The 268,817-nt window shown below is 53.1% G+C and overlaps 9 protein-coding genes, 2 long non-coding RNA genes and 1 other non-coding gene across 38 annotated transcripts; 6 read left to right on the forward strand and 6 right to left on the reverse strand.

The window, feature by feature from the left end:
* Positions 1-537: 537 nt before the first annotated feature.
* Positions 538-8,231, forward strand: HOMER3 (homer scaffold protein 3). Of its 4 annotated transcripts, XM_077859308.1 has the most exons (11): positions 596-690; positions 1,197-1,326; positions 2,367-2,448; positions 2,528-2,684; positions 2,936-3,067; positions 4,365-4,472; positions 5,321-5,442; positions 5,952-6,108; positions 6,431-6,544; positions 6,640-6,726; positions 7,763-8,231. In XM_077859308.1, the coding sequence occupies exons 3-11, from the start codon at positions 2,435-2,437 to the stop codon at positions 7,952-7,954; spliced, it is 1,083 nt and encodes a 360-aa protein (XP_077715434.1). In that variant the 5' UTR covers positions 596-690; positions 1,197-1,326; positions 2,367-2,434; the 3' UTR covers positions 7,955-8,231. The 4 variants fall into 4 exon arrangements, with proteins under 4 accessions (XP_077715433.1, XP_077715434.1, XP_077715435.1 ...); XM_077859307.1 differs by lacking the exon at positions 1,197-1,326 and having other exon boundaries at positions 538-690; XM_077859309.1 differs by lacking the exons at positions 596-690; positions 1,197-1,326 and adding an exon at positions 719-737.
* A 591-nt stretch (positions 8,232-8,822) lies between these two features.
* On the reverse strand, positions 8,823-16,464 carry DDX49 (DEAD-box helicase 49). 2 transcript variants are annotated; one of them, XM_077859305.1, is made up of 13 exons: positions 16,148-16,456; positions 14,796-14,919; positions 13,695-13,780; positions 13,485-13,606; positions 12,998-13,185; positions 12,701-12,841; positions 11,904-11,979; positions 11,555-11,631; positions 11,303-11,400; positions 10,530-10,604; positions 9,623-9,711; positions 9,471-9,542; positions 8,823-9,373 (listed from the first exon to the last, which is right to left on the reverse strand). In XM_077859305.1, the coding sequence occupies exons 1-13, from the start codon at positions 16,323-16,325 to the stop codon at positions 9,170-9,172; spliced, it is 1,530 nt and encodes a 509-aa protein (XP_077715431.1). In that variant the 5' UTR covers positions 16,326-16,456; the 3' UTR covers positions 8,823-9,169. The 2 variants fall into 2 exon arrangements, with proteins under 2 accessions (XP_077715431.1, XP_077715432.1); XM_077859306.1 differs by lacking the exon at positions 10,530-10,604 and having other exon boundaries at positions 16,148-16,464.
* A 114-nt stretch (positions 16,465-16,578) lies between these two features.
* COPE (coat protein complex I subunit epsilon) lies at positions 16,579-32,988 on the forward strand. 2 transcript variants are annotated; one of them, XM_077859311.1, is made up of 10 exons: positions 16,580-16,753; positions 22,273-22,335; positions 23,658-23,758; positions 26,358-26,510; positions 27,965-28,018; positions 28,433-28,514; positions 29,434-29,589; positions 31,407-31,475; positions 32,566-32,640; positions 32,776-32,988. In XM_077859311.1, the coding sequence occupies exons 1-10, from the start codon at positions 16,628-16,630 to the stop codon at positions 32,821-32,823; spliced, it is 927 nt and encodes a 308-aa protein (XP_077715437.1). In that variant the 5' UTR covers positions 16,580-16,627; the 3' UTR covers positions 32,824-32,988. The 2 variants fall into 2 exon arrangements, with proteins under 2 accessions (XP_077715438.1, XP_077715437.1); XM_077859312.1 differs by lacking the exon at positions 26,358-26,510 and having other exon boundaries at positions 16,579-16,753.
* Positions 32,989-35,881: 2,893 nt separating this feature from the next.
* CERS1 (ceramide synthase 1) lies at positions 35,882-52,819 on the forward strand. 2 transcript variants are annotated; one of them, XM_077859318.1, is made up of 7 exons: positions 35,882-36,145; positions 38,503-38,662; positions 42,641-42,821; positions 44,437-44,598; positions 44,910-45,057; positions 45,301-45,410; positions 52,681-52,819. In XM_077859318.1, exons 1-7 carry the CDS (start codon positions 35,897-35,899, stop codon positions 52,721-52,723), a joined length of 1,053 nt encoding a protein of 350 aa, XP_077715444.1. In that variant the 5' UTR covers positions 35,882-35,896; the 3' UTR covers positions 52,724-52,819. The 2 variants fall into 2 exon arrangements, with proteins under 2 accessions (XP_077715444.1, XP_077715445.1); XM_077859319.1 differs by lacking the exon at positions 35,882-36,145 and adding an exon at positions 37,379-37,504.
* A 246-nt stretch (positions 52,820-53,065) lies between these two features.
* Positions 53,066-54,828, forward strand: GDF1 (growth differentiation factor 1). Its single transcript, XM_077859317.1, has 2 exons — positions 53,066-53,391; positions 53,999-54,828. Exons 1-2 carry the CDS (start codon positions 53,067-53,069, stop codon positions 54,781-54,783), a joined length of 1,110 nt encoding a protein of 369 aa, XP_077715443.1. The 5' UTR covers position 53,066; the 3' UTR covers positions 54,784-54,828.
* A 351-nt stretch (positions 54,829-55,179) lies between these two features.
* UPF1 (UPF1 RNA helicase and ATPase) lies at positions 55,180-91,719 on the reverse strand. 4 transcript variants are annotated; one of them, XM_077859313.1, is made up of 24 exons: positions 91,248-91,719; positions 77,811-77,953; positions 76,098-76,187; positions 73,712-73,879; positions 73,173-73,353; positions 71,436-71,597; positions 70,663-70,780; positions 70,413-70,511; positions 69,815-69,923; positions 69,488-69,647; positions 69,254-69,372; positions 68,603-68,767; positions 68,387-68,501; positions 67,804-67,947; positions 66,776-66,989; positions 63,562-63,679; positions 63,025-63,181; positions 62,136-62,278; positions 60,807-60,981; positions 60,157-60,238; positions 58,412-58,573; positions 58,060-58,301; positions 57,639-57,761; positions 55,180-57,050 (listed from the first exon to the last, which is right to left on the reverse strand). In XM_077859313.1, exons 1-23 carry the CDS (start codon positions 91,476-91,478, stop codon positions 57,642-57,644), a joined length of 3,417 nt encoding a protein of 1,138 aa, XP_077715439.1. In that variant the 5' UTR covers positions 91,479-91,719; the 3' UTR covers positions 55,180-57,050; positions 57,639-57,641. The 4 variants fall into 4 exon arrangements, with proteins under 4 accessions (XP_077715439.1, XP_077715441.1, XP_077715440.1 ...); XM_077859315.1 differs by having other exon boundaries at positions 70,696-70,780; positions 91,248-91,718; XM_077859314.1 differs by having other exon boundaries at positions 58,060-58,277; positions 91,248-91,716.
* Positions 91,720-91,864: 145 nt separating this feature from the next.
* Positions 91,865-113,168, forward strand: LOC144290272 (uncharacterized). Of its 3 annotated transcripts, none has more exons than XR_013358031.1 (5): positions 91,865-92,625; positions 103,920-104,164; positions 107,242-107,838; positions 111,352-111,605; positions 112,090-113,168. It is a non-coding gene; the product is annotated as an uncharacterized LOC144290272 (long non-coding RNA). The 3 variants fall into 3 exon arrangements; XR_013358030.1 differs by lacking the exon at positions 91,865-92,625 and adding an exon at positions 95,756-97,093; XR_013358032.1 differs by lacking the exons at positions 91,865-92,625; positions 103,920-104,164 and adding an exon at positions 104,965-106,865.
* Positions 113,169-115,166: 1,998 nt separating this feature from the next.
* LOC144290275 (uncharacterized) lies at positions 115,167-126,835 on the reverse strand. The gene is made up of 3 exons (XR_013358033.1): positions 125,772-126,835; positions 125,605-125,665; positions 115,167-120,722 (listed from the first exon to the last, which is right to left on the reverse strand). It is a non-coding gene; the product is annotated as an uncharacterized LOC144290275 (long non-coding RNA).
* An 80-nt stretch (positions 126,836-126,915) lies between these two features.
* Positions 126,916-134,609, forward strand: COMP (cartilage oligomeric matrix protein). The gene is made up of 19 exons (XM_077859320.1): positions 126,916-127,069; positions 127,309-127,394; positions 127,756-127,807; positions 128,272-128,441; positions 129,120-129,257; positions 129,540-129,614; positions 129,709-129,867; positions 129,975-130,079; positions 130,167-130,274; positions 130,502-130,661; positions 131,241-131,359; positions 131,575-131,627; positions 131,727-131,908; positions 132,071-132,249; positions 132,354-132,402; positions 132,740-132,936; positions 133,567-133,739; positions 134,190-134,329; positions 134,419-134,609. The coding sequence occupies exons 1-19, from the start codon at positions 126,991-126,993 to the stop codon at positions 134,463-134,465; spliced, it is 2,271 nt and encodes a 756-aa protein (XP_077715446.1). The 5' UTR covers positions 126,916-126,990; the 3' UTR covers positions 134,466-134,609.
* A 445-nt stretch (positions 134,610-135,054) lies between these two features.
* CRTC1 (CREB regulated transcription coactivator 1) lies at positions 135,055-214,296 on the reverse strand. 8 transcript variants are annotated; one of them, XM_077859326.1, is made up of 16 exons: positions 214,118-214,295; positions 171,003-171,119; positions 169,737-169,784; positions 168,052-168,189; positions 166,979-167,040; positions 165,137-165,231; positions 162,606-162,691; positions 157,687-157,727; positions 156,953-157,173; positions 151,532-151,665; positions 148,591-148,743; positions 148,432-148,482; positions 146,234-146,338; positions 143,127-143,213; positions 142,334-142,514; positions 135,055-140,642 (listed from the first exon to the last, which is right to left on the reverse strand). In XM_077859326.1, the coding sequence occupies exons 1-16, from the start codon at positions 214,241-214,243 to the stop codon at positions 140,431-140,433; spliced, it is 1,857 nt and encodes a 618-aa protein (XP_077715452.1). In that variant the 5' UTR covers positions 214,244-214,295; the 3' UTR covers positions 135,055-140,430. The 8 variants fall into 8 exon arrangements, with proteins under 8 accessions (XP_077715452.1, XP_077715448.1, XP_077715454.1 ...); XM_077859322.1 differs by having other exon boundaries at positions 148,432-148,743; positions 151,571-151,665; positions 214,118-214,296; XM_077859328.1 differs by lacking the exon at positions 169,737-169,784.
* On the reverse strand, positions 162,292-162,397 carry LOC144291306 (U6 spliceosomal RNA). Its single transcript, XR_013358613.1, has one exon. It is a non-coding gene; the product is annotated as a U6 spliceosomal RNA (small nuclear RNA).
* Positions 214,297-224,386: 10,090 nt separating the features above from the next.
* On the reverse strand, positions 224,387-252,684 carry KLHL26 (kelch like family member 26). 9 transcript variants are annotated; one of them, XM_077859335.1, is made up of 5 exons: positions 252,536-252,684; positions 229,462-229,644; positions 225,783-227,253; positions 224,719-224,784; positions 224,387-224,578 (listed from the first exon to the last, which is right to left on the reverse strand). In XM_077859335.1, the coding sequence occupies exons 1-5, from the start codon at positions 252,610-252,612 to the stop codon at positions 224,507-224,509; spliced, it is 1,869 nt and encodes a 622-aa protein (XP_077715461.1). In that variant the 5' UTR covers positions 252,613-252,684; the 3' UTR covers positions 224,387-224,506. The 9 variants fall into 9 exon arrangements, with proteins under 9 accessions (XP_077715461.1, XP_077715457.1, XP_077715459.1 ...); XM_077859331.1 differs by having other exon boundaries at positions 225,676-227,253; XM_077859333.1 differs by adding an exon at positions 236,735-236,800 and having other exon boundaries at positions 224,387-224,784; positions 225,676-227,253; positions 252,536-252,650.
* Positions 252,685-268,817: the final 16,133 nt, after the last annotated feature.

The raw sequence follows: 268,817 nt of genomic DNA on the forward strand, positions 1-268,817 counted from the left end.
CATTAAGTGCCTACTGTTTGCCTCTCTCAGCCTCTTCTAGCTTTCGCCCAGCCTGTGTCTGTTTCATTTCCAGGCTACACCCACTGAGCACCTACTGTGTGCAAGCACCCAGCTCCGTGCGATAGAGGAGCCCCGGCCTCTAGATCCCTGTCAGGTGGAGAGGGACTCCCATCAAAGGCATAAGGTCATGACCTCAGGCAGTGCCCCGAGGGCCAGGGCCGCCCCGACAGGACGATGAAGCCCCATCCTCCATCTGTCTGCCTCCTGTGTCTCTCCCTCATATCTCTGCCTCTGGGTCTGGGTCTCTGTCCCCATCCGCCCCGGCCCTCTTCCCCGCTCTTCACCCCGCCCCCCGCCCCCAGGGAGTCCCGTCCCGCCCCGCTCCCGGCTTCCGCCCCTCCCTTCCCCCCCCCCCGCCGCGGAGGGCCGGCAGGGGGCGCTGCGGGGCGGCCTCGGCGGCCCGGGGAGGCGGGGCGGGCGGCGGCCGCGTCGGGACCGGCCGCGATGGGACCGGAGGCGGCGCGGGCGGCGGCGGAGGCGCAGACAAAGGCGCGGGCGGCGCGGAGGGCGGCGCGGAGGGCGCGGGCCCCGGAGCCAGCGAGCGAGCGGGGCGCCCGGCTGCGGGGAGTCGGCGCCGCGGGGCAGCACCCGACTCGCGCCCGGACACTCGCGGGGCGCCGAGCCCGCAGGGTGAGCCCGGCTGTCCGAGCCTGCGCGGGGGACGCGGGGGCCCCCAGGTGCCAGGGCCGGGGCGAGGGCGCGGGGGTCCCCGAAGTTCCGGGCCGGGAGGCTGGGGGCGGCCGGGGAGCCCCGAAGTTCCAGGGCTTGAGAGGGCGCAGGGGCCCCGAAGTTCCGGAGCCGGGGTCGGAGAGGGCACGGGGCGAGGGGTTCCCAAAGTTCCGGACCCGGCGTTGGAGGAGGCTGCGCTGTCCCCGACGTTCCCGGCCTGGGGTTGGGAGGCGGCACGAGAGGATCCCGAAATCACCGACCCGGGGCTGGAGAGCTGGCAGGGAGTCCCCGGAATTTAGAAGTCGGAGGTGGTGCGAGGGATCCCCGAAGTTCTGGACCCGGAGTCGGGGGGCATCGCGCGAATCTCGGAAGTTCCCGGGTCGAGGGTGGCACTTCCCGAAGTCGGGGAGCGCATTGGGCGCCCCGATTCTGACGCGGATGGGAATTCTTTCCTTACTGAATACCAGGCCCCCCAGCCCGGGGCGCATGGGGTGGGGCTTCGCCCCCACACGCAACTGGGGATCCTGGCACCGGGCGGGGTCCGGGCCTCCTCCGGGAGCCCCGCGGCCGGCGGCGACCGAGGCACATGACTAGTTGGTGAGTAACTTTCCCCAAAGCTGCAAGTCGCGGCAGGACCGTCAGGGCCGGCAGGGCCTGGGTTTCTGGGACCCCTGCACCCTGGAACCCTGCTTCGACCCAGGACTTGCTCCCAACCCGGGCCAGCGCTGCCGCCCCTCCCCCACACAGGGGCTCCGGTTTCAGACCCTGTGACCCGGGCAGCAGCTGCCCAGGACAGGGTGGGGGGGCAACCCTCCTCTGACCAGGGAGGCCGCTCCGCGGGGGGCCTCCCTTCCCCCACTGGCCACCTCCCTTCCCCAGGTCCCTCCTGGTCCCCTGCAGATCCCCCAGATGCAGGTTTTGGAGGCACAGAGGTGAGGTTAAGGAATTCTCCAGGGCAGCCATTCCTGGTATCTGTGAGGTCGTGGCTGGAGGCAGCAAGAGGGGCTGGGGATCTCCCAATCCTTGATGCCACCCAGCCCTGCATGGTATTGGGATAGAGTGGTCATGGGCAATCGGTTAGTGGGTACCAGGGTAAATTTGTTTGGCTACATCTTCTTAACTAGGCTGGCAGCTCCCTGGGGATTTGGACTCTGCCTCCAAGTGTGCCTCTGCCCTAGAGTGGAAGCTGAGGGGTCCCTCTGTGGGATCTAGGAGGAACTGGTCTCCCAGGAGGCATCTGGTGATGGCCCACATTTTGATGGAGATCCTGGTTTGGGGAGTGATGAGTGAATGTGGCAGAAAATACCAAGTAGGAGTTCACCTTGGCCTTCTCTATCTAGCACCAGTATTGAGGGGGTGTCACTCTGGGTTCAGTAACCAGCATGCTGACAAGTTTATGCTGGGAGATCCAGGGCCACCTGGCTCCTCTCGGAGAGTCATCTCCTGCTCAGGGTGTGTGGGGGCTTCCTCCCAAAGGAGAGGGACAGGGTGTTTTTGCTGAATGATCTGCTGATTCCTTTACCTTTCTAATTGAGGTTCTATGAATGGTGTGGCTGGTGGTGGGTCCTGAGGTTGGACCCGCTTGGTTTCCTTAAGCCTGTCCTGGGGAGACACTCACAATCCCTCTCTCCCCCCAGAGGCTGAACCCGCAGCTCCTGCCATCCCTCTGGCTGCCTCTTGGAGCCCACCCAACCCAACCTGACCAATGTCCACAGCCAGGTGAGCCCCTGCCTCCCCAGCTTGGCCCTGAGCCCCCTGGGGGATGCCTAGCCCCACTGAGAACCGTCTCCCCACGCAGGGAGCAGCCCATCTTCAGCACACGGGCACATGTGTTCCAGATTGACCCGGCCACCAAGCGGAACTGGATCCCCGCGGGCAAGCACGCACTCACGGTCTCCTACTTCTATGATGCCACCCGCAATGTCTACCGAATCATCAGCATTGGGGGTGCCAAGGTCCTGGCAGGGCCTGGGTGGGGGTGGCAGGCTCCTGAGGTCTCAGAGGCAGGTTTGGGTCTAGTCATTACCCTGCTGTGTGCCTGGGGGCTGGGGGTTGGGAGGAGCCCTTAAATCAGTCTCTGTCTTGAGATGGCTCACACCTAGAACCTCCCAAGAGCTAATACAAAGTGACACCCTGGGGGTCTCATGTTCATTATTGTCAGTCTCATCAAGCTTGAATTGTGTTCCCCCCTCTTCCCTCTTCCCAGGCCATCATCAACAGCACCGTCACCCCCAACATGACCTTTACCAAAACCTCCCAGAAGTTTGGGCAGTGGGCAGACAGTCGTGCCAACACCGTCTATGGCCTTGGCTTTGCTTCTGAGCAGCATCTGACCCAGGTGGGCTTGCAGGATTACATGGCGGGAAGGACAGGGCTGGCCCTGGGGTTCCTCTTAGGGCCCTGGGGGCCTCTGGGCAGGTGCTGTAGAATAGGCATGAGAATTAGACAACCCTTCCTGGTTCCCTGGCTCATGTCTCAGCTCTGCTGGCCATCTCAGCTCTGCTGGCTCCAATTTTGGACACACCCCGCCCTTCTCTGGGTGCCTGGGATGAGCTGGGAGTTCCCTCACACACCCTAGCACTACCTTCATCATTGCCTCCCTCCACCCTCTGCTGTCTTCAGACTTCAATATTGTCTCATCCCATTGTTCCCCTGGATGAGTAGTGCTTTCTGATTCCTAATGAGATCGTGAGGATTCTCTTTGCTTCTAGAAGCTTTCATTTTCCTTTCAAATTTAGGTCTTGAATTAATTTCTGTGGGTGGTATAAAGCAGGAGTATTTTTTCTCACTGAGTATTTAGTTGCTCTTCAACCGTTTTTTGAGATGATTTCCCTCCAACGACTTGCACTGGTCTCTTCCCCCCAATCGAGTGACCGTCTGTGTGTAAACATTTTCTTTAAAAAATTATTTTCAAACTAAAGAAGTTTATTTTAAAATGAAAACCAGTGTATCCTACCCTAACTGGAAAATCGGTATAGGTAGAGTAGGAATGAGAAGAGGGTGATTTACTTTTTCACTGAGTACAGGTGCCTCTCAGAGGCTCTGAGCCCAAGACCTGCTTTCTCTGTGTTATAAAAAGATATTCACAAGTGTCCGGGGCATTAAAGACAGCACCCACCTGAGGCTCTCCTTGCTGAAATAAGCCTGACTGAGAGGAAGGGGATCCCTTTCTTTCTTTCTTTTTTTTTTTTTTTTCAAGATTTTATTTATTTATTCATGAGAGACACACAGAGAAAGAGGCAGAGACATAGGCAGAGGGAGAAGCAGGCTCCACAAAGGAAGCCCGATTCAGGACTCGACCCCTGTACTCTGGGATCACACCCTGAGCCGAAGGCAAATGCCCAACCGCTGAGCCACTCAGGCGTTCCAGGGGATCCCTTTCTCAAGGCGGCTCCATGGAATTCACCTCCACCTAAATCCTACCTCCACCATGATACTCAGTCTGCTCACTGGAACAACATATTCCAAGCCTCCTGACCACTCTTCCAGTTCATGAGACCAGAGGATATGCATGACTCCTAAAGTCCCTTTCAAAGTGACAAGGGTGGCGCTGGGTGGGGGTGACCAAGTGAGGCCCTGGGAGAGGGGGCTGGGTTGGCTTTGACTGTTTGTTCTGCTCCCCTCCCCACCCCCAGTTTGCTGAGAAGTTCCAGGAAGTAAAGGAAGCAGCGAGGCTGGCGAGGGAGAAATCTCAGGATGGGGGGGAGCTCACCAGTCCAGCCCTGGCGCTCGCTGCCCACCAGGTCAGTATTTCCTGTCCCATGCCTGCCAGTCACTCAGCTGATACTGAGGGTCCAGGTACTGTGCTGGTGCCCAGGACCAAATGCTCACAGATCCCATAAAACTCCACCTACAGCAGGAGCCTTGGAAGAAAAGGCTCAGGAGCACATCCTGGGGGGCCGGCCTAGCCTTGGATCACCGAAGGCCTGGAAACCAGCTTAGATGGTGGAGTAAAAACCCGGAGGTTGAAATAGCTAATGGGGGTGGTGGTGGGGGGTGGCCAAGTGAGAAACTGTCCTGGGAGCTTTCCCCCACTAATTTATTCAGCATAATTTACTGACCACCTACTGTGTGCCAGGCCCAGGGCTGGGAAAGAGGGTGACAGAGATGAAAAAGCAGGCTGCTCCGGACCCTCAGAGCCCGCGGGCCAGGCAGTGAGGGGGATACATAATGAATTCGGCCTGGTGGAGGGCTTCCTGTCTGAATCTTAAAAGCAGGTGGAAATTTGGCCCCAGGGAAGGACATAGCTATGAAGGAATAGCACAGAGGTTTCACATTGCTCCCCCCACCTTTGCAGATTTTGAGTATCTCAGTGGTTTATTTAGACCAGCCTGAATCAGGTGTGCCTGGGGCCTTGGTGAGAGCCCAGGGAGGCTAAGTGGGGGCACAGTGCCTGGAACTCTGGCCCAGGGGCCATGGGGAGCCACAGAGGGTAGATGAGGAGAGGGGCGCGCTTGCATCCCAGGGCTGGAAAGGACCCTGGCCTTCAGTCACAATACCGGTGACATCAGCGCTGACCCCAACCATGACCTTACCGGTCCTTGGCTGAAGCCACACCCCAGTGTGACCCCTCTTCTGCCCACGCCCTTAGGTGCCCCCAAGTCCCCTCGTCAGCGCCAATGGCCCCGGCGACGAGAAACTGTTCCGTAGCCAGAGCGCCGACGTCCCCGGCCCCGCCGAGCGCGAGCGGCTCAAGAAGATGCTGTCCGAGGGGTGAGGCGGGTAGGGCGAGCAGAGGGGGTGTCAGGACGCCAGGCACCCGGAGTTGCTCCTCAGAAGCCCTTGGGGCGCGACGGGCCGCGGGATCGGACTGTACCCAAGGCCCGGGAAGGGGAGGAGACTGGCTCGCTTCCGCCCCTCCTGGAGCCGACCTCGCCCCTGCAACGCGCTCCTCCTTCGAGCACGCCTTCTCGGGCCGCCCCTGCCCGACCTCATCCCTCCCGGGGACTAACCCTGTCTCGGTCACGCCTCCCCGAGCGAATTCTAAACCCACGATGTCTCCAACCCGCGCCCGGTTCGGAGCACGCCCCGAGGGGCTGACGCCGCTGCCCCTTCCGTGCGTCTCCCTGGGCGGGCACCCGGCCCCTACTTTGACCCCGCCCCGGCCAAGGCCCCGCCCAGGTGGCCCCGCCCCTGCCAAGGCCCCGCCCACGGCCCCGCCCCGCCGCTGCCCCTACCCTTTGGGGCCGGGTCTCGCGCCGCCAACCCTTGCACCCCTGCAGCTCCGTGGGCGAGGTGCAGTGGGAGGCGGAATTCTTCGCGCTGCAGGACAGCAACAACAAGTTGGCGGGCGCCCTGCGAGAAGCCAACGCCGCCGCCGCCCAGTGGAGGCAGCAGCTGGAGGCCCAGCGTGCCGAGGCCGAGAGGCTGCGGCAGCGGGTGAGAGGATCCCTTCCTCCCAGAGACTCCGAGTGGCCCCAGCAGCTGGGGAGTCCGGGCCTCCGCAGGTCCTATCCGTCCTTGGGTTCACTGCCTGGCTGTGTGATCTCTGCAGGTCATTTCTCTGAGCCTCAGTTTCTTGTTCTGTATTATGGGTCTGAGATAATGCCAACCATTGTCAAACCCTAAAGTCCTACCTGCTGCATGTTGGTGGCCCCAATCAGAGGGGATGAGTGCCTAGTCATGGGTGTGACCGAGCAAGGGCAGATTCCCCAGGAGAGTTCAGGCTGGGTGTCAGGGGCTGACTTTCCTATCCACACAGGTGGCTGAGCTGGAGGCCCAGGCAGCGGTGGCGGAGCCACCCTCGGTCAGTGAGAAGGAAGGGCCAGGCCAGTCACTGGAGCAGCTGGAGGCTCTAGTGCAAACCAAGGACCAGGTGAGCACTGAGTGTGTGTCCCTGGGCTTCATCTTCCCTGACATCCCACAAGGGAGCCAGGACCCCCAGAATAGACCCTGGGAACTCTTCTCTAGGAGATCCAGACACTGAAGAGCCAAACTGGTGGAACCCGTGAGGCCCTGGATGCCACGGAGCGTGAGGAGGCACAGCAGAAAGTGCAGGTGTGTGTCGTGGGGTGGGGTGACAACACAGGGGCAGGCGGCTCCTGGTGTGGGACAGACCTGGGATCTTTCTTTCCTATTGGGTCCTGGGCAGCTGTGTGCCTATCCAAGCCTGTTTCTTAACCTGTAAGGGGTGAGGAAGAGATTTGCCTAAGGTTGTGAAGGATTGGGAAGACCGGGTACATGGAAAGCCTGAGTTGCAGCCAGTGTTTTGTAAAGGACAACTGTTATTAGGACAATGTTTCCTATTCTTTGATTCAAAAGCAATTAACAAATATTTTATTTATTTGAGATAGAGCTTGGGCGGGGAGGGGTAGAAGGAAAAAGAGAAGCAGGTTCCCCACTGAGCAGGGAGCCTGACACGGGGCTGGATCCCAGGACCCTGAGATCATGACTGAAGTCAAAGGCAGACGCTTAACTGACTGAGCCACCCAGGAGCCCCTCAACAATTTTTGAGTCCCTGCTGAATTCCCATCCTTAACCCCATCAAGTCCTCAGGTCAGGAGCCTGCATTTGAACCCAGGTCTGAGTGGCCTGGCTTTCACTGAAGACTTTATCGGAAAAATGTTGATGGGGTATGTCCCGTGAGTCCAGCAGGTGAAGATGTTAAAGGATCTGGGGACCCAAGAGAAGTTGGGGAGATGCTCCCTCTGGTCTCCTGCACAGCGTGCACAGCCTATGCAAAGGCCCTGAAGTGGAAAGAAACTCAACATTGTGGTTCAAAGAACCACAAGGAAGCTGGCAAGGCTGAGTTGGAAAGGACAAGGAGAGGAGGGAGTGATGTGGGTTTTGTTCCCAGCCTAATGGGTCACAGAAGGGTTTTGAGCAGAAGGGGGATGTGTGTTCTATGACCTTTAAATTGGCCAAGGGCTCAGGGAGTGTCTCTTATCCCTTCAAGGAGGATGAGACTAAAAGGCTTGGCAGGGCCCAGAGTGGAGTTTGATGGGATGGTACTCAGATGCTGAATGCCCCAAGCAGGGCTGGTGACCCTAGAGACTTGTTGGGGCTCCAAAACCTGCCTGCTCTCTCCCTGCAGGACCTGGAGACTCGCAATGCTGAGCTAGAGCATCAGCTGCGGGCAACGGAGCGCAGCCTGGAGGAGGCCCGGGCCGAGCGGGAACGGGCACGGGCTGAGGTGGGCCGAGCTGCACAGCTGCTGGACGTCAGGCTGTTTGAGCTGAGCGAGCTGCGAGAGGGCCTCGCCCGCCTGGCAGAGGGCACACCCTGAGCCTGGCTGCAGGGTCTGCGTGGGAGCCGGGGCCTGTGGCAGCTGGTTTTATACGCAGGATTCCCGCCTGGGGCACGAGCCGGGCCGCGGGCAGCACAATGGGCCATTCACCCTGGCAGGGACTGGGGGCCCAACCCAGCCTGGGGAGGGCCTGGCCGTAGTGCCCCAGCTGGCCCTGGCCGCTCACAGCTCAAGGGGTGTTCTGGGGCTTTTCATTGTGTAGATTTCTAGAATCCCCAGGGCACGTGCTGGTGCCCAGATTACATTTCTAAGAGTGGCTGTGCCTGTGTGTGTGTTATGTGGGCACCCAGGCATCTGACCGCCGTCACTGCACCCCTCTTCCTGCTTCCTCTTCCATGTACCTCAGCTGCTCTGTCTTTGTAGGGCTTAGTAAACCACTTGCAGGTGAGAAGAATGAGTTTCAGAGCCTGAGAAGCACACCCAGGCCACACAGCCAGGAGCTCAGCTCTGTACAGCATAGCTCTGTCCACCCCCTGGGGCTCAACTCATGTGGTCTGGACCACTTTGCCTTTAGGTGGCCCTTGGTTAAGCATCCCCTCCCTCTACTCTGGCTACAAATCCCAAATTCCACCAGGCGTCATTTCACTGAACCTGATGGCCACGTTTGGAGGGTGATGCCCTTGCTGTGCCCATTTTTCAGACAAGGAAAGAGAGGCCCAGATGGGGCTTCTCAAACTCAAGGTCACTTGGCCAAAATGGCCAGCACTATAGTTCAAAGCTTTGGGCCTGGCCCGATGGAAATGAAGAATGAGTGGTGGGTGGGGGTGACATGATGTCCTGGGGGGCTTGGGAAGCACCAGTAGCTGAACCCTCCTCCCTTGCCCCTACTGCCACAAGTCAGACCAAGGAAGCTGAGAGACCCATTTATTAAGTGACTCCTGGCAAGCAACATGCCTTTGCTCTGGGGCCCTGTAGCATCCCCCTGCCCTCCCAACCGAGGTGACCAGCGTCACTGTGTATGGAGTTGGGCCCAAACTTGTAGTCAGTGTTCTTTCCTTCTCTGCAGCCTGATGCTTGGCAGAGGCTCTGAGAAGGGGCCAGCTGGGGGCTGCAGGGTGGAAGAGCTGTGCAGTGCACAACATGGGTGTCTTGGGTCCCACTGACAGCGACTGTGCAGGTCCAGGGGAGTGGAGGGGCCCTCCGACTGTCCGTTCTGGGGAGGAATCCCAGGCTAGGCACATGACCATGTGGCGCTCAGGGCTGGCCGTGGATGGGCGCTGGGGCTGAGTGAGCTTCAGGTGGGGCCCTGGGTGGACGCCCCCCGGGTGGACGCCCCCCATGGCCAGCCCTGCTGGCTTTCTGCCGCTGTAGCGCCTGCTCCACCTTCTCCTTGAAGCGCCGGTTCTTCTGCTTGATCTTGGCCAGCTCAGCCTTGCGTTTGGCTTCTAGATCAGGGTCCTGGTGGGAGGACCCGCAGGTGGCCAAGCTGGGCAATCTGCCCCCTGGAAGCCCTCCCTTTACCCCCCACACCCCGACCAGCCCACTCAGCGCTCACCTTCCCCTCCAGGATCAGCTGCTTCCGCTTGTTGATCTCCTTCTTTTCGTCAAAGTTGGCCGCCTCCAGTTTCTGGGGAGAGAAGGAGAGGCTGTCATAGGGGCCCTCATCACAAATGGAGCACCCTGGGCCCCAAGGCCTCCCATACTCACAATTTCACACTCCCTCCGCACCACATTGACCTGCGTGAGGATCTGCAGCACCTTGGCCTCCTCCACTGAGAGCTCCTCCAGCTGCTTCTCTGAGAGAGGGCAGACAAGAGGAGGGATCCTGGCTTAGGAGTGAGCTCCCCATGCAGTGGGGTATACAAGCTTGGGGTCATATCATATAAAGGTCAGATGGGCAAGATCTGGAATTGTAGACCTAAAGAAGATAGGCTGTCCTTTTTTATTGCTATTAGCAATACTATGAATTTGACTGGAAGTTTGTTGTTGTTTTTATAAACTCCTTTAGAGGCACCTGGCTGACTCAGAAGAGTATGTGACTCTTGATCTCGGGACTCTTGACTCTTGAGCCCTACGTTGGGTGTAGAGATTATTTTAACACTCTCCTTTAGGGATGCCTGGCTGGCTTAGTCAGAACAGTGTGTGACTTTTGATCTTGGGGTCATGAGTTTGAGCCCCATGTTGCGTATAGAAATTACTCAAACACTGTCCTTTGAAGTCCAGAGGCTTCTGAATTTTAGGACAGTCTGTGCAATGATTACAGATTTTCCAGTAGTTCTTGGTCTGGGCACTTGCTAAACCACCCAAGGGGGGTTTTAAACACACCCAGACCCTGTCCCTGAGGCCTCTGACTTAACCACAGGGACCATCCATACATCCCTGTCTAAGAAACCAAAATCCCTTCCCATTGGATGTGGCTTTCAGTGGCTGAGGGCACTGTGGGAAGCTTGTTTTGCTAATTGGGCTAAAAGCCTTCATTTGGGATTGCACAGAAAGGAAAGTGGAGTTTAAGCCTGCTCGTGAGTAGCCCAGCAGGTGTCAGAGAGGGGTGAGTGGGCATCTTACCCAGAGGCATCCGGCTCCCCCCAACCCCCTCTCCCACCCTACCACTCACTGATCTGCTCCTCGATGGCATGTACAAGGTGGATGTCATACTGCGTCACCAGTGTGATGGCCTGTCCCTGCCGCCCTGCAAGGACACACCATAGTTACCTGCTGTGAGCTAGGGGCCAAATAGGCTGTGACCACTAGGCGGCTCAGGGCTCTTCCTGGTGGGAACAGTAAGGGCTCAGTGAACGGGGCTAGGGCAGGTCCATCCCAGAGGAGACACAGGACACCAGCAGCGGTGGCTCCGCTGCCAGGCCGGCATTACACGGTGCTGGTGATGTGGCTGATCTCCCTTTGGGGTCTGGCTATCAGCATTTTGTCAGTGATAAGGCTCAATGGGCCTCAGCCCAGATCTGCCACACTACTTTCTCCATTCCCTGTTTCCATGAGGGTGACTGGTGCATGACAGCCGCTGAGGCCCGTGACCTCTGGAGCAGCACCAAACAGGCATCGTTCTCATTACTTGTCCTTTGATGAGGAGATGGGCCCAGAGAGCTGATGGAACCTGCCCGAGGCCACAGGACAGGAGAGAAGGGCCAGGCCTGGTCTGGCTCCAGAATCCATGTTTCTCCCCACTGCTGGCATGAGAGGATCTCATAAACCAGAGCATTCACCGCCTCTGCTTTCAAAACGATGATTCCCCAAACTTCTGGACACTCCTTCTCACCAGCAGGCTATACCCCCATATCTTCTCTCACCGACTCCTGACTTTGGTTCCTCATGGTGAGGGGAAGGCAGGAGGGACATGGGTCCAACGGCCATCCCGCCCTGTCCACTTACCTGCACGGGCTGTCCGGCCAACTCGGTGTATGTAGATCTTCGGCAGCCCGGGCGTGTTGTGGTTGATAACCACCTGCACTGTGGGAATGTCCAGGCCCCTAGAGGCAGAGGCCAGTCAGTGCTACTGTCCATGTGGGGAAACTGAGGCGGGGACTCATCCAAGGTCACTCAGCCACCCCAATTCTTGCCCTGGTCCCACTGTGGGGGTGCCACTGGGCAGCACAGAAGACGGAACACCCTGGGGCTGCTCACCGGGAGGCCACGTCTGTTGCAATCAGGATCCTGTAGATGCTGGACTTGAATTTGGCCAGGGCAGCAAAGCGTTCTTTCTGTTGCCAAGTTGGGGAGAGAATTGGGAAGATAGGGGTCAGGGAGCATCTCAGCAAACATTTGAGCACTTACTGTGTGAGGCCTGGGAACAGGGTAGAGTCTAGGATAGGCCCACCCTCACGGGGTTCACCCATGGAAAGGATGGACCAAGGCAAATGGGTGGCAGGAAGTGTTCAAGGCAGAGGAAAGAGCGTGGTCCTGAGGCTGGAATCAGTTGCCAGGGCAAGGCTAGTGATGGCAGGTGGGTTTCTGGGGCAGTTTCATCCCATACCTGTTTCATCATGGAATGCAGAGCCACAGTGGGGAAGTTGAATTTACGCAGCATCATGCACAGGATCTGGCAGGTCCTGGTGGGAAGGACACACTGTCAACCTCTCGTCAACCTCTCCAGGGCCAGGGTCTTGGGAAGGCACTCCCATCCCAGCACACCCCAAGATCGAAAGTAGGTGGCTCTGCACCACCGGTAAAGGAGAAGCAGGGGTGTGCAGTATCCTGCCTGCTGACCCCTTCCGTGGCTAGGCCAATGATAGTCAGACCTACATCCAGATTTTCTTCTGGAAGCCAATAAATTTTCGGAGGGCAAGAACCAGTTAGGGGGTCTCCTCCAGGGGATGTAGGCTGCATATCTACTCTGACTCATGCTACCACTTCCTAATAATCTCCTCTAAGACCTTCAAAAGATTTTGAAGGCCCCTGGGACTATAGAGAGGACAGACCTGGGTCTTGGAGCTGATGTGCCGGGGCCTAGCAACACACTGAGACACAGTGAAAAGGCCTTCCCAGCTATTGCTGGGGAATTCTGGGTACAGCCAGAGGCCCCTGGACCTTCTGGGTAAGAGTGGGCCTGAGGAACCCCAAATCCTGGCTCTGCCTTCAGGAGGGGTAACCTCAGCAAACTGCTTGACCTCCCAGAGCTTCCTTGAATGAATCCTCTAGAACCTTTGGTCTGAGCAGAGGCCCTGGAGTGCAAAGACTGGCTGTGTGTCTCGTACCTTGGGCCTTCATAAAGGGTTATGGGGACAGGGGATTGGGGGATCTGAGGGAAGAGAGAGGCAGGCCCATGCTCACTTGCACGTGTTGGTAAAGATGATGATGGACCAGTCCTCGTGCTCATCCTGGAAGTTCTGAATCAGGTGGACCAGATAGGCGTCCTTGACCTTCTCAGGCACCAACAGGTAGCGCTGGTCCAGCTGCTCCACTGTACGCACCCTGGGGATGCGCAGGGCTCAGTCTCCCCCAGCTGAATGGAGCCAATGCCCCACACTGGCCACGGGCCTTAACTTCTTTTGGGTGTGTCTCCCCTCCCCTCACCCACACCACCCACCTGCCCCTGCCTTGCCCCTCTGCACTGGGCTGTGGACTCACGGGGCCTGAGCCTCCCAAAAGAAGGGCTGGTTGGTGGCCAGTCCCTGAAGCTCTTTGAGTGTGTCAGTCAGTGTGGCACTGAAGAGCAGTGTCTGCCTACGAGTGGGCACGGCTGCCAGGATGGCCTCCAGGTCCACGGTGAAATCCGTGCAGCCCTGCTCCAGCAGCCGGTCAGCCTCATCCATCACCTGCAGCACCAGGGGTAGGGGGTAGGAGGTCTGGGGTGAGAGCCCTGTCCAGGGCCTGAGCACATGCCCAGCCCAGCCTAGCTCAGCCAGTCTCCCTCACACACCTCCTGCCCAGCCTTGGACACATGCCCTGGAGCCTTCTCCCTCTAGGTCTCTGACATCTGCTCCTCAGAGAGGCCCTGCCCCCAACCTCCATTGATCTCTCAGCTGTCCTATCACTTCTCCTAATGCTCTCCTGGATGGCCTGTGGGACACGTGTCCTGAACGGATCAATCAATTGGTGCCCCAGGCCGACTCACCAGGAAACGGATCTTCTTTATGCTAAAAGTGTTGGAGCTCCGGAGGTGGTCAGCCAGGCGCCCTGGTGTGGCAATGACCACGTGTGGTTTCCGGGAGAGCTCCAGGGCCTGGGCCACCATATCTGTAGGTGGAGTGTGAGAGGTGGGTCTGGGTGGGTGGCCTGAGGCCACGGGGGAGCCCTACCCAGAGCCTCCCCGGGCCCCCTGTACCCATGCCGCCGACAATGATGCAGTCTTTCAGGCCCAAAGGCTTCCCCAGGACCCGGAACTGCTCTGCAATCTGGTAGGCCAGCTCCCTGTGGGTGTGAAGGGGCCAGGCTGGGTTAGATAGGGGTTCTGTGCCTGCCTCTCAATCCCATGCCCATCCCTCAGACCTCCCGACTGGCCCTCTCCTGCTTATACACATACCACAACTTCCAGTTCCCTCTGGATAAGGGCTCGGTCGGATACTGAGCACCGGAGCCCTGTTTTGGCCCCTGTCCCCTTACAAGGCTGGGATCCAGACATCCCACAGCCCCTCGCCCACCAGACCCACCCAAACTGGCCTCTCCTCCTCAGTTGTGACCTCAACACCATAGTCACCAAAGTCCAAGATCTAAGCCCCCTCCCTTGGGGCTGGTCAGTGTCCAAGCTCTGTCTTCCCTACCCTTCAGCCCCAGCTCTGCCCAGGCCTCTCCCTGGCCCATGTGTCCACTTCTTGTCCTCTTGTTTTGCCCTCTCCTGCTCACGTGCCCCCAGAATTGATCTAACTCTCTTCCTGGCATTCTAGGCTTTTCTCAAGTTGGCTCTAACCTGCCTGGCCCCAAGTACCCTTTCTGTGCCTTGCCTCTCTCTCACACCTCTGCTCAAATGCACTAGCAGTTCCCTCTGCCTAGAATAAATATCTTTCCCCAAATTTGTCCCTTTGAGAGATCCTTGTCATTCTTTAAGGAACCCCTTGAATGAAATATTCCCCAACTCCCTCCTCCCCAGGCCACACCCTCACAGCATACAGTGCCTACCTTTCCTCCTGCTGCTATAGGACTTACCATGTCAACTGCCATATTTGTCTGCCCAAGAACAGGAGATGTGTCTCTATCTTGGGCTACAAAACTCTTGATAGCTCCTGCCTAGCTGGAACTTGCCATGAGACAGACCCTGTGCTCAGCACTTCTCACACACTATCCTGGTTAATTTTCTACCTCCCTTAAGAGGCCGGAATGATTTTTGTCCCCATTTTAAAAAGAGGGAAAGTGAGCTTAGAGAGGTAAAGGTGCTTGCCTAAGAAAACACAGATGGTTAACTCACCCGGAAAGCCTGTGGGGAGCTCACCTGGTGGGTGTCAGGACAAGGCAGAAGATGCCATAGGGATCCTCAGACAGCTTCTGCAAGATGGGCAGGACAAATGCTGCTGTCTTGCCACTGCCTGTCTTGGCACAGCCCAAGCAGTCCCGACCTGGGCAGAGGGCAAAGGAGCATCAACACACTTCAAGTATACACAAGTGTTCTACTGAGCACAGTTTACAATAGCTAATGTTTAATGAGCAGTTACTATGTATCCAATACTGGCCTATGTCATTTACATCTGGGCACACTGACAAATTCTAGGAGTGTATGATCATTACTGTCTACACCCAACAAAAAGGGAAACTGAGTCTCAGAGATGTGCCCAGGACACACAGCCAGTGAGCAGCAGGCTGGAATGGAACCCACATCCATCTGACCCAAGATGTTACTACTCACTATCTCATTTTGAAGCCCTTACAGCACATCCCAGTGTGGGGAAACCTGAATGCCCCCCCCAATCTGCATCCTAGGATCCCTACTGATTTCTTCATCTTCATTTATTCAACCCTCAACCTGTTATTTCCTAGGTTTCCTAAGGGCATCTCTGCCTATCTTTTTTTTTTTTTTTTTTTTTAAGAGAGAGAGAGAGAGAGTGTGGGGAAGGGTTGGAGCAAAGAGAGAGGGAGAGAGAGAATTCCAAACAGGCTCTACACCCAGCGCGCAGCCCAATGCGGGGCTTGAGCTCAACCCTGAGATCATGATCTGAGCGGAAATCAAGAGTCACAAGCTCTGCGGACTAAGCCACCCAGGCGCCCCCAAGAGCATCTTTTTTTTTTTTTTTTTAAGATTTATTTATTTATTTATGATAGACAGAGAGAGAGAGAGAGAGGCAGAGACATAGGAGGTGGGAGAAGCAGGCCCCATGCACCGGGAGCCCGACGTGGAACTCGATCCCGGGACTCCAGGACCGCGCCCTGGGCCAAAGGCAGGCGCTAAACCGCTGAGCCACCCAGGGATCCCAAGAGCATCTTTTTAATGGCAAACCGGGTTGGGCCATTAGAGTAGAGAGTAGAGTCCTCTACTCTCGGGACCAGAGTCCTGCATTTACCAGTAATCCTGACAACTTCAGTTTCCATTTGTAAAATTCAGATAGTAGTGCTGTGCTCTGAGACCACGAGTTTCTCGGATTACATCACTTATGTGCGGACACACAGGGAGTCAGCTGTGAATCCCAAACGCCAACACTGCCCAGTCTACCTTTGGGACCCAGGCTCGTCCATAACGCCCAAGCGTACCCCTCGCCTCGCAGAAGTGGGTTAGGCAAAGGCTAAGGCGCGAAGGCAAGGGAGCCGACAGAGTGGGGAGGCTTCCTGGGGAAGAGGCCGGGCCACACTTACCCTCCAGGATGGCGGGGATGCAGCCGAGCTGTACAGGCGTGGGCTGCTTCAAACCCAGCTGCCGACATTGTTCCACAAGCCACGATGACAGCCCAAGCTCCGCGAAGCCGGCCATCCTCCCCGCCAGCTCCGGGCGTGCACCGTGTGAGCCCTGCTTTCCGGCGCACGCCGATGACATCACGGAAACCTCGGTTACTGGATCGCCTGCTGCGCGGTCCCACCCCGGTCTAGCTCACACTGCCATTCCCGGGTTCCACCGTATGCTGACCATGTTTCCCCGATTTCCATTGGCTCGCGCGATCAAATTAAACTACAATTCCCGAGATGCCCAGCGAGTCGCACTTGCGACTCCCGTCCAATTTGGCTCATCTTTAGGCAGGAACGAGTAAACTACAATTCCCAGCGTGCCTTGCGGCGACGGACTCCCAACTTCCGGCCGACGTGTCCCTCCGGAAGAGGAGCGACTGGGACCGTAGTGATATGGCGCCTCCGGCTCCCGGGCCGGCCTCCGGCGGCTCCGGGGAAGTGGACGAGCTGTTCGACGTGAAGAACGCCTTCTACATTGGCAGCTACCAGCAGTGCATTAACGAGGCGCAGCGAGTGAAGGTGCGGCCGCTCGGGGGCGAGGGGACAGTGGTGGTTCCGAAAGGCGTTTCTTCCTGGTGGCCACTGGTCGTGCTTTGATTTTTAAAATCTTCCTTCTCCTCGAGGTGTTTTTTCCCCAATGTATCTCTTCAGAGCGTTGTAAGGAGTTACCCTTGTCTTATGACCAAACTCAGAGCCGTGACAGATTTTGTTATTTCTCACTCTAAGAGCTCGTTCTGCGCCGTGGAAGGCATTTGAGTAACGGAGGCGTTTTACGCCACTATAGTGATAATAATAGTGATTTTCATTTGTGGAGGGCCCACGTGTGCCACCATACATACCCACAATACCCCTGAAGTAGGGATTTCATTTCATTTCATTCACTCCTCGTTGAGTTTCTCTTTGGGCCAGGCAGTGTATTCGTGCTGGGCTCAAAACAGTGATAAAACAGACAAAACTCCGAACTCTTTTAGAAACTTCAAGCTCCCAAGGGAGACAGTCAAGCGGTTAATAAGAAGTCGGGGGTGGTGTGATGGATAATGGTGGGAATGAGTTTGGCCATCTGAGAGTTAGAAATAACCCTGCTAGGCAGGGCCCAGCCAGTGGATGACAAGAGAGGGTGGCAGGTCCTTTAGCAGAAACTTTTAGGGAGGGACGTGGACGTACATTATAGACAATTTGGGAGTGAGCGAATCGTTAAGAGCAGTGAACCTGACAGGGTCTTGCCTGCCCTGGTTGTTAACCTTCAAAAAAAAAACCTGTCAGTTATTTTACCAGCAAAATGGGTTTGCTGGGGATTAACGGATAATTGCAATCTGAGACATGTAACCTATGGCAAAACTGTAGGCAAGTCCAGAGAGCAGAGGAGAGGACTGCTGTCTTTCACAGGTGAAAGGGGGAGTTGAGAGGGCTCGTTATGAACAAAAAAATCCATTGAAGTAAACTGAGCTCCGAGTGTTGCGGCTTCTCATTACCTGAGCTGTGACAGTGTCTCCTTGGCTCCGCAATTGCCAGACAAGGAGAACATCTCTCATCTTCCTGTGGGGGTGGTAAAGTATAGGCTTCTTCCTCTGGGGAATGCGTGGTACCTCTCTTTTGTTGGGGTCTGCCACTAACCTGGAGTGTCAGGGCTTGAAAGCTCCCCCTTCTGGTCTCCTGACTCTCTTTTCTTTTTCTTTTTCTTTTTTTTTAAAGAGATTTTATTTATTTATTTATGATAGAGAGAGAGAAAGAGGCAGAGACACAGGCAGAGGGAGAAGTAGGCGCCATGCAAGGAGCCCAACACGGGACTCGATCCAGGATCTCCAGGATCACGCCCTGGGATGAAGGTGGCGCTAAACCGCTGAGCCACCCAGGCTGCCCCTGACTCTCTTTTCAACAGGCTGGTGTCCTAAAGAGATTAGACAAGTAGAGAAATGTGTGAATATATCATAACTTGACTGCTTAAGGGGACAAGGTGAGATAAAAAGTGCTGAGTTGGAGGGGCACCTGGATGGTCAGTCAGAAGAGCATAGGACTCTTGATCATGGTGGTGTGAGTTCGAGTCCCACGTTGGGTGTAGAGATGAGTAAAAATAAATATATCAACTTAAAAAAAAAAGACAACACACATACCACTCTTATTTTATTTTGTATATATTTTTTATTGGAGTTCGATTTGCCAACATATAGTCTAACAGCCAGTGCTCATCCCGTCAAGCACCCCCATCAGTACTAATCACCCAGTGACCCCATCCCCCCACCCACCTCCCCTTCCACTACCCCTTGTTCGTTTCCCAGAGTTAGGAGTCTCTCATGTTCTGTCACCCTCTCTGATATTTCCCACTCTCTCTCTTTTTTTTTTTATCACTATTAATAAAAAAGAAAAGATGCTGAGTTGGAGAATAGGCAGGGGGCAGGGAGGAGGCTGCTTCCTCTGGGAATGGTCAGGTAAGCCCCAGCCGCTCTATCACTTGAACCCAAGGCTGAATCTTAAGAAGCATCAAACCCCATAAATTGCTGCAAAGGTCCTAAGGCAGAGATGAGCTCCAGGGAGTCAGAGCATAAAAGACCAGTGTAGCAGAAGTGGGGTGAGTGGCTGGGTGTGTGTGTGTGTGTGTGTGTATGTGTGTAGGATGGAGAATGAAGTGGGCAGGGCCACAGGCAGGGCCTCACAGGAGCCACAGTAAGAGTTTGGATTTTATTCCTAAGATGTAGGGGGCCACTGGAGCACCAAGCAAAGGAAGAGCTAACTATTTCACCCGGGCAGCCAGAGGCTTGGGAGGACTTTGTACTCTGAAGTAGAGAAGGCTTACTTGTTCATGCTTCTGGCCTTTGACACTGTACCTGGTTTCCCTGAGCATCATGGGTATAAAGCCTAAAATGGACTTCAGGAGACTGTCACACTTGGAATAGTACTTGTGCAATTGTATTCGTTTTCTGATTCTCTTATGACAAACAACCACAAATGACAACTCGCAGCCACACAAATTTATTTTCTCTCAGTTTCTGTAGGTCAGAAGTCCTACATGGCTTGCACCAGGCTAAAATCAAGGTGTTGGGAAGGCTGTATCTCTTCTGGAAATTCTAAGGAAAAATATGCTTCCAGACTCAAATGGTTGATAGCTCTGAGCCAGGGGCCAGCCTTGCCTCCTAGAGGCTTCTCTCCAATCCTCAGTCTTGAATATGGTCTCTCCATGTCAGAACCAGCCACAGGGTGTCAGATTGAATATTCCTCTCTTGGGCTCACTTGGCTTTCTCCTGCTGGTACTTTATTTCTGACTATTCTCAGCTATAAAAACTCTTGCTATTAAGGGCTTCTGTGATTAGGGTGGGTCCTCTCCCATAACCGGGCACACCGTCCCCATTTTAGGATCCATAACCTTCATCACATCCTCGAGACCCCTTTTGTGACAGAATGGAAGCTGTTCACAGATTCTAGGGCCTTGGATGGACATCGCAGGTTGAGTGCCTTATTCAGGTTGCCACCACAGTTGTGTGTCTCCTTCCTGGGTAACAGACGGTGAGAAGATCAAGACAATCCTGTGGTCAGACTCTGGCTCTGTGATGTTCTTTCTGCAGCCAGGGCTGAGTCATTGTACTTCTGTGCGCCTGTCTTCCCTCTGGTCCAATGGGAACAGTGGTACCTGTTTCACCAAGGTCACTGTGAGATTCGGCGTCACACTCACACTCTGCCATCTGGCTTCTCTTGTCTGTCTTTTCTGCTTACATCATAGCGATATGTCTTTTGAGTCTTCTCTTGTCATAATGTGCAGACTTCCCGTCACTGCTGAAAGGGAGAACCATCATGACCTGCTGTACTTAGAGAGGGACGAGAAACATTCATGGAAGCCAGACTGGTGGTCCCTGTGGGTGGAGGCACACTGCAGCCTGGCCTCTGAGCTAGGGAACTGCTCCCTCTTTGGTGATGTGGAAACATACACTGGCACGAAATCTGACATTCTTCCTGATGCATCCAGAAGGGCATACTGTCCCCACTGAGCCACTTGATGTGCCTTAATTCTGGTCTTTGTGCTGCCTAAACCCTCTTGGGCAGCCTATACTGGGTTGAACGGTGTTTCCTAAAAGATATGTTTACCCAGAACCTGTGAATGTGACTTATTTGGGAAAAGGATCATCGCAGATATAATTCCATAAAGGATCTCTGGATGTGATCAGCTGGGATTTAGGATAGGCCCTAAATCCAATGACTGGTGCTCTTTTAAGAGAAAGGCAAAGAGAGGTTTGAAGCAGATGGAGGAGGAGAAGGAGGCAGAGATTGGGGTGATGGGGCCACAAGCCAAGGAGTTCTTGGAGAACCTGGAAGAGGCCAGGAAGGATCCTTCTAAAATTTTTTTTTTAATTTTTTATTTATTTATGATAGTCACACAGAGAGAGAGAGAGAGAGGCAGAGACATAGGCAGAGGGAGAAGCAGGCTCCATGCACCGGCAGCCCGACGTGGGATTCGATCCCGGCTCTCCAGGATCGCGCCCTGGGCCAAAGGCAGGCGCTAAACCACTGCGCCACCCAGGGATCCCCAGGAAGGATCCTTCTATAGAGCCTTTGATAGTATGGTCCTACTGACACTTTGATTTTGAACTCCTAATCTCCAGGACTGTGAGAGAATAATTTTTTTTTTTAAGGTTTTATTTATTAGAGAGAATGCGAGCATGCGAGCAGGGGCAGGAACAGAGGGAGAAGGAGTCTGTTTCTCTTTGAGCAGGGAGCCTGAGCAGGACTTGATCCTGCGATGCTGGGATCATGACCTGAACCAAAGGCAGACACATAACTGAGCAACCCAGGTGCCCCAATTTTCTGTTCTTTCTAACCACCCAGTTTATGGCAATTCATTACAGTGGCCCCAGCAATCTCTGACAGGCATGATCTGAGGTGGCCCCAAGTGGAACACCTGGTACATCATTGCTTTTTATCAGATGTAGTGCTCTGTCACCATGTCATCATGATGTTTGTTTGTCAGACATTTCTTAAGTATCCACAAGATGGTAGGTACCACCCAAATGCTGGGGATAAAGCAGTGAAGAAAGCCTCAAGAAGCTGAAGGCCCAGCGTGGCCATCCTCACAGGGGCCCCCACCCCATCACTAGACCCACTTCTCCCCCCACAAAGGTACTCACTGTCCTCAGGACTGGCTGCACCTCTGAGCTGCCTAGGGGCAGTCAGAGGCCACTCTGGGATCGGCCATCATTGATGGGTATGAACCTCCTGGCTTTGTTCTCAGGTAATTCTGGTGAGCTATCCCCAAGCAGCAAATGGCTGAGAAGCATTTGTTCAGAAAGACGCCATTCCTGTTTACTTAGATCTGGAGATCTGCCTAGCACTCAGCACACAGCTTCTGCCCGAGGCCTTATGAGCCTTCTTCCGTTCTTGGCTCTGAGGCCCTCCCAGGGCCTCATGGCCTGGCCAGGGCTCAGGGGGCTTTCCCCACAGTCCCAGAGTGACCAGTGTGTGATGTCCCCTCTCCAGGGCTCCCCAGCTCTGCGGTGGCAGGCTTGAGCGGCACGGCCCAGGCTGGACACAGATGTCACTGAGCCAGGGCAGCCCAGCTGAGCTCTCTCAGAAAGGCCCTCTGAGTGGGCAACCTTCGTCTCTTCTTCCATGTTTAAAAAAGTGTTTTGGAACAAAAACAGGACAGGAACACATTGCATAGAAGTACAAAAAGTAAAGTCCCCTGCGCATGTCTCCTGGGTCCCGTCTGTTCTGCAGAATTACCCATCCACCTTTGGATAGGAATGCTCCCAGGCCTGTTTTCTCTACTTTTACAAACCCAAGCACTGGGGTATTTTCCCTCAACAACTCGGACCACCTGTACCATTGAGAAGCTTCTGTTTTGACCCGCTGCACCCTGGGAGCCCCTGTCAGTATGAGTGGCCGCATGTCCAGTGGTGAGAGGCGTGGGCTCTACCCTGCTCCCTTCCCTGGGTAGTAGTAGTAGGGGACAAGATCAGAGCTGGAACCCAGTCCTGGGGAAGCTGCTTGCTCCTGGTCTCTGCCAAGGACCTGCCTGTGGCTCCAAGTGTCCTTACGTGCTTCTGTCTCCACAGCCCTCAAGCCCGGAGAGAGATGTGGAAAGGGATGTCTTCCTGTACAGAGCGTACCTTGCACAGGTGAGTGTGGGCCTGTGACCTCCAGTGTTCCTGGGACAGGAGAGTAAGGAACAGAGTGCTGGGTGGTGACAGGGGCTGGGACAGCAGACAAAGGAGGTCAGAGTCCAGCAACTTCCCATGGCTGGTGTGGCCTCCACAAGTAGGTGGCCATGTCCCCAAGGTTGTGGACTCACCAGGCCCAAGGACCAGTATGGGGATTTCTCCCTTTTCTTCTGTCATCAGTAGATTGTGTTTGTTTAATACAGCTTCGGGTTTGCAGAATAGGATAGAGATAGATAGGAAAGAGAATCCCACCCCCAGTAGATAAGAAAGAGATAGGAAAGAGAATCCCACCCCCCACCCCTAGTCTGCAGGCAGGTTTTCTTCCTACTCACATCTGGGGTTGGTGGGATGCTTTCATTGGTGGATGTACCAGTGTTGGCACTGCTGTTAAGTCAAGGCCATAGTTTATTCCAGGCTCTAGGAACATTACCCTGGGAGTGCAAGCAGTCCAGATGGTGCTTGCATGGACAGGACTGAGTCGTGCCCTGCCCTGGTTTTCCCCGCCAGGGCCCACTGGCAGCCAGCCTCCCACCTGCCTTCTCCCCTCAGCCTCAGCCTTAGACTGTGGTCTGTCCTGGGCACTTGGCTCCACAGCTGCCCTCATCTCACCTCACCTCAGGCCTTGAGTGGCTTCCTGGTTCTGTTCACATCTTTCCCTCTGTGGAGTGTTCTGGAGCCTGATGGGACCCCACCCTCCCATTGACCAAGCCTCCCCTGCCCCCTTACCTTGAGGGTGAACAGGATGTGGGTGGCCTCTACAGAGGAGCTGCCCTGATGTATGTGGAATCTCCTTGCAATGTATACATTTTTTTTTTAAGAACACCTATATATGGGAGTAAAAACATCAGAATCACTCCAGTTCCCTCCCAGCAGTTACCACCACCACCAGTTCTGAATGTCAGCAGGGAGGGGGTGAATGTCCTGATTTATAGAAGTGCATTCCCTGCCTGCCTGCCCCCTGCCCCTGAGCATTCCCCCCAGAGCTGGCAGGCCCCTCACCCTGTCACCTCAGCCCTGGGAACTGGACACTGAGCAGCTGGGGTCTCCATTGTGGCCTGACAGGTGACAAGTGACACTGTGCTGCCTCGCAGCAGGTTCTGTAGTAGAACTGGCAGCTGGCAGGCTGAGGGGTCCCTGGGGGTGGTGGGCCTGGTTCCAGGTGCTAGGGCTCTGCCAGGGTGATGCTAGAGCCCTAAAAAGCTCTCATGTATTCTGGGGTCTGAGGTATAAGCCCCACGGGGGAGAGCAGGTCAGTGACAGTGTGCTTGTCTTGACTGCAGAGGAAGTATGGTGTAGTCCTGGATGAGATCAAGCCCTCCTCAGCCCCCGAGCTCCAGGCCGTGCGCATGTTCGCTGAGTACCTGGCCAACGACAGCCAGAGGTGAGGATGGGAGGGTACGGGTGGGCATCTCTCCCCACCTTCTCACCTCCCTGAGCCTCAGTGAAAGCACATTCCATGGGATGCCTGAGTGGTTCAGTGGTTGAGCGTCTGCCTTCCGCTTAGGGCGTGATCCCGAAGTTTGAGGATCGAGTCCTACATCGAGCTTCTTGCATGGAGCCTGCTTCTCCTCTGTCTGCCTATGTCTCTGTCTCTCTCTGTCTCTCATGAATAAGTAAATAAAATCTTAAAAAAAAAAAGAAAGAAAGAAAGCACGTTCCTATCCTGCTTGGACATTTATGTAAGCCATTCATTCTGTTGCTGGCCAGGATACTTGCCCAGGTGCTTATGAGCTCTGCCTCTGCCTCTGCAGGTGGAAGCTGTGTGACCCTGCCTTGTCCGTGCATAGGGGACCAGCATGACCTGGCAGGCTCCATGGCTCCAGTGCACCTCAGTTCCCCCCACCCCAGGAATGGCTGGTTGTGAGGCCCCCTAGGATTAGGAACGTAAAATGTTCCCCACAGGGTACCTGGGATAGGGCAACAGCCTAGCCCATCACATGGAGACACTCTGCTTTGTAGATCTTCCCTTGCCCCCCTGCCCAGCCCTGAGATCCCACCACCACCCTGGAGCATCCCTCATAGTGGCAAGGAGCCTCACAGAAAGGCCTTCCCCAAGCTCTGCCTAGTGGAACTTCTTAGACCAGGACTTGATTGTGACTTGTTGATACTGTGCTACTCTTGTGGGCCACTGAGGTTGACTTTGGGTCCCAGGTGTGGGTGAGACCACCTGCTGTGATCCCTGCCACTGCTCTTATAGAGCGCAGTGTTTTGTGCCCTGTCTGCTGACTGGGCTCCTTCACCTTTGAAGCTTGAGGCTCAGGGAGATTTACTTGTCAGCGATGACAGCTGAATGGGGACCCAGATTCTGACCCCCAGAACCCATGAATGCAATACCATTGGAAATGAGGTCTTTGCAGATGCAATTAGTTAAGGATCTTGAGATTGTCCTAGATATAGGATGGACCCTGGTATCCTCATAAGAGACCAAAGAAGAGAAGACAGAGAGGGTACAGAGGGGTGGGCTGTGTGAAGATGGAGGCAGAATTGGGATGAGACAGAAGCCAAGGGGTGCTGAGGACTGTGGGCAGCCAGCTGAAGCCAGGGGAGAGGCTTGGGATGGATTCACCCTCAGGAGCCTCAGAAGGTACTCACCCTGCCCATACTTGGATATCGAGCTTCTGTCTCCTAGAACTTCTTTTCTGTGAGTCTGTTCCTATTGCTTGCATCTTTCTGGTTTGTGATGCCTTGTGATGGCAGCCCCAGGGCACCAAGACAGGCAGCCTCCTGAGGCTATCATTTCTTCCTCTCCACGCTTCATGAGCCTTATTCTTTCAGAAGAAGATGGGCCCTGGGACCATCTAGGAGCAGGGGCTTAGGAAGGCAGAGTGGTTCGGGGTGCATCTGTCCTGCCAGCACAAACTGCTGCCCCCTAGCCAGCCCAGCAGGCTGGCTATGGAGAAAGTCCCAGGACCTGCAGGTAAACGATGATATGTTACAGTAACGGCATACGACACCAAGGTCACATTAGCAGCAGCATGTAGCATGTCTACTCTCAGTGTGGGGTGGCCCCAAGTGCTCCATGACAACTCTGTGTCACACCGTGTATATGGTCTAGGTGTGCAGAGTGGGAAATAGTATCAGATTTGAAGTCCTTTGTCCATCAGGCTCTTTGGTGGGCCTGAGGACAGTGACAGTTGTGTCCCCGTCCTCCAGGACCTTAAGACACAGATCCTTGGGCAACTTGGGGCCTGGCCTTTGCTTCCCTTCTCCTATCAGCTATTCAGCAGATCCCAGAGTGGCCTCTGACTGCCCCTAGGCAGCTCAGAGGTGCAGCCAGTCCTGAGGACAGTGAGTACCTTTGTGGGGGGAGAAGTGGGTCTAGTGATGGGGTGGGGGCCCCTGTCAGGATGGCCACGTTGGGCCTTCAGCTTCTTGAGGCTTTCTTCACTGCTTTATCAGCCTTTTGAAACAAGGGGTCTTGACTCTGTTTAGTTAAGCAGAGCTTGGTTCAGGTGTCCTGTGGCCCGTAGAGAAACTGATTGATCCTTGGTGGAGCCCTGACTTCAGCCTGGCCCCCAGCCCAGCATGTCACCCACCTGCCAGGAGCAGCCGGCCTCCTTGGCAAGGCAGCGACGTCACTGGTGTGAGATTCATCTGTGTAGCTTCCTGTCTCCAGAGAGGCACCCCTGGCGAGTCAGCTTGTACCTCTGTGTCCAGGGTGGTGTGGACACTATGGCCCCCTAGCTCTGAGGGCCAGGAGGTCTTTAAGCTTAGGCAATCATTTGTGCCACTTTATAGACATGGCCCCTCCTGCACCACATCTCCTCATGAGGCCTGAGACCACCCAGCCTCAGTTTCTCTGTGTAAGGGTGAGAAGTGCCACATGGGAAGGTGGTGGGACTTAACAGAGAGCCTGTTCTGACTGCAGCTGCTGTGTTCCCCTGGGGGCCCTCTCACCCTTTCCGGACCTGTCTGCTCCCACAAGGGTGAGGCTGGCTTCCCACTCCTGGCTGCAGGCCCCCAACAGCCTCGTCTTGCAGGGACTCGATCGTTGTCGAGCTGGACCGGGAGATGAGCAGGAGCGTGGACGTGACGAACACCACCTTCCTGCTGATGGCTGCCTCCATCTACTTCCACGACCAGAACCCAGATGCAGCCCTGCGTACTCTGCACCAGGGGGACAGCCTGGAGTGGTGGGTGTCCTCCCTGTTTCAGGGGGAAGGCCTGGAGGCCTGAGGTGCCCCTCTGGTCTCCAGGCTGCCCATGGCCCCATTGGCCATTGTCATGGGAACAGTGTGGGGCTGCCCAGAGAGACTGGTGGGGCCCAGGCTTTCCCATTCAGGCTGCAGCTCCCATTCTTGGGCCAGGAGACACTCCTTTCTGTTCGGCTGGGCTGCTGTTCCCAAGGACACGGCTCCCAGGGCTGGAAATCCTCTTTTCCCAGTGGCAGAGTTGAAAGCACCTTTGTTTCTGCCTGTGGTTTCTACACCCCCACCCCCACCACGGAGCTCTGTGTCCCTGGGCTCTGGTCTTTCCAAGGTCCTCCCCATGTTCCCCCAGGCCCTCCCTTGAGGCTAGCCCTCATTCATGGGACTCCAGGGCTGGGGTGCTGGAGCCCCTTGTGGCGCACCGTATGCTCTACGCACCACCTCAGGAAGTGACCCTGGGCCGGCGCTGCATTGAGGGCACTGTGTCCAGGGCTCCAACCCAGAGGGTGTGACAGCCCTGCCCTGTGAACTCTCTGGTGCATGCTGTGCCTTGGTGGGTGGGTCACCACAGATTCATTATTGTATCTGTTTACATTCCCCCTTCAGTCCAGAAAGGGATTTGTGGCAGCCTAGATATAGGTCTGGCAAACAGTTTACAAGGCAATAGACTGTTTTTTTGTTTTGTTTTGTTTTTAAGATTTATTTATTTATTTATGATGGACATAGAGAGAGAGGGAGGCAGAGACACAGGCAGAGGGAGAAGCAGGCTCCATGCAGGAAGCCCGATGTGGGACTTGATCCCAGGACTCCAGGATCGCGCCCCGGGCCAAAGGCAGGCGCCAAACCACTGAGCCACCCAGGAATCCCCCGGCAGTAGACTGTTTTTCAGATTCCTACACAGGTTGATCTGGATGGGAAAATGTGGAAACTAGTGACTATATATATATCATTGGTGGTCACAGCTGTCAGGCAGAGAGGGAAGCCATGGGTGTGGGACCCACCTGTCCCATGGAGCACCCCTGTGACTGGAAGAGCCACCTTCTCTGGTGGCTGACCCTTTGCTTGGCTGCTCAGCTTGCTCCCTGGGCTCTTGGTACTGGGTGGTGGCTGGTGTCCCCCTCATACCAGGAGTGGGGTGCAGGTATGGTGCCTAGCCTTGGGGTAGTCAGTGGGATGACTTGAGAACCCATGAAAGCTCCAGCCCCAAGTGCTTAGTGGTGAAATGGGGGAGCCAGGGTCCCGGGAAGCAGTGGGAGGTTTGGCCCAGTGTACAGTGCCTGGGTCTGAGTCCAGTGCTGTTCAGCATCGCCCTCTACAAGGCAAGGCCGGCAGCCCCAGCTCTCCTAGGAATGTTCCTGGAGGTGGCACCCACACAGAGTGAGCCCTGGTAGGCAGCAGGGTGATGAGGATGCCTGCTGACTGCCTGCTCTGTCCCGCAGCATGGCCATGACTGTGCAGATCCTACTGAAGCTGGACCGCCTGGATCTTGCTAGGTAAGTCTCTCCCATGCATGCCCACCTGTGGCTCCTGAGCTGGGACCCATGCGTCAGGGCTGTCTTTGCCCACTAGGGGGCACTCACCCTGGGGACCTTCCCTGAGCCCCTTCCAAAGCCTAGAGCATTAGTGGTACTATTGCTTCTCCGGTCACTTCATTCTAGCCCACTGGGATGACTCACTGTGGTTTACCTGCCCTTCCCTGCAGGGTGTTGCCTGGGATGAGGAATGGTGCTGTCCATGCCTTAGTTTCCTTCTGTGACTTGGGGGGTAGGGCCTGCAGAGTTAGGGTGGGCTTCCCAAGTGTGTGGTGGCAGCGGCTGGGCTGGGTCCATGAGCTGGCACCCGTGGCTACTTTGTGAGTAGGAATGGGGTGGGGGTGGGGGCTCCCTTCAACCCTTCTGTGTCCCCAGGAAGGAGCTGAAGAAAATGCAGGACCAGGACGAGGATGCGACCCTCACTCAGCTGGCCACTGCGTGGGTCAATCTGGCTGTGGTGAGCTCCTGGGCTGTGCTGAGGGAAGGAGGGAGCCCCTGCCTCCAGAGCTGGCCGGTCCTATGGGGAGAGTGCCAGTATGGGCTTCTGTGGACACATTGGACCTGCTTCTTCTTTGGGGCCAGGGCACATCCCCCAGGGGAGCCCCCAGCCTGGTGCGCCCTGGCACATTTCCTACTTTACTCAGAACCAACCCAATTCCTCCCTCCTCAGAGCTGAGCAGCTTGGCCAGAACCAGAGTGAATGAGCTGGGGGAGGGCTCTGGAACCATACTTGATGGACTGAGTGGGCCAGCCTGGCAGTGCAGCCTCCTCCCAGGGCTGACCCTGGACTTGGCTCCCACTCAGTTTGTTCCCTGGGCTTTTGGCACTGTGCAGTGGTCAGTGTCCTCCTAACACCTTCCCCTGCACCCAGCCCCTATCTCCCCCCTGCCTGGGCAGCGCCCCCCATCTTGGCAGTGGCCCCTTTTCTGGCTTTTGGCACTGGACTTTCTCTAAGCCTTTTTTTTTTTTTTTTTTTGGTATGGGCTGCTTAAGATGTGTTCCCCGTCTGCGTGTGCCTACACTGCCCTTGGGGGGCTGAGGCCTCACACAAGCTTGTTTCTAGTGTCTAGTTTAGCCGATGAACCCTGCCCACACTTCACCAGCTCTGCATTTTCCCACAAGCTTTCACGTCTTGGTCTCGGGGTCCCCTGTAAGAGTGATGTTACTACATCTTTAGCAGGCAGACAGAACCTTTCATTCAGAACCCAGGTGGTCGAGGTCAGGACTGCTGGTGACAGGGGTGTCCAGGGACTGCCTGCCACGCGCTGGCCATGCCAGGATCACCTCAGCAAAGTGATCTGCTCTGTGAGGGAGCGGGCAGTGGCAGGGCTGGGAAGCAGGGTGACAAACTGGTGATGTTGGAACTGTCCCCGCAGGGTGGCGAGAAGCTGCAGGATGCCTACTACATCTTTCAGGAAATGGCTGACAAGTGCTCATCCACCCTGCTGCTGCTCAACGGGCAGGCGGCCTGCCACATGGCCCAGGGCCGATGGGAGGCTGCCGAAGGGGTGCTCCAGGAGGCTCTGGACAAGGTATGGCAGGCCCAGCCTGCACCGTGGCTCCCAGTGGGGGCAGCAGGTGATGCAGGGCTTGGGCTTGCTTCAGAAGGAGACCCCACAGGCCTGATGTGTGATCACATGGGAATTTATATTAATACCAAACCAGCTAAGAATCAGGATTGCAAATAGAAATGTTGAGTGTAGTTTCTCTTAGAAGTAGGAGGATCCCATCAGCCTGGGCTTCTGTTGGCCTGAGCTGAGCAAAAGTTCTTGCCATCATGTTGGCTGGGGCCTCTTGATGTGATTCCTCACCTGAGTCCGCACTTGGAAGAGATGCCCGCTGTTCATCACCAAGGGGAGAGTGGGCTGCAAACGTGAGGTGTTGCCTGGGCCTGTCCTGGCCTAAAAGAGGGACCTTGAGTGAGGCCCTGTGGGGAAGCCCCAGCTGTTGTCTTCCCCGGACCAACATGTGAGGTCTTGTGTGTTATTTTTATAATCAGAGGACATGTCAAAGTTTCTTTCCATCTTTGGAAAACATTTCTTGATACAATGAGAAACAGACACCAGTAGGAAGCTTTCTCTCTGTATCTCTGTGAGGGGTCGAGTTACCATCAGAAGTTTGTTTGCAGATCAGGGGCGGGCCAGGGCCATTAGTCAGGTGCTCCTCAGGCTGCTTACTTGGAGCTGCCTTGCCCTGCCAGGCAGCCACCATGCCTCCTTGACAGGGTCTGACTCAACTGGACTGCTGTATGCCTGCAGGGCTGGTCAGGAAAGCCTAGCCTGGTGGGGTGTCTCTGCCCTAGAAGGAGAGGGCAGTGGGGTCCCCAGTTAAATAACACCCATCTGTCCTCATTCTCTGAGACACCACCTGGGCTGGCTTGCTGCCCTGTGGCCCTGTCCCTGCCACGCCCCCCCCCCCCCCCCCCGCGGCAGCCTGAGGCATGCCGTGGCCTCATTCATCCTGGTGCCTGCGTGCCACCCCATGCTTTTCACTGTCCTTCCCATTCCTTTTTGTGTTCACCTCGTTTTGCTTCTGTGAGTACATGCCACTGTGCCCTATGACAACAGCTGAGGAGACTAAGGTGGAGAGAAGTTGAGTTTCCCCAGAGAAGGGCAGCCCTGGCATGGAGCTGGGTCTGGGCAGGAGGCTGGGGTCCATACAGCTACTTGAACCTGCAACACCACGAGTCTGGGTTGCTGTTCTCTGCTCCAGGTGCCCAGTTAGGGCTCCCTGCAGTGTCCCTGCTTCAGAGCCCTGTGTGGGTGGGTAGAGTGAGGTCATCCGCTTGGATGTTCTGGTAATTTCCCAGCAGTTTCTTGTCAAGGCCCCTGGAGAGCAGGAGGGGCAGGCGGGGTCTGCCCTGTGGTCTCAGACCTCATTTTTGCAGCAAGAGGGACAGCTTGCCAGCGATGGTATTCAGGCCATCTTGGGTTGGGCTCTGTTACTTTGAGGTTGGTATAATAAATACACCCCTCCCAAATCACAGCAAGCAAGGGGGCTCTTTTGCATCCTGGTCCGAAGATGAGACACTGGGCTTAGAGGGGAAGCAGCTGTTGGGGAAAAGAAAGGTAGTCAGAAGGTGGGTTGGGGTTGGGGCTGGGCTGGGGCCCCCTCATCACTTAGGTAGAAAGGAGGGTCCTGAGGTCACCACCTCGCAGAATGGCCAGTAGGCACGTTTTGGGTCTTGCAGCCCCCACCTGCTCCACCTCTGAGGGTATGACCTTGTATGGGTCATGTCTTCACCTTGGGTCAGTGGGAGGCATTTTCCCACCTGAGATGGGGATGGGCAGGCCAAGTCGGGGGCCTAGGGGAGCTGACCCTGCTCGCCTGGTGTTCCCTGTGTTTCCAGGACAGTGGCCACCCAGAGACACTGATCAACCTCATCGTCCTGTCACAGCACCTGGGCAAGCCACCCGAGGTAGGGTCCCCTGGTGCAGGGGAAGTGTTCTGGCCCTCAGGGTGCCAGCGTGTGGTGGGCAGGGGTCTGTGATACGGCTCCAGCCCCAGATGAAGCTCAGCATCTTGAGCGGAAACGCATTCCTTTTGGGGGCAGGGGTGGTGGTGGTGGTGAGTGCAGTTGCATTGGCGCGAGGGGCCCTGGGAAGTTGGTGTTGCAGGTGATCCTCTAGGGCCCCACCCTGGCCCAGGCTGTAGGCCAGCTGCTCCATGGGCCCTATGAACTATGAGCTGTGTCTCAGAGGGCCAGCTGAGCTGGGATCCCCATCTGTGCCATCTCTTGGTGGAGAGAAAAGGGGCCCAGGGGAGCAATCTCTGTGAGCCCATGTTGTCTAAGGGTGGGGAGGGAGGGAGAACTCTGGGGCACCGCTCTCTGTAGGTGACTGACGGGCGCAGTTGGCCAAGGACCGACCCCAGGACTTCCTGACAGTCGGTCACCCATCCCTTATAGAAGCCCCCCCCCGCCCCCCCGGCAGCTTCAGGGCTGGGGCAGAACAGCATAGACAGGACAGCTGTCCCACTCACCCCAGAAATAGCACTGGACCCCTAGTCTCAGGGAGACAGGTGCCCCACCCCCTGAGTCTGAGCTGGGCCTGGGGAGGTGAGGGGAGCTGGGAGCAAGGGCTCTTCCTGGGGTCCAGGTTCTAATACTGAGATCTCTGGGGTTTCTCTGTATAGTGTGCCCAGAACAAATTCACCTCCCCTCCCAACTCTCTTCCCCCTGACCTGCCCTCTGCTCCTCCTAGTCCTAGTCCTCTCCTAAGGTCCCTCCCAGCCTACTCCCCTGAATCCGGTGATGCATCCTCCAACCGTGCACTAGCATGGGCTCTGTGCCAGGTGCCCCCTCTTCCCTCCCCAGCCCTGGGGGTCCTCTGTCATCAGCCTGATTTCACAGTGGGGTGATGGACGTGATGGGAGACCAGGGCCCTTGCTTGGGAGACCATGGTCATCTGGGCAGCCCTCACTTCACCCCTCCTCTCGCTCTGCATGTGCAAGCCACCTGGGTGCCCCCTATTCAACTAACCTGGCCTCTGGCCTCATTTCCCTTGCAGGTGACAAACCGCTACCTGTCCCAGCTGAAGGACGCACACAGGTCCCACCCCTTTATCAAGGAGTACCAGGCCAAGGTGAGCCTGAGCTGGCGATCTGTCCCACATCCCCAGACCCCCCATAGGCGGGGCCAGGGAAGGCCTGTGACTGAGGTCTTGACTCACGTTCTCTGTTTCTCTTTCTGCTCCCACTGTCCCCAATCCACATTGCAGGAGAACGACTTTGACCGGCTGGTGCTGCAGTATGCTCCCAGCGCCTGAGGCCGGCTGCAGGCTGGTTCCCAAGCCCGGGAACAGCGAGGCTGGGCATGCTGCCCCCACTGCCAGGCACCCATCCTCTTGTGCTCTTGGTTGCTCTGGCTAGAGGTGAAGGCTCGAGGCTCAGCCTGACCAGGGCCCCTTCTGTCAATAAATATCTCCACCTGATCCATGTCTGCCACTCTGGGAGGGACATGTGTGAACCACGACTCAGAAGGGAGGGTCCCAGGCACTGTCCCCCAGGGCTTTTCCTGGGAGGGAAGCCTTGGAGACCAGGGCCTGTGAACAGGAGCTGCACAGACTCCCCACCCCGGAAACAGCTGCCCCATGATGCTGAGCTACGGCGGCACTGCTATGTCTCCCAAGTCCACTTGGCATCCAGAGAAACTGAGATAGTGACAGCCATCATGAGGAGCATCAGGACTCAAAACCAGTATCCTGGGGTGGCAAGGGAGGTAGGAAGTACTCAGGCCTCTCAGTTGAGTCACATGTGTGCAAGGAACACATGCACCCCCACCCCACCCCATCCGACCATCCCCTGCTCCTGGTTGTTGTGGCCGAGGCACTCAGCTCTCTACCTGGAGAGAGGAACCCATGGTGAGTGCCCTTCCATAAGAGAAAGCCAGGGCAGTAGCTGGCATCTGTTGTCTGGAGAGAGGGTGGTACCCAAGCAGTGGGGACTTGTTGGCTGGGCCTCTCAGATGAGGTCACCACTGATCTGTCTCCACCCAAATAACTAGAAGGATCTGCCAGGCCAGGTTCTGGGGGGGCGAGCAGTCATTCAAGGCAGCATGGACAGCCCATGCAAAGCGCCTGAGGCTCCGTGAGCAGGACAAGGCTTTGTGGCCTTTGGCCCTAGGTCGTCAGTGTCTGGGCCTCTTCCAGGAAGGAGGTAAGACCTGGGTTGCCAGAGTGTGGCCTCATCTGCCTGAACCTAGGGCTCGGTTGCCAGGACAGGATATAGAGCACAGGATTCCCAGCTGCAGGACCCACCTGTGTCCCCTCCCTGCCTGGTGAGGAGCTCAGCAAGGGGGAGAGGTGACGGAGGCATCTGTCAGGGGTGGGGATCAGGGATCTGGGGATGAGCTCCCCGGGTTCCTCAGGTGGAATGAGGAAGGGGCACCTTTTGACCTTTGCAGCCCCTTGCCAGGTCACTGGCAGCTGGCAGCACCAGGAACCACATTCCACTTCTGCGCTGCACCCACCCATTGGTGGCCTCCCAGCTGGCCCCATCAAGATGAAACTCAACACAGCTGGGGCCGGACTGGTGGGTGGGGGTGCCTCTCCCGTTACTGATGGCTGCCATGGCGACCAGATAGTGACAGATAGTGCTGGGTGGGAGGGTGGGGGTGGGGGAGTTGGAAAGTCCAGGGCTGCACCACATGCCTGGCCAGATCTCTGGGGGCATGGCTAGCCAGTTGAGGACCCTCAAGTCCCCCTCTGCCTGCTAGGCAAGCTGCATCAATCCTGTCTCTGGCCTCTGGTTGAGCCTTAATACTTGACCAGGCCAGGCAGCCAGGCCTCATACCCTGCAACATGCTGGGCCTGTCACTTATTGGCCTGGGTGGCCAGATGGACCCCTGCCCACAGAGTGCAGGTTCAAGAATAATGAGTAGGAGGTACGGTGAGCAGATGACAACAACAGCGAAGAAGACTAATGGGAAAGTCAGGGGTGCACTGAGCAGGTGATATTTGTAGATAAAGTCTGAAGGAAGTGAGCGAGGGTCCCCATTAGCACCTGGGAGAACAGCATTCTAGGCCAAAGGCCCTGAGGCAGGACTGTGCCAGGGTGCTAGAGGAACAGTGAGGTGGCCAGTGTGGCATATGGGGAGCAAGGTGGAGAGGAGAGCATGAGTAGGTCGTGAATCAGTGAGGAGTTGGCCTTTACTCTGCATGGTGGGAGCCATGGGGGGCTGTGAGCGAGGAAGGACAGCAAGCAGGCTCCCTCTGGCCTCTGGGATGAGGAGGAAGCCTGGGTACTAAGCAAGAGGCACTAGGGGGACCCAGGGGCCACAGGAGGCTGTATAGGTGCAGGGAAGTGGCTGAATTTGTGAACATTCCGAGCTAGGGCCAACTGAATGTGTTGCTCAACTGGATGAAGGAAGGGAAGGATGTGTGACTCCTCAGTCAGCCTGCGGGTTTTCCCCCAAGCACCTGAAGGTCAGGAGAGGCCTCCTACAAGTCCCATACTGATTTTCATTCTGCATCTTAAAGGTTTTGGGATGATGCCCTAGGTGGGAGGAAGGAAGAACACAGGAATGTGGGAGTTCCTGGGAGAGGGGCTATCAGTGTCAGGGAAGGCACTATCCCCAACAGGTGACCACAGGCCTTGATCATGGCTGTTGGGGGCTTCAGACACAGGGCCTGGTCACTGGACTGTAGAGTATCACCCAGGGTGGTTGGTCCCAATGGAGCCAGCATCTTGATCCAGCCTCTGAGTCCCAGCAGGTGGGTCCCTGCTCAGTCCCTCTGCCTCAGCCCCCCACTCCCCCACCCCCGCAAGCCTGTGTTAACCTGGTGCAGAGGAGGCCTGCCAGGTGCTCAGGGTCACGGATAGCAGGTGGCCCTGAGGACAGGGAATGGTGAGGTCCGAGGGTGGAGGGCCGGGGAAAGAGTTACCGGTGTAGGGGAATGCCTGTTGGTGCTCACCAAGCCCCACGCCGCGGGGGGCTGGGGAAGCCCAGGTGGGCACGGCACTCCCGGCGCGGACGGGTGCAGACGACTGACAGATGCCATTCCCCGCTGCCTCGCGCCTCGATTTCCTCCACTGGAAAATGGGCAGGAGCGCGGGCCCGTCTCCTGGACGCGTCGCCGGGTCTCGTCCTCCCGCGGTCGCCGCCGCTGCCTCCGGGAGACCCAGCCCCCGCGCGCCCTCAGGGTCTCGGTCGCCGCGACCGGCCCCGAGTCCCCGCCGCCCGCGCCCCCGCCGGGGCGGAGCTTGCGCCGGTCCCGCCCCCCCGGCCCCAGCTCCCGCCGGCGCGCCCCCGGCCCAGCTGCGGCGCGTGACGCGGGGCGCGCGGCTCCGGAGGCCACCGCGGGCGGGCGCAAGCGGCGGCGGGGACGGCGAGCGGACGGCATGGCGGCGGCGGGGACGGCGGCGGGGCCGGCGGGGCCCGAGCCCATGCCGAGCTACGTGCAGCTGGTGCAGCGGGGCTGGGGCAGCGCGCTGGCGGCGGCGCGGGGCTGCGCGGACTGCGGCTGGGGGCTGGCGCGCCGCGGCCTGGCCGAGCACGCGCACCTGGCGCCGCCCGAGCTGCTGCTGCTGGCGCTCGGCGCGCTCGGCTGGACGGCGCTGCGCTCCGCGGCCACCGCGCGCCTCTTTCGGGTCAGTGCCGCGGGGGTCCGGGACGTGGGGCCGCGGGCTGGGGCGGGGGCTGGGGCTGGGGCGGGGGCCGGGCCGTCGGGAGGGCCCGGGACCCGGAGCCCGGCCCTCGCCTACCCCGTTCTGCCTCCCAGGGCCGGGTCGCTGGGACGTGGGGCCGCGGGCTGGAGGAGCTCGTCCCTCCCGGGCGGGGGGCGGGGGGATGCGGGGGTGTGGCCGAGCTAGAGGAAGCCCGGGACGTGGGGTCCTCCCCGCGGATGGGGCGTGCGAGAGGTGGGGGAACCGGGCCGACTTGGCGGGTCAGGGCGGGACGAGGCGGCCCCGGCCGGTGGGAGGGCCCGGTCCGCCGCGCGCCCTCTCGGGCAGGCCGAGCCGGGCCCGGGGGACGGAGGGCGCGGCGGGGTAGGCTCGGGCCACAGAAGCCGCCTGCGCCTCGCGCCTCAGGGCGCTGCGGGGCGCGCTTGGAACCGGAGCGGGGCCCGAGGTCCGTGCGGCTGCGGAGCCGACTTGTCCGCCGCTCCCGGGAAGAGGCGGGAGCTGCCCGGCCCCTGCCTGGCGCATGTCTGCAGTCAGCGCCACCCTCCGACCCGGGGAGGCAACGGCCTGGGCTCCCCGGCCACGCCGGTGGTCGCAGGCTTGGGAGGTGGCACGGCCTGGGCCTTCAGAACGGCTGCCTCCGAGTTGCCCAGTTTCTAGCGAGTCTGGGAGACTACCGCCCCGACTGGAGAGTGACCCTGGGAGTGACATTGGCGCCTGGCCTCCCTCCCATCCTTAGGGAGGGGTCGCTGCTATGGGAGCTGCTGGGAAGGCATTTGGGCCCCTAGCTTGGCCGCGACTCCCCCAGGGACTGACGGGGGTCACTCCGCCCAATCTGGCTGGAGGTGGCAGGGGCTGCAGGGACAGAGAGCCCAGCGTCAACAAAGGGGCCTTTCTCTGCTGGCCGGGAAGAGGCTGGCCCTTGTTAAGTCAAGGGTAGGGTGTTGTTTGGCGGCCGCTGTCCCCACCACCATCTCGTATCACCCACATGGCGAGGAGACGCCGGCCACCGCCCTGCTCCCAGGAGTGGGGAGGCAGGCACGAGGGCCCCTCCACAAGTCCGCCTTGGTCCCCATCAGGCTTTGTTGGTCCCCCCGACTCTCCCAGTTTCTGGCTGGGGAATGGGGGGCGGGGTCCAGGAGGCTGAGAGTCCGAGCCTGGGAGGGGGATGTGGTTGCTCTGGGACAACCAGAGTGGAGCCGGCTGCCTCCTGGAGGAGGAGGCCTGGCGATGGGGGAGCCTGGCGGTGGTGGAGGTGGGGGGAACGGCAAGATCCTGTGCACCCTCCCTGTTGAAATCCACAGAGCTCTGGCCGGTCGGGGCGGGGTGAGAGCAGTTTGAGGCTCGCCCTTCCCAAGAAACGGGTGGAGGGGCTGCTTTTTCCTCCAAAGCTCATCTTCTTGGCAGCCGCCTGGTTGCCAGGGGTGACTGGAACTGGCTCTGGCTGTCTCCATGGCAACTCCTGGTGCTCCGGCCCCCTCAAGCCTCTCCTCCGCGAAGGGGGCGGGCTTGACCCAGCAGCTCTTAGCCCCACCCCCAGGGAGAGGGAACCTGGGCTCCTGGAATCCAGGGGAGCTGTGCCCCTCAGATCCCTCCCTGACAGTTGCATGACCTCTCTTCCTTCCAGTGTCCCTGATGTGTCCCTAGGTGGCTGGGTTCATGTCTCCTATCATTGTACATCCTTTCCCTGCCCTGCCCCACTCTGTCCTCCATTGTCCCCCCACGTTCTCATACTCTCTCTCACCTACTCACTCCCTGCTTCCCCACCCTCTCTGTCTGGCCAACCCCCCAGTCTCCCTCTGAGGTACCCCTTCCCCAAGGTGCCATGATTCCCCATGGGGATCACTTGGGGTTCCAGCCTCTCCACATTCACCCCGATGCCCCCATACTCACCTCTGTGCTCTCTTCACAGGCTCACCCCTACGGGCCCCTCACATCTTCTCTTTAATCCTGCCTCCTCCATGGTATAGCCCCAGCTCCCTCTGGGACCCCCAAGCCCCCCAACTCCACTGAGCTGGCCCCATTGGTCTCCCTTGCTTGTACTCACGTGCCCCCTCCTCAGCGTCCCGGCTTCCCTTACGTTTCCCTCACGTCCTCCCCCCCATTCCCCTCCCCACACAGCACTGGACAGCTGGGCACTAAGTTTAGCCCTTGGCTGGCACATGTGGGCTCTGGTTACCCTCCAAGCGGCAGTGGGTACCAGGGCCCCCCCGCCCAACACAGCCCAGCCTGGAGAGCCCCTGAGCCTGGCTTTGCCCTCCCTGGAGGAGTGGGCCCTGGCCCTTGGCCCCAGTATTGATGGCCACCCACCTTCTCACCCACAGCCCCTGGCCAAGCGGTGTCGCCTCCAGCCTAGAGATGCCGCCAAGATGCCTGAGAGCGCCTGGAAGTTTCTTTTCTATCTGGGCGCCTGGAGCTACAGTGCCTACCTGCTATTTGGCACCGACTACCCGTTCTTTCACGACCCACCCTCCGTCTTCTACGGTAGGGGCCCTACCAGACAGAGCTGGGTGGGGGAGAGTTCTGCTCTCCATGGGGGAGCTGGGCACTCATCACACATCTCATGCTGGATGTCCAGCTCCAACGTAGCTCCAGGACAAGGGTGCTCAAAGGGCTCTGAGGACAGGGAAGGGTCCTGTTTAGGACTTGTTGCTATCAGGGCTCAGGGAGGTATTATCCTGATGAGCTGATTTCCAAATTATGGTAAGAGCCCAAATGTCCTTGTGTGGACCCAGGTGGGCACTCCAGGTGTCTGGAACAGCATATGCAAAGGCCCTGGGGCCTGTATGTGCTTGGTGCGTGAGAATAAGAGGAAGGCAGGAGGAATCTGAGTTTGAGTTTCATTCTAAATGGGATGGGTTTGTGGATACTAAAAAGCTGCTTCTGGCTGCCATGTGCAGGTAGGAGAGATTTGGATAAGGAAGAAAGTGGCCCAGTGGGGAAGTGAGGGGCTACTGTGTCTTGGACCAGCTTGGCAAAGAGATAAAGATGGTGAGAAATGGCCGCATCCACTGATTGTGCTGGATATGGGGGCCATCAAGGCCTGAGCCTGGTGGGATAGGCAGGAAGGTGACTGCAGTGTCCTTTATCACCTGCAGGCAGGCTGTTATAGAAAACCTGATCTGTGATGGGAGTGTCAGGATTTCTCTATTCCTGTGCTGAGCACCCAGGCTGTGTACCAGGGACACACACGGAAGTGTTTTCTGCCATGTGACGTAAACAGTTTCAGAAGGCTCCTGGTGGCACCAAGCCCCACGTCCCCATCTGAGGACTGGGCACAGAGCTTCTGTGTTTTGGTGTCCCAGTGACGAGCACTGCGTTTGCCGGGCACCTGTCTGTCTCTGTGGGACCATGTCGCCCACATGGCCCCTCTCCCCACGTGCATTGCCCTTGTTGTAAATCCTAGAGGGCAGGGTTTAGCTGTCATTCAGTTTCCCTTTGCGGGAATGAACCACGATGGATCTCTGTTCAGTTTCAGGTATGGAGTTGCTTCTGGTTTTTTCTTATTATAAGTTATGCTGTGATAACTTGCTTGCAGGTGAGCTGCTGCTTTGCATGTGCACTTACTGGGTACCTACTGTGTACCAGGCACTGCCCTGACATGGCTGAGTGCTTCAGAGAAAGCTCCCCCCACCTCGATCCCTTGTGGTGACAATGAAGTCTGGAATCTGTTAACAGCTATGAGAAAACTCTAGGGGGCGGGGAATGTTCTACGGAGATGGATGTTCACACCAGAAGTGACTTTTGCGTGTGGACCTGGAGGTGCCTGGAACAGATAGGAAATCCAAAGGCCACTGTGGGACAGGCACACTCAGTGCAGATCAGAGGCAGCGAGGAGCCCCTCCAGGATAGTGGGTATCTACTGGGGCACTGTGAGCAGAGGAGGAATGTTGCCGGGCCCAACTGAGTAGGGGGCTGAGGGCAGGAGCCAGGGCATGAGGGGGGCTCTTCCCAGGACAGAGCCCAGAACAGGAGAGAAGTGGCTGGTTTGAGAAATGTTTTGAAAGGAGAACTGATAGGATTCATTGCCAAGTCAGAAGCAGGGGTGAGCAGGGACCGTAGGGATGACACTGGGGGCTGGGATCTGGGGCTGGGGAGGAGGAGGTTTCGGGGAGAGCTGGAGCTGGGTTTGGGACACCTGGGCACTGATTCCAGAGGCCAGGGAGGGAGATGCAGTGGGGGTGACATGGAGCGTCCAGAGCAGCAGGTAGGTTGTGCATGTGGAGGGCAGGCCAGCGGTCCCTGGGTGGAGTCCAGCCTCCGCATGCAGGGAGGTACAGATGGAGTCCGAATGGTGAGCCCTATGTGGGCCACACTGCCCCTGTCCCACCCCAGATCTGGGGCCTGAGGCTGGAGGGGGACACTTGCCCAATGGTAAAAGACTTGTCAGTGCAATTGGTGGAAAATTCGGTGTCCTGTTTCCACAGCAGGTTCTGTGCATTGAGGTGCCTCTATGTCTCTTCCTTCTAAAGTGGGGTAGAAGCAGTCAGCAGGAGTTGGAGGGGTGGCTCTACTGGCTACAGCATTCCCACCTAGCTGAGGACAGAACTCAGAGGAAGGGCCCTGCCAGAAGTGTGCGTTTTGCTGTCAAACTTCGGGGAGCCCATGGACCTGATAAAGTGGTGGGTGGAGATCTAATCCACTGGGGGGGATGCATTTTTTTTATTATTAATCAGGTAAAATATACTTAACATAAAGTTAACCATAATTTACCAGTCACAGGTTCTGCATGAGTCCACTTGTGTCAGGTCCTTGGAATAGCCAGATTCATGGAGACAGGAGCCAGGGCTTGGGGTGGGGGTGGAGGGCCATGGGGAGCTGGTGTTTAATGGGCACAGAGTTTCAGCCATACAGCGTGAGAAGAGCTCTGGAGATGGCTGCACAACCATGTGAACATGATAATGCTCCTGAACGTATGGCTGAGATGACAGGGTGTGCGTGGTATGTGTTTTACTATAGTTTTTAAATATTCACTGTTCTAAAGTGAGTTCAGTGGCATGTAGCACATTCACAGTGACGTGCAACCATCACCTGTGCCTAGTTCCAGAACATCTCCATCCCCCCAGAAGGAGACCCCATCCCCACGAGCAGTGATGCCTTCTCCCCTAACCCCTGGCAGCCACAAATCTGCTTTCTGTCTCTACGGCTTTACCTGTCCTGGATGTTTCATATACTTGGGATCATGCAGCGTGTCACCTTTTGTGTCTGGCTTCTTTCGTTCAGCATCTTGTTTTTGAGCTTAATCCATGCGGAAGCGTGAACCAGCACAGCGCTCCTTTTCACGGCTGGGTAATATTCTGTTGTGTGGCTGGATCACATTTTCACCCACACACGAGTTGATGGGCACTCGGGCTGCTTTTGGTGATGGCCAGCAGTGCTGCTGGGGATGTGCGGGTACAAGGAGCCCTGGTTTTAGCTCCCTTGAGCACATTACTAGGAGTGGACTTGCTGGGTCATGGGCTCACGTGTTCTTGGCCATTGAGGCCACCGAGGGGAGAGTGGACAGTCGGGAACAGCTCTGGAAGGCCAGGAAGAGCTGGGACAAAACTGAGCGGGAGACAGTGGTGCCAGGACCTGGGTCAGGGTAGCGAGGGCAGGGGAAGTGAGCAGAGGCATGGATGGAGAGGAGCCCCCACATGGGGGTCCATGTGGATCCCTGTTGCATGAGGTGTCAAGGCGCAGATGAAGAATTGTCACTGAGGTGAGGCACTGGGGCTTTTGAGGGGATAGCCAGGCTCCAGGGGACATGGGGGTCTGGCTCCAGCTCTCTGAGGCTGGAGGTGGGAGGCCCTAGATGGAGCTCAGGGAGGCCATTCTTGGGGGCAAGCAGAGAAGGAGTGGCCAGAGAAGTCCAGGTTGATGCAGGCAGAGCCCTCTTGGTGATAGTCCTAAGAGAGGAAGCAGAGGCGACTGGGAGAGTTGGGGGTCTGTGTCGCCTGGAGGGGTTGAAGCCTGAATGTGGGTGGGCACAGGTGCCAAGAGGAACGTGGTGGCTGCAAGAGCAGGCGAAGGGGAGCCACACCCCACTTGGTGGGACAACCCATACCCAACGGCATTGGCAGGTTTGATTTCTGCCTCAGCTGCCCCACCCGGCACAGTGAGGCCAGTGGCAACCTCCATCCAGTGGAGGGACTAGCCGGGATGGGAGAGCCAGGACGAGGGCATCGAAGCTGCTTCCAGAGAGCCTGAGGAGTAAGACAAGAAGGGGAGCCAATCCAGAGTTGGAACGCCTGCAGGGGACAGATTACAGGGATAGGAGTACTTTTTTCTATAAATCTAGAACCATTCCAAAAAAGAACACCTATTCATAAAAAATAATGGGTAGAGAATGAGAACAGACAACCGGTGGCCAGTACACCTGCAGAAGTGGGTGGCACACCGTGGCTTGTGGAGGATGCATCCCAGCTTGAGGGGTCCTGGAGGCCCTGGCGGTCCCTGACAACACAGTCCTGCTCTCTCCAGACTGGACGCCGGGCATGGCGGTACCACGGGACATCGCAGCCGCCTACCTGCTGCAGGGAAGCTTTTATGGCCACTCCATCTACGCCACGTTGTACATGGACGCCTGGCGCAAGGACTCGGTGGTCATGCTCATCCACCATGTCGTCACCCTGGTCCTCATCGTCTCCTCCTATGCCTTCCGGTGAGTCTCGGAGAGGGCAGGAGGGTGTAGGGCACAGCATGAGCAAAGAAGGGACGCTGGCATGGGGCAGAGAGAGGGGGCCATGGTGGGTATCCAGGGAGGTAGGTTCTGGGGAGAGATCCCAGAGGGATGGGGTATATCAGGTGCAGAGAACCCCCACCACACTCATACCCCATCCATCCCCCTCTAAGCCCTCCAACCTTGTCACACAGCCTTGGTCGAGTCACGTAGCAGGTGTTTACTGCCCGGGTGCTGCGGGAGTGCAGCTAGGAACACCCACTGTGACATTCTAGAGCCCCCTACAGCCACCACACATGGCCCCTGACGGCCTCAGATGCAGCCTGTCCACCCCTCAGTGTGCCATATGTGTAAGATCCAGTCTGATTTCAGAGGCATTGGAGGGTGAATATGTCTTGCCAATCCTTTTGTTGCATCAACTACATGTTAAGATGACAATAAAGGACTTACTGAGTTGATTAGAATTAGAATATAACATTAAAATTAGCTGGACGTCTTTTTTACCTCTTTTTTTTAAAGTGACTGACAGAGAATCTAAAATATCATATGCAGTTCACAGTCTGCTTCTGCTGGACGGGCTGCCCTGGCTGCACCTCCAGTATAATAGCTGAGGGGCCACTGGTGCCTATTTCAGCTTTAGCTAAACTGAAGTAAAGTTGCATATTTGTTCTTCAGCCACACTGGCCACATTTTAGCTGCTCAGTGGTCACATGTGGCTGCTGGCTGTCATACTGGACAATGCAGGTTTAGAACATTCCTATCATTCTAGAAAGTTCTATAAGATAGCACTGTTCTAGTGTAGAATCAGATGACAAACCCAAACAAACAGACAAGAAAGATACTAATGGTTTGTTTGAAGGTGATAACTACAGAAAAAAATCAAGTGGGAGGATAAGGACTGTAGGGGTGGTGAGGTGTGGGTGGTTGGGTGATAAGAGCGAAGACTGAAAGGTGAGGGAAGGCTCCATGAACACTGGGGAGGTGCATGTTAGGCAATGGAAACAGCATGTGCAAAGGGCCTGTGGCACGTGAGCTGTCAGGAGTGCAGAGAGTGGTGTCCAGCCATGTCCAGGTTGAATTCAGGTCCAGTGGCCCAAGCAGCTGTTGGGTGTGAAATGCTGGGGAGGGATGGGGGGATGGCCTTCAGGCTGTAGAGCCTCATGGGGACTCGGCCTTTCCTAGGAGGGTCTGCAGATTGCAGCAATGTTTGGGTTAAATGAACTGAGCTAGGAGGGTCAGTGTGGCAATGATGTGCTGTTCAAGGGGACGGATAAACTTGTGGGGGATCTGGATACAAAATGGATACAATCTGGATACCAGGCCACTGAGGGTCAGGGGTCACAGAGACCAGGAGGGGCAGACAAGGAACTTCCAGGGAGGCTCCTGGGTCACCCGGGGAGAGTGAGGCAGGGAAGGGGAGGGTGCAGGTGGGGCTGCCCAGGGGGCCGTACAGCTCCCCCACTCGGCCTGGTGAGGAAATGGGCAGGTCACGTGGGCCCACAGGAAGCTTGGGGTACAGCCTTGGTGCAGGGTAAGGGTCCCCGGTGTAACTCGCCCTCTGTGCTCTCCTGTCCCACTCCTCCCCTGCCCCCACCAGGTATCACAACGTGGGCATCCTCGTGCTCTTCCTGCACGACATTAGCGACGTGCAGCTGGAGTTTACCAAGCTCAATGTCTACTTCAAGTCCCGCGGAGGATCCCACCACCGCCTCCACGCCCTGGCGGCGGACCTTGGCTGCCTCAGCTTCAGCGTCAGCTGGTGAGGGGGCAGGGAGGGAGCTGGGGCTGGGGCGGGGCACACTGAGGGGTGGGGCTTGAGGGGGCAGTGCCTGGGAGGATGGAAGAGCCCCAGGGGGGCAGAGGCAGGGTCCGGCAGGAAAGGACAGGCGGGAGACAGATGGACTGGGGTGAGCAAGGCTGGGGCAGGGGGACAGGGATGGGTGGGGATGTGCAGGACCAGATGGATGAGTCCAGATGAGACTGTCGGGGGGCGGGGGGAGAGGGGGCAGCCCTCCCCCTTCCCCTCCCCCTGGCAGCTTCCTCAGCTCCCACTGTCCTACCTCCCCGCAGGTTCTGGTTCCGCCTCTACTGGTTTCCGCTCAAGGTTCTGTACGCCACGTGCCACTGCAGCCTGCGCTCAGTGCCCGACATCCCCTTCTACTTCTTCTTCAATGCACTCCTCCTGTTGCTCACCCTCATGAACCTCTACTGGTTTCTGGTGAGTTGGCAGCCCACAGCTCCTCGCCCCCGCCCCCATCCTCAGCTGGCAGTCCTGTCCTAGTTCCTGTCCTGAGCAGCTGTCCGGGGGCAGGGCCCCCTTCCCAGGCAGGCCCAGAGAGGGGCATGTTCACACCAGGAACAGCACGTGCAAAGGGCTGGTGGCAGGAGCACACAGCCATCTGGAGGGCGGCAGGGTCAGGGAAGTGGCACTTGCTCACCTGTGCCTCCCCGCCTCCCACAGTACATCGTGGCTTTTGCCGCCAAGGTGCTGACCGGCCAGGTGCGTGAACTGAAGGACGTGCGGGAATACGACGCAGCAGAGGCCCAGAGCCCCAAGCCCGGCAAAGCTGAGTGAGTGTGGAGGGGCCACCGCCCCGGTTCATTCCTTTAGCCACGCCTGGCCTGCCGCACGCACTCTGGGGGCCCTGGAGACGAGGCAGCGGATGACCCGCCCCGGACGCTGCCCCCTGGAGCCTCCATCCCAAAGAGACTGCAATAAAGCCGTGGAAGATTAGCCACAGAGTTAGATGCTGTCAGGCCAGACAGGACGTGGGTAGAGTGGCCTGGGGGTGGGGGCAGCCTGGTGCGGGCGGAGAATCGGTCTCCGTGGTAGGAGCAGTGAGGGCCAAGCTAGTAGCTGGTTCGGTGCACCAGCAGCTGGGAGCCAGGCCAGAGGGGAATCCGTAAGCAGGTGGCAGTGGGGGTGGGGAGGAGGGGGAGCGGGCAGCCCACTGGTCAGTTGAGCAGGAGGAGGGGCTGGGGGCTCAGACCCAGTCTGGCCCAGGTGGGAGTCCAGAGAAGGAGGGGAGGGGGCCCAACTGAGCACCGCAGAGGTAGGACACCCGGGACTCGCCAGCTCTAGGTTGTAAGCCAGATGATGTCCAATGTCCCCAGCCTGGAGGGGCCCCAGGAATGAATGGAGGCAGGTTTGGGTGACCAGTGGAGTCTAGGGTATCCAGTGCTCCAGAGACAACACGAGGAGTGTTTGAGCAGCAGCAAGGTGGGAGCCCGCTGATGGCTCACGAGGCACCGAGTCAGTAGAACCTATGATTTGGCTTCTGGGGGGCTCATCGGTGACCGGCCTGGGAAAGGTGGTCTCAGGGAAGCTTTGTGCTCAGAGCTCGATGAGGTGGGTCAGAATGGGCCATGAGGAGGAGGAGAGAAGCAGAGATTTTAAAAATCTTCTTGGAATACAGAAGAAGAGCAGGGAACTGGGGGTTGCCAGAGTGGAGAGCTGAGGGCTCTGTGGCCAGTTCGCATAAATAAAGGCACTTTATACCCTCCAAGCCTGGAACTACAGGTGAGGGGTGCTAAGACCAAAATCCAGCACCCAGGCCAGAGGGGGACCAGAGAGGTGAGCAGGGATCACTGATATGAGAGGGCTGGGCAGCAGGTGGGGTCTCCCCAGCTGGATCATATTTGGGCATGTTGGCCCAGGTGACTGATCACCACGAGGCCGTCACTGTCATCGGGGCATGAGGGCACAGGGGCCATAGCCAGGAGGAATGTGGTCAGATCCCAACTCTGCTGTAGAACCAACCAGACTTGTTTTAGGTGAAACAAAAATAAAAGAAAAGACAATCCAAGACTTCTGGCTCAAGCTGCCATTTACCGAGATGGAAATTGGGGCTGAGTTGGGGTAGGGCTGTGCACACTGGCGGTGGCGGGGGGCGGTGGGGGTGGATCAGGCATCTGGTTTGGGGGCTATGAGATTGGCCAATGTCCAGGGAACGTGAGCTGGGAGTTCATGACATCAGTGAGGTCTCACCAAGGAAGTCTGACCAACCCTCAGAGGCTTCCAGCACAAGCAATGGCTAAAGCAGTGGGTGGGAGAGGGCAGTGCCTGCTTGGCCAAAACTAAAAATCTGAAAGATCTTCCTGCTGTACACCAGTGCATGCCCCACTCTGCACGCCTCCCTAGTCTGCCTGCCCTGAGAAGGCCTAGCCAGGATGTTGGTGGGGGGCTGGCACCTGGCCAGCATTTCTGGTAGGATGAAGGCGTGAACTCCAAATGTAAATGACAGGGCCTACACCAGGGAGCACACTGCCATGATCCACCTGTGCGGGCGTCACTGGTGGAACTCAGTTCCCCGCGGATGGCCAGAGTTAGTGCAGTTGGGTATAAAATGGGATAAAAAAGGAGATTGTGGATCAAGCTACACAAGAGTGGTCAGGATGCTTCCAAACCATCAGGTCATGGAAAACGAAGCAGCTGAGGAACTGTCCCCGATCAGAGGATACGAAGAAGACATGGTGACTGAATGCTGTGTGGGCTCATGGGCCAGAAAAAGGACATCCAGTGGAAAAACTGGTGAAGTCATATAAGGTCTCCGTTTCATTCAGAGCACTGTCCCAGAACCTTGGTTTCCTAGTTGTGACAAATGCATTAGGATTTGCGGAGATGTAAGATGATAACATTCGGGGAGGCCAACCGAGGGCTACACTGCAGCTCCCTGTACTGCCTTTGCAACATCTCTGCAAATCGACGATTACCCTCAAATAAAAGTCTTAATAAAAAAAAAAAGCGAAAAGCATGAAAGACTGTCAGAAATGACACTGGATGTTATGCTGCATTGGGAGTTCTGAGTTCTGTTGTAACAAAGTATCATGAGTTGGGGGCCTTTAAAACAACAGAAATTTGTCTCTCCCAGTTCTGGAGACCAGGAATCTCACGTTGTCAGCAGGGCTGTGCTCCCTCCGAAGTCCCTAGCAAATGACACTTCCTTGTCTCTTCTAGCTTCTGGGGCTCCACACGTCCCTTAGTCTGTGGCTGTGTCACTCTGGCATCTGTTCTGTGTCTTCACATGGCCTTCTCCTCTCTGGCTCTACTCTCTTACAAGGACATTTGTCTTTGGATTTAGGGCCCACCCTAAATCCAGTCTGATCTCAGCCCAGATTCCTTCACTTTGTCACATCTGCAGAGACTTTTTTTTCCTAAAAAAGTCGCATTCACAGTTGCAAGAGATTAGGAGGTGGACACACCTCTTTGGGGACCACCCTTCGTCCCGAGGTGGATGTTAAGGTCCAGACAGTTAGATGCTGCTGAAGAGAGAATCAGGAAGTTGAAAGCTGCGAAGAAGTGACCCAGATTACAGTGAATGCAGCTGGAAGCGATGATAGCTAGACTTCTAAGAATGACCTGGCTTCACTGAGTTCTGATAGGAGGCAGAGACAACATGAAGATGCAGTGCTCAGAATTTTCCAGATGTAAAGATGTAAATCATAAAGAGGATGAATAAAAAGGCATCCATACCCCAAACACGTAGCAAGAAATGTAAAACAGCCACAAGAATGATGGCCTACGCGACAATGACACTAACAGCAGCGAGGGACACTGGATAACTGTGGAGGGAGCTGTCCTGTGCTGAAAAGAAGGAACCAGCAACTGGGAATTTCATAGACAATTTTGAAAACATTTACCTGACGGCGCCTGGCTGGCTTAATCGGTAGAGCACCTCAACTCTCGATCTTGGGGTCCTGTGTTTGAGCCCCACATTGGGTGTAGAGTTTGTTTTAAAGAAATAAAATCTTTAAAACTAAACAAATGACTACTCAAGTGACAAGACACCCACAGAAACAAAAACTAGGAAAGTTTACCACCCACAGATCTCGACGGGTATATTTCAAAACACAGGAAAGCTATCCCAAGAGGTAGACCAGCAGGTGAAATGACACATATCTGGGTAAAAAAACTTAAATGCCTAGTTTGAGATTTTTAAAAAAATGACAAGTGAAGTAGTAAATACTGAAGTGGGATTGGCACTCGGCAGGAGGGTGGGGATTACATTTAGGCTACATTAGAGACCTCTATGACTGCTAGTGGGGTGTAGAGGGAAACCCGGAACAAAGAACAAAATAAGGGGCAGCCCCGGTGGCGCAGCGGTTTGGCGCCTCCTGCAGCCCAGGGCGTAATCCTGGAGACCTGGGATCGAGTCCCGCGTCGGGCTTCCTGCACGGAGCTTGCTTCTCCTTCTGCCTGTGTCTTTGCCTCTCTCTGTGTGTGTGTGTCTCTAAGAATAAATAAATAAATAAGTCTTAAAAAAAAAAAAAAACAACAAAATAAATGCAAAAAAGGAAGGTTAGTAAAGGTAGGATAAGTAATGCAAAACGAGAGGGTAGGTTCTCAAATATTACACATCCAAATAAGCATTCATGGAATAATCAGTTGCAGAATTGGTTTATTTAATTTATTTTTTATTTTTTATTTTTAAAAGATTTTATTTATTTATTCATGATAGTCACGCAGAAAGAGACAGAGAGGCAGAGACACAGGCAGAGGGAGAAGCCGGCTCCATGCACCGGGAGCCCGATGTGGGATTCGATCCCGGGTCTCCAGGATCGCGCCCCGGGCCAAAGGCAGGCGCCAAACCGCTGTGCCACCCAGGGATCCCTGGTTTATTTAATTTATTGTTTAAAGATTTTACTTATCTATTTAGAGAGAGTGCAGGGGGGAGGGGCAGAGGGAGAGAGGGAATCTCATGCAGACTCCCTGCTGTGTGGACCACCAACTCCCCCCCCCCCGACACACACACACACACACACACACACACGAAGCTGGACCCCAGAACCCTGAGATCATAACCTGAACCAAAACCAAGAGTCGGTCGCTTAACCAACTGAGCCACCCAGCTGCCCCACAAGATTGTGTTTGTTTTTAAATCCACCTCTCTACTGGTTAAAAGACTTCAAGTCTAGGGTATGTGAAAGTTGCAAATAAAAGGACAAGACAAGAAATTCAGATGTAATCCTTGATCTGGAACGTTCCACATGATACAAGCCCTAAATCTCAGCTTGACGGAGCATCAAGCAGCTCAGAAGCAGCGTGAACAGATACTCTTTTTAAGCACAGGACGTTTCTCAAAATTGACCGAGCCTGGCCATGGGGGAAATCTCCGGGACTCAGAACCAGGATCCCGCAGGCCGTGTAGACGAAACTTCAGCGAGGTTTGAGGACAGTAAGGAAATGATGACTGAGACCCCTGGGACGTGATTCAGGAGCTGGGAGACAGAGTGTGTGACAAGTAAGCAGCACCCCTCTCTCCCTCCCAGAACAGACCACCCTCAGGGACTGCCCCCTGGAGGGACCCCCAGGACCTGACCCAGCCCCTCAGCCTGACCCAGCCCCTCAGGCTGGAGCCCCCCGCCTTGTCGCCTCAGGGGCTGCTGGTCCCAGCAGCCATCGAGGGCCCACACCTCACTCCGTCTGCTGACCTGCCCTGAGTTACCTGCCGCTTCCCCCCGGGGATCCTCTTCCCGCAGCCCCCTCATTTAACTCACCCAACTTCCAGCTTTCTCTCCAGCTCCTGGGGCTCCCCAGCGTGCCATTCTCCGTCTCCGGGTCTGCCTGATGTTTCTAGCATCTCTGAAAAATGCCTGGAATCGGCCCCCCTTCTCACCCCAAACTATCTCCCTGGAACATTTGCCCATTGCAATTGATGGAAACTCAGGGTGAAAACCGTGCCAAACTCTAGGGAGCCCCCTCGCTCCCTCTCCTTACGCCTGAGGAAACGTCCAGAATCCCCCTGAGACGCCGCCTGTCCTCATCTCCGTCCAGCTCCCACCCTCGTTCTGCTTCTCTTTACCCGTAGCAGTGCAATGGAACTGAGAAGCCACCTCCCCCCCACCCCAGATACTAACACGGGTTTTGAGCCCCACTGGGAGGGGCGCTTGGAGGCTTGTACAGAAAAATAAACCAGCATCATCGGGAAAGTTCTGATAAAAGGCTTGTGGTGAGGTATGAATCCTTGAATGTATTAAACCTACTAATGAAAGCATAGGAACGGAAACCTTGGAAGAGAGCCGAGTCCATAAATAGGCTCCAGTCCTAAAGATCACTGGGAGGGACGAGCTGTCAGAGTACTTGGTAATCATCTGGAGAAAAAGAGCAAACGTGTGTATCTCGAATCAGCCTGAGGGCAAACTCCCGATGGAGCAGATGTTGAGGCAGAAGCAGAAGCTGTGAAATGAAACCAGAGGCCAAAAGGGAAATGGTGGCATCTAGCAGCTGAACTCTAAGGGTCAGAAGCCAGGAGCCCCACCTAGGCTCCGTCTAGAGAACCAACGGGCGAAAACGGATGACAAAGGACCCACAGGAGGCCCCCATGGGGCTTATCTGTAACCTCACAGATCAAGGGCCCCTGCCGGTGGGAGAGAAAGAGCCACGGAAGAGGGGGCAGAGGATGCGATGCGCGCTCCCAGGAAGGGACACGCGTGGCTCCAGCCCAAGGGAAGAATGAATTGAAGTGACTGAGGTCATCTCCTGGGAAGTAGGTTCTTCTATGAAAGGGTCTCTGAGCCAGAGTGCTCCGCAAAGTGAGGGGACCCGGGGTGGGGGGATGGTAACACCCCAAGTGCTAGGATCCGTGTGAGATACCAGCAAGATTTGTGTGAAATTCGACACAGAAGCAAGAAACCCAGGTTGATTTCCAGGAGTGGCTCAGGGAAATGGGAGTTCTCCGTGCTTTCTGAGGTCTAGACCGTGAGAATATAGTACCAGTCCAGGAAATACGTTTGTGCGGAAGCTAGACCATAGAACCCACTCCTGCAAAGGCACCGAAAGACCGATGTGCAAAGGCATGAGGGGCTCCCCGAAGCGGGAACGGGAATAGCCAGGGCCTTGGCCAGTAAGCCGCAGTAAGTAAGTAAGCAGGTGCTGACAAAGGCACCAAGGAGCAGGGGTGGAGCCCTTTGTCGGAGCTGGTGAGGTGGCCCCGGGCACACCCCCCAGTCAGAACCCGAGCGCCGCCACTGTTGCAGGCAGTGAAAATGGAATTTATGGAGAGTGGTAGTGCACACAGGAGCAAGGTCAGTGTTGCCTTTTTGGAACATTTGGGTGCAGAAGACTGTGTGTGTGTGTGTGTGTGTGTGTGTGTGTGTGTGTATTATATATTGATTTTACTGGGGAGAGTGGGAGAGGGAGAAAACAGGGAAAAGAGAGAGGGAGAAGCAGACTCCCCACCCCTCCCCCCTGAGCAGGGGGCCCGACACCAGACGCTCGATCCCAGGACCCCAACATATGATCTGAGCCCAAGGCAGACGCCTAACCCACTGGACCACTCAGGCACCCCCAGAAGACATCTTTATGCAAACCATACGTTATCTAGAAATTAGGGGCCTTTCTCTGGACTTAACCTGGACACTATATTAGAGTTTTAAAACTGCTTAAGTTGTTTTAGGAACATGGAAAGAAAGTAGGGGCTGTGGCGGATGCAGAGGGCAGTGGCGGGAGAATCACAGGGCGACCAGAGCCAGGGGAGGAGCTCTCCCTGGCTGGAGGGTCAGGGAGCGCGGCCCCTTGTGCGCAGCGCCTGGAAGGGAGGAGTATGGAGTGCAGGGTTTATCCAGACCCAAGTGGGGGGGGGCGGTTAGATCAGGCTTTTGCCCTCCACCGGCCGTGGGTAGCGCAGGAGGGAGGAGAGAGGAGGGTGTAATTGGGAGGGGCAGGGACGCCGAGCCCGCCAGGCGGGAGGCAAAGGTCTGATGGCCGTGCGGGTAGGAAGGAAGGAGCCAGGTCGGTCTCCGTCTGGCAGGAAAGAGGGATGTGGAGGGCGATGCAGGCGAGGCAGGGTGGCACGCGGGGCATGGGGCCCGGGGCTAACCTGGGCCCGGTTCTGGCCCCCAGGAAGCCGCTGCGGAACGGCCTGGTGAAGGACAAGCGCTTCTGAGCTCCCCGATCGCCGGCCCACCCCTCAGCACCCTCCCCGCCCGGCCCCGCCCCCTCGGAACCGACCCCGCCCCTCCCCGGGACTGCGGCTCTGTCCAGCTCCGCCCCGCCTGGGCCCGGCCACTCCCGGTCACCTCCCCCTGGACCCGCACCCCGAGACCCCGCCCCCGGGGTCTACCCCCGTCCGGCTTCTGGACCGCGGCCACGTCCCCTGGGGACCCTGACCCCGCCCAGCCCCAGCCCTCCGTCCTGGCCCCTCGGGGACCTCGGCCCCGCCCCCAGCCTGCAAGTCGAGGGTGCCCCGCGGCCCCTGAGCACTCGTCCGGCCGCCGCCAGCGAGGAAGATGCCCGCGCTGCGCCGCCCTCCTGGCCGCCGCGTCCTCTTCCTCCTCCTGGCCCTGCTGCTGCCCTCACCGCCCCCAGCCCGCGCCCCCGCGCCCCCGGGCCCCGCCGCCGCCCTGCTGCAGGCTCTCGGGCTGCCCGACGTGCACCGGGGCGCCCCCAAGCCCCGGCCCGTACCCCCCGTCATGTGGCGCCTCTTCCGCCACCGGGACCCCCAGGAGGCCAGGGTGGGCCCGCGGCGGACGCCCCAGGGGACCACCCTGAGACCGTGCCACGTGGAGGAGCTGGGGGTCGCCGGAAACATCGTGCGCCACATCCCGGACCGCGGTGAGTGGGGTCTGCGCTGGGGGCGTGTGTCGAGGAGGCGGAGACCCCGCTGTGCGCCCCTCCACGAGTGGGGGAGGCCAGAGCAGCTCCGAACGTCCCACCCGCCCAGTCCTGCCCACGAGCAACCGGAGCCTCCGCACTCCATCCGCTCCTCCCCGTGGGCACCTGCAGGGACCGGTCGGAGTGGCCCGAAGGCCAGGCTCCTTGCACCGGGCAAGGCCCCTAGCTTGCAGCCGAAGCCCTGCCCCCACTCTCCCCTCCGTACCCCGCTGTTTCACGCCATTTGATGCCTTTCCTGCAGATACCACCTCTCCGGCATCACTTCCCCACGGGCCCCAGGCATCCGTTCATCTCTCACCCTGCCCGGGGCCCGCCGCAGGCCGCCGTGCCTGGCGCTGGGCCTCCTCTTCCTTGCAAGCGACGCCCTGCCCCCCACCCATCACTCCCCGCCCCCCGCGCGCCGCTTCACACCATTTGACGCCTTCTAGCGGCGCCCGCAGCCCCAGGCGCTCCACCTCTCCCTGGTCCGGTCCGCGATCGAGACCCTTGGCGGTTGGGGCAGGGCACGGGACGCAGCGCGAGCCCAGCCCTCTCCCTGCCTCCCCAGGTGCGCCCACCCGGCCCCCGGAGCCCGCATGGGCCGCGGGACAGTGCCCTGAATGGACCGTCGTCTTCGATCTGTCGGCCGTGGAAGCCGCCGAGCGCCCGAGCCGGGCCCGCCTGGAGCTGCGCTTTGCGGCGGCGGAGACGGCGGCCGGCTGGGAGCTGAGCTTGGCGCGGGCGGCGGAGGGCGAGGCCGGCGGCGCCAGGCCGGTGCTGCTCCGCCAGGCGGTGCCCACCCTGGGAACGCCGGTGCGCGCCGAGCTGCTGGGCGCCGCCTGGGCCCGCAACGCGTCGGCGCCGCGCAGCCTCCGCCTGGCGCTGGCGCTGCGTCCCCGGGCCCCCGCCGCCTGCGCGCGCCTGGCCGAGGCCTCGCTGCTGCTGGTGACCCTTGACCCGCGCCTGTGCCACCCACTGGCCCGGCCGCGGCGCGAAGCCGAGCCCGCCCTGGGCGGCAGCCCCGGGGGCGCGTGTCGCACGAGGCGGCTCTACGTGAGCTTCCGCGAGGTGGGCTGGCACCGCTGGGTCATTGCGCCGCGCGGCTTCCTGGCCAACTACTGCCAGGGCCAGTGCTCGCTGCCCGCCACGCTGTCGGGACCCGGCGGGACGCCCCCGCTCAACCACGCCGTGCTGCGCGCACTCATGCACGCGGCTGCCCCCGGCGCCGCCGGCCTGCCCTGCTGCGTGCCCGCGCGCCTGTCGCCCATCTCAGTGCTCTTCTTTGACAACAGCGACAACGTGGTACTGCGGCACTACGAGGACATGGTGGTGGACGAGTGTGGCTGCCGCTGACGGAGCCAGGCGGGGCCCAAACAATAAACACTGCGTGGTCCGCTCCCCTGTCTCCAGTCTGGTGACCTGAGGGTGGGAGAGGAGGCAGTGGCATCCACTACGACCTGCTGCCAGGGTGATGGGACGACCCACAGTGACACCACCTACCCTGTGCTCCCAGGGCTGGGTTCCTAGATCCTCATCTCCAGGAAGCGGCATGTCTAACCTGCCCACGAGGGTGGGAGCTGCCCACAGCACCCCCAGGTACTGCCCACCAGGGGCTGCCCGTCCCTGTGCTGGCACAGCTGGCCGTTCTAGCCTGGCCATCCAGGTGCCCCCAAAGCTCCCAACCAGCCAGACCCCAGATCAAGTGCTCTGCCATCTGCAGTTTATCTGCCGCAGTGTGAACACAACAGCTGTTTATTAAGATTTTATTGGTGACAATAGAGCTTAAAACAAATCGACCCAAAATCAAAAGTTACATTAAGCTGGTACAGATGCTCCATTTGGAAAACAGAATAACTGCTGCTATGAAGGTGGAGAACAAAGCGAACAGCACAAAGCAGAGGCAAAGCGTTCCAAGGAACAGAACAGGGCAGGCGGGTGGGCACAAGGTGTGGCCCACGGGGTGTGTCGCACAAGGGGTCATAGCGGAAACCTATCCAAACTCTATGCCTCTATGTGGCCTATCAAAAGAAGGGGGAAACCGAAAGCCCTACAGCAATGGTAATAAATAAGAGGCCTTGCCAGAAGGAAGGTGGCCTGTGTGTCCCCATCTCCCAAGTACAAGCTGGAATCTGGAGGCTTTGATAAGGGCGTCAGCCTCACAGGGACAGGGACACTGGGGAAGGGGATCAGGGTCACCAGGGCCCAGGTAGGCAAGGGATGGTCCCCAAAGAGGTGGTTGCCAGGGAGACTACCTCACCGTGGTGTGCAAGGAGCTGGGGGTGGCTCTCCCAGCTACAGCTCCTTCTTGAGTCGTGGCCCAGACCCAACCAGACAAAAGCCCCCTGTGCTAGCTGATGTGACAAGCCCCTCCCAGCCCCTTCGGCACAGAACCAACTTATTTTTGAAACTTACTCCTTTTCCCAAAAAAAAAAAAAAAAAAAAGCAGAAATCACCCCACCCCACCACAGCTGTACCCACAGGTAGAGGGGTTCCCAGCTTGGAGGGTGGGGTAGAGAACAAGGCAGGTGGGGCGCTCAGCATGTCTAAGCAGCCACAGGTACTGTGGGTGCCTCCCTGGGGATGGGTCCTCTCGGCTGCTGTCTTCCACCAAATCCTCAGGAAGGACCCCTGGGGAAGAAGCCACTGGCCGGGGAACAGCCACCTCCCCACCCTCTGGCCTCACAGCCAGTCCTGCCCAAGGCCCGTCCCGGGGTGGGTGGGCACTAGTCCACCGCATGTAGGAAGCACTTTGCTTCTCAGAGTCCAGCGGAGACTGTGGGGCTGCCTGGCCCGGGACGACACGGTGCTCTCTCACCACCCTGACGTGCAGGGAGAAGCCGCTGGAAGCTAAAACTGAAAACAAAAATCCTCCTCGTGATCCCGTCACAGGTGTTGATCTTAATCTTGAGATGTGTTGTTTAAACTTCGTTTCTGGAAGCTTCTCGCATCTCCCAGGTCCGCCGCTAAGATTTGAGAGACAAACTCAGGAAAGTAGATTTTTCAGTACTCCTTTGAAAGAATCTTTTAAAAAACAAACAAAAACCCAAAACACCGTGTTTTCTTTAAATGAAACGCTCTTAGAACACAGGCAGCGTGACCAGGGCAGTTTCAGAGCTGGTGTGGACAGAACCCACACCTCCGCGGGGCTTTCCCGGCACGGCTGCCCCGCAAGGAGCCTGCTCGGCACAGAAATGCGAAGTTTTTCCTGCTAAAACGTAGTCCCCTTTCAATAAAAGAGAAACAGAAAGAAAAGAACAGAGGAAAGGGCTACTCTGAGATGAGGGTCTTCCTCCCTCCGCCCTGGTCGCAGACCCAGGTGTGGACGCGGCGAGCGCTGGGCCTCCTTGGCGAGCGGGGCTGGCAGGGCTCGCTGGCGGGCGGTCCTCCGAGGCCGCCCGCCTCCCGCTCTCCCTTCTCCTTCTCCTCGCCGCCGCGGGCCAGCAGTGGGCGCTCGCTCTGTCTCGGGCTCCTCCCTCGGGTGCTCCTCTCCCTCTCCTGTTGCTCACAGTGGTGCTTCAGTTTTAGCAGTGGAAAACAGGTATCCATTTATTTTTATTTTTTATTACCCAGAATAAGATGCTGATGGACTAAGCCACATAGCTTAGCTCTTCCGCTGCCACCTGCAGGGAGGGAGGGAGGACAAGGGGCCATCAGAGAAGGCAGAGGCCCACACAGCACCCACCACCAAGGGTACAGGGCTTTCCTCCCCACCCCACGGTGCGCCTGGGAAATGGGACCTCAGAGGCTGGCTGGGTGCCCAGACTAGTGCTCCCCAGCTGAAAAGGAAGCCGAGAGTTAAGGGGCTCCTTCTGCCAGTGGCACCAGCACCCCACTTAGCCAGCACACACCATGTGTGGGGAAGGGGACCCAGGCCCATGCTCATCCAACTCTGGCCACACTATGTTCAGGGGAACCAGAGGTCAGGGCCTGAACAGCGCCCAGAAGTCCTCTTGCAGAGGTGCCCAGTGTATCTGGGGCCGGGACTCCCACATCCACCCTTCCTCACGGAGCTCTAGGACTCTTTCAGGGAAGGAGCACCATGCATGAAGCTCACATCCCCCTGCCACCATGAGCAGATGAACAGGGCGCTGAAATGACTGGCCACAGGAAGAGCTGGCTTCAGGGGACCTGAGACCCCTACTACACATTTCCCAAATTTCCCATCAAGTCCAGGTCCTGGTGAAGACCTCCTGCAGGGGTCAGCTTGCCTTCTAGTACTGGGACAGCCCTGTCACTCCGCCGTGCTGGTATGCCCGCTCCCCTTGGTACGTGGAGTCTTGCGACAGTGCCACATCAATCTGTGACTTAAACTCATCGCCAAGGTAACTGTCCTGAAAAACAAAGTTGGGAGCTAAGATGTGCATGTATTGTTCCAGCCTCAAGAACCTGCTCCAGAGAAGATTCTGGAAAATCTGGATCTGAAGCCTAAGTGGCAGGAGATCCACACTGGTTACCTCACCAAAGAACATACGTAACCCAGGCCAACTGCCTAAGACAGTGTAGAGAATGACAGGTTTTAGAGCTTACACCCACATGGTGTACCTACGGAGGGTGCTGTGCGGAGCCATGCTCAGGTCCTTGTGTGGAGGGCCCCCCCAGGCCATCCTGACTTCCCTGCTGCTGGCTCACCTGGGACAACTCGGGCTGGGAGAGGCCAGGCTGGCTCATCTGGGAGGGCTGGCTCATGGAGATGTAGCCCTGTGTCAGGGCGCCCTGGGAGAAGGGCTGCGATGCCACATCCTGGCTGGCCTGGCTGTTGGGGAGATTCGTCTGGCTGGGTCCAGGGAGCCCAAAGCGGTTCTTCTGGCGCCCCCCACGACCAGTCTTGCCTTTTGGGGTACCCCGGCCTGAAAGACAGAAGTCCAGGGTTCCTTGAAGGAGGTCAGCATCCAACCAACAAACCCAACTGTCCAAAGCCCAGATGTGCACAAACTCCAACACCAACGTGCTTTTTGCCTACATGCTGCCACCTGGCACTCACCTGCGGCTGGCCCATTTGCTTGTCCAAAATATCCTGGTGGTGGCATGGGTGGCATGACCAGGTTGAAGGGGATGGGAATGTTCATGGCAGCCACGTGGCTGGGGCCTGCACTAATCATGCCGATCTGGTCGTGGGTCTGGAAGTACATGTTTGAGGGCCGGCCTGCAAGACACAAGGTGGACAGCAGGTGTCACCCACCACATGCCAATGAGCCAATTGCCCACCCCACAAATGGCAGCTTGAACAGTTGGAATGTCAATTCATCTTGTCACTGCTCTGAGTGCCATGGTGTTTCTTGGTGTACCCCTACAGCAAAGCCACCTGATAGAGAATCTCACAATTCAATCCCCACTCTTGACAGCCTCTCTGGGGCTGGCTCCTGGGAACAAGCCTTTTTTCCAAGGGGACTTAGGAGAATCACGGCCTACCAGCATCCAAAAGACTAAAGCTAAGTTGCATTTCCAACTGAAAAAATAAAAGGGAAAATTTTATATTCGTGTAACCCGCACCCCACTCTCCACCACCACCCAAAAGCAAGAAAAAACCCGAGTGAACAGACCAGTGAATGGCACTGAAGATGAAGGCCCCAAGGTAGCCCCAGAGCTAGGCATATCTCCATCTGCACGCAGCTGCTCCAGGGGCTGGGAAGCCAAAGGGAGCCAAGGCATGACAGCAAAGCCTTATGATCTGCTCCCCGCCACCCCCACCACCCCCAAGGCTGAGAGTGCCTTATCTGGGCCCATGGTGAGCTCAAGGATGAAGGATGGGCCCAGAGCACCCTACCTAGCAACTCACTGGATGTAGCAATGACATCCGTCACTTGAGCCCAGCAACCAGAATACTAGGCAAGGAAAGGGGGTTTTCCTACTTCACACAAGAGAGGAAATGTTGGGGTGTACCTGGCCCCAGGATGGCCAGTGAGCCCAGGTGGAGATGAAGCTCAGTGTAAAATGCAGGCTGTGGCACCAAGCACCTGGGTGAGCCAGTCACCCTCTGTAGAGGCTAGGGCAGGGAAAGGCCTTAGGAGACAGGGACCTGGGAGATGAATGGGAACCGTCTAGACACTGGCTCAGGCAAGAGGAGGTGTTCCATACAGCAGGGGTTAACGCTCAGCCTCAGGACAGAGACCCCACCCAGAAGTGTGGTCTCAGAGAGTACACAGAAACAAGAACGACCATGCAACCAGAACTGAGGCTATGGGTGGCCTGGAGGAGCTGCAGGAGTGCCCACCCCCCCACTGAGTGGAGGCACAAAGGGCAAGGTAGGCAGGGAGCACTATGGCATGGGGCACAGGGGCAAACAGGCAGGGCTGCAGTATGTGCCTGCAAACCTCCATAAGCAGAGCTCTGGTATTAAAAAAAAAAAAAAAAAAAGTTTATGGGACACCTGGGTGGCTCAGCAGTTGAGAGGCTGCCTTTGGCCCAGTGTGTGATCCTCGAGACCTGGAACCGAGTCCCACATCGGGCCCCCTGCGTGGAGCCTGCTTCTCTGCCTATATCTCTGCCTCTCGTGAATAAATAAACTCTTAAAAAGAAAAAAGTTTGTATTCAGAAACTGACAACCAATTCTCTGATTTCAGACAAGGGAAGGCAACAAAGAGCTTTGTGAGGCAGTTTCTGCGGACTGAGGCTTGGGAGGTCACCCCAGGAGTGATAGGGCCAAAAGCTGCAGGCGTGGGAATGATCAACATGCACAGGGCCAGTGTGGTCCCACCCCACCCACCCCTCCTCCTGCAGCAGACTCACCCTGGCTGCTCCGATCATAGACTGACCCTGGGATAATAGCCTCCCGGGCATCATACATGGCTGTCGTCATGAAGCGGGCTCCCTGCAGAGGGTTTAGATAGGTGAGGAATTTATCACCTTGACACAAGATGAACTCTCTTAAGATCTGAGGGCCCGGCCACCTCCCAGGCCATGCCTAGGCCAACCCTGAGGGGCTTGCTGACCAGTGGGCTCTGGGCCTCACCCACCCTACTCCACAGACCTGGCCTTTTTTTTTTTTTTTTTTTTTTACAGACCTGACCTTTGATGCTGAACATAGATACGTTCAGGCTTCACCTCAAGCAACATCATGGCTTCTAAGTCCCCTAGAGCACCCTGGGTTCACTATGTCCAACTCCTAAACACCACTCATGACTTTGTGTCCTAAAAGGTCAGGTCTGAGAGCGCCTTATAACACTTGAGAGACCTGGGGTGGGGGAGCTCTGTGACAACAGGCCAGCTCCATCACTCTCGTGCACATGGACATGCATGTCTAGCCTCAGCTCACACCGGTCGCTGGTTACACCTGCTACTGCTCACAGCCACGTGCTAGGAACACCACTCTGAGGGAGAAGAGGGTTCCTGACCCTGTCTTCCTCCATGCCCCTCTGCCAGCCTACACTGGTACTCACCGGGTTGATGGTATTGACCAGCTTCCTGGGCTTGCTAAACTGCATAAGGCTCTCCCGCAGGTTGTTCAGGGGCCCCTCCACCAGCACCTTTTGCTCCTTGTAATAGTTCAGCAGGTGGTTCCAGAGGGGCTGCTTGGACAGGGCCTTTGGGTTGCCCACAATAATAACCCCATACCTGCAAGGTATGGGCATGAAAATATGGTGTTTAGGGCTCTACATGATGAGTGGAACACCACGTAGAACAATGAGGAAAGACTGAACAGACTCAAAATCCACATCCAAGGTGACAGAAGTTAAGCCCAGGCTGCTCTCCCGGCATCCTCTCCCTCCCTGCCTAGACACCTGGCCTGCTGGGGGCAGACAGGTACACTGCTGGTCACAGGGATGGAGCTGGCACTGGAGCCCACTGTGCGAACTGCCAACAGCACACCGGGTATATCTGAAAACAATTTCTGAGGAGCCCAGGTATCAAATGCTTCCATGAGCAGATGAGCTCAGAGGAGTCTCCTTGTTTTCAGCCATGAATCGGCCTCCTGGGAGATCATCACCAGTCCCAGCAGGCTCTGTGCCTCGGGAACCCCAAAAGCCCAGGGCACAGAACTCAATGACCAAGCTGGGGACTGGCTTCTCTGGTGGATGCTCACCCTACCCAGCTGTCTCAGGATCCCCATATGCCCCAGTATTGGCCACCAAACAAGAGAGCACCCTAGAAAGGGGTAGGAGGTAACAGATAACCACCAAAATGCCCTGAGAGGGGAAAAAACCAACGTGTGAAGTGAGCCTAACTTCCAGCTGATACAGGGCAGCTGAGGACTGGTTTTACTCAAGGTGACAAGGGGCCTCCTTATTTTCTGGGTCTCCTTTGCTATCATCATTATTTCAAGACAGGTTACATTCTAGGGTCAAAGAAGCATACAAGACCAAAAGATTAGATTCATGGATTCAATTCTCTGCAGGAACACAACCTGAACTATTGCATTTTGATCTTAGGTCAAAAGGGCCTAGATTACCCTTGCCGCAAAACTGAGGCCACAGAAACCCACCAGGACAGGAAACAAAGGTGTCTCATAGGAATGCATTCTTTCTAAATTGCTGCTTGGGAACATTCTACCCTCTGGTGCTGGCAAAGTCCAGTCCTGCCCTGTATGCAGCCCAAGGTTCAGCTGTGATGCAAGAACAACCAGACAAAGAGGAGAACCAGGCAGGGAAGCGGCTCCTGGGTGGACCCTCCCAGCTCCAGATTCTGAGGGAAAATCCCTCCAAGAACTCCTGTGTCAGGAGGGAGGCACCTGCCACCAGCAAAGCCTAATGGGACTCAGGCCTCCATACCTTGCTCTGGTCAGGGCCACATTAAGCCGCCTGGGGTCGTTTAAAAATCCAATGCCTTGGTGCTCATTGGCTCGCACGCAGGAAAGAATGATGAAGTCCTTCTCTCGCCCCTGGAATGCGTCCACGCTGGCAATCTCTACCTCCTACAAGGGACACATGGTCACAGTCAGCCAGCTGGCTGCCTTCGAGGACCCTCTAACTGTGTGAACTGTGTTGAGATGCACTGTCCAATCCTACCAAAGAGCCTGGCACCTGAAGCCTGCAGAGCCCTGGCACCAGCCACCTGCTTGCTGTGCCTGTGAGGAAGCAAGGAGGGAACCCCTTTGACTGAGCCTGCTCCCACCGGGCCTTCATGGTCCCCCGACCCACTTTCCTGGCCTTCCTGGGTTCTGGTTGCTTTTTAACCTTGGCAATCTGTTTCCCAATGATAAACACATACATGCTTGGCACAAAAAACCTTAGACTGTACTCAAGTTAACAAAACAGAGACCAACTGCCATCGTCACTCAGTCATTACTTTACATTTTGGTCCATTTCTGCAGAGAGAAATAATTACGTTGTCCTGCATCCTGAAAGGGGTCGTTTTTCAGGATGGTCGTTTGAGGACTGGACATTTTATCCTGGACATTTTATCCAGGTGTTGATACAGGAGTGAACAGCGTTTTCACAACTATGTAACATCCACTGTAAGGCCGGCACGTAATCATGCCATATGTTTCAACTTGGAATTACTTTAAGTTTTGCTCTGAAAACTATCCTGAGAAAAACCTGAAGGAACATGCACCCCCCCGCCCCCCAAACTGTGCCGGTTCACAGGCCACAGGCCTGGAGGTCAGGTCAAGGTCCGCTTCTGTGGTGGGACCCAGCAGGCCCGATTGGGTGCGCGCACCTGGTAGAGCTTGGTGTGCAGAGAGCCGCTGAACTGCATGTACTGCACCAGGTAGGAGCGCTGGCCCTCGTAAGGTGTGATGATGCCAATCTGGTCAGGCTTGGCACCCGCCTTTAGCAGCTTCGTGGTGATCTTCTCCACATTTGCAGCTTCCGTCCTAAGAAAACCCGCCGTTCAGTTCCTAGGTGGCACGCTCCTGAGACTGAGGCTAGAGACCATGGGAGGTGTGGGGCCGGCTCCACCTCCAGGGCAGCCCTGTGAAGGCCCGCTGCACGGACAGCTGGGCTCCCCATCATTTACCAAGGGAGTCACGAGGGACAGAAAAGCTTCACACGTGGGCTTAGCAACTTTTGCTCAATAGAAAAACACACTGAAGATGGAAGGTGGAAATATGCTGTTGGTTTAGGTGTCCACAAAAAATGGGGATAAGGAAGTAAAGGAAAAGCTTCAGAAGAAAGAACACCTTAGTGGTGGTTAGTGGCTATCTGCCAAGCTGCCACTGAAGCCTGCAGATGTCAAGGGCGAGTCTCTGCTTACCTGTTCAGGTAGGAGGTGCCTGAGCTAGCAATCTCCTCTTGGCCCTGGGTCACGTAGAAGAACATCGGCTTATCAGGTTGGGGCCACTGGAAGTCAAATCCCTTCTTCACTCGATCAGCTGTCATGGGAGGGAAAAGAGGTAACACTTCACATTAGAGGAAAAAGCCACAGCATATTTTGACTGAGTACAGACGGAGCAATGCAGAGACCACACCATTACAAATAGAGGCACATGTGAGAGCAGCTGACAGCAGGCTCTGGGCAAGAGACCCTGGTCGATGGGGCCGTGAGGTGGCCATCCGGACAGGTGTATGGCCCCCAAACACCCTGGATGAAGTGAAACTCAGTTGCCTGGTGCACAATGCTGGCTCACTCACTGAACATCTCACTGGTTGATGCTTTCTCTGGCCTGTTTATGGAACCTTTCTCTGGCCTGCCTACCCTCGGGTCATGACGTCCCTACAATTGGCTTTTATGGACGACACTGTTGAGTCAATTTGATCCTGTCATAGACCAAAGACTATGGACAGATGGGTCTGCCTCTTAGGCACTGTCCCCAGAGTATCCTGGCAACTGCAGTTTTATAGTAACTCGTGACACCTGGTAGTGTAAGAGAACACCTCCATTGGGCTCTTCATGTTCACCTTGGCTACTGTGGGCCCTGTGCATTTCCTTATAACTTAAAAATCAGTTTGTCCATTCACACACCCCACTCACCCCTTTGGGAATTATGGAGTTGCACCTACTCAACAGAGCAGCCTGAGAAAAATGGCATTTTTGCATCAAAACACAAAAATCGGGGCACCTGGGTGGCTCAGCTAAACATCTGCCTTTGGTTCAGGTCATGATCCCAGAGTCCTGGGATGGAGCCCCGTCAGGATCCCTACTCAGGGGTGAGCTGGTTTCTCCCTCTCCTCACTCATGTTCTCTCTTCCTATCTCTGTCCCTCTCTCAAATAAATAAAATTTTAGAAAACCCACAAAAATCAATGATCCATTTTATGTCAAGCTGAGAAAGAGGCCTTGTCCATTTCTATCCTTCTAGCAAAGGCAGAAGCCAAGGCTAGCTCTTTGGCGCATTAGCTCAGGGGTTTCTGGCAAATGTTTAGCCACTGGAGTAGTGGCGGCAGGGGCTGATCTATTAATGCCCGCCAATTTTTGTAGTGCAAATGCTCCTCCTACAGCTAAGGCCCAGCCACCCCAAGAGTGGGTCTGGGTGGGCACCAGCATTGCCTTGAACAGAGGTCACCTCAGGACACAAGGGGGCTCCTGTATGCTTGGTCAGGTTGTGTTTTGGAGTTCAGATACTAATTATACAGGTGTGTTTACTTAAAGAAGACTCGCTAAGCTGAACACTTAGGATTTGGGCACTTCTTTATACTCTGATGAAGAATTAAAAAAATATGTACTTGGGGTACCAGGGTGGTACCATTAGTTACGCATCCAACTCTTGGTTTTTGACTCAGGTCATGATCTCAGGGTCCTGAGATCGAGCCTGGAGTTGGGCTCTGCATTCGGCAGGGAATGTGCTTCAGATTCTTTCTTCTCTCTCCCTGTCTTACAGAGCAGGACCGGCAAAGGTGAGAATCAGTGCTAAGTGGTGGCTTTCCCAACTAGCATCCAATAGCAAACAAGTTCCCTGTGGCCTGGCTCTTCCTGGCCCTACCACCCAATGGACCAGCAATGTTCTAAGCATCACAGTGATGGTAACAGTCCCATCAACTCCCAGGACTGCACCACATGGCAGCTTCGTGGCCGGGCCGGGCACGCACTCTCAGCCTCCATCTCACCTAGACAGCAGGCCAGACAAGGCTGACATGGCAGGCTGCTGGCATGAACCAAACATTAAGAACGCCAGTCTCAGGACTCTTTCATACTCTGAAAAGTTGAGGAATCCCAATAGCTACCATTTCCATAATTTTACTCTACTGAAGTTTACTGTATTTAAAAACCTAGAAACACAAAATATGTATGAATTCCTCTAAAAATAAACATCAGCAAAATCCTTTTTTATGAAAAACAACATTTCCCACTAAAGTATATTATCTATTGAGTTTCTGCAACTCCGTTCCCGAACGGTGGACTCTGCTCCTGCAGCCAGTCTGTCAGCCCTGCCAGTAGCACGACCGGGACTCACAGATGCATGTGGCTGGAAAAGGGAAGAGTGTTTCATGACCTTCCCCACAATTATGAGATCCTGCCTGATTCCAGACCAACACTGGATAGAAGGTCACCCTGCAGGCTGGCGATGATGGTGGCCCTCCTCGGCCCTGCCCTGGAGACAGCCTCAGACTTTGTACCATCCTTGCTGGCCATCAGCATGGGAAGTACTTGCTCACCAAGTCAAGCAGAGCTTCCAGAGACTCCACACTCCACAGACATTTGTCCACCACAGATCTCATCAGAAAAGCCACTCAGCATTAGAAAGACTTGATCAGCTGAGTTTTCCAAAATTCCGATTTTCATCTGAATTCTCAAGGTTTTACCACTGGTGATAAATACTGTCAACTATTTTCCTTGAAGCCACAGGCTGGCTCTCTTTGATCATTTCTGGGAAAGCACCTGTTGAACACCCCAGGCTGAAGGACAGCCCACAAACGTATCCCTGTGTCCTTTTCCAAGCACCTACCACAACTGCCAAGTGTCTTAGTCACGCACAGGGTCCCAAGGATGTGCACCCAAGGGGTTAGTAAAGTGAGTACTCTTTGTTGATTGGGGCCTTGCCTGCTGCAAGCATGTGGCAATGAGAACACACGGGCACTCTAAAAGCACTGTCCCCACTCATGCCGCAGCAACAGCCAGCCTTCCAGGGACGCTTCTGCACCTTCAGCATAACCATACACATGGCAAAAGGGCACATGATGCCTCAGTGTTACTACAAGAGTAGTTCTGACCTCAGTTCTGTGAACCCCCAGGGCCTGGGCTCTGAGAACAACAGGGTCAGGAGTGGGAGGAACTGTCAATTCTGCCACCTCCTGCTCTGCATGCTGTGTGATATGCCCCTGCTGAGAATTCTCACGTACTGACTCTGCATTTTATAAGGATAAGCTCCCCTAGCCCACCCCGCAGAGTGGACATTGCGTCCTGTACACCACTGGAGCTGAGGTGACCCCTACACATAAGTGATCGCCACGTGAGGCCGCCTGGGCAGCGACAGCAGGTTTCATTCCCAGGCTGCGTTCCCTCTAGGCCCCCCACTCTGGGTTAAGCACTACCTGCAGTGACGCCATTCTGAAGAGAGCCCTCGTAGAATATGTTGGATGGGAAGGCACTGAGCGCAGGGTGCATCCGATACTGGACCTGGAGGCGGATGGGACGGATGCCCAGCACCACCAGGCGCTCGAAGAGCGACTGAGATAGTCCAGCCTTGGCTGCTTTCTTGCACATCACCACAGGGCCCAGCTGGCAGTGGTCACCCACGAGGATGAGCTGTGGGGAGAGGCCCACACAGGTGAGGAACCTGAGTATGAAACGGCACAGACACCCGCTCATGGGGGCACTAACCCGGGTGCTATACGACCACCTGGCCATGTGGATTCAAGTAGTAAGCGTTGACCAGGCACAGGACCACCCACCACATACAAGTATCCTGATTTTCCTAACAAAGGTCACCTTATGGGCAGCCGGGGGGGCTCAGCGGTTTAAGCGCCTGCCTTTGGCCCAGGGCGTGATCCCGGAGTCCCAGGATCGAGTCTCACATCAGACTCCCTGCATGGAGCCTGCTCCTCCCTCTGCCTGTGTCTCTCTCTATCATGAATAAATAAAGTCTTAAAAAAAAAAGTTCACCTTATGCCACTTCTCTTTTACAAAAGACCTGTATTAATATGGTCATGGCTTTCATCGTAAAAGCAAAAATCCCCTTCAGATTTCTTTCAGTTGTCAAGAACAGGTACTAATGTTGGCTTTTGCAAAAGCCAAGTGGCATGATGTGAACTTTCAGAAAGCACAGATATTCCTCACTTTATTTCATTTTGGCTTATGAGAGGTTTCAAAGCAATGTTTTACTTGTGGATAGCGGGGAAACCCACATATGAAACACACAGATGTGCACTCAGGACCCAAAAGAGGTGCTGGGTAGGGCACTCATCCTTCCAAGAACCCCTCAACTGTGCATCCCTCTGCTCTGTCAGGATATCATGGTACATAAAGCATTATCAAAAACAAACCCCAGCACTGAGAATCACACAGAACTGGAACAAGAGAACACACACATTTTCAAACAGGACTACAGTGAATGGCCCACCTGCTTGGCACCAAGGACCACAGGGACCATGCATTCTGGCTCAGTGGCCTGGGTGCTCTCGTCAATTAAAATGGAGCGGAACTGCATCTTGGCAAGCCTTGGGTCCCCTGCACCCACACATGTGCAGCAGATGACATCTGCATTCTGGAGACAAGAGTAGGTGAGGCATCAGGGCACCTGCATGGTAAATGTTACCAGGCCCCAAAGGGCAGACAGGACACAGATTCACACTCTCCCCGACACTTATGGAAACAGGCTGCTATCCCACCTGGACAACATCTACGTCCAGGCTCTAAGTGATCGTACTTTATCACAAAAATCTCTCAGCACAGACATGGTTCTGTGCCTAAAACAGCCTCTGAGAGGCAGTGTTGAGCTGAGGAAACCTTGGTTGGTTTGTTATAAAAGAGCAGGAGAGTGTTCCAGACCCACCTCCAGACCAAGATGTGCAACCACTGAGAAGACAAATATGGGAGGGATCGAAGTTCTTTCCCAAAAGCAAAATAAACTGATCTACAGCTCCACATACTGGGACAGTCCCACAGCCAAACAGAACAAAACAGTGCTGAGGCTAAGAGCTCACCATGAGCAGCTCCCTCTCAGCGGTACGCTTCAGAGCCCGGTACCGCTTCTCATCAGCAGATGACAGCTCCCCCGTCTCATCCTTCAGCTGCTGCAGCTTCTGTAGCTCTGGCATGCTGGAAGCATGGTGACATGTCAGCAGGCACGGGAGGCATGTGTCATCAGGGACCGCGCACGGGAGATGTGCTGTGCTTAAGGTGGGCTATCCAACACCCACCTGTCCATGTTCCTGATCTGGTTGTGCAGGGCCAAGAATGACACTGGGGAGTCGATGGCCTCACGGCTCTTGGCACAAAGCCGTACAACTTTCAGCCCAGTCTGGTGGATCTTCTCAGTCAGCTGATCCACAGCTATGTTACTCGGAGCACAGACGAGCACAGGCCTTCAACACAATGTGAATGAACGTCTCAGAGCTCACCCAGAGGAAATTCAGGAAATGCTAACTGCCAGGACTGTTGTTCTGAATCACAGGCAACAGAGCCCCACTCGTGATCTAAGACTAAAGCCAGGAATGAACAAAGCTGAAGGAGCTAAAACCCAACTGGTCTGGCGCTTCCTATTCCCACCTAGTTTTCACATTCTCATGTGCAGCAATACTACTAACAGGATCCTGCATCCTCACCCTCCTGTCTGCACCCTAAAGACTTTCAAAGCTCTAAGGTGCACACAAGTAGAAAAGTCAAGATGCGCTAACACACTGACCCACTGTGGCCTCTACCAGAGCAGCACGCTTGCTTATTAAAAGCAACCACAAAGATCAGAACTCACACAGATAATGTAAAACACAGAGTGCCAGGTAAGAGGGGCCCCCAGGCATCCCAGCAGACAGGTCTCCCCCACCCCCACCTTGGGTGGTGTTGAGCCCTACCCATTGCCCTGCCGAGCAAGGTGATAGACGATGGTGGCAGAGGTCACTGTCTTCCCTGTGCCTGGTGGTCCCTGGATCAGGCTCAGCGGTCTTTGCAGCACAGTCTTCACAGCGTAAACCTTCAGATAACAGATAAGTGCTAGGCTGCACCCAACCCTGGGGAATGAGGGGGGCTGCCCATCCAAGCAGGCTCTGCCAGCCAGGCCCCTTCTAGTCCCCAGAATGGGTGAGAACCTGAGAATGGTTGAGGTCGGGGAGCCCCTGTGCCGTAAAGCGTTTTGGCAGCTGGCACTTAATGATCACATCCTCCACCTCATGCCCGAGCAGTTTGTGGTAGATGTAGCCCGACACAGAGGTCTCATCCACGGCGAACGTTTTCAACGCACTCTGCATCCTGGAAGGAAAACTCAGGGTCAGGGACCCGCACGACCATGGAGTGTTTGGTGTGAGGCCTGGCAACTGCAGATGAGAATCATCCAGATGGTGGAGGCGGCAGCTGTGCCACCAGCAGAGCACTGCAAAACAGATGCAGTAGTACCTGCAGGGGCAAGGTGGACATACCTATCAAAGGAGGTTGACTTCCATACGAAATCCACCTGGAAGTTATGAGTCACCTCCACAGGTGCACCCACACTGCTCCGAAGCTCAATGGCGATCTCATCGCCATAATCTGTGCCACTGAGTTAAGTTTCATCATTGTCAAAAGCTGGGTTTACCTTTCTGAGGAGCCTTCATTCAGCTACTGAGAAAAAAGACCCTCCCCTGTGCCCAGCACAGAAAACCCAGCCCACCTGGCCCATGTTCTCACTGACAGTCACCACCATGGTGTCTGCGCCCCCCTACTGCCAGCTCCTGCAATCCTGTGAGCACTGGGGCAGCACCCAGCATGGAGCAGGCCAGGATTCTGGTGGAGCCTCCAGAGCCCCAGGGCACAGAGCTGGGCAGGCCCTGGCCTCAGGCCAGGCAGCTCTTTGATCAGTTTGATACACATGGTGCACCCTCAGAGTACAACTGAAGAAAAGACTCAGTGGCAAACCCCATCACTCAGAGGGACTCCCACCGCCCCCAGCCACCCGCGGAGCCCTTTCCTCCCCGAGGCGACCCCCACACAGGCCACCTGTGCTCAGGATGAACTCGTCCTTCTTTACACAAAGGATACTATCAGGGACCTTGATGACGTGGCCGATCCCTTTCCAGAGGGGTGCCAGATCCCCTTTGTACCTCAGGCATATCTCATCCCCCTGCATGAGCCGCATGTCTTACAGAGAAAACACAGCAAGAAAGTTAGCGTTTTCAACATGTGCCAAGGCTGCCACCATGAAGAGTTCAAATTAAGGGACACTTTACAAGGGTGAAACTAGGAATTTTATGCTACTTATGGTCACAAATATTTTAAAACTTAAAATCACCTCTTAACCAAATTATGACTAAATCCTCATTACCAGAGTCAGTCTTGGGCAAAGTGAAGTAGGCGATTCTCTTCTTGTTAAGGCCCAGGTCCCACCTGACCGTGATGTTATCTTGAGTCTGAGCACATGAAAAATAAGAGCCCTGTTAGCCTGAGACACAGACACGGGCCTGGACTCCTCGTGTCTGGGTTTCCACAGGTGTGTGCCCTACGGCGACCTTACGAGCCATGATGTCAGGGTGCAGCACACAGCACCCAACAGCCTGCAACACCAACAAGGGCACATCCGGGAGAGAAGCCATTAGGACCCCCAGAACCCGCTCAAGATGACCAGGAGACCCCCACACGACGTCTGCTCTCAGAGGTGGCTTTTCTGTGAACCGTGGAGGGAGAAGGAAGCTGGCGGCCGATCCTCAGAGCTCCCGCTTCCTACATGTGTTCTTCAGGAGACTGGTACAAGGAGTGCCCTCAGCATGCCATGGGCTCCTCAGCTCCGACTCTCATAGCCGTGGGCAAAGGCTGTGACCCCAACTGAGAGGGGGGATTTTTGTTGGATTTTAAATCAGAAAAACACTCGGTGTTTAGCTCTGAGCAACCGGGCGTCTGCCCAAGGGTCACTCCCTTGCCTGCCCTCAATCCACCATTCCGTCTCTCAGAGCACTGCGCCTCTGCCCACGTCAGCGTCCGCAGTTTGCAGAGAAAACCGCCCTCCCCAGACCTTAGGAGAGACGCTGTGTTAAAATGACCGAAACCCTCCTGCACACACCACATCACCTGGGACTCTTTCAGTTTCTTATCGTAGTCGGCCTCCAGCTTGACCAGAGGGCCGAATATGTTCTGGTACTGGTAGGCATCCTCGTACCGCAGGAGGACATGCTGCGGTTCCTCGTCCACGCCCGGCTTCTCCAGGTCCTCCAAAGTGGCAGAAGGATTTTCCTAGAAGACAAGCACCACAACTGTTCTTCCCCATTTTCACCTACATACAAAAGGAAGTACACACGGGCTCACTAGTCATTAGAAGAACAGGCCATAGCCACCACCTATCAGAACAAGCCAATGTCAGCCTGTCATTCAGAGAGCACTGGTGGCTGGTGGTGTCCACCCCACGAAGAGAGCCCTCATGTGATAAAGTGTATGTGGCACAGGGAGGTGGACACGGGTCTGGGTCTTTGCTCCCCCTTCAGCTGTCACCCCTATTCTTCCCTTGCCCAGGGCTACACCAACAGGGTGAATACTAGCAAAGATACCCCAGGTACACAGCCTGACACACCTGTATCAGCAAGTGACTATATTCTCCAACAAATGCCTAGTCCCTGAACTGGGAGAGAGAATACCTCTTTTGGGCTGCCAGAAAGACCACTAGTCCTCTGGCTGTGTAAACAGAAGAGGAGGCCCAACTTTTCCCCCCACCCCAATTTCCTCCTGACCCTGATTAGGGGTGATACACTCGTCCCTGGCAGGGACAGAACAATATCTAGGCTGTGTGGCTATAATCAGAAAAGGTGAAATAGTTCTGGCCATCTGAAAACTGAAGTAGAAAGGTACCTTGCTAGATGACAGTTGAGAACTATTCTGACTTGCACTCAAAGTAAAAATAAATTCACATTTAAGATTTTGGATTATTGGGGGCAGCCCTAGTGGCTCAGCGGTTTAGCACCACCTTTGGCCCAGGGGCAGATCCTGGAGACCCGGGATCGAGTCCCACGTCGGGCTCTGTCTCTGCATGGAGCCTGCTTCTCCCCCTGCCTGTGTCTCTGCCTCTCTCTCTCTCTCTCTGTCTCTCATGAATAAAATCTTAAAAAAAAAAAAAAAAAAAAAGATTTTGGATTATATGGGCTCCTAAAGTTTCTAGCCCAATTACAAAAACTTTATCACAAAAGCTGAACCAAAAAAACAAAACAAACAAACGAAACAAAACAAAACAAAAACAAAAAAACAAAAACAAAAACCCACCAAACCAAAAGCTGAACCAGGACCAGAGAAGGGCTTTCCTGGAGAACTAGGTCTGTCACATGGGGTTGGCACTGAACCACCCAAGCTGGAAGCCCCTCCTCTTCACTCATCCAGCTGCTGTGGGCCCTGCCTCTCTGACCTTTGTGACCTAGATCCCTTCTTCCCTGAACATTCACCCCTGGCTTCAGACACGTCACAGGGCCAACGAGATCTTAAAGAATCCTCACAGTCCTGTCTCCCCAGGACTACCTCCTCTTGCCATGTCCACCCACAGCCGCCCATAGCCGTCCACAGCCAGTTCTGGTCTTCCTCCTTCCCACCACCCACCCTCACCCTCTGCAACAAGAGAAAAATTCCAGCAACCGGAGCTATCCGTTCCCAGAGGCCTGGCAGGAGGTGCCTGTGGGATTCCACCACGGGGCCATTCCAGGTAGAGATGGCAGTCTCTCCCTGGAGTTCCTTCCAGAATCTCTCCCGTTGTGAAGCTAGTCACTCCCAGCAGCTCTCCTTGGACAAGAACAGTGCTGAGGCAGATTTGCATTCTCAGCAGGCCCTCACCTTCCAGAGCTCCTCCAGCTTGTTGATCTGCTGGGCGGTGATCTGCCGAGCCCGCAGCTGCTCCTGCTCAGAAGGGATCTTGACCAGCCAAGAGAGGAAGCAGCGGTCCTGGATGAGGGGCTGCCACTGGGAGCTATCCCAGTTGATGTCCTTCAGGCTGCTCTGACTGGCGCAGGGCTGCCTACAGAAACCAAGGGCAGGGGAAGCCAGGGTGAGGGTGATTGCCACCCCCAAGGCTTACCTTTTATCCCAAAGTGACGTTCCTTGCTTTTTATTATGTGATCATATTACCTTTAAATTGCTAGTAATCACTGCCTCTCCCCATGCACTTGAGCTCTGAACTCTTAAAACTCCTTACACTGTTTTTACAGAATTCTTTTTATGATTTAACCAGAACACACCCCAAAAGTTATTCAACATTCCCAGTTCTCTTAACTAGCCCCAGCCCCCAAATATCCTCACACCTCTCTAATGGGCAGAACAGGGCCTACTGGGGCCAAGTGCCTCCACCCCCTCTGAATGGGGGGCTCCGCCCTCACCTGCACAGCAGCACCACTACTGAGTCAGCCTTGGCAGGGATGAAGCCAAGGAGGAAGACATTGCGGCAGCCACAGTTGTAACACTCCAGGACTGTCTCCCCCAGGGGCCCATCCTTGTGCAGAGTCACCTCTTTGCATTTTGCCCTCACGAGGTGATTTACAATGTGGCTGAAACCAGGAAATGATAAATAGTTAACACCCAAAGTTTGGCTTTTCACCACTTCCAATTTTCGAGCCCCCCGTTAAAAGTTCCGGTACCGTTCACAGTCCATTAGCAGGGGCGGTCACACCTCATCCATCTGGCATCCCAGGGGGCCAGCCCGCCCCTGAACTGGCTCCCCACTGAGCGCAAAAACCAATCCGACTTGAACAGCCTTTAAGGAAAACTTTCCTAACACATTTCACATAGTTCCTGCTTCTTTTTTTTTTTTAGTTCCTGCTTTCTGAAATCCTACGTATGGGGCCTGAATGAACCTATCAGTGGGGCCAAGGCTGCTGTCCCGGAGAGGCAGGAGGCCTGCCCCTTCCTCGGCTCCTCTCTGCTTGCTGAGGCTTCTGGGCTGCTGCTGCTCTCGAAGAAGTTGCTTCTCCAGGCCCCTGTGCCTGCTTCCAGGAGCAACAGCCCCTCCTAATTTGCTGCAGGCCAGGAAATTTGATAACCAAACGTATTAGAAACCTGAGGACAGTAAAAAATATAGAGCAGCGGGGCTCAGGGCTACTCTCAGGAAGCACAGGGCCCGCTCTGAACTGTCTGAAACCCCACTGTCTCAGCTCTTTCCTTGCTGCTGGGCGGCCAGGACTCTACTGTCCTTCCCATTTCCGGGACACAGCTCACCTACACCTGGGGCTTGCGAACTCCACCCTAAGACAATCCAGCCGGGCATGTAGCCCACAGGTGGTGCTTGGCTCTGTCTTAGGCTCTCCCAGCTACCTACAGCCTTGCTGCGGGTTGGTCAGACACCAAGCACACCTGCCAGGCTTCCAGACTGCCCTGCTGCTGCCCTCCCTCACCTCGGGGAAACCCCTTCTGTGACAAGCTTTAGCTCAGATGCCACATTTTAACTCTCTCTTGCTTCATGAAGCCAGCTGTCACCACTGTGCACCCAGAGAACATCCACTCTTCTGAAGCTATCACAACCAGGCATTTTTACCAGACTGATTTCCTCTTGTCTTTTCTGCACCTGCCCCACCAGGTTACACTGGAAGCTCCCTGAAGGTAAGTGCCCCATAATTTTTACAATCTGGTCTCATGCAAAAATGCAGTGTGGTTCACAGTCTGTTTTCTCTTAGAGGCCTTTTGCTCACTTCTCTGATCTTGGCTCTACTGACCGGAAGCTGGGGTTGCCAGCTAAGAAGTTTTAATTGCTTTTCCTGCAGGAGAGGAACTAATGCAAACACAGTAATGCTGAAATTACCCAGAACATTCTGAAAATGGGATATGAATCCGGTTACCCTGAAGATGCTTTTCCTTTCAAATCTTTAGAATTAAGTATTAGCCCACTTTCTTGCCTCACTCAGAACCCTACAATTCGCACTGCTAACTCTAAGATGACAAGAGATCTGACCACTGTGTCCTTAGGCAGCACGCATGAAATGGTGAAGCCTGGAAGACACAGGAAGGGTGGGACTCTGTGCAAATATACCTGCCTATGGGGTTTTGTCACTGTAGGTCTCTACAACATGACTCCCAGAAGATGCTCCTTTCTTGCTGACAACCTGGAGCCCTGTCTCACAAGACTGTTCCACTTCTCCAGAACAGTGGTGTGAGTTGTCACACATCACAGCAGCTCTGGAGAAGCCACCAGGACTGGACCCTCTCTTGGAATCCAAGCACCAGCACAAAACTGGTCTCACCCCAAACACAAAACAAGAGACCCAGTCACAGCTGCTGCTGATCAACAGCAGGAAGGGAAGCCCAGAGACGACGGTCAAGTGAACTTAATTTAATCCGATGATTCAGGATCTGGCCCGTATTAGCCTCAGGACTGCTCCGATGAGCTAAGGCCAGAGGGAGCCTTCTCAGGAAGTGGCTCCCATGGATGCCCATTACTGTCTTGGGAACATCCTCCCCAGGCACCCAGTAATGAAGATGAACGGGCGTGCCAGGAGCTCATCTTGCAGAAAAATATAAATAAAAACGGGGAAGGAGAATTAAGCCAACCCTACTTGCATAATAAAAAGAACCACAGAGAATAAATCAAGGGTAAATACATTAAGGCATTCACACACCACCATCTGTTTCAAGTTAAACCAGTCACAGAGGAGGGGAAAAACCAGGTTTGTTAGCGTGATTTTATATTGTGCTTTTGCTTCAACATTTCCATAATTTACACACAAATCTGAGCACAGCATTGATTAAAGACACATGCACGGTCTGATTATCTACCTGCCAGAAGTATTTCCACGCCCGTTACAGAACCACTTCTTGCTGGTGTTACAGTAAACCACGCAAGCAGGATCGTGTATTCCGCAGTAACTAAAAAAGTCAAAACATCAACAGTTAAATCTGGAAGGTCTCTCTCTGGTTTTAATTTGGCAAGATGTAAAATTCTTTCCTCTTACAACATTTTTAAATTTTTCATTAAACACATACTCAAACCCAACAATCCCACTAGCAAAATCCAATCAGTTAGCGGCAGAGACTTCCCAACCCCGACAAAGCAGGGAAGGGGTACAGGGGGCCGTGGAGGCTTCCGAGAGAAGCCCTAGGCAATAGCAAAGCCCCTGCCAGGTGAGGGGTGAGAGCTGTGGAAAATGCCAGGGGAACCCAATAACAAGGTCTGATACCCCAAAACAACCCCTAGCCACCCCGCTTTGGCCTTAAGTTTCAGGAACCATGACTTATAAGCAGGGAAATCAGCATCCCTGGCTCTGGACACACAAGTCGAGCGGTGCATTCACAAGGCACTCCACTCTCCAGCAGAGGGCGCCATGCTCCCGGGAACGCTTTGCTCATACCCAGCAGCAAAGGGTCTCTGGCTGACTTGAGCTCAAGCTTACAAGGAGCACCTCAAGAGAGCCCCCAGCCTCATTCTTCTGAAAATCAACATATCAAAAACAAAAAATGGCTAACAACGGAGTTCTTTATGTGTATAAAACCAAGACTGAGTCTCAAGAATGTGCTCCAGTCAAGAACCTTCCCCCTCCAACACCCCACACCATGGGGATAGCTTGGAGGGTGAGGGGTGTCAAACTTTAACCACCTGCAGCTTTACCAGAACCACTTCACCAGGATTTGTGCAGATAACAGGAATACTAACACATACGTAAAATCATTTGTAAAGGAGTGAAAAAAGAGCCAAAATAAAGTTAAAAACAAAAAGCCAAAATAAAGTTTAAAAAAAAAAAAAGAAAAGTCTGCCCACAGAGCAGGGGAAAGAGCAGCACTCTGTCCTGTGGCAGGCACAGACTTCAGAAGGTCAGCATGCCTGGGAGACAGGCAAGACAGTGCTGGAGCCCAGGCCCAAAATGGCACTGACTTGCCAGGTGCCCTGAACAAGACCAATCACCTCTTTTGGTCTCAATTTCCCTGTCTACGTGTAACAAAAAACACGAATAAGTCCATTCTTAAGGGTCCATCCAAATATAAGGGATAGGTCCTGCTACAAATGAGAATTCCAAACTTGGTCAACAAGTAGTTCTATCCACCGACTATTCAATTCTAATTTTTCAGAAGTTTTGAACAGATCAGAGAGGCAGATATGTTAAAGTATCCTATGATCATCTCTTCCTAAGAGAAATCTTAGCTGCTTTTTACCCTCTAAACCCAAGGTAAACCCTTTTTACCCTTACACCAAATATAAGTAGTTCATTTCAAATGAGTGAGTAGGACAGGTACTGGGAACCACGAGGACCTGACAGAAGGCAGAGAAGGGAAGCCTCTCCCCTACCCTCTGGGGGAATGAGGGTATGAGGGTGCTGATCCCATCCTCCTGCCCAGTAACAAGGACTATGTATATATAGGCCTGAAGAACCTCCTTATTTTTGTAATACCAAATGTCACAGTCTACAGTCTTAGATGGACTTCTAAAGCCAGCAAATCCACCTGGAATGCAAAAGCTCTGGGAGGTGAGTCTGTGCCTCTGCCATCCGCCCTTACCTGCAGGCATGTACAGGGAGATCCTTTGTGTAATAGGTATCTTCTTCATCTTCTTCAAAGTTCAACTCAGCCAACAACTGGCTGGTCTTGGCCACGCTGTCATCCACGGCCCCATTCTGCAGAATGCCCTCTGGTCCACCGACCTACAGCAGAATAGCAGCATCACCATGCAAGGCTGCAGCTCTCGGGCCTTAGCCCAGGCACATGGCTTCTCCCCAAATGTGCTCCCCACAAGCACCTTTCCATGAAGCACTGGCCTGCTCACTACTTTGAAACAGTTCAGCTTCTTCTGATTGGAGTTTTCCCACTCTCTACCTCCCTATTTAACCTACCTGGTCAAAAACAGGGTGCTGGTGGCCTAGGTCATCCACCATGCCTCTTGCATATCCAGGTCCAACCCCATCTGGTCACGGAGACATGACCCAACCAGGATGCTGAAGAAAACACTTCGTTCCCATGACTGAGGGCCACAAGGAGCAAGATGACTTTCTACAAAGCAGTTGCAATCCCCTCTGGGGACAGTTGCACATGTCAGGCCAGACAGCCTGGAATCCCATCACAGAGAAGGGTCCTGTCAAAGCCTAAGCCAGAAGTAAAGGTTGTGTACACTGGAGATGTGGGACAGCAGTTCTCTCATTAGTATTTCCTCCACTGCCAGTTTCCCTCTCTGGAGGGCAGCCCTTCTTCATTATGAATCAGAAGTTCAATGTTTAAGACAATCTTCCGAAATGAGGCTATAAACTTACTCCACATATTACCTTTTGTATGTTACAACAGCAAAAGCATAAAACAGGCGATTTTAACAGTAAGCCATGAATTTCACAGGCACTTCTCCTGAGCTCAAACGTCCATTCAGAGGCACATAGATTCAGTTTGCCAGAGAGTAACAGGCATTCCTAAAGCCACCTCCAGGAACCTCAGGTGGCGGTCAACAGTCCTTGTCATCTCTCCCCACAGAAGGAGATGACACATCTCCCACACAAGGCTGGGTCAGGCAGCAGGAGAGTGGAGTGGTGATGAGGACAGGGAGGAATGACAGGGCAACCCCAGGGCAGGCACCAGGTCTCTCTGTGAGACAAGACCTGACACTGGTCTCCTTCCCTCAAAAAGCCCCTGCCACCTGAGCTATGCCATGTGGGCCCGCTCAAGCCAGCAGCGCCTGTAGGGCCTTTTTCCCTGTCCACTGCTCCAGCCAAGGCACCTGTAAGATTCTAAAGACAGCAGCTCAGGGGCACCTGGGTGGCTCAGTCGGTTGAACGTTGGATTCTTGGTTTCAGCTCAGGTCATGATCTCAAGGTGGTGGGATTGTGCACCCCCCACCCCCCACATCGGGTTCTATGCTGCTCAGTTTGGTTAGGATTCTTTCCCTCCTCCTCTCCCTCCGCAGAGTGTTCTCTCTCAACAAAATAATATCTTTAAAAAAGAGATAAAGATAGCAGTTCTCTTGGGAATGCAGAAGTCCAGAATCAGGAGTGCTATGCCCCTCAGGGGGTGTTCCAAAAATTGCAGTGGTGCATTTGGGTTGTAAGTAGGAGGTCTAAACCTGTGTCTATAATGGTCTCAGCCCAGACCAGAACCCTATTTCACAGCCTCTTCCACTACTTTAATGTACTTTTTTCAGGTAGGCAACAACCAATTGAAATGCAAGAAAACCATGCTTTGTTCGAAAAAAGAAAAAGTTTTTTCAAAGAAAAATCAAAATTAACTTTTGGATTTTAATGCAGGTAAGTTAGTGCTATAACATAATCATTAGCATTTGTGAATCCCTGATATCTTTTTAAAATTATGGTAAAATACACACAATATAAACTGTACCATTGCAACCATTTTTAAGTGTACAGCTCAATGGCATTAAATACATTCATATTATTCTGCAACCATCACCATCATCTATCTCCAGAACTTTTTCATCTTCCCAAACCGGAACTGTCCCTATTAAACACCAACTCCCCATTCCCCTCCCCCAGCCCCTGAAGCCCCCCATTCTAGTTTCTGTCTGTGAATCTGACTACCCTAGAGACCTCATATAAATAATCTCATAGCATTTGTCTTTTTGTGACCAGCTTATGTCACATAGCATAATATCTTCAGATTCACTCATGTTGTAGTAGGTGTCAGAATGTCCTCTTTTAAAGCTGGTGCACCTGGGTGGCTCAGTCAGTTAAGCATCTGACTCTTGATTTCAGCTCAAATTATGATCTCAGGGTTGTGAGATCTACAGGTGTAGAGCCTGCTTGAGATTCTCTCTTTCCATCTGCTCCCTCACCCCCATCATCACCCACTCACATGTGTGCTCAAAGAAAAAAAAAAAGTTCCTTTTTTAAGGCTGAATAACATTCCACTCTATGGATATACATTTTGCTTATCCATTAATTCTTCAGTGGGGACTTGGGTTTCTTCTACTTTTTAGCTGCTGTGAACATAGTATATATACAAATTATCAAATCCCTGCTTTCAATTCTTTTGGGGATATGCCCAGAAATGGGCTTGTTAGATCTTATGGTAATTCTGTGTGTCCTATTTTTGAGGAACTGCCATAGTATTTTCCACAGAGGCTACACATTCTCCATTCCCACCTACAGCGCACAAGGGTTCCAACTTCTCCACAGACTCATTGATCTCATTATCATTCTTTTGTGTGTTTTTTTTTTAAATAGCCATCCTAATGAATGTGAGGTGATCTCATTGTGGTTTTCATCTGCATTTCTCTGATAGCTAATGAAGCTGAGCATCTGTTCACGTGCTTGTTGGTCACTTGTGTATCTTCTTTGGAGTAATGTCTACTGAAGTCCTTTGCCCATTTTTAATTGATTGTTAAGATTTTTTTGTTGTGTTGTCCTCTGAAATTCTGGTAGTTGGCTATCATTTCAAAAAGTCACCCCTCTGGCTTCCCCTGACACATGCAGTGGCGATACTAAGTGTGAGGCTACTCACAGGGCCAGCGCTGCTCACTCACAAGGTCTCCTGGTATGATTGCCCCTAGGCACACACAGTGTATGTGACAAGTTATGGCACCTGGATTTAACCTTATGGCAGTGAAGGAAGTATACATATCACACTTCAGAAGGCAACAATTAGAAACCGACATCTGTGATCCCACTTCAACTCAATACACTGCTTTCCCAAATACTTGAGGTAACAAAGTTGTTTTTGTTGTTTTTTTTTTTTTAAAGATTTATTTATTCATGAGACACAGAGAGAGAGAGAGGCAGAGACACAGGCAGAGGGAGAAGCAGGCTCCATGCAGGGAGCCCGATGCAGGACTCGATCCCAGAACTCCAGGATCATGCCCTGGGTCAAAGGCAGGCGTTAAACCACTGAGCCACCCAGGGATCCCCGAGGTAACAAAGTTTTTAAGAATATTAAGAAACTCAAACTTCTTTTTACTTGATCTAAAAGTGTTCTTTCCATAGATCTGATAACCTGAACTTAGATAAATGGATATTGACACCTTTTATGACTTAACTTTGATCATCTTTCATCTTTCCAGAGAGAAACGTGGTACTTTTCTAATCTAATCTCAGCAGAAAAACACCTTAAAACCCAAGATCACCTAAGAAGGTGGTCTAGGAAGGAATCAGCATGTGGGCCCACCTCTCAAGTTCAGAACAGTACTTACATTTTTAAATGGCTGGATTAAGTGCCTAATAATATCCTCAATTTTGCTGCTTCTCCTGTAAAGTCTAGAATATTTACTCCTGTAAAGTCTAGAATATTTACTATCTAGTCCCTGAAGAAAATGTTTACAGAACAACTCCTAAATTTTTTTATCAGGTTGCATAAGCTTTTACATATAAATAAATGTCCTTGGTGATATCTGAATCTTTACTTTCCTGAAATATCAAACTTTGTACATAGAGTAATATAGAAAAGTGCATACTACCCAGGTGCTCTCTTTCAACCCACTCTTGCCTTATCTGGGCCTCAGATCCCACAGTTCACCTCCCCTAACCAGGGAGAGAGGCGTGAACCAGCAAAGGATACATCTACCAGACATGTGGGGACCCTCCCTGTACCACACTTACCCCTTCAGGTAAGGGGCAGGAAATTTAGGTCTAATCTCAGAATTCCTGGGGGACAGTATGATACTGATACAAGGTCAGGTAGACTTTCCACACCTCCACTAAAGCCGGGGAAGCTGGAGAGAAGAGTTCAGATTTCCAAAGCCCCAGTAGTCCTCCAGCTTCCTGGTTGGGGAACATGTGCACGTGCACACACATGAGCGCATACACATATTCCCAGTTCCCATGCAGCCCCATTCCTGCCTAGCTATGATCTGGCCACAACACAAACTGGCTTCTATAGCTAGGTTGTTAGTTTCTCCCTCTACTCTCTGGAAAGCTTTAAGATAAACATTAACTTCAAAAATATATTTGACCCCAGAAGCTATAATTAAATTAGTTAAAACAAAGCACTAGAGAGCACAGAGAGGTCTTACAACCCGTGCCAGGTGACCCGACAGGAGGACTGTAGGGTCCTGGTCTTTGGCCAGTACAGGACTGAGGTCCTCTGAGGTTATCAACCTCTCACTTCCAGCCAGGATCCCTGAGGCCTGCCAGGCTGAGGTGCAAGACACCCCTGTAATCACAGGCACACCAAGCCCACCCCCAGGAACCACGTCACTGGGGAAACAGTTCATTCCCTCACCTCTGCTCTGAGTTTGAAGTACACCTTCTCTGCTATTTGAAGTTTATCTATGAGCTGCTGAGCTGATCAAGGCTGCAGGCAGAAATTTCTGCCCAGGGACAGTTCCATACAACTAAGTACAGAACTCAAGATTGTGCACATCTTGAGGATAGCAGGAAGAGCAATCACTTTAGACCTACATTGACTCCTCAATGTCTGAAAAGTGTTATTTTTTTTAAAGATTTTATTTATTTATTCATGAGACACACACAGAGAGAGAGAGAGAGAGAGAGAGAGAGAGAGAGAGGCAGAGACCCAGGCAGAGGGAGAAGCAGACTCCATGCAGGGAACCCAACATGGGACTCGATCCCAGGACTCCAGGATCACGCCCTGAGCCCAAGGCAGATGCCCAACCTGTCAAGCCACCCAGGCATCCCTTAAGTATTTTTTTTTTTTTTAATCTCAAAGTTTAAGTAAAAAGAGTGGGAAGTCCCCTTTCCCTCAGTGTGGCCCCAGGCAGAGGGGAGTGGCAGAATCTCTAAGCCTTACCTAAGGAAAAGGCTAATAACAGAAGTTCTGGCCTTCCCCCAGCTTTTGAGAAAGTTCCAAAACTACAGAGAATGAACAACACACACCCGTCACCTGAATCCACCAGCCACTCACATTTTGCCATGCTTGCTCTCCCCCTCTACACACACACACTTTTATTTTCCTGATCCATTTCAGAGTCACAGGCCCCAGGAAAAGCACTTTCTCCATATAATCATAATACAGCTTCCAACTGGAGAAAAATACTGATGAAATTGATAGAATATTGCTATCCAATGAGCATGGTCACAATTCCCCAACATCCTAATAATGTCCTTTGTAATTTTTTACATTCAAGACCTAGTTAACACATTACTTGTAATGTCTCTTTAGCCTTCTTTAACCCCTTAGTTTTAACCACATGTAAATGATGAGATTCAACCATTTCTGACCTATGAGGATGACGTCACACGGTCCAACTCAAGAGCCTGGTCCCCAGCTTCTGGACAGAAAGGATCCTCACCAGCCTCTTCTTTACAATGGACCCTTTTCCTGGTCAGCATGCTGAGTCTAGCCCTATGGTTCATTTCAATGCTGAGTATTCCTGACATGTCTGAGGCATCCCTAGCTAGCCTTGGGCTGCCCCTGTCTGCCCGGCCCTGGGATCGCCACTCTCAAATAAGCTCACTCCATACCTGCAGAGAGAAGGCAGTGTGTGACAAGGGGGTTCAGTCCAGAAGCGAGGACATCTCACAGGACAATAACCCCATCTAGACCCCAGCTCAGGGGCATGAAAAGGAGAGAGAGGGACTGCCCTGGAAAGCAGGAACAAAAGACAAGACAATCATATTAACGCTGGGCCTCACAGGGGCCCAGATCAAGCCAAGACATTTTCTGACAAGTGAAGAATCTGACTGTGGAGAAAGGGAAGCCCCGAGTACTAGATGATCCCAAAAACTATTGTCGGTGCTGTTCATCTGACAACAGCAGTACTATGACAAAAAAACCACCTTTTTGTTTCCAGAAATGCGCACTAAATAGGAAAGGTCAAAATGAGTGTGTATTGCTAGCTCATATGGCTCAATCTCAGAAGGAAGGGTAAAATGACATGTTGGATTCACTTTATAACTATTTGGCAATGAACAAAAAGGGGGAGAGGAAAATCTTCACAACTGCTGAATTGAGGAGATGGATGGTCAAGGTTTGTTTTACATAGAGAATTCATAACCAACATTTTTACATAATACAGATGGACAAGGTGGCCTTCTAAAAACTGGGTTATTAACTCTATAGAGCCATGCACTCAAAAAGACTAATGGAAAACAAGCACAGCTCCAACCAAATACCTTCCAGTCCAGGATAAAGAGAGCAACCTCCCCAGATTCACGGTCATCCCTGGCCACTGAGCTCTGCAAGGAGCTAATAAGCAGAATGGAGGGTGCCATGCTCAGTTGTGACAAAGAGCTACCTGCAGAGCTCAGCAAGCAGCCTATGTCTAGAAGCCACCCTGGCAAAAGTCTGGAGGAATCCTAAGAAGCCTGGTTTGGCTCTGTAGTCCAGCTCACAAGCTGCTACCAGACCAAGGCATATTAAAAGCCAACAATGACCCTTTCTCAGCATCCCAGTGTTTTATCAGAGGAAGCAGCAGGATTCGGCTATCAAGGAAAGCTCCTCTGGCAAAAAGAGTTCAAAGACCCCCTGAGCATAAGACCCAGACACCTAGAAAAGGGAACACTGAAGATTCAGCCAGATTTGCTGCCCTTCTGCACCTTCCAGGCCACACTGTTCTGGGTCCCACTGAGCAGAGCTGGGTGTCAGGACCTTTTCTGTGGTCAGGACTATCCCATACCACTGAAAGACCACCCTGCCAGGGTGGCAACCCACAACTACCCACAATCTGCCCCCTCCAGCCTCTATGCATGCTGCTCTGATGGGCCTTTCTCTCCTGCAGGGCTTCTCACCCTTCCTCTCAGAGTAGTGCCTCCAAAGAGTCAGCTGACCAGCACCATTCTCACCCATACCTCCCACCAGTGTGGAGCCCTTCCTCACTCTTGGAGGATCATGGGCTCTGATGAAAATCACATACAGGAGCTAATGCCTGCTCTAGCCATAATTCCTTATGAGGACTCAGGGGCAACAGGTTATCCAGTGCAGTGAACACATCCCAGGAGGAGTGGCCACTCTGGCTGCCTGATACTGTGATAGCTCACACACTCCCTGGTGCACACAGGCACATATCCAAGCACAATGCACTCTGCCTGAGCTCCCCTTCCAGCCTTGTCCACACTCTGCCAGGTCCACCCACCATCTTAGGGCCCTTCCTCTCAAGTGAGGTCATGGTACCCTTCAGCAGCTCTATGAGGCTCCAGGATCAAGCCCAAACCCCTTGGCATGGGATACCAGTCTGTACCCACTCTCCATCTAAACCAAGCCAAAAGTAGTGTCCCATGCCCACTCCTCTGCCTAGCAGGCATGCCTTCCTGAACAACTTAAGGACCACTATTCACAAAGGCTTTCCCTCTGCAGGGCAAACCACTCCCTCTTTTGGGCTGTCATAACCCCTAAGGTCAACTGCAGTCTGGGCATTTCTAACAAAACAACTACAGATAGCAATGGATTCACTTTGACACCCAGGCTTCACAGAGCACAGCAAGGCAAGGAAGCAGCAACTGCTGAGAGGGCAAGAGCCAAGGAGGACCAAGCTGAAGAGGTTGGCCTGACAACAGATATATGAGGGTTCCCAGGCTCATCGTGAAAGCAGTGTGGCCAGGCCACGGTTCCTGACTTTGAACTCAAGTGGAGGGCTTGGGTACACAGGGTGGTGAATCTCCCCAACATGTGACTGGGAGTGGCCGAACACAGGGTCACTCCATTTCCCTACATTAGAGCTATTGAAGAGAGACTACAAAGTTTAACAGGAGCAAAAATGAAGGAAAAGAAAAGAAAAAGAGGAGTGAAGGAAAATCAAAGACAATGAACAATGTGTGATTGAACTCTGCCAATTTACTAGAAAAACACTGAACTGCACACTTAGAAATAAGAGACTGTATAGTACGTGATCATACCTCAATAAAGCTATCAGAGAGATGTCTCCTTTTTTTGGTTATGGGAGCTGGAGAACTTTTTTAGTTAATATTGACAGTGTACTAGCGTTAACTCTGCCCCCAATTCTACTGCATCTGGGTTAAGAAATTGGGATAAAGAAAGAGTCATTTCACTTATGTGACTGATACAGAAGCCCTTCCTCTCCCCAAATTGCCCATTGAGTCCGAACCCTTTGGAAACAAACCAGGGAAATCCAATAAGGGGAAAGTGCCAGACAAACACTTGCCAGAGCTCCTGCAAGGTTACCCGTGTCTTATCTCCAATTTTCTCAAGGTGTGCTTATATCACAGCTGAACTGAGTGTTCATGAAACCAGATGGAAAAAGTCCCAGATTTTAAACTCACCACTTTCAGGAACCCCTGAACTATACTGAACTCATTCCTCCTCTTCATAAGCTACAAGCCAGTAAGCAGATGATCTGTTTACCTGGCTGCTCAAGAATATGTCAGGACAGCCTTCCATGATGAATTCTGAAGGCAGCCAGGACTATGGTTTTAAAGACTAAGTTAGCAACTCTTTTTTTTTTTTTTTTTTTTTTTTTTTTAAAGATTTTTTCATTTATTTATTCATGATAGTCACAGAGAGAGAGAGAGGCAGAGAGACACAGGCAGAGGGAGAAGCAGGCTCCATGCACCGGGAGCCCGATGTGGGATTCGATCCCGGGTCCCCAGGATCGCGCCCTGGGCCAAAGGCAGGCGCCAAACCGCTGCGCCACCCAGGGATCCCAAGTTAGCAACTCTTTAGCCAAGTATCTTACTAGCCAAGTATCTTACCAGTTGAATAGGAAAAACAAGCCCAAGTGTATGTACTCAGCACTACAACTGATGGGGGAACCAAACTGGCACAGTTGGTAGAGAGACTCTTCATCTCAGGGTCATGAGTTCAAGCCCCATGTTGGGCAGAACCTACTTTAAAAAAAGAATGCCTGCGTGGGTCAGTGGTTGAGCATCTGCCTTCAGCTCAGGGTGTGATCCTGAGGTCCCGGAATCAAGTCCCACATCAGGTTCCCTGCATGGAGCCTGTTTCTCCCTCTGCCTCTGTCCCTGCCTCTCTCATGAATAAATAAATAAAATCTTTAAAAAAGAAAAAAAAGACAACTGATGAAGAGCCCCTGTTTACCTGCTGATGGTCACTGGGGTTGTCCCAGTCTGAGGCTCTCATAAACAAAGCAGGTATAAGTACTCAGAGCAGCCCCAGGTGTAGACAACTGTCTTTGTTTCTCTGCTGGGCCACAGAGGTGTGAACCATTCTACCAGCAAGGTATGACTGCTCCAAGTGGTTTTCCAGCCTTTTAAGGAATCTAAGCCACTCTTATGAGTGGGTAGTGATATCTCCACATGGTCTTGAGTTTCATTGAGGTATAACTGACATACAATCAACAGTGCATGTTTAAAGGATACAATTTTATAAATTGACATACATCCATGTATGTAAACACCCACAATCAAGATAATGAACATATCCATCACCGAGTCTTCTTATGCCCTTTGTCATCCTTCCCTTTTTTTTTTCCCTCCCCCAACCACTAATCTGCCTTTTATTACTATTAGTTAGCACTTTCTAGAGCCTTATATGAACAGAATAAGAGTCACAGAGTATATACTCTTTGTCAGAATGCTTCTTTTACTCAGTGTAATTATTCTGAGATGCATCCACATCATTGTGTGTATTAACATTTCATTCTTTTTTTTTTTTTTTTTAGCTGGGTAGTGTACCCAACTCTTAGATTTCTTTTTTTTTTAAGATTTATTTTTAAAAAATAATAAAGATTTATTTATTTATTCACGATAGAGAGAGAGGCAGAGACACAGCAGAGGGAGAAGCAGGCTCCACACTGGGAGCCCGACGCGGGACTCGATCCCGGGACTCCAGGATCACGCCCTGGGCCAAAGGCAGGCGCTAAACCGCTGAGCCACCCAGGGATCCCCAGATTTCTACCATAATACCCATATTTGAAGAAAACTTGAGAGTACTGACCATCAAAAGGAAATATTCCAACGACTGTAACACCAGCTATTATGCAAAGCACTTCTGAAATTACCTTTCCCTGCCCTTTGAGGGGTGGGGGAATGGCCCAGCAAAGAGTCAGATAATCAAAAGAAAATGGTCCCTTGTGTCTTAAGGACACCTGACAGGGCTATGTCAGCCCTTGTCATCCTAGGATCTCAAAGGCTTTGAGAAATACCAGTTTTATTTCATAAACAAGAAAACAAGTGTTATTTGAGCTCAGCAGGAGTCACCCTTGCCTGCCATTCTCCTACTCTGGCAGTGACACACATTCTGCCTCTAAACAAGCTTTCAGGTAAAACCAACTGAGCATCGGGCAGCCCAGGTGGCTCAGCAATTTAGCGACGCCTTCGGCCCAGGTTGTGATCCTGGAGACCCGGGATCGGGTCCCACGTCGGGCTCCCTGCATGGAGCCTGCTTCTCCCTCTGCCCGTGTCTCTGCCCCCCTCCCCCCGTGTCTCACATGAATAAATAAATAAAATCTTAAAAAAAAAAAAATCCTGAGCAAAACTGGTATCAAATGTGGCTGCACGTTGGGAAACAATCTGGCAGCTCCTGGATGGGTTACCCACAGAGCTACCACACAACCCAGCAATTTCACCTACAGCCACACAGAAACTTGTACACAAGCGTTCACAGCAGCATTATTTATAATAGCTAAAAGTGGAAACAACCCAAACATCCACCAACAGATGAATGAATAAATAAAATGTGGTCTGTTTATATTGTGAAATATTCAGTCACAGAAAGAAATGGGAGTAGACATGTGTTACAACATGGATGAACCTTGAAAACATGCCAGACACAGAAGACCATATATTGTCATTTCTATCAAATGTCCACAGTAGGTAAACCCAAGACATTAAGATTAGAGGTTGCCTGGGGTTGGAGAACAGAGGACCAACAGGCTAAGATCTGTGGGGTTTCTTTTTAGGGTGATGAAAAATGTCCAAAAATTGATTATGGAGATGGCTGCACAACTGGGGATATACTAAAAGGTACTGAACTGTATACTCTAAACTGGCAAACCATACGGTGTTATGAATTCTATCTCAGGAAAGCTGTGAAACAGAAGTGGCTGCACAGCATTTGATAAGTCACAGCCACTTATCCAATAAGATAAAATCAAAAGGCATTCAGAATGGGTTTTTTGAGTCTTTCTGGAAGCCCCATCGTACAGTTAGCTATACAGCCAACTCCTGAGGACAAATAAGGAAAATCCCAAATGTTGCAGGCAGCCAATGCCACCAACTGGCACAGGAAATAATCAACTTTTTTCCACTTTCCAATTCTATTCAGACTTTCCTGCCTCCAAACTTAGGGCCTTCTCTTGCAATAAAAAGGATATTCCCCAAACACAAAAGTTAAGCTAAAGGTGAGTGGGTCAGAGTTAATTAAAGGCAAGGAAGGGTAAACCCTTTTGATGTCATGAGAACTCAAATGAGCTAAACTGCAACATTTACCTAATTTGGAGAGTTTAAGGCTCTTGTTTTACATAGATCAGTGTCCAGGTACAGAAAAATAGATCATTTCAACTTAAAGAGAAGGACACACCCTGCAATTAATCACACAGACCTGCAAGGACAACACTAGAAGTCAGAGCTGCTGCTTTATATTAGTTACAGTTTAAAAAGAATTTGCAATAAAACAATTACCTTTCCCAATCCTGAGCTGCCATGAATCCTGGCACATTGCTCAATGGAGAGATTTTTCTCCTTAGCCTTCTGGCCATGCTGGACACAAGTTATAGACAGTGCTAACCGGTCCACCCAAACATGAGGCCAGGTCTCACATATGTTTAAAAGTAACAAAACTCCTATACTCCCTTTTTACAGTTGTGGAAACAAGTCTACAGAACATGAAACTACAGGTGTTATGAGCTGCCAGCCGCTCAGGCAAACTCTCCTCTCTACCTTCCTCCACCATATGTAAACCAAACTGAAAAAACATACATACTTGCACACCTGTTCTCCCTGATGCTCCACCCAACAGGCATCTATTTTTAAGGAATCTGAGGTTAGAATGAGTCAAATGTTTTCTGCTTCTATTAGGGGCTAAAAGAAAATCCAAGTGGGTGGTCTACCCACGGGAGTGACTCAATCAACTAGAATGCAAGCCCTCCTCCCCCAAGGACAGTCTGAGCTCACACTGGATGAGATGGTGTGGCTCCCCCAGCCCTGACGGTGGGTCCTCATACCAAGGGACACCTGTGACAAGGTATCCCAGCCCAAGACCCCAGCCAGTGCCCTCTGCCACACCAGAGCAGGGACCTAGGTTCAGGAAGTGTGAGTGTGATACTTCCCATAACCCAAACTTAAAATATCCAAGTAGCTTTCCCCTAAACATTCACTAAAAACATTCATTAAAAACAAAATTTTCCAACGTGGCAGTACCATTTATGTAAAACCCACTAGCACTACCCCATTGGAGGAACAAACTCAAATCTAACTTTTCCAAGGCAGGGCTGTGGAGTTACATAACAGGTCGGTTTCAGCAACAGGCAATACAAGGAGGAAAAACAAAACGCAACCTGTCTCTTGAATAATCTTAATAGCCAACGAGTATGGGGGTCTCGATTGGTGGCAAAAAATCGGTTTCTGCTGCAGGAGCTTCGACCCTCTCCTCTCCAGCGTCCCAGGGCCTGGGGAAATTTGAACCCGCGGCTCAGTAAGCATGATTGGGGGGGAGGGGTGCTGGGACCACAGGTGGGGGGGGGCAGGGAGGACGGATCGGCCAGTGGGGGAACCCAGGCAGATCACCCCGGCGCTGGCTTGAGCAGGGCACGAACGCAGCAGGAGGGAAACTCGGGGACAGGTCATCCCCAACCTGGCCAGGGACCGACCGACCGCAAGTCACCTCGGACACGCCCGGAAGGGACTTCGGGCAGGTGACCTAAGATGCGGCCTGAGGTAGATCCTGAGCAGATCACCCGGACCCAACCACAGCCGGACTCCAAACAGAACTACCCAGGCCCAGCTGGAGACGGGAAACCGGGGCAGGTTACTCCGGGCCCGGCCGGAATGGGAGACTCGGGGAAGGTCAGCCCGGGCCGGGCCTGAGTCGGGGACCCGAGACAGGTTACTCCGGACCCGGCCAGAGGGCAGGACCCCGAGCAGGCTCCCGGGCGCCGCGGCCCAGCCCGGGCTTCCGGCGCCGCCATGTGCCGCTCACCTGCGCGTCCAGCTGTCCGGCCGCAGCGCCCGCGCCAGCGCCGACCGGGCCGCCCGCGCCACCTCCTCCGGGGCCGCCGGGGCCACCCGGGGGCGTCTGCGTCTGACTGGGGAGGGTGAAGTCGGTGAACTCGAACTCCGAGCCCTGTGTGTCGGCGCCGAGCAGCTCGGCTTCCTCGGTGTCCAGGAAGGTGAGCGTCTGAGAACTGGGCCCGTACGCCTCCACGCTCATGGTGCCGCCGAGTAGGGCCCTCAGGCCGGCTCCGCGCCGCACTCGAGCCCGCCGCCGCGCTGAGGCCTAGGCCGCAGGCCTCGGGCCACCACCGCCGCCGCGCCCACGCTCCTGAACCAGACTGAAACGCCCTCCGCGGCGCGAGCTGGGCCAAGAGCCACGCGTGCCGAGCCTCCGCTGCTGCCGCCGAACCCCTCAGCGCCGCTGCTCCCCTCGGAGCCGCCCGCCGCTCGCAGCCCCCGGCAGGAACCGCCGCCGCTGCCGCTGCCGTGCGCGTGCGCGAGCCCGACGCCGGCGCAGGTGCGCGTGCGCGAGCCCGACGCCGGCGCAGGCGCGCGCGCTCCTCGCGGACGCCTCCAACCGCGCCCGGACGCCCGCAACTGAGCGCGCCGGCGGAACACTCAGAGCGCACGCGCAGGGGGCGGGTCTTCTAACCGCCGTCGCGGCGGCCGCACGAGGACGTGGTCCCGCCCCAACCGCTGTTCAGCGGCGCGGGGCGGCGAGACCGAGGTAGTTGCACCGGTGCGGGTGGCTGCGGTGCCTTACGTGAATTGAACACTACCAGGTTGCTTTACAAAGGTGGTCTCGGAACACCCAGTTGAGGATGCTTGGCAGGGACAGTGTACCTCCATCTCTGGGAGAAGCTCCCTGGGCCTCAATTTCCCCGTCTGTAAAATGGGGGTCCTGGCATAGCACAGATAGATGCTCAGTATTCGTTGTTTGAAAAAAAGAATGGGACAGTCCTTAGCATGGAGGTTGGCCACAGGGCAATGGTGGTTGCTGCTGCTTCGGACGATAATCATAACAATAATGTCAATTAATATAGTAATTATTACAATAGCTATAATAATATATTGTAATTATAGGTTACATTAATTATAATTGCATAATTAATAATTTTTAATCTTATTATTCAGAGGCTATACCAAAGTGATTGGGAAAAAAAAAAAAGTGATTGGGAGTGCTTGCTTTGGGGTGAAATCCTGACCTGGACACCTGCTAGCTGTGTGATTTTGTACAAGTGACTTCACTTCTCTGAGTCTAGAGTTTCCTCCCCTGGGAAAGGGAAATCCTATCCATTAAGATGGGATGAAGAAGCGCTTCTGGATGGCTCTCTGTGTGGAGCCTGTCACTTGATCTCTGGGTGGTGAGTTCGAGCTCCACGTTCCATGTAGAGATTGCTTAAAAATAAAATCTTTTTTAAAATGTTGGGGAAAAAAAGGTGAGATGAAGAATACTTGCACTACTGTTCACTTCCTGAAGTATTTATAAAAAAGCATTTCGACATGCACAGAAGCTGGCTTGTTCACATTACACAATCTTTCCCAAGGGGAGAATAATGCCCCGACACAGTAGGTGCTCAGTAAAAGTTTGTCCAAGTTCAGCTACTGGTTTATTAACTTCAAGCCTCAGCTTCCTTTTTTATATAGTGACTGGGAAAACCTCTCCACATCCACTTCCCTTTTTGTTGCAAGATTCTGGGGCCTTCTAAATAATTGAAGTCAGTTCACAGGGCTCCTGGTTTGCACAGCTACACTAAAAGTTCCTGATTCTGTATGGTTTCTCATTTTCCAATATTCCTGTCATTACATGATAAGAGATTCCTTTTTCTTTCTTTACATCTTTTCTGGCCTCCTACTATGCAGTAAAATGTGGGAATAGAGAAATTGAATAATTAGGTTCCCAGAAAAACAGAGTTTAAGAGGAAATTCCAACAAGCCAATGGATGGTTTCAATAAAACACAAAGTCCTCTTTGGAATAGTCAATTGAATTGATAGAAGCATTTAAGACCAATCTGGTAACACCTATCACAGATTTAAATGCCTTTTCCTCCCCTCCTTTGACTTAGCATTTCCACTTCTAAAGATTTCCTCTTTATTTTTTACGTACAGTCACATTTGCAAAATGACATTTTGGATGATATACTAAAACATTATTGAAAATGAAGGTGGTAGCGGAGGAATTGTGGGGGAGGGAGGAAGATAGAGCCATATAGAAAACTAGTAGCAGCATGGCAAAAATAAGTCCTTATCTGGAATTACTTAAATGTAAATGGATTAGGGCCACCTGGGTGGCTCAGTGGTTGATTCTGGGGTTCTGGGATCGAGTTCCACTTCAGGATCCTTGCAGGGAGCCTGCTTGTCCCTCTGCCTATGTCTCTGCCTCTCCCTGTCTCTCATGAATACATAAAAATCTCTTTTAAAAAAAAAAAAAAAGAGGGACACCTGGGTGGCTCAATGGTTGAGCATTTGCCTTCGGGCTCGGGTCATGATCCCGGGGACCTGGGATTGAGTTCGGCAGCGGGCTCCCTGTGGGGAGCCTGCTTCTCCCTCTGCCTGTGTCTCTGCCTGTCTCTGTGTGTCTCTCATGAATAAATACGATCTTAAAAAAAAAGGGGGGGGTATCCCTGGGTGGCTCAGGGGTTTGGCGCCTGCCTGCCTTTGGCCTGGGGTGCGATCCTGGAGTCCCAGGATCCAGTCCCGCGTCGAGCTCCCGGCATGGAACCTGCTTCTCCCTCCTCCTGTGTCTCTGCCTCTTTCTCTCTCTCTGTGTGTCTATCATAAATAAATAAACCTTAAAAAAAAAAAAAAGGCAGAGATTGTCAGATGGATTTAAACTAGGGGCACCTGGATGAAGAGTCTGACTTGTTTTGTTGTTGTTATTTTTGTTTGTTTGTTTAAAGATTTTTTTTGTTGTTGTTTAAAGATTTTATTCATGAGAATAATGAGCCTTTGACTTTGGCTCAAGTCATGACCTCAGAGTCCTGGGAAAAAGCCCCAAGTCAGGCTCCCTGCTCAGCAGGAAGCCTGCTTCTCCCTCTCCCTTTGCCCCTCCCCTGGCTCATGTTCATTCTCTCTCTCTCTCTCTCTCTCTCTCTCTCAAATAAGTAAAATCTTTTTAAAAATGTAAATAAATAGGGACCCCTGGGCGGCTCAGCGGTTGAGTGTCTGCCTTTGGCTCAGGGCATGATCCCAGGATCTAGGATCAAGTCCCATATCAGGCTCCCTGCATGGAGCCTGCTTCTCCCCCTGCATATGTTTCTGTTTCTCTCTCTGTATGTCTCTCATAAAAATAAATAAATAAATAAATAAATAAATAAATAAATAAATAAATAAATAAATAAAATCTTTAAAAAAATATAAATAAATAAAATATTTATTTTTTAATTAACATTTTATTTTATTAAGATTTTATTTAGATTTCATCTATTAAGAAGATATAATAATTATAAAGATATATGCACCTAACAACAAAGTCCCAAAATACATAAAGCAAATTGGGATAAAATTGAAAGGAGAAATAAACAATTTAATAGTAATTGTGGTTTACAATAGAGAAAAGAAGTCAAAGACTTACCAGAGATTGAAATGTTTGAGTGGATTGTCATTTAAGACCTCCCTCAGAGGGTCCAGATGACACACCTTTCAGCGTGACTGTGAGAAGTGAATTTGTGGGGGCAGGGGTAGAGGGGAGCCTCAGCATCCTTGAAGAGCTCTCTGATCACTCCCCTTTGTAGACCAGAGCTTACCGTGGCAACTGTTGCCATTGAATTGGGAAACCTAAATGTAGAGAGAGTAATTGGACTTTGGAGTGGTAGGAGCCCAGTAGTGGCATTCAACAACCAAAGGCAAGGTAGATGTGGTTACCAAAATGGATAGCAGAGGCAAAGGAGCCATCAGAATAGTCTGAGCAATAGACTATTCTGTATTTTGGACTAGTTGATCATGGTACTCCCAGAAGTAAAATCGATGGGAAGCTTACTAAATTCTTATTTGTTTTGTATAAGCAGAAGAGTTCTAGATCGAGTGAAAAAAAAAATCTTGAACCATCAAAACAGAGAGCCACAGACCCTCCATCTACTTCTGAACTTGAGCCAGTTCACAAACCCAAGTCCCTTGAATAAAAAGGGAAGGCTGAGGAAGGACTCCAGTACACTAGTGAAAACTACACTATTAATCTTTCAGTCTCTCCCATGGGACCCACGGCCCTTTACTAGCGTGACTGTGTGTTGGGGAAACTGCAATAATCAGGCCTTTCAGGGATTACTGGACACTGGCTCTGAATGACACTAATTCCAGGAGACCCAAAATGTCACTGCTGTACACCAGTCAGAGTAGGGCCTTCTGGAGGTGAGATATGGATCCACTGAGTTCCCAAACCCATCCTGTGCTTATTTCCCCGGTTCTAGAATGCACAATTGGAATAGATAAACTTAGCAGAATCTTCACATAAGTTCCCTGAGTAATGTTTTTTTTTTTTTTTTTTTAAGATTTATTCATTCATGAGAGACAGAGAGAGGCAGAGACACAGGCAGAGGGAGAAGCAGGCTCCATGCAGGGAGCCCAACGCGGGACTCAATCCCGGGACTCCAGGATCACTCCTTGGGCCAAAGGCAGGCACCAAACCGCTGAGCCACCCAGGGATCCCTCTGAGTAATGGTTTTTATGGGGGAAATAGCAAAGGGAAAGCCACTAGAATTGTCTCTACTAAGAAAATGGTAAAACTGAAGTAATCCTGCACTCGTGGGATTCCGGAGATTGGTGCCACCACCAATGACCTGAAAGATGCAGGAGTGGTAATTCTTACTACATTCCCATTCACCTCTCCTCTGTGGCTTGTGCAGAAGACAGATGGAGCTTGCAGAATGACAGTGGATTATTGCAAGCTTAACCAGGTTGTAACTCCAACTGCAGCTGTTCTATCAATGTGGTTTCATTGCTTAAGCAAATTAACACACCCCCTGGTACCTGGTGTGTAGCTATTGGGCTGGCAAATGTCTTTTCCTCCAATCCTATCCATAAGGCCCACCAGAAGTAGTTTGCTTTCAGCTGGCAAAGCCAGCAGTACACCTTCACTGTCCCATCTCGGGTATATCAACCCTCCAGCCTTATGTCATAATTTAGGTATTGGGAATCTTGATTGTCTTTCCCTTCCACGGGGTACCACACTAGGCCATTACATTGATAGCATTGTGTTGATTGAGCCTAGTGAGTAAGGAGAAAATCCTCTAGATTTATTGGTAAGATAGTCACATATCAGAAGATGGGAAGTAAATCTGACAAAATTTCAGAGACCCTCTACCTCAGTGAAATTTCTAGTGATCCAATGGCGTGAGAGATATAGGGTGAAGGATAAGTTGTCACATCTGGCTCCTACCACAACCAAAAAAGAGGCACAACACCTAGTGGGCCTCTTTGATCTTGGAGGCAAACAGATTCTTCATTTGGGTGTGCTCCTGTGGCCTGTTTACTGGGTGACTCAGAAAACTTAGTTTTAAGGGGAGGCCCGGAGCACATGAAGGCTTTGCAACAGGCCCAGGCTGCCTTGCAACTTGTTCTGCCACTTGAGCCATGAGATCCAGCAATTACAATGGTACTCTAAGTGGCATTGGCTGATAGGGAAGCCATAAGTGAACCACAGTGCAGGCCCTTAGGATTTGGGAGCAAACCCCTGCCATCCTCTGCAGATAACTACCTTCCTTTTGTGAAACAACTTTAGGCCTGCTACTGGGCCTTAGTAAGAACTGAATACTTCACCATGGGCCACAAAGTTACCACGTGACCTGAGCTACCTATCATGAACTTGATATTGTCTGACACATCAACCTGTGAAGGTGGGTATGCACAGCAACACTCAATGGTAGTGGTAAATATATAAGATCTGGTCCAAGCAGATCCCAAAAGCACAAATAAGTAAGCTGCAAGAAGTAGCCCAAATGTCCATGGTCCCCACCTGTGCTATGTTGCCTTCTGTCTCCTATATCTGTGTCTACAGCTTCATGTGAAGTTTATTATGAACATCATCAGCTAACAGAGGAAGCTATCTTTTTTTTTTTTTTTTTCTTAAAGATTTTATAGGGATCCCTGGGTGGCTCAGTGGTTTAGTGCCTGCCTTCAGCCCAGGACATGATCCTGGAGTCCCCAGGGTTGAGTCCCACATCAGGCTCCCTACATGGAGCCTGCTTCTCCATCTGCCTGTGTCTCTGCCTCTCTCTCTGTGTCTCTCATGAATAAATAAATAAAATCGTTAAAAAAATAAAAAAGATTATTTATTTATTGGGATGCCTAGGTGGCTCAGAGGTTGAGAGTCTGCCTTCGGCTCAGGGCAGGATTCTGGAGTTCTGGCATCGAGTCTCACATTGGGCTCCCTGCATGGAGCCTGCTTCTCCCTCTGCCTATGTCTCTGCCTCTCTCTTTCTGTGTCTCTCATGAATAAATTTTTTAAAATAAAGATTTATTTATTTAAATAAATCTTAAAATGAATATTTATTTATTTATTCATGAGAGGGAGAGACAGAGGCAGAGCATGGGCAGTGGGGAGGGGCAGAGAGAGAGGGAGAAGCAGACTACCCCCACTAAGCAGGGAACCCTACTTGGGGCTCAATCCCAGGAGCCTGGGTTCATGATCCAGCCAAAGGCAGATGCTTAACCCACTGAGCCACCCAGACACCCCTAGAGGAAGATATCTTAGACCTGGATTATACAATATACAGGCCCCACCTAAAGGGGACAGCTGCAACACTACCATCCCTCTGGGACATCCCTGAAGGACAATGGTGAAGGGAAGTCCTCCCAGTGGGCAAAACTTCAAGCACTTAGTTGTTCATTTTGCTTGGAAGGAGAAATGGCCAAACATGCAATTTTATACTGATTTATGGGCTGTTGCAAATGGTTTGTTTGGATGGTCAGAGAATTGGAAGGAAGACGATCGGAAAATTCATGACAAAGAAATCTGGGAAAGAAGTATGTGACTAGACCTCACTGAATGGGAGGAAGTGTGAAGATATTTATGTGTCGTGTGAATGCTTACCAAAGAGTGACCTCAGCAGAGGAGGATTTTAATAGTCAAGTGGATAGGATAACCTGTACCATGGATTCCAGGCGGGCTCTTTCCCCAGCCACCCCTGCTATTGCCCAGTGGGCTCATGAACCATGTGGCCGTGTGGCAGGAATGGAGGTTATGCATGGGCTCAGCATCATGAACTTTCTGACTCACCAAGGCCGATCTGGCTATGGCCACTTCTGAGTGCCCAACCTGCCAGGAGCAGAGACCAACCCTGAGCCCCCGGGATGGCAACATTCCCTGAGGTGATCAGCCAGATACCTAGTGGCAGGTTGAGTACAATTGTTCCATTATGGGAAAGAGCATTTTGTCCTACCAGACAGACACTTATTCTGCACATGGAATTGTCTTCCCCGCACGCAATGTTTCTGCCAAAACTACTGTCTGTGGACTTACTGAAGGCCTTATCCACCATCATGGTGTTCCTCATGGTGTTCCTTCTGACCAAGGAACTCACTTTTCAGGAAATAAAGCACAGCGATGGACCCATGCCAATGGAATTCACTGGTTTTCCCGTGTGCCCCACCACCCTGAAGCAGCTGGTTTGGTAGCGCAGTGGGATAGACATTTGAAGACTTGGGCTCAGTGCCAACGAGGTAGCATTACATTGTAGGCTGGGGCACGGTTCTCCAGGAGTCTGCATATGCTCTGAATCAGCATCCAATCTATGGTGCTATTCCCCCCCCAACCAGGACTCAAGGATCCAGGAATCGAGAGGTGGTGATGGGAGTGGCACCACTCACTATCACCCCTAGTGACCCACTAGCAAAGTTTCTGCTTCCTGTCCCTATGACTTTATGCTTTTCTGGCCTACAGGTCTTCATTTTAAAGGGAGGAACACGGGGATCCCTGGGTGGCTCAGTGGTTTAGCACCTGCCTTTGGCTCAGGGCATGATCCTGAAGTCCCGGGATCGAGTCCCACGTTGGGCTCCCTGCATGGAGCCTGCTTCTGCTTCTGCCTGTGTCTCTGCCTCTCTTCTCTCTCATGAATAAATAAAAAAAAAAAAAAAGGAGAAATGCTTAGACCAGGAGAAACAATGATCCCACTGAGCTGCAAGTTAAGATGACCACTTGGTCACTCTAGGTTCTTCATGCCTTGGAATTAACAGGTAAAGAAGGGAATTACTGGGGCACCTGGGTGGCTCAGTTGGTTAAGCTTCTGCCTTTGACTCAGGTTGTGATCTCAGGGTCCTGGGAAAGAGCTCCACATCAGGTTCTCTGCTCAATGGCAAGTCTGCTTCTCTCTCTCCTTCTCCCTCTCATTCTCTCAAATAAATATAAGAAAGAAAGAAAGAAAGAAAGAAAGAAAGAAAGAAAGTTCCTGTGCTGGCTAGAGTGATTGATCCTGACCATCAAGGGGAAATGGCCAGTGACTCTGCAGTGTAAGTAAGGAAGGAAGAGCATGTCTGGAATATAGGAGATCCCCGAAGTTATCTCTTGGTATTACCATGCCCTTAGTGTTACCATTAAGGTCAATGAAAATTACAACGCAATTTGGCCAGGATCACTCATGGCCCTTCAGGCATGAAGATTTGGCTCGCACGATCACTCAGGTGCTTGCCGAGGGCAAAGGGAATATGGAATGGGTGGTGCCCATTGGCTATGCCCACATGGTCAGTTACAGAAATGAGGACTGTAATTGTCATAAGTATTTGTTTCCTTCTTCTGTTATGAATGTGTGTGTATAATGTAGATAGCAAATATCTATGTTTTCTTCCTTCTCTTATCCCCTTCTCATGTGACATGACGTATTGACTTTATATCAGAGCATCTAAGAGTTGTTGTCTCTCATGAATGAATAAATGAAATATTAAAAAAAAAAAGAGGTGGACTTATGACAGTTAATTTTCTGTGTCAACCTCATTAGGCCACGGTACCTAGATGTTTGGTCAAACATTGTTTTAGGTGTCTCCATGAAGGTATTTTTTTAGGTGAGATGAACAGATAAATCAGCAGACTTTGTGTAAAGCAGATTCCTCTTCATAGTATGGGTCGTCCTTATCCAATCAGTTGAAGGCCTTAATAGAAAAAGACTGGCCTCAAGAAAAAAGGAATTTTGCCAGGAAACTGCCTTTAGACTCAAAGTGCAAACTTTCCTAGGTGTCTAGCCTACTCAGCAGGTGTTGAATCGGCCAAGCTTCCATAATCAAGTGAGCCAGCTGTCTGAAATGAAGTCTCAATCTCCCTCTCCCTCTCCCTCATTCCATCTCCCTCTACCTCTTTTCCTCTCTCTCACTTTCTGTTTTGTTGGGTCTGTTTTTCTGGAGAATCTTGATTCATCCACCATTCAATGGGGAAATACATTCTTTACAACAAATGATGCTAGGACAACTGGATATCCACCGACAAAACAGAGAGCAAGATGGAGATTGTGGACTTCAGAACCCTTTCTCACATCATATACAAAAATTAACTCAAAATGGATCCAAGATCTAAATGAAGAGCTAAAACCATTAAACTCTTATAAGAAAACACAGGGGCTAATCTGTGTGATCTTGAAATAGACTAAGATTTCTTAGACATTGACATTTAGTAAAAGCATCAGCAGCCAAAGAAAACTAGACCAATGAAGGGCTGGGCAGCCTGGGTAGCTCAGCGGTTAGTGCCGCCTTCAGCCCAGGGCTTGATCCTGGAGACCCGGGATCGAGTCCCATGTCGGGCTCCCTGCATGGAGCCTCCTTCTCCCTCTGCCTCTCTCTCTCTCTCTGTGTGTCTCTCATAATAAATAAAATCTCAAACAAAAAAGAAAATTGCAAACTTTTTTGTACCAAAGGACACCATGAAGAAAGGGAAAAGATAATTCACAGAATGCGTTGAATCTCTCGCTAATCCCCAAAGCAATGGTATTAGGAGGGAATAGGAGGGAATTAAGGGGTAGATGAAGTCATGAGGGTGGGGCCCTGACGACAGAATTTGTGTCCTTATAAGAAGAGATGCCAGAGAGCGTCATCTTGATAAAGTCTACCTTATCTGTTTTTCCTTTTGTTGGTTGTGCTTTTGGCATCATTTCTAAGAGATTATTGCCAAATCCAAGGTCTCAGAGATTTATATGGTGTATATATACCACTATATATATACGGTGGAGACCCAACTTCATTCTTTGCATGTGGGCATCCAGATGTCCCATCATCACCATCAGTTGAAGAAACTATCCTTTTTCCATTGAATTTCCTTGGCACTACCTTGTCCGTGTTTTTTAGTGTAAGTATGTGCCGTGCAATATTTGGAATATATATTTTTAGGTTAAAAAATCATTATTTTTTTCCTGTTTTTTTCATATTTATAGGGTTTTAAAATTTTTTCTTATTGGAGTTCAATTAGCCAACATATAGCATAACACCCAGTGCTCATCCCATCAAGTGCCCCCCTCAGTGCCCATCACCCAGTCACCCCAACCCCCTGCCCACTTCCCCTTCCACTAACCCTTGTTCATTTCCCAGAGTTAGGTGTCTCTCAAAATCATTATATGTTTATCTGAAATTCAAATTTACCCCGGGGAATCCCGCGTTTGTATTTGCTGAATCTGGCAACTCTATACTGGCATCTAGTGGGTAGAGGCCAGGGATGCTGCTACAAGTCCTACAACACACAGGGCAAACTCCTCCCCCAGCCCCCAGGGAAATCCGGCCCAAAATGTTGAAAGTGCTGAGGTTGAGAAACAAACCCCTGCTGCAAAACGAACAAGAGGAGGATAGAGGTTAGTGTCACCTGACAACCAGCACCACAGCAACTCTGAGAGTAGGTGGCATTGGCCCATTTTCTAGGAGTGGAAACTGAGGCGCAGAGCAGGAAACACACTGTCTTTGAATCCAACGCTGGGTGATAGGAGGTTGGGATTCATCTGGATACTCTTTAAAAAGTTTGTCCAGGAGAAATTGTCCCGGAAGGAAGCCTAGGAGCTTTTCAGAGGGGCCTGGGATGTCCTGTATGATGCAGGCATCTCAGATTGGAGGGGCTCGATCTCCAAGGACCCCACCCCACCCCCCACCAGTTTCTCAGCTTGGGAAGGTCCTGGATGGTCCCAGGCATCTGCATTTTTTAAAGTTTTTTTTTTTTTTCTAATTTATTCTTTGGGAGAGAGAGAAACTGCACGTTTGAGCAAGAGCAGGAGGAGGATGGGGGCGGGGAGGGGCAGAGGCAGAGGAAGAAGCAGATTCCTTGCTGAGCAGGGGCTCGATCCCAGGACCCTGGGATCATGACCTGAGCTGAAGGCAGATGCTCAACCAACTGAGCCACCCAGGTGCCCCAGGCATCTGCATTTCAACACTAACCGGGAGGGCTTTTTTAAGATATGACATGGAAAGGATGAGAAATAAATAATGCTTGGTCTAGGCCATATTCTCATCCCTAGAGGTTCTGTGACCACTTTTGTTTACTTGGTTACTAGTCATTTTTAAAAACCCAACAAGCAATAATTAACGTTGGCCTCCTATAATAAGTTGGATGGTGTTCCTCCAAAAAAAAGAAAAAAAAAAAGAAAAAAAAAACGGCTGAGTCCTGACCCCCAGAACCTATGGATGTGACCTCATTTGGAAAACGGAAACTTAAAAAAAAAAAAGAAAGAAAGAAAGAAAAAGAAAACAGAACCTTGCAGAAGTACCTAAGTGAAGGACCTCCAGATAAGATCATCTTGGATTTAGGGTAGGCCCTAAATCCAATGACAGGTGTCCTTATAAGAGACAGGAGAGGGACACTTGAGTGGCTCAGTGGTTGCACATCTGCCTTTGTCTCAGGACATGATCCCGGGATCTGGGATCAAGTTCTACATCGGGCTGTCTGCAGAGAGCCTGCTTCTCCCTCTGCCTGTGTCTCTGCCTCTCTGTGTCTCTCATGAATAAATAAATAAAATCTTAAAAAAGAGAGAGAGACAGGAGAGGAGACACATGCAGGGAGAAGGCCATGTGGACACAGAGGCAGAGATTGGAGTGATGTGGTTGCAAGTCTAAGAAGGTCTGGAGCCCCCACAGGCTGGGAGAGGCCAGTAAGTATCCCCCGTAGAGCCATTAGTGGGAGCATGGTCCCTCTGACACCTTGTTCCTGAGTATCTGGCCTCAAGAAAGAGGAGAACAGATTCCTGGGGTTAAAGCCACACAGTCTTTGGTGACTTGTTACAACAGCTCCATGGAACTAACACCCCCCACCGAGCACCCTTCGCCTTGAATCCTCCATTCAACCCTTGTGCTCTATTTTTTTATACCTCTATTTGTCACTAAAAATGCACATAGGACACCTGGGTGGCTCAGTCGGTTAAGTGTCTGACTCTTGATCTCAGCTTTTTTTTTTAAGATTGTATTTATTTATTCATGAGAGACACAGAGGGAGATGTAGAGACATAGGCAGAGGGAGAAGCAGGCTCCACGCAGAGAGCCCGACTCGGAACTTGATTCCAGGACACCCTAGGCTGAAGGCAGGTGCCAAACCGCTGAGCCACCCAGGCATCCCTCAGCTCAGGTCTTGATCTCAGGATTATGAGTTCAAGCCCCACGTTGGGCTCCATTCGTATAAAAAAAGTACGTGTATTTTTTAGTTGGATTGTGTTTAACTTTATAAAGGTCATCATGCTATCTGTGATCTTAGAGGGACTTACTCTTTTTCAGGTGGTGATTCTATTTCTGAGTTGAGGCCGCTTTGACATCCATCCCTCAGGGCATGCTTCTTGATGGCTTTTTGACCTCGTTCAGCATGGAGGTAGATTCCAGGTTTGCCCAGCTGTGGACACCTCCAACACATCCCTCAATTGCTCTTGGGCAAATTGCAGGGCACGTGAACATTCCACTGGCGGAGGAAGGACCAGCTGGTTTCAACACGGCCACCATAACACACCAGGACCATCACCCAGGAGGTGAGATTCCTCCCGGGAGCCCCATCCCGACCACCCTGGGCATCATCTCAGTTGGTCACTTCTCCTAAACAACCGGATGCAAAGTGGTAGATGACGGAGGTACTCGGGTTATTCTGATGCACCACTTTAAAAAATTAAATTTTTTTAAAAATTGAATTTAAAAAACTCACATAACATAAAATTTACCACTTCAGCAGCTCTAAGGTGGGCAATTCAGGGGTATTTAGTGCATTCACAGTGTTGTGCAACCATCAACTCTATCTAGCTCCAGAATATTTCTATCACCTGAAAATGAAACCTGGTAACTTAAAAAAAAAAATTTTTTTTTTAGATTTTATTTATTTATTCATGAGACACACACACACACACACACACACACAGAGGCAGAGACACAGGCAGAGGGAGATGCAGGCTCCATGCAGGGAGCCTGATGTTGGACTCGATCCCTGGACCCTAGGATCATGCCCTGAGCTGAAGGCAAAGGCTCAACCACTGAGCTGCCTGGGCGTCCCGAAACCTGGTACCTTTAATGAGACTTCTGACCAAAACAAAGCTGCTGTCTAATGGGCATTTAATTTTTGTATGTTTTTCCTATTGGGGAGAAAACTGGAAGTTTTGTGTGTATGAGATGGAGGGTCCCCCACTGTAAAAGGAATATATTCTTTTTTTTTAAGATTTATTTATTTATTTATTTATTTATTTATTTATTTATTTATTTGAGACACAGAGAGGCAGAGACACAGGCAGAGGGAGAAGCAGGCTCCAAGCAGGGAGCCTGACGTGGGACTCGATCCTGGGTCTCCAGGATCAGGCCCTGGGCTGAAGGTGTTACTTAAACCACTGAGCCACCCGGGCTGCCCAGGAATATATTCTTGATTCTTGAAAAAACAAATTGGACAGAACAGAAAAGTAGGATATAAGACCACTGTAACCTCACAACCCAGAACACAGTGTCAAGCGTGATCCCCTACTCCCATGCTCACAGGAAAAAAGCTGACACTAGCAAGTGCCGGCGAGGGTGGGAGGAACCAGAACTCACGTCCAGGCTGCTGGAAATGCAGAATGGTGCAGCCGCTTGGAAAGGCAGCTTGGCAGCTTCTGCAGGAGTTCATCATGGACCCACCACAGAGCCAGCCTTGCCCCTCCTTGGGGTTTCCTCGAGAGAAAGGAAAAGTAGGTCCATCGAGGGCCTGGTGCAACTGCTCACAGCAGCTTTGTTTGTAATCATCCTGTACTGGAATAACCGAACCATCCGTCATCGGGGTGATGGGTGAACCCACGATGAAATACTTCTCAAAGATGACAAGGCGTGGACTAAGGAGACGTGCCACAACACGGATGTACCTCCATGGCATTAGCCGAGTGAAAGAAGCCAGACCCCAAAGGCGACACACTGCGAGATTCCATTTCTTTGCCATTGTAGCAAGTGTGAAGTACTGTAAACTGACAGGAAACAGATCAGAGGTTGCCCAGGAGAGGCGAGAGGGACGGATGAGATAGGGCAGGAGGGAACATTTGGGAGTGATGGCTGTGTTCACTATCTTAATCAAGGCGACAGTTTCATAGGTGTAGACATATGCCAGATGTATCAAACTGTATACTTTAGGGCCGCCTGGGTGGCTCGGTGAACTAAGCATCTGCCTTTAGCTCGGGTCATGATCTCAGGGTCCTGAAATCGAGCCCCGCATCAGGTTCCCTGCTCAGCAGCGACTTTGCTTCTCCCTCTTTCTCTGTGATCCCTTTCGATCTCACTCTCTCTCAAATAAATAAATAAAATATTTTTTAAAAATTCATCATTGAGGGATCCCTGGGTGGCGCAGCGGTTTGGCGCCTGCCTTTGGCCCAGGGCATGATCCTGGAGACCCGGGATCGAATCCCACATCGGGCTCCCGGTGCATGGAGCCTGCTTCTCCCTCTGCCTATGTCTCTGCCTCTCTCTCTTTCTCTCTCTGTGACTATCATAAATAAATAAAATTTTTAAAAAATGTTAAAAAAAATTCATCATTGAAATTTAAAAGAAAAATCATTTTGGACCATGCCGAAGCCCCATGGAGCTTCCGCCACAGGTGTGTGTCTCTCTTGGCCCAGGCAGGGTCCTGGGTAGGTCTTGGCCAATCCCAGGCCCATCCCACTTGGTGACTTTAGCAGAGCTGAGCTCGGGTTGCACTCCTGAATCCACCCGCCCAGGTCCTGACTTCACAGCTCTGCCCCACATCCTGGTCCGGCCCCTCCTCCGGTTCCCTGCCAGCCTCTGCGGCCAGGAAACTGGAATTCTTCTCTCGTACCAAGAGAGGTCCCTCAAGGGTAAGCAGCGGCAGTGGCTGCTGCAGGGAAGTTCCACGACTTTGGAAAAAAAGCATATTTCGGATCATGCAGCTGCTTCTCCCAGCCCAGCCAGCAGCATTTCTGAAAGCCCCTCTCTTGGGGTCCTGACTTCCGCACATGTGGCCCTCACCCTGCTCCTGCTGGGAGGGAGGCAGCTCCAGCAAACCTGGACCCCACTTAGGGACCCCCCCAAGAACAGTGGGCTCTTGTGGGTTTCTGTGGGCACCCCTCTACGGCCCCACTCTTGCTTCAAAGGAGCCCTTTGTGGAACATGGATGTGTGGCCAAGGCCCCAGCGACGCCGGTGGGGAACAGAAAAATAGGCATGTGTGTCTATTTTATAGCTCTTCTCTGCTCTCTGAACGGCCTCTTTGAAGGTAACGATGGGTCACAGCAGGCCTTGGGTGGGAGGACAGTGTGCGGCCACCTTGATTCTAATTTGACCATACGTTGCTTTTTTGGGGTATGCGCTGGGGTGTCTGGAGAGGTGGGTTTGGGCTTGGCCTCAAAGCTCTGGTTCCCACAGAGACTCAAGGCTCCCATTGTGGCCGGCCAGGCTCCAAGGAGGAAGGCAGCCCCTGGGGACCCCCTTCTATTCCCGCACCAGGCTGCACGCCGGGATATATTTTGGATGGAATTCCACTGTGGCTATTTTTGAAGGTGCTGGGGTGGGAAACTAAATCACCCCTTCTCGCAGGCCCCGACCCCATGTCACTGTCCCCAGTTCACAGCGAGCTGTGTGGCCTCTTCCAGCAGGGGGACGGACGGCCAGCAAAGTCATCCTGAATCAATAACTGGCGTAGCGTGTCAGGAGGTGACCAAAGAATCAGAAGGGGAACGGACCTCATCACACCCACGAGGACGATCGTCGTCCAAAGTGGAAAATAACAAGTGTTGTCAAGGATGTGGAGAGACTGGAAGCCTCGTGCACCGCCGGTGGGAATGCAAAACGGGGCAGCGGCCGTGGAAAGAAGTTTGGCGGGTCCTCAAAAAGTTAAACATAGAATTATTTTATGAGCCAGAAACTCTGCTTCTGGGTGTGTACCCAGAATAATTGAATGTCGGGTCTCAAAGAGATTCTTGTACATGTATGTTCACAGCAGCATCGCCCAAAGGTAGAAACACCCCAAGTGTCCAGGAACAGAGGCGTGGATAAACACTGGTCCATGCACGCGGAGGAATGTTTCTCAGCCATAAAGAGCACTGAAGCTCTGATACATGTCATATCATGGATGAACCTCGAAAACATCGTGCCGAGGGAAAAAAAGCCAGATACAAAAGGGCACATCGTGTGTGATTCCATGTGTATGGAATGTCCAGAACAGACAAACCCATGGACACAGAGAGCAGGTTAGTGGGTGTCAGGGGCTGGGGGAGGGGGAGCTGGATGACAGCTAATGGGGATGGGGCATTTGTGTGGGACCAATAACAATTATTCGAGGGGTATCTGGGTGGCTGCTCAGTCAGTTGAGTGGCCAACTCTTGATTTTGGCTCAGGTCATGATCTCAGGGTCATGAGATCGAGTCCTGAGCCAGGCTCCACACTGTAAGAGTCTGCTTGAGATTTTCTCTCTCTCTCTCCCTGTGCCCCTCCCCCTGCTTGGGTGCACTCTCTCTCTCTCTCTCTCTAAAATAAATAAATAAATCTTTTAAAAAATTATTTAAGGGGCAGCTGGGTGGCTCAGTCGGTTAAGCGTCTGCCTTTGGCTCAGGTCATGATCTCAGGGTCCTGGGATCGAGCCCCACATTGGGCTCCCTGCTCCGCAGGAAGTCTGCTTCTCTCTCCCTCCGCTCCTGTCCTCCACTTGCTCTCTCTCACTCTCAAATAAAATAATACATAAAAATCTTTAAAAAAGGGATCCCTGGGTGGCGCAGTGGTTTGGAGCCTGCCTTTGGCCCAGGGCGCAATCCTGGAGACCCAGGATCGAATCCCACATCGGGCTCCTGGTGCATAGAGCCTGCTTCTCCCTCTGCCTGTGTCTCTGCCTCTCTCTCTCTCTCTCTCTCTCTCTCTCTCTGTGACTATCATAAATAAATAAAAATTTAAAAAAAGATTTAAAAAAATCTTTAAAAAAATAAAAGAACACAAAAAATAAGTGTTGGCAAGGATGTGGAGATGCTGGAACCGTTGTGCACTGCTGGTGGGAATGTGAAATGGTACAATCACTGTGGAAAACAATATGGCAGTTCCTTAAGAAAATTGAAAATAGAATAAATAATCCAGCAATTCCACTTCTGGGTAGATCTCCAAAGGAATTGAAAGCAGGGTCTCAAACAGATACTTGCACACCCATATTCACAGCAATATTATTGACAACAGCCAAAAGGCAGAAGCAACTCAAGTGTCCATTGACAGATCAATGGATAACCAAGATGTGGTGCATCCATACGGGGGAATATTATTCAGCCTTAAAAAGGAAGGCAATTCTGACCCAGGCTATAACATGATGAACCTCGAACATTACACTGAGTGAAATAAGCTGGTCACAAAAGAACAAATATGGGACACCTGGCTGGCTCAGCCTGTTGAGCATCTGCCTTTGGCTCAGGGCATGATCCTGGGTCTAGAGATCGAGTCCCGCACCGGGGTCCCTGTGAAGAGCCTGCTTCTCCCTCTACCTGTGTCTCTGCCTCTCTCTGTGTGTCTCTCATGAATAAATAAATAAAATATTTTAAAAAAACCACAAATACTGTGTGGTTCCACTTACATGAGGTTGGTAGAACAATTGGATATATGGAGACAGAAAGTAGAACAGTTGGGTGCCAAGGGCTGAAGTAGAAGGATAGGGAGTCAGTGTTTAGTGGGGTTTCATTTTGGAAGATGAAAAAGTTCTGGAGGTGGGCGCCAGGGTGGCTCAGTGGTTGAGCATCTGCCTTTGGCTCAGGTCATGATCCCAGGGTCCTGGGATCAAGTACTGCATCAGGCTCCTCAAAGGGAGCCTGCTTCTCCCTCTGCCTATGTCTCCGGCTCTCTCTCCGTGTGTCTCATGAACAAATAAAAATTAAAAATCTAAAAAAAAACCTAACCCCCAAAAACCTTTGTTTTCTGGGTGTGCATGTGTCTGTCTTGATAAATCTGGCACCCCTACACTCAGGACCGTGCTAACCCTCCAGCATGGGTCTTGGGAGTTGTGTGGCACATGAGGACAAGGCAGTGGTTGTGGTCCAGCCTCATGCAGGGGGGCCTGAAGGACAGTGGAGGGACATCCTTCCCCATAAGCAGAGCTGTGAGGGCACCCCTGGCCACCCACTTTGAGGGAGGGGGAGGTGACTCGGGATAAGAGTGTGCATGGATTCCTGGGCTGGGGCCACAAGGAAAAGGACAGAGGCAGGTCCTCCAGGACCTCAATGTCTTCCAGGAAGCATCTGCCACAAGGAACTTGGAAGCACCACACAAGCCACAAGACTTGGCCAGGTGATGTTGGCTGCCTTGGTCATTTGTCAGGTGACAGGCTCATGAACAGAGGGGTCTTGGGTCAGAAAAAGAGTGGCACATAGGCCAGCAGCAGGCACCCTCACTTACGAGGTTGATCCAGCTACCACTGCTTCTGGAATAGCCCAGCTTATGAGCAACAGAGAGCAATGCTGACATGAGGCAGGGCCAGATGAGGACTCCTTCAACCTGGACCTTCTCACAGCTCCCATCCCTAAGGCTCTTCCCACCCCCCTTCCTCCTCTCCTTCTCGGGTGGCACCTGAGTGGTCTCATGGCCCTGTCAGCCTCCATCTGCCCCCTCAAACCTCTACCACCTCTAGTCCCTTCTAGGCGCCCCTGGACGTAAGGTCCCTCCCCAGACATCATCCATGCTCACAAAGACGTGTGTCTACCTCTTTGCAGGCATGGGGGTCAAGAGGGTACACTGCCTCTGCCCCAGCATGTGCTGTTTTTCCCACTTACAACGTATCCTCCAGGTAACACTTTATCGATTCTCACAGCACTATTTGTCCTCTTTTCTTTGAGGTGACATTTATATAACATAAAATTCACCCTTTTAAAGCGGACAATTCAGTTGGCATTTAGTACATTTGCAGTGATGTGTAACCATCACCTCTCTCCACTTTCTTTCTTTTTTTTTTTTAAAGATTTTATTTATTTATTCATGAGAGACAGAAAGAGAGGCAGAGACACAGGCAGAGGGAGAAGCAGGCTCTATGCAGGGAGCCCGATGGGGGACTCGATCCTGGGACTCCAGGATCAGGCCCTGGGCCGAAGGCAGACTCTCAACCACTGAGCCACCCAGGCATCCCTCTCCACTTTCAAATAATGTGTTTAAAGATTTTACCCCGATGTGGGGCTAGACACCAGGACCTTGAGATCATGACCTGAGCAGAAGGCAGACGCTTAACCGACTGAGCCACCCAGGCGTCCTTGTTTTGTTTTCTTGACAGCGGCCACCGGATGCAGATGTGGAAATATCTCATTGTGGTTTTGGTTTGCATTTCCCTAATAATTAGTCCTGTTCAGCAGCAAACACCTCTGGGACATACTGATCCTTTAAAAAAAAATTCATTGTTGATCTGAATTCAAATTCAGTTGGGCTTCCTATATTTCTGTTTATTGTTTCGTTGCAGTGAAGTACACAGGATGTAAAATTTGCCATTTTAACTATTTTTAGGTGCACAAATCCATTGGCATTTAGTACGTTTACAATGTTGTATAAACACCACCACTATCTAGTTCCAGAACTTTTTCATCATCCCGCCACTCCCCCCCCAAACAGAATAGGCATCTGTATCTTATCTGGCAATCCTAGCCCCGGGGCAAAAAGTATAAATGCATATTCTTGTTTAGCTCATGGGAACGTGAACTATTTCTCATCCTTTTTTTTTTTTTCTCCTTCATCCTTTTTTCTAATTGGAGTAGAAAAGAATGCGTTCACTAACCCAGTGGCCATGTGCCACGTGCAAGTGCCATGTACCAGTGATGAACTCCGGCGAAGCTCCTCCGCACAGCACAGCAGCTGGGTGAGGGCAGCGACTCGCTCGGGCCTGTGGGGGTCCACGCTCATTCCCCGGGGCCCACCTAGTGCCGAGAGAGGCCGAACTGGAAAAGTAAATGGAGATGTACAGGGAGCCACCCCTCCATTCTTCAGGCCTGTGGCGGTGGCCTCTCCGCAGGTGCAATACTGGGTACCTTTTAATGCTCTGGCTGGGGTGGGGGCAGCTTCAGAGGCCTCCTATGGCCTTCCCCACTCATCCCCCAGGCCAGGACCTCAGTGGTCAGAGGAAGGCCCACCAACTCTCATCAGTTCTAATCACACACTGGGAAACCAAGGAGCTGGTCCACTGTGAGCTGAACTTTGTCCAGGACACTGTCCATTACCAAGACGCCCCCTCTGCCAAGACCTCAGGCTCTAGATGGCCATGGTACCTTGTGGTCTCCAGGGATCAGTGTCAACTCAGTCTCTATGTCCGATAGTCCTTGAAATGTCTGGGTGCCCCCTTCTGCAGTGAACAGTGCCTCAAGGAAAGGACTGCAGGTCACTATGGGGAGGAACTGGGGCTGTCATAGCACCTGATACCCCTTCCATCTGGCTCAGGCCTGAGAACCATCCAAAGGGATTGTCCTCAGCGTCCTACTCCTCTCTTCTTCCTTTCTCAGGTTCTGGATGTTAATGAAGAGGCGCCTTCAATGACTGCCCATCCATCTCATCCAGAGAGACATTTGTTAACTCCATTAACCATCTCCATGACTCAGTGGGGGCTTGAGCACCTTGCCTGGCATCCCAAGCATGTTCTCCCAAAGAGAGAACCAACAGGATATGGTATATCAAGAGGCTTATTGCATGGAGCTGGCTTATGCAACTGTGGGGACTGACCAGTCTGAAATTCGTAGGGCAGCGGGGCAGACTGGAGACACAGGGCGGCACTGATGCCACAGTCCACAGGCTGCCCAAGACTCTCCATAACCGGGACGCCTGGGTGGCTCAGCGGTTGAGTGTCTGCCTTTGGCCCAGGGCATGATCCCAGGATCCGGGATCGATTCCCATATCAGGCTCCTTGCAGGGAGCCTGCTTCTCCCTCAGCCTATGTCTGCCTCTCTCACTGTGTTTCTCATGAATAAATAAATAAAAATCTTAGGAAAAAAAAAAAAAAAACAACAACTCTCCATAACCAAACCCAAGCCAGGCTCCTCTGAATCCTCTTCTTGACTAGGCCCAAACCTTGACCTATAAAGATTTGAACAAAACACAAACATGGTGTCTAAAGGCTCAAGGCCACATCCCTAGGATGACCCTAGCTCCCTTAAAGTACCTGCTTGAGAACACTCAAGGCTGCTCAAGGAACTGGCCATCTGATCCAGTGACACCTGAAGGTGGGCCCTGTCTCCCAGCCTCTGGGGTATGGGAGCCAAACTTCCAGAAGCACAGTTGGCAAACCCAGTTGGGCTTAACAAGGGCCAAGCACCTGCCCCTCCACTTCCAGTGTTTTGTACTGGTTCACTTCCCTGACTACAAAGCCCCCCTCACCTACCTCCCTGTCCCCCAACATCAAATGGGTGTTGAGTTTGCCTAGTGTAATAATTATGTTCCTGGGCAGCCCCGGTGGCTTAGTGGTTTAGCGCCGCCTTCAGCCCGGGGTGTGATCCTGGAGACCCGGGATCGAGTCCCACGTCGGGCTCCGTGCATGGAGCCTGCTTCTCCCTCTGCCTGTGTCTCTGTCTCTCTCTCTCTCTCTCATTCGCTGTGTCTCTAATAAATAAATAAATAAAATCTTTAAAAATAATAATAATTATGTTCCTAAGATCTGTCTCGACTTCAGCTAGGGTCTGGCTTTCTCTTGGACAAGGTGGAACTTGCTCCTCCCAAAGGAAACTTCAGTTTTGCTCTTGAGACCTTTGGGCTAACTGCCACCCTGATTACGTGGGGTCAAACAGCCTGGATGTTAATCCCATCTACAAAATACCTCCGTGGCAACACCCAGGCTGGTGTTTAATAGTTGGACGGGGCGTTCTGGCTTAGCCATGTTGACATGTAGTACTGTCCACAGCACTGTCTCAGGATGATCAAGGGCTCTGGCCGGACAGGTCCCTCTTGTTCCCACTTCATCCCCGGCACCCGATGGGGCACTGGTGCACAGGGGGAGTAATTGCAGGTATTTGTTGAGTGAATCATGGGAAACACATCAGTCCCTGGCTTCAGCCCAGGCCTCTAAGGAATTTCTTCTCCAGTCTTGGGGGGGCAGGGGCGAGGGGGACTTTGTTGTAGCTTGAGCATCTCTGCAGAGCCCCGACCTCCGAGGAGGGCAGAGGAGGGAGGGCGGGTTCCAGGCCGCTCTGCAGAAGGAACGGCAGCGTGACGAGGCCTTTCCACTCTGCGGTCAGACTCCTGGCCCCGAGAGCCGTAAAACAGCCCTGCTTGGACTGGAAACATTTTCCTTTAATATGTTCCTGGAGGCGTTGGGAGGGCCTGTAAGGAAAATTTCAGGGGAAGAAGGAGAGAGGTCTTCGGCAGCCGCTGAGGCCCGGGAGGTGGTGGCCAGACCCGTGGCTTTGGGGGGACCCAAGCATCTTGAGGGGCGGTTGAGGGACCTGGGCAGGACCAGGCAGCTGTCAGTGTGTTATCTGGGTCTAGGAGAATCCTGCGGACTACTGGACCTCCCTGAACCTTGTGGTGGCGGGGATGGCGGGTGGCCTCACCAGTCGGAGACAGTTCTCCATAGGAATTTGTGTAAAGCTGACTGGAGATGGTCTCTGCAAGCATGAGCGTGTTGAACCCACAGGGTGCTGAGGCCTGGGGAGGGAGCCCCCAAGGGCTGGCACAGGGCAACGGGGTACGGGTCTGATGTGCCTTCTCCTATGGCTCCCCATTGCCCTGGGATGGAGTCCAGACGCTGTCCTCCCAGGTGCTGGCACCCCATCCTGCGCTAAAATCTCGACTCCCCTCACCCCATGTGGGCCCGGCCCCACTATACCCAGTTCTAAGAACGCTGTCTCGTTCTCTGTCACCTCCAGGCCTTTGCTCACTCTGGTGCCCATCACCCCAAGCACCCTCTGTGGCCTCTGACTTGGCTTATTCTCATCCCTCCTCCATTTGGAGCTTAGAGGTCCCTCCTCCTGGCCCCCTATGGCTGCCTGTGTGTCCCTTCCCCTCATCAAACCCAAAAGATCCTGGCATGTACTAAGAGCAATTCTTGGTTATAAATCCTGGGGTGTTTTGAGGGGAGGTCAGGGGGCCTTGGAGGAATAGATGTTTCTCAAACTTTGTCATTGTGACTGGCATGCCCCTAGGTCCCCAAGAAGACACAACTCCACTAAGTGTCAGGCAAGATAGAATTCACTGGGAATAAAACACAGTTTGTATTTGCATATGAACACACGAAGATGATCATTTCATTTTTTCAAAGATTTTATTTATTTATTCATGAGAATACACAGAGAGGAGAGAGAGAGAGAGAGAGAGGCAGAGAGAGAAGCAGGCTCCATGCAGGGAGCCCGACGTGGGACTCGATCCCGGGTCTCTAGGATCATGCCCTGGGCTGAAGGTGGCGCTAAACCGCTGAGCCACCAGGGCAGCCCCAGGATGACCATTTCAAAGACTGGAGAGGGCAGCCCTGGTGGTGCAGCGGTTTGGCGCTGCCTGCGGCCTGGGGTGTAATCCTGGAGACCCGGGATCGAGTCCCACATCGGGCTCCCTGCATGGAGCCTGCTTCTCCCTCTGCCTGTGTCTCTGCCTCTCTCTCTCTCTCTCTCTCTCTCTCTCTGTGTGTGTGTGTCTATGAATAAGTAAATAAAATTATTAAAAAAAAAAAGACTAGAGAGTATTTGGAAGAAAGTTGGGTAGAGGTATCTATGCTCAGGGGTTGAGGTAGGTCTCCCGAGGTGCTAACATTTAAGCTGAGATTTGGAGGATGATAGGAAAGCATCATGTAAATATGAAGGCTGAGCATCCCAAACAGAAGAGATGACTTGCAGGGCCCTGGGGCAGGAAAGAGCTTGGGTGCTGGAGGAACACGAACGAGGCTGGTGTGGCTGGAGCGGAGCGAGTGAAGGAGAAGGACGCACGCTGGAGGGATGGGCTGAAGCCGGATCACATGGGACTTTGCAGGCCACAGAGAGAAGGTGGGTTTTATTATGAGAGAAATGGGGAGCCATGAAGGGTGTGTGAGCAAGGGAGGGGAACACCATCTGATTTATGATTCTGAGACATGCCCTGTGGCTGCTGCGGGGAGGAGGCTGGGGCAGCGTCCAGGCAGGAGTCGGGAGGACAGGGACCAGGGCTGGATGGCAGGAGAGAAGTGGTTGGATTTGTATATTTTGGAAGCTGAGGAGACAAGAGCTACTGATGTACTGGACACAGGGGGGCAGGGAGGAGACTCAGACGCCACCCAGGTCTCAGGCCCAGCACTGAGTGAATGGTGGGGTCGTTGCCTGAGACAGGAAGACTTGGAGAGGTGACGTCAGGGACCAACAGCCCCACCTTGGCCGTGTGCTTGTGGTGTCTGGTCGGACCCATGTGCCTGGGCTGGGCTGGCCAGGCTCCAGATGGAACCATGGGCTTTACAGGCAAAGAGTGGCCTTTGCTGTCTGGGCCTGGACGGGATCCACCAGGGAGAGGCGGGCAGGGGGCAGGCCAAGCCCCCGACGCCCAATTTTTGTGCAAGCAGGCAGGGCCCACCCCAGGTCCTTTTGTTCCAGCTGGAAACCGGGACCAAATCAAAAAGTCCAGATGTGGAGTTGGATGCAGTCCCGTGACCGTGCGGTTTGGGGAGGCCCAGCAGCCAGGCGTCCAGTAGGTCAGGCCTCCGTGTGGCCTCGCTGGCCACCACCCGGTTGGGTGTGGGGGCAGGACGGCTTCAGCTTTGAGTCTCTGGCTGCAACAAAGGTTAAAAAAATAATCACCAGCACCAAGACCCAGCCCCTCCCAGCTTCAACCCCAGTGCTGGGTGGAAAAACAGGTCCTGGGACCCCCGCCAGCCCACAGGCCTGAGACTTCCCCAAGGGCCAGGCCCATTCAGGAGCAGGGGCAGGGGTCAAGAGGGCATTAAGCTGGATCCCAATCCCTCTCTACCCTGGTGACTCAGTTTCTCATCTGGAAAATGGGGCATTGCTGTGGAATCACGTCATGCTCAAGTTCTCCTGGAGCACCTCCTGTATACCAAGCCCCCTGCCAGGTGCTGGGAACTTGAATGTCAGACAAGCCAAGGCTGGCTCTGCCCTCACAGCCTCCCAGGCAGGGGGGATGAGACGGAAGATTCGCTGGACAGGGGTGGTCACCTCCCTGGGCCTTCGTTTTTCCAACTCTATGATAGGGAGAAAAATAGCTACCTCTGAGAGTCATCTTTATTCCCGTGACAGCTTCTCCATGCCGGACTGTTTACCATTCAGCTTGGAGCATCCGGTGGTCCCAATCCAGGGCAAAGGGGCAAGTTGGCTGTTTAAAATCAGGTTTTCCAGGGGCGCCTGGGTGGCTCAGTGAGTTAACCATCTGCCTTCAGCTCAGGTCACGGTCCCAGGGTCCTGGGATCGAGCCCTGCATCAAGCTCTGCATCAGGTTCTGCCTCAGGCTTCCTGCTCAGCGAGGAGTCTGCTTCTCACTCTGCCCCTCCCCCATTCCTGCTTGTGCTCTCTCAAATAAATAAATCAAATCTTTTTTTAAAAAATTAGTTTTCCTGATCCCAGTTGCTAGGAGGAAGCAGTTCACTGCATGGATGAAGAAGATGCAGACCGGTGACAGGGGCTGGGACAGGAGGAGTGGAGAGGTGTCGTTTAATGGGGACAGAGCTTCACCTTTCAAGATGAAAAGAGTTCTGCAGATGGCTGCACAACAATGTGAACCTGATGCCATTTAAAAATGATTCAGATGGCAATTTTTATGCTACGTATTTTTTACAATAAAAGCTAATTTTTTTTAAAAGAGGGAAAAAAGGTAGAGTTTGGAATCAGGTCTGCCTCCTGTTTACTATGTGGCCCTGAGTGAATGTCTGACCCTCTCTGGGTTTCTGTTTGCTCCCTGCCTCCCTCCCTCCCAGCCCTGGGTCTAGGTCACCGCCCAGATCTTCCAAATTCCCTTCAATTTTGCATTTCTCCATTTCAGCCCTTTGGGGCTTGATGCAGGGCTGGGAGCAAAGGGAGCGGAACATCACTTGAGCTGCCTTCGAACTGGCGATGGGGTGAGGAGGCCCCTCCTGTGGGCTCCTCCACTACCCGCCAGCCATTTGGAAATAACAGGCTGGCGGTAGCAGCCGTTCTGGGCAAAGCCCGTTTCCTGTGATGTTCAAGGTTGCCTGGTACCCGGGAGAGGTCAAGAGGCCACCAGAGTAGGGAAGGGCTTTGGAGCTGGGCCTGGAGCTGCCCCCAGTGGCACCCTTCCAGGGAAGCCTGGGTCAGAGCCGGGACCGCCACCTTTCCTAAGGGCAGAGGGCAACAAGAGGGGTCTCTCATAGTGTTTGGAGATGGAGGTAGGGGATGGGAGCTTGGCCCACTACCAGAATCACCCCCATTAAAGCAGGTTGAGCCTAACAGCCTGTGATCCAGAAAGCCCACTGAGGCAGGAGTGAGGAGAGGGGATCCAGTCTCTATTGTTTGCCTATTCAGAGTGGCATCCAGGAGGGACTGACCATCACCACCACCACCAACCCCCCAACACACACACACACACACACACACACACACCTAGAGAGGCTGGTCAGGCTGGACCATGGTGATTGGTTCTGGGAGGGGCATGGGACCCATGCTGGACCAGTGAGAGTCAGCCCGGAGATCTCCCCTGGGCCAATCAGGGGGGAAAGGTGTTCTGTTTCCTCTAGACCTTGGCCTGGAGAACCGTAAACCTGGCCCCACCTGGCCGCCCCAAAGGGCAGGAAGAGAGCTGAGCAGAGAGGTGCAAATCAGATACCACCTCCCAGCCACTAGGATGGCCATCATCACAAACCTAAAAAAGGATCGTTGGCAAAGATGTGGAGAAGCCGGGACCCTCAGGCATTGCTGAGGTGGGAGCGTCGAGTGGTGTGGCCACTGTGGAAAATGATGCGGCAGTTCCTCAGAAAGTCAAACATCGAGTTAAATGATTCTGGAATCTCACTCGCCAGTTATGCACTCGAGAGAACTAAAACAGGTATTCAAACACTTGGCACAGAGATGCTCACAGCATTCATTATGCACAATCGCAAAAAGGTAGAAACAACCCAGATGTCCATCGACTGGAGAACAGATAAACGAAACGCGGCACATGCGTAAAATAAAATGCTCTTTAGGCATAAAAAGGAACGAAGCTCTGATACAAGCTGCAACGTGGATGAACCTTGAGGACACACTCCGTGAGAGAAGCCAGATGCAAAAGGACACATGTTGTATGGCTCTGTTTATATGAAATGTCTAGAACAGGCAAATCCGTAGAGACAGAAAACAGATTAGTGGCTGCCAGGGGCTGGGGGAGGGGACAGAGAGTGCCTGCTAATAGGGACCAGGTTTCCTTTTGGGAGGAGATGAACATGTTTTGAGATAGAAGAGATTATTGCAAGGCATCATGAACACAATAAAAAACACTAAATTGAACAGTTTAAAATTGTTGAAATGATAAATTTTATGTCCTGCGTATTTTACCACAAATTTGTTGGTTCTTCTTTTTCTTTTTTTATTTATTTATTTTTAAAGAATTTATTTATTTATTCACAGAGACCCAGAGAGAGAGAGAGAGAGAGAGAGAGGCAGAGACACAGGCAGACTCCATGCAGGGAGCCCGACATGGGACTCGATCCCAGGTCTCCAGGATCAGGCCCTGGGCCGCAGGCGGCACTAAACCTCTGTGCCACTGGGGCTGCCCTTCTTTTTTTAAAGGAAGAAGACAGCTGACAGAGACACAGATCCTGGAGGCTTCATTTGGGGCTCTGGGTCCAGCCATGCCTAAAGGCAGCCCTTCAGAGATGGGCTTCCGCTCCCTCTAATTTGGCATTTCAGAAAGTCAGCTATGTTTGTTCTCGCCCATGTTCCCATCATGATGGGAAGATCCTCACCAAAGGTGCTGGGGGTCTGAGGAAGGTCCAAACCTCACTCCCTGGCCCACTGCTGTCCCATCTGTAAGATGAGAGGGGGGCAAGCTCTCTCCACGCCAGCAACAGCAGCTCCCAGTTTGCACTCACTAGGATGACGTTTCACTGCCCATCACAGGCCTGTGAACAAGATGTCCTGAGCTCAGCAAAGGGAAGAAATTGCCAGGGTATGTTCCTGCCTTCCATGCTGTGCCACCTCTGGAAGCAAACTGTTGGGGCCTCAGGAGGAAGGTGGCTGGGGCCCCGAGAGGCAGCCTGGCAGGTGCTGATGAGCTCATGCTTAGCATCTGATAAGGTGGGGTTCAAGCCTTGGCTCTTGCCCTCCGTGATCCTGGGCCAGCAGTCTCCCCTTCTGGGCCTCAGCTTCTCCTCTCCAAAACAGACTGGTTTTTCTGGGGGTCAGGTGCAGGGTCTGCTGGGTGAACAGTTGCTGTCTCAGGAGAGCTCATTAATACGCGGATGTGTCTGGTGGAATCTGAGCTGGACTAGGAGTACTGGTGTGGCCAGCGACGGGTGCTGGGGAGCAAGGGGGGCGGACAGCTACCCGGTTTACTGCCCCGGCCAGAGAGGGATGTGGCCAGGCTCTAGCCGCCCCTCTGTGCCGTGTTGCTATTGGCTTCCAGAAGGATATGGATGTAGAAGTAACTCGTTGATTCTTTTTCCACTTGCTGCTGAGCACTCAGCGTCCCGGCGCGCCTGGCCGGAGGCTGGCACTGTTTCCAGGCACCTGGACAGCCTCACTTGGCCCTGGCACAGGGACTCAGTGAGTGCTTGGCGGTTGGCGGGCTCCGGGCGTCAGCAAATGGCGTGGTCCTTTGCTCCGTGGCTGCTCCAGAGTTGGGGGAAGAGAGCACCTCATAGCTCCCATGGCCTCCAGGAGCCTCCCTGGCCGGCCGGCCGAGGGTATGGCCAAGAGAGTGGTTCTGTTGGGGTCAACTCGGAGACTCCCTCCTGTGGCACCTCAGATGTGGGATGCCCCCGTGCCATGCCTCAGCCTCCCTGGAGTCCTGTGGCTTCCACCGTTACAGCTCTGAGCTTCCACTGACGGGCAGCCACATCACCCTGGGTCTGTGGCTCTGTGACACCATGATCCTGCGGCTCTAGGATGCCACAGTCCTGTGGTTTTAGCATACTGTGGGCCCATGTCCCCACTGACCCATGACACTATGACTTTGTCATTCCTTAGTTCTGTGTCTCCTTGTTCTGTGGGCTCATGACTCTTGGATTATTTGGAAGTTCATGCCTCTAGAAAAGAGTAAGTCATTCAAACCAGTGGGAAACAGAGTCAGGAAGTCTCATGGGGTGGGTGTTCCAGTGGCACCCTCCCCCCAGCACCATGTGGACCAACAGCAACAGTGACATCACCCGTTTTCCAGAGGGTTCCATGTACTTGTCATCATCCCATAGCTCCCTCTCAGACTATCCTGACCATTGCTGTGGTTTGGCCATTCCTGGAGGGTTTTATCTCCCTTTGTGGTGCAGGAATATGGACACACAGGTCAGAAAGCCTGGTCTGGCCTGAGGGAGTAAACTTTAAGTTAGGCTAAGTAGGGGTTGGCCGGGTAAAAAGCAGGAGGAAGAGTGCTCCAGGAAGAGGACACAGCCTGTGCAAAGGTCCTGAGATGGGAGAAGCTGAAAGGTAAAAGGTACAGGGAGGCAGCCAGAGAGGCTGCAGTGAGGCCTAATTGTTCACTTCCATTTGTCTCAGGTAGGGACTTCAATTTCATTCTTTCATGGACTCCTTATAGTGATCACTGAACGGGGTTGCCACATAGCCAGAGAAGCTCCCAGGGGGTTCAGCCTAGCTAGCCAGCCACCCATCCACCTATTCACCCACCTATCCACTCACTCATTCATTCATCTGTCCAACCACATGGCTGTCCATCCATCCACCCACCCATCCATTCCATCTATCTACCTATCCACCATTTACGCATCTATCCAACCATTCATTCATGATCCATCTATCTATCCACTCATCCGCAACCCATCCAACAATACAAACATCTATCATCCACCTACCCATCCAATCACCCATCCATCTACTCATCCAACCACCCATCCACTCATCTTTCCCATTTGTCCACCCAACCATCCATCCATCCATTCATCCACCCACCGACTCACCCGAGGAGCCCAAACATGGCTCATGGCTCTGTTCCTGCACAGGGCACCCATCACTGCACCCCTCTCTGTGATCCAGCCCTCCTCCCCCTCCACTGCTCCCTCACCCCTCTGCTCCAGCCACACCTGCCTCCTCGGTGAATCTCCAATGCATCAGACCCCTCCCGCCTCTGGGCTTTTGCCTTTGCTGTGCCCTCTGCCTGAGGCGCTCAACAGCCAAAGTCCATTCACCTGCCCTGGTCTTGGCACCAACCTCCCCCCACAGTAGTCTCCCTGACCCCCTGGGCTGCGTCTCCTCTGGCCCAGCCAGCTCCTACTTCTGGACAGCAAGCATTCCGTGCCACTGCATGCACTTGTCCACCTTTGAGGCCACCCACCTTGGGGCTGAGAAGCCAAGACCACCTCTTCCCTGTTGGCTATGAGGCAAGGGGTCTGTATGGTGGGGAAATTGTTTCATCTCATCCCACTGATCAACAATCATTTCTTTGGCACCCAATTGTGCCAGTCTTCCTACATTGGGGCTGGGGCTCCTCCTTGCCCAGTACCCTCCCTCCCCCACTGGCCCATGCCCTGGTCTGGGCATCTGCCTGCCAGGCAGCCAGTGGGTAAACACACCCCGCCCTCTGCCTCCCGCCCCATCCATCACTGGCTTGAACAAGGGCCTCCTGTTAATGAGCTGGGGTGGGGGCCAGAGAGGGGTAGGAGGAAGGAGGATGAGGAATTGGGGTCAGGGCTCTGGTTCCCATGCTGTTGCTCACCCACCCATCCTCCCAACAGCTGCAGAAGACTGGATGGGGGACACTCTCCCTATGGCCTTCATGGGGGAGGGGAGTGTGTGACTGCCCTCTCTGAGCATCCAGTGCCCAAACTGAGGCCACAGAAGGAACCTATCTCTCTGAGCCTCGGTTTGCCCGTCTGTAGAGTGGGGACGTTAGTGACTGCCTCAGCGCACTTCTTATCAACTAATGTATTCAGTTCTCATGACGATCCCAAGATGCAGGGACTCTTCTTGCCCCCACTTCACTGGGGTTTTTATTGCTCCTGTGCACAAAACTTTAGTCATTTCTAATATTCACTTCATTAAACAGAGAAAGAGAAAAAGAACAAAACTCGTGTAGTTAGCCGCACAGGCTGTCTCTCTCCCTGTAATACAGACACAGGCTTGTTTTACTATTACCTACAAAACCCTCATTAAACGTGAGAGGAGAGAAGAGCACGGTGATCATTTGCCCTGCCACAGTTGTCTCTGGAAAATTGTAACTTCATTCTCCAAAATCAGTGCCCACTGAACGGCACATTGGTCAATTCCAGTTGGTTCCTCGTGAGGTTCTTTCCCCCCTGCAGTGACTCTTCAGGATACTCACTAACCTTGAGAATTCAAAATCCACATTATAATACACTTTTGAAAGTGGCTCTGCCTTCCCTCCAAAAAAGAAAAGAAAAAAGAAGACACTGAGGCACAGACAAGTTAAGCAACCTGCCTCAGGCCCCACAGCAGAGCTGGGTGGGATATGCAACCCAGCGCTCCCAAGCCAGAGAACAAGACCTTTGTCGCTGTGCCCTGCTGCCCTCATGATGGTGAGCTCCTGCCTCCTGGGGCCAGGGAAGGGGGAGCAGAGAGGGGAAACCCATAGAAGTGGTATGGCAAGATTTTGAACCCTTGGCACTTGCTCAATAAAATTGTAGCCACTATATTTACTGTTGTCTCCTTTCTTTATCAGCACCTTTCTGAGAACCTGGGGCAGAATCGGGACAGAGTTGGGGCAGATGGAAAGTGGGAGTGTAGGCAGGGCTTCTTAAAGTTTCCAGTGCAAGTCAGAGGGAGGTGTGCCCAACTCCAGTGCTGGGTGGCACCCTGGCACCCACTCCCCCACCCCCAACTACTTGATCCTTCTGGAGAGATGGGTCCAGTGGGGCCGTCTGAGGCAGGCTGGGTCAGGCTGTCAGCTATGGATGCAGCCGTGGCCAAGTGGCCTCCCTCACTGCCCTGATGAATTCCCCAGACCCTGGGCCTGTGGCTGGGCCCGCCCAGGGCAGGGCAGCTGCCTTCCCGACATACTTTCCCTCTGGATTCACGAGGAGAGGCGGCTGGGTAAGCTGGGGGCGCCCACATGTCTCCTGGCCCAGCAAACCCCTGCCAGGAAGGGCCCGGGGGCCCCATCACACAAGCACCAGCCCCTCTGCCCCAGCCTGGCCAGGGTCCCGGAACCACCGGGTCTGGTGTGATGGGAAGGGGAGCTGGCTGGGGCGCCAGCCAGAGGCTCAGGCCAGGAGGTCCTGGGCAGCAGGATCTTCACAGCTAATGAGGGGCCTCGGCCAGCATTTCTTGTCTGGATTCCGGGGCCAAGGGCAATGGTGGGGGGAAGTCTAAAGGCCTTCAAGCTCCCGCCTTCCCCAGTTCTAATTCCTGCTGTATGACCTCGAGCTGTCTCGTCTCCTCTCTAAGGAAAATGTGAATAAGGGCAATCTGAGTTGTAAGTGACACAGTGTATAAGTTCCCTATTGCATAGCAAGGCTAATACTGGAGCCAGACATCCGGCACAGGTTAGCTCATTCAGTTGTCTCAACAATGATCACCTCCATTTTACAAGTGAGGAAACTGAGGCACAGAGAGGTCAAGCAACTTGCCCTAAATCACACAGCAAGGTTGTGCCCAGCCAACATTTGAACCTAGACCATGTGGCCTCCAAGTCTGTCCTAAAGTACAGTGGAGGCAGGTATTACTCCTATTAACAGTAATGATGTTATGTTAATGACAAGGAATTAGAAGTGATATGCTAATCCTAGGAGGTACCCTCACAGCTCAGCAGCCTCTTCTCACTCTGCACTGAGGGATCCCCAGGCTGTGAGAGAACAAAACATAGACAATCCCAGTTCCCGGAGTCAGGCCATTCCAACCTTCTCTGCCAGGAGTATTCTGCTAGGGGTCCCGGAGAGCCACCAGCCCCTGAGCCTGGCCCAGGAAGAGCACAGAGGGCTTCATGGAAGAAGAGGCAATAGAGCCTGGACTTGAAGGATGGAAGAAGGTACTTGGGGTGATGGGGAACAGTAGCTGCAAAGACCCGGAAAGACACCTAGAGTAAGTTATTCTGTAACGTGAGAATGGTGTAGTGTGCACGAGAGGAGTCACTGCCTGGAAAGAGGATTTCAGGGTTGGTGAGATCCAGGAGGCAGGAGCATGAAACTAGAATGCTCGTCTGGGCCTCTGTTGTCTGCTTTGCAAACTGAGACATCCTCAGGATCTCTGCCTTTGTCATTCCCTCTGTTTGGATGCCCTTCCTTGCATCTCCCCCATGGCCTGGCCATGAACAAGGGCACGTGCATCCAAGTTCCAGCCTCGTGCCCAGCCTGTGGCAGGGGCCTGACTTCCATGCGCCCTTGTCTCAGCAGCATGAGGTCCACACAAGCCCACAGGCCCTGCTGGAGTTGTGGTTTTCCCAAGAATTCCAGAGCCAGCCGGGAACGGCCCCCAGGTATGGTGGATGCCAAGGAAAACAGGAGGTGAGCTCATGGCCCGCCACAGGCAACAGGCAAGGTGGGCACTCTCAAGGCACAGGCTTCACTAGAAATGCCCAGGTTGGGGCTGACTTCTCCCACGCAACCTCCCCGCCAGGCTCCCAGCCTTCTCACTCACCCTCTGTGGCTCCCTATTGCCCTAGAAGGCAGCCAGACTCCGCACTGCTGGTACCGCATCTCCTGAGCCCCAACATCTCTCCATCCTGAGATCATTCCTTCTAACAAACCAGGCTCATTTCTGTCTCAGGGCCTTTGCATATTCTGTACCTCTACCTGGAATACCTACCACCATCTTTTTGCCTGGCCATGTCCTCCTCAGCTTCCTGGTCACAGTTTATGTTCTCTCCTCCTCTGAGAAGCCTACCCAGATTCTCCACCCTAACCCCAGGCTACGCCAGGCACCTCACTGGAGCTCCCACCGGTGCCTGTGTATCCCCATCACAGCTCTGGTCCCTTTGCATGATTATGCAGCCTCCTCCCCACCCACCTGGGCTCCTGTGGAGGGAGGAGTCCAGTCTGGCTTCTTCATCCTATGTCAGGAGTCCAGCCTAGGACATGATATACAGTAGGTGCTCAATGCGTATTTGTGGAATAAATAAATGTGTCTGAAATTTCCCCACCTCCAAGCCATAATTCTGCTGGAATTGTTCTCACCTTTCCCCTGCTGATCTGAGTCCTTTCTTTCCTTCAGGCTTTCTTTCCACCTCCTCCAGGAAACCCTCAGTGACTTCTCTGCAGCCTCCCAAGAGAACGGATCTGGCTATGATCCTACTCTGACTTCACTCATGCCCCTTGCAGTGGCCTTAGGCTAGCCACTTCCCTTTACTGGGCCTTAGTTTCCTGATCTGTACAATAGAGTCTTTAAGCACTTGGAGGGTGGGGTGGAGAGGGTTAACTCCAGAAAGTTGAGGTGTTTTGTAGCTCAGGAGCAAGGCTGGGCTGGGAGGGACGATTTTCCTGATTAGCAGTAATTTTTATTTTTATTACAAGCTGTTCCCACAGCAGCTGGAGCAGAGCTCGGAAGGTATGGCGAAGTCTCCACTAACAGAAGCCCTGGCCACCCCCCACAGATCTCCTCCAGCTGGAGCTCTTTAATTTGTGCACTCCCCTGCTGAGGATGGGCTCCCACACAGCCCACTACACAGATTGGGAAACTGACTGGGCTCCCAGCCAGGCTGCCCCCACCCCCCACTCACTAGCCAGTGAACCAGGGAGAGAGAAGACCATAAATCTGCTCCCAGAGCCACTTGCAACTCTCTAGACCTGGGCAGGGAAACTGAGAGTCTCTGCTCTCACTTGAGCCCCATTTTCCTGTAATAATGATAACCATTAACAATGGTACTTATTACCGCCATTGTGCAGGGGAGGAAACTGAGGCACAGAAGGACATCATTCGCCCCATTTTGAAGCAGCTGAGTAAGGAGTGGAGGGCCAGTCAGCCTGACTTAAGCAGAGCGGGGGGTGGAGGCCCTAACCTTTAGCCTCTCTTGATTTTGTTTCCCAAATGTGAGTTGAGGGGAGCCGCCATGGGGATCGCCTCGCACTCATCTATGTCCCATCCTTGGCATACAGCAGTCATGCAATAAATACGGCTGTAAGAGGGCTGGGGGGTGATCACACCTGATAACCCGCCCCACCGACCTCTACACTCAGTTTCCCCCATGACTCAGTTTCCCCCTCATGTCCAGGTTTGGCAACACCGGGCGGGGCCTTGAACGCAGAGGCCAGCGCCATCTGTTTACCTTGCGGCTGGGCGCTGGGCAGGGCCGCGGGTGGGCCGTCCTGGAGCCGGCTGCGCCCTCCCGGATAAATAGGCCCCGCGGGCCTCGTGGGCAGCAGAGAGCGAGCTGCAGTCCAGCTCCCCGCCGCCGCCATGGTTCCTGCCGCCGCCTGCGTTCTCCTGCTCACCCTGGCCGCCCTCGGCGTGTCGGGTCAGGGCCAGATACCACTAGGTAAGCCGACCCTTCCCCCACGCGTGGCCTCGATCCCCTACCACACCGGAGGACCCATGGGGCCTAGGGTCGCGGCTCCTAGGGGCCCGGGGACTGTTCGCCGGGACGTGCAGGACGGAGAAAGCAGGCAGCAGGGCAGAGGAACGGAGGGCGTCCCGGGTCCCCGCCGAGGCTCCGAGAGCACTGGGGTTGGGGGTCCCCAAACCCCGACGCCCCATCAGCGCCCCCTGTCGGCGCAGGTGCAGATCTAGGACCGCAGATGCTTCGGGAACTTCAGGAGACCAACGCGGCGCTGCAGGATGTGCGGGAGCTGTTGCGGCAGCAGGTGCGGGCCAGGGTGGGGAGACAGGGAATGCGCGGAGAGAGGCCTGGAAGAGGAGGCGGAAGGAGGATGGGAGGAGGTCCCGGTGGAGAGGGAGAGGGTTCTGGGTACCAGATCCGGGGAGGAAGCTATAGAAAAGAGGGAAGGGGGAGTTCCAGGAGTAGAAGGTTCGGCGAGAGAAGGCAGGGGTCTGTAAGGGAGAAAAGGAAGTCCCAGGGAGGGAGGGGAGGGGCTGGGAGGATAGGGAGTCCGGAGGGAGGGGACGGGGGTGTTGGAAGGAGTCTGAGGGAGGGGAGGGGGGACCCAAGGGAGGAAGAGACGGATAGGTCCACGCCGACTACACCCCGTGCCCCTTGCACCGCAGGTCAAGGAGATCACGTTTCTGAAAAACACAGTGATGGAGTGTGACGCGTGCGGTGAGCGCAGCTGGGGCGGCAGAGACGCGGCAGGCGGGAGCTCGAGAAGAGATGGGGAGACGGAGACAGAGACCGCGGAGGAAAGACTAGGAGGAAAAGAGACAGGAAGAGACGGAGGCTGACAGAGATGGAGAGATTGGATGAGGGATGGAGAGAGACGAAGGAGGGGACACAGAGACTATGGGAAGGGAGATGGCGGACACGCGAGAAGAAGCAGAGGCCGTGCGAGAGATGCAGGGAGATGCGGAGACGCTGAGGGAGAAGCCGGAAACGGACGGGCACGGAGATACAGGGGAAACCTGACGGCCAGGGAGCGTGGTGCGGGGCGGGGGCGGGGGCGGGGGCGGGGGCTGAAAGCCCGGGATCTCGCCACGCCCGCAGGGGCGGCCCCAGGAAGGGACGTGGTCCGGGTAGACCCTGCCCCCGGGGCGGGGCCCTGACCGGCCCTCCTGCACTCCCCGCAGGGATGCAGCCCGCGCGCACCCCGGGGCTGAGCGTGCGGCCCCTATCCCAGTGCGCGCCCGGCTTCTGCTACCCGGGCGTGGTCTGCACTCAGACCGCAAGCGGCGCGCGCTGTGGCCCCTGCCCCGCGGGCTTCACCGGCAATGGCTCGCACTGCGTCGACGTCAACGAGGTGCGCTCGCCCCCCTCCGCCCCGACGATCCCCCTAACGCCTGCCCCACGACTACCCACCTTCCCAACAATCTCCTCCCCCGATGAGGGCACTCACCCGGAGGACCCCTTCATCTCGGGGGGCGTACGTCCAGACGACCTTACCGGCGGGGGGCACCCACCCCGGCCACTTCCCTCACCGCCAGTGACGCCGGTCCCGCCAACCCCTTCCGTAGCCAGGGACGCCCGCCCCGACCACTCTCCCACCGCCTGGACTGGCCCTCCCCAAAGACCCTCCTCACCTCCGGGGCTCACAAGCCCCAGCGACCCTTCTACCACCACGAGGCCCCCGCCCGTAAGACCCTTCCACCGCCGGGCACGCACGCCCCGACGACCACTTCCTCCCTCTGCTGGGGACGCCCGCCCTCGCAATTCCTTACCCCGCCCTTGAACAACCAGCCCACGCCACTCCCAGCTCGCCCCTCTCTCCGCCAGGTCGCTCCCCTTCCCCTGGCCGGATCAAGGCAAAGTCGTGTCTCACCCCTGGGATAGTGGCCTCTGCCCCACAAGGCAGCCCCCCCCCAAGTGCTGGCTAATGGCCTGAATTTTCTAAGCTCAAGCCCCCAAAATCCTGAGGCGCCGCTCTCGAGGGGGCCCACCTCCCGGATCCTCTGACTCTCCGTGGCCCTTCCTCCCCCAGTGCAACGCCCATCCCTGCTTCCCCCGCGTCCGCTGCATCAACACCAAACCCGGCTTCCGCTGCGAGGCTTGCCCGCCGGGGTACAGCGGCCCCGCCCACGAGGGCGTGGGGCTGGCCTTCGCCAAGGCCAACAAGCAGGTGAGGGCCATGGAGGGGTGGGCGCCAGGAGGGAATGGGGGGGGGGCTCATTTTGTTCAATAAACTGGTCCTCCAGCCTTGCGGCCAATTTCCTGCCTCGCTTCAGCGGGAAGGGGTGGGGACCGCGGCCTGGGGGATGGACAGAGTAAGGGTCCTCATTAGGATGGCTGAGGTTGGAGGAGGAATGTAGGGGAGAGGTAGGATACAGAGGGGACGTGAACCCGGTGGGAGGTCTGAGGGTTTGTGCGTGTGTGTGTGACCTCTGCGCCCCCTGCCATCCAGGTTTGCACGGACATTAACGAGTGTGAGACCGGGCAGCATAACTGCGTCCCCAACTCCGTGTGCGTCAACACCCGGGTAAGGCCCGGGAGGAGTGGGGAAGGATGGAGACACTGGGGGTGGGTGCGAAGCGGCAGGCAGCCCAAGCTCACTGCCCACGGCCCCGGCCCAGGGCTCCTTCCAGTGCGGCCCTTGCCAGCCCGGCTTCGTGGGCGACCAGGCGTCTGGCTGCCAGCGGCGCTCGCAGCGCTTCTGCCCCGACGGCACGCCCAGCCCGTGCCACGAGAAGGCCGACTGCATCCTGGAACGCGACGGCTCGCGATCGTGCGCGGTGAGTGCGGGCGAGCAGGGAGGGGCGTGGCCTGGGTATGAGGGGGTGAGGTGGGCTGGGATGGGTGGCGATCACGCCGGGGCGCCAACTCGCTATCCCACCCGCAGTGCGCCGTTGGCTGGGCAGGCAACGGGCTCCTCTGCGGCCGAGACACGGATTTGGACGGCTTCCCCGACGAGAAGCTCCGCTGCTCAGAACGCCAGTGCCGTAAGGTGGGCGGGGTCTGAAGGGCGTGCACGGGGCGGTGATGGGCGGGGCTCGCTGGCCACGCCCCTCACGCCCGCTGTGCCCGCCCCTAGGACAACTGTGTGACGGTGCCCAACTCAGGGCAAGAGGACGTGGATCGCGACGGCATCGGAGACGCCTGCGACCCGGATGCTGATGGGGACGGGGTCCTCAACGAGCAGGTGGGGCCTACGTCGGATCCTAGGCAAGGCTGGGTGGGGATGTGGCTTGGGTGAGGGAAGTGGCCTCAGAGGATGTGGACTCGGGGGTCCGGGAAGGATGAGGGCGGCTCCGCGGAGGAGGCGGGGCCTCGGAGATGGGCTGGTCTAGGGAGTGACATTTGCCCCTCCGGGCCTGGTTCCCCCCCCCGCCCGCCCCCGCCGCCCCCTTAACCGGCCCTGTCCCCCAGGACAACTGTAAGCTGGTGCGGAACCCAGACCAACGCAATGCGGACGGCGACAAGTGGGGTGATGCTTGCGACAACTGCCGGTCCCAGAAGAACGACGACCAAAAGGACACAGATCAGGACGGCAAAGGCGACGCCTGCGACGACGACATCGACGGCGACCGTGAGCGCTGAAGCAGGGGGGAGAAGAGGGAACCGGCACCGAGGGGTGGGGCTTGCCTGAGGGCGGAGCTCGCCTAATTTTGGAAGCTGCAGTGGGTGAGCTCGCCTGGGCTCTGGGGACGACCATAGACTGTTCTGGCGGGCAGAAAAACGCAAGCTGGGACAGGACGCAGAAGGTAAAAGGCAGGAACATTGGAGGGGGGGAAACGTGGGCCCTGTGTCAGATGCTGCAGGGAGTAGTAAGTAGGAAAACAGACGTGAATCTGGAGTTTAAGGCCAGGAAGGTGCCCATTTTATACCTGGGGCAGACATGTAGGGTGGTGCATTCACAGTGCCAGCGGAGGGTCCCCTTGAGCTTTGCCTGTGAGATGACAGCCAGTCCCCTCACCCATCGTCCATTCATTACGTCTCTGAGGCTTGGGCCCGTAAAGGAGCACTTGATTTAACTTTGTAGCTACTGGGAGCCAGGAGAGGCGTGGGACTCTGTCCCAGGCTAGTCCCAGGTTTGCAGCTGCCTTGCTGAAGTCAGCCTTGCCCCTCCCCCATCTTGGGATCCTTGCTGTCCCCCTGCTTCTTGCAGGGATACGAAATACGGTGGACAACTGCCCAAGGGTACCCAACTCAGACCAGAAGGACAGTGATGGTGACGGTGTAGGAGATGCCTGTGACAACTGTCCCCAGAAAAGCAACGCAGACCAGGTGAGAGCGGGCTACACACCAGCTGGGTTAGATCCCCGAAGTGAACTCTAAACTAGTCTAGACTCTAGTCTAGTTAAGAAGACTGAAATCCAGTCTAAGCATGGTGGGGGTGTCCCATGGGGGTCAGGATGACGTTGGCTCTGGAACTGGGTGTGGGTGGGAGGCTTGTGAATTTCCCTGCCCTGATTTTGGACTCCTGCATCCACCCTCCTCAGAGGGATGTAGACCACGACTTTGTGGGAGACGCTTGTGACAGCGACCAAGACCAGTAAGGAGGCCATGTGGGGTGGGAGTGGGGACCGAGGGTGGGAGGCTCCGACCCAGCACTCTGGGAAATCTCACTCTGTGTCCCACTCACCAATTCTAGGGATGGGGATGGGCACCAGGACTCACGGGACAACTGCCCTACAGTACCGAATAGTGCCCAGCAGGACTCAGACCACGATGGCCAGGGTGACGCCTGCGATGACGACGATGACAATGACGGAGTCCCCGACAGTCGGGACAACTGTCGTCTTGTGCCCAACCCAAACCAGGAAGATGTAGACCGTAAGGCAGGGGATGGGGCCTGTGGTGGGATTGAGGCTGGTGTGGCAACCTTGGCAGTTATGGGCGGGGCTGGGACGTGGTGTGGGCGGGACCGACAGCAGGTGTGGGCATGACTAGGCCTTGAGCGATGTTGGCGCCGACCCCACCACCTATGTCTCTCAGGGGACGGTGTGGGCGATGCGTGCCAGGGCGACTTCGACGCGGACAAGGTGGTGGACAAGATTGATGTGTGTCCGGAGAATGCCGAGGTCACCCTCACCGACTTCCGGGCCTTCCAGACTGTCGTACTGGACCCCGAGGGCGACGCGCAGATAGATCCCAACTGGGTGGTGCTCAACCAGGTTGGGGCCGGGCCCAAGGCAGAAGGTGGTGGGAACGGGTCTGAAGCTGGGGGCGGGGGAACCGAGGGCCCACGCGGCCCTCCTGAAGCCCTTTTTCCTTTCAGGGTATGGAGATCGTGCAGACCATGAACAGCGACCCTGGCCTGGCTGTGGGTGAGACAACGAGAGGGACTAGGCGGTGCAGCCAACCAGATAGGGGGCGTGGCCAGGGGCGGGTCTGAACGCAGGAACCGCAGAGCCAGCTTGGGTCTGGGGTCAGCGGCTGGACTGTTCTGGACTCTGAAGGAGTGTGGCTAGAGGCTGTCAGCCGACTCAGGGGCGTGGTCATGCTGCCTTCGGCGGTGGGGATGGGGTGGGTCTGTGGGTGGGGATCTGGGGCTAGGAGGCAAGCTGGACTCCGAAGCCACGGGGGCGGGGTTGGACGCACCAGGGCCCCCGGTGGGGGTAGGGATAGCGTCCTGGAACCTCACTGGTACCCTCCTTCCCCCAGGTTACACGGCCTTCAATGGCGTGGACTTCGAAGGCACGTTCCACGTGAACACAGTCACAGATGATGACTATGCTGGCTTCATCTTTGGCTACCAGGACAGCTCCAGCTTCTACGTGGTTATGTGGAAACAGATGGAGCAGACATACTGGCAGGCGAATCCCTTCAGGGCCGTAGCTGAACCCGGCATTCAGCTCAAGGTGTCTGTGGCCCTACCTGACCTCTCGGTCTTTGTGCTCTCTAGAAAGCCCCAAATCCTTCCACGGACTCCCAAAACCTTTACAGCCCTGTCCCCAGCATCAAGCTACAGACCTCAAAGTCCTCCCAGCCACCCCCCTTTGGATTCCCACTGGCCCTCAAACACTCCTCCCAGGCCCCCAATCTTCCTTTGGGCCCCAAAACCTTCTTATGGAACACTAAACTTTCCTTCAGGTTCCAAATTGTACTGCAGGATCTGTGGGCCCTAGTATGTCACTGAAACGCTGCAGCAAATTCCCCAATCCTCTTATCCCATGGACACCCAAAACTTTCTAGAGGTCTCTAAATCCTCTTGCGGACCCCCTCCAAATCCTCTCAGACCCCAAACCTGTCCGTGGACTCCCAAATACTCTAATGAGATCCCGGACCATCCCTGCCCCCAATATCCCACCTGCAAATCTCCACGTGACCCCTAAGAAGGCTTCCTTGCAGGTTTCCCATCCAGGCACCCTAACCACCCACCCGCCACTGCCAAGACGTACGGCTCCCCACCTGTCCCACAGTGCAGGGTTCTGGGGCTCCAGTAGCCTGTGCAGTCTCTGACCCTGTTCCTCTGTCCCTGGGCTTGGTAGGCTGTGAAGTCCTCCACAGGCCCCGGGGAGCAGCTGCGGAATGCACTCTGGCACACAGGGGACACAGCATCACAGGTGCGGCTGCTGTGGAAGGACCCCCGCAACGTGGGTTGGAAGGACAAGACATCCTACCGCTGGTTCCTGCAGCATCGGCCCCAAGTGGGCTACATCAGGTCGGGATCTCATCCCTTGCCAATGGACCAGGAGTCCCTTGCTCTGTCCTGGCTCCTAGAGATTCAGGGGGCCTCAGTCCCCTTATCTGTAAAATGGAAATGATATGGGCAATTAGAATGAACTATGTTTGGCTCTGGGACATGACACTTCTCCTGGGACCCAGGACACAGCAGGTCCTCACATAGAAGGTAGGGTCCCACTAGCTCCCTGTTTCTCAGTCCCCACTCTGCACGGCCAGAAAGTCCAGGCACTCTGGTTAGCACCTGCTGTGTCCATCCTCTCACACAGGTCAGAAGCCCTACCTGCCCTGAGTGTGGTCCAGGCGGTGGGGGGGACATGGCCCCTACTCCCAGATAGGAGGGGGGACCCATCTTCCAGGGCAGACGCCAAAGTCTCAGAGGGGAGAGCTTAGCCCAGGGCCCTGCCTCACTGTCCTATCCTCTTCATAGAGTGCGGTTCTACGAGGGTCCTGAGCTGGTGGCCGACAGCAACGTGGTCCTGGACACAACCATGCGGGGTGGCCGCCTGGGGGTCTTTTGCTTCTCCCAAGAGAACATCATCTGGGCCAATCTGCGCTACCGGTGCAATGGTGAGGGGAGTGAGCGTCCTGCCAAGGAGGGTGGGGAGTTCATCCCGCCCAGACTCACCCCAACTCACCTGCTTGCCCTTTCTCCCCAGACACCATACCAGAGGACTACGAGACTCAGAGGCTTCTGCAGGCCTAGGGATGGGGGTGGGGACCCATTGCTGGAAGATGGCCACCATCGTGGCTACCCTCACTGCGACAAACAGGGAGCTTGGCACCCGGCTCCAAGAGGTAGCTGCCCTAGAGGGGCTCAGAAAGGACAAAATAAAGTGTGTGTGGTGGAGTGGCTGGCTGTGGTCTCTACTGCAGAGAGATTGGGGGTGGGGCCTCTGAGGGAGGGCTGAGCAGGGACCCCAAACTCAGCTTGCTGCTGACACCCCTCCTGACTGGCTAGGGCCCAGCAGCCTGACTAGGAGTGTCCAACCCTGATGTGGGAGGCCTTAGGCTTGCTGCTGCATCCTATCTCCATGAGGTCTCAGGCCTGGATCCCCACCATTGAGTGCCTGCCCCAGGATCCTGGAGGGGGTGGGTCCTTCCCCTTCCAGACAGGCCCAACTAGCTGGCCAGGGGTGGGGGTGAAGGGCTCATGCCAGTGTGCCCATATTCGTGTCTGTGTGTGTGTGTGTGGGGGGGGCACCTATGTGTGGTTCCCACCAGGTATACCTTACTAGGTCCATGTTTCATCCCCAGTGTGGGGTGAGGAGCAGGAAAAAAGGGGAGGAGGCAGAGACGAAAACATTGGATTTTTATTATGTTTCATTACAAAGGATGCAAAGGTACAAAGACAAAAGCGTCCACGCCAGAGAGGATGGGCAGGGGCCGGCCGAGTGCGCCCTGAGCCGCCCGCCCCCACCCGCCATGGGCACCCAACCCACGGCCCACGGGACATCCACAGCAGAGTGTACATGCTGGGGAGGGGGGCAGAGCCAGCCTGGGGACAGAGGAACACAGGCGGAGCAGGGCTCGGACCAGCAGGTTTGCATATATCAGTGGTGCCGCCCAGGGGGGCAGTTTTCTATGGCGGGGCACAGCGGGGTCAGTGGACCTTGGCTGCCAAAGCCCCCCTTCTCAGGGCCTGGTGGCAAAGGCCACGGCTGTGTCCACCTATCCCAAGTGGGCAAGAGGTCAGAAGTGATGGGCTGGATGGGTTGGGCATCAACTGCCCCCAAACTCCAGAACCCTGCGAGATGGGGGTAACACCACTCCCGGGATGTACCACGTGTCCCTGGCATCTTGGGACAGGGTACTGAGGGCTGGCCAAGAGGACAGAAGGCAGAGGGAACTGTCTGGAGCCAGCATCACTCTGACGTTCAGCCCTTACTCCTGACCCTGCCAGGGAAGCTTAAGGACTCAAGACCCATGGGTCTGAGCCAGTGATAGGAGGGAAACTGAGGCCCGGGTCACAAGGATCTTTTTCCAGTTGCCACCCCCCATACCTCTGAGAGTACCCTAGCGCCCAGGCCTGGGTGGGGGCAGGTCACCTCACCTCCCTCCTGGGGAGTGGCCACTTTGGAGAGAATATGTCTGTGGCCAGTTGCCTGTGGCACACGGAGGGTTATAGAGGTGCCTGAACCCCACCCAACCAGGAACCCTGGAGGCCAAAGGCCAAGAGAAACTATGGACTGAGACAGTGCAGGCTGGGCAGAGCCTGATGGGGGAATGTTCCAGGAACCCCCAGTCACACACCGTGAGACTCCCAGGAGGCGGGGGCCCAGGTTCCAAGGAGAAAGGAGCAGCGACAAATCTGGATGCCCCCATACCTAGGCAGGCCTCCAGCAATGGGGGAAGCATGCATTCCCCACACCCCCGGAGCTCTGCAAGCCAAGTGGGAAGGGCTCAGGTGGCCACAGCTCCCTTACTTGGAGCACCCACAAGAAGTGACAGGACAAGTCCAGGGGCACTGGGTACCCTCGACCTTGCAGCCCCCACACCCTACCCCCACACTGTAAGTACTGTGGCCTCTTAACCACGGTTCTATGAGAACCCAGGGCGGGTGATGGGTGCTGCTGCTGCTTTGTCAGGACCAGGGTAGGGGGTGAGGGCCCCCTAATACTACCAGGCCTTACCACACCCAGCCTGTATCCAGGAGTGGGGATGCTTCTTTGGGAATGCAGAAAAACCAGAATCCAGTTGGGGGTGGGAGTTTGGAAGGATATTTGAACCAGCTCAGGGTTGGCGGAGATGTGGAGGTCTGGGGAGGGGGGCTCAGCTCCCCTGAGGGCCCATCGAAGGACAGCCCCTCATAGGGGCTTATCAGGTCCAGGATGCCAGATGCGGGGGAAGGCAGCCCCTGCTGCCTGAGCCCCGCCCAGCTCCCCCACAGACCTGGCACCTGCTCCCGTCCTGCCTGACCAGGCTGCAGCTAGCACCTGGCATACAACCTGCAAACCGTACACCCACCCCTAGACATAGGAATGGACATAGAGCCTTCTCACCCTCTGTGTGGGGGTCTCATGGTGTCTGACATCCAGCCTTGCCTGCTCCACTATGACACATGGGCCTCACAACAGGGCCCACCTGGCTAGGCAGCCTCCAGGGAGCGCAGCCACCCAAAGAAATCAGGCCACACACAGTCAGAACCCTTCTTCCCAACCTCCAAACCCCAGAAATAGACAAGATCAGAACGCAGCTGCAAAGGCAGGACCCCTGCCCTTAATGCATACCCCTGGGGCAGGTGGGTGGCTCAGAAGCCAGCAGGGAGGTCTATGTGGAGGTGCTGCTGTGGCAAGGGCCACAAACACACACGGCTGTCCTTCCCTTAGGCCTGGCTGGTCCCAGGGAGTCCTATGGACCGCAATGGCTGGGCAGATGGGACCCACCATAATTTTGCTCTGGCTTGGCCCCCACAGGGGAGCGCAAACAGTTTTTGGATGCCGTTAGCTGTGGGCCTCTAACGTTTGCTGAAAGGTCAATCTGCCTCCTGAGCTTTCCACGGAGTGTTCAGAACCCCTTGCCCCAAAGGGCAGGCCACCCCCAGCCCTTCCTGCCCAGTAGAGTGCCGGGAGGAAGCAGGGTATGTGAGAACAGGGAGGCCGCTGCAGGACGCCCTGAAGAGCGCTGCCTACCTTCCTCCTGGAAGGACTCAGTGGGGATGGAGGTTGGCATGGGTACCCGTGACAGGGAACACAAGTCTGACAAGACCCCTTCTCCTCCCCAACGTCAGCCCTGGACACTGTGGAGGGTGACTTTGATGGGTACGTGTTGAGGGGACAGGGGCATAAGCCCTCTTCTCTGGAGAACACAGAGAGGGGCTGATCCCAGGCTCTACTTTGGGCCACAAGTGTCCCTGGGGGTAATAAACTCACTGTCTTGGGGGCTGGGGAACAGAGGGTAAACTGAGGCAGGCGGGAACATACTTGCTTGTTCCCGGGGCAGAAGTTCACACAGCTAAGAAGACTGAGATTGGGAGGACTGGGGGGCAGTGGCGGGGGGACAGACTGGCTTGGCCTCTGACTTCACGTGGGCTGAGCATTCCAGGCCTGTCCCGAACGAGCGAGCAAGCAAGCGAGCACACAGGCGGCGGGTCTATATACAATATTCAGGGGCCCCGGCCCACCCCTCATGGCGCAGCTCGCCTAAAATCACAGTATTTTCACATCACAAAGGGCTGGTTCCCTTAGGCTGTCCTGTTTCAGGAAATCTTGGCAATTCAAGAATATTTAGTAGAGAAGCAATATTTAAGAAATAAGCACAATCCCCCGTTGTAGACCTCAGGAGGCCTGACCAGGCCCAGGCAGGAGTGTGAACCCTTTGGGGACACAGGGACATCTGGCCACTGGCTCCTGGCTGGGACCCCCTCCCTAGGCAAACTGCACCTATGCCCGTCATGGGCCAAAGTGGCCATGTAAATACAATGTCACCTGTGCCCCCGGCCCAAGGGATGTGGGACATAGGCCGCGGGGGGTGGAGGCCCTCCCTCTCATGCCCATCTGCACTGAGGACTGGGCGCCGAGCAGACAGGAAGGATGGGCTGATGAGGCTCCTTCACAGGGTCCCCGATGCCTTGTTTGAAAATTGCATCCAGGAAGGTTGCTTGTAATTTTATTAAGGCCATTTTTTTAAAAAGTTCTACACACAAGTCTAATGATAATCAAACTCTTCTATGTACATGTAGTTTTTCTTTAAAAAAAAAAAAATTCTCTTTGCTCCCAGCCCCTGCCTCAATAAGAGGCTGGGCCCTCGACTGGGACGGACTGACCCCGTGTCCCCAAGCCCACATGAGGGCAGCAGGGACCAAATGACTGAGGAAGGAACCTTCTTGCGCCTGTGGCCGCCCAGTCGCTTGGCCATGTGCTAACAGCCTGGCCCGGGAACGAGAGGGAGGGATATCGCTGGGATCAATTCTGGCTCCCACAAGGACGGAGCCAAGGGCTCTCAAGACCTAGAGGCAGTGGCTGTAACACCACAGATAAATTATGCACCGAGCAGAAGGTGCCAGCCCAGCCTGCAGGCCAACGAGCCAGCGAGAGCTCGAGATCCAGCTTCGAAGGGACGAGACAGAAGTTTCCACCTCAGAGCAGCGGACAGAAAACAAAGACACCCTGCCACTTTACCCCCAGGCCCTGGGGGGCACATGGACAGCCCCCAGCATGGCGGCCAAGCCCAGATGGTCACCTCAGCCTCCAGAGCCACTTGGAAAGCTGCCACTACAAACACACTGCTCTTTGCCTCCGAATCCAGCCCTGCCAGGAGGAGCCATGAAAGGGGTGGCTGGAGGGGACAAATGTCAGCCGGTCCTCGGGGGTGGGGTTGAGGGAGAGGGCAGCCTCATCACGGGGGGGTGTTAGGGCAGAGGGGCTGCAGCTGCTGCCAGCCTCGGGGTCTGGGACTAGTCCTCCCTGAGGACCGGCAGGCACCTTGAGGATGGCCAGGCAGAGGTGGATCTTCGAGAGACCCTTAATAAAAGCCGTGGCTCCTTCCTGGGAGTCTGCCACATGGCTGGAGTGGAGGCACCTCCGGCCACTTGGAGCTTCTGCCAGAGACCCTACCAGGCCCAACCCGCCCTCACTCAGCCCTTCCATTTAGAGATAACGTGCGCCTTAGCTAAAACGGCCAGAGACGCAGCTCAGACCCGGCAGGCAGCAGATCGCTTCCAGTTAGCTTAAAAAATATATAACATGGGATTTCTGGAATAAAAACATGCTCTCAGGCAAGTATTGGATTGAAGGAGTCAGCTACTCATCTACAACCAAAGTGTAAATACAAACCAAAAGAAACAAATAAACAAAAACACAACAAAAATACCCTGGCCACCCCCTCCCCACCCCATTCTTTAAATAACAGTAACAGTGACCACGGTACAGAGAAGAAAAGATGAAAACAAGTTGAGAGATGAAAACAACCCCCAGAAATAATCCCTGCCTCCACATGCAAGCCCTGGCAGGCCCCCTTCATCCTGGCCAGGGGCTTCACTTTCAGGGCAAAGGTGGCCATAGAGGGATCTGGCTGGGGGTGGGCAAAGCGGGAGCACGGTCCCGGGAAGATTTAGCTGCTTTGCATGCTCTGTTCACACCTTGTATAGTCTACCTCCATGGGACGGATTCTAGCATTCTCTGAATGTGCTCAGAAATATAAAAGACAGCAGTCAAAATAGTGTTTATTTCACTTTGTGTCTGCCCCTCTCTCTGGCACCTTCTCCCTTTGGCAGGGTGGGGCTGGCTCGCTACCTAACCTTGGGCTGGGGGTGGCGGGCGGGTAGGGGGGCCAGGAACGAAGGAAGGCAGTGAGAGCTGGACAACAGTCGGAAAATGCACCTCAGCCCACCGCCGCCGTGGACCACAGCGCCCCCTCCAGGCCGGCGGCCCTGCCCAACACGCTTTCCGCATTTTACAGGGGGACGGCTCATGGCCCAGGGTGGGGGGCGAGAGAGCACGCGCAGGGAGGATCCGCGGGGGTGACACGCGGCCTCCCGAGGGAGGTGGACAGCTGAGGGCGGGCGGGTGGGCAGGGGGCGCTTGGCGGCATTGCAAGCTCAGAATCACAAGCTCGGCCGTTTGCGAAGGACGGAGCGCGGCCGTCCCTGGGCTCAGGGAGACGCCGTCGGGACCACTGACCGGCGGGGTGATGGAGCCGGGGGCTGGGCGGCGATGTGCCAGATGTGCAGCTCACAGACGGTCCATCCGGAAGGTGTCCTCGGTGGCCGGGTCGGCCAGGACCATGTCAGGGTCGTTGAGCATGTGCAGTCCGTCCAGGGTCAGGGGGTCAATCTTGAGTTCATCCAGGGGGAACTGGTTGTCGGAGTCGAAGCTGACATCACCGACTCCGGCCAGTGTGCTGGTCAGTTCTTTAGAGAGGCTGGGAGGGGACTCTCCCGTCACTGAAGGGGAGGGCACAGGACAAAAGTCTCAGTGTGGCCCTGGCTCCCTGTTCTCAGGTCCTGTGCCTCCAAGCCCCCCTTAAAATGCTCAGGGAAGAGGGGCTTGGGCCACACCAGGGGTGCTGACCTGGGGGTTTGCCAGGAACTGGCAAATGTCTAGGGACATGTTTAGTTGTCCTGACTGAAGAGGGAATGCTGCTAGCATTGGGTGGGTGGAGACCAGGGAGGCTGCTCAGCACCTCAGAATGCACAGGATTGTCCCACCACCCCAGGGAAAGATCCAGCTCCATGTATTAGTAATCCAAGGCTGGGAAGCCCTGGGCTAACACCTATGTCACAAACATTCAGTGTGAGCGGTAAGGGGCAAGGGCCTCTCCTGCTCTACCAGGATATTTCCTCCATGTGCATCACTGAGAAGCAAGCTGGGGTGTGATTCCCCCCCCACCGCCGCCCTGCGAGACCCAGATTCAAACCTGGACTCTTTCTTCCACTTGCAGTGAGAAGAAAGGCCTTAGTTTCTCAATATGAGACAAGGGCATAAAAGTCCTGGTCTTGGGACGCCTGAGTGGCTCAGCGGTTGGGTATCTGCCTTCAGCTCAGGGCGTGATCCTGGAGTCCCAGGATCGAGTCCCATATTGGGCTTCCCGCATGGAGCCTGCTTCTCCCTCTGCCTGTGTCTCTCATGAATTTTTAAAGATTTTATTTATTTATTTATGAGAGACACAGAGTGAGAGAGACAGAGGCACAGGCAGAGGGAGAAGCAGGTTCCATGCAGGGAGCCCGATATGGGACTCGATCTTGGGTCCTCAGGATCACACCCTGGGCTGAAGGCAGGCGGCACTAAACCGCTGAGCCACCCAGGGATCTCCAATAAATAAACATCTTTAAAAAAAAAAGCCCTGGGCTTTCTAGGCTTTGGGGGGCAGAAGGGCCTAAGTTTTCTTGTGCATCTGAAGCTACTGCCCCCAAAGCATCTACTGCAGACTGATGCTCACACCCCTCAGGTAGGGAGGAAGCACTACACGTCGTGGTTGGGGGGCGCTTCTGGGCACAGGCGTCTCCATCCTGGAGATGTTAGTGGGACCACGAGGGGGTGTCAATCTTAATCCTGAGACAGTCCTGGCTTGTAAGGAAATCGCTTCTTTCAGTAAAACCCAGAATCTACAGGATGGGGCAGGGGCAGCAAAGGGTCTGGGTTCTATGCTACATGGAGCAGGGACTTACATATGTGCTATGCATGTCCCTAGACGTCTGGGTGCTGTGCTTAGGCTGTTTGGGGATTCTCACTGCAGTGTGTGTGAGTGGTTGCATGTATGCTGGCTGTATGTGACAAGCCCTAGCAAGCAGGGCTCACCCCCTAGTCACCATTATACTCAGCTAATGGGGTTCAGGGACCTGGGTAGCAGAAGCAGGGCAGGGTGAGTGACTGGCTCTGTCCTCTTCTTGCTCTGACCATGGGGCACAAGAAGCCTGGTCCAGGGTCCAGTGTGTCCCCCGGGGCCTATTCCACAGCCCAGCAACAAGTCAAAGTTGGTGGGGTCTGGCCTTCTTTGAACCAGTCTTAATACAACTCATCCTGCAGGGCAGGAGCAACATCTCCCCTGAGAACAAGGCCTCTTGAAGCTGCCAGGCCCCATGGAGGCACTCTGCCCAAGATGCCCATCCAGGATGCCACGGCCAGGTGGCCTCACCTGTGAGGATGATGTTGGGGATGCTGCTATGGCTGGGGTAGCCAAGCTGCTGCGTGTCTGGCAGGCTCCCATGGCTGCCTGTGAGGCCCATCATGGCCGCCTGTGAGTAGTTGAGTGTCGAGCCCGGGCTGTACAGGCTGCTGGAGCTGATGGCATTCTCCATCATGTTGAACTGCTCCAGCTGGGGGGAAGCACACAGCATGAGGCTGGCCCTGCTGAGCCCCTGGCTATTGCTGGCTGGCTTGTCCTGCAGCAACTGGGACCAACTCCTCTGCAACAAGCCCAGCGCCTGTACTCAGATACTGAGGGCGCTGTTGAATATAAAACTCTTACCCTAGGGTCTCCCCCTCCTCCCTCTCTGAACCTGCCCAGGTGTGTCCACACACGGCCCCTTCAGGGCTTTGCTGGATGGATGGATTGATGGAAGGATGGATGGGTGAGTGACCTGCTCCAGGAAGAAGCCAACCCTACTCATGCCCACATGCCCTTGACCCTGACCTCTACGCAAAGCCAGCTCCACCTCCCGGCAAACCCACATGCACAGCCCACGCTGAGGTGCCAATGCTATAGCCACTGCCTGTCCCTGTCAGTGTTCACTGCCCACCCTCCTTACCCCTCTGCTGTTGGCCTTATTCTGTGGGCCAGGCACAGGTGCCTGGGGAGGCAAAGCCAAGCCACCCCTATCCAAGGCCTGGGACAGGAGGGAGCCTTAGGAGCGAAGCTCACGCCCGAGGGGCGGGCGGGGTCCGGGTAAGCGTCTGCTGTGGGCGCTGTGACCCGGGCACCCGCTCACCTGGTGGGACAGAGCATTGGCCTGCCTGGCCGCCATCTGCTGCTCATAGTACGAGTCCCCAAACACGCTGCCCAAGGTGGAGGAGTGCTGCAGACAGAAAAGAGGCCTGCTGTCATCACGGTCCCCAAGACCAGGTCAGGGACTGCTGGGGCAGGGGATCTCCCACAGGCTGGTTGTACCCATAGGGAGGCCCCTGAAACCCCCCGGGGAAGATGCTCAGGATAAAGTAGGTTGAGCATCTATCTCAGGCCTCCTGGGAGAGTCCACACCTTCCAGGATGGAGGAGTGCCCCCTCAATCCCAGGATGTTTCTTTTCACTACCTGCTCCTGGGGGGCCTCTGTACCCCAATATCCCCCAAAGCACCTTCTACCATCTCCTCTACTTGAGCTCAGGTATGAGTGAATCATGTCTCCATCAGATAGAAAACAAGGGGGCCACAGGAATCAAGAAACCCCCCTGACAGGTTCCAGAGAAAAGCATTGACTGGGGCCAAGGTGTGTGCGTGGGGTGCTCTGAATTTCAGCATGGGAAGTGCACTTGGTGACCCTTGTAAGGCCCCCAGGGAGACATGGGACATGGTGGCAGTCCATATACACGTGGACAGGATGGGTGCACAGAGCCAGATGCCAGCTGAGCAAGCACAGGACAGGCACACAGAAAGCTACCTGCCCATGGCTGCCTGCCTGGGGGACCCCAGGGCCCATGGGTGGGCAGGGAGCCCAATCTCCTGCTCTTCTAAGGCCAGCTGGGGGCCAGGTCTGCTCCTGGGAGAAGAGCAGGGGACTAGGGACCCTCACAGGCAGTAGAGATGCCAAGAAAAGGAGCTTGGAGCCCCTGCCAGAGAGAAATGGCAGAATGGAGCCTGGTGGGACGTGGGAGGGAGGAGAGGCAGCCAGTGTGTGGCCAGAGCTCACATGAGGCACCAAGCCTCAGGAAACACAACCACAGCCCAGACCCAAGTCTGTTTCCTCCTTGGTGAGCAGGCTGAGAGCAGAAAAACAGCCAATTTGGCAAAAATGTCACCTTTGCCCTCAATATAGTCAGCTTCAGTTTTGGAAAATGGGGCTGCAAGGTTGTGGCTAGGTTTCCCCACAAAGGAGGAAGCAGGTCTGTTCTGGGATATGTTTCCATCCCCATGGCCTTGGCGTCAAAGAGGCCTGTCACAAGCAGGGGACCTAGGTTAAGACTTCTTTTGTGAGGCTGCCATGAGTTTGCAGAAAGGTCCACTCAAAATGGAAGGGAGGAACACAGCACATAGTACTGAAGGCCAGCTGCTTAAGGCCCACGGTACAGTCAGACAGATAACAACGTCCACTTGAGGCTGGGTAGGCTGGGGAGGGGAGGGGAGGGGAGGGGAGGCCCAGGCCCACAGGACCACTGAATGCAACCTGGGGATGCAGCTGCAGTGCGAAGCCACCCAGCCTCCACCCGGCACGGTCTGCCCCCCAAGTGAGTCTCTCGGTCTTCTTAAGCCCATGTCTGGTTGAGTCCAGACAACCTGACAGCCTCCTTTGCAGCACCAGTGACTGGATGGACAGACCAACACACAGACATAGGCTTGACGAGACAGCAACACACTTTTTGTCTAGGATGGATGAACCCCCTTTGGTCTTGGCAAATCTCTCCTGGGACAACTGCTCCACCCTTGAATCTCTGTCCTGCTGCCTGTGTAAAAAGGCACATTACTCAAGGACCCAGAAACAGGCCCCACCTGCCATTTCCCCTGCCTGGACCCCTTCTCCCATCTCTCAGCATCCCATGACACTCCATGACCAGACTAGCCATTTTTTGGGAGCCACAAGAGCTGGGAGCTAGCATGGATGTATCGAGAGCTTGCAGACACCAGGCTGACCTCTGGCCTGCCCTGAGCTCACTGATGCCTCCCCACCTGCCTATGGAGCAGAAAGCTACACACTGATGGTCCCAGCAGGACCCCAGGCCACTGCAGAGGAGTCCTAGGAGAGCCCCTCCTACAGCAGGTGGAACCATGAGGGCAGCCTTCCTGAACATGACGCCCACCATCTCAAAACACAGGGCCTAATTTGGGTGCACCTCTGAGAACTGGGGAAGTAAGGACAGCAGGGCACATCCCCTGGGACAAGGGAGCCCGACATTGTTCTTGCATGGTCCTGTCTGGTGGAATAGCTTCTCTCCCCTCCTTAGCAGGGAAGGAAAATCCTATTGTCCCTGGGGCCAAGAAGGAGGCTTCAGGGCCTGGGGCACTGCTCTTTCGCAGCAGCTCCTGGGAGTCTCTCAGCTTGGTGACATTTTGGGGACAGAGAGGCAGGGTCCTGAGGAGGCTCTGCAGTATGGAAATTTCGAGCCCAGATGTCAGCTTTGTGGGCACCTCCTCTCCTCTGGTGGAATACTCCAGTCAGGATTCAGCCACCAGGTGAGTGGTGCTAAGGGGAATTCTGAGGTACCTGGATGGGGGTAGGTATGCATGTATGTGTGCCAGGGACTGGGGTCCAATTGTGTTGGGGGAACACCCAAGTCTGATGGATGTGGTCAAGCCCTGCCTGTGGCGTGAGGCAAGCCTCAGTCTCCTCATCTGTTGAGATGGGGACACAGACCCCTGAGAAGCTGTGGTGCCACTCAGAGGAGCTTCCTTTCAGGACATGCCTTCCTGTCCTGAGGCAGAGGGGAGAAGAATCTGAGGAGTCAGGGTCCCAACCACAGGCCAGCCATCACCTCAGCTGTGTCCCAAAGCAGGAGGAGAACCCCTCCAACTTCTGGAAGTCTCGTATGGGCAGGTGCAGGTGGGGCTGTGTGCACGGGCTGTTTGACACATGCTCTGAGCCACACGCTGAGGTGTCCCTAGCTGCTGGGCAAGAAGTCAGGGTGTGGCCAAAACTAAGGTGACTAATGCGAGTGAGGGGCCCACCACCTCCAGATAGGACTTTGCGAAGGCCCCAAAGACAGTGGGGACATGGCAGCTCCTGGGCTGGGCCTGGCGGGCAGTGCCTCCTTCTCCCTGCCCTGTTGGGAGTGGACAAGATGGGATGCAATGAGGCGTGAGGCACAGGTGGTGGGGGACAGATACATGGGGGATGCAAAGCAAGGCTGGAGTGCAGGGTGCTGGGAGAGGGGAGGCGGCGTCCCTTACTTGCGGGGAGCTCCCAGGGGAGAAGCCTTGATTGGAGACAGGTGAGGTGGGAGACTGGTTAGCCGGGGAGCCGGCACTAGCACGGTACTGCTGCAGAGCCGGCGCCTGTGACAACAGACAGGTCAGGACGCGCGAGGGGCCCCAGGCCTGGCATCCTGGGACTGGCCATTCCCCATTGGGCATCCCCCCAAGACACCTCCCACCACCCATCAGGTGAACAGAGTGTCAGGAGTATCTGCAAGAGGTGTGGACCCCTGAGCCCTGTCTGAGCCTGGGGTCTTTTGGGTGCCTGCCTCCAAACCCAGCACCCAGAGGGCTGGGGGGATTGGTCGGAGAACTCAGCTTCACGGAATCACACAGAGGGCTGTGGGAGGGGGACGGCGGGGTCCACCTTGACTCAGCAGGCTTCAGAAAACCCCCATGAATGCACACACTCACCCACACCCACATACATGCACACACAGCCACATGTGTGTACATACAACAAACACACCCACACACAGGCGGGCATGGAAGGCTGGGGCAGGGAGGTGCTGCCTTCTGCTGCCGACTCTGGGCAGCTCCCTCGGCTCTCTGAGCTCCATCTCTGTGCTCTAGCACATCCTGTCCACCACGGGGGGTGCTGGGACCAACAGCAAAGGCCATCTGGGGCACGCCCCAGAATAACCAGTCCTGGGCAATCACTATCATTGGCATCACTTGGGACAAAACTGACTGGTACACTGTCCAGAGACCTCCAAGGGGCAGCAACCTCAACTGAAGGACAGAGGGCCTTAGCTTCTCACCAGGGGCAAGATGGGCTGAGTCAGGACCGACTGTGTGCCTCTGGACAAACTGTCTGACTTCTCTGGGTCTATTGTTTACTGCGGTCTGGATGCCTAGCCCAGGGCCCCATAAATGCTTGATCACCCCGATTTCCTCAGTGGCCTGTTCTGAGTAGTCTGGGATAGGGACTGAACCTATCCCGGAGGGGTGGCGGTGGGGGACAGATACATGGGGGATGAGCAAGGTATCAGTGTTTGGAGGTGCCAGCACAGTCACTTGGCAATGACTGGCTGGGGGCTTCTCAGAGTTGAAAAGAGGGATATTCTTGCTTGCCTGCGCTAGCAGGTACTCAAGAAGAGGCTACAATCCCAAGGGAGCCAGATGTCCCTGGTGGGGTGCCGGGCAGCACACTCACTGGCCTGAGAGCCTGGGGAGGTAATGTCTGTGTACCTGGCCCGGACACCCATGCCTCCATTGTCTGCCCAGCTCAAACGTGAGGCACCACTGTTGGAGGGTGTCAGGGAATGAGGTAGCCTGGCAGGCTCCACCACCAGAGCTGCCTCCACACCAGCTGTGTTTCTGACAAAGAAAAAACTTGCACACTTTCCTGTCTGGGGTACCCCTGGGGTCTGCCCTATGAGGAGTCAGAGAAGTTTGGAAACAGGTCTCCATTCACCCACCTGCCTAGCTCAGGGGGACCTCGTCTTTGCAGAGCACATGATATTCTGATGACGTTTATCTTGGGGTTGGCAGCCAATGGCTGAATGGAGAGGACTTGCTGTACCCCAAACATAGTCCCCGTACCTTGGATATGGCCCAAGGTAGCTGTGATCACCCCCTTCCCACCAGGGCAAAAGTCTAATCAAGAAGGCTTGGGGTATAGAAGTCAAACCAAGCACCCATTAACCTGAGCCCAGGAAAGGGGTCCCATGGGTTGAATGTCCCTCTTGGCCCAGGGCACTGTGCACTGCATGAACCACAGTGGGGGCTTTATCCCTTCTCCCCCTCCAAGTTCCCCTCCATCTCTCTGGCTCCCAGAATCTGTTCTCCAGGCCCTGAGAGCTCTGTGTCCTCCCCGCCTCCAGGTGAGCCATTGCAAGTAGCAAGCGCTGAAGTACTGGACAGCAGGGGCCATGGGGGAACCTTGGCAGCCAGATACAGGGTGGCCCGTCTTGGGTGAAGTTTGGGGCAAAGGATCTATGCTTGGAGTCTCCACTTCCTCATCTATACATGGGATGACCTCAGCCCAGCAGTGTTTGCCTCAGCTCTGACCCCTGGCCACCCTGGCCTTCAAGTGGAGTCTCGAGGAGGCTTCAGTCAGATGCCTGAGTGTCTTTGGGCCTTGGGAGCCCAATGGGGGTCTCCCACAGTTCCCTGGATCCTCCTGCATGAGCCCCCCAGCCAGGCCCCACAAAACCCCATCCTAGGCTTACCGAGGTAATGTCGATCCCCATTGGCGGCTGGCCCGGGTTCTCTGGGGGGGACTGGGGGAGAGAGGACGGTACCGTGACCGCGAGTGGGGGCAGCTGAGGGCCCCGCGTCAAGCTGGCACTTGGCATCAGGGGGCCGCCTGGGGGGAGGCCGACGGGCACCTGCGGGGGTGGCGGGGGCGGCTGCTGCTGGGATGCGGGCGGTGGTGGTGGAGGGGGCTGGGGCTGCGGCGGCGGTGGCTGCTGGGAGCCTGCCTGGGTGAAGAAGGCGTAGGGCAGCTGCTGCTCCAGAGACAGGGCATCCATGGCCACAGCCTGGGGGAAGAGGAGGGTGTCAGGTGGGAGGCTACTAGGCAGTAGGGGCCAGACTGTGAAATACCTGGTCCCTAGGGATGCTCTATGGCCTAACACGCTCAACAAAGATATCACAGATAAACAAAGTGACATCCAGACCCCAGACAGGGGAAGCACAAGCCTAGAGAGGGCAGGCCTTGTCCAGGGCCAGAGTAACAGGTTTGCCTGTGGCTGGACAGGGCCTGGACTTCTAATCCAGTTGAAAGTGCTCTGCACCCAACAAAGTTTTCCTTTGTCTTTGCCACACACCAAGAGGTAGGCCCCACCTTCTGTACCCCCTCAGACTCAGGAGGTCCCTGGCCTCACTGACCCATAGTTTGCTCACTGCAGGCAAGCCCAGGGTGCCACACTCCCAGCAACCCAGCAAGCAGCCTGTGCCTAGCCCACTCTGGGCAGGGAGGAGTTAGAGATGGTGTGGATGATACATGTGCTGGTGTGGCCACTTGGTAATGACCAGCTCAAGTCTTCTTGGAGTTGGACAGAGGAAAAGTTTTCCCTGGTTCGAGGGAAGCCTCCACAGGAGACTGCATGTGACCAGGAGCTACAGGATCTAACTCTTAGCAGAACGCCCAGCCTCTAAGAAACGATGGTTACTTCATGAACAAAAATGGAGTCTCTAGCAAAGGAAAGCAGGTCTAAGGGAGAAGAGCAAAGGAACAGGGATCACAGATGGAGAGACTGAGGACATAGTGCCCAGATTTAGATCCTGGTATGAACAAGTAGAAGGGAACTGGGCCTAGGTCTATCAGAAGATACAAAGCAATGCCTGTCAGTTTTGTTGGAGATGGATAATGCCAGTGAGGTTATGTTAAAAAAAAAAAAAAAGAAAAGAAAGAAAAAGAAACAAAAAAACAACAAAAATGTTATATATTAGGGATCTTTAAAAAGTAAGATGAGATGGGCAAATTCCTAGAGACACACAAACTACCAAACTGACCCCCCCCCAAAAATAGAAATCTGAATAGATCTATACCAAGAAAGGAGATTGAACCAGTAATCAAAAACCTCCCAATGGAAGATATTTGCAAGTGACACAGCTGATAAAGGGCTAGTATCCAAAATATACAAAGAACATACAAAACCCAAAACCCAAAAATCAAATAATCGAATTAAAAATGGGCAGAAGACATGAACAGGCTTTTTTCCAAAGAAGATGTACAGGTAGACAACAAAGATGGAAAGATGCTCAACCATCACCCATTGTCAGGGTAATGCAAATCAGTATCACAATGAGACCTCACCTCACACCTGTGAGAATGGCTAAAATCAAAAACACAAATAACAGGTGCTGGTGAGGACACTGAGAAAGGGGAACACTCCTGGACCGTTGGTGGGAATTCAAACTGATGTAGCCACCATGGAAAACAGTATGGAGGTTTCTCAAAAAAGTTAAAACTAGGGGCGCTCAGGTGGCTCAGTCTGTTAAGCGTCTGCCTTCAGCTCAGGTCATGATCCCAGGGTCCTGGGATTAAGCTCCGTGTTGGGCTCCCTGTTAAGCGGGGAACCTGCTTCTCCCTCTCCCTCAGCTGCTCCTGCTACTTATGCTCTCTTGCTCTTTCTCCTCTCTCTCTCTCTCTCTCTGTCTCAAAAAAAAAAAAAAAAAAAAAAAAAAGTTAACACTAGAACTACCCTACAATCCAGCAATCACACTACTAGGTATTTACCCAAAGAATACAAAAATACTATTTCAAGGGGATACAAACACTCTGATGTTTATAGCAGCATTAGCTACAATAGTCAAATTATAGAAGCCCCTCAAGTATCCATTGACTGATGAATGGATAAAGATATGATATATACAAAATAGAATATTATTCAGCCATTAAAAGTGAAATCTTGCCATTTGCAGCAACATGGAAGGACCTAGAGAGTATAATGCTAAGTGAAATAAGTCAATCAGAGAAAGACAAAGACCATTTGATCTCAATTATATGTGGAATTTAAGAAACAGAACAAATGAGCAAAGGGAGAAAAAGAGAGAGAGAGAGACAGAAACCAAGAAACAGACTCTTGACTATAAAGAACACACTGCTGGTTACTAGAGGGGAGGTGGGTGGGATGATGGGTGACATAGGTGATGGGGATTAAGAGGCACACTTGTGATGACCACTGGGTGTTGTGTGGAGGTGAAAACCTCTCAGTGAAAATTGGCTCAGACCAGTGGCTTTGCTGGTGAATTCTACGAAATATTTAAAGAATTTACACTCGTGCTTCTCAAATGCTTCCAAAAAAACAGGAAGGAACACTTCCTAACCTGTTTTATGATTCTAAACTAAGTAAAAAAGAATCAAATTACTGAAATCAAAAATGAAAGTGGGTATGTTATTATCGACGATAGAGAAATAAAAAGGCCTATGTTATGAACAGTCGTATGCCAGCACACTGGATAACGTAGATGAAAGAGACCAATACCTAGACACACATGAGATACCAAAAAAGCATATGAAACAAAATTATGGTAAATTGAAAAAAGAAAAAAAATCCACCTCTCTAAACATTTTATTTTGGAGAATTTCAACTAGATCCTCGAGGGAAAGTAACACAACAAAAAACACCCACACAATCTGCCCACAACAGATACAGGAAACTCCAGGCCAGCAAGTCATGCTCTCCGTGTTTGAAATTTGACAAAAGCCAAAAGTGTTGGGAACCTTTGTCTTCAGGCTTCTATGGCCCCCAGGAAGTAGAGGGAGGTCTCTCAAAGGGGCAGAACCAGCCACACCTCCCCCACCCCACCACGCCCTCACACCTGAGTGATGGGTGACAGCTGGGAGAGGGTGGGTGACACCTGCTGGGCCTGCTGCCTCCTCGCCTCCGTGCTCAGGGACAACGGGCTGACACCAGCTGGGCGGTGCTGTGGTGAGGAGCCTGGTGTGCTCATCCCTGAAAGGGAGGACAGAAGAGAAGGGTGGGCATGACGCTAGCCTCCAGAAGGCTGCTCACACATCATGATAACTGCTGAGAACAGCCCAATCCAACAGACAGAATCTATTGTGTCCTGATCACCAAAGCCATGGTGCCCCCTCCAAGGCCTCAATACCTATGTGGGCTCTGCTCTCCTTCCTGACCCATCTCCAAGCTGCCCAACACTCTCCCACTAATCCTGCCATCTCTCCAAGAGGGGTGTCTCCCACAGGCCCTGCCAATCAGCACTTCCCTGTCTCTGGACCACCACATGATTGGCTCCCAGACAGACAGGTGACCAGACTGGCCCAATGAGAGCCTGCCCTGGGACTCTGGATGGAACTCAAGGGGGGAGGTCTGGAACTGTGTAGAGGGAGCATCACGTGGCTGCAAGCAGAAGAGCCAGCTAGAGAATCAGGGGCTGAGGGATAAAAGCAGCACCTGAGCCCCTGATCCAGCCATACTGGTGCTTCCTGGTTTTGCAAGATAATCAATGCCTTTTCAGGATGCCTGAGGGGCTCAGTGTCTGCCTTTGGCTCACGGCAGGATTCCCCCGGGTCCAGGATCGAGTCCTGCATTGGGCTCCCTGCATGGAGCCTGCTTCTGTCTCTGCCTATCTCTTTCTCTGTCTCTCTCATGAATAAGTAGATAAAATCTTAAAAAAAAAAAAAAAATCAATGCTGCCCCCCTCCCTTTTCTTATACCTAAACTAGCTTAGGGTTTGGTTAGCTTCAAGAAAGCTGGTCCTGGGGGCACCTGGGTGGCTCAGTTAAGTGTCTGCCTTTGGCTCAGGTCATGATCTTGGGGTCCTGGAATGGAGCCCCACATCAGGCTTCCTGCTCAGTGGGAAGTCAAGTTCTCCCTCTGCCCCTCCCCCAACTCGTGTATGCTCTCTCAAATCTTTAAAAAAAAAAAAAAAAAAAAAGCTGGGTCCTGTCCAGACACTGTAGTTTCTATAGAGCCTCATGCTCTCCTTATCGTCCTTCAACAAAGTTGTACTTTCCTGTCCTGTAACTGCTCCTTCAGCTTGATCTTCCACCTCCAGACCTGTGTATCTGGCAGGCCTCCCCCACCTCATGTGCTTTCCATGCTAGACCATCAGCCCTGCTAGAAACTCAGTTACTCTTTACCTTCTTCCAATACCCCTGTTCCTGACTGAGCCCCTGCCAGGAGGGCTCCATGTTGCTCCTTTCCTCACCTCGGCCCCTGCCCTCAGCAATCCTATCCCTAGATGTGTCTGTTGTGAAGGAGCTGAGTGAGGTCAAGTTCAGTATGGCAGCAGTTGGAACCTGCTGGGTTATCCTGGGGCACTGTGCCAGAGAGGCAACAGGCCTCCTGATGCTTGGGAGAGCCCTGGGGGCTTGGCCTGATCTCCCAGACTTGGTTTCCTTATCCTTGAGATGGAAATGATAACAGCCACCCTCAAGAGTTCACTGCAAGGGCTGTAATGAGACTGGGAGCAGGCTCTGAAGACAGTCTGGCCTGCAGTCAAGGCAGATGCAGGAGCCTGACTCACCCAGGGTAGCTGGGCCCATTCTGCTGAGGGCATCAGATCAACCTTGTTCCAGCGGGTGAGACAGCAGGTTCACAGGCCAGTGGGAACGCACCCAGCACACACCGAGGGGAGATGACAGGCAGCCTTCTCTCCACCCAGGGCCGCTGCTCACTGGGGCTGTGTCATCTGTGTGCAGCAAGCCTGGTCACGCCTGCACTTCCCCTCGGCCGCCCTGGCAGCTCCACTTAGCCAGGCACTTCAGGAGGGTCTGGCACCACTGAGTGCTCCCAAGGCACAGCCCTAGATTCCAGGTTATGCACAGACCTTGGGGACCAGAATCAGGCTGCTGCAGACACAGCAACATCAAGGGGGAGCCTTGACAAGAAGCCTGAGCAGGAAGAGCCCAGGAGATGCCTGGTCAGAGAAGAGTCAGGACCACGTTCGACTGGCGGGTGGGCTGGGGCAAGGGGCAGGTCAGTCAGGGTTGCTCCCTCTCCTTCTCCGAGTGTCCACTGCCTCCTATGTCCTTCAGGCTGAAAACACCCACATCCAGGGAGCAGATGTCAGGGCTTGGTAATAAGTAGCAGAGGCAAATGTCAGGAGAGGGTCAGTGGGGCAATAGGGGCCTGTGGCAAACTGGACCATGTGAAGGCACAGGACCTCAACCCACCACTGCTGGGCCTTCTGATTCTTCAAGAGAAGCCAGGAATCCAGAGTTTTAAATGCACTCTCCTGATTTTTAAATGTTGATTCAAACATCATGCACACAATTGTGGGCCAGACAAAAAACACCGGTAGGCTGGATGTGGTGCTTGGGCTGCCAGCCTCTGTCTATCCAGAATACAAGGGAGTTTTAATCCTCTGCTGGGCTGCAGAGTGAGCTCCTGGTCTCACACTGGGCGGCCACCACCCCAGGAGAGGCCAGTTGGGCCAGGAGGGTGGACGGATGCCTTGCTGTTGAATTCCTTTTGGCAACCTGGATCACCTTTGGGAAAAGGAGTGAGGCCAGCTGGAAGGGAAGTCTGGGGAGGGCAGGGAGAGCTGCCAGGGGAGGGCAGGCCAGGTGGCAGGGGCCCAGCCTGAGGCACGCAAGCCTTGTGTGCGGGGCCGGCAGGCCTCAGAGCTGTGCCAGGAGGAGGACCTGGGCCTGCCCTCCTCCAGGTTCTGGCCAACAACCAGGAAAACGACCTCAGCAAATGTTTAAGAGGACGAGAGGGGCCGCTGTCTCCCTGGCGGCGGAAGCCTCCCATTCTTCTCGGGGCTCACATTCGATTGGCGGGTGGGCTGGGGCAGGGGGCGGGGAGGCGATCTCCACGTGTGCCAGGGGCCAGCGGCTCAGCTTGATTTAAAATGTGCCCAGAAAGCAAAGCCCCTGCCAGGCGAGCTGCTAGAGCGGCAGGTTCGCAAACAACTGAACACATGTCAGACATTACGGGGCTGACGCTCCCAGCCAGGCGGGCCAGGGTCTGGGCCCCACGCTCGGGGTCTGCGCTTGCTCCTGCGTCTATGGCTTTCACATGTGTTGTGTTTTCCTGTGCTTGTTTAGACTCGGCGTGGGCCAGAGGTGCATAGCTCCCGGGTGGGCGCTGGGGGGCTGCCAAGGACCCTCTGGAGGAGGGGGTGGTGCTCTGGAGGCCACGGCGAGACATGAGGGGAAAGATGGGGGGCCAGGAAACAGTGGTGTCTGCACAAGGGGGCCCTCCCACCAGCATCCCCAGAGCCAACCTTCTGATTTCTTGCTTTGCACAGGCCTGTGTGGATGTGCTGCCTGTCCACCCACATCTCAGGGGGTCATGGGTCTCAGGCTCCCCTGCTTCTGCTCGTTTGGTCTTTTAGGCCTTCCCTGGGTCAGGGGCACAGTGGGGACTGGCACCCTCTGCCTGGTGGCTGAGCCTGGGTGGGCCTGGGGCCAGCAGTGCAAAAGCAAAAACAGCTTTGGTGCTGTTAGACTAGGGTCCTGCTCCCCTCCACACTGTTCTGGCCTCCATTTCCTTGTCTGGAAACTGAGAAACACTTGCACCATCCTCAACAACCCTCACTTGCCTCTGGCCCTGTCAGCACCAAAGCCAGGAATGACTCCAAGCTCCTCAAGTTCCTCTGCTCCCCACATTAACCCAGCTCTCAGGCCAGCCAACCTCACTGGCAAGTCTCTCTAGAGCATTCAATGGGGCCCTGCCCTGGCACCGCTGCCCCTCCTGATGGTCCATTCTCCTCAGGCAGCCACATGGGCTGTGGCCAATGGGAATCTGAGCGTGTGATTCTCCCTCAGAAAATCCTGCATGGTGCTGCCCACCAAACTTGGGGCAGAGGTGTGACAGGCAGATGGACAGAGTGAGCATTGGCTCCCAGGCAGGATGGAGGGCACAGCAAGGTGGTGCTCTCACTGGCTGCCAAGTCCTGACATGTGTGGACTCAGAGAGGAGCCCCCCACAGCCCATCCTGCCTGTCTCACCATAAGGCTGTCGGGGCTGCCCTATCTCCTTCCTGGATGCAAATCCATACATTCTACATCAACATGGGTGCAAGAAACATGGCGGGGGGGGGACATAGGGGTCATAGTGGGGACACAGGAGAGGTAGGCCTGGCCCGGCAACAGATGAGAGCAAAGCAGTGACTCAAGAGCAGCAGAGTGAATGCAGCAAAGCAATGCAGGGTGAGAGACTGGGGGTGAGGGTGTGTAGGCAGGGAACCAAGACGGCTCATGGAGAAAAAGAGGTATAAGTGGGCATTGAGTGGGCGGGGGGTCCTGCAGCCACCTGGAGGAAGAGAAGGACTGTAAGAGAGGAGCAGCATGTGCCAAGGCCCTGAGATGAGCTCACTGGCTGCAGAGGAGATGGGGGGGCGGGGCAGGGGTAGGGATGGGGACGGGAGACCAAGTTGGAGGATAAAGTGGACCTCCCAAGCCCCAGGGGTCTCAGGTTTTCAACAGGAGGGAGCTGAGGACCACTGCAAGGTCCCGAGCAGACAACAGCCATGAGGCGATAGCCACTCCAGGTAAGAAAAGGCTGGGAGTTGGAGGGTCGGGTAGGGGGCAGGCAGGTGGAGGCCATGCAAAGTGGAGTGGGTCCAAGTTGGGTCGGGTCCTAATTCTGGGGCTGACAGGATGCATCAACAGGTCAGGGCAGGCAAGAGAACACAGGAATCAAGCTACTGGAAAACAGTACTGCTCGTCCCCAGGGGAGCAGGATTGGGGCAGCACAAGGGGGCCCTCCCACCGGCATCCCCAGAGCCAACCTTCTAATTTTTTGCTTCACACAGATGTGGGTGGGCAGGCAGCACATCCTGGGAGACATTAGGACGGTGAGGGGCCCGTGAGATATTCCCATGGACATGGCTGGTGTGTCCCAAGCAGATGGACACCATTAACCACTGGGTGGGAGGGTGTGTGGAGGGAGCAGGTCAGGACTGGTTCTGTCCCTCTTGGAAGAGCTGAAGTCAAGGGGAGGCAGGGGGAATGCTGGTCAAACCCTTGGGGGCTCCCCTCCTAGAATGTTCTGGACTCACCCCGACTCTCCGAAGCCCCCAATATACCCTCAGAACCACTGTCTGATCCCTGGGGACCTCATGAGTTTTCCCACCCCCTAGGCCTTTGCCAAGGCTGTGCCTTCTACCTGTAATGCCAAGCCCCTGTGGTAGATTCTGCCTCCCATTCCATGCCCAGCACTCTAGATGTCACCCTGCTAAATCACCATTCAAACCCATCTGTCATCTTCACTAGATGTTGAGCTCTGCCAGGGAAGGAAGTTCTCCCACCGCCCGGCCTGGCCTTACCCTGGCTGGCGCCGCCGATGCCCAGATGAGTCAGGTTGGCTGCAAGGTTGCCGGTGCTGCTGGAGCTGCTGAGCGCAGGGAAGGTGGGCTCCTCAGGGTCCAGTGGGGTCGGGAGGGGGGAGGGGAAGTGTATGTTGGTCAGGTCGGGCAGGGAGCCCCCTGTGTTGTGGGTGGCGGGGATCAGGGCTGTAGTGTTTTCCTGGTCAGCGGATGGAAAGATGCTGGGGGGAAGGCCAGACAGAGGGGGGAGGTGAGCTCTCGCCCCGGCCCATTCTCCCCTAGAAACTATGGCAGGGGTGGGGGGAGACTGTGCCAAAACACTAGGGGGCACAAAATGGTACCCCGAGATTAGGTGCTGTCATGATCAGAAATGACTGTCAACCTGCACCTCCAAGGGGACATTAGGAAGCAACCTCTCTATGCAGGATAGGGGGCTGGGGTGAGGGTCCTCCTGCTGCCCAGGGGACAGGGTGTATCTGATGAGCTCTCGAGCTGGGGCTGAATGTATGTGTGTGGGTGTCTCAGTTACCGCAAGCAGGGAGGGGTAGGTGGGCCCCTTTCCCCTGCACCCCCCAACACCCCTCGGCCCCGGACAAGGCTTGTTGGATAGCTGCCAGCGGTAGGGCAGCCCTCTTTTCAGGACTTGCAGCCTCCTGAGCAGACGGGAAGTCCTGGGGTCATCTGAACAGCCCCAAGAGCCCTGGGCATGCAGGGTGGGCCCTGCTGAGACTTACTTGATCCCAGGGACCTCACAGGACTTGGGCCTGGACCCCGTCTGAAAGAGAAGACAGCAGAGGCTGAGCAGACCTCTTGGTGCACTGTAGCTCCTCAGGGCGCAGCTGACTCTACCAGAAGGGCTGAAGATGCTCAACAAAAAGAGTTTATCAGGTCCCAGAATGTCTCACAAACCAGAACCAGGTGGCCCTAAAGGCAAAGGGACCTGTCCCAGACATGCCTAGGGGCAAAACCAAGTCTTCTATGAAGAGGAGCCTCTACAGCTCCCACCTCCAGCTCCTGACCTTGGTGGCAGGCAGGCAGGCATATCCCAGCCTAGCTCTGCCTGCCCCTAAGGTGGACACAGCAGAGGGGTGACATAGTCCCTTGTCAGAGCAGGCATTTGGGAAGAACATGGCTTGTCCACTCTTCACACCTGAAAACCCCAGGGGCATGCCACAGCTGTTAGACACCAGCTCAGCAATGGGGCCACTGGAAACCCTGGCACCCTGAGGCCAATCCATTCCATTTCCGGATCAGAGCCAGTAGGGCTCCTGGGAACAGAGCTGCCTCTGCCCAGCATCCATTTGTGTATAGTAGACAAGTACCTCATGTGGGGCAGCATGAAGATACAGAGGGCACTGTCCATGCCCCTAGCTGATCCACCTACCAGTGGTCCCTCAGCTGTGGCTCCCACAGGGACCCATGGTGCTGTATGTGCTCCCATGCCCTCACCACCTGAGGGTGAAGGCTCTGGCTGCCCTGTGGACTATGGAAAGAGTCCCAGGGAAACCCTACCAGCAGCAAGGCCCTTGTTTCCTCCTCTCGAGCTGGGGCCATGATGCCACCGGAGAACTGCAGGCTCTAGGTAGACCCCCTAGATGCTCATTCAGGGACAAAGGAGGGTACTCTTCAGATGGTGGCAGACATGACTGGACAGGGCCTACGTGCTGATGGAGGGCTCCAGCTGTGTCACATTCCGTAATTCCCCATTTGCCTCGCAGGCCCTCAGGCTGATGTGTTCTTTAGGGATTACCAGACATAAGAAGGTGGATGCACGGCAGAGGGCTGGGCTGGCGGCCTCTCTGTGCATGCCTAGCGTGCGCGTGGTGGTGAAAGGCGGTGTGCTGGCAGTGACTGAGGAAGCTGAGGGGTGGTGTGTGACCAGCAGTGTTAAGTCTCTGCAGAGAATGCCAGAGGAACAGGTTTCTACTTGGCCACGGACTCCTTAATTCTGTGAGTAAACACTCACTTCATTACCGGATTTTTGCAAAGCATGATGACAATGCTTTCTAAAGAATCTTTTCAAAAGCATTCCATGAACATTATGGAGATAACAGTAGATTTCTAAACAGTATTAAAAATTCACCCATCATTGCCCCCCAATCCCAGCCTCACCCCACTCCCAACAAATCCAATGGAATTCCTTTACTGACATCTTGCAGACACATCATTTCACATACTAGTTAGAAGTTGAGCCACAATGCTGGGTCCTGCCAACTTTTTCTCACTCCCAGGATGTCAAGTTTGTTTGCACCAACACTCACCATCTTCACTATATGGCTCAGCAGCACATACAGGACCCTGATGTCCATCCTTATCCATCCCTCTGCAACTACATATTTCAATTGCTTTTCAGTTTTGTTGGGGTTGTTAGAATTCTTTTTAAGTGAGTTTTTCCCCCGAATATGAAAATCATCTGTATTCCCTGTGCAAAACTGGAACATGCAGACAGGGATAAGGGCTGTCGGTGGCACCCACACCTGCCACGCAAGACGACACGCCCCCCTTTGCAGGTCTCCCTAGGCATCTGGGTATAGACAGGCGTACCTTGAAGATACTGTGGGTTCAGTTCCAGACCACCCCAATAAGGCAAATATCCCAGTAAAGTCAAATGAATTTTTGATTTCCTGGTGCATATAAAAGTTATGTTTACCCTATCCCTCAATTGAAGTATACAAGAGCAGTATGTCTTAAAAAAAAAAAAAAACTTTATGTACCTTAATTACTTTATTGCTAAATATGCTGATCATCATCTGAGCTTTTGGTGAGTTGTAATCACTGATCAAACATCACAAGACAAAAATAATAATAATGAAAAAATGTGAACTGTGAGCATCACCAGAATGTGACAGAGACACAACGTGAGAAAATTGCTGTTGGAAAAACCACACTGATACTCATGCTCAACACAGGATTGTCACAAACCTTCAACTTGTAAAAACCACAGCACAATAAAGAAAAGTGCAATAAAATGTCCATTTCTAAATTTTGTATGCATTTCTAAATAGCTTTATCCTGTTCTTTCCATACAGTGTATTATCAGGAGTGTCACTCATGACCTCTACAGACATACCACCCTGAACACACCCGATCTCATCTGATCTCGGAAGCTAAGCAGGGTCAGGCCTGGTTAGTGCTTGGATGGGAGGAGTGTCACTCATGCCTTTAAAATTCCTTCAAAAATCCCAACTCTAGGGGTGCCTGGGTGCCTCAGTCAGTTAAACATCTGACTCTTTTTTTTTTTTTTTTTTTTTTAAATTTTATTTATTTATGATAGTCATCACACACAGAGAGAGAGAGAGAGAGAGAGAGGGAGAGAGGCAGAGACACAGGCAGAGGGAGAAGCAGGCTCCATGCACCGGGAGCCCGACGTGGGACTCGATCCCGAGTCTCCAGGATCGCGCCCTGGGCCAAAGGCAGGCGCCAAACCGCTGCGCCACCCAGGGATCCCTAAACATCTGACTCTTGATCTCAGTTCAAGTCTTGATCTCAGGGTCAAGAGTTCAAGCCCTGCATTGGGACATGGGGCCTACATTAAAACAAACAAACAAAAAATCCCAACTCCATGGGATGCCTGGGTGGCTCAGCAGTTGAGCATCTGCCTTCAGCTCAGGGCATGATCCCAGAGTTCTGGGATCAAGTCCCACATTGGGCTGTCTGCATGGAGCCTGCTTCTCCCTCTGCCTATGTCTCTGCCTCTCTCTCTCTCTCTCTCTGTGTCTCTCATGAATAAATAAAAATCTTAAAAAAAGGGATCCCTGGGTGGCTCAGAGGTTTGGCGCCTGCCTTCAGCCCAGGGCATGATCCTGGAGTCCCAGGATTGAGTCCCATGTGGGTGGCTCAGAGGTTTGGCACCTGCCTTCGGCCCAGGGCATGATCCTGGAGTCCCAGGATTGAGTCCCATGTTGGGCTCCTTGCATTGGAGCCTGCTTCTCCCTCTGCCTATGTCTCTGCCTCTCTCTCTCTCTCTCTCTCTCTGTGTGTGTGTGTGTGTGTGTGTCTCTAATGAATAAATAAATAAAATCTTAAACAAAAAAATCCCAACTCCACATATGTGGAGCTTTCCATATGAGGGACTGAGGATAATTTCCTTATGAATCCCCCACTGTTGAACATTCAGGTTGTTTCCAGTTGATTTTTTAAAAATTTTTTATTTATTATTTATGATAGTCATCAGAGAGAGAGAGAGAGGCAGAGACACAAGCAGAGGGAGAAGCAGGCTCCATGCACCGGGAGCCCGACGTGGGATTTGAACCCGGGTCTCCAGGATCGCACTCCGGGTCAAAGGCAGGCGCCAAACCGCTGCGCCACCCAGGGATCCCTCCAGTTGATTTTAAAAGCTCTGAACACACACGTTTGAGGAACACGTCAGTGTGTGCTCATTTGTCACCTCCTGACGATTTCCTGGAGGGGGATGAACAATTCATGTTGTTGCCCCATTCACCACAACTTGACCAGCAACAGGTTGTAAGTATTTTTTTTTTTAATATTCAAAATAACTTTAGTGTTAAGTGCATTCTGTACTATTCAAATTCTTTGAAATCTGTATTCTAGAACGTGAGAAATTTGTTTCTGGACCTGGAAATAATACAGAAATTCCAATTCAATTGGAAATTCCAAGTAGATTTTGTAGTTTAATAAAAGTTGTAGTTATTGGGCAGATGAATATAAGTTTTTTTTTTTTAAGATTTTATTTATTTATTCATGAGAGACAGAAAGAGGCAGAGACATATGCAGAGGGAAAAGCAGGCTCCTCACAGGGAGCCCGATGCAGGACTCGATTCCGGAACCCCGGGATCAAACCTGGAGCCAAAGACAGATGCTCAACCACTGAGCCACTCAGGCATCCCAGATGAATGTAACTTTAAGGATGACTGTCAACATGTATAAACACTGACAATTACCCAATACTATGGGTTAGCAGAAAGATCAAAGGTTACGAATTAGGAGGTATAGGTTCTAAACCCTGAGTATCTTTATAGCCTTGGACAAACCACTTAAATCTCCAGAGCTTCAACTTTTTTTTAAGCTATAACTGACCTATAATATTGTATTAGTCTTCGGTTATTATGATTCAGTATTTGCATATATTGTGAAATGATCTCCATAGTAAGTCTAGTTAACAGCCAATACCACACATAAAAATATGGAGCAGGGATCCCTGGGTGGCGCAGCGGTTTGGCGCCTGCCTTTGGCCCGGGGCATGATCCTGGAGACCCGGGATCGAATCCCACGTCGGGCTCCTGGTGCATGGAGCCTGCTTCTCCCTCTGCCTGTGTCTCTGCCTCTCTCTCTCTCTCTGTGACTATCATAAATAAATAAAAATTAAAAAAAAAATTTAAAAAAATATGGAGCATTTCATGAATTTGTGTGCGTGTCATTCTTGTGCAGTGGCCATGCTAAGTTCTATATCATTCCAATTTTAATATATGTGCTGCCAAAGAAAACAAGTATTTTAACTTTTCATGGTTTCTGCCCGTGTAACAAGCCTGTCGTCCATGTTAAATAGGCCGATACAACCGGTCATCTGAGTAAGGTTCACACTTCAGGGAAGGCAAAACTCCCCTGATGTGCTATTTTGTCACTTTCGGCCAGGCTATGCTTGAATAAAAAGATCAAGAAGGAAAATTGTTTTTGAAAGTCCTTAGACTCTTACCTTCTTGGTGTCCCATGCTTGCTTAGAAAGATTCTTATCTGTCTCTGATGTGGTTTCCTCCATTCCTGGAACTGTTAATAGTAAGACTAGGGTGGGGTGGGGTGGGGGAGAGAAGGATAATCAGAACCTTTTTACTTTGAAGCTATGTTGCACCAAGCGAAGAGCTCCTTTGACATATACAATCACAATCCTGACACAAATGTAACTGCCCCAACAGTAACTTCTGGGGATTGCACTAAAGCACAAGAAAGATTTTGATTCAAAGCAAAACAAAAACACTTAAAATAAGTCAGTGGCTCTGTCAGTTGAGTGTCTGACTCTTGGTTTCAGTTCAAGTCATAATCTCAGGGTTGTGGGATTGAGCCCCAAGTTGGGCTCTGCATTCAGTGGGAAGTCTGCTTGGGATTCTCTCTCTCCCTGTCCCTCTGTCCCTGTCCCTGCTTAAGTGCATGCATACTCTGTCAAATAAATAAATCTAAAAAAAATAAATAAGTCAGAGACCCTGTGACTTAAAAAGAAATGAAAATATGGGGATCCCGGGGATCCCTGGGTGGCTCAGCGGTTTGGCGCCTGCCTTTGGCCCAGGGCGTGATCCTGGAGTCCTGGGATCGAGTCCTGTGTCGGGCTCTCGGCATGGAGCCTGCTTCTCCCTCCTCCTGTGTCTCTGCCTCTCTCTCTCTAGGTCTATCATAAATAAATAAATAAATCTTTAAAAAAAATGGGGATCCCTGGGTGGCTCAGTGGTTTAGCGCCTGCCTTCAGCCCAGGGCGTAGTCCTGGGGTCCTGGGATGGAGTCCCACATTGGGGTCTGTTTCTCCCTCTGCCTGTGTCTCAGTCTTTCTCTGTGTCTATCATGAATAAATAAATAAAATCTTAAAAAAAAAAAAAAGAAATGAAAATAGGAGCCCTGGAGCTGAGAACATGTATCAATTCTGCTGCCCATGGGACCAACCCAGGCCTTGGAGGCCTTCAGGTTGCAGAGAACAGCAGAGAAATCCTCCTTCCCTCCTTGCCCCACCCACCACCTTGGAGTCACCTGCCTCCTAGCCCATGATGTTCAATGTCAGTGTGGGGCTGGTTGATCTATTCATTGTAGCAAATTAGTTGCAATGCCAGCCAGCCCCACAGGAGGAGAGCTGGGGAGGGAAGGTCTGAGGAACTAGACAGGCATCCTTTAAGGCCCTGGAACCAGCTATGCCTGAAGGCCCCTTTCTTTGGACCTTTTGGTTAAGGTGGGATTAAACATTTTCTTTATGAGACCCAGTTTCTTTCTGCCTCTTGGAGGTTTAGTCTTTTACTTGCAATAGAGCCATACTGAACACAGGCAGATGGGTCAACTCTTTTTTTTTTTAATTTACTCATAGAGACACACACAGAGAGAGAGGCAGAGACACAGGCAGAGGGAGAAGCGGGCTCCATGCAGGGAGCCCGACATGGGACTCGATCCCGGGTCTCCAGGATCATGCCCAGGGCCGTAGGCGGCGCTAAACCGCTGTGCCACTGCGGCTGCTCAACTCCTTCTTAAAACCTAGAGAGACCAACTGTAGCAGGTGGGAGGGAAGCCAGGCTAACCCTCCACCCTGTCACTGCTTGGGTCCCTCCTAAAGAAACAAGGGCAGTGACATGTCTCCCCTCTCCCCACCTCAAGGACAACTGGACTCTGAGCGGCCAAGGGCCCCTGGGTTGCAGCTCCCCTCCATGGTCACAGAGTCCCAAGGGATAATGATACTTGCCCTGGAAAGCCTATCTTGAAAGTCTCATTTTCTTGGGGAACCCACCAAGGAGACAGTATCCTCAGATCTGCTCCCAGTTTTGGAAAGAGGAGGGAAGAGGAAAGCACCAGGTGCCCTGTCCTCTTCACTCCTGGGGCATTTGGAATCAGCACTTTTATTATAGAGACAGTTCCTTCTATAATCTCACCTTCCCGTCCGATGAGCAGTGATCCCTGGAAGATGGCATGTGGACAGCCCTACCAATCTGCATGTGCAGAGCTCACTTAGAGAGGAGACTAAGCAAGAGGTGGGAAAGAACCAGCCCCATTTCCCCCCACAGTAGGCAGAAGGGGCCCAGGGTCTGTGAACAAGGAGGGTTCTGAGCTGCAGAGCCAGAAAATGGTCCAGTGGGAAGTCATAGATTGAGCTGCACCTAAAGCTGAACATCTGGCTCTGGACTGCTTGGTCATGAGTTGATAAATGCCTCCTTTTTGCTTGGGCTTGCTGCCCCCTACAATGAAAGAACCAGGAAGGCCCACATACTATGTGGCCATGCCCTGAATTCATGAATGGAAGCCAACATGTATTTGCAGGAGCTGTTTTCTCTGCCTAGAAAACTCCTATGCGCTCTTCAAAACCCAACTCAGGCAGCATCGTCTCTGAAAATTTTCAAGCCACTCCCCTTGTCCCACAGTAGCACCCACTGACCCTGCCTTTGCAGATCTGTCCACTTATGAGCTTGTGACCTCTGGGAGCACAGGGACCACCCATTGGACTCGCTTGAACTGAGGAAACATGCCCATGTGCCCTGCCAATACCTCTTTTCTGGTGTGTGTCCTGGGACCCGCCTGTAAAGGGCTCTGGCTGGGTGGGTGTCATTGTGCTCTGGTGCAGGGCAGAGTCAGAATTGGTCCTGAGGAGAGAAGAGAGACAGTGAGCCTTGGCTCTAAAGGGGACAATGGAATTGTCCTGGCCCCACTCCATCCATGACATGCTGAACAGGACAGGGTGGGAATAGGGGGTTATATGTGTGAGCTGTTTTGCATAAAACACTAAGGACAGTGTTCTCAAAAGGGCCACAGGAGTGACCATGATTTTCATCTAAAAAGCCAGGTGAAGACAAAAAACTGCAGAAGAGATGTCTCTCTATTACTAACCAGACCTTCCCCACTCCCATACGGTCTGTGGGCTTCTCTGCTTTGGGAGAAAGGATGGTGCCTTCTTGCTGAAACTCTCTGGAGAGGGGACCCCATGGTCCCACGGTGGCCCAGCCTTGGGAGTACAAGTCCCAGCCCACTGGGTCCCCTTTTGGTGACAAACACCAGTGGGCAACCCTGCCCCCTGCCCCAGGATGCTCAGTTGCAAACCGGGTGTAATGAGAAGGGGAGGCAGTGATATGAGGCTCAGAGTACTACCCAGAAAGAATGCAGTCCCTGGGAAGGGGTGTGGCAGGAGGGCTGCCAAGAGCTCTGCCTTCTGCATCAGGAATAGAGTAATTCAATGTACTCCCAGCTGCAGGTGCCTGGAGAGAAGATCCCCAGAAGAGCTCCTCAGGTCCCCAGGGAATTGTGGGCACCCGAGGGGAGCTGGGCAGATGAACAAAGGGCAAGTCCAGCCACGTGACTGGCAATTTGGGCATGAAATAAGAGCAGTATGAATCCAAAAGGGACATCCCAGCCACTGAAAGTGACATGGAAGAAAGTTCGAGAAGAGCAGGTTACAAAGGGTTGGGCCAGCTGACTCTCTGACCCTGGGGCCAGATAAGCAGTGAGAAGCTGATCCGGATCCTAGACCCCCACCAGCTGTGTGTCCCTGAACAAGTATTCTGACCCGTCTGTGTTCACTTTCCTTCTATCTAAAATGTGGAGAATAAAAGTACCTACTCCACAAAGCTCTGTGCATTTTATATCAGTTAATGAATATGATGGCTGAAATAGGGCCTGATATATAATACATGTATGGCAGGAATTTAATTAATTATTAAATTATACATTACATATGATAGTTCATATATATATGTATATATATACACATATATGCATTTTTAAACAACTTACTTTTGATCTTTGGTGAAATCACCTATATTTTTTTCACGTGTGGTAAAATATATGTAACATAAAAATTATCATTTTAACCATTTTTAAGTATACACTTCTGGTGTAAGTAAATAGCAGGATGGTGTGCAACCATCCTATTTACTATAGGTATTAACTATGTTGTTATTCTAGATATTTGTAGAAAATGGTATTATCAATTTTTCCCCCCTTCTAGGTAAACTTATATGTATTCCTAATCTTCTGGTAATAAATGTATAATACTTTTATAATCACATTTTCAATGACTGTTCAGCAATGTGGGAAACTACTCATAATATAATAATACATGAAAAAAGACAAGTTACAATACTGAATATCCAACCTAATCCCAACTCTGTCTATAAAAGAAAAAAAAAAGTCATGGAAGAAAAAAAATAAAAATCCCTGGAAGACTCCAAAGCTATGACCTTGGTGTTAGAGGGACAGAGTTGATTTCTAGAAACTTCTGGATACTTCTTAGTTTTGTCATTTTAAAGTGACTGTATATTGGTTTTCCAAGCACAAGCATGATGTAAGTTTGTTTTTCTTTCCAAGAGGGCTGAGGGCCGGTTCTGGGTCACTGACCTTCTCCAGCTGGTGTCCGCAGGCGGCGAGAGGTACACGGTGCCGTACGGGCAGCTGTCCGCTTGAGTGTGAGTTAAGGGGACAGCACTGTTGGCTCAGGCCCCACCTCGAGCCCCAGGAACCTTGTGGCCAGGCTGCTGGGAGCCTGCAAACAGCTGGGGCCGCAGGGCGGGGGCCTTTCCTGCCTGGCTGCAAGCAGCCCCCGGGGTTCAGCCCTGTCCACCTAGCACTCAGCACTCACCCCCTGCAAGCACACGTGCGGGATGCACCCCTTCCAAGAGGGGCCTCGCCTGTGAAATTGGGGCCCATGGGGGGCAGTGGGGAGTCTAGTTCAGCTGACCTGGGTCTTGACTTTTAATTCTAGGCTGACAGGGCAGCTCCCCAGGCCCGAGGGCTCTGTCTGGGGCCCAGCTGGTTGGGCTGCCCCAGCCACATAAATGAGGACTGGGAAGTAACAGGCTTCTCTGTTCTAGAATGCTTAGAGTGGCAGGGGGGTCCAGAGAGCAGCCACTTAGACTCTTCTTGATGGAGGAGCCTGGCTGGCCAAGTACCAAGGGGCAGCCAAGTCTTGGGACTTGGGGGTGGGGGAGAAAGTCCCGACAATCTCTGCTTGGCCAAGGTGCAGAGGAGAGTTCTTCGTCTTCAGATGGAGCCTCCCTTGGATCTGTCTGGGTCTGGCTCAGACCCCCCACCCCAGCCCTGCTGCCTGGGCTAGGCTACCCTCCACATGGCCCAGACATGTGAACATGCTGCTCACAGCCTTTCTGGGTTCCACTGCCCAGCCAGGCTGCAGACACAGTGTGGTCTGACCTGACCCTCCCCAACCCTCACGGCATGCTGCGCGCTCCAACAACCTTGCTTCCTGTGTCCCCCTGTCCTAGTCAAAGGCCTCCAGCTAGCCACCCTGCCTCCTCCCGAGTGGCCCTCAACTGCGCCCTCTCCTGGTGCTGCCTGGGAATCCTGGGGGGCTGGAGCAGCCCTCATTCCAGCTCCAGGGCTGGAGGCTCAGTCAGTGAGACTCCAGGTCCTGCAGTCACCAACAGTCCCACCCCCGTCCTCTGGGTAAAAGATATCTGCCGTCCATGTTTGTCCACTGACAAGGGCCGGCGATGTGGGGAGCCAAGCCGGCCACGCTCTCGGTATACTCTGTCCACCAGCCCGTGGTGCCGGGTGGTTCGGCTGGTGTCCAGGCCTGAGGACTGGAAGGGTGTCTGGGCGAGGAGGGGGAGGGGAGGAGACCAGAAAAGAGAGAGAAACCCAAACAGTTATCAGCTGTGATCTGAGATCCAACCCAGGTCTGCCCTCAGGATCTGACCTCAGGGCCCCCCACTCTTGAAACACCCTTTGTCACCACTCTGCAGCCTGGACAGGCTTCCTCCTGCAGCCAGGGCCCCCAGCCTTTGAGCACTGCCGGGGTAGGGGAGAGCTGGGAATCCTGGGTGCTGGGTGGCAGGCGTGCAGTGCAGCTGGCATGCACGGGCCAGGCAGAGCAGCACAAGCTCGGGGCCCGGTGCCGGCTGGGGTGCCAGGGGTGCAGACGGCCCAAGCGCCCCCCAGCCTTGCCAGGTGCAGACAGGCCTCCGCCTTCTCTCTCTGGGCCTGGCTGGCCTCCTCTTCCCACCTACGTCATCCCTGGAGGGGCCTGCCAAAAGACAGCCCCCAGGGCTTCCAGCCGAGGACGTCAAGGGGCCCACCTGGCCAAGTGCTGGATCCCCAGAGGCTCCTTATTGAGCCCTGGCTGGTCTTGATTTGAGATGAGCCCCCCACGCTCTCCCCCACCATCTCATCCCTTCACCACTGGAGCCAAGCATAAGCACTTTCCAGAGCCCTGGCCCACAGCTTGGCCGGAAGGGGCTTCCTTCCAGCACCTGGGGCTGGCACGAGGCCTCCGGCCAGCCCTTGCTCCCTCTGCTCCATGCCCCTGGGGCTCCTGGGAGCCTGCTCCCTGCCCATCCTGGTGCCATGGGGCCGCTTGCCATCTGACTAGGGCAAGACTGGCAACCTTAGCCAGCTCTGGAGGCAGCCGGTCCCCTCCAACCCCCACCATCTGGCCCTTGGGCCCTTCTGTCTTCTTTGGGCAGCCAGGCAAAAGCAATTTCCTTCCGGAAGACTGCCACTGGCTGGAATCACTGCTCTTCCCTACCCATCCAAACGCCTGGCCCAGTGTTCAGGGCTGACTGTTCTCCCTGGAGTCTGGGGCCCCCTGTCCCTCTCTGACACAGAAAGGGCCCTGCCGGCTTGGGTCTTTCTGCACTTTTGCCTTCAAAAAGGCCTTGGGCCTGGAGACTTCAGGGACTGAGGGAAGGTGGGAACCCTGCCATCCAGGCACAAACACCGGAGGCAGGGGCTGTCCATCTCCTCCCAGAGATGCCTAGAAGGCCGGAGGGGAAACTAAGGCAGCTGAAGCAGAGCCAGAGGCAGAGAGAAGCTCGGGCCCAGCCACAGCCCAGCTTACCAGGCTGCACCTAGGATCCACACACACACTTGTATGTGCATGTGTCACGAGAACGAACCATGCAGCATTGACGCCCATGCTCGGATCCCCTAGGCAGGGGTGGGGTGGGGGAGGTGGGGGAGCTCTCGGCGCAACCACACACATTCCCCCCACCGTACAGGGCAGGGGGAGGTACGGAGCAGATCCACTTCCGTTTGGCAGACAGGACACTTCCCGCCAGGCCACTGGGGCGACCACGCAAGGATACCCAGCACCCACGCACGTGCCAGGGACGCCGAGGCCTCAGCCCAGGGGCTCATTTACCAGAGAGACAGGAGCCGCTGCCAGGGCCTCCCCCAGATATCCGCTGGGCTGAAAATGCAAAGAACCGAGACTTTGAGACACTCCTGCCTCGTCCGGCCCCCCAGCAGGATGCCCAACAGGCCCCAGTATACCCTTGGCCCAAGGGGGCTTTACGCCAGCCCTAGCCAGGGCCATGCTGGGGGAGGGGTGCCCAGAGAGATGCCCTCCTTGATGGAGAAGGGGATGGGGGAAACAGGAAGGGGAGAGGCAGGAGAAGGGGAGAAAACTCAAACTAGGAAGGGCCTTGACAAAGAGGTCAGGCTCTTGGAGCATATTCAGAATCAGCACAACAGCCCCACACGTCTGCTCCGGCAAGGAGGCCATTTGGGAAGGGCTATGCTCTGAAAAGCCCAAGGGATGTGGACCTGAGCCAGTCTAGGGAACCCCAGGCCAGTGTCCTGCTGCACCCCAGCAATGGTATGGGAGGAGTAGGAGCTGGGGAGTGACTCGAGTGGGTGGGGGGACTGAGCTCCACGAGGGACAGGCCTCGCTCCACCTGGCCTGTCAACACATGGACAGACGTGGCTGTTTCTGAGGCCCTGTCCCAGCAAAGGGGTGGGTGTGTGGCCGTCTGGTGGACCTGTCCCTACAGAGCCCACATAAGCTGGGGGTGGCCCCGGATCTCAGCTCCACTTCCAGGCTCATCTCACCCCTGCTTCCACTTGCAGACCAGGGTCAGGGCACAGCCTGGGATAAGAGGCCAGCCCTGCACCCACGCGGTGGGCCTTATCTCTCATTATTTATGATAAGGATGTACACGGCGGCTGTGTGGCCTGCGGGAGCCGTGTTGTGTGCGTCTCTGCCAAGAAACGTTTGCAGACAAGTGGGGTCAGGCCACAGGGCCTCCTTCTGAGAATTGCTGGGCTTGCGGATTAGTGAGGCAGGATGGAGCCAAGCCCCAGAGGCCCCGAGCGGTTCCTGATGCCGCACAGCCGGCCAACAGGTGTAGCGGCTGCCGAAACGCTCTTGGCCAGACCATAGCCTCGCTGCGGGCTCTGCTGACAGGGGAAAGGCAGGGGGGATCCAGGCAAGGCCTGACCAAGCCATCCCAGGGACAGGAAAAGAGTAGGTGGGGGCAGGGCGAGACAGGCTGCGACAATTATTTGGTGACTCCAGCTATCCGCAGCAGCTGACACACACGCTTGCTCGCTCTGTGTCCAGAGTGGGGCCCGGATCTGATGTACACCAGGTGGGAGGCTGTGCAGGAGAGGGGGGATGTGGGCTCACCTGGAAGGGCAGATCCACGGTGCCACTCCCAATCTGGTTCACGTTGGGCAGGGACCCGCCATAGTACTGGCCACGGCTTGGGCCCAGCTGCAGGTACTGAGACTTCTGGAGCTGGAGCTGAAAGAGAAGCCAGCAGCTACAATGTGGGCCTGAAGCCCTCCAGAGTACATCATGAAGAACGCCACCTCAGGGGGACCAGGAAGGAACCAAGTGATGGGGTCAATGGCACCAATCCAGAGGGTGTGGGACCCTGTGACTCAGATACTCAAAGGAGCCAGGTGTCTCTCCACCCAAAACAGCAGAATCAGAAGCCCAATAGCATGCCCTGTGGGGAGCTGCCCCCTTGAACTCGGTGGGGGGAGGGGGCGCTGCTGGTTTACTTGCACTGTTTGTGAATGAGCAAGAGAGTATGGGGCAGACCTGGAGCCCAGAGCCTGTGGGGGAGGCCCCTCACCCACCCTGGGGAACCATTTCTTATCAGCCAAAGACTGCGTTCCTGGGGCACGGGCCAGAGGCTGCAAACTGACGCCCGGACAGAGGAGAAATCGTCTTTCCAATGGCCTGAATCCGAAGGGCCGTTTCAGAAGCACAGTGCTGGTTTTCAAAGTGCAGGATGTGTGATCCCTCCGGCACCATACATGGGGCAAACGGACCTGCCAGACCCCGCCCGAGTTGTAAGGGGTCCTGCCCAAGCCCCCAGGCTCCTTCTGCCTGGCTTGCTGGCCCACTGGAGCTGGGCCCAGTGGAGAACCTTCATCTGGGATGGCCTCATGCCTGTGGAGGCCTCCACCCGTCACTCACATGGGGATCTGACCCATGGGGCCACACCTCTGAACCAGGAGCCCAGCTCCCTGACCAGCCACGGCTGCCTTGGGGTGAGGCTGGGACCTGGCCTCCTCCCCCTTGAATAGCTGATTCCACTTTCCTGGGAACAACAGCAGATGTCCCTGGCGTGGTCAGCGCCACTCGTGGCCCTCACAGCTGAAGGTCCACAACACCTGCCACACCCCCCCGGGGAGGCAGGCGTCATGTCTGGGGGGTGGTGCCTGGGCACTCGGGAGGGTGGGTGTCTGTTCTGGCTCTGGCTGGGGCGGTTGCTAGGGTCCACACTGTGTACACAACAAGGCCGTTGTGTACAAGCTCACGTTCCCTCACAAACAGCTCCTGGCAGCACTCTGTGAGCTGGCTGCCCGCACCGCCCCGCTCTCCCACGCCATCCCCTGCTTCCTCGGGGGCCTTGGATACTGGACAGGGAGGTGAGGCCCGGGAACTGGCCGCCCGCCCAGCAGAGCACCTCACCCAGGTACACAGCTGTTTCCTATAAGCTATAGTGGTGTCAGGAGGGAGACTGCCTTCCTTGTTTCATCCTTCACAAGTGGTTCCTGGGGTCTGCAGGGCTGGCCCAAGGTCTGTCTCCGATGGCTGGAGATGCTCACTGTGAACATCCCACTGTATTCCTTCCACCCCACATCATTCAAGATGGAATAGGCCAGCCCCTGGCCAGGGGAAGGGGGAGACCAAGCAGCTTGGGGCCCCCACCACTGCCTGAGCACAAGTCACCTTAGACCCAAGACATCCAAGTGCTTCCTTGTGTTTGAGCCTTGTGGCAGAAGCCAGCATTGCATCCAACTCTCAAGGACCACGTGGCCCCCTTTTTGGCCTCGGTTTCCCCCTCCTATTTGTCCAGGAGTGTATGGGAATGCCTGGCATGTGAAATAGGAAGTACTTACACCACATGCATTTTTGTCACAGGCTGAACTGCCAGCTCAGGGAGCCCCAGCATCCCATCCAAGCACCCCACAAAACCACCATGTTCCAGTACAGAAAGAGCCTGGTGTTGGGGACAATCTACAGGACTGGGAAGTGACAGGATGCTCATGCTCACATGCTATTGCGACACCAGTCCTCCCGGGCCCTGCCTCTGTGTGCACCCTTCTCTCTAGCAATGGCCTCCTACCCACCTCCACACTTTACCACGGGACTGTCAGGTTTGAGAGTACAGCTTCTGGTTTTGGAGTGGAAGGTGTGCGGGGCCCTGTACTACTTCTGGGGGACCCTGTGCCTGTCCCTGGTTACATATTAGCTGCACAGGAAAGTGTCCACCTGACCTAGAGAAGTCTGGCCTTTGTCCCCCAGCTCCTGAGGTGGAAGCCCTCTGAACATCCTGCCTAACAAGACGATCTTTGTTTGCCTGGGGCCTGGGGTGGTCTATGCCAACAGTGTGATTTAGGGCAGGAGACTTGGGTCATGTGGAATCAGCTCGCCCTCTACTGGGGCTAGAGACGGAGGTCACCCATGTGGTAATCAGCCAGCTCCATGTGGGTGAGCCCCAGTAAAAACTATGGACACCAAGGTTCAGGGAGCATCTCCATATGGTAGTACACCCTGCATATTGTCACACACTTGTCACATATTGGTGCTACAAGTGAAAGCTGTCCACACGACTCCACAGAGAGGGGACAACTGGAAGTTCCATGCCTGGAACTCTGCTGGGTGCCACCCCAGACACCTTTTCTCTTTGCCGATTATCATCTGTGTCCTTTTGCTTGTAGTAAACAGTAACTGGAAGTGTAATGGCTTCCAGGGAGTCCTGTGTGCCTCAAGTGAACTGCTGATCTGAGCATGGTCTTGGGGTCCCCCTAACTTTGCAGGAGCTAACTGCTCCCAGGCCTGGCCAGGAACCCCCAGGGTACTGAGGTGAGAAGATACCAGCCTGGGGCCCCCTGCCTTCAGCCCCTCTGTCGCTTCAGAGGCCCCACGGGAAGGAAGGACAGCAGAGTGACACCACCAGGCAAGACCTGATAAGCTGCTGAATGTTGAAGTGTGAGCCTCTTCCTATTGCCAAGCCACAGCCCCACCTGCATCCTTCTACCCAGGAGTCCTCACTGTGCAGCCCCCCCCCAATGGCACCTGCCCTAATCTTGCCAAAGGGCTCTGTAAACCCAGCATCCAAGCCAGAGCCTATGGTTTAGCAGCACCTGCTCACAGAATACATGTCCGAACATGTGAGTGAGTGAGTGAGTGAGTGAGTGAGTGAGTGAGTAGTGAGTGAGTGAGTGAGTAGTGAGTGAGTGAATGCCACTGTTCCTGTTCTCAAGGGCTGACTTTCCCAAACCAGGTGACAGGCCCATTTAGAGGCCAACACAGCTCCCAACACTTACAGGCTCGAGGTCAAAGTAGGGTTTGGATGCCTCTGCCTCCCCCCACCCCATCCTCATGGCTGTTGGAAAGGGCAGTGAGACCCAGACAAGGCCATCATGTCCTGGAGGACATGTGCTAGAATAGGAGACCCACATCTCCCAGGGCTCCCCCTTGCTCCCCTTGGCCTGTGGTTAAATAGCCTGGGGTGAGTCCAGTCTCCCCAACTATGAGTGGACCCCACTCCAGATTCAGAGGGCCTGGACTGAGGGTGGGTGAGCACCCCCATTACCCATGCTTTTGCCATTACTTCCTTGCCTTCTGCTCTCCCCACTCCTTTGCCTCAAAGCACCCTGAGTCTGTGTGCCCCCAGGTCCTGGGCCTCTAACAGCCCCATGCCCATCCCACAGGCCTCCCTGACACTCTACCCAAGAAGCAGCACCTTCAAATCACTATCACATCAGTCTCTAGCTTGGTTTATGTTGCTTTAAATAAAATTTTCAATGCAGAAGCTGTAGATTTACAGAAAAACTGATGATACACTGTTCCCTTACAGCCCTTACCCAGCTTCCCCTAAAGCCACCCTCCTGCCTTCCAGGGGCAAAATTAGGAAAGTGGCAGTTGGTGCAGCACGCCTGGCTAACCCAGACCTACTTGTGTGAAGCCTTAAGTGTGTCCCATCAGGTTTGCTGTACTAGAAACACCTTTGTTCCATGACCCTGTCCACCATTCACATCCAGTCCCCACCAGATGGTGGGGACCCAAGACTCAAGGTCTGCTGGTCACACTGTGTCCACTGCCAGGACTATGTGCGGTCACGTTGGACCCCCAGTAAGTAGTATCACGTGTCTGCCTTACCTCCTACCAGCCGGCTGCGGCCTCAGATCTTTCCAGAACAATATTCCCTTCCATGCTTCTTTCTCTCAGGTTTAAACTGACTGAACAAGCAGCGGCAGGCCTGAGGGGTCAGAGATACCTCAAGGCGGAGGCCACCCAAGATAGACAGCCAAGAAGTGTAGCACAGACCCTGGCCACCCTGTGCTCAATGTCTCCCCACCCCAAGCATTACAGATGGCACCCCTGGTGTCCCTGAGCCCCCACTATGGGCACAGAGCCTTTCCCAGTACATTTAAGCTACCACAACAGTCCTACCTTCAGTGTCCCAAGGCTACCGTAACAAAAGACCACAAACAGGGTGGCTTAAAACAAGAATTTACTCTCATAGTTCAGGAAACAGAAGTTCAACATCAAGATGTGGGCAGGGTTGGTTCCTTCTTTTTTTTTTTTCTTTAAGATTTTATTTATTTATTCAGAGAGAGAGAGAGAGAGAGAGAGAGAGAGAGAGAGAGGCAGAGACACAGGCAGAGGGAGAAGCAGGCTCCATGCAGGGAGCCTGACGTGGGACTCGATCCAGGGCCTCCACGATCACGCCCTGGGCTGCAGGCGGCGCTAAACCGCTGCGCCACCGGGGCTGCTCTGGTTCCTTCTTGAGGCTCTAAGGCAGTCTGTCCCAGGCCTGTCCCAGCTTCTGGTAGCTCCAGTATTCCTGGGCTTGTGGCCACATCCCTTCAGTCTCCGCCTCCACCCACACATGGCCTTCCCCTATGCGTGTCTCACATGTCCCTCTCCTTTCTCTTATAATACCTGTCACTGGACTCAGTGCCCAGCCTAATCAAGAATGATCTCATCTTAAGCCCCCTTAATTATATCTGCAAAGACCCTTCTGTCAATAAGGTCACGATCTCAGGTTCTGGACTGTGCTTTTTTGGGGGATACAATTCAACCCAAGACAGGCATTTTGAGGGGAGCAGCAGCACATACCATTTTCCAGATGGGAAAGGCAAGACTTGCTAGGCAAAGGAACTGCCCAAGGTCACCCAGCTTGGAAATGGCTGAACAAGATATAGACTCTACTACTGGAACTTGATCCCTGTGTGGCCTGCAGACAGGTAGGCAGCTGGCGCCACATAGTGTCATAGGCCATGTGCATCATGGATAAGAGCACATTAGCTCCTCTGGGAGCTTCCAGTCAGAACGTCAATCCAATGACAAGTCTACCACCCTGACTCCATCAAGGTGAGACCCAACACATGTCTCTGTAAGAAGCCATTTCGGATCCTGTCTCAGCCCGAGGACCCTTGTTTCCAGGCAGGGTACTCCCACTTCCTGATACAACAGCCCATGCCTGGACCACCTCCCTCCACTAACCCACACAAAGCCCTCTTCCTTGTCCCAACCTGACCCCCACTCCCTTTGCAGAGCCCTATGTAAATGGTGGCTTCTCTAGCCTCTCCCAGCCAGCGCACTTTCCCATGTCAGCACAGTGCATATCCCCCACCTCCATCCATGCCCACAACCCCTGCTGGGCACATCCCCCAACCCCGTTGGTACCTAATAGCCTGGCAGAGGGGAAGCCACAAGATTGGGGAATGGGGGCCAGTGGCCCTGGGAAGGCATGGTATGATACATACACGCACACGCGCGCACACGCACACGCGCACACATGCTTCCCTAGCACAGCCCTCAGTTCTCCAGGACCCTGCACAGGATGCAATGAGATACACCTACCTGCCAGCCCCTCCCAAGTCCTCACTCTCTAGATGAAGCTGGCCTTGGCTTCCCCCCACCCCCAACCCCTACCAGCAATCACCATGGCAACTGGCCGGCCTTCTAATGAGATTAAGGGGAGCAGACCTGCTGAAGGCTGAGCTCTGTCCTCTGCAAAGCCAAGACAGGCATGGGGGCTATGCTGCAGAGGGCCAGGGAGGAGTTGTGTGCTCCAACCTGATGTTAGTTCCCCATCACCACCAAAAAGGGCCTGCATGGTCTGGCCCTCTGTTCTCCACCACCAGAGCTGGTTGCTGCCTCAGTGTTCACACTGGCACTCACTCCTCCACTGGGTCAGCCCAACACTGTGCATCTCTTTTCCAAAGGATCACTTTTTCCCACAGCTCACTGTCCAAACCCACCTGACTGAGGTCTATCTCCTCTTATCAGACTGTCAGCCCCACAAGGACCCTGGCACAATGGAGTAGCTTGGCATCCACGTGAAGAAACTTGTCTGGGATGAACACATGAGTGCAGAATGCACTCAAGGTCCCACACAGGGATGATTTTCCTCTTGCACCCACACAGGACTACTTGTCCCCCCAGGTAAATCGAGGCCCAAGGGAGACCAGCCAGCTGCCCAAGTGCAGAGGCAAAGAACCACTGTGAGAGGGAAGTAGAGAGTGAACACTCTCTGGAATGGATCAGAAGAAACCTAGGGCTCTGGGAGAGACAGCTGTGTACACATAAGTATCTGACCAAGAAGGTCCATGACTGCTTTTTCTTTCTAAACTTATTTATTGAAGTAAGATTCACAGGCATAAAATGAACCACTTTAACACGTAAAATTCAGTGGCATACAGTACATACGCAATGTTACATGCAACCATCACCTCCATCTAGGTTCAGAACATTTCTACCACCCCAAAAGGAGACCCCGTCCCCATCAGCCACTCTCCACCCCCCTTCCCCAGCCTCTGGCAACCACCAACCTGCCTTCTAAGTCTATGGATTTGCCTGTTCTAGACATTTCACATAAATGGAATCACATAACATGTGGCCTTTTATGATGGGCTTCTTTCACTCAGCACAATGACTTTTTGGTTTTTTTAAAGTAATCTCCATGCCCAATGTGGGGCTCAAACTCATGACCCCCAGATCAAGAGTCACACCCTCCACCAACTGAGCCAGCCAGGAGTCCCTCATTCAGCACAATGGTTTTAAGGTTTATCTGTGCGGTAGCATATGTCCAAGATTCTTTCCTTTCTGTGGCTGAGTAATATTTCCATTATAGGGATGGACCACATTTACCAATTCAGCTGCTCATGGACATTTGGGTTGTTTCTACCCTTTGGCAATTCTGATTAGTACTGCTGCAAATTGAACAGGTGAGTACCAGTACCTGTCTCAGTCCCTGTGTTCAAATCTCTAGGAATACAGCTAGGAGTAGAGCGGCTGGGTCACATGGTAATTCTGTATTTATCTTGTTCGGGAACTGATGGACTGCTGTCCACTGCACCATGTTACATTCCTGCCAGCAGCACCCGAAGAGTTGCAATTTCTCCACATCCTCACTAACACTTTCTAGTTTCTGCCACATGATGGGTGTGAGGTGGTCTCTAATTGTGGTTTTGATTTGCATTTCCCTGATGATTAATGATACGGTACAACTGCTCGTGTGCTTATTGGTCATTTGTATATCACCTTTGCAGAAATGTCTATTTGAGTCTTTTGCTCATTTTTAAACTGGGCTGTCTTTTCCTTGTTGCGTTCCAAGAGGTCTTTATATATTCTGGATAACTTTTATATATATATTTTGGATATTAACCGCTTATCAGCTACATGGTTTGCAAAAACTTCATTGTAGGTATTTTTTAAAGATTTTATTTATTTATTCATGAGAGACACAGAAAGAGAGGCAGAGACATAGGCAGAGGGAGAAGCAGGCTCCCCCGCAAGGAGCCTGATGCAGAACTCGATCCCAGGACCCCCGGGATCATCACCTGAGCCAAAGGCAGATGCTCAACTACTGAGTGACCCAGGTGCCCCAGAGGTTGTCTTTTCACTTTCTTCCTGGCCATCAGATGCATGAACATTTTTAATGTTGATAAAATCCAAATGATCTATTTTTTTGTTGTTGCCTGTTTGTTTGTTTATTTAAGTAGGTTCCATGCCCAGTGTGGAGCCCAATGCAGGGCTCAAACTCACAACCCTGAGACCAATACTGGAGCTGAGATTGAGTCTGATGCTTAGCCAAATGAGTCACCCAGGTGTCCCTGCTGCTTACTGTTTTACTGTCATATCTAAAAATCCATCACCTCAGGATGATTCACACCTGTGCTTCCTTCCAGGTTTTCTAGATTTAGATCTTAGTTAGTCTCTGGTACACTGTGAGTTAATTCTTAAGTTTGTTGCAGCCCGGGTCCCACCTCACTGGTACCTCCCCCGCAGGAGGGCTCTGCACAGGAGGAACACCCAGCTGACCCTGAGGAAGTGTGCTGGTACGCTGGAGTGGCTCATCTAACGTCTGCTGAGCGCGGGAGGGAATACTGAATGAAGGAGGGAATGAATGAAAGCGTCACAGGCGTGTGGCCTAGCGTGGATTCCAGGCTGAGTCACCCCTGCCCCCGGCCCCCTGGCCGACTGAGACACTCCCCAGCTGCCTCCTCACTCGTTCCCAAAGTGTAAATACAGAACCAGATACACAAACACCGAGTGCGCCTCGGAATGCCTTTAATCAGGCTCTGCTGCCGCTGCCAAATTCCCAACCCTGGCTGAATCACAGGGTCCTCTGTGAGCACGTTTTGTTTCCCTTGTTGGTGGCGGCTGGTGAGTACAGACATTCCGGCTGGGATGTGTGAAGGGTCCCTCGGGGTCTGAGTGCAGCACAGCTGGCTCACAGGGGCCTCTTTCTCTGTGAACAAGACCCCGGCCCTGCCAGCCGGCTGGGAGCCAAACCTGGGTGGGGACTTGCAGCAGCTCTGAGACAGGGGACATGGCTTCACCTCCATTTTATAAGGGGGGGAAACTGAAACACTAAGCGACAACAGGCTTGTCCCCAGGTCACTAGGTGACAGGAGGGGGTTACAACCCAGGGTCTTTCTTTAGCAAGGTCCACAAGGCCCTCCCACTTTCTGCCTCTGGGCCTTTGCACCCAATTCATTCTTTTCTGGAACCTTCCATGGAGCTCCTTCTCATCATTTAGGTTTTAGCTCAAATATCACCTCCTCAAGAAGCTCCTCTTGACCCCCTACTTCTAAAATAACCCTCTGTATTAACTCTGGCTGCCATAATAAAATACCACAGACTGGGCAGCTTGAACAACAGACACTTATTTCTTCCAGTTCTGGAAGCTGGAAGTCTGAGATCAGGGTGCTGTGCCTGTAAGAGCCCTCCTGCTGGCTTGGAGAAGGCCACCTTCTCCCTGTGTCCTCACGCGGCCTTTCTGGGTGGTGCGTGTGGGTGGAGAGAACTGTCCTCGTTCTTCTCCTCGTTCTTCTTCTCCTCGTAAGGATGCCTGTCCTATCAGATCAGGACCCCACCCTTATGACCCCAATTCAACTTTGTCACTTTCTCCTCACAGACCCCATCTCCACATACAGTCATATTGGTGATTAGGAATTCCACATATGAACTTGGGGGATACAATTCATGCCACAGCACGCCCTCATGGATATGTTGCCTGCCTGTGTCTGTCTGGCAGGCTGGTCTGCCCTAACAGCTGGAGCCCTGCTTGCCAAGCCTCCACAGACACCTCAGGGACCAGCGCCTAGCTTCAGGAAGTGACCACTGAGAGCTGTATTTGGAATTGGAAACTTCAGCCTGAGTCCTCTGGGAACACCCACAGCTAGCCAGTCCCAGACAAAACCCAGGGACCCCAGGAATGTCCCAGCAGGAGCCCCCAGGGTGCAGGGTGCAGTGGCCTTCAAGGAGAGACCTTGGGGCCTGGCCCTGGAGAGCCCAAGAGTCAGTGAGGTGAGAGTGACAAAGAGTGCATGCTCCCCCAGGGCTGCTGAGCTGCCGAGACATAATGGGTGGAAAATCAGGGGCACCACAAATTGTCCAAGTATAAAATTATGTGCCTATTCACTGGGGTCATGGGCTGGAGGATGGATGAGAATACCTGGAAAGCAGCTCAGGCAAGGGAGTGTGACAAAGCAGGAACAGCCTAAGGTGGATCAGCTCAGCCCCTGCACTGGGCTAACCCCTGGCCCCCAAATTTACACCCATCTGGAACCTCAGAATGTGACCTTGTTTGGAAATAGACACCTGGGTAGCTCAGCGATTGAGCATCTGCCTTTGGCTCAGGGCGTGATCCTGGGATCCAGGACTGGGTCCCGCATCTGGCTCCCTGCGAGGAGCCTGCTTCTCCCTCTCCCTGCGTCTCTGCCTCTCTCTCTGCCTGTGTCTCTCATGAGTAAATAGATAAATCTTTTTTTTTTTTTTAATTTTTATTTATTTATGATAGTCACACAGAGAGAGAGAGAGAGAGAGGCTCAGAGACAGAGGGAGAAGCAGGCTCCATGCACCGGGAGCCCGATGTGGGATTCGATCCCGGGTCTCCAGGATCGCGCCCTGGGCCAAAGGCAGGCGCCAAACCGCTACGCCACCCAGGGATCCCAATAAATAAATCTTTAAAAAAAAAAGAAGACTCTTGATATGAAGTCACCCTGGTTTAAGGAGATGTCTGAATCCTATTACTGGTATCCTTATAAGATGACACAGAGGGCAGCCTGGGTGGCTTAGCAGTTTAGTGCCGCCTTCGGCCTAGGGCATGATCCTGGAGTCCCTGGATTGAGTCCCACATCGGGCTCCCTGCATGGAGCCTGCTTCTCCCTCTGCCTGTGTCTTTACCTCTCTCTCTGTTTCTCATGAATAAATAAATAAAATCTTAAAAAAAAAAAAAAAAAGACACAGAGGGGGTGCCTGGCTGGCTCAGTCAGCAGGGTCTGAGACTCTTGATCTTAGGGTGGTGAGTTCAAGCCCCACACTGGGTGTGGAGATTACTTAAAAAAGAATATATATATATATATATATATATATATATTCTTTTATATTCTTTATATATATATATATACACACACACACACACATGCACACACATATATACATACATGTATTTTAAAAAGAAGAGAACACAGATACAGGAAAAAGGCCACGTGAAGGTAGAGGCAAAGATCAGTGATGCAGCCATAGCCAAAAAACCCCAAGGGCTGCTAGCAGCCATCAGAAACTGGGAGAGAGGGCCTAGGACAGGTTCCCCTTCAGGATCCCCAGGAGGAGCCAACCCTGCCCACACTGTGATCTCTGACTTCCAGCCTCCGGAACTGTGAGAGAGTTCCTGTCATTTTAAGCCTCCTTGTTTATGGTTCTCTGCTATGGCAGCCCCACGAAATGAACTACTGCAGAGTAGAGTCCACAGGGGACCCAGGGGAAAGCAGGGCCACTCAGCCAAGCTTGGGGTAGGAGGAGATCTGAAAATTAAACAATCAGGGAGGGCCAACCACAGGGCCCCTCAAAGAATAAGCCGAAAGGGTCCAGGCAGAGGGAACGAACAGGAGGGGTAGAGGTGAAGGCCCAGGGAGAGAGGGAGGAAGGACAAGGCCAGGCCAGCTCTGTAGAGAGGTAGGGAGAGTGACACTGGAGCCCAGAGCAGGGCGGCACAAGGGGTGGTGAACTCCTGGCTGGGGACTCAGCGATTGCTAATACCAAGCAGGAGTGTCCCTGCACACTAACAACTGTGGAGGGGCCTAGGCCAAGACACACCCTCCGTTAGGTCATGGGGGCTCCCACCCATAACCTCATGCCAACCCCATGCCAAGGTCCTGGGGGCTGTACTAAGTGGGGTAACATGGAGGTGGGGTCTCACCAAACACAGTGCTCAGCCCTGACTACACATGCCTCCAGCCTATGTCTGGGTACCACGTCCTGCAGGGCTGGGGTGGGATCCAGTGAGCAGGGACCTGGGTAGCATGACTCCGCCAACCATTCCCACACCCACATACTGACTGAAGGGCTGCAGCATGTCACTGTCGGACCCACAGGAGGCTACACACAGCAGGCCATGAAAGTGGAATGTTCACTCACCCACCTCTGCCTTATACAAGCCCAGGTAGGTCTGGGAAGTGTTGGTGGTCAGGGGGAGACATGAGGGCCCCGAGCAGGAGACAGGGTAGTACTCTGTGGGGTCCATACACGGCCCAAAAGTGCCACCAGCACAGCCACCTACAGACACAGGCCGCCTCCTGCTGTCATCTGTGGAGGCCACAGATGACCCTGGACTGCTGAGGCGGCTTTTTACATTCCAGGATGTCTGCTCGCCCTGGTTCCACGTCACAGTGGCCACAGGAGAAGAAGCCGCCTGGCCCCCAAGGGGAGAGGATGACCAGAACACGAGAGCCACCCCACACCCCACCTGTCTGAGTGCCAGGTTCCCACAGCACAGCTGAGCATGTTCACTGCTGGCCAGCATCCTCTGGGACAAGCGGCTGACCCCAGTACACATCAAGGCTCTGTCGCTCTGTCCAAAAGGCCAGCGGCAGCTGGCCTCACCTGTGACTTCTGGAATCTCTCCCAGCCTCCATGGGCTGCCCGGCCCTGGCCCGCCAAGAGGCTCTGGGGAGGCCACAGGGTTGGTCTGAGGCAAACAGAATCAAGTCAACTTCTAAAGAAGATCAGGCTTAAACAAGTCACTTGGATCTGTTGGTTATGACCTCGTTCTTATGTGACTTGCTTTCAGGAGTTGATAAGATCTAGATCTCTGACATTTTTAAGTCCAAACCACTTGGACACTGCAGCTCTTTCCGGGTTTTGCTAGGCCACTATTCATTCTGTGCAGCTAATTAAGCTGAAGAAGCCTGGGAATAAAGTTTAGAACAAGGTTAAGAAAGTTAAGAGAGCCAGAAAGAGGGAGGGAGTCAGGATGGTGCAGGTAGCAGGGCACCAAGAAAGGGAGTGCTTCTCCAAGAGCAGGGACCCTGAGTCCAGAGGCTCTCTCTCTGTCCACTCCGACTCTCGGGCACTGTACAAGTTTCCTAGGGCTGCCGTAACAAACAACCACAAACCAGCGGGCTTGAAACAACAGGAATATATTCCCTCAGCACTCCAGGGGCTGGACAACTGAAATCAGGGTGTGGGAAGGGTTGGATCCTCCTGGAGCCTCTGACAGAGAATCTGTCCCAGGCCTCTAATCTGGCTTCTGGTAGCTGTTGGTGGTCCACAATGTTCCTGGACTCGTAGATACCTCCTTCCAACCCTTACCTCTACCTTCACACAGCCTCCTGCTTGTGTGTCTCTGTGCTGTCTTCTTATAAGAACACCAGTCGCTTTTAGGGACCGCTCTTCTCCGGGACACCCTTCTCATGCTGACTTGATGACATCTGAAAGTCCTTATTTCCAAAAAGGTCTCTTTCACAGATTCTGACTGGACACAAATTTGAGGGTGGGGGACATTTTTCAAACCATCACAGTCACCCCATCCTGTGTCACCGCAGGCCCCGTGCTAAGAACCTCTCACGATGGCAACACCCTCAAGCTCAAGCCCTGGTCCTTCCCCTGTAGCCAGCCCTTGGGCCTCCCCTCCCCTCCCCTCCTGAGCCTCCATGTCTTCTGCTGATCACCTGAGAGCTAAGGGGTAAAGCCGGGTAGCACACGGACCCACCCAGCACACATCAGCCACAGCGGAAACAACTGGGACCCTGCCAGGCAGGTGGCCGGCAGCGTCTGGAGAGTCATTTGGCAGTCTGTAAGGAGCCTGAACAACGCTCCTGCCCTCTGACCCACTAATCCCACTTCTGGGAAGCTCTCCTGAGGGAGATCGTCCAAAACTCAGATTTATGCACAAAAATGTTCCTGCATCATTGTTGTCAGAGCAAGAAGCTAAACTGTGCTGCAAGATTAGGCCAGGCCAGGGCGGAGCCTTCAATTCTGGAGAGGAGCAGGGGACACGTGCCCCTAGGCCGGAGGTGGAGAGGAGGGACGGCGCTCTCTGCAGAGGTCCGTTCATGCAGGCACAGGCAGACCTGGAATAAAGCCAGGCCATTCCCTTTCCAGGGACATCCCCAAGTGGGGCTAGACACTGGAGTGCACAGGGGGATAGGGCAGAGGAGCAGTGTGGCCAGCAGTCCCACAAATGCCCCTTGGGACAGGAAAGGAATTCTCCAGAACAAAGGAAGGGCTGTGGAGAAACATATAACTGGGTGACCAAGGCTACCTGAGCTCAAAGCGGGGCTAACACTCCACGATATCCCTTCCAGGTCAGAGGCTGAAACAAATCCATAAACAGGCCAATGCAATGATCTGGACAGTAAGGGGTGCTGGAGAATGGGAAAGGCTCTCTGAAGATCATGGAGAGGGATCCTTCAACCTCAGTTGAATGGAGCCGGGGAAGGGGGATGCTCCAGGTGCAGTGGCCCCACAAAGTTTAGAGAGGAGGTTCCCCTACTCAGGCTGAGGGGCCTGGGGAGTGGCAGAAGTGTGATCCTACATATGGACAGTGAGTCACAGACATCAGCCTGGTATACTCAGGACAGAGGGGCCCCCCAGCACCAGGCAGGCCCCCTCAAAAAGGGCACAAAGATGGGAGTGGCAGGTAACCATGGGGAGGGAAATGCACCCATGGGGATGGGCAGGCAACAGGGTTGGAAGCTCCTAACTGACAAAGTCAAGAACACAGTAACAGCAAAATCCAGCCAGAGCTTCCCCCTGCCTCATGTGGGTGTCATTTGAGCACTCAATGTGGGTGAACTCAAGTACATGCAGTGGGTTCTTCCTTTGTGTCCTTGAAAACTTACCTCCCTGTCCTCACTTCTGGAATCTGTGACTGACCTTATTTAGAAAAAAGGTCTTTGCAGATGTATAATTAAGGTAAGTATTTTGAGATGAAGCAATCTTCCTGTTTTATAGGGGTGGGTCCTCAATCTGATGACAAGTGTCCTTATAAGAGACACACAGGGACAAGGCCATGTGGAGACAGAGGCAGAGACTGGCATCACACAGTTCAAACCAGCAAATGCCAGAGACCCCAGAAGCAGTGAGCAGCCAGGAAGCATCCTCTTCCAGTGGCCCTGCTGACCCCTTCCTTTCAGATTTCTGGCCTCCAGACTGTAGAATTCTAAACTCCTGCTGCTATAAGGCCCCCAGTGTGTGGTCCCTGTTACAGCAGCCCCAGGACACACAAACTCATGGCGCCCCTGAGCCAGGGCCCTGTTCCCTTTCTTTTCTTTTCTTTTTTTTTTTAAAGATTTATCTATTTATTTTGAGAGACACAGAGAGGCAGAGACACAAGTAAGGGGAAAAGCAGGCTCCCCGCAAGGAGTTCGATGCAGGACTGGATTCCAATCCCAGAACTCGGAACTCTGATGCCAAAGGCAGCCGCCCTCCATCGCTGAGCCACTCAAGAGTCCCTACCTCTTCCTTTCAACATGAAAATGAAACTTAATTCCAGCAAGCACAAAAAACAACATCTCTGCCCCAGCCCAACATCTAACAGTCTCAACTTCCACAAAGTGGACAGGGGACCTGAGGCCCTGAGGATGCCGCCAAGGACCTGTGTTTGTGCCATGCTTCCCTCGAGGGATATCATTACTGTTGATACACACCCTGCCTTCCACGGGCTCTGAGGGGATGGTGGCCAGGTGGTGACCCTCTCATCTGGGCCCCACATCCCTCCTGCTCAGAAGCCCTTCTGACCATCCAAAGCTAATGGCTCTTTTACGCATCCCCACCCCAAAGAGCCCCACGGCAGGAAACATCAAATAGATAAGCACATGCCCCAGAGTTCCCCACAAGGTCCTCCATCCAGCAGGCACCAAGCCCACTGCTGGGAATGCTGCCCTGAACCTGTCACAGCCACAAACATCTGACACTTTAAACTGTAGTGTGGTGGCACTCCACATCCCCAGAGGCTGGACAGCCCCACAGCGGGATAGAGCTCTATGCTTGTTGGCCTTAGTAGGGTGGATGCCCGCCCTTCCCAGGGCCTTCGCATCCATACCTGGCTCACAGGTACTTCCTGAGCACCAGTATCAGGGGCAGAACACTGGGGCAGACAGGAACAGACGTGAGGAGACTGAAGGTCAGGGGCAAACAAATTTATAAACTGTGGATGAACCATTCATAACTGCTGAAGGGTAGAAACAACCCAACAACAAAGAGGTAAATAAGACATGGTCCATCCACGCAGTGGAATATCATTCAGCCATAAAAAAGAATAAACCCTCAGGTGGTTGAGTGTCTGACTCTTGGTTTTTGCTCAGGTCATGATCTCATCAGGGTCATGGATGGAACCCTGAATTGGACTCCACGCTCAGCAGGGAAGTCTGCTTGAGATTCTCTTTCTCTCTCTCTCTCCCCCCCTGCCTCCCCCCGCCATGTCTGCATTCTATAAAATAAAATAAATAAATCTCAAAAAACATTTATTTTATCTGTTTAAAAATTGGGAGCTCTTGGTAATCCTTGGTGTTTCTTGGTTTGTGGCCACATCACAGCAATCTCTACCTCTATCCTCCCATGGCCTTCTTAGAAGGACACAAGTCATTGGATTCAGGGCCCACCCTACTCCAGATGATCTAATCTCAAAGTATTTAACTTAGTCACACCTCCAAAGACCATTTTTCCAAATTAGGTCTCAGTCACATGTTCCAAGGGTTAGGACCTGCACATATATATTTGGGGGATACCATGCAACCCATTCCACCAGGGCTGCTGTAAGGCTTATGGGGAGTAGGGTGTTGTCCAGTGTGCACATGGCCTGTGTCTGTGCCCAGCCATGCCCCTGATCTGCCACTCCCTGGCCAGAGACCACAGCCCAGTTTGCAATCACTTGGCCTCAGTTTCCCCATCTGCAACATGGGGCTAGGAGTGCCTCCTTGGCAAGATGGTGGAGTGGTCAAATGATTCCCACACAGAAGTGTCACATGGTGACTGGGACGCAGTGAGCTTATGTACAGACACCAGGGGCCCATAGTGCATGTCCACAAAACCCACGGCTCTGTGCCCAAACAGCAGAGACTGCATCCACATTCAGCTGAGACTCTGGCCTCACTGGGACCCAGGTACCCATGTGCTTGAATGTAAGGCAGGTATGTCACTGAAACTTTCAGGGGGCCTTACTGGGGGCCAGGGGACCTGCCTGATGGAGGATCTGTTGTGGGTTGAATTGTGTCTCCCCAAAATATACATCCATGTCCTAACCACCCTGTACCTGGGCATGTGGCCTTACTTAAAGACATCTTTGAAGATGACATTAGTTAAGATGAGATTATACTGGAGTAGGGTGAGTCCTAATCCAATGACTGGTGTCTTTATAAGATGACAAGAAGCTGGGACGCCTGGGTGGCTCAGCGGTTGAGCGTCTGCCTTTGGCTCAGGGCATGATCCTAGAGTCCCAGGACTGGGTCCCACGTGGGGCTCCTTGCATGGAGCCTGCTTCTCCTGCCTCTGCCTGTGTCTCTACCTCTCTTTCTGTAACTCTCATGAATAAATAAATAAATAATCTTAAAAAAAAAAAAAAAGATGAGGAGAAGCAGACACAGACACACAAGGAGACCATGTGGAGACAGAGGCAGAAACGGTGGTGATGCAGCCACAAGCCCAGGAATGCCAGAGCTTCCAGATGCTGCAAGAAACAAGGAAGGATCCTCTCCTAGGGAGCCTCTGGAGGGAGCACAGCCCTGCCAATTCCTTGATTTTTCAACCTCTGGCCTCCAGAAATATAAGAGAATAAATTTCTGTTGTTGAAGCCACCCACTTTGTGGTTATCTATTACAGCAGCCCCAGGACACTGAGATGGACATGAGACCCCACACATAGGTGTGTGTTGTATGTGGGAAGAAAGAGAAAACTTAAAACTTGTCATTTCTCTGCCTTAACTCTGAACACACCCTTAGGTGCACACAGCTTCTGAAACGCGCGAGTACACTTCTCTATTTGTAGCTGAGGGAACAGATCCTTCGCAGTTTAATTTTAAATCTCGTTACCAATTGGATAACACAAATCACCAGCCGGAAGGCCGGCCACTAGAAATAGTGGCTGCCTCTCACCAAGGGGCCCCTCGGCCTAGGCTGGGAGCCAGACAAGGATGCTGCCACTGAGACAGGTCCTGTGCCTCCCCTGGCCCATCCCATCTTGAAAACATCAGGCTGAGTTTCTGACAGGTGCCAGACCTGCTCCGGGGTGTGGGGTCCCAGAAAGGACAAGGAAGTCAGCCTTTGTTGTGCTAGGGAGTCAGCACCTACTGGCTTCCCCTGACCCAGGTGTCACAGGGCAATCGGCCAGCAGCTGCCTTGGGCTGATGCCAAGCAGATGACTTTTGAAAACGGTATCGACATGCTGACACACAGCCTTGCTCAGGTTCTGGGATGAAGCCACCTCTTGCGAGCCGTTCCTTCACAGTGCTGCCTCCCTCCAGGATGGCTGGCAGGGGCCATGGGAAGATAAGACAAAAGCTAGATGCCCTCATTACCATGGGCCCAAAATAGCTTTATGTTCCATTTTTTAGACACAGCACAACTACAGAGTTACATAATGACAATGAAAGCCATTTTGTGGTCTGGAAGGCAGGATCCCGGAGGCTGCCCAGATCCCCCCTCAAACCCCTATCCTGGGCAGCACCTGCCCTAAGCATGGGGACAAGGCAGGGTCAGCCCTATGGCTGTTTCAACATCCTCAGACCACATGCTTGGACTGGTGAGATGGGCCCGGCACAGAACTGTGTGTGGCTCCAGTAGCTGGACAGGCAACACAGCAGAGTGACCATGAAGAGATAAGGCCAGAGGGCTGGCCAGGATGGGCTGGAACAGGTCCTAAGTGCTGTACCGAGGTGGCAGGCGAACACTGTGGAGTCGCCCTGGGGCCCTCCTTTCCTCTCCCCCTGGTCTCTTCCATGAGAAAGTCCTGGCAGCTCAACCTCCAGAGTTATGTGCGACTCTCACCCTGATCCCAGCCCATGTCATCTTGCACCAGGACACCCACCAGGACACCTCCTCCCTAGTTCTGCCTGAAGCCTTCTCTTTCTCTGCACACCGCTGCCAGGAACCCTCCTTTTCCTTTTCTTGATTAATGAAGTTCAAATCATTTCCCACTCCTGTTCTAAACGCACCAGTAGGTTGCCATCGTATTTAAAATAAAACCCAGCCCACTTTAAGGGCTTCTAAATAAGTTAAACTGAGTCATGACAGGGCACAGCAATTCTACTCCTCAGCATATACCACAACAAAACCAAGATGAATGTCTATGTCCACACTTGCACCTGTGTTCCCAGCAGTCAAAAAGATGGGAGCAGGGATCCCTGGGTGGCATAGAGGTTTAGCGCCTGCCTTTGGCCCAGGGCGCGATCCTGGAGACCCGGGATTGAATTCCACGTCGGGCTCCCGGTGCATGGAGCCTGCTTCTCCCTCTGCCTATGTCTCTGCCTCTCTCTCTCTCTCTCTCTCTGTGACTATCATAAATAAATAAAAAATTAAAAAAAAATTATAAAAAAAAAAAAAGATGGGAGCAACCCAAGGATCCATCAATAGATGAACGGATAAACAGAACACAGCCCATCCACACAGTGGAATCACTCAGCCGTAACAAGGCACAAAGCCCTGACAAACGCGACAACTTGGATGAACTTCGAAAACACCATGCCCAGTGAAAGAAGCCAGTCACAAAAGACTGCATGTTTCATGATTCCATTTACATGAAATGTCCAGGACAGGCAAGTATCTAGAGACAGAAGGCTGATTAGCAGGTGTCAGGGACTGAGGGAGGGGTCTCCTTTTGAGGGTCACAGAAATATTTCAGAACAAGATGGTGGTGGTAGCTGCACAACACTGTGAATGTACCAAATGGCATTCGGCTGTTCTTTTGAAATGGTTAATTTTATGCTATCTGAAAGTCACCTTGATAATAAATAGATCACCAATGAAAATCAAACCGGACCCCATCACCAGGTTGGCCATGCCTTGCAATCTTCTCCCTCGCTCCTCATCCCATCTCCCGGGCTTCCTCCAGGACCTCCAGCTCTCGAGATGTCCAAGCCCCTACCCCCCCACCTTAGGCCTCTGTCTGTGCCAGCCCCACCCCCTGCCCCTACTCCCCTCAGTTCTGGGAATGGCTATGCCTGGGCTTGGAGGCGGCATGCCTAGCCCCCTCCATCAAGAAGCCTCGTCTCATCCCGAAGCCTCATCTGCTCCTCTCTCAGGGCCAAGGAGGACAGGAAAGGTGTTGCAGCTGCCTGGGGTCTAACGGGGGCTGCCAATGAGAGGAAGGCCTGGCCCCTTGGCTCTGCCAGCACACAGTGGATCTGCCCCTGCGTGCAGTAAGTGGCGGCAACTCTGATCCTCTTCACGGACCACTGAGAGGACTGAAGCTGGACTCTAGGGCTGTGCTTGACCCTGAGGACTACTGCCCAAAGGCTATTAATGCACCCAGGACAGAGGACCTGGAAGAGACAAGCCTTGTCCTGAGCTACACACACCCTGGACCCCCATGAACTAGAGGACCCCCAGGGAAAAGGTGCCAGGGCTGGGGGGGACCTCCCCTTGACTCCTGACTGAAGCCCACTTGGACACCCACTCCCAAACCAAGCAGTCCTCATTTCTTCCCCCACCTCACGCTTGTCAGGATTCTCTCAAAGCCCCCCAAATTCACGCCTCCCACCCAGCGCCTGCCATCCTCCCGAGGAGGCTGTACAGATATCACAGGCAAGCATATGGATACATCTCACTCCTGTGTGTGCACAGAAGCACCCATGCATACTCAGGCACACACTCCAACATATATGTGTTCATACACACCCAGCTGCCAAATGCATACATGCACACACAAGTGCACACTACTTATCCACACACTCCCATGTGCACACCTATTCACAAATATTCATGCTCATTCACTGGTGCATGCTGACACGTGCACAAATTTATGTCCTCCCCCAGGACGGCATCTCTCACAGTCTGCCCAGCTCACTCCCACACCTACCCCAGCACCCCAAGCCGTCACCTTCTCCCACACCTCTATCCAACTGGTCCAAGCTCCACTGTCACCAGCCCCACAAATGCAGAAGCCTCCTGCCTAGGTGCCCAAATCAATTCTTAGCCCCCAATCCTCTCTGCAGGTGGCAGCCAGAGTCTCACCTAACTGCCTACCTAAGCAGGCAGGTCCTAGAGCGCCTCTCCTCACTGGGCCCTCTGGCTCTCACTTCCCTAGCAGCCTCTGCCAGCATGGAGGCCCTGCTCCCCAAAACACACCCTTACCCCGGGGTTCCACAGGAGCTGCACCCAACACCACCTCCAACAAGGACCCTCAGACCAAGGTCCCCCACCTTGGGCTGTGGGACCCATGAGGTGGGCCGTTGTTCGCTCACCATGGAATCCTCTGAGCCCCTGAGGCTTCTCCCTGGCTACAGCAGCCCAGCATGGGGCCGGGCCCTGGGCATGGTCCCCCCCTCCATAACCCTCTCCATCACATAGCTGCATACACGCCCCAGGCTAGGACTGCAAGAATGCAGGTGGCAGCTCCAAACAGCAGCAAAGTGGAAGCCACGTTGGGAAGGAATACCAACCATGGCAAACCCAACTAAGGAACACAATACGGCACTGAGCAGGGCAAGCGTAGTCACTACTCAGTGGAAACAAACCTCAAAACCCAGGCCAGCTCAGAGAGACACCAGCCCTGGGGGTCCATGTGCACACAGGCAAACAGCACTCTGTTCTGGGGTATAAAATACCATGATAAAAGCAAAGTGCGTGGCGCATGATGCCCACGCACTAAGTGTGGTGGGGCAGGAAGACATGGGTGGTCAAGGGGGATGTTTCATTGCCTGCTCTGTGTTTAGAGCCTTCACTGTGGTATTGCCTCATTCATATATCTTCTGTTGTGGGTTGAATTATCCCCTCAAAAGGAGATGTCCGAGTCCTAACCACTGTACCTGAAACGTGACTTTGAAAACAGGGTTATTTGCAATGTGATCAAGTTAAGACGACAAAGCCATGCTGGAGGGGGATCCCTGGGTGGTTCAGCGGTTTAGTGCCTGCCTTTGGCCCAGGGCGCGATCCTGGAGTCCCGGAATCGAGTCCCCCTTCGGGCTCCCAGCATGGGGCCTGCTTCTCCCTCTGCCTGTGTCTCTGCCTCTCTCTCTCTCTCTCTCTCTCTGTGTCTATCATGAATAAATAAATAAATAAATAAATAAATAAATCTTTAAAAAAAAAAAAAAAAGCCATGCTGGAGTGGGGTGGGCACTAACCCAATGAATGATGCATGTCCTTCTAATAAGTCAGGACAAAGATGCACAGGGGAAAATGGAGACTGGGGCGAGGGGGCCCACCACCAACTGAGGACACCAGGAGCCACCAGAAGCTGGAAGAGGCAAGGAAAGATCCTCCCCTAGAGTTTCCAGAAGGAACGACCAATCCCTGTGATACTTTAATTTCAGATGGCTTGCCTCCAGAATATGAGACAATAAATTCCTGTTGTTTTAAGCCACCAGGTTTGTGGTTATTTGCTGCGGTGGCCCCTAGGCACTAATAATACATAGTGCCCGAACCATCCCCTAATGTTCCCAGGAGACCCTCCCCAAGACTGCCCTTAGGCTGTGCACAGCAGAGCCCAGTGGGAGCAGGGAGGGCCCTCAAAGGCACTGAAGCAGGATGTGGTGCTGGGGAGGGGGATGGAGGCCCCTGAGGCTGTCACTACCCCTCAGAGCTGGGAACAGAAGCCTCAATCCCACTATTCTGAGATACTGAAAACTCTGCAAAAACCCTTCTGGTGGGTGTGGCATAGGCCAACAGCAGTGACATCTGATCAGTGGACAGGAGGCTGCCCTATCTGTTCTCAGAGCGTCACTTTTGCTGCAAACATACTACCAGGACCATATTAGGAGGCTGCCAAACTGAGGGTGTTCCCTCATGACAGCATGCATGCTGCACCATCTTCCCAAAAATTGAACCAATGGGATTTCTGGGGCACTCAGTCTGCCACGTGTATGGCCTGCCTGGCACCGTGACACAGGCTGGAGGCCAGTAGAGGGTTATGTGGGCCCCAGTCAGCACCCCAATTCCAAGGCCTCTGGGTGGGCCCCAGTGCAAGGAGAGGAGGCCAGCTCAAGCTGCCCAGAGGAGGCACATGGCTGCTATTTCCAGGGTGGGTTTCCATACTCGGGAGGCCCTCCTACTAGGACAGGGAATGGACTGCATGAATACGGGGCATAGCTGGGCTGGGGGCTCACTGGCAGCTGTGGCACAGGCATCTGGGAAAGACCCCTGGATGCACACAGAGGTTCCCCACTTCAGTCCATGCCCTGGGGCTCTGGCCTGGGTGGACTGTGTAACATCCTTGGCCTTCACTTCTTAGCACATGAATGGAATATTCCAGATGCACCAGGGCAGCAATCCCAGCCTTCATCAGTTCCTTGGGACACTGAGCTAAGACTAACCAGAAATGAGCTTTACAATTACAGGGCCATGAGCAAATGCCACAAACCTCAACAATGTAAAGTAATAACACACCCAATTAAATAAGTAATGACTGGGGAGGGCAGGTGGAGGACCCAGAAGTGGGCAGAGAGCTCCAGGTCTCAAGCAAGGGTGCAGCCAGGAGCATGGAAGAAGTAGTCTGAAAAACCAGTCTGCTCTTGGAAGATAGTCTGGTGGTTCCTCAAAAAGTGAAACAGATAGGCGGCCCAGGTGGCTCAGCGGCTTAGCGCCGCCTTCAGCCCAGGGCGTGATCCTGGAGACCTGGGATCGAGTTCCATGTCAGGCTCCCCGCATGGAGCCTGCTTCTCCCTCTGCCTGTGTCTCTGCCTCTCTCTGTGTGTCTCTCATGAGTAAAAAAAAAAAAAGAAAGAAAAAAATTAAAAAGTGAAACACAGAATTACCACATGACCCAGCATTTCCACTCCTGGGTATAGACCCAAAAGAACTCAGGTGTTCAAATAAACACACAAACACACACACACTCACAGCAGCACTAGTTACAACTGCCAAACAGTGGAAACAACCCAGGTGTCCATCAAGGGGTGAATGGATAAACAAAACATAAACAAAATTGGTCCTCATGGTAGAATATTACTCAGCCATAAAAAAGGAATGATGAAGCACTGACATAGGCTACGATGAGGATAAACCTCAAAAACATCATACTGAGAGAAGCCAGGCACAGAAACCATGTATCATACAATCCCATTTACATGAAACATCCAGAACATGCAAATCTATACAGACAGCAAGTGACTGCCAAGGGCTGGGAAAGGGGCAGTGACTGCTAATAGGGCTGAGGTTTCCCAAGGGGTGATGGAATTATTCTGGACCCACACAGAGGTGGTGCTTGTACAACACTGTGAGTTTAACAGAATGTGTGGGTGGCTCAGTTGGTTAAGTGTCTGCTTTTGGCTCAGGTCGTGATTCCAGGGTCCTAGGAACGCTGGAGCCCAGCGTCCGGCTCCCCGCTCAGTGGGGAGTCTGCTTCTCCCTCTCCCTCTGGCCCTATCCCCTGCTCATGTTTTCTCTTTCTCTCAAATAAATAAAATCTTAAAAAAAAAAAAAAAACATTGTGATTGTACTAAATGCCACGAAATTACTTGCTAAAAAATGGTGAATTTTATTATGTGAATTTTACAATTAAAAAAAAAAAAAAAAAAACATGAAGAAACGAAAAGCATTCCAAACATTCTAGCCAAGGGCAAAGTGCATATGAGCATGAAGGTGAGCCCAGAATCTCATCCCAAGCCTGTGCCTTTGGGACAACAGCAAGGGTAGGGGACTATCACCAAGGACTGCATTTCTGTCCTTAGAGCAGTGTCACCTAACTGGGAAGCCACTGTGGTCCCATGTATATACTCAGAAGAAGAGCATGGCCTGCCAGAGACCCTGGGCCACGTGGCTTCTTGGTCACTGCACCTCCCCTCTGCAGGCAGCCCAGGAATAGGTGGACCCACAAGGCCCCCATTCCAGGAGTGGCTCAGCCGCCTGTCCACTGCAACCCAGATACCCTCAGGGTCCACTGGCCCACATCAGAGCCCGCCACCTGGCAGGCAGGAGCAGGGTGGCTGCAGCTGCGGCCTTCCTGAGGTCTGAGAAGCATTTTAAAGAATGTGAACTGGTGGCCAACTTAAAAAAAAAATTTTTTTTAATTAACTTAAACATCAGAATTGCTGGCTTCTCCTGAAACACCAGAAGTGCCAACAACTCAGGGCCAAATTCCTGGCTGGCGAATTTTTATCAGCCAGCACAGGGCCAGGCATAAAGGCACCATGGGTCCCCTCACATCCCACACCCAACCTCCAGGCTCCAAGAGGGTCAGCACAGCCTGAGGTCACCCAGCTGGCTGTAGACCCAGGGCCTCCAAGCCTAGCTCATCCCGCTGCCCTCACTCCAGCTCGGCAGCTGCATGGCCTGACCCAAGGCCTGGAGGGAGGGAGCCCCCACCCCATCCCAAGAAGCAGGCCAACTGGGACGGGAAGGTGCAGAGCTAGGATGCTGCATGTGGGCCAAGCAAGGCCCGGAATGCAGGTCTCACCCTGAGCCAAAACCCCAAAGAAATCCACTGCTGCCTGTTCAGCATTTAACCATTAGCAGCCCAGGCCCAAGTAGATGCTGAGAGGCCTGCAAAGCCCTGGGGAAGGGGGGCGAGTAAAAGGAGAGGGGTCAGCAGCCAGGCCTAGGCACAAGCTTGCTCATGAGCCAGAGGTTCCAGGAGGACAGCCCACACTACAACCTTACCCAAAGCACCCACCTGAGGAAATAGCTCAATACAACACAGAAGCCAAACTGCTCATACTGGCTCCCATCTTTACCCTCTAGCAGTCCCTGAAAATTCTGCATGTCTGGCCCAGCCACAGCCAGCAGGGTCAGTCCTCTCCAGGGAAGGTCCACAGGGCATTTCCTGGGGCCAGCAGGACAGGAAGCCTGGGCAGGCAACTGGAAACAAAGGGAATCCGTTACCCAAGGCTCCTGGAAAGGAGGCTGGCAGAGGAAGCCAGCAGGCCCATGCTAGCTGGGGACAAGCTCTACCAGTTCACGAGCTTGCCCCTAAGCACAAGTCACAAACAGGTCCTGGTGCGCTCTGGACAGAAAGACCAGTGGAAAAGGAAGGAGGTTGAGGATTTCCGAGTAAGAGGGTTTGTGCTGAAAACAAGCAGGAAATGGGAGGGAGGGGAGCGGGGGAAACAGGCAGGTGGCCAAAGAGGTGACATTGGAGCTGGGAAGAGGATTCTAGGCAGGAGGCCCAGCGAGTGCAAAGGCCCTGGGGTCAGAATGACCATGATGGGAGGAGGACCATCATGGAGGTGACAAGGGGGCCAGGCCGCCCACCAGTAAGCAAGGAGGTGGGGTGGGGGGAGGGTTCAGGGCCTCACTCTAAGTATGATGAGAATCCACTGGAAAGATTTAAGCCAAAGTGACCCAAGCCACCTTCTCTTGCACAGTGTCTTCTGTGCCAGGAGGAGGTAGATTGAGGGGCCAGTATGGGGCAGGTAATGTGGGAGTGATGGTTCGTTTTTGGTAGATGGAACACAGAGCAGATGGGACCCCCAACCCCAGTGTCTTCCAAGATGGGGCCCAATGAGACATATGGATGGTTAGCCACTGCCAGAACAAAGGAAGACTGCCCAGGGCAAGAAAAACCTAGAGGCACCTCTCCTGGAGGCAAAGTGCTCCCAGGTAGCACCCCTGGATGTACTTACAGCTTCCCAAAGGGTCCCCAGGAGGGTGTGCACAGGCACAACAGCTCACTCCAATTCCTGTCCAGAGCCTCTCATGGACACAGCCCCCCACCAGACACTGTTTCTCCCTCTTTCGCCCCCACGTGGATGCTGGACATCCTCCCTCCTGATGTCTCCTTCCTTCACATCCTGACGCCAGCATAGATCACATGGCTACTAGATGATTATGAAAGGTGTCACAGCTGTCCTCGCTTCCCAGCACCCTACCTGTCTCCTGAACCAACAGGTGTGCCCCCCACTGCAGGGTTCCCATCGCCACCCTCAGGATGAAGTCCAATGTGCCCGTGGGGACATGAGGCCAAACTGGGGCGCTCCCAGGATCCCGTCCCCTTGGGCCTGGCTTCTCAAGCACATGTCCCCCACACCAAGCCTCTGCAGCTGCTGTGCCCTGGAAGGTGTACCTTCTCCCACCCCAGAGGCAACCGCACTCAGGGTACTACTGTTCTCACTGTGGTTGCCCCCAGGCCCCACCTGGCACCTGCTGCTGCTCCAGAAGCAGCTACAGCCCCTGCACACCTCCAGCTCCAGCAGGCTCAGGACAGGTACCAGTCACACATCTGTTGACTGGAGGTACCAGTCACACATCTGTTGACTGGAGGAGCCCAGCACCCATGGCCACCCTCACAAGGGAACCCCCTCCTGCCCCTCATCCCATGGTACCTCCTCTAGCCTCTGCTTCGTGGTCCCCTCCCAACTCCTTCAAACATGACTCTGTGAGGGCTCAGGCCTTCAGGTACCTCATGTGCCACTCCTCAGTGTCAGCCATCAACTCCTGAGTGCCACCTAGCCCTGACCTCAGAACACCCTCCAAATGCTCAGAGGAACCTCCTCTAACCCACCAGCCCCTAGACCAGGCTCGCGTCCTCCCAAATTTTCCATTCTACACTCCTGCTCCTCCTGGCCCTCGCAGATGGCACCATGATCTTCCTGTGCTGCAGCCTGTGTCCCCCTCACCCTCACCGGCCTGGCAAGTACCTCTCACAGCTCCTGAGCTCTCCAGGACTCCATGCCTCCTACACCTGGTCTCTTGCTACCCCCCCAACCAATCTTTTCTCAAGTTCTCCCTAAAATCCAAAGCTAATCCTGGGTCTCCCTTTCCCTACCACATTGGCTAGCTTCTGGATTGTGTCCAAGCTCCCCACCTTGCTCTTGGGGCCCCTCCAGATCTGACTCCCACCCATCGCTCTCTTCTCTCACCACTTGTTCCCCTACCCAGATTCACCTTACATCACAGTCATGTATCAGACAATCCCCCTCCAAGCTTCTGTGCCTCCGTACACATCATTCCTCTTCTTCCCAAAAACATTTCTCTCTACCCTCTCCTGTCTCACCACAGAACTCTCCTCTTCCAGGCAGCCCTCCCAGCTTGGCCCCACCCTCCCATAGCCTCTTTTCTCCTCGAAGTTAGTAGCTCCTCAAGGTAGTCAGCAGACACAACTTCCACCATTAGCACCAACTTGTGCAGGTACAGTCCTAAAGGCTTGTTCATGCACTGACAGAGTTGACTCCCACCCAAAGTGTATCTGAGGAGTGGCCATTGGGAACCTGACAAGACCCAGGTATATGCTTGCCCAGGGTCACCCAGCTGGGAGAAGGAGAGCAAGACTTCATATTGTTAAGATGGCAATTCTGCCCCAAGCAATCTACAGGGTCAGTGCAATCGCTATCAAAATCCCAAGAATGATTTTTGCAGAAATAGAAAAATCTAACATAAAATTCATATAAAATCTCAAAGGACCCCAAAGAGCCAAGACAATCTTTAAAAAGAAGAAGAAATTTGGCAGACTCACACTTCCTGATTTCTAAACTCACTACAAAGCTACAGTAACAAAGACAGTATGGTATTGGCAAAGAAACATAGAAACCAATGGAAGAGAAAGCCCAGAAATAAACTCTTACATACACTGTCAAATGATTTTTGACAAGGGTGCCAAGACCATTCAACAGATAAAGGACAGGCTTTTCAACGAGGTGCTGGGAAAACTGGATCTCCACATGCAATGAATAAAGTTGGACCAACACCTTATTCCATATATAAAAATCAACAAGGATCAAAGACTGAAAGCTAAAACCATAAAACTCAGAAGGAAACAGAGGAAAAGCTTAATAATATTAGATTTGGCAATGACTTCTTGGCCATAAAACCAAAAGCACACTCAACAAAAGAGAAAATATATAAATTGGATTTTATCAAAATTAAAAACATTTGTGCAACAAAGGACACAAGAGACATAGTGTAAACGCCCCGTTCTCAAGGAACGCGAGAAAACATTTGCAAATCATATACTGGATAAGGGATTGATGTCCAGAGTGTATCTAGAACTCCTACAACCCAACAACAAAAAATAAATTCAAAAACAGGCAAAGACTCGTGTACACATTTCCCCAAATAAGATCTACAAATGGCCAATATGCACATAAAAAGATGCTCAACATCACTCATCATTAAGGAAATGCACATCAAAACAACGAGAGCCACCTCACACCCACAAGGATATAATTTAAAAAAAAAAAAAAGAAAGAAAAAAAAACACCATAGAAGGACAAGTATCAGTGAGGATATGGAGAAACTGGAAACTTGTGCATCACTGGTGGGAATGTGAAATGGTGCAGCCACTGTGGAACACAGTCTCACAGTTCCTCGAAAAATTAAACCGAAAATTACCATATGATCCAGCAATCACACATCTGCGTATATGCCCCCAAAATGGTAGCAGGGATATGTACACCCATGTTCACAGCGGGATTCTTCTCAAGAGCCAAAAGGTGGAAGAAACCCTAGTGCCCACTGAGAGAGGAATGGATAAAATGTGACGTATACATAAGATGGAATATTTCTCAACCTTGAAAAGAAATTCTAACACACTACAACATAGAGACGCACTGCAACACTGAAGATGTTCTGCTGAGTGAAACAACCCAGTTACAAAAAGACAAATACCGGGGTGCCTCAGTGGCTCAGGTCATGATCCCAGGAGGTCTGGGATCAAGCCCCACACTGGGCTCCTTGCTCAGCGGGGAGCCTGCTTCACCCTCTCCTATTCCCCCTGCTTGTGAGCATGCGCATGCTCTATGTCAAATAAAAAAGGGGGGGGGGCTTAAAAAAAAAGACAAATACCACAAGTCCATTCATAGGAATGGTCAGATTCATAGAGACAGAAAAATAGAAGAGTGGGCACCAGAAGCAGGGGGAGAGGGGATGGGGAGTTAGTGCTTAATGAGGACAGAGTTTCAGTTTTGTAGGAAGAAAAAAAGTTCTGAAGATGGACAGTGGAGATGGTAGCACCACAATTGAATGTGCTTAACACCCATGAGCCACATTTATTTTTTTTCAAAGACGTATTTACTTGAGAGTGAGAGAGAGACAGTGCACATGCATGAGCAGGGGTAGGAGGGTTGGGCAGAGGGAGAGAGAGAATCCCAAGGTGACTCTGCATTGAGCACAGAACCCACACAGGGCTCGATCTCAGGACCCTGACATCATGACCTGAGTCGAAATCAAGAAATGGATGCTTAAACAACGGTGCTTCCCAGGCGCCCTGAACCACACATTTAAAAATGAGTAAGATGGTAAATTTTATGTATGTTTTACCACAATTTGAAGAAAGGAAAAATATAAAAAGAAAATCAGCACTGTGGGATTCCTGCCCAAAACACATCACCCCAGCTCAATTGCAAGAAAACATCAGACAAACCACCCTGAGCAACAAAAAGATTGAGCCCTTCTCATCAAGAGGCTGAATGTCATGGAAGACACAGAAACCCTGAGCAATGGTCATGGGTTGGAGACCAAGGAGACATGATGACCAAATACGACACGGAAGCTGGACAGGAACTTGGATCAGAAAAAAGTCCATCAGGGACATCTGGGGGAAATCCAAACACAGTCCGGGTCTATCTAGTCAATAGAAGTGTGCTGACAATGCTTGCCCCAGTTGGACCGTCCCACCCTGGTCACATGACATGTTCACAGAGTCAGGTGGTGAAAAGGTAGGGAAATGAACGGTCTATACTCCTTGCTGAAATCTAAAACTATCAAAAGAAAAAGTTAAGGGGGCACCTGGGTGGCTCAGTCAATTAAGCATCTGCCTTCAGCTCAGGTCATGATCCCAGGGTCCCATGTCAGGCTCCCTGTTCAGCAAGGAGTCTGCTTTTTCCTCTCCCTCACCCCCTCCCCTATGCTCAAGAGCACCAGCACACACACACATGCACTCACTCTCTCTCACACTCTCTCAAATAAATAAAATCTTTATAAAAACCTGAAGAGAAATGAATATACCCACTGCCCACCAAATAAAACCAAGCAAATGGTTCATAAGCCATGTCATAGCATTGGTCACATGTCAAGCCCCAGCATATGGGTCCAAAGGGTAAGACCCTGCCCTCACAGCTGCCCCATAAAGGCACCCTGATGCTGGGGAGGCATGGAGCAAAGCACTTAGGGTGGGCATGTCCTAAGCTGTACAACTCTACAGATGGGAAACTGAGCCACTGAGACATGGAGTCATTTGAGGGAAGCCAGCAGAGGCGGGGCTTGAGCCAGAGGGAGTCTGGCTAGTCTTGCCGGGGTGACAGAGGGGGCTGTGGGCAGGCTCTGGGCACAAGAGGCGCCCAGTAGGGCGCTGCTATGGACCCTCAGGGCTCTTCCCTCTGCCTGTGCAGAGCCAGCGGTGAGGGAATTAGCGTCTCCTTGCCACCTGCAGGCAAAGACTGAGGCTGCTGGGCCTACAAATCACTCCCCGGGCTGTGCATTGATTCTGTGATGGTTTAATGAGCCGCTCCCATCCTAATTACAGCTATCAAACCCCGCCTGCCTGGGAGGACAGAGGGACTGAGAAAGCACGAGGCTCACAGGTGCAAAAGGACCCGTGAAAGAGAGCCACAGGAGCCTGTCTCTTCAGTTACTTGAGAAACACTGAACTTACCGAGAAAGGCTTTGTAGCCAGGCTAGGAGGGGACACAGAGACTCCCTTGTGATATGTGCTCTGCCGCCCCGTGCCCCCAGCCATCCAGCCCCCCCCCCCCCCCCAATGGACTGGCTGGCTCCACAGAGCCAGCCCCGGGCACTCTGCCTGCCTGGGCCGACACTTCCTGCCAGAGATTTCCAGGCAAATGACCAGCTGGCATGCACCCACCCGCCCTCTGTGCCCAGGTGAGCTGTGTCATATGCACAGAAGAAATGGGAAATGCTTTGGGTTTTGTTTTCAATTTTCACTGAAGTTTTGAAACATAAATAATTTCTTTTGTTTTTAATTAAAAAAAAAAAAAAAGCGTGGCAGAGAGGTTCCCTACAAGCCTAGCAGGCAGGGAAGGCAGATTGCAAAAAGTTCTCAGGGGACTCCACTGCTGGACAGTGAAGCCTAGGAAGTGAAGAGACCATGGAACTCTTGAGGGTGCAGCTGGGAATGGGTGCTGGTCCACTAAACAGCTAACTGAGGAAATCTGCCCTTCAATGCAGAGACTTACTCCTCTGGACAAAACGCCATACCCCAGCTTTGGGGTGAAAACCCCATAACCACTGGGGTATCAGGCTGGGACAACAGATAAAGAGAAATTTCACATATGAAGTTAGGACTCTAGGTCTCTGCTGCAAAAATACCTTTCCTCAGTCCAGGAGCCACCGGAGCACAGAGTCGAAGCTATTTAATATACACCCACTCCCCCATCACCTTCCTGGGGAATCAGATTCCTGATTCTTGGATTTAAAAAAAAAAAAATCTCCCAAGTCAGCAAGTGTTGGTCTATAATGATCTTGGGCGAGGGGGAAGGAGGGGAGGCATCTGCCCCAGCCTCCTCTCAGGTCCCTGCAACTCCCATATGGCAGCCAGAGGGATCTTTGCTAGATCAACATCTCACATCATAGCCCAGCTTAAAATCTTCCCAGAGCAGCCCACTACCAGACCCTGACCACTGACCAGGGCCCACGAGTTATCATTCACTGAAAGGCTTCATGCTCTCCATCCCCATGGCTCATCCTCATCCCCTGGGCTCAGCTCAAACATCACCTCCCCCAAAGGGTCCCCACCCCTTTCACTCTCTTAGACCCATGACCTCAGGCCTGGGGACCAGCTGGCCACTGTTTCTTGTGACTTGTTCTGCAAAGCATCCCCAGGACACAGCACCAGGCAGGTGCTCAATAAATACTGACTAAAGGAATGGACTTTCCAGTCCAAACAGTAGCCACTGCACAGAGATCCCACTGTGCCATCCTGATGCTTTTTTTACACTCTCTCCCAGGGCACCACACTGCCCCAGGCCCACTGGACCCAAGACCACATGGGTCTGCAGTCCATTCCATAACACATCATACCTGGTTGACACTCAAACTTTCTCCCAAACTGAAGTTCCAGGAAGACCACCACGCTACCCACATTGCTCCATGCCCCCTCAGCACCTCATACATGTTCCCAGATTGAGAATAGGAACATACTCCTGCTACATAAGACGGGGGGAAGCCTGGCTGTGTGGTGGGAAACTGGCCCTGTTAAAGGACACTTGCATCTAGCCAATTCCAGAATGAACCTGCCCTCAGGGATTTCACAGTCCAGTGTCTGCTTAGCACCTGCTAAATGCCCACTACGTGCCTCTTGAGTATATTGTGTGTGCTTGCTGAATTCCTGCTGAATGCTTGCTGAATACGTACACTGTGTGCCTGCTGAATGCTTGCTAAGTACATACTGTACTTGAGCTAAATGCCTGCTGAATGTCTGCCATGTGCCCACCAACAGTCCACTGTGTGCTTGCTGCCAAGTGCTGCTGAGCACCTGCTAAGTACACACAGTGTGCCTGCTAAATGCCTGCCATCTGAAGAGTGCCCACTGAGCGCCACCATGTGTTCACTGTGCACACACCTCCAGAATCTTAGCATCAGTGACCACGCAGTGAGCATCTATGTGCTGGCTCCATTCTGGAAGTGCTACATGCATTAACCTAAATCTGACCACAGTCGGACCAGAGGCCACTGTAACCCCTGGTTCACAGCGAGGGAGCAGAGCACAGAGAAAGCACACCCAGGTTTAAACTCACCCAGGGAGGGTGCAAACTCACCCATGGAGGAAGCAAAAAGCCCAGCAGCAATGGCCCTGGGCCAGGCACCAGGTTCTACAGAATCCCCCCACAGTTTCTATACTCCGTTTCCATTTGGCAAATAATAAATATTGACTCTCTCCATGTCCTTGGCTTGTGAGGCAGGCAGTGGCTTCCTTGTTTGCGCACCTGGACCCCCATCCGGCCAGCAGCACCACAGCCACACCCAGCCAGGGCAAGGTACCCACCTCTGCCCTGGGGTCAGGCTGGATGTGGTAGCAGGAGGAAGGGGAGGGGGTCAGAGACACTCCAGCCAGAAACAGGGGGCCATTCCATCCCATGAGCTCCAAGGCAAAGTGGGACTCTCCTACCCTTGCCCCTTTCTCTCTGGTTCCCCCATCGCAGCCAGGGAGCTCCCATCTTGCCCTCCTTCCTCTCACCTCCTGATTAACTCTGACATTATTACCCTCAGAACGTCCCAAATCAGCACTCCTTTTGTCCTCACCATGGCCCAGCCCAAGCTGCTACATGCCCTCTCCCCGCTGTGGGGCAAAATGACACATGTGGGTGCTATGCATGCAAAGGGACAAATCTAATGAATGTCTGGTTTGCAAAAAAATCTGGGACAACCCCCATGATCCTCAAGTGATGGACACTGACTGAAGTTCAGCCTACAACAAGGTCCTCTATGCTTGCATTAAGAAAAACATGAAAAAAAAAAAAAAAGGAAAGAAAAACATGAGACCCAATTCAAACACGGGATCAAACCCAGCCCCTCCATACGGTGAGCCAAGCACCTCTCCCACCAGCTTCTCATCTGTGCAGCAGGAGAAGCAACAGGTTTTTTCATGGGTTACTGCACATGGGCTCTAGCAAGTCTAGATTTTGCCACTCCCTGCATCTTCGTGTCACTCATGTTGCCATCCTGCTGGAACCTTCCATGGCTCCCCATGGCCCACAGCCAGGGTCTGGCCCAGGGCCCTCCACAATCCGCTGCTCTGTCCATGCAGTCTACACTCCTCAAGCACAGGGTTTCAAGAGCCTGGAAGGCTCTGCTCACCCCTGACCAGCTGGAAAACTCCCAGAACAGCATGAGAAGACAGAAAAGGTACCAGAGACTGGGTTAGTCCAACACAGGTCAAATACCAACTCACCTGTCTTTAATGCTCTGTGACTTTCTCTAAGCCTCAGTCTCCCCCTCTATAAACTATCAGCTGGGGAATACACCATCAGGTGCCCAGGGGTGTTATTACCTGTCACTAGGCTTGATGCTAGTATCTCATGGAACCAGGGCCTCCACCCCACCCTTCTGCACCTGCACAATCCAGACACATTGAGGGCTGCAAAGGCATGGCTGCTCAACCTGAGGACCACAGACACCTGGGGCTGGATCATTCTCCAGGTTGGGGCTGTCCAGGCACTGCAGGGCACTGCAGTGTGCTGAGCAGCATCCCCAGACTCCACCCACCAGATGCCAATAGCATCCTCTCATCCCAAGTCAAGACAACCAAAAATGTCCCCAGATGTTGCCAAATGCCCCTGGAGGCAGAATTGGCAGGGGTGAGTATCCTGCGCCATCTATCTCTGATGCTTCCCTGGCACTGTGCTCAGGCCAATCTCTCCCCAGACTAGATTTCATGCCCAATATCAGCATGCCATTTCTCAGAGGGGCTTACTTATTTATTTATTCATGAGACACAGAAAGCGAGAAGCAAAGACATAGGCAAAGAGAGAAGCAGGCTCCCTGCAGGGAGCCTGATGCGGGACTCTATCACAGGACCCCAGGATCACGACCTGAGTCAAAGGCAGATGCTCAACCGCTGAGCCACCCAGGTGCTCCCAGAGGGTCCAATTTAGAAAGAAATCCCTAACATCAAGGACTCTTAATCCTGACCCCTGAGGTACCTTTGCCTCATATCACAAAGTAGTACCAGGGGGAGCCCCAGACCCCTGAGCTAAACCCAGAAACCCCCAGCACAGAAAGCAGCAGGAAAGGGCTGACACGTAGCCTTCCACAGTGCCTGTGATGGCCCAGCTCTGACCCAGAGAAATCTAATTACCTTGCACAGTCCCCCAGGCCAGCTTTAGGAACAGTGACAGTGGAACACTTCCTTGGCTCTATGGACCCACAGATACCACCAACCGAGGGCCAGACAGCTGGTTCACACCCCTGACTGAGGCTGACCCTCTCCCTCTGCATGGCACAGCTCTGGTGACGGCAGTGCACAGGACTCTCAGCAAGGCCTGTGTTGACCAGGTCTTCAGGTCCTCACTCAGGCACCCACCTGGATCTGCAGAAGCAGAATCTGAAGAGGAGCCCAAAAGTCTTCATCCTTTAACTCACAGGTAGTTTAGAGGCCCTCAAAGTGACAGAACCACCACCTACCATCTTCCAACCTTCCCTGTTGCTCTAAATTAGGTCTCAAACTGTGGGTAAGATCCATTGTCCTGGGACCCGCAAACTACTTCTACAAGGCTCCAGATGGTAAATATTTTTGCCTCTGTAGACCACGTGGTCTCGGTCGAAATGACTAAACTTAGCCATATATAAGACATAAATGAACAGGCATAACCATGTTCTAATAAAACTTTATTTACAAATGGCATTCCACATTAAATAGAAGGAACTGATTTTATCAATTTTCCACACACACAGTTGGGGTAAGACTGTTAGAGAAAAGTTATTTCGATTATATGTTTGTTGTTGGGTGCTGGGATGCCATACAAACACTAATTTCTAACTATGGGTCAGAGTCAAGGAAGTGAGAAGGTGCTGTCCCTCAGCCAGTGACACCCCCCACCGTGCCCAGCAAGTGTCTGCTTGAGCCCGTTTTCATTTCATAGGCACATGCTCAGGAAAGGAACTCCCAAGCATATTGATTCTCTAGAGTGATGGCAGGTGGTCAGGGCGTACAGAGGTAGGGCCCCCTGCTCTGGGGAATCCAGGAGGGCTTCCTGGACCTGTAGTGTGCATGGGCCTGGGTGTGAGCTTAAGGAGGGGATCTCTGCACAGGACCTCAGGCTGGTGGGAGACACTCAACAGTCACCTGTGGGAAGCATGCATGGAAAGACTGGGAACAGGGCTGGGGCTCCCATGAAGTGTCCTTCCAAATGAGAGCTTAGAAGCTTGTCCCTTGCAGGCTGTGGAATGGAGCACCCAACCTGACCTAGGCAGTGACTTTCACAGAGAGAAAAGCCATGAGTCACAAACAAAGGTGCATATATTGCACCCCTCAGCTACCACCTCTGTGACAACAATATTCAATGGCAAGAAATATGTCTCCTCGGGTCCAACTCACAGGAGGAACATCTTCCAACATGCTTAGCTGCAGAAACAATCACATCTCAGAGAAATCAAGGCCCAAGTGGCACTAAACGTGCTCTGGCAAGCAACAGAGGTTCTAGTCTGTGATTTTAATTCCTTGTTTCGGACACGTTGTGTGTGATTGTCCCAGGGTTGAGCACCAACTCTACCTCTTCTAAGCTAGGATACCACTCTGGGCCTCAGTTTCCTATCTATATGGTGGAGAAGACGACAGCTCCTCTCTAAGCAGGGCTGAGCTCAAGAAGAGCAAACTTGACCCACTGCCTTAGGATTAAACTCTCATCTTGCCCCTGGGCCTTGCTCCTACTATTATCCCCCTGGCTTATTCACCATTGGCTCGTACCAGCAACAGAGTGAGGATCCCCAGGCCCTGACAATGGATGAATCAAGGGTCCACTCTATGCCTCAATGGTGAAGGCCGCACGACCTGTATGAGCAGGCCAGAGATGTCCAGATGTGTGCATCTGCAGACAACTCCCAGGCCCACTGTCCCGAGGTGGTTTCAACAAGGCACCCAGATTCTGCCTTAGCCTATGGGGAGAGCGACCTGGAGCCACCATCACAAAGGACCACAAAGTGAGAAGTGTAAAATGACAGGACTTTATTCCCTCACAGTTCTGGAGACCAGACTTTGGAAATCCAAGGGTGGGCAGAGCCACATTCCTTCCAGAGGCTCTAGGGGAGGATCTTCTTGGTCTCTTCCAGCTTCTGGGGGCTCCCAGCATCCTTGGCTCATGGGAGCATCACGCCAGTCTCAGCCTCTGTCATCATATGGCCTTCTCCTGTGTGCGTCTGCATGTTCTCTTTTTTATGAGAACGTCAATCACAAGAGTTAGGACCACCCCAAATCCAGGATGATCTCATCTTAAGATCCTACTCTTATTTCATTGACAGAGACATTTCTTCCAAATAAGGTCACGGCCACAGGTTGTGGGGGTGAGAACGAGGGCAAATCTTTCTAGAGGCCCCTATCCTGTTCAACCCAATACACAGTGTGCAGCTCACAACCTGGAGAGCACTGAGCCTGTTGGGGCTTTCTGGGGGCGGGAGATGGCTCACTCCCTCCTCTCAAACAGAGCAGCTCGGGGAGTCCTGCATGCGTGTGTGTTGAGGCTGCAGATGGCACCAGACACTTGAAGCAGCCGGCACAGAGGCAAACAGTGCCAAAGCCAGGACTGGGGCCAGGACTGGGGGCGGCCTTCACGCTCAGCTAACCCGAGCCACCACTGCGCTATGCCTGCCGCCCAGGGACCCGTTTTCCTCCAGCCTGTGCAAAGCCACCCCCGTAACAGGGCAGGGCCAGGAGAACACCCTTCTTCGGCTCAGCCATAACTGGCAGCCCTGGCTGGGCCACCACAGACTGGACTGCTTTGCTTAGCGTGTGGGCTTTTTCTGGCCCAAGTGGTGCTCCCCGGGATGCTGAGCGATCAGTCACACGCAGAGCCTGCTGCATCCCGAGTCCCTGGCAGGCAGGTGACACACCCCATTCCTTCCCCTCACTCCCCTACATGAGATCTACCTGCACATCCGGGCAAGACTGCTGCCAAAATATCACAAAAGCCAGTAATCCTGGTCACTGCCACAGAGATCTCTCTGCTCTGGCCACCTCTCCTCAATCCCAAACCTAGGTGCCACAGCAGCCTTGCACTGTCTGCCTGCTTCCCCTCTTACCTCCTTGCCTGTTCAGCTCACAACCATCTTTGTGAGACAGGAAGAGTCCTAAGATGGTTAAATGGACAGTCACTCTATGATCTGGCACCTATCACGTGACCTCCGTTCCTCGGTATATACTCAAGGGAGAAGAAGACCTGCACCCACACAAGCTCCTGGGTGCAAACGTCCATGGCAGTGATACAGTGGCCATAAGGTGGAAACAACCCAAATGTCTACTGATGGATGGATATATGGAATGTGGCAGGGCCACAAAATGGAGTATTATTCAGCCTTAAAAAAGAAATGACACACATGCCCAACACTGTGAATGTACCTAATGCCACGAAACTGCCCACTTAAAAAATGGTGAAGGTGGTGAATCTTCTGATACATATATTTGTTCATATATTTTTATAAATATTTTATACATATATATAACACCACAATTAAAAAAAAGAACGAAGCACTGACATACACTACAATGTGGATGAACCTTGAACACATCGTGCTGAGGGAGAGAAGCCAGACATGAAGGACCACATGTTTCATGATTCCATGTATATGAAATGTCCAGAATGGACAAATCCATAGAGACAGAAGGCAGATTAGTGGGTGCCAGGGGCTGGGGGAGGAGGCGTAGGGCTTCCTTTTGGAGACGGAAACATTCCAAAGTTGACTGCTGATGGTCACACAACTCTGTGAACGTGCTAAAAACCACCGAATGGTATACTTCAAGGAGGAGATTGAATGTATTCGGAATCGTACCTCAATAAAGCAAAGGAGGAGGCCATTCGCCATCACAAACCTCTGCAGGGCTCCTCCCTCGGTGAAATCCAGGCTCGCCAAGTCACTCCAACCTCACTCCAATTCTTGCTTCTCTACAGGCCAGCCTCACTGTCTTCTGATGTAGCCTCAACCTTGCCAAGCCTTTCCCACTTCAGGGCCTCTGTGCCTGCCTGTCCCTCACCTGGGGCACTCTTCCCCAGTGAGAGGGAGTGGGGCTGCCTCTCATTGTTAGAGTACCAGCTTCCCACCCTGGCCACTCCCAACACATCACTGTTGCATCCCTCTGAGAACATCTGTGTTGTTCATTTGCAGCAATTCACCTGTCCCCACTAAAACTTCACCAGCTCCCCAAGACTGTGGCCCTCACATGCCTCAGATGCTGTTTCTCCAGCACCCAACGTAGTCCCTGGACAGTCCCTGAAATGTGCTGCCCCAAGCTCAGAGGTCAGGATTCTGAGGCCCAGAGAGGTTAAGACAACTGCCCAAAGTCACACAGCAGAGCACCACAGCTCTCCCGGCATCTTGGGCTCTCCCAAGTCTCAAGACAAGAAGGAATATCCATATAGCCACTCCTCTTCCCTGCAACTTGAAAGTGGTCTCTCTGACATCACACCTCATGTCCACACCTAACCTAGTGCTTAGGGTCCCTGCCCCTGGGTAAGATCACAGCATGGATTTATGCATCAGGCTGAATGATTGCTGGCTTTCACACAGTAATGGCATGCCTATCACCACCAAGAACTGCAGACTGACACATGAGAGCATGAATTAAGGCTCTACTCATTCCAAGAGTAGGTATGCTACCCTAAAGAATTCATGAGACGAAGCACATCCCACCTGTTCACAGGTATAGGTAAAACTTTGGCATATATTACAGGGGAAGGCTGCAGCCACAGGAGGGCAGAAAGGGAGCCTGCATCAAGTGGGTTCGCTCACCTGCACCTGCACCAGGCACTGCAGATGTGCCACTCATCACATGCAACAGCCAAACAGGCCTGTAAAGAGCTTGCTCAACCTGGTCCCAGGTGTGGGAAAAGCTACCAGCCCATCCAAGATGCCACAGCCATACAAGTGGGTGCAGAGCTCTGAACTCTTATCTGCCCAGGTACAAAGCTTGTACCCCTGCCCACTCAACATCTCCTCCAGACTGAAGGGTTTTTAGCCTCAGCACTGCTGACGTTTAGGACCGCATCACTCTCTGTGGTGGGGGCCATCCATGAATCGTGAGGTGTTGAGCAGCATCCCTGCTCTCTACCCACTAGATGCCAGTAGCACCCCCTCCCCCAGACGAAACAACCAAAATGTCTCCAGACATTGCCCAATGTCCCTGCAGGACAGAATCGCCCCCCATACGGAACACTGCTCTGTCTCATGAGACCCAGTGTAAGCTCACCTCCGCCCAGGGTCACGCCCAACTCCCAGTATAAAGGAAGGTAACAGAGAGGGAGGAAGGAAACAGAGAATGGTTACCAGGACTGAGAGAATGACTGTCTGCATATTTTACAAGTCTTTTCTAACTCCATCAATAGATGACATATAAGCAAATGTGCTCCACGCATTCAATGGAGTATTATTTGGCTATTAAAAGCAATGAAAAAAAAAATAAAATAAAAGCAATGAAATGGGGATCCCTGGGTGGCTCAGCAGTTTAGTGCCTGTCTTCCGCCCAGGGCATAATCCTGGAGACCCGGGATCGAGTCCCACATCAGGCTCCCTGCATGGAACCTGCTTCTCCCTCTGCCTGTGTCTCTGCTTCTCTCTCTTATGAATAAATAAATAAAATCTTAAAAAAAAAGGGCAATGAAATTCTTAGATACATGCTAATGTGGATGAAACTTGAAAATATTATGCTGAGTGAAAGAAGCCAGACACGAAAGGTCACATGTTGTACGATCCCATGTATACGAAACGTGCAAAATAGGTAAATCCATAGACACAGAAAGCAGACTGGTGGCTGCCATGGGCCAGGGGAGGGCAGAATGGGAGTGACTGCCCATGAGGATGGGATTTCTTTTGAGGGTGATTAAAGTGTTCTGGAATTAGACACTAGCGATGGTTGCACAACCCTGTAAATATACTAAAATCCACTGGCTTTTACACTTTCAACAGGTGAATTATATGTTACACAAACTATATCTCAATAAAGCTGTTATTTTAAAGAAATCTTTTTAAATACAATAATACATTTCCAACCTCAATGCAGAAACCAGACCTCCAGTCGTGATGACAGCCATCAACCTAATATGACCCCCTTCTTCCTGTTACACTACATACACCTTCTGCATGAGGCAAGATAAAGTGGACATTCCTGCCCTCAGAAGCCCTGACTTATAGGAACACTCAAGGTACATGCTCACTTGCTTGCTTTGCTTGCTTTCATTCATTCAATCACCAACCATCTCCTTCTCTACATGCTAAGCAAAAACATGAGCTGCTAGAGCAAGAACAGGCAGTACCTGGTCAATGGTGAGCACCCCAACAACATGTGGCAAACAAACGCACAGAAATGAAGATACACATTCTAGCCTATATGGTCGTGATCTCACAGAGAAACAGGTGAGTAATTAGAAGAGTTTGACTTGAAAATTGCACCTGAAGAATTAGAGACTGAGGCTCTTGTCACAGAGGTATGTCTGCCTAGAACAGTCAGATCAGAGACAGAGTCCAGAAACCAGCCATATGCATGTCTGCAGCTCCCATCCAAATCCTCCCTGAGGCCTTAAGATGCAGGACAGGGGGGAGGGTCCCACCACTCTATAGGAATGCAGCAGAGACTTACTGCCACCTGTGCAAAGCGTGCTCTCCTCCTTGACCCACAAGGACTTGCCAGACACACTCGACAAAACAGGATACTAAGGCCTGAGAAGCTTGGTACCTCAGTGCAGTCATGTGGCCAGAGAGCTGGGCCCAGAGAAGGGCCAGGCCTCCCACTCCTCTAGGGGCCAACAGTAGCTTCCCAGGTGAGGTGAGCAGGTAACCTGGCCTGCCTCTGCAGGCCAAACACACCCAGCAACTTAAGGAAGAATTGTCCCTCCACCCTGGTCCCGAGAGACCAGGAGCCATCCGTGGCCAGCTGTCCCTTATCTCAGTGGGAGGAGCACACCTGGTCCCCACCATATGGGCTACCTGAGGAAGGGGTAGCAGTTTCCACTCCAAACTCCAGGATGGAGAACAATCTGCCTTCTTAACCACCCCCAGGTTCCCACAGGAGACGACACCAAAACTTTCCTTCAGATAATCCAAAAGGGAGAAATACCTATCCCACCTCAAGTCTGCAAATAGGGATACCTGTCCTTCCTCCAACACCCAGGGAGTGAAGGCACAGATGACAAAGATGTAGAAAGAACCTGTCCCTTCAGATAGCAATGATGTGGGGACAGCTGTTCCCCTCAGATCTCAGTGATGTGGGGGCACTTGTCCTGCACCAGGTACCAACGATATGGAAACACCTATCCCCCTCCCCAGGCAACAATGATGCTTACAAGCAGCGCCCAGTTCATACACCTCACAGTGCCATCCTGTCTCCCCTAGGTAGCAGTGATATGGAGGCATGTGACCCCTTCAGGTAGAAGGGATATAGAGACACCTGTCCCTCCTCAGGTACAGTGATGTGGTGGCTGGCACCTATTCCCTCCAGGTAGTAATGATGTAGAGGCCACCGTCCTCTCCGGATAATAATGATGTAGTGACACCTATCCCCACCTCCAGGTAGCAATGATGTGGGGGCACCTGAACCCTTTCAGGTACCGGTGATGTGGGGGCACCTTTCCCGCCCACGATGTCCGGGGCGTAGGGACACCTGTACCCTCCGGCTGTGCCAAGCCCCGCCCCGCCGCACGCGCCCCGCCCCCGCCGCGCGCCCCCCGCCCCGTGCACACGCCGGACACGCGCCCCCTCCCTCTCTTCCCGGCCCCGAAGGGTCGGCGCGGACAGCCCCCTTACCCGCGCGGCCCGCGTCAGGCTCAGGTCCTTCATGACCTCCTCGAAGGCCGCTGTCTCCTCTGCCTGCTTCTGGTTGTGCAGCGCGATCTTCTCGCTGAATTTCCGCGGATTGTTCGAAGTCGCCATCTTCTCGCCGCCGCCTCCTCCTCCTCCTCCTCCTCCACCTCCTCACCCCCCCCACTCGCCAGTGCCACCGCGCAAGCGCCGGCCGGGCCCGCGGGCGGCGGGCAGTGCGCAGGCGCGTTGGTGGTCGTGAGTGCGGCGCAGGCGTACGGGAGCGGCGCGCGGCGCGGGGGCGACTGCGCATGCGCACGTCTCAGGGGCGCGTTTGGGTCCAGCAGAGGAGGCGGGAGGCGAGGGGCGGGAGGTGGGAGCGAGAGTAGGTTTTGGGCACATGCGTAGTGAGTAGACTCCTGGCCCGCTGGACAGCGGCCGCCTGGCTGTTGGACAAGCATGGTTCGCGGACAGGCTGGGGCGCCGGAGCCCCCAAGGAGACTGCCGGACCCAAAACCTTCCAGTTTACAAGGATGGGGCCAGCAACCCACAAGGACAGGTAGCACCCCGATGCTGAGCCGGGACTAGGACTGTTTGAGACCAACCAGTCCAGGGAGTTGCTCATTCATGCATTCATTCATTCAACGAATATTTATTGAGCGCCAGTATGTGCCAGAAACACTGGGGAAAAGGCGTGAGCAAGCAGATGTGGTCCCTGACCTGATGGGGTGCGCAGTTAGGGAGGGGGGACAAACATAAGCAACCAACAGATGACCCAAGAACATTTCTGATGGAGATAATTGTGATGTGGAAAATAAAACTAGTAATGGACTGGCAGGATATTGATGATAGGAAGGGAGGCTCCCAGCCACCACTGTCAGGGAAGTAGGGAGGCATTTGAACTGAGACCTGAACCTTGCCAGCAGCCTCCACAGCCCAAAATCCCAGGCATCGAGCCGCCTGGGTGGTTGTGGTTGAGCATCTTCCTTGGGCTCAGGGCGTGATCCCAGGCTCCTGGGATCGAGTCTCACATCGGAATCCTCGCAGGGAGCCTGCTTCTCTCTCTGCCTATGTCTCTGTCTCCTCTCTGTCTCTCATGAATAAATGGATAAAATCTTAAAAAAAAAAAAAAAAACAGGGATCATCTTTAACATCTTGCTTTCCCTATCACCTTACATTCGACCAGTTTCTACTCCCTGGACTCTTAATCCTGAAGGAACATAGGTTTGCCATGGGGAGCTAAAGGAAAGGCCCAGAAGTCCCACCTAGACTACATCCCACAGTGAGAAGGATAGCAGGGTCTTCCCAGTGGCAGGAGGGTGAACCAGGGAAACAAGAAAGGTTCTGACATCTAACTCTCCCTTCCCAAGCAGAGGGACCATGACCACCAATATCAAATATTGGTTTATATTCAGGAGGCTTCAGGGGTTTCTAGGCATGGACAGGGTAGGAGCCAAGAGCAGCAGCCAGGGGAATGTGCGATAGCTCTAATTGCACAAAAACCACACTTAAAAGAAAGAAGCAAAGAGAAAAGAAAAATTGATTTTTATTTTTTAAATATTTTATTTATTTATTTATTCATGAGAGACAGAGAGAGAGAGAGGCAGAGACACAGACACAGGCTCCCATGCGGGGAACCTGACGTGGGACTTGATACCGGGACCCCAGGATCACGCTCTGGGCTGAAGGCGGCGCTAAACTGCTGAGCCACCCAGGGATCCCGAAAATTTGATTTTTAAATTTTTAAAAAAGATTTTATTTATTCATGAGAGACACAGAGAGAAGCAGAGACATAGGCAGAGGAAGCAGGCTCCCTCTGGGGAGCCTGACTCCAGACTTGATCCCAGGACCCTGGGATTTACCCTGAGCCAAAGGCAGATGCTCAACCACTGAGCCACCCAGGTGTCCTGAAAGATTGGTTTTTAAAAAGAGCAGTTTTTACTAGGGTGAGGGGATGGCTAGAGGGGTTGCTTGTGGTGATCATAGGGAGACACCAGTATTTTATGAACGTGCTTTTTGTTTACACTTTACAACAGTTTAGTGAAATATCCTTATATTAAATATATATAGATAAATTTAAATTTGGAGTGCCCTGGGCACTACCATGATTTTATTTTATCCTTTTTGTTCATATGGTTTTGAGCATTTTCATGATCTTCTGACCTTTCTGCCTATGATGCTTGCATCTGCCCTCCCATTTTGGGTGCCAACAACTGCCCTTCAGGAAACATTCTGCAATTTTCAATCCATGATCTATGGATGGGGTGGGCTTCATTACCCTCTCTCCCCACAAACACACCTTCCCAAGTTGCAAGTCTTTGCCAATCATCAGAGCCCATGGCTTTGCTGTCATGATTGGTTCAAGGCAGGCATGTGATCCTATTTGCCTAAAGAAAGGCAATTCTGGAATTTTTGCTTGGACCACTGAAAAGAGAAGCACCCTTTTTGCTTGGATGACTGGTTTGAAGGATAACACAGATTTGCAGTGCCAGAGGTCACTACTTGAAGAGAGATGTCCCAAGAGAGTGACCCTACACAGAGAAAAACAGTGCCAAAGTTAAAGAGACACTGAACTCCTGGATCCAGCCATGCCTGAAGCTAAATACTCCTGCATTTTCATTTTTTAAAAAGATTTTATTTATTTATTCATGAGATACACAGAGAGAGAGAGAGAAAGGCAGAGACACAGACAGAAGGAGAAGTAGGCTTCATGCAGGGAGCCCAATGTGGGACTTGATCCCAGGACTCCAGGATCATGCCCTGGGGCAAAAGTAGGCGTTAAATGCTGAGCCACCCAGGGATCCCAGTACTGCACTTTCATGAGCCAGTAATTCTCTTTTTTTCTGAAGTCGATTTGAGGTTTATTTTCTGTCTCTGGCACTGACTGAGACCACAGCTTCTGGGAGTCAGGTGCAGAGCTGGGCATTCTACAGATACGGTTTCCAGTTCCAGCCATCATCCTGTAAGATTGAAGAGGAAATAGAGACCGAGCAGGAATGGCAGCTGCCTGTACCAAGTTAAGTGCTAGAGCCAGGACTAGACCTCAGGCCTGATGACAGAGCTCAGCTTCCTTTGCTGCACTGGGTTTTGTAAGGTTTAAAGGCTGTTAACACATGTCAGGTGCCTGGCTTATAACAAGTGCTCAAAAATTGCTGGTTACCCTGATCACTTACATATGCCTGCATTAAGCTGGTTTCTGGGCAGAGTAAATAAAAAAGAATTGGTAGGTAGCAGGGGTTATCAGGTCACCAAACCGGGCCATGCCCGCAGAGCAGAGGTGAAGAGCCAGTGCTCGCCCTACTCACCCCCATTCACCCCACACCCAGGCGGTAACTCAATCCGTCCTAAACCCTGGTGATGAGTCAGAGGAAGCTGTGAGCCTGCTTATTGCGCAATGGCCGGACAGGGACCCAAGCCCTCCTCCCGCTCCATTGACCCCCAGCCCTGAGGAAGGCGAGGCTGAAGCGTCTGGTGACCAGGGCAGAACCCAACCCTGCTATTTTTTCTTTTTTCACTCATCAAAGAAAGCTGCTAATGCCAGTGTGGCCCGGGCAGGCTTCTCAGAGCAGCCCATGGCCTCTGTAAATCAGGGTGGATCTCATGATCCCCATCACACTCATGAAAAAAAATCCACCCTCCTCCAGGCAACTCAGGAGGCCCTCATCCCCCTTCCGCCTCCCTGGCCTCTCATTTCAGCCAGTCTGGCCTCCTTGCTGTACCACCTCCAGATCTCTGCACGCCCTGTCGCCTCTGCTGACTGCTTCTGCGTCATTGTGGCACCTTCACAGCTGGCACCTTCTCATCTTTCAGTTCTCTCCTCTGAGAGACCCTCCTTGAAGGCCTATCTGAAATATGTCCCTGCATGTGTGTCCCATGACCTGGGAACACCCCACTCTCTGAAGGCAGCTGTTTCCAGGGTCCTATCTGCTCCCCTCTAGACCGACTGAGACCAGAAGCTGAAAGTATGTTCACCCTACCCAAACATTCCCGGACTCAAGTTCCCTGTATAATGCACAAAAGACACAGACACACCAATTGCTTAGTCTTAAGGCTTATTCTCTGGGGCGCCTGGGTGGCTCAGTCAGTTGAATGTCTGCCTTCGGCTGGGATTGTGATCCCAGGGTCCTGGGATTGAGTCCTGCATTAGGCTCCCTGCAGAGCCTGCCTCTGCCTCTGCCTCCCACTCTCTCTGTCTCTCATGAATAGATAAAAACTTTTTAAAAAGGCTTATTCTTTATCCCTTGAGGCTCTGAGCACTTTAAGCCTCTTTTTTTTTTTTTAGAAGATTTACTTATTTATATGAGAGAGACCATGTGTGCATGCACACACAAGTGGAAGGAGGGGCAAAAGGAGAGGGAGGAAAGAATCTCAAGCAGACTCCCTGCTGAGCACAGAGCCTGATGCAGGGCTCAATCTCACAATCCATGAGATCATGATCTGAACCGAAATCACGAGTCAGACGCTCAACTAACTGGGCCACCCAGGTGCTCCTAAGCCTGATTTTATACTTGCCTATTCATTCTGTTTTCCTGGGTCCCCAGAACTAACACAAAACTAGGCACAGATGGAGAATTAGGAAGTGTTTGTTAAGTGAATCATTTTTCTGCCTGGGAAACTCCTATTCATCCCTCAAAACCCACCTTAAATGCCCCCACACAAACCAAAAGCCCATCCTAACCCCTAAGGAGAGCTGTGTTCCTCACTCTAGGGCACACCCGACCCTGGGTCCTCCTCCAGCCAGTCCTGACCCAAAGGGGCTGGGAGTGTCCAATTGTTGAAGTTTCACTTTAGTTACACAGCACATCCAAGGGTGAGCTAAGTGAATCCTTTTAAGCCACTTCCTGCTGCCTGCAGGATATGGTTTTCTCTCCTTTGCTTCAGAGTTCTGCCTGACTCCATTTGTTCCTGGCCAGCTTCCCCAGCATCATCTCCCACTCTTCCCTTTCTCACGTCCGCCACTCCAGCCTTGCTGCATTCTGCCAAAGGCTGTCTCCCTGCCTAGAATGCCCTTCCTCTGCATCCAGGCCATAGCACTCCTCAGCATTAAGCTTCTAAATACAAGCTTTAAATTAAAACCTAAACTCCTGGGGTGCCTAGCTGGCTTAGTTGGAGGAGCACACAACTCTTGGTCTTGGGGTCATGGGTTCGAGCCCCACATTGAGTGTAGAGATTACTTAAATAAATCTTTTTTTTTTTAATTTTTATTTATTTATGATAGTCACAGAGAGAGAGAGAGAGAGAGAGAGAGGCAGAGACACAGGCAGAGGGAGAAGCAGGCTCCATGCACTGGGAGCCCGATGTGGGATTCGATCCCGGGTCTCCAGGATCACACCCTGGGCCAAAGGCAGGCGCCAAACCGCTGCACCACCCAGGGATCCCTACTTAAATAAATCTTTTTCAAAAATGATAAAATAAACCTAAACTCCTGAGCATTCCTGTATGGTCCAGCCCTTACCAATCCTCCACCCATGTGACAACGGGGAAGTGACTTCACCTCTCTGAGCCAGGCTGGCTTGTGTTAAATGTGGATGGTGGTACTCCTCGTTGCAGGCTCTTGGGAAGATTAAATAGATAATGCACGTAAAGCACTTAGCTCAGCGCCTGCTTCCTCGCAAGTATTCAATAACTGTTAGGAAAGAAAACCCTACCTCGAGATGTTAGTTTTCATGCCTTGCTTTTCTACACTGCCTTATATGGAATCTTAGTCTATCCGGGGTACCCACATCGCATAGAGGTGAATTCGGGCCATTGGAGCGGGAAGGCAAAGAGGAAAACCATCCAGACCCCGTCTTTGACTTCCAAACCAGGCCCTCACCAAAGTTTTGAAAGGCAAAGCAAGAGCCAGGTTTGATTATGAAGCAAAAGGGAAGAACCTGAAGGAAGCCAGAAATACCAGGCATGGAACTCACCTCTTACCATTGAACAGGAAGAGGTTAGCTAAGGACCTAGGCCCCTTGTCCCCCCATCCCAGGCTGAGTGTAAGTGAGGGGGGATCAGGGCAGGGCTGCCAAAGCTGAAACTGAGGGGGTAGGGATCCAGGGGATGGCTTTATGGGATGGCAGGACAGGAGCAGCACCAATAGTCTAGTGCCTCCCTGGCAGCCACCCATGCTGAGGGGATGTCTGGGGTAGGCCTTCCAATGACACCACGGTGCCCTGACACTTGGACAGACTCCCCAACTGAACTCCCCACACAGACCCTCTCCCTACAGCCCAAAAGCCCAGGACACTTAAAACCCCAACCTACATAACAAAAAAGAGAACTGGCCACCAGGGGGTAGATTGGCTGTAGGAGCAGTAGAGCAGGCTTTTCTCTTTGGTGGCCCAGCATCTGAGTCCCCATCCAAGTCTGGGAAGTTCCCAGAAGGTCAAGTAAGCCCCACCGACAAGAGAAGCCTCAAGAACAATGGTACAACTGATCAAACTATGGGCCTCAGTCCCCCTCTTTTCCTGTGTCCTGCCCTTTGCAACACCACTATGTAGGTCTTCTTTCTTAAGTCTGAGGATATGTCCTCAGCCCTGATTCTAGACTTGACCATATCATTTGCTTTGGCCAAAGGCATCTGGGCAGAAAAAACAGCATATGATTTCCAAATCTGGACCCTGGTAGGCTCACATGATTCCACTTGTCCTCTGGTACCACTGCAGAACACAAGTTGGCCAGCAGCTAGTCCGAGGAGGATGTAAGACAGGTGGATCTGAGACTCCTGCCTTTTCCACAGCCTTGCACCTGGAAGCAGAGCATGCCCAGCCGAGGGCAGCCTAGAATGAGCACCCTCCAGCCTAGTCACAGGCACATGAAAAACAAACATTCACTCTTGCATGCCATTGAGACATGGAATTGTTTGTTACCCAGCAGTAACAGCTAGTACACTGATATACTCCTTTTCCCCACTCCATGGGCAGCTGGTGCATTGACACACAGGATGTGGGCTAGGCCAACAGGATGTTTGCATTCTGGAACAAGTGGTGCAAAAAGTAGCATTGAGACGGGAGCATCTGGTTTTCAGGGGCAGCTATGGCTGAGTGCCAAGGGCAGATGGCAGTGCCAACTGAGGCATCTGGATTCCATGGTAATGGCAGAAGTGTCCTCACCAACCAGTTAGTTCCCTGGCATGATTTCAGCTGATCACCCCAGCTGCCTCGCCGCCTTAGTTCCTACTGTTTTCTGAGCCTGATTTTCCAGCCTTCCTGCCACTTCTGTGAGGAAATGAACATTTTTGCCCTTTAAATCAGCCAGAGGCAGTTTCTGTTGCTTGCAATAAAAACCGACTTATATAAGATGGGTACCCCCCCCCCAGCATATTACATTTATAATGTAATTTTGAAATCTGAGTTACAAGTATTAGAATATCTGACTACTAGTATCTTAAGCAACACAGGCATTGTGATTTCTCATTAAAAGGAGTTTGGGGGACTCCTTTTAATGGAGCCTGGATGGCTCAGCAGTTGAGCATCTGCCTTTGGCTCAGATCATGATCCCAGGTCTGGGGATTGAGTCCCACATTGGGCTCCCTGCAGGGGGTCTGCTTCTCCCTCTGCCTATGTCTCTGTCTCTCTGTCTCTCATGAACAAATAAATAAAATCTTAAATAAAAAATAAAATAAAAGTTTGGAGGGGCATCCAGGTAGCTCAGTTGATTAAGCATCTGCCTTTGACTCAGGTCATGATCCCAGGGTCCTGGGATTGAGCCCCTCATTGGGCTCCTTGCTCAGTAGGGAGCCTGCTTCTCCCTCTCCCACTTCCCCTACTTATGTTCTCTGTCAAATAAATAAATAAATAAATAAATAAATAAATAAATAAATAAATAAATTTTTTTTTTTTTTAAATAAAAGGAGTTTGGAGGTCAGAGGTTCCAGGGTGGGACAGGCAGCCCTGTGATTTCAGGGCCTCCGCCTTGGGAGGCGGCATCTCTGCACCTCACTTAACTTGCTCCTCATGGCCACAAGATGGCTGCAGAAGCTCCTGGCATTGTGTCCTCACAGGAAGCAGTAAGGGAGGAAAGGGGGCAATAAGGCCTCTCGGGTGTCCAGAAACCCCCACCCCAGACCTCTTCTTAAAGCTTGCTGGCCAGATCTGGGAAATGTGCCCAGATCAAAAACAACCCCAGCAAAAGGCATTGCCAAGAATGGCTCAGCCAGATCCTAAATTAACCCCTGAGGCTGGGCACACTGCTGCTGGCACCAAATCAGGGCTCTGTTGGTAAGGAGGGAGAAATGGCTGCCAGGATGGCAACTAGCAGGGTCAGCCACAAGATGTAAGCTGGTACCTTGTTGCAGGCAAGAGTGCAGGCAGCATCATGGCCTTCTTGCCCTTGGGATACGCAGGCAGATGGTACCCACAGCCACTGGAGTGGATGAAGCTCTGCTCCCACCTCCCATCCTAGGACCTCTCATTTGTGTGGTAAACACTTCGACAGTGCCTCCAAGGCCAGGTGCCCCTAATAAAACCTGTGCACCGAGTCTCCACGACGAGAAGCAAAATCTCTGGGGCCTGTGAGAACACAGGAGAAGGAGCTACGTTCTCGGAGACAAAGCCAGGGGCAGGTTTCCAAGCTGGCCAGGTCCAGGGCAGATTCCCACCTCACACAGCTCCCCAGAGGCCCCCTTGGCCTCACTTGCTGCGAGGCCCCAGAAGTCACACTTGGCCTGCCTCTAGCGGGCCTGAATCCCACTGTCCCGGGAGACAGTGTTTTCCCACAGCCCAAGCCCAGGTGTGGAGGGAGGCTCCTGCCGGCCGCATCCATAGTCTTGGTGGGGAAGCAGGCCATCTGGAAGCAGACAGGCTTTCCCCAAGCTCAGTCCCTACACGCAGTGGCTGGCCATTCATGGTCCAAGCTGCCCTGGGTGAAGGTGAAAGGAGGAGATGAGGTGACAGGCTCCAGACCCCTTCAGGGTGCTATGCAGAGGGGCCCAGGCTGGTCCAAGGATGAGTGTGAGCGTGTTTGTGTGAGCAAGCATGTGAGCATGTCGTTGAGCATGAGCAAAACTATGTGTGACTATGTGAGTGTGCATGTCACAATGCATGAGTGCAGGTGTGCATGTAAGCTTACGCATGTGCGTGCATTTGTGTAAGCATGTGTGTGCAAATGCATGTTCCGCCTTTCTCTGAAGGACACAAACGTTCACAAAGTGAAGATTCAAGCCAGTTTCTGCTAAATTAAAAACAGCTTTTTCGTGTTTAAAGTTTACAATACGAAAAATAATTTTCCTTTCTTCCGGGGGGGGGGGGTGAAGAGGGAGGGGCAGGGGGCCCCTGAGAACATTCCATGAACCAGCCCAGACGGTTATGCACAATCGACCCGGTTAGATACGGCAGCGCCCCCCTTCCCTCTGCAGCCCCACCCCCTGCGCCGGCACCCCTGCCAGCTCATTGGGGACAAGATGTTCTGAGGTGTGAGCTGATCTGGGGGGACTTGCAGCTGGCAAAAGATTCTCACTGCCCCCCTGAAGGGGCCGTGCCTCTAGCAGGGAAGGGTTCTTTTTGGGGGAGCTCAGGTCGGGGTGAGGGGTGGTGAAAAGGGACTGGAATGTTCTGGTAAGTCCCCAAGGGCTGCTGCTTTCGTTTCAATGCCCCTGGCAGCACGGGCTCCTTCCTGGTTCCAAACCAAGTTTTTATTTCAACACTGCCCCCCACCCACACATCCAGCCTTGCTCTGGGGCCCTGATGGCTGCTGCACAGGAGCACCAGCCTGCGAGTGCATTTTGAGGGTGATCTTGGAAGCCTCCCCTCTCAGAAAGCTATCTGTGAAATGCAGGCATTCTCCAACATACAGGCCAGTTCGCAGCGAGGCCAGCCATGAGAGCAGAGGTTGGGGGCAATTCACAGAGCTCTTAGGCCCATATGGAATGGTGATGACTTCATGCTTCCTTTAGGACCTGCCCTGTATTTCCCCCATCATGGCCTCCAGGGAGAGGGGCTCCCCAGATCCCCAATCTCACATCCCAGTACTGAGCAGATGGAGACAACCTGCCAAGAGCTGGGGCTGTCTGGTGGCAGGGGGCCAAGCCACCAGGCTCATGGAAGAACCTGGAGAGAGTCTCTCCAAAGGCCACCCAGCCCAAGGCAGATTTGCCCTCTGTCTTCCAGGCACTCAGTAGAAGTTCTGGCCACAATTCCTACTGCCCCTACCCCTAAGCCAGAGGCCAGCCCTCCTTCCAGCTCCTCTGCAATACTGGAAAAGAGCAAAGAGGGGAGAGGAGCCCCTAACTACACCGAGGACATGAAGAATCTGTGACCCATCAGGCCCCACAAGCTCAGTACTGGGCCTGCTCCATCTTTTCACCGTAACATTTTTATTAAATGAAGGAAAACATTAGGAGATGACATCTGCTAAGATATGAGGTTAATTCTTTACACGGTGAGTGGGTCACAGAGACACGACATCAATCGTCCATTAGCAGCAGAAGAGACACTTTAAGTTGCCCCAAGGGTACAAATCCCATTTATAAGACAGCAATGCCGGTGTCTTAAAAAAAAGCAAAACAGAACCAAAATAAAACCAAAAAAACCAAAAACCAGCTTTAGAGGTTTGACACCAAAACAAATGTGGCCAGAGATGCCACAAAGCCCTTGAAAGGAAGAGGACACACCACCCACCCGGCTTGCCTTGCTGACTGGGCACAGGCCTGGTGGCATGACAACCTGAACACGGGACAAGGCAGGAGTAGATGGCTGGAAAAAGGGAGAGAAAAAGAAATTATTAGACTTGTGGAAAGCAGACACACTGTGAGTTCTAAAGCAGGTGTGCCCCTTGAACCAGGGGGTGAGGACGAGAACGGGGGCATCTCGGCTCGCTCCTCATCAAGGCCCCAGGAGACGCCCAGCGCCAGGTGGAAGGAAGGCCAACTTTAAGGACCATCTCTGAGAGCTGGCTTCTGGAAGTGAACAACCGAACACACCACAGGTACAGGACCCAGGACAGGCGTGAAAACAAGTGCAAGACTCTCCTCCAAGCCCACCCTCCCACCCAAGCAGCCCAGGCTTACTTGAGACAGAAACATGCCCACCCTCAAGGTCAACTCTGAGCTGGGTTTTTCCCTGCCAACTCATGGGCTCCTAGAGGTCCATGTGTTAGAGAGTTTGGGGTGGTGTTTATTGTAAAAAATATATGACATGAGAAACTTGGGAAGGGGGCAGGGTGCAAACCATGGATTTGGGGATCAATGTTCATGAGTTCACATCCAAATGTCTGAAACTGCCGAGCTAGAGGAGGAAAGAAGTGGGACAAAGCCACACAACACCTCAAAGGAGACCCCGATTCCCTCCATGAGCGGGGATGTGGGACAGGTGAGGAAACCTCCTTTCCTTAGATGTGAATCTGCTGCCATGACATGTCAGCCTCACCACTGGCAGGCTTCCTCAGAGGGCACAAAGCCAGGATCTGCTCTAGGAAGGAAGGAGAAACCCCAGGAGGGGGCCTTATCAACACAATGGGCCCCAAGATGTCAGCCCATGGACCGGGACAGGGGGTGTTCTGTGGTTTGTGGCCCCAGTGTGCGCTCAACACAGCCCTCACAGAGATAGCATGAGGCCGGGCCAGGCCCCAGGGGTCCCAGGAGCTACCTCCTGGTCCCCGACCGGGGCAGCAGGACAGGGGCACAGGCAATGCCTGCAAAGGACTCTGGGAAGTGCAGGTCACGCTCCCACTCGTCCGTCTCTGTGTTGTATACTTGCACAATGCCCGTCACGTTGTTGAGGCGCCAGTTGTAGCCCCCTACGATGTAGATCTTCCTGTCCAGTAGGCAGCAGCCGGCCTCTGACTGGCCAGCCCGCATGGGGCTCACACTGGTCCACTGGTCTGTTTCGGGCACATAGTACTCCACCGCCAGCACGTCAAAGCAGCGGTCGACGTGGTCCATACGGCCACCCAGGGCATAGATGCGGCCGCCAGCACCCACCATGGCGTGAAGTACACGGGGCTCGCTCATGGGTGCCTTAAACTCCCACTGGTCAGCGGCAGGGTCGTAGCAGTGCAGCGCCTTCTTGTCTTCCACAGAGATGCCATAGCCGCCTGAAATGTAGAGGCGGCCCCCCTCTGAGGCACCCGCGTGGCCCCAGGTGCGGCGCTTCAGAGAGCAGGCGTAGCCCCACTCATTGCGCCGTGGGCAGTACCTCTCGACTGAGGCCAGGCTGCCAGCCCGGTTGCGGCCACCCGTGGCATACACCATGCCACACAGCACGTTCAACTGGAACTGGATACGGCTCTCCTGCATGGCCTGCAGGCGCAGCCAGCGGTTCAGGTGGGGGTCATAGCGGTAGCAGGCGTCCACAGCACCCTCACCACTGCGGTACTGCAGGTGCTGGCCCCCGGCCACGTACACAAAGTTGTCTAGCACAGCCACGCACGTGTGGCTGCAGCCCACTTCCATCTCTGTGAGCTCCCGGAAGTGGCGGGCACCCGGCTCAGGCAGCTGGTACACCTTACTGCTGACAGAGCGGTCGCTGTCAGTATAGGGCGTGCCACCAAAGGCGACCAGGGAGGGCACATCCGAGCGCACGACTGTGCGTGGGGATTGCATCTCGTGCTGCCGGAAGGGCAGCACCTGGTAGTTGAAGGCCTCCAGCAGGTACTGGCGGCACAGCACGTCCTCCACCATGATGTCCAGCGTCTGCACGCTGTCCACCAAGTCTGACGACCGCATGAGCGGGAAGCGGATGTGGCAGAGCACGTGGCTGGCCCGTGGCCGCCGGGCTGGGTCGTGCTGCAGCCAGCGGACTGCGGCCCGGAACAGATCGATCTCGGCACAGCTCTGCAGCCGATTGCTCTGCAGGAAAAAGACGAGGCGCTCCAGCGGCAGGTGCAGGAAGTCCTCCTCTTCTGCGATCTGCAGGAAGTGCTCAAAGGTGAAGGCATCCACGGACTCCTTGAGCGAGGCCAGGCTAAAGGTGGTGGCCATGTGGCCGATGTTCAGGCAGGTCTCTACGCTCATGGCGGCCTTAAGGAACTCCTCGCACAGCTCCACCACAGGAAGCATCTGCAGGAACACAGCCGCACCCAGCACATCCTGCACACAGTCCAGGTCCAGCGTCACCTCGGCACTATAGGCAAAGTCGATGATGTGCCTCAGGCCACGGGCTGACACACCCTTCAGCTCGATGACATCCTGGCTCGCCTCCCTCATGCCACCCGTGAACATGGCCCTGAAGTTTGGAAACACAACATGTGGGCTCAGGGTTGCCAAGGGGCCTCAAGGCCACCCAGGAATAGCCTGGCCCCTAGATGCCATAGCAGGGCACAGCCAACCAGGGGAAAGAGGCCAGATGCTCATTAAAGACATGTAAAAAAGAAAAGAAAGATTTTTAATCCATCCAAGTCATGTGTCTTCCTACAAACAGCAACTCGCCACTCTGTCCCTCCATGTGGGACCACGCCCAGCCTACCTAGAGGTGTGGAGTGCTGGGACCCAGTTGGCTCAGTGGGAGGGGATGGGGTGGGGATGCTGCTCATGGTGGGGGCAGATACACAGGTGGGCAGGAAAAGGCCAAACCTTGGTTTTGGCCATGAGACAGGTGCCAGCCCCACTGTGGCACCCAGCCCTGTAAGACCACACACACAGCAGGCACCCCAAGAATACCGTGCACCATGGTTCTCAGTGCCCAGCCCTTCACCAGCTGGCACACATGGGCAGATGGCTCCACCTTCCCCAGGTTGAGTCTCAGTCCTGTCACACACAGGGGTGGGGAGGGAGTAAGGGTCCCCAGGTCAGAGCATCCACTAGGAGGCCCTGCCAAAGTCACCATCATCTCCAGAGAGAGGCCCAGACAGTCAGGAAAGCCCCCCAAGAATGGCCCACAGAAGCCCTAGACTACTGTGAGACAGCCCCCTCCCCTCCCCCCTTGAGTGACACCAGCTGTCAGCCTTTCTGTCCTGCTCTGGGAAGTAGCGCTCATGTGAGCACCAGTGAAAGAAATTGGACGTGGGTCACAATACTCCATGGCCTTTGGGAAGCCCCCATCAGGAAGAGGGGCAAGAACCCAAGCACCCTCTGGGAGTTCATAAGAGGTTCCTCTCATGGGGCAAGTGCACATTGTGACAGCTGACCAAGGAGAAGGAACTTCCCTCATCCATTCATTCATCCAACAGATACCTGTCTGCCAGTCAGACAGTCAGGTGGTCTGGGCTCGGGTCCCGGAGTGGGGACAGCTGTGCTTGGTGCTCCTGCGGGGCCACCAACTAACAACTCTCCAACACTCTGAGCAGCACCCCCATGGAGCCTTCTAGGAGCAGAGCTCGGGGAGCCCCCCAGACCCTGCCCCTTCTTGTCCCCATGAGTCCCATCAGCCCATCGAAGGCAGAGGCAGCCACAGCGACGGGAGGGAGCTTTGCCTTTTAAGGCCTCGCCGGCTGCAATGCCAGCGCAGAGGAGCCTTTAAAGGGCATTTCTGGCTGGGCCGGCCCACCCGTCCCCAAATCCAGAATAAAAATAGAAACGGCGCCCCAGATGGCTTGGCTGCTCTGGCTCCCCAGAACAGCCTTGTTGAGCCTGGGGGGCGGGCAGCTGAGGGGCGCACCGGACAAGCCATCCCAGCCTTGCCACTCTAGCTTCAAGGACCATGCAGCCTTCAGAACGCACCTAGGGTGGGGCTCTATGAGACAGTCTATACGTGCACTTCAGCTACCACTGGCAACGTGGGGCCAGAGAACCACCCTCGGACAGCACCCCAGCTTTCTGTGGCAGAGTCACAGCCTGGCAGGAAGAATTGGCCAGCTGGTCACTGAGGAAATGAGGGATACTGTCCTTAGCCCGTGACAGCCCCCAACTGGTGAGAATGGCCCTAGCCCTGCTCCAAGGGGCCCTCACTTCCCCCACACAACCCAACACAGGGAAGATTTTAGCAAAGGGCTCTCACGGCAGACTGACCAGTACACCCAGGAAGGCCTCACCTATCGTGAGGGGACTACAACACAGCCTGGCACACTTGGAGACCCCCCCATCTAGATGTCAGTCCTATTCCTCAGCCTGAGTACAGGAACCTAGGAAGGCAGAGATTTGTCTCTGCTGGACCCCCAAAGTCAAGCACAGTGCCTGGTACACACAGGTGTCAAATAAAGACAGAATGAAAACAAGGCCAAGCCCTGGCACTCTCCCAGGGCAGAAACTGCTAACTGGGTGCCCAGGCCACCTCTATCCCCCAGGCATGTTCTGCTTGCCTGCACAACATCCCCTAAAAGTTTGAGAAAGTTATAAACCTAGAAAAAGTTCGAAGTTTACCAAATGTGTGGCCAATATCACCTACTTTCCCTCAGAGCCATCCTGGCTGGCTGGCTGGCTAGCTGGCTGACACAGAGATCACTTCCTTTTAGCTGGGTGGATACTCTCTGGCCTGTCCCCCGAGACCTGTGCTCACCTGAAGTAGTCGCTGCAGGCGGCCAGGACCACTTTATGTGCATGGAAGGTCTCTCTGTTGATGGTGAGTACAACGTCCAGGAGCTGGCCCTGGGCACGGAGGGCAGCCAGGCCCTGCAGGAGGCTGGTGCTATGGCTGGGCGCTGAGAAGGTGCACTTGAGAGCTCCATTTTTGTCAGCCATGCTGCAGGAGAGCAGAGGTGGGGGCTGAGCTCAGACCCTTAGGTCTGTCTAGTCTCTGCCCAGTGACACTGGGCTGGCTCGGCTGGGTTCTGAAGCTGCCCCAGGCGCATGCATAATCGCCAGAACTAGTCCTGGAGAAGCAAAAACAAAACCTGGGTCCCAATAGCATCTGCCACCTACCCACCAACTGGCTCTTGGCAAAGGACATTGACTCTCCAGCTTCCATCTGCCACCTGTGAAAGGGGCAGGGTTTCTCCTAGGACCTGAGGAGGTTCTAATGCCCATTTTGTTTTTTAACTGAGATACGATTCACATAACATTGAAGTCACCATTTTAAAGTGAACAATTCAGTGACATTTAGTACATACACAACGCCGTGCAACCATCACCTCCAGCTAGTTTCAGAACATCTTAATCGCCCCAAAATGAAACCCTATCCCTATCAGCAGTCACTTCTCATCCCCTCTTGGCAGCCACTACTCTGTTTTCTGTCTCTGGATTTGGCTCTTCTGGACACTTCGTGTAAATGGAATCACACACTACATGGCCTTTTGTGTCAGGCTTCTCTCGCTCAGCATGTTTTTGAGGTTCATCTATGTTGTAGCATGAATCAATGCTTTATTCCTTTTCATGTATGAGTGATATTCCATTGTATGGACAGACCTCAATTTCTTGATCCCTTCACCCATCTGTGGACATTTGGGTTCCTTCCACCCCTCCCCTTAAACTTTATTTCTTTTTTTTTTTTTTCATTCTAAATGTGTCTCCTGAGTGCTCACTTTGTAGTGCAGGACTCTCCATGTTACATCATTGTCTCCCATGCCCTAGCAAGCTGTCCCAGAGGGCAAACCTCTTCTCTCCCCTGCAGAGGGTGGGGGTAGGGATTAGGGTGCTGGCACAGAGCCCCAGCGCAGGTATGGAAGAGGGACCTACAGCTTCTAAGGCAGCTCTGGTCCCCAGGGTCAGGGGTGTCACACCCAGGAGAGGCCAGCCTTCTTGGAGGTCCAGCTCCTCTGACACCTGCCCTGTGAGCTCCGTGCCCAACACCCCAGGGGAGAGCAGCCACATGACTATAAAGTCATTTTCCAAAGAATTTGGCTCTGGACTATACTTGGTGACTGCCCAGCCCAGAGGAAAGGCCCACTGGTCCTACTTTCCAGGGATAGAGTCACAGTGAGTGGCTTGTCCATAGTCCCAGAGCTATAAGGCAACACAACAAGATTTGAACCCAGGCCCAGAATGTGCCAGGGTGGGTGGGATCTCCCTGTCTATCACAACCAATGAAGCAGGCAAGAAGTACAGCACAGCAAATTGTGGGGAAGCCATAAAGCCAACAGTATCCACCCTAAGAGGATGAGTTTGCCTATGGGGGTAGTTCAATGAGGGGATAGAGACAACTTAAACAGAGATTGCTGCACCTCAAAATAAGGGTTCAGGAGGCAAAGTTCATCTTGGGACAAACAATAAAGTTAAAAAAAAAAAAAAGAGTTGGAAATAACCCAAATGTCCACCAGAGGATAAATGGGTAAACACAGTGTGGTCATCCACACAATGGAATAGTACTCAGTCATAAAAAGGAATGAAGCTGATTCATGCTACAACGTGAATGAACCTCAAAAACATCACACTGAGTGAAAGAAGCCAGTCATGCAAGGTCATAAATTGTATGGTTCCTTTTATATGTAACGTCTCGAACAAGCAAACCCATGGAGACAGAAGGCAGATCCGTGGTTGCCAGGCTGGGGGAGAGGGTGGGGCATGACAGCTCATGGGCACAGGGTCTCATTTTAGGGTGAGGGAAATGTTCCGGAACTAGATAGAGGAAATGTTTGCACAACACTGTAAATGCACTAAATGCCACTGAATTGTTCACTCTAAAATGGTAGATTTTATGTTATGTGAATTTCACATCAAATTAAAATAAATTAAACTAAACAAAAGGATATCTGAGCTTTCTTAGGTCCTGCATAAAACCCTGCTGTGGCAACCAGCACCCTCATAGTATATGAGGATTTCTGTGGTTCATTCCCCCTGGCCCTGCTCACATCCTACATTCCCTCCCCTCTAGCACCACTGGCCCCTCTGCTGTTTCATCTTGGAAAATGTGTTTAAAATATTAAAGAATGAGTGGCGTGGTTCACTTCACCACCACCCTGAACACAACAGGAGGGAACAATGCCATCACTGCTAAGATCAGGCCCCTGTGGGGTCAAGAACCCCCACCAGGACTCTCGCACCCCATGCCTCACCCACCCCAGGCCAAGGCCTCTGCTCTCTCCCCACAGCCTCCAGCTCTCTGGAACTTACTTTCCCATTTCTGGGACTGAAGCCTGCCCACAAATGAAGGCCAGGAATGTGGGTACTGGTCTTTCTAAGAAAGCAGAAGAAAGAAGGCTCCTCAGCCCCCACTGTCCAGCAGCAATCAAAACAATACTGGGGATAAAAGAGCTGATGCCAAGCACAGGGCATACTGTCAGCACTCAATCAATACAGCTGCTGCCAAATGGAGGTCCCTGACCTGGCACAGGCCCCCAGCTTCAGTAGCCCTACCAAGAGAGCCTCAGGAAAGGGGGGCAACCAACCAAGGGGCAGAGGGGCTGTAGGGCCCTGAGGTGATGACCACAGGCCTGTAAGGTATTCAGGGTCCTAAAGGTCTGGGATCTGGTGTGTGTGTTGGGGTGGGGGGGGGAAACATGTGACATGCCATAGGGGACACAGGACAGTGAGGGGGACACAGGGCAGTGAGGGGGGATACGGGACACAGCAGGGGGGACATGGTCTACCCTTAGCAAAAAGCTTCCCATCCCTGGGAGGCTGCAACACATGCTTCAGAACTCAGCACCATGCTCATCTGGGCTGGTAATGCTGGGATGCTGGTGGTGCCAGTGGTCAGACCCTGGGTTTGCCAAGGAAGTTTGGCATGCAGCCTCCCTAAAGACCACTGAGGGAGGGAAGGAAAGAGGCTCAGAAAGACTCCAAGTCTCTAGTTTGGTCTGGTTGCCTCTCCCTGACAGGTGGAGGGGATACCCACCTCACAAACCCCCTTTCCCCTCCTACATTGTTACATCCAGCCCATCGTGGCTCACCAGGCCACTGCTGGGAGTTCAAGCCTCTGCTCTTCCAGTTTCCCACAATGGACCCGAGTTCTGCAGACCACAAAGAGAATATCATTGGTTCATGGACTCTTGGGCTTCACAGTGTGCCCATCCTCTGGTAAGCGCTGCCCACCAGTGTACAGCCCCCACCGGGACATCTCCAGACAGGGTCCCACTGTGTCCTCTCACCAACACCTCCTAACAGGCCTCCAGACCTCTTAAGATAAGGCCACATGCCAGATGAGCCTCTAAGGCTCCTTGTGGTACTCAGGTCGGAGCCCCCTTCTCCCTACCCTCCTCTCACGTCACTGGCATTGTCAGCCCCTGGCCCCTTTCCCATAGGTAGGAACACACAGAGTGAACAAGATGGAGAGGCCTTGCCTTCACTGGGTGCACAGTCTGGGGAATGGAGTCCCAGAGTGGTTGAATCATCCAGACTCAGCTTCGCATTGCAGCTCTGCGTGTCCCACAGCTGGGGAGGAGATAAGAGCCTGGTGCAGAAATGTGCAGAGGCCAGAAAGCTGGAGTATCCCCAGCCTTGCCACCCCCACAGCCTCTCCCTTGGAGCAGAGGGATTGGCTACATCCTGGGTGCTGGTCTCAAAGGCCTGGCTTCCACAAAAGGCCTGCCCTGAGAAACCCACCCTCTCCCCGCAGCCCTGCCTGGGGCCCTATCTACACCCAGACAACACAGGGAGCCACCTTCCCCCACACCACAGGCCTCTCCTGCCTGGGGCCAAGCACTCTACTTCTCTGCAGAGCACACTGCCCTGGAGGCCAGGGACAGCTGGTGTGAGCCCTCAGGGCCTCTCTCTCAGGGACCGGGAGGAGAGGAGGTGCATCTATCTCAAACTTCATGTGTGTGTGAATAACCAATGATGATATCAAGACCCAGACTCAGAGTCAGCAAGTGTGGGCAGCGCTGGGGATGGCAGTGCCACTCTCCAGACCCCACTCAGCATTGCAGATACTGTGGGGTATAAGAAGGCGACACACATACAGCATCACATACGGCATCAACATGCTACCTTCATTACCAGGATCCCTTAGAGTCACATAAATCCAGAGCCTGGCCCTAAGCAGAGTGTTTCAAGGTTGGTCCAGGACCCAAAGGTGGGGAGACGCAGCTCAGTGAGTGAGATACACTCCTCCAGGAAGCCTGCCAGGGCCACACCATGGCCCTTACCTCACCAGGCTCCATCTGGCTACTGGTGTGAAAGGTAGAGGGCAGGATTCTGACCCCTGCTCTGCCATCCACCAGCTCTATGGCTTAAGCACATACCCTGATCCTTGGGGTCTTCACTTTCTTGGCTATCAAATAGGGCAGGCAGAAACATGGCTGTCATAGGGCTGTCATGAGGCTCCCCTCATCCCCATCACCTTCCAATAAATGAGAGGCTACAGCTACTTCCTTCAGCTACCCTTTGGGCTGAGGATGTGGCAAGGTCCAGTGAGGAGGCACATCCTGCCACCACCCATACAAGCCACCCACATGCCCCTGAATGGTGCCAAGTGCTTAGAAACTTGAAGCTTAGAACCACTCACAAAGCACTGGCACATGGCAGGTGCCTCTCTGTAGACACCTTGTCTCAAAGATTTTGTACATGTGTGCCCCATTTTGTACATGTGTGCCCCTTCCCCTATCTTTGCCATTTTGCTTTTGGCTGGCTTCATTTTTTTCTTAGAAATTTCTGGTTGATTATGAAGCAGGTCAAGAGGACTTCATGTGCTTCCTCTAAGCTCCAGGGATTGGCATGCACATGCATGCTTCCACCAAAAGAAAGATTTCATACCTGGGGCAACTTCATCCTAGAGCTCATTAGTCCCTGGACATATATCTATGGTCCTCCATATATAAAGAGCACCAACAAGTCAATACAAAGCCAGCAATCTCACAGAAGGATGCACAAAGGATGTGGGCTGATGGTTCATAGGAAAGGAAGCACACCAGGCTAGAGAGACCCAAGAGTCAGCATGGCTCACAATAAAAGAAGTACACTCAGCAAGGGACTGGCTTCACCCCTCATGTGAACAGAAGCATTGGATAGCTGGCAATAGACATTCATATCCATTCCCAGGGGGAGTATGAAGTGGAACAATCTTCAGGAAGGCAGTTCAACAGACCTGGCAAAATTCTAAAGTCTCACACCCTTGATCCAGCAAGTCTGCTTCTGGGATTTATCTGAGCTATACTTACATGTACAAGACAATGGATGCAGGAAGATATTCACCAAATATCATTTCTGGGGGCCAAAGATGAGAAATCAGCTAAACACCTTCCAAAGGGGTATAAAGAATTATTGTATCTTCTGACAAAAGGCTGGCTTCAACTGAGCACAGAGGCCATGTGCACTCCAAGCAGGAGTGTGCTCTCATACAGGAATTAGGACACCCCTAACCCAGAGCCCCTGATCAAGCCCACTGCACAGCTACTTACAGGGTATATGGGGCCTGAGATCCACTGAGTGGGGAGGAAACAGCCCCTTTCTGTACACACCTCATCCTCCCCCAAGCCTTCTCCTCATGCCCCTGGAAAGGCTCTTGGTACCCTATGAGGCTGTTTTTTCCCCTCTCATCTCACAGATGGCACAGCTGTCCCTGAAGCCCCTATTAATACCCCTACACACACACACATACACACACACACACACACACACACACACACACACACCTCACAGCCTCTGGGGAGCTCAGGGAAGGAGAAAGGAAGCCAGCAGAGGCTGGAGTCCCCAGGACCGACAGGCTTGGCTGGGTGGAGGTGGGCAGGAGGAGGAGGGAGGGCTGAGGCCTGGGACCGATGACTAAGGGAAGGACCCATTACTCAGGCCAACCCAGACAGGGGGCGGCCGGCGCGGCGGGGCCACGGGCCCCCAGGAAGGCGGCGGCGGCAGCCCTGAGCCTGTCCGAGTCTCCAGACGGCCACCCGAGCCACGGTCACCCGCACTGAGTCATCGGAGCCAATGCGTCAGCAGCCGGGTCAGGACGTCTCTAGAGGCCGCTTACTGCCGCCCCAGCTGCACCCTTGGCCTGGATCTGGCCTCTGAGGGGCTACACATGCCCCCTCAGGCCTGGCCTGCTCAGGGCTGTCCTGACCCCCTACTCCCACACTGCATCCCCTACCACTGTCATTGGACAGTCCTAGCCAGGCCCAAGCCCATGCTGGACATGGGGACACAGCCACTGCATCCCTTGGAGTTTCCCCTGTACTAGGGCTAACGTAAAGTAGGACTAGGTAGGGTAAAAAAAAAAACCAGGCAGATCATCTGTGGCAAGACGTCCACTTTCCCTGGGGGTCATCAGCCAGCCAAGCCTTTTGCCCACATTGTCTCCAGCTCCTTGTGGGCACCCCCTGTGTGGGCTCCTTCCCCACATACACCAGTCCTTCGTGGGGTCATCCCCAGAATACGCCACTGGCTAGAATCATTGTTTGAGGGTCTGCTGTAGAGGGACCCAGCCCAAGATAAGATGGCCAAGTCGGGGAGGCCACAGGAAGTACAAGACCACACCAACTGCAGTCCCCATGCCCCAGTGACAGGGCCCCTCAGTGGAGGTGGTGGCTGCCCTGGAAGTGACACCTGGTGGGGTGGGTGTTCTCAACTCCTGCCCTCATCTGGCTGCTGGCCCTGGTCTCCATGGTTGGTTTCCCAACCCTACAGGAGAGATCTGAAGCCCCGGAACAGTTCTTTTCATTGGAATGTTGGAAAAAAAAAAAAGGAAAGGAAAGGCAAGAACAAGAAAGAATTTCATGGAAACATTTCTTTGGGGTTTTGTAAAATCCTTTCCCACCCCCACATGGAGCCCAAAGCTCGGGCCAGAACAGAGTCTGACGGTATTGCCCCTTTAACATACTGTTCTGACATGCAAATTCCCTCACTTCCCCTCAAAACAGAGAGCACTTCCACTTTCAAAGCCAATTTTGGTTTTATTGTCCATGTGGCTCGATGGAGCGCAGCAGTGCAGCACAGCTGGTTGGCTCACACCCCGGCCGATGTCGTACCAGGGAGCTCCAGGCCACTCCACCCGAGGGTCCAGGCTGCATCAGCAGGAAAGATGCTGCACTTCGCTGGGGAGAGAGAGGGGAAAGAGAGCCAGAGAGGGGACAGAGACCCAGAATGAAGTGGGGAGGGAAACTGGGGGAGGGGGAATGTGGACAGAGACCCAGAGAAAAGGGGATAGAGACCCAGAGAGGGAGACAGAACTCAGAGGCAGGGTGGGGGATGGAGAAGCTCTGGCAGCCAGCTGGTCCACCTCTCTGCCCTATTTCACACAACACCCTCTCCCTACCCCCTGTCCTCCAGTCATACTGGAAACTTCTCTGCCTTCTCCTTCCCATCCACCTCTGACTCTTAACAAGGCAGGCCCACTGACTGAGCACATGCCAGGCGTGGTTCTTCACATGTAACCTTATGAATCCCCCTCCAAGACAGGGAAACTGAGGCCCAGCACAGCCCCTACAGTTGCAAGGCGCTCCGGCACTGGTTTCTACTTCTTGCTGTACCACAACCTGCTGACTGCCAAGGCCATCGTGCTGGCTCCAAAGCATGCAGCTCCGTGGGTGAAAGTGCATCTGAGCCAGAGTCCCACATGCCCCACAAAGGCAGACACCCCCAGCTACTGTTGCCATGGTTACCACAATATTTCACAGCTCTGGGTACTGTGCTCCCAGCCCAAAGGATAGAGTCACCATATTTTGGCACCTTGCACGAGCCCTCAAATGCTCAGGTTGGCCAGCAGCCCCCATGCTCACGTCACTGTGCTTTCTCTTGGGACTGCTCGCCAGAGGCCAGCCCGCCCTCCTCACCCCTTAGGCGGCAGCAGGCCCATTCCTGGGGCTATCCCTCCTGATAAGGCCTTGATCCCTGGGCTCCCAAGGGGATAGACTAAAGACCAGGGCTTCTGGGTGGACAGGCGTGGAACCCAGGAGCAGATGAAGATCCTCACTGCAGCGTCCCAGCAGGCCAGGACATGAAAGCACTAACAGAGATCTACAGGGAACAAAGACTCAGAGAAAGAGGGACACAGACTCAGACAGAGGGGGACAGACACCCAGAGGGAAGGAGAAAAAGACCAAGAAAGGGAGAGAAGAAATCCAGCAGGGCCCCTAGATCCCATGTCCCCCAATGAACCTGGGCCCTCTTTATGCCATCAGGAGTTGTTTATTTCTCATTCCTAGTCATCATGCTGGGTTTTTTTTCCCACATCTTCGATAATTTAAAACAGAATGCCCAGACAAGGCCTCTCTGTGCACCCTATGAGTGGATCTGTGCCAGGAGGGCAGGTGCACCAGGACAATAGACAGGGGCAGAGTCTCATCCACTCCTTCCCACTCAACCTGCCTCCAAGAGCTGGAGGTGTGGGCATTGCCAGAGCCCACTCTGAGTCCGTCCTGGAAACATATTACCTATAGAGATGCCCTCCCAGAATCCTGCAGAGGAGCCCCAGGCCACCCTTGCTCACTTCACCTTCTTCATGGCATCATCATCATAGTTATCTCCCTATGTATATGTCCTTGGCTCCTTCCTGTCTGGGCTCGCCAGGCAGTGACAGGGTGACAGAAGAGAGGGGGTATCGGGGAGTTCCCAGCAGGAAGTAACCATGCAACCTGCAGGCACCTGAGGTTGACAACTCCTGAGAGCCCCCACACAACAGCCAGGGAGCCTGAGGGTGGAAAGGTCATCGAGACAGGCAGGCAGAGGTTCTGGAACCCACATCCACCTTGAAAGAACCATCCTGAATCCTCCCAAGGACCAAGGACCCAGCATGGTGAGAGAAATAAAGCTTCTCACTAAGCAGGACTTGAACTCATGACCCTGAGATTAAGACCTGAGCTGAGATCAAGAGTCAGACTCGTAGCCAACTGAGAAACCCAGCGGAAGTAAACTCCTCAGGGCTGGGAGTAGAGGCTGGGGTTTGCCCCCACATAACACAAGCCAAACAATGAGACCCTGGCAAGCCCACCTGGAAGCCCACCCAAGATTCCATATACACAGAGTCTGGCATGGGTTGGTCACGCTCAGTGCCAGCTCCACGCAAAGCAGGCCCTGCCAGCTTGGTCATCCTGCCCTTCTATGACAGGGACAAACCACATGGATCCCTACATTCCCCAAATATTCACTGGGTCACAGCTAGAACTTTGCAGACACTGCCCATCCTCCCACTTAGGAAAGCTAACAATATTGAACCCCATCACTCTCCCACCTAAGCCCCCTGTGGCCCTCCACAGCTTCATTTTTCATGGGCCACTGTCAGCCCAATGTCCCTCAAGCTGGGCTGTAACCGCCTACCCAGACCCTGTGCCATCATCACCTCAGCCTCTGTCTGATCCTAGGACATATGGAGACCTGCCACTGCTGATGGACAGGAGGATCCTATGGCAGCATTCCTCCAATCCCAAACCTGTCAAACTATGGCCATTGCTCAAACCTAGAAAGAAAAGCGGACACCCAGGCCCTACTTCCCTCACCAGCAACAAGTTTTCTGCCTTACAGTACCTCTGCCTCTCCCTGCCCTGCAGAGTGAGCACCCACCCCATGCAGGGCTGTGGGCCAGGGTAGGTACCAACGTGGCTCTCAGTTCACTTCTTGGTGGGCAGTATGGAAAGAAGGATACCACTATTCTCATCATCTTAGAGATGGCAACACTGAAGCACAGAGATGTTCAAGCACCCACCCAAGGCTATACAGCACACAAGAGGCCCTGGCTGGTATTGGCCTCTCTGTAGGCCCAAGTGGGTAGACCCCATATCACCTCCATGATACAGATGGGGAGACCAAGGCTGGGGTGAGACCACTCTCCAAGGACACTGAACATTAACTGAACATAGAGCTGGACAGCAGGAAGGGCAGGATGTAGCTCCTCAATGGTGGCAGGACAAGGGTATGCACTATCCCAATAATCCTCCAGCCACTATGAGGGATGTAATCCCACTGTATCAGGTCACACTGGGAGAGCCTCACCCAGGGCCCTATGTCTCTCTGACCCCAACCCAACACTATTTGTCTTCCCTAATCATTGCTCCATCTAATACACCATCCGTTTCCAGCCTACCTCTCTGAGGCTGAAACAGGAGCCTCTCCAGGGTAGGGCAGGGCAGGTTCTGTCTCCTGCTATGGTCTGGTACTTGGCACCATGTGCTCAGAGCTCAGTCATGTTCGTTGATTAGATGACTGAGTGGGTGGATTAGTGGATGGATGGAAGGATGAGTAGATGGATGGACAGATAGACAGACGGGTGGATAGGTGGGTAAATGGATCAGTGAGGTGGCAAGTGGATGGCTACCAGGTGGCAGCATTGGCTGGCTGGAGCCTAACTCATATCTCTGCTCCTTGCAGATATCTACTGCATATATCTGCTCTCTTCATCCACTCCATGTAATCTCCTGGTCCAAGTTCTGGGACTGGGTATGTTATCCTTTGATTGGGTTCAATTAGGAAGCACTCAGCAGGATTTTTTTCTAGAATGTCTGGCCTCCACACTTTGCTCAGACTGTTCCCTGTGTTGAAGGGCTGACTTCTCCTGCCCCCACCCAACCTTCCTCCTTATGCCACACTTCCAAGTTCACCAGCTCTTCCATGCACCTCTGCCACATTACCCTCTGAGCCTTCTGAAAGGAGATCTCCCTTCTCATATCCCAGCCAGGGTTCTCCACAGTCTCCCTTTCCCCTCAAAACCCAGCCAGGGCCTCCATGTGAGGAGTACCAGGGGCAGACTAGTGGATAAGTCTCAGGCTGAGGCTATGCCTATTTCATTCCCATTCCCACCCACTGACACAAGGCTGATTCCAGTCAGTCTATCCCCCCACATCACCCCCATTGCACTAGGCTTTGTAGATGGAGCCACTTGGATAGCAAAACCCCTTCACTCTACAGACCAGGCAAGATGATACAGGACTACATGGCCCTGAAGGACCACTTGCTCAAAAACCCAGTGAGACTCTAGCACTGTCAAATTCCAGCATCTCAGTGTCCAGTCCAGCTACCTCACCTGGCAGGATAGGTGCTGAGGCCACAAGAAATAGTTCTGCCAAATGGCACATGCTCATGACCAGTGGTGCTAGGCCAGACACAGGCAGATGCAGATATGGAGATGGCTCAGCCTGGCCTTTCCAACAGCAGCACAAGTTTAGGCATCAGAAGGTACCTGTCATAAATACCTCCATTTTAGGGAGTGCCAACATCCCTCCTCTCTTCTGATAAGGGCCTCCTGTTTTCCTCAGGGAACCTCCTATTCCCCAGTGGGAGGAATCACACATCTCTGGACTGCAAAGGGAGACTCATGACCAATTAGAACCTCCCAGATCCCTGGCCACAGGATGGGGGGTGTGACCCATGTGATCCAATCAGTGCCTTCCCTGGGACTTTTGCTGAAGCCACCAGAATGGAGATTCACCTTCCCCCTGAGGTTGCTAGGATGGTGGGGAGCAAGATGGGGTCACCTTGACCAGCCAGGAGGGAAGGCAGAGATGAGAGAAAGGAGTCGCGGATTCTAAGGAAATCATCTGAGCCCCTGAATCTCAATGTAACTAAAACGAGAACTCTCCCCAAACTTTTTTTTTTGTTTGTTTAATGTGAACAATGAACTTTTTTTTTTTTTAAGATTATTTATTTATTTATTCATGATAGACATAGGGGGAGAGAGAGGCAGAGACACAGGCAGAGGGAGAAGCAGGCTCCTTGCAGGGAGCCCGACGCGGGACTCGATCCAGGATCGCGCCCTGGGCCAAAGGCAGGCGCCAAACCGCTGCGCCACCCGGGGATCCCCCTGAACTTTTATTTTCTAATTGAAGGCACAGAATTGAGTTTCTGGCGCTCATAACCAAAGGGGGCTTTCAATGTCAGAAGCCTCTGATCTAGGGCTCCTCTCCACCATATTCCAGATGAGCCTCTGAAAAAAAACACCACGGAGTTACCACTTTTCCAGCTGCTGCCTCTCCCTGTACTGCACACAGGCTTTCTACCCCAGGGATGGGAAGGGCAGGGGGTGGTTGAGGAAGTCCAAGCTGGGTGATCTGCAGCAAGTGCGTAGTGGCTATACTCAGCCTGAGTCCTGTCTGCCTGTGACAAGACAGCCGTCTCTCCATGAAAGGTCAGCAAGCTCCCCATGTCCCCCACCGTGAAAGTTCAGCAACTCTAAATGCTAAAATGCTGGAAGCAAGCCTAAGACTGGAGCTGCAGGGCTCCGATGCCATCAGCCTCAGCAAGAAAAACACCACCCCTTGCTTCTGTAAGTGACTCACGTGGAGCGTAAACATTTGTGTGCTCTCAACTGTCCTGCCTTACCCCCTTGCATGACAGAGACAGAGAGGAAAGGGCAAGAGACACCCTCCTGGGACCCACCAGATTTCACCAAGGCAGGCACATGGTTACAACTTTTAAATACAGTTACCAGTTTTCTACGAGGAGGCCACCTTGGGGGTCCTCAGTGGGGCTCCTTTACAAGCCTGTTGCCTCAAGGACACAGTGCCACCCACTAAACCCCACCTTTGGAGAATGCCCTGCTCCCCGCTCGGGACTCAGTAGATTCTGGTGATCCTGTCTGCTCCTGCTTCCTTCAGCAGGCTGCTTCAAATTCTCACATCCCGTAGAGAGGAGAGCTCTCCGGATATGCAGCCCAGCCCGCTCCGCCCGCTCCGTCTCTGACCCCTGTGGAATTTCGCAGTTGTGGCGTCAGAAAACATCTTCGGCCTCAATCTCGGGTGACCCCCCTCGAGGCCTTTAAAAGCCCAAAGGTCCGCCCCTCAAGATTTCCTCTCGGCTGAGCTGTTCAATTCCGGAAGCTGCTTCCCTCACAGGAAAGGTCTGTGATTCCCCAAAGGTGCCGGTTACTTCCTCCCGAATCACAATATTTTCCGTGCGCGGTGAAGCGGTGTACGCAAGGAAACCAGCCACTCGGCCGGTTGGCCAGGGGTCTGACACCGCGCTGGCGGCGCCCCAAAACCCGCTCCTGCTCCACGGAGCAGGAATGCTAGGGAAGCGCTCCCTCAGCCGTGGGGGACGAGTTCTGTGAATCCCGAGCAGTCCTCTCCAGTCCTCCCCGAAGAGCACGGGAGAGGGGAGGGTGAGGAGGAAGAGACTGGAGACTCGGGGTTAACAAGTGTTAAGAGCTCCTCTGCACAGCTGCGGAGCGGCTACCACAGGAGGAAGGCGGTCCGCCCGCAGTGGGGACCCCGCGGCCCAGCCCCGGCCCCCACTTCCCACTGCAGGCAGCTGGACAGGGAGAGTGGCTGGCCGTTTCCGTCCTCAGGACACAGGGCCGAGGGCCTGCTCGCTAACTAAACATAGCCCACACCAAAGGGCACAGCTTGCTGGCTTCTAACAGGCTGATTCGCTAACATGCCTGCTTCTGTTTCTCTACGCAGACCATGCCATTACATACAGTGAGAAAAAGGGGCAGTGCAGAAGGCTATTCCAGAAGCCTCCAGGTCAGGCCAGGTCCCCTCAAAAACCTATCACAGATTATGTGTAAGGTTTGCTGGATGAAATCAGAGCCACCATGGGGAACTTCTGCCCTTGGGGAGCATACATTCTAGGGGACATGGGCCTTTAAGTGTACAGAATGTACTGCGGACACAGGGCAGAGGATGCACAGAGATGGGTGGACAGAGCCACCAGGCCCCAATGAGGCAACACTGCAGCTGTGCAAAGCACTGGGATAGGACACTCTAGCCATGGAAGAGCCAGGTCAAAGGCCCAGGAGGGGTGCCAGAGGAGTGCTATTAGGAGACCAGTAGGGCTGTGGAAGCACAGAGGGCCCAGTGGGTGGGCAGGACCTTACTATGAGGGTGGGGTGGGGGTGGGGGTGGGGGGTCATGGAAAAGCAATATTTGTTCTGAGAGCGAGGAACTCCCCCTGGCAGGTAGCAGGCAGAGCGACATGTTCTGATGCATATCATGGGATGGACCCACTGGCCAAAGTATGGGGCAGCAGCCAGGAGGGCAAGAGCCGATGGTGGCTTCAAGAGGGAATGAGGAAGAGATGGAAGAGGGGGCCACACAAGGATGTGGCTCAAAGGTGGAACCAACATGATGTGCCAACAGATGAGGGGAAGAGAGAGCAATAAGAGTAGTGTGGTATGTGCTCCTAAGGTGAAGCTCAGGGTGGGGGCACAGAATTGAAACTGAGGAGACCTCCCAGGGTGGCTAAGGCTAGGCCAACGCCTCTGCCTCTTCGCAACTGAAGGGACATTCCTGAGAGTTGCTGCTCGCTAGAAGACCTGAGGCCCTTGACCAAGGAGAGGCATGAGGGCTTCCCAGAACAGAGACAAGCCCTCCAGCCCTCCAGGCCAATGTCCACCTCTGCCTCCCCTCTCCATTGGATGTTCATAGGCAGCACAGCTGCAGGCCAGTAGGGCCCTGTCCTACCTCCTGCCTGCCAGATGAGTCCTTCCCCAGTACTCACTCCTCGATCCCTGGAGGAAACCTGAGAGCCAGTGACTCTGTGCCTGGCCTCCACCAACGATCAGCATATGGCACGATTTTAATCCCAAATCTTCCCCAAACCCATGCCTACCTTACTATCTCTACAGCTCCCACCTAGGTCCAGGCTCCCTTGTCTCTTGAAAAAGGGATCCTTCCCAAACACAAATCTGATCCAAGTCCCCCCCGCCGACTCAAACTTTCCACCTCCACCCCGAGTCTCTCAGCCTCCTTCCCTCCTACCCCCTCCAGTTCCTCTCACCTTCATGACCCTGAAAACCCAGGCTTTTGGCTGAAGAACCCACACATGCCACTTGTCCATACCCAGAAAATAGTCTAATTCCCATTACCCCCTTCCCTCAAGCTGATGACACTAACCATCAGATTCAGCTCAACCTCATTCATGAGGAGACTCTCAGAACCTTCCAGAAAAGGCAGGAACCTCCAACTTGGCCTCAGGATCATTTATGGCAAACATGGAGAAATGATTGCACAACTGTCTTACTAACTCTACTGGCATGTCCCATGTGGGCAAGGCCTGACTGTCCTGGGGGCCCACATGCCCAGCACCAAGCACAGCAGCAGGCACACAGGAACCATCCACCAGAGGAAGAGAAAGGCGTCAAACAAGTCCTTTACACAAGAGAAAGGAGCCCAGGATGCCAGAGTCACCTCTCTCTCTCTCTTTTTTTTTTTTTTTTAAGATTTATTTATTTATTCATTCAGAGAGAGCGAGAGAGAGGCAGAGACACAGGCAAAGGGAGAAGCAGGCTCCATGCAGGAAGCCCGATGTGGGACTCGATCCCAGGTCTCCAGGATCACACCCCGGGCTGCAGGCGGCGCTAAACCGCTGCACCACCAGAGCTTCCCAAGAGTCACCTCTCTTGAGGAATTATTTCTATCTGGGCCTTTCTTCCCCATCCCCTTACTCTTCCCATCCTTCTCCAGGGCCTTCAACCCCAAGTCTGCAACATGCCCTAAGACCAAAGGGCAGGAATGCAGAGAAAGCCCCACTTTTAAAGTATCTGGGTGGGGGTTGTGGGGATGCAAGCACAAACCTCCGACCTGGGCTCGCTAAGCTCTCCCATGCGGATAGGCAATAAAAAATAACTGGCGTGAAGAAAAGTGGGATGACACACGGCATGGGCTCCCTGGAGATGGCACTATGATAGCGGAGGCTAATAAAACCTTTCTATCCCTATGGCCGACGACAAGAAGGCCGTCCCCCAGGGGAGTCACAGCTACCAGGTGGAAGCGGTCCAGCTGTGAGACAAATGCTCCACAATTCGGGGCGAACTGAGCAGTTTTCAGAGCAATTTCACATCATAAGCTCACAAGACCCTGCTGGCGAGGTGAGGAAAGGGGCGCCTCGCTCCCAGGGGAGGAGGAGCTGAGCTGCTTGGCCCGCCCTCTAGCCTTCTAGCACCTCCAGCCCAGTGCTCCCTCCAGCTTGCTGCAGACTCAACTGCCCCCACCCCAATAATCTGCAGAGACCCATGGAGCTGTGCTCTGCACTGTTGCCAGATGCCGGGCCCACATGGAGGCATCTGCCCTTTCCATGTTGCAGAAGTGGCTTGGACTCCAATTGTTCCATTCTCCTACTGCCCTGCCACTGACCCTTCCATGACCACAAAGTCATGGTGCCACCATCCTCCCAATGGCTCAGCCAACTGCATGTTTGTATCCCCCTGAAATTCACATGTTAAAATCTAACCCTCAATGTGATGGTGTTGAGGTGGCTAAGGGGGGTGCTTTGGGAGGTGATTGAGTCATGAGGGTGGAGCCATGAATGGGATCAGTGCCCTGATTATAATGGGGGGCCCTAGGGTACCTAACTGGCTCAGTCAAAACATGTGACTCTTGATCTGGGGCTTGTAAGTTTGAGCCCCACACTGAGTATAGAGATTACTTTAAAAAAATAAAATAAAATCGGGGGTCCCTGGGTGGCTCAGCAGTTTGGCGCCTGCCTTTGGCCCAGGGTGCGATCTTGGAGTCCTGGGATCGAGTCCCACGTAGGGCTCCCTGCATGGAGCCTGCTTTTCCCTCTGCCTGTGTCTCTGCCTCTCTTTCTCTCTCTCTTTCTCTCTCTCTATGTCTATCATAAATAAATAAATAAATCTTTAAAAATAAATAAATAAATAAATAAATAAATAAATAAATAAATAAAATCTTTTTAAAAGGGGGGACCCCAGAGTGCCCTCTTGTCCCTTCTACCATTTGAGGACACAGTAAGAAAACAGCCATCTATGAACCAGAAAGTGGCTTCACCAGACACCAACCCTTCTGGAGCCTCCATCTTGGAATTCCTAGGCTCCAGAACTTTGAGAAATATGTTTGTTGTTTATAAGCTACCCAATTTTTTATATTTAGCAGTGAGAATGGACTAACCTACAACTTTCTCTTTTCCCCACCTGCCACACTGACTCGTAGGCAAGATCTGCCAGCAACTGCCGGAAATACCGTCACACCCCATGAGGGCACAGTAGACAGAATGTTGGCAGCGACAGGACCAAAGGATAACACCGCCACTTCTGCACTAACACTTAGATAAGATACACAGGCAATGTGCCAGGCGCCCCCCAAGCACACCCTTGCCCTAGTCTGCTTCGTCCCAGCTACCCTGCCCAGTAGGCCTATGGTCCCACTTCCCAGATGAGCAATCTAAGGCACAGAGGGCTGCAAACATGCCCATGGTACACAGTGAGTGTGTGGGGTGGCGCTGCTCACCAGAGGAGGGACCACAGACACAGGTGGGTCTGATGAGGCACCGCTACCACCAAATCTCCCAAAATTCTCAAGAGGAAGAGCTGAGGCCTCATCTCTGAAGGGTCAAACCCCTACCTCTCCCTCTTGGCTGAAAAGAGGACAAAGCCAAAGGAACAAGAACCTTCTCAGAAAGAAAAAGATCCCCCAGTCTTTCATACAGGGTTGAGAGGCTGGACTCTTCCAGGGCCTCAGGGCTGAGTGGCAGCAATTTAGGACACCACCAGAGAGGGCTTGTTAAGAAAGTTTACACAAGCAAAGGTCATGAAGCCAGAGGCAGATAGATGTCTCGCTAAACTATGCCAAACCCGCTCACACTGTGTCTAGGCCATAACTTCCCATGAAGACATCTGTGGCCAGCATGTCCCTCAACCAATACCCTCACTTTAGCCTCCAGGAGTAGTGTGAGTCAGCGAGACTGGGCCCCATCCAGATACCTTTAAGGTAGATGAGCTGAGGAGTGAGGATGCCAACAACCCAAAATCTGAAGAGCCTCTGTGGCTAGAAGGTCCCTCCAGAACTCAGCCAACTGGGTACCTTACAGCGATGGAATTTTAGCTGGGGAAGTGCAACTCCCAGGAGAATTTCTCCACTTGCCCTCCCCAACACCCTAAGTGGCCTCAAACCTCTTTTCCCTCCCAAGCCTGGACCCTCCTGGAGGGCCTGAGGTGGAGCTGGGAGGGGCCCACTAGAGAACAAGTGTCTTTTGTGTGAGTGATTCTGCAGCTAGGATCCCACCTCCCCTCTGCAAGCCCTAGGCTGAGACAGCCACACTCCAACCATCCCGGAGGTTCAGCTTGGTTATTAACGACCATCTCTACTAGGCAACGAGTTTTTTGTTGATCCCTCGAGATGGGAAGGAAGGAGAATAAGCTTTTCTCTTTCTTTTTTTCCCCCTTGGTTGCAGAAAAGTAAAGTTGGAACAAACAAGTTATATAACGCTGGGGGCGGTGGGGGGTGGGGGAGCTCAGTCCCTCCTGAGGACAGTTTCTTGAGTTGTGGGACCGTTGGAAAGGCCAAGGGGAAGACAGGAACCGCCCCCATCCCTGGCCAAATGACAAAACCCTTCATGGGACAAAACGGCAGATGCAGGCACCTCCTGGCAGATTGGAAAACCAACCTCACAGATAAGGCCAGCCTCCCCTCAGGTCTCGGCAACCCCACAGGTCTCCCTGAAAAGGCAAAGGACTAACCGATCTCATAGAAAGGACTTCCTACCAGTCAGACTGCAAGCCCTAGAGAGTTTTTCCACACTCTTTTCGTCCATCCCTTCCCCTCTCCCTCCCCACCCCTGGCCATATTTCTTGAACACTCATTTCCTCAGCGCAATCCTGGCTCCAGGCACACAAGACAGCATAAGGCAGACATGCTCTCTACCCTCAAGGCACTTCCACTAATAAAAACACTAAGTAATCTTGGGTGGTGATAGCATGATCAAAGACACACAACAGCCATATGCCCCAGCAACTCCACTCCTGGTATATATACCCCAAGGAACTGGACACAAGTGTTCCAACAAAAACTTGAACATGCATGTTCATAGCAGCGCTATCCAAAATACCCAAAAGGTGGAACCAGCGAAAATGTCCATCTGTTAGTGAATGGATAAACAAAATGTGGTATGTCCACATAGTGAAATATTATACAGTCATAAAAAGGAATGAATTACTGATATACACACCAATGTGGATGAACCTTGAAAATGTTATACAAAAAAAAAAAAAAAAAAGGAAAGAAAGAAAATGTTATACAAAGTGAAAGAAGCCAGACGCAAAAGGTCACATATTGTATGATTCCATTTATGAAACAGATAAATTTGTAGAGACAGAAATTAGATGAATAGTTTTAGGGGGTTGAGGAAGAAGGAATGGGGAGTGACTGCCAATAGGTACAGAATTTTCTTTTGAACTGACGGAAATGTTCTGGAATTAGATAGATGGGATAGTTGCCCAACGTTGTGAAAATACTAAATATCACTGAATCATTCACTTTTAGTGGCTGAGTTTTACGCTATATAAAATTTTTTTTAATGCTATATAAATTTTACTAAACAATCCAAGGTGACCATAAAAAGTGCTCTGGGGGCTAACAGACCTCGGTGGTCAGGCAGAGCTCTAAGAAGCCATGACCTGGGAGTGTGGAAGCATGAAGAGGAATGAGGCAAGGGCAAGTGATACACTAGGCCTCTCTGGCAGCTTTGGAACAATGAACAATGTTACAAAGGCCTTTAGATCTCAAGGGATCCTTGCCAAAATATTGTGTGCCACAATCTTCCTCAAAACTTGATCCTCTTCCTGCATGTTCCATCTCACCATATTAGGGATTCTTGCCCCTCTCCCCATACGAGCACCACAGGGATTAAAAGCCCCTCCCCTACCAGTTGCTCTAGACAACTGTAATTTTTCACGGGGATGGATAGAAGGGGGCAAATGGGAATCTCAGAAGTGAGGGAGATGTCTTTTAAAGAAGTGCCTCCATTTAGAAAAGATTTCTCAGAGCAGCACCTGGGCAGCTCAGTTGGTTAAGCATCCAACTCCTGATCTCAGCTCAGGTCTTGATCTCAGGGTCATGAGTTCAAGCCCTGTGTCAAGGTCTACGCTGGGCATGCAGCCTCCTTAAAATAAAATTTAAAGAAAGAAGATTTCTTAGATATGACACCAAAAGTATAATCCATAGGGAAGAACACTGATAAACTGGACCTCATCAAAATGACAAAATTTTGCCCTGTGAAAGATATCATTAAGAGAGAGAGAGAGAGAGACAGAGAGAGAGAGAGAGAGAGAGAGAAAGAAAGAAAGAAAGAAAGAAAGAAAGAAAGAAAGAAAGAAAGAAAGAAAGAGCCACAGACAGGGAGAAAATGTTTGTGAATCATATATCTGATAAACGATTTACAGACAGAACACATAAAGAATTCTTAAAAGTAAGCAATAAGAAGACAACACAACTAGAAAATGGGCAGATTTTAAAAGATATGAATCTTTCACTTTACCAAAGATGTGAATACCCACCATGAAGAAGTATCCAACATTATTACTTATTAGGAAGAAAAAAGTTAAAACCAAAATAAGATTCTAGTATATACTTAAAATGACTATAATTACAGACTGGCCACATCAAGTGTAGGCACCGATGGGGTGCAACTGCAACTCTTATACATTTGCTAGCGGGAATGCAAATGGCACAGTCACTCTGGAAAACGGTTTGGCAGTTTCTTCAAAAGTTAAACCCACATCTACCATAGGACCCAGTCATTCCATTCCAAAGGTATTCAGCCAAAAGAATAAAAGTATGCATCACACAAAAACGCATACCTGGCTGTTCACAGGGACTTTATTTGTAATTGCCAAAACAGAAATCCAAATGTCCATTAACCAGTAAATGAACAAGCAAACTATCTGTCCATATAGTGGAATACTCTGCAGCAATGAAAAAGAACAAGCTTCTGATACTTGTGACAACATAGATGAACTTCTGAAAACATTTAGTTAAAGGAAAGAAGCCTGGCATAAGAAGCCACATATGTAGGATTCCATTCATGTAAAATTTCTACAAGGGCAAAACTAGAGAGCAAAAGTAGATCAGGGTGTGTTTGGGGCTGGGGATGGGAGTGTGGTTGACTACCACGGGCCTGAGGGAACTCTTTAGAGTGATGTGAGCCTTTTAAAAAACAACTGGATTATGGGCAGCCCTGGTGGATCAGCGGTTTAGCGCTGCCTTCAGCCCCGGGCCTGATCCTGGAGACCCGGGATCGAGTCCCACGTCAGGCTCCCTGCATGAAGCCTGCTTCTCCCTCTGCCTGTGTCTCTGCCCCTCTCTCTCTCTCTCTCTCTCCCCCTCATTGTCTCTCATGAACAAATAAATACAATCTTTAAAAATAAATAAATAAAAATTTAAAAAATAAACTGGATTGTATTAGAGGGTACACAACTGTATAACTCAACTACTCAGCTAAAATGAGTGAATTATATGGTATATAATTAGTTATACCTTGTTGCTGCCCCCAGGTTATCCCATTCCAGGGCGCAAGGCAGGGACCTAGGGTTTGTGGTCCCCTTGTTCCTTACATGTCACCTCATGCCTAGTCAACAAGCCTTGCCAACTCTACCCCTGAATGTCTTACAAATCTTTTGATCTCTCCTTGCTCCCTGCTGCAGGGCCCTAAAGCCCAAATTATGCCCAAGCCATCAGGTTTTTCTGGTTGGCACCAGCCCAAGTCTCCACAATAAGGACTCCTCCAGAGCACACAGGTAGTGAACAACTTCATCACTTATCACACTGAAATTATTTGCTCCTGTAAGCTCACCATCAAGGAAGAGCCCAGATTTCCTCCTTCACCAGCCAAGGGGTGACAGGCTTTCCTGGGAGGCCAGGATGGAAGCATCTGGGCTATACTGACCTTGTGCAATAAGAGGGAGGCTGTGTTACCTAAGGCAGGTGTTCCTCCCCTCTGAGAATTCAAAACTGCATATAAACAACTTCAATTCCTACACCAATTCTGGAGCTCAAGCAATCTATCTCAGGACTTGGACAAAGGAAAAGGGAGCCTCCCTTTGACCAAAGGGGATGAATTCTGCCCCCTTGGTCTGTGTGTGGGCAAGATCTTGCTTCAAGTCCTTTAGCCTGAAGGAGGATTTTTTTTTTAAAGAATTTTAATTTATTTATTCATGAGAGACAAACACACACAGAGAGAGAGGCAGAGACATAGGCAGAGGGAGAAGCAGGCTCCCTGTGGGGAGCCCGATGCAGGACTTGATCCCAGGACCCTGGGATCATGACCTGAGCCAAAGGCAGATGCTCAACCACTGAGCCACCCAGGTGCCCCAGCCTGGAGGAGGATCTGAACCCCATGGAGATGAGAGAGAGAAGCACCAAGGATGGACTCTCCTTAGACCTTCAGGGGTCTCTCAGCATCCTCAGGCTACCCACAACCCACTCCAGCCCCTTAGGACCCGTGGGAACACCAGTCCCCTCTCTGTCCAACAAGACTCACAGTGACGCCCCCCCCCCCCGGAGGGGGGGACCTCAGCCTTCCCTCTCAGGTTTTCCTAGGCCCTTTAGGCCTCTTTCAGGCCCTCAGATTCACTTGAGCCCCCTAACTCCAGTCTTCCACAGTCCTCGCCCCTGCCAGGACTTGCCTCAGCATGCCCTGAGGACCACCTTTAGACACCTCAGGGTCCTACAGCACCCTCCAGGAAGCCTTGGGGCTCAGCCCCTCAAGCTCTCCCACCAGTCCCCTCCTTAACAAGCTCAAGACTGCCCACGGTCCTCTGCTCAGGGGCTCTCTGCCTCCCAGACCTCTTGGCATCCCCAGTTCCTCCATGCCCCCAACAGGTCAGGAGGCCATGGGTTTCCCTTCAGACTTCCATGCCCCTCAATGCCCCCTCAGACTCCTAGGGCCGCATGCAGATATCTCGAGGTCCTGGGGCCCCCAGACCGCCTTCAGCTGCCGCTCAGCAGCCCTCGGCCCCCCCAGTATTCTGTGACCCCCTAAAGCCCGCAATCCCCCGTAAAGACCCTCGAACCGGCCCAGGTGGCTCCTCAGCCCCTCGGGATCCCCAGGACTCCCCACACGTCACCCCGGCCCCGGGGCAGGTGCCGGCCCACCCCGAGGACGGGTCTCACCTGCTTGGGCGCTCGGGCCCCGGGCCCGCGCCGAAGCCGCCGCCACCGGCGCCACCGCCGCCACCGGACTCCGCCATCTTCCCGCCGCCGCCGCCGCCGCCGCGCGTTGAGTGACGGGAGCCGCGCGCGCCGGTCCCGGAGACTGAGATGCGGGGGGCGGGGCGGCACCGGGGCTGCTCTGCAGGAGGCGGGGCCTTGGGCGGGGGGTGGGGCCTGCTACCCTGAGGGGGTGGGACCCGGGCGGAGAGGGGTGGGGTCTGCGGGTGGGCGGGGGCAGTGAAGGCAGAGGCCCGCTCCGCGGCGGGGAGAGGGCGGAGACTCGGCGAGGGGCGGGGCCTACTCTGGGAAGGGGCGGGGCAAAGGCGAGGAGGGAGGAGTGGGTGGGGCCTGGGAGGGGGCTCGGAGAGCAGGGACTGGCCCGAAGGTGAAGTGCGGCAGGTCTGGGGAGGGGTCCGTTCTACGACCGGGAAGGGGCAAGGCCGACGTGGGAGGAGCAGGGAGAAAGTGGTCCAAGAACTCTGAGAACTTTCCCTCCCCTTCCAGGGTCATTCACTCCCCAAGACCTCCCTCAGACATGGGAATTCATCCCCTTCTAACAGGGCTGTGGATTCCAACCCTCCCCTGACCTACCCTCCCAGAGCCTCCACCCTCAAGCCCAAGAACCTACACTTTCAGACCCCAGTCACCTGTGCTCAGATCCCCAAACCTCCTGCTTCACCACAATTCTGGTTTTTACATCCCAAAACCCCTGCCCTCAGATTATCTCCCCCATCCTCTACTCCAATCCTAACTCCTACTCCCCCAAATCCTTGCCCACAGACCCTTCATACCCACACTTATAGCCCCAAAGTCCACTCCAGCAGAACCCAATGCCCTTGAATCCCCAAATTCCAGCCTCGCAATTACCCAATCTTTAGCCAAGGCTCAAAGTTGTGCATCTGTGTCCTTCCTTTCTCTCTTTGTTCTCCTTCCTTCTTTCCTCCTCCCTTCCCTCTTTCATTGCTCCGTACTCTAGACCCCCATGGAACCCAGGACCAGCAAGGCCTCTGTAAAGCTCCCAGAGCCTTCAAGACGCTCCCCACCCCACAGTCTACTGAAAACCTAGAATCTCCACCATAGAAGGGTCCAAGTTCCCAGGATCCTCTCTCCACCCTTGTGCCCACTTATGCTTTCACCTTCTGAGTTGGAAAACCCTCTCCTGTGCAGCCTTGAGCAGGATCCAGGGGTCAAATGAAGCTCAGAGCTTTCCTTGAGATCAGTACTAGGAGAAGAGGGTTAGACATGCAAGGGGCAAGGAGGAAGCAAGAAGGCTGCCTGGGTGGGCTCCGCGGATAGAAGCAGACTCAACTGATCCATATGCAGCTGAGGATCAGGTGGATACACAGTAGATACTCAGTCATTTGTGTTAAATGCTCAGGTGTTGACATTGTGCAAGTTGACAGATACCAGGTGCTGAGGGGCCCTGGTGACTGCTCTAGCACACAATAAGTGCTCAATAAATGTTGAATGTGTTCGTGTATGAGCAGCTCAAGTTCTGGCAAGCTCTGCACACACACCCTTGCCCACTGGAGTTCAGCCTGCCATTTGAGCCTTTTTTCCAGATGAACCACATGTAGGCATCAAACCCCACTCAGCTGAGACCTACAGCTCACACGCCTGCCACACATAGACCTACAGCTCACACGCCTGCCACACATAGGGTTGCAGTCAATGGCATCCATATGCACTCACACTTCATAAACACCAAGATTTGACCCACATGTCAGACACACAGACATACAGCTGAAGATAAGCAAGAAGAGGTTCACTGGGCCCCTCGCTGTGTGCTCATGTGTAGCACACTGCAGGCGCATGGTGCAGTGGACATACTAGGTATTCCAAGATCATGTGGGACAGGACAGTCAGTGCGAAGGCCCTGAGGCAGGAGCAGGCCTGGCGTGTTGCCTAGCCATGTAACCAACACCAACAGTCGGGGGAATATCTTGATTTAGGGATATTATTTAGGAAGCAAGGATTCAGGCCAAGTAATGGGGCTCCTCCCAAGGAGGTGGTCCTAGCTGGGACGTACTTTGCAGGTGGTGCCAACAGGAGATGCAGCAGATGGGATGTGAAGGTGAGGCAGAGCAGGGCCAGGGACCTCCCCCGGGGTTCTTGACTGGAGCCTGATTGGCTGTCACACCTGGGATGGGACACAGGCAGGTTCCAGGACCCGGAGGGCCCACCAGAGGTTACTGCACAACCTCCTTCAATAATGTTGACCTGTGGTCTGGCAGAGCTTGGAGGCGGACACAGCAGACGATGTCCACTGGTCTGGCCACCATCTGGCCCACAGCTGGCACTGCTCTCCCAGAGGCGGGGGCCCGCCACCTGCTACCCCGCTCCAGACCAGCTGGGGGACTCCCGGCCCCAGGTCAGAGTTCGGAGGCCTCCTTGTAACCCCCAGGTGTTACAGAGGAGGAAATGGAGGCCTGGCGGCTAGGGGATGCCTTGTTTTCCTACAGCCTCGTCCTGGGGCTGGCGTCAGCCCTGTCTGCCCTTCACCACCAAGTGGCCTCAGAACGCGCTGCTGATGATCCTAGTGCCTCCTTTTGCTTCTGTATAGACAGTCAACACCTAACAAATGCTCGCTATTTTTGCTATTACCCTTAGTTCTGCATCTACTTTTTTTTTTTTTAAGATTGTATTTATTTATTTATTCTTGAGAGACACACACAGAGAGAGGCAGAGACACAGGCAGAGAGAGAAGCAGGCTCCATGCAAGGAGCCTGACGTGGGACTTCATCCCGGGTCTCCAGGATCACACCCTGGGCTGAAGGCGGCACTAAACCGCTGAGCCACCCGGGCTGCCCTGCATCTACTTCTTGTAAGCCTCAAGTCCTTGGGCGGGATGCTCCAGCTCTTTATATCTCAGTTTCCCCGTGTTTAGAGTATCCCTGCAGGACGGAGCAAGGCCAGGATGAAGTAAATAACTTAAGCACTCAGGGCAGCTCAGGTGGTAAGCTCCAAGTCCAAGCGGCTCTCAGCATTTTTCCTCTCCCACACCCACTCTCTGTCCCCAAGCCAGCTTGATTTTTCCCCCATTACTCTGTATTGTATCTTAGTTTTCTATTGTTTAAAATTGAAATATAGAGGCACCTGGATGGCTTAGTTGGTTAAGTGTCTGCCTTCAGCTCAGGTCATGATCCCAGGGGTCTTGGGACTGAGCCCCTTATTGGGCTCCCTGCTCAGCAGGGAGCCTGCTTCTCCTTCTCCCTCTGCCTGCTACTCTGCCTACCTGTGAGAGCGCTCTCTCTCTCTCTGTCAAATACATAAATGAAATCTTTAAGAAATAAAAAAAAATTTAAATAAAATTGAAATATAAGGGCACCTGGGCAGCTCAGTTGGTTAAGAGTTTGACTTTTGATTTCAGCTCAGGTAATGATCTTGGGGTTGTGGGATTGAGCCCCATGTTGGCCTCCGTGCTCAGTATAGAGTCCGCTTGAGATTCTTTCCCTCTGCCTCTCCCCTCTCAAATAAATAAATCTTTTTTTAAAGATTTCATTTTTATTTATTCATGAGAGACACAGAGAGAGAGAGAGGCAAAGACACAGTCAGAGGAAGAAGCAGGCTCCCTGCAAGGAGCCAGACATAAGGCTCAATCCCAGGACTCCAGCATTACGCCCTGAAGCCGAAGGCAGGCACTAAACCGCTAAGCCACTCAGGGATCCCCCTAAATCTTTTTAAAAATATTTTATTTATTTCTTCATGAAAGACACAGAGAGAGAGGCAGAGACACAGGCAGAGAGAGAAGCAGGCTCCCCATGGGATCCCAGGACCCTGGGATCATGACCTGAGCCAAAGGCAGATGCTGAACCACTGAGCCACCCAGGTGACCCAAATAAAGCTTAAAAAAACAAACAAACAAACAAATAAATAAATAAATAAATAAATAAATAAAATTGAGATATAATTCCCACACCATAAAATTCACCATTTTACAGTATACAATTCAATGGCATTTAGTGCATTCACAATGTCATGCAATCATCACTTTTACCTAGTTCGAAAACATTTCCATTGTCCCAAAAGGAAACCCCCCCATCCCCACGAGCAGTCACTCCTCAGCCCCTTACGACCACCAATCTGCTTTCTGTGTCCATGGATTTATTTGTTATGGACATTTCACATACATGGGATCATACAATATGTGGCCTTCTCAGCATAATGTTTTCAAAGCTCCTCCACACTGTACGGTGTATCAGGGCTTCATTCCTTTTCATGACTGAGTAATATTCTGTAGTGTGAATGGACCACATCTCATTTATTCATTCATCCATTGATGGACCTTTGGGGTGTTCCCTTCTTTGGTTCTGTGAACACATGCGTACAGATACTAAAGTCCTGTTTTCACTTCTATTGGGTACATCTCTAGGAGTGAAACTGCTAGATCACAGAGTAGATCTGTGAGGAACTTTTTGAGGAATTGTCATGTATTTTCTTTTCTTGTTTACCATCCATCCTCCCCCTGGAATGTCAACTCCCCAAGAGGTGAGGACTCTTTTCTTCCTGGCTATGGGAGTAGCATAACATTTTGAATGCACTAAATGCCAATTGTTCAGTTTAAAATGGTGAGTTTTAAGAGTGCCTGGGTGGCTCAGTCGGTTAAGCACCTGCCTTCAGCTCAAGTCATGCTCCCAGGATTCTGGGATTGAGCCCTGTGTTGGGCTCCCTGCCCAGTGGGGAGCCTGCTTCTCCCTCTCTGGCTCCCCCTGCTTGTACTCTCTCTGTGTCAAATAAATAAAATCTTTTTGTTTAATGATGAATTTCACATTATATGAATCTCACCTCACCTCACCTGTTGGAAAAAAGAAGCATATAGACCTCTTCCTTCCAGGATTATAAGTGGCTCCATGAAGAATAAACAGTTGCCCTTGATCTTGTTCTTTCTATCACCCCAGCTGGCAACACTTCCAGTGCCTCTTTCAAGTTAGGTCTGAGCTAGGTCCACCTTCTCTAACCTACCTGCAGTCTAGATTACCTGCCTGCAACCCCTCCCACCACCACCATAGCTACACGTCCTAGTGTCCTACTGGGGGCATGTGACCCCCAGACTTGGGCCTCATGGATGACCTTGCAAAACAGGGAAAGTGAGATTCAGAGAGTAGAAGCAGCCTGCCAAGGATTAAGAGCAAGAAATGGGACCGTCACTCTCTGACTCTGAGGCTCAAGCCCTCTCCAGAGCCTCATGCTGACGACCCCTTTTCTCCTTTCTTTTATTTTTTAAAATATTTTACTTATTTATTTGTGAGAGACAGAGATAGGCAGAGACACATGCAGAGAGAGAAGCAGGCTCCATGCAGGGAGCCCGATATAGGATTCCATCCCACGACCCGACCCTGGGATCACAACTTGAGCCAAAGGCAGACATTCAACCACTGAGCCACCCAGGCACCCTTCTCCTTTCTTTTAATCAGGCATTCAGCAAGTACTTTTGACGGCCTCCTGTGCCTTGGACCCTATGGTGGGCATGGGACACACGTGCCAGACAAAACTAAGAACGCCCTACCCCCTGGTGAACGGTCTCACTGAAAAGACGCTGAACAAACACTCTTAGTCTACTGGTTGAATGGTGTCTCCTCAAAAGACATATCTACCTGAAATCTCAAAACAACTTTTGTTTTGGAATTAGAGTCTTGGCAGATATAACTAAGTTGAGGAGCTCAAGATGAGATCATCCTGGGGTAGGGTGGACCATAAATCCAATAACTTGGTGTCCTCATAAAAAGAAGGAAAGCTGGAGGGAGTCTGGGTGGCTCAGGTGATGGAGCCTGTGACTCTGGATCTCGGAGTTGTAAGTTCAAGTCCCATGTTGGGTGTAGAGATTACTCAAAAATAAAGTATTTTAAAAAGAGAGAGAGGGATCCCTGGGTGGCGCAGCGGTTTAGCGCCTGCCTTTGGCCCAGGGCGCGATCCTGGAGATCCGGGATCGAATCCCATGTCGGGCTCCCGGTGCATGGAGCCTGCTTCTCCCTCTGCCTGTGTCTCTGCCTCTCTCTCTCTCACTGTGTGCCTATCATAAATAAATAAAATTTTTTAAAAAAAAGAGAGAGAGAGGGAAATTCAAACATAAAGAAAGCCATGTGAAGACAGAGGCAGAGATTGAGGTGATCCTGTCACAAGCCAGGGAACACCTTGGGCAACCAGAGCTGAAAAAGGCAAAGAAGCATTCTTCCCCTAGAGCCTTCAGGGGTAGCATGGCTGCCTACATGTTGATTTCAGACTCCTGGCCTCCAGGAGGGTGAGAGAATAAATTTCTATTGTTTTAAGCCACCAGTTTGTGGTCATTTGTTATGGGAGCCACGTGACACTGTGCACTCAGGTATAGCAGAAGGGAAGATCAACTGGTCTCTGTGCATCCACATTTTTCACATCCATCACAAGTGTCCTCCTCCAGAAAGCCTTCCTGGTTGCCCAGCAGAGGAGGGCTATTTCCCTTCCATCCAGACTGGCTGCCCAGGCTGTATCTAGGTTGGAGCCCTGCCAGGGTCCTAGCCTCCTACATCCAGCATCAACTGGCAGCAAATTCATTGGTGAATGAATGAATAAATGAACAAACAAATGAATGAACAAAGGAATGAATGAATGAATAGGATTTTCTTGGGCTGACTATGATCTGGCTCATCTTAGTCACTTCCAGCCCTGTGGCCTCTCTCAGGCCTCCCAGTGTCCCCACCATCACCCCAGAATCCAGCCTCCACTGGCTCCTCCTACAGGAGGTAATTGTTCTCACCTGTATGTGACTCGTGCTGGGGACAAGCTGAAAAAAAACCCACTATAAAGATAGATGGAAAAATAAAAATAAAAAATAAAGATAGATGGAGAGACACCTGGGTGGCTCAGCGGTTGAGCACCTGCCCCTGGCTCAGGGTGTGATCCGCAGTTTCAGGATCGAGTCCCACATCAAGCTCTCTGCCTGGAGCCTGCTTCTCCCTCTGCCTATGTCTCTGCCTTTCTCTCTGTGTGTCTTTCATGAATAAATAAATAAAATCTTAAAAAAAAAAAAAAAGATGGAGGGATGCCTGGGTGGCTCTGCAGTTGAGCGTCTGCCTTCGGCTCAGGGTGTGATCCTGGCATCTGGGATCGAGTCCCATATCGGCCTCCTTGCAGGAAGCCTGCTTCTTCCTCGGCCTGTGTCTCTGCCTCTCTCTGTGTGTCTCTCATGAATAAATAAATAAAATCTTTTTAAAAATATATAGAGGGATCCCTGGGTGGCTCAGCGGTTTAGCGCCTGCCTTCGGCCCAGGGCGTGATCCTGGAGTCCTGGGATCGAGTCCCACACTGGGCTCCCTGCATTGGGCCTGCTTCTCCCTCTGCTTGTGTCTCTGCCTCTCTCTCTGTGTGTGTCTCTCATGAATAAATAAATAAATAAAGTCTTTTTTAAAAAATTAAAAAATATATAGATGGAGACGCAAGATGCGTCTTGGTGGTCGCTTTGGTCGCTTTTTAAATTACCATTTACAGAGTATTTTCAGTGCCCCAAACTGTGTATTCTCATGTATTCTCACCACATCCCCAAAGGGAAGAAAATAGTTCTTACTGTCCTCATTTTAGAGATAAAGAAGCTATGGCTCTCACATTCAGCTAGTGGGAACATCAAATGGTACAACCCCTTGGGATGGCCATTTGGTAGTAATTGCTAAAAGGGAATGTGTGTATACTCTGTGCCCTATATGGAGTCCCCTTCTTGGGCAATGTATGAGTGTTTGGGGGCTGCTGTAACAAATGACCACAAACTGGATGGCTTAAAACACAAGAAATTTATTCTCTCATGGTTCATGAGGCCAAAAGTTTGAAATCAAGGTGTTGGCAGAGTTGGTTCCCACTGGGGACTCGGAAAGAGAATAATGCCCCTCTCCCAGCTCTAGTGTTGTCTGCAGTTCTTAGAATTCCTTGGCTTGAGGCTACATCACTCCAATTATCTACCTGCATCTTCACATGGCCTTCTTCTGTATGTCTCTGTGTGTTCATTTCTCTTAGTGGTGCCCACACTAATTCAGTTTGGCATCTCATCTGGATCCTTAGTTAAATTATATCTGCAAAGACTCTATTCCCAGATAAGGTCACATTCTGGGTTTCCAGAAAGACATGAATTAAATGGGTCAGGGACCCCACTTAACCCACTACAGGTATTTATCCAACAGAAAGGAAGATATTGTTTTACCAAAGACATAAATACAAAGGGTCATAAGAGCCCCAAACTGGAAAAATTCCAGAGGTCCATCCACAGCTCAATGGGTAAACAAATGGTGACACAATCACATAATAGAATACTACACAACAAGGAAAAAGGACAACCCAACACTATGTATATCCCACAAGTGGATCTCACCAATGCTGAGTGAAAGAAGCAGGTACTAGGAGAACACACTATATGCGTCCATTTGTGTAAAGTTCACAAACAAGCCATGCTAATCTGTGACAGCTTGGGGCCCCCTGAGGCAGATCATCAGGGACAAAAGGCCTTTATGACAAAAAGGCACAACCACTTACAGTGATGGAAATGTTCTATATCCTGGTAATGGAGCAACAGGGTCATTTACATTTGTCAAAACTCATTGAACTGGGCTTTTTTTTTTTTTTCCGATGCAAACACACGAGGGTTTATGAACTGGGCATTTGAAAATGGTTGTGTTATTAGATGTCAACTATGCCTCATTAAAGCTGAATTATTAAAAAAAAAACAAACAAAAAGTGAAACTGGTCAGGGACAGTTGGTTGGGCATCTGCCTTTAGCTCAGGTCTTGATCTCAGGGTCCTGGGTTGGAGCCCAGGATCAGGCTTCCTATTCAGTGAAGAGTCTGCTTCTCCCTCTCCCTCTGCCCTTCCCCCTGCTTGTGCTCTCTCATTCCTTCCCCTCTCTCTCAAATAAATAAAAAACTTTTAAAGATTTTTAAAAAGATTTTATTCATTTATTCATGAGAGACATAGAGAGAGAGAGGCAGAGACATAGGCAGAGGGAGAAGCAGGTTCTCTGTGGGAGCCTGATGCAGGACTCGATCCCAGGATCCCGGGATCACTATCTGAGCCAAAGGGGGATGCTCAACCACTAAGCCACCAGGTGCCCCTCAAATAAATAAAATCTTAAAAAAAAAAAAAAAAAACTGGTCAGATGGAGCCGAAGTGCTAGATGTCAGACCTAGGGCTACATCTGGGGGCGGTAACTTACTGGAAGGGGGCATGAGGGAGTCCCCTGGGGGCTGCGGGTGTTCGGTATTTAGGTCAGAGGAGTGTAAACATTCAGGAAGCTGTACTGCAAAAATGGGCACACCTTGTCATTTGTAGATTATGCCTCAATTAAAAAGAAAGACCCTGGGGTTCAGAGAGGTAAGTAACTCTCCCAAGGTTTCAGCGGGAGAGCATCAGAGTTGTTCTACTCTGGAGCTCAGAACCAAATCCTGGTCTCTTCCTTGACCCCTTCCATTCAATAGCATGGGGATCATAACAGGATACTCTGTTACGTATATCACAATGAGAAAGACAAACTTGAGACATGCAAATGGGTCAATGATCAAGGCCTTTCCAGATGGTGGTAACTGTCACAAATCCAGTGGGCTGAGAGTGACCAGGTGGGAAGGACTGCTTTAGCTAAGAGGTTACGGAGAGCCTCTTTGAGAAGGTGATGTCCAGCTTTAAAAAAAAGCAGGGGACAGAATGTTCTAAGATGTTCTGGGACATTCCAGAACATTGTAGAAGGGCCAAGAATGTTTCAGAACATTCCAGGTGGAAGTAATGTGTAGGGTTCAAGCCTGGTGCCAGAAAGAGCCTGAGGGACAGAGATGAGACCACATTGTCTGGGGTGATGTGGGCAAGCCTTGGAGTGAGAAGGGAGAGTGTCGACAGTGATGTATTGAGAGCAGCCTCCTTGGTGTGTGGGACACAGCTGTGACCGAGACTGCTAGTGCGTCGCATCTGGCAGGGGGAACATTTATTAAACCAATCATCACACAAGCAAAGAAGCAATAACTTAATTGTCAACATGATAGAGGCTTGATCTGGGGCGTAGTGACTTAGAGGGGCCAGGCTGAGCCAGGAGGTCAGAGGGGGATATTCAGGCTGAAGAACTAGCCAGGAAGAGAAACTTTTAGGTGGAGGAAACGACCTGTGTGGGGAAGGAATCCTGAGGAGGGAGAGCACGAGGAGCTGTGGGGAGACTGGCAGGACTGGGCGTGAAGGGGACAGTGAGCAGTATTAGGGGACATAGGACCCCTGGAGGCTTCAGCTTCCCTGCTGGCCCTGACCAGGAACTGGGACAGCCCCCACCTGGGCCTCAGCCTGAACTGCTCCCCCCACCCCTGCCCTGAGGAAAAGACATGAGTCCCCATCCTCTCCTCCATGTGCTTATGAGTGTTGCCAGGGACACCTGGCTCCCTCTCTCCCTTCCTGGACAGATTACCACCTCTAGGCCCAGAACTCAGGCCTGTCACCAGGGAACCAGGATGCCAGTTGCCATGGCAACACCACACTACCAGGATACATGGGCGCTCTGGCTTTTGCCATGATGCCAGCCACCCACCCACCCTCCATCAGGCCTGTATCAGTGGAGGAGGAAAGCACAGGGAGGGGCAGAGGGGGCAATTTCTGTGAGATAACTCACAGAGATGGAAGGACAGATAAGGAAACTGAGGCTCAGAGAGCTATGGAGAGTCAGAGCTCTTCCACCAGGTCACTTCTGCTTGCCCTTAGTCCTTGGAGGAGCCCTGAACAGAGGTAAAGGGCAATCTCACTCCTGATACTCCAGAAGGGGCCAGGAGTTACTTGGCAGAGGAACCTGAAGGTTTTTGCTTGGCACTTGGGGTGTCTTCCCCAGAGGTCCCAGGCAGCCCCGCTGGGGGACTCCTCAAAAGTCTGCTATGGGTGCTGGGGTCACACTAGACCCAATCATGCCCTTAGAGAGCGTCCAGTTTGGGGTGGGGGTGGAGACAGATCATGAAGCCATAGCCAAATCAATGGAGGAGAAAGACTCAGCGAGTGATGAGCTGAAAGAGGACGCCTCAGTGAGAAAGGGCTAATAGGTAAAAAATGAATCCAGGGACAGAGCCAGATTATTTAAGGAAAAAGAATTATAAGTGGAGAGCACACCAATGCAAACGCTCTGAGATGCATGCTGTAGCAAGGAGAGAGGAAGGTAGAAGGGGAAGGAAGCAGGAGGTAGCAGGGGCCAAGCCACGCGGGCCTTGTAGGCAGGGAATGAAGCCCTCAAAAGGGTAGATGTTGGGGATCCCTGGGTGGCTCAGCGGTTTGGTGCCTGACTTCGGCCCAGGGCGTGACCCTGGAGACCCCGGATTGAGTCCCGTGTTGGGCTCCCTGCGAGGAGCCTGCTTCTCCCTCTGCCTGTGTCTCTGCCTCTCTCTCTCTGTTTCTATCATGAATAAATAAATAAAATTTTAAAAAAAGGGTAGATGTTATGAGTGAACATTGCTTTTCTCTGCACACACACACACACACACACACACACCTGGGACACCTGTAACACACCCACATATCTGGGAGGCCCTGCCTTCTCTTCTGTCTGTCCATCAAAGCCCAACTAAGTCAGCTGCCACCTCTTCAGGCAACCATCACTCACCACATATTTGGAAGAGACTCATCTCCCCACACCACACACCCACAGCACTCATAGTTTCTACCCACACCACCTGGCATTATTCATTCCACATCTATGAGGCACCCACTCTGGGCCCAGCCCTGGGTTGATCACCAGAGCTTCCAGAATTAATACACTAGACCCACAGCAGCAAAACATACAAATCAAAAAACACTCTGCCCGTGGGGGCTCAGTCCTGAGAGACGGAAGGGGGGACGAAGAGACTGGGACCAGTCAAGTTTTCAGTTCTAGGAAGCATACAAAGTGAATTAAAGCAGGGTGGATTTCAGGCATGTTTGATCCAGGACTCCCAGCAATGGCCCGAGACATGGTCTCTCTACATCCCTCTAGTAGGCTCTGTTGTTGTGGTAATAAATGCCCCTTGGCAGCTGCGGACTCACATCCCCCCAGCTCAGCAACTCCAACTAACAGTGCGCGCCTCTCTCCTAGTAAATTCCACCAATGCCTGACAAGGCTTGGGTCAGGCTGCTCAGCCTTCCCTAAGCCCCATAAGCTTGATCAAACCAAACCAGAGCTCTGTGAAGGAGGAAGAAGAGAGTGCCAGGTGCCAGGTAGGTTCCTATCAAATCCATGAAGGCCTTCAAAGCAGAGAAGCAGCTATAGCAAAGGCCTGGAGGCTGGACCACTCACTGATTGATATTAACACAGGAAACAATGAGGACAGGACTCATTTTGTCTTCAGACCAAAAGGTATAGGAGGGACATAAAAGGAAAGGTGGCTGCCAGGTTGGCAAGTATTGAAAGCCTTTTTTTTTTTTTTTTTTTTTTTTTTTAAGATTTTACTTATTCATGAGAGACACATGAGAGAGAGAGAGAGAGAGAGAGGCAGAGACACAGGCAGAGGGAGAAGCAGGTCCCACGCAGGGTGCCCGATGTGGGACTCGAGCCTGGGTCCCTGGGATCACGCTCCGGGCTGAAGGCAGTGCTAAACCACTGAGCCACCCAGGCTGCCCTGAAAGCCTTTAAAAGGTAAGCAGAGGTGGGGCACCTGGCTGGCTCAGTTGGTTGAGCGTGTGACTCTTTTTTTTTTTTTTTTTTTTTTAGTTATTTATTTATTTTATGATAGTCACACACAGAGAGAGAGAGAGAGAGAGAGGCAGAGACACAGGCAGAGGGAGAAGCAGGCTCCATGCACCGGGAGCCCGACGTGGGATTCGATCCCGGGTCTCCAGGATCGCGCCTTGGGCCAAAGGCAGGCGCTAAACCGCTGCGCCACCCAGGGATCCCGAGCGTGTGACTCTTAATTAATCTCAGGATTGTGAATTCGAGCCCCACTTTAGGTGTAGAGATTACTTAAAAATAAAAAATCAGGGATCCCTGGGTGGCGCAGCGGTTTGGCGCCTGCCTTTGGCCCAGGGCGCGATCCTGGAGACCCGGGATCGAATCCCACATCAGGCTCCCGGTGCATGGAGCCTGCTTCTCCCTCTGCCTGTGTCTCTGCCTCTCTCTCTCTCTCTCTCTCTGTGACTATCATAAATGAATAAAAATTTAAAAAAATAAAAAATAAAAAAATAAAAATAAAAAATCTTGCTGAGTGAAGTAAGTCAGTCGGAGAAGGACAAACATTATATGTTCTCATTCATTTGGGGAATATAAATAATAGTGAAAGGGAATATAAGGGAAGGGAGAAGAGATGTGTGGGAAATATCAGAAAGGGAGACAGAACGTAAAGACTGCTAACTCTGGGAAACGAACTAGGGGTGGTAGAAGGGGAGGAGGGCAGGGGGTGGGAGTGAATGGGTGACGGGCACTGGGGATTATTCGGTATGTTAGTAAATTGAACACCAATAAAAAATAAATTAAAATAATAATAATAAATAAAATAAATAAATAAATAAATAAATAACATAAAATAAAATAAAATAAAAAATCTTGGATGAGCACTGGGTGTTATACTATATGTTGGTTGGTAAATTGAATTTATTTTTTTTAAAGATTTTATTTATTTATTCATGAGAGAGAGAGAGAGAAAGAGAGAGGCAGAGACACAAGCAGAGGAAGAAGCAGGCTCCATGCAGGGAGCCAGATGTGGGACTCGACTCTGGGTCCCCAGGATCAGGCCCTGGACTGAAGGTGGCACTAAACCTCTGAGCCACCCGGGTTCCCGAATTTATTTATTTTTTAATATTTTATTTATTTATTCACGAGAGACACAGAGAGAGAGAGAGAGAGAGAGGCAGAGACACAGGCAGAGAGAAGCAGCCTCCATGCAGGGAGCCTGAAGTGGGACTCAATCCTGGGACTCCAGGACCACGCCCTGGGCCGAAGGCAGGTACTAAACCACTGAGCCATCCAGGGATCCCCAGTAAATTGAATTTAAATAAAATATTTAAAAATTAATTTAAAAAATAAAAATCTTAAAAGTAAATAAATAAAAGGTAAACAAAGGAAATCAGGTGGTGTCCAAGGGCAACAGGGAGTCCCAGGCGGTCAACAGGGGAGGGACAAAGTTTAACCCCATGTAGGGAATGGACTTGACGAGGTAAGGCTGCTTCTAGAGTCTGAGACACAGGGAGACATTCAAGGAAAGATAATTAATAATCACCTGCCCCATGCCAGGTCACATGGAAGACTCTTGAGAGCTGCCTTCACAGAGTATAAAATTATGTTAAAGAACAATAGCCAAGCTGTGAAGGAGCCTTGGTGTCCATCGAAAGATGAATGGATAAAGAAGATGTGGTCTATGTATACAATGGAATATTCCTCAGCCATTAGAAATGACAAATACCCACCATTTGCTTCAACGTGGATGGAACTGGAGGGTATTATGCTGAGTGAAGTAAGTCAATCGGAGAAGGACAAACATTATATGTTCTCATTCATTTGGGGAATATAAATAATAGTGAAAGGGAATATAAGGGAAGGGAGAAGAAGTGTGTGGGAAATATCAGAAAGGGAGACAGAACATGAATACTCCTAACTCTGGGAAACGAACTAGGGGTGGTGGAAGGGGAGGAGGGCGGGGGGTGGGGGTGAATGGGTGACGGGCACTGAGGGGGGCACTTGAAGGGATGAGCACTGGGTGTTATTCTGTAAGTTGGCAAATTGAACACCAAAAAAAATAAATTTATTATATAAAAAATTATGTTAAAGAAGGTCGACCTTGAAACAAGTGACTATTAATCAGCTATAAATGTTGTAAGTGTAGGGACAGGAGCCGAACATGGGGATAACAGGGAATGCTGGCCCACTCTCAGGAGGCCAGGATGTCTTTTGCTGCGGAGATCTTTTAGATGAGCACTCAGGCAGAGCAGGACTGTGAGGGAGTTCCTGGCATAGGGACATGTAAATACAAAGGTCCTGGGGCAGGAAGGAACAAGGTAGGCTTCAGGAAGCCAGAGAGAACCACTGTGGCTGGATCATAGTGAGCAATGGGGAGAGCCTCCATAGACATGGTTGGAGATGTTAGCATGGCCAGACTGGGGGATGCCTTATTGGTATATGTGGCTGTTTAGACTCCTTGTGGCAATAGTAAACCCCAGAAGGGAGTGATATCTGGGATCAGATTGCTTTCTCCTGACAGCTCCAAGCTCCTACATGGAGCTGGAGAGTGGTTGGAGGGGAAGCAGGGAGCTCCAAGGGGAGGTGGGGGCAGTTGTTGAACAAAAGGTAGTAGTGGCCTAGACCTTGGTGGTTACCATGGAGATAAAGAGAAGCGTGTAGGCTGGAGTGGGGAGGGGGGGGAACAGGCCCAGCCAATGGGATAAGGTGAAAGGACAGGGAAGACTCAAGATGCCAGCCAGGTGTTCGGAGCCATTGAGATGAGAGGCTGTGGGCAGGGCGGGTATATGAGGGAAGGGACCCTTTGAGCTGGACTGAGCAGTTACAGTAGCCATGTAAATAGTGGTGATGGTCACACAATATTGCAGATGAACCTAATGTCACAGAATTGTACATTTAAAAACTGATGAAAGGGACGCCTGGGAAGCTCAACGGTTGAGCGTCTGCCTTTTGCTCAGGGTGTGATCCTGGAGTCCCAGAATCAAGTCCCACATCGGGCTCCCTGCGTGGAGCCTGCCTCTCCCTCTGCCTGAGTCTCTACCTATGTGTGTGTGTGTGTGTCTGTGTGTGTGTGTGTGTGTATGTGTGTCTCATGAATAAATAAATAAAATATTTTTTAAAAATAAAATAAATAAAAATAAAAACCGATTAAAGTGGGGCACCTGGGTGGCTCCGTTGGTTAAGCATCAGACTCTTGACCTCACCTCAGGGTTTGTTTTTTTTTTTTAAGATTTAATTTATTTATTCATGAGAAACAGAGAGAGAGAGAGAGAGAGAGAGAGAGAGAGAGGCAGAGACACAAGCAGAGGGAGAAGCAGGTTCCATGCAGGGAGCCCAATGTGGGACTCAATCCCGGGTTTCCAGGATCAGACCCTGGGCTGAAGGCAGAGCTAAACCGCTGAAACACCCGGGCTGCCCTCATCTCAGGTCTTGATCTCAAGGTCATGAGTTCAAGCCCCATATTGCACTCCACGCTGGATGTGAAGCCTTAAACAAAAAATTTTTTTAAAGAAAAACTTTTGGGGTGCCTAGGTGACTCTAGTGGTTAAGCATCCGACTTGATTTTGGGTCAAGCCATGATCCTAGGGTCATGAGATCAAGCCCCACATCAGGCTCCGTTCTCAGTCAGGAGTCTGC

Source organism: Canis aureus, chromosome 19 (assembly GCF_053574225.1).
Source record: "Canis aureus isolate CA01 chromosome 19, VMU_Caureus_v.1.0, whole genome shotgun sequence".
NCBI classification, from domain to species: Eukaryota; Metazoa; Chordata; class Mammalia; order Carnivora; family Canidae; genus Canis; species Canis aureus.

What these genes read in the sequence shown, in the direction of transcription:
- DDX49 (XM_077859305.1), bottom strand. Translation starts at nt 16,325, where the DNA reads ATGTCATCGGCGTGCGCCGGAAAGCAGGGCTCACACGGTGCACGCCCG. An exon ending in TTTTGGGAGGCTCAGGCCCC is followed by an intron (nt 12,842 to 12,997) that starts GTGAGTCCACAG and finishes GCGCATCCCCAG; the next exon opens with GGTGCGTACAGTGGAGCAGC. An exon ending in TGCGGAGGGAGTGTGAAATT is followed by an intron (nt 9,543 to 9,622) that starts GTGAGTATGGGA and finishes TTCTCTCCCCAG; the next exon opens with AAACTGGAGGCGGCCAACTT.
- CRTC1 (XM_077859321.1), bottom strand. Translation starts at nt 214,243, where the DNA reads ATGGCGACTTCGAACAATCCGCGGAAATTCAGCGAGAAGATCGCGCTG. An exon ending in GCCTGACGCGGGCCGCGCGG is followed by an intron (nt 171,120 to 214,117) that starts GTAAGGGGGCTG and finishes CTTCTCTTTCAG; the next exon opens with CTCCAGCTCCAGAAGTCTCA. An exon ending in TGGGGATCGACATTACCTCG is followed by an intron (nt 146,339 to 148,431) that starts GTAAGCCTAGGA and finishes CTGTTGTCACAG; the next exon opens with GCGCCGGCTCTGCAGCAGTA.
- COPE (XM_077859311.1), top strand. Translation starts at nt 16,628, where the DNA reads ATGGCGCCTCCGGCTCCCGGGCCGGCCTCCGGCGGCTCCGGGGAAGTG. An exon ending in CGTGGGTCAATCTGGCTGTG is followed by an intron (nt 28,515 to 29,433) that starts GTGAGCTCCTGG and finishes CTGTCCCCGCAG; the next exon opens with GGTGGCGAGAAGCTGCAGGA. An exon ending in TCCAGGAGGCTCTGGACAAG is followed by an intron (nt 29,590 to 31,406) that starts GTATGGCAGGCC and finishes CTGTGTTTCCAG; the next exon opens with GACAGTGGCCACCCAGAGAC.
- CERS1 (XM_077859318.1), top strand. Translation starts at nt 35,897, where the DNA reads ATGGCGGCGGCGGGGACGGCGGCGGGGCCGGCGGGGCCCGAGCCCATG. An exon ending in CCACCGCGCGCCTCTTTCGG is followed by an intron (nt 36,146 to 38,502) that starts GTCAGTGCCGCG and finishes TCTCACCCACAG; the next exon opens with CCCCTGGCCAAGCGGTGTCG. An exon ending in CTCAGCTTCAGCGTCAGCTG is followed by an intron (nt 44,599 to 44,909) that starts GTGAGGGGGCAG and finishes ACCTCCCCGCAG; the next exon opens with GTTCTGGTTCCGCCTCTACT.
- COMP (XM_077859320.1), top strand. Translation starts at nt 126,991, where the DNA reads ATGGTTCCTGCCGCCGCCTGCGTTCTCCTGCTCACCCTGGCCGCCCTC. An exon ending in CGACCCTGGCCTGGCTGTGG is followed by an intron (nt 132,403 to 132,739) that starts GTGAGACAACGA and finishes TCCTTCCCCCAG; the next exon opens with GTTACACGGCCTTCAATGGC. An exon ending in TCTGCGCTACCGGTGCAATG is followed by an intron (nt 134,330 to 134,418) that starts GTGAGGGGAGTG and finishes CTTTCTCCCCAG; the next exon opens with ACACCATACCAGAGGACTAC.
- HOMER3 (XM_077859307.1), top strand. An exon ending in AAGAAGATGCTGTCCGAGGG is followed by an intron (nt 5,443 to 5,951) that starts GTGAGGCGGGTA and finishes GCACCCCTGCAG; the next exon opens with CTCCGTGGGCGAGGTGCAGT. An exon ending in TAGTGCAAACCAAGGACCAG is followed by an intron (nt 6,545 to 6,639) that starts GTGAGCACTGAG and finishes ACTCTTCTCTAG; the next exon opens with GAGATCCAGACACTGAAGAG.
- GDF1 (XM_077859317.1), top strand. Translation starts at nt 53,067, where the DNA reads ATGCCCGCGCTGCGCCGCCCTCCTGGCCGCCGCGTCCTCTTCCTCCTC. An exon ending in GCGCCACATCCCGGACCGCG is followed by an intron (nt 53,392 to 53,998) that starts GTGAGTGGGGTC and finishes CTGCCTCCCCAG; the next exon opens with GTGCGCCCACCCGGCCCCCG.
- KLHL26 (XM_077859330.1), bottom strand. Translation starts at nt 252,612, where the DNA reads ATGGCGGAGTCCGGTGGCGGCGGTGGCGCCGGTGGCGGCGGCTTCGGC. An exon ending in GCCTGCAGCGACTACTTCAG is followed by an intron (nt 227,254 to 229,461) that starts GTGAGCACAGGT and finishes TCCAAACTTCAG; the next exon opens with GGCCATGTTCACGGGTGGCA. An exon ending in ACGTGACGGGCATTGTGCAA is followed by an intron (nt 224,785 to 225,782) that starts GTATACAACACA and finishes CCCTTTTTCCAG; the next exon opens with CCATCTACTCCTGCCTTGTC.
- UPF1 (XM_077859313.1), bottom strand. Translation starts at nt 91,478, where the DNA reads ATGAGCGTGGAGGCGTACGGGCCCAGTTCTCAGACGCTCACCTTCCTG. An exon ending in TGGTCCTTGGTGCCAAGCAG is followed by an intron (nt 66,990 to 67,803) that starts GTGGGCCATTCA and finishes CTCTCCCCACAG; the next exon opens with CTCATCCTCGTGGGTGACCA. An exon ending in TGCACACCAAGCTCTACCAG is followed by an intron (nt 62,279 to 63,024) that starts GTGCGCGCACCC and finishes TGTCCCTTGTAG; the next exon opens with GAGGTAGAGATTGCCAGCGT.